Consider the following 288,358-nt stretch of genomic DNA (forward strand, 5'->3'; position numbering starts at 1 on the left):
ATGCGATAAGTCAGAAAACCGAACTGTGTAACACCGTAACGATATCTTTCTTATAACAATGCCACGAACCTACTATTACCACCAGGAAAATAGCCAAAATCGCAGTAACAATAACCAGAGTTAAATACCATACTCCATGAGTCAGAAAACCAAAATAGACAACACAATTCCAGATGGACCTTAAAGCGAGCTCCTTCCTTAAGGTCCCCAAACATGTACTTATGGTGCTAACCACAAAGTATATACCAAACACTGCCTCGCAGAAGATCACCTTCTGACTTACAGACAGTTCCAGATGACCGGTCTACCAGAAAATCAAACCAGAATAAAGAATATACTCACTTACAATGATGGGGTCCTTGTCTGCCTCCGCAGTGATCCGGTGAGTCGAGGAGTCCCTCCGGGAAATCCCGGGGGTACCCTAGGGAGTCCTGTTCCCAGCAGGTCCTGCAGTCCGGCAGAGAGGTTGTCCCATCTGGGTCGCCAAATTGATTCAAAGATCGAAGCCGAAATTCCTTTAAGTGGTATATTCTTTATTGCAGCGCTGGATGCACGGGGGATCTCTCCACCTATCGTGCATACCCAAAGCAGAAAGCAGTCTTGAATTTATACAATCAATCTATCAATATTCTACAAGCACCTATACATATGCATTACCTATCCCCGCCTTCCCTCGCTTCTCATGCTAATTAGCCTTTTGGCACCTTGCGCCTGCGCAGAGCCTTCCAAGAATTGTGGGCAGGGGTCTTTGGGACGTGGGCAGGGGTCTTTGGGAGGAAGACCCCGAGTCTTCCTCACAGTGTACTTTTCACCTTTGGTCAGGAATCTGCTGAATTGGCATGTTTCTTAATTGCAAGAGCTGGTTGTTGCCAATTCTCCCGTTTGTTGTATCTTTATAATGAATTCCAATGTCCAGTTTTGAGAGTTATAGTCCTTACATTCGTTTCTCTGTCCGCCTGCCGCTTCCTTATCATGAGTTCCAGTGTCTTGTTTCGAGATATACAGTCCTTGTCTGGGGATTGTCCTTGCCTCCCCAATACCTCCTTAATCAATCCCCCCTTTTCTTTTCCCATGCAAATTCTTTTGCATCAGATACTTTCATTATTTACAGTAACACAACAAAGCAGGCATCTAAACAACATGCACACAAATATTCCTAACACTACTAATACGATTAGAGCAATGAATACTTGTTTCAACCATTGGAAATTGGGCAACCAGGAGGTTAACTTATTCCATAGTTCACTAAAACTCCATGAAAGATCATCTTTACTGATCTCATGTAGGATCCTGGTCTGCTTCCATATTTCTTCCAGGTCGGTAGAGATCCTTCCACTCTGATCTACATACATACAACAACTTGTGTTTATTACTGTACAGACTCCCCCTTGAGTGGCCAGTAACAAGTCTAGGGCCATCCGATTTTGTAACACTACCTGTGATAAACTAGATATCTCTTCTTGTTGAGCCTTTATAGCATCCAGAATTTTGTTTTCTAACTTCTCTATAATTGCAGAAATATTAACTATTGCCTTTTCCAATTCACTCACTCCTAACCATGGGATAAACCATCGCACAAAACTATGAAAAGGGGTGTGTCTCTCTACCAATGGATTGTTAATTTTTCATCTGATTCTCCGGATATGATTTCTCAAGTAACCTCGAGGCACTACATCATGTACTGTCATATTGGGGACTACCGCTCCAAGAGTGCAAGTTCCCTTCCAATTCTCAGGCAAGACCTTACGGGCTGTATCATTGCATAGCCAATACCACCCTTTTCCTTCTGGAACCGTCCAGCTGGTTGAATTTGCCCAGCCGCTAGTCGTACTAATATCAATTGTTCAATTACAAGATGTCTGATTTCCCACATAAGTAGTATCCGTATTTATACAATGCTGTTTTCCTATACCCTTAGGCGGGTTACACCTTTGTACACATACATAATAGGATTCTAACGGCATGAAGCTACTCACTTCTAGTTCCAAAACTGCTTAATATTTTCGACCCCAAGACGTGTTTTCCCACAAACTAGTCCAAGATAAGTTTGCAGGCAAGGGAATCCCAATTAACGATACACCCTTATTCCCATGCTGTGGCAGATGGGTGCATACCCAACAGTTCGTCTTATTAGTTACTTGAGAAATTGTTTGTATTAAGGTCAGGTGTAAGTTCTCATCCCAAGTTGCCCACCCCAAATCCGAGAACCGCACCCCTGCAATCATTAGGATCTGGAAAACCGTAATTTTGTTGGTCCAATTGGAGTGGTGGTCCATATCCTCGCCGGGGCCTTCTTCACCCTTGAATTGTGGATCCAAGCTGCTTGCTTCTTAATCTTAATGGCGGTGTGTGTTGTCAGTAATACTTGGTATGCTCCCATCCACTTTCCTTCCATTTTTCCTGTACGGGTTGTCCTGAAAAAGTCTTTATATATATATAATCCCCGAGCATAAAGGGGTGGATTGGTTGATCCAACCCTCTAGCCCTGGTCCCTAAAACAAATGTATGTACTTTATTTAATTGTTTCTGAAGTTCAGTTATATAAGCATATAAATATTCTGATCCTAACTGCGTTAGGTCCTCTCCACTAAATAGAAATTGCTATGGCCTTCCATATAAGATTTTGAAGGGACTCAAGTTTCCTTTTATTCTAGGTTTAACTCTAATTCCAAGTAATGCTAAAGGGAGGGATTGAGGCCATGACAAATTAGCTTCTTATCCAATTTTAGCTATTTATTGTTTAATTAAATGGTTCATTTTTTCTACCTGTCCACTTGCCTGTGGTCTATAAGGAGTATGCAGTTGCCAATCTATCTTTAGAATCTTACTTATCTGTTCTACCACTTGTGCACAAAAATGTGAAACTCTATCAGAAGACATTGCTACTAGAATCCCAAAGCATGGTATTATTTCATTTAACAAGACTTTAACCACTTCTCTTGCTTTGTTTGTTAGACAGGGAAAGGCTTCAGGCCTTCCTGAAAACGTGTCAGTCAGAACCAGTAAATAATGATACCCCCCTTTTCTAGGGAGTTCTGAAAAATCAATTTGCCACTGTTGCCCCGAATAATTTCCTTTACCGATTATTCCAAATTTTATTCTATCCTTGGTATTGTGTAAGCAAATGCTACATTGTTGAGTTACTTGTTTTATCATATCGTCCCACTAATGTCTGACTCAGGCTCTTATGCAGTGTGCCAGCTCCCCAATGCGTTTTATTGTGTTCTGTAAGAACTATGGGCCATGTCAAACTAGAGGGTATTACTATGGGGTTATCTTTTAAATATACTCATCCATCTGGTTTCATTTTACCTTTCAAATCTTCAATTAATTTTAAGTCTTCTTTTGTATAATTTGGATATAGTTTGGATTTTACCGTCTGGTATCAAAGACAATGCCTTCACCTCAGTTATTTCAGCTGCCTGCTTAGCCTCTGCCAATCGATTTTCCAATTTCAAAATCGGTGTTCCCCTTTTGGTGTCCCTGACAATGCATGATAGCTACCTTTTCTGGTTGTTTTACAGCCTCTAACAATTTTAAAATTTCTTCAGCATACTTTGTGTTTTCACTGAGCGGTCAGCAATCCATGTTCTTTCCAAATTGCTCCATGAGCATGTACCACGCCGAATGTATATTTAGAATCTGTCCAAATATTTACCCTTTTTCCCGCTGCCAGTTCCAATGCTCTCGTGAGAGCAACTATCTCCGCCTTTTGAGCTGATGTTCCAGGGGGTAAAGGCTTAGACTCGATTACCTGCTGAGTAGTTGTTATAGCATATCCAGCTTTACGTTGTCTTTGCGTAACAAAACTGCTCCCATCCGTGAACCAAGTGTCTTCCGCATCTTCCATGGGCTCCTCCTTAAGGTCTGGTCGGCTGGAATACACAGTCTCTAGAGTTTCTAAACAATCGTGAATCACAGCTTGTGCCGGAGCATCACTAAGAAAAGAGGCTAGATTCACAATATGAATTATCACAATTTCCACGTCGTCCTGTTCTACCAATATTGCTTGATATTTCAAAATCATCAATTCTTGTTTAAGTTGTTTAAAGACTTTTTGTGCTTCTCCAGTCCAGACTAACTTTGACTGGTTAATCTTTATCAATTCACATAGAGGCTTTACCAATAGTCCATAATTATAAATCCAAAGGCGACACCAACCTGTCATTCCTAAAAAGCTTTGTAGCTCCTTTACCATTTGAGGTTCTGGAGTCCGGCAAATGACTTCCTTATGTTCAGTTCCTAGTTCTCGTTGTCCTTCCGAAATTTCAAATCCCAGATAGGTCACACTTTGTTGAGCCAGCTGGACTTTCTGTCAAGAGACTTGATATCCATTTAAACCCAGAAAATTAAGACGACTTATAGTCCATTGAATACAACTCCCTTTAGTCTCGGTAGCTATTAAGAGATCATCTACATACTACGTATTGTAACAAAGCACCTTCAGTGTCCGGAGGTATCCATGTTTCGAGTTCCCTTGCTAATTGGTTTCCAAAAATGGTGGGGCTATTCTTGAATCCTTGAGGTAGTAATGTCCACGTAAGCTGCGTCTTTCTGCCTGAATCGGGATTTTCCCATTCAAAGGCGAATAGGTTTTGGCTTTCTGTGGCTAAGCCTAGGCAGAAGAAGGCATCTTTTAAATCCAGTACGGTAAACCAGACTTGACTATTCTTTAATTTAGTCAGCAAAGTATAAGGGTTTGCCACTACTGGATGTATATCCTCAGTGATTTTATTTATGGCCCTCAAATCCTGAACTAGCCTATAGCTTTTTCATCTGCCTTTTTAATTGGCAATATGGGTGCATTGTATTCTGATTCGCATTCAATCAATAATCCATACTGTAAAAATTGATCAATTATCTCTTTAATTCCTTTCCTATCTTCTATCCTCAAAGGATATTACTTAACCTTAACGGGTTTCTCTCCTGGCTTTAATTTAATAATTATTAAGGTCACATTTTTAGCTCTTCCAGGGACTTCGGTAGCCCAAACTCCTGGACATACTTGATCTGTGATCTCTAAAGGTATTTCACTTTTAGGGTCAGTTTGTATTAGTGCCAAGCTTAACACATTTATTAGTTGTTCTTCTCCTGTTCTTAATTCCATTTTCCCTTTTTCAAAGACAATTTCTGCTCCTACTTGCTCTAATGAATCTCTACCTAAGAGTGCCCATGAGGAGCTAGGCATAGATAAAAATCTGTGTATGCCCCATTGTTTCCCTAACTTGTACTTCAAAGGTTCACAAAAATAAGCCTTTTCGGTTACACCTTGTCCTGGTTTCAGTTAGAACAGAGTTAATTTTCTTCCTAGTAGCTGGGAGAATGCTATGTTTTGGCTTAGGGTGAGAAGAATGCTGGTAACACCCCGATGTTTCAATTGTTGCAGAGCAATGCTTATAGCAAGCCAAGGACATCTCAGCTTCTTGCTCTGTCCTGCCAACAGGCAGGCTGGGGGTGCAGTAAGAGCTGGGAGGGGACAGACCCAGGACAGGTGACCCAAACTAGCCAAAGGGGTATTCCATAGCATCTGACGTCAGGCTAAACAATACATAGGGGTGGCTAGCCAGGGGGAGGGGGCCGGACTGCTCGGGGTTAGGCTGGGCATCGGTCAGCGGGTGGTGAGCAATTGCATTGTGCATCACTTGTTTGTACACATTATTAGTAGTGGTACTATTATCATCATTGTATTATTATTATTTTTATTATTATTATTATTATTATTATTATTATTATTTCTTCTTATTAAACTGTCTTTATCTCAACTCACGGGCTTCACTTTCCATTTCTCTCCCCCGTCCCAGAGAGGGAGGGGGAGGGTGAGCGAACAGCTGCGTGGTGTTTAGCTGCCGGCCGGGTTAAACCACGACACACCTTTTACCCTAACATAATAATTCTGTGAAGGCATTAATGCTTGATTTAGAACTGAATACGTTGCCCCATAGCAATAAGAAATTTCACTTCCATTCCTCCCCTAGCTTCATTATAACCAGTGGAGGATCCGCTAGGGTAGATTCCCCAGGTCCCCGTTATTCCTGTTGAAATCAGGGGTTGATTACCCTAGGAAAAGGCTAGTCAATTTGTCCTCCAAAGCCAGGTCCAAACCGTTTTGTTTTATTTATTTATTTATTTATTTATTTATTTTCATTACATTTCAGAGTTGGTCCAAAAATTCCATAGGGCTTTCTTTTAGACCTTGTTGGAAGCATATTCTCAATTCCCAATTCATCCAGGTTTTAGTATTTACTTAACCGGTCATGATTTTCAGGATGATTCGGGTCTTAGTGGGGGTCGGTCAGGGGAATGCAATTGTCCACAGTTCCCTGAACGGTCCCATCAGCAATCTGAGCTCGCACATGAACTCAGGTTGTTTTAAGAGTTGACCTCTTTTCTGTTTCTGTGACAACTCTCTCGGACCGATCATGGTCCCTTTGCCCTAAAGGGCTAACACCCCTGATTTTAAGATCTCTGCCTCGGGCAGAGGCAGAACTATTAACATTCCTACATCCTCTTTCCCTGCTCATTCAACTTCAAACACCTTTAACACTTTCAACAACCCTTTTAACACTTCCTTTATCTTTCTCCAGCCTGTACTTCTCTAATGCCAACATCAAAGGTTCAGTCAGGGGCCAACTTAATTCCCTACCTTTTCCTACCAAGATGCTGAAACATCAGTATACAACATTTCATCCTGTTCTGCTTCTCAAAAAACAACATTAACTGTAGCAAAATATTATAGTTTAAAGTTCCATTTAGGGGCCACTTTTCTCCACATTCCAGCTTATAAAGCGGACACCACTGATTACGATATTTTATCAATGTTTTCCTGTTCACACTTCCACCGGCAGATCCTCCAATATCCTTCCAGTGACTTAAAACACATCCTAACACACTTTTCTTTAAAATTTCACTGCTTGTTTGCCCCCCCAGTTTCCAGTTTACACTTTCAGAATACACATGTTACTTACAAAAGCGTATCACAAAACGTATCACTCACAAAACTACGGGCACGCAATATCTTTCAGTAGCGATGCCACAAAACTACTATTACCAGCAATATTGCCAAAATCACAGTAACAATAGTCAGAGTCAAATTCCACATGCGATAAGTCAGAAAACCGAACTGTGTAACACCGTAACGATATCTTTCTTATAACAATGCCACGAACCTACTATTACCACCAGGAAAATAGCCAAAATCGCAGTAACAATAACCAGAGTTAAATACCATACTCCATGAGTCAGAAAACCAAAATAGACAACACAATTCCAGATGGACCTTAAAGCGAGCTCCTTCCTTAAGGTCCCCAAACATGTACTTATGGTGCTAACCACAAAGTATATACCAAACACTGCCTCGCAGAAGATCACCTTCTGACTTACAGACAGTTCCAGATGACCGGTCTACCAGAAAATCAAACCAGAATAAAGAATATACTCACTTACAATGATGGGGTCCTTGTCTGCCTCCGCAGTGATCCGGTGAGTCGAGGAGTCCCTCCGGGAAATCCCGGGGGTACCCTAGGGAGTCCTGTTCCCAGCAGGTCCTGCAGTCCGGCAGAGAGGTTGTCCCATCTGGGTCGCCAAATTGATTCAAAGATCGAAGCCGAAATTCCTTTAAGTGGTATATTCTTTATTGCAGCGCTGGATGCACGGGGGATCTCTCCACCTATCGTGCATACCCAAAGCAGAAAGCAGTCTTGAATTTATACAATCAATCTATCAATATTCTACAAGCACCTATACATATGCATTACCTATCCCCGCCTTCCCTCGCTTCTCATGCTAATTAGCCTTTTGGCACCTTGCGCCTGCGCAGAGCCTTCCAAGAATTGTGGGCAGGGGTCTTTGGGACGTGGGCAGGGGTCTTTGGGAGGAAGACCCCGAGTCTTCCTCACAGTGTACTTTTCACCTTTGGTCAGGAATCTGCTGAATTGGCATGTTTCTTAATTGCAAGAGCTGGTTGTTGCCAATTCTCCCGTTTGTTGTATCTTTATAATGAATTCCAATGTCCAGTTTTGAGAGTTATAGTCCTTACATTCGTTTCTCTGTCCGCCTGCCGCTTCCTTATCATGAGTTCCAGTGTCTTGTTTCGAGATATACAGTCCTTGTCTGGGGATTGTCCTTGCCTCCCCAATACCTCCTTAATCAATCCCCCCTTTTCTTTTCCCATGCAAATTCTTTTGCATCAGATACTTTCATTATTTACAGTAACACAACAAAGCAGGCATCTAAACAACATGCACACAAATATTCCTAACACTACTAATACGATTAGAGCAATGAATACTTGTTTCAACCATTGGAAATTGGGCAACCAGGAGGTTAACTTATTCCATAGTTCACTAAAACTCCATGAAAGATCATCTTTACTGATCTCATGTAGGATCCTGGTCTGCTTCCATATTTCTTCCAGGTCGGTAGAGATCCTTCCACTCTGATCTACATACATACAACAACTTGTGTTTATTACTGTACAGACTCCCCCTTGAGTGGCCAGTAACAAGTCTAGGGCCATCCGATTTTGTAACACTACCTGTGATAAACTAGATATCTCTTCTTGTTGAGCCTTTATAGCATCCAGAATTTTGTTTTCTAACTTCTCTATAATTGCAGAAATATTAACTATTGCCTTTTCCAATTCACTCACTCCTAACCATGGGATAAACCATCGCACAAAACTATGAAAAGGGGTGTGTCTCTCTACCAATGGATTGTTAATTTTTCATCTGATTCTCCGGATATGATTTCTCAAGTAACCTCGAGGCACTACATCATGTACTGTCATATTGGGGACTACCGCTCCAAGAGTGCAAGTTCCCTTCCAATTCTCAGGCAAGACCTTACGGGCTGTATCATTGCATAGCCAATACCACCCTTTTCCTTCTGGAACCGTCCAGCTGGTTGAATTTGCCCAGCCGCTAGTCGTACTAATATCAATTGTTCAATTACAAGATGTCTGATTTCCCACATAAGTAGTATCCGTATTTATACAATGCTGTTTTCCTATACCCTTAGGCGGGTTACACCTTTGTACACATACATAATAGGATTCTAACGGCATGAAGCTACTCACTTCTAGTTCCAAAACTGCTTAATATTTTCGACCCCAAGACGTGTTTTCCCACAAACTAGTCCAAGATAAGTTTGCAGGCAAGGGAATCCCAATTAACGATACACCCTTATTCCCATGCTGTGGCAGATGGGTGCATACCCAACAGTTCGTCTTATTAGTTACTTGAGAAATTGTTTGTATTAAGGTCAGGTGTAAGTTCTCATCCCAAGTTGCCCACCCCAAATCCGAGAACCGCACCCCTGCAATCATTAGGATCTGGAAAACCGTAATTTTGTTGGTCCAATTGGAGTGGTGGTCCATATCCTCGCCGGGGCCTTCTTCACCCTTGAATTGTGGATCCAAGCTGCTTGCTTCTTAATCTTAATGGCGGTGTGTGTTGTCAGTAATACTTGGTATGGTCCCATCCACTTTCCTTCCATTTTTCCTGTACGGGTTGTCCTGAAAAAGTCTTTATATATATATAATCCCCGAGCATAAAGGGGTGGATTGGTTGATCCAACCCTCTAGCCCTGGTCCCTAAAACAAATGTATGTACTTTATTTAATTGTTTCTGAAGTTCAGTTATATAAGCATATAAATATTCTGATCCTAACTGCGTTAGGTCCTCTCCACTAAATAGAAATTGCTATGGCCTTCCATATAAGATTTTGAAGGGACTCAAGTTTCCTTTTATTCTAGGTTTAACTCTAATTCCAAGTAATGCTAAAGGGAGGGATTGAGGCCATGACAAATTAGCTTCTTATCCAATTTTAGCTATTTATTGTTTAATTAAATGGTTCATTTTTTCTACCTGTCCACTTGCCTGTGGTCTATAAGGAGTATGCAGTTGCCAATCTATCTTTAGAATCTTACTTATCTGTTCTACCACTTGTGCACAAAAATGTGAAACTCTATCAGAAGACATTGCTACTAGAATCCCAAAGCATGGTATTATTTCATTTAACAAGACTTTAACCACTTCTCTTGCTTTGTTTGTTCGACAGGGAAAGGCTTCAGGCCTTCCTGAAAACGTGTCAGTCAGAACCAGTAAATAATGATACCCCCCTTTTCTAGGGAGTTCTGAAAAATCAATTTGCCACTGTTGCCCCGAATAATTTCCTTTACCGATTATTCCAAATTTTATTCTATCCTTGGTATTGTGTAAGCAAATGCTACATTGTTGAGTTACTTGTTTTATCATATCGTCCCACTAATGTCTGACTCAGGCTCTTATGCAGTGTGCCAGCTCCCCAATGCGTTTTATTGTGTTCTGTAAGAACTATGGGCCATGTCAAACTAGAGGGTATTACTATGGGGTTATCTTTTAAATATACTCATCCATCTGGTTTCATTTTACCTTTCAAATCTTCAATTAATTTTAAGTCTTCTTTTGTATAATTTGGATATAGTTTGGATTTTACCGTCTGGTATCAAAGACAATGCCTTCACCTCAGTTATTTCAGCTGCCTGCTTAGCCTCTGCCAATCGATTTTCCAATTTCAAAATCGGTGTTCCCCTTTTGGTGTCCCTGACAATGCATGATAGCTACCTTTTCTGGTTGTTTTACAGCCTCTAACAATTTTAAAATTTCTTCAGCATACTTTGTGTTTTCACTGAGCGGTCAGCAATCCATGTTCTTTCCAAATTGCTCCATGAGCATGTACCACGCCGAATGTATATTTAGAATCTGTCCAAATATTTACCCTTTTTCCCGCTGCCAGTTCCAATGCTCTCGTGAGAGCAACTATCTCCGCCTTTTGAGCTGATGTTCCAGGGGGTAAAGGCTTAGACTCGATTACCTGCTGAGTAGTTGTTATAGCATATCCAGCTTTACGTTGTCTTTGCGTAACAAAACTGCTCCCATCCGTGAACCAAGTGTCTTCCGCATCTTCCATGGGCTCCTCCTTAAGGTCTGGTCGGCTGGAATACACAGTCTCTAGAGTTTCTAAACAATCGTGAATCACAGCTTGTGCCGGAGCATCACTAAGAAAAGAGGCTAGATTCACAATATGAATTATCACAATTTCCACGTCGTCCTGTTCTACCAATATTGCTTGATATTTCAAAATCATCAATTCTTGTTTAAGTTGTTTAAAGACTTTTTGTGCTTCTCCAGTCCAGACTAACTTTGACTGGTTAATCTTTATCAATTCACATAGAGGCTTTACCAATAGTCCATAATTATAAATCCAAAGGCGACACCAACCTGTCATTCCTAAAAAGCTTTGTAGCTCCTTTACCATTTGAGGTTCTGGAGTCCGGCAAATGACTTCCTTATGTTCAGTTCCTAGTTCTCGTTGTCCTTCCAAAATTTCAAATCCCAGATAGGTCACACTTTGTTGAGCCAGCTGGACTTTCTGTCAAGAGACTTGATATCCATTTAAACCCAGAAAATTAAGACGACTTATAGTCCATTGAATACAACTCCCTTTAGTCTCGGTAGCTATTAAGAGATCATCTACATACTACATATTGTAACAAAGCACCTTCAGTGTCCGGAGGTATCCATGTTTCGAGTTCCCTTGCTAATTGGTTTCCAAAAATAGTGGGGCTATTCTTGAATCCTTGAGGTAGTAATGTCCACGTAAGCTGCGTCTTTCTGCCTGAATCGGGATTTTCCCATTCAAAGGCGAATAGGTTTTGGCTTTCTGTGGCTAAGCCTAGGCAGAAGAAGGCATCTTTTAAATCCAGTACGGCAAACCAGACTTGACTATTCTTTAATTTAGTCAGCAAAGTATAAGGGTTTGCCACTACTGGATGTATATCCTCAGTGATTTTATTTATGGCCCTCAAATCCGGAACTAGCCTATAGCTTTTTCACCTGCCTTTTTAATTGGCAATATGGGTGCATTGTATTCTGATTCGCATTCAATCAATAATCCATACTGTAAAAATTGATCAATTATCTCTTTAATTCCTTTCCTATCTTCTATCCTCAAAGGATATTACTTAACCTTAACGGGTTTCTCTCCTGGCTTTAATTTAATAATTATTAAGGTCACATTTTTAGCTCTTCCAGGGACTTCGGTAGCCCAAACTCCTGGACATACTTGATCTGTGATCTCTAAAGGTATTTCACTTTTAGGGTCAGTTTGTATTAGTGCCAAGCTTAACACATTTATTAGTTGTTCTTCTCCTGTTCTTAATTCCATTTTCCCTTTTTCAAAGACAATTTCTGCTCCTACTTGCTCTAATGAATCTCTACCTAAGAGTGCCCATGAGGAGCTAGGCATAGATAAAAATCTGTGTATGCCCCATTGTTTCCCTAACTTGTACTTCAAAGGTTCACAAAAATAAGCCTTTTCGGTTACACCTTGTCCTGGTTTCAGTTAGAACAGAGTTAATTTTCTTCCTAGTAGCTGGGAGAATGCTATGTTTTGGCTTAGGGTGAGAAGAGTGCTGGTAACACCCCGATGTTTCAATTGTTGCAGAGCAATGCTTATAGCAAGCCAAGGACATCTCAGCTTCTTGCTCTGTCCTGCCAACAGGCAGGCTGGGGGTGCAGTAAGAGCTGGGAGGGGACAGACCCAGGACAGGTGACCCAAACTAGCCAAAGGGGTATTCCATAGCATCTGACGTCAGGCTAAACAATACATAGGGGTGGCTAGCCAGGGGGAGGGGGCCGGACTGCTCGGGGTTAGGCTGGGCATCGGTCAGCGGGTGGTGAGCAATTGCATTGTGCATCACTTGTTTGTACACATTATTAGCAGTGGTACTATTATCATCATTGTATTATTATTATTGTTATTATTATTATTATTATTATTATTATTATTATTTCTTCTTATTAAACTGTCTTTATCTCAACTCACGGGCTTCACTTTCCATTTCTCTCCCCCGTCCCAGAGAGGGAGGGGGAGGGTGAGCGAACAGCTGCGTGGTGTTTAGCTGCCGGCCGGGTTAAACCACGACACACCTTTTACCCTAACATAATAATTCTGTGAAGGCATTAATGCTTGATTTAGAACTGAATACGTTGCCCCATAGCAATAAGAAATTTCACTTCCATTCCTCCCCTAGCTTCATTATAACCAGTGGAGGATCCGCTAGGGTAGATTCCCCAGGTCCCCGTTATTCCTGTTGAAATCAGGGGTTGATTACCCTAGGAAAAGGCTAGTCAATTTGTCCTCCAAAGCCAGGTCCAAACCGTTTTGTTTTATTTATTTATTTATTTATTTATTTATTTTCATTACATTTCAGAGTTGGTCCAAAAATTCCATAGGGCTTTCTTTTAGACCTTGTTGGAAGCATATTCTCAATTCCCAATTCATCCAGGTTTTAGTATTTACTTAACCGGTCATGATTTTCAGGATGATTCGGGTCTTAGTGGGGGTCGGTCAGGGGAATGCAATTGTCCACAGTTCCCTGAACGGTCCCATCAGCAATCTGAGCTCGCACATGAACTCAGGTTGTTTTAAGAGTTGACCTCTTTTCTGTTTCTGTGACAACTCTCTCGGACCGATCATGGTCCCTTTGCCCTAAAGGGCTAACACCCCTGATTTTAAGATCTCTGCCTCGGGCAGAGGCAGAACTATTAACATTCCTACATCCTCTTTCCCTGCTCATTCAACTTCAAACACCTTTAACACTTTCAACAACCCTTTTAACACTTCCTTTATCTTTCTCCAGCCTGTACTTCTCTAATGCCAACATCAAAGGTTCAGTCAGGGGCCAACTTAATTCCCTACCTTTTCCTACCAAGATGCTGAAACATCAGTATACAACATTTCATCCTGTTCTGCTTCTCAAAAAACAACATTAACTGTAGCAAAATATTATAGTTTAAAGTTCCATTTAGGGGCCACTTTTCTCCACATTCCAGCTTATAAAGCGGACACCACTGATTACGATATTTTATCAATGTTTTCCTGTTCACACTTCCACCGGCAGATCCTCCAATATCCTTCCAGTGACTTAAAACACATCCTAACACACTTTTCTTTAAAATTTCACTGCTTGTTTGCCCCCCCAGTTTCCAGTTTACACTTTCAGAATACACATGTTACTTACAAAAGCGTATCACAAAACGTATCACTCACAAAACTACGGGCACGCAATATCTTTCAGTAGCGATGCCACAAAACTACTATTACCAGCAATATTGCCAAAATCACAGTAACAATAGTCAGAGTCAAATTCCACATGCGATAAGTCAGAAAACCGAACTGTGTAACACCGTAACGATATCTTTCTTATAACAATGCCACGAACCTACTATTACCACCAGGAAAATAGCCAAAATCGCAGTAACAATAACCAGAGTTAAATACCATACTCCATGAGTCAGAAAACCAAAATAGACAACACAATTCCAGATGGACCTTAAAGCGAGCTCCTTCCTTAAGGTCCCCAAACATGTACTTATGGTGCTAACCACAAAGTATATACCAAACACTGCCTCGCAGAAGATCACCTTCTGACTTACAGACAGTTCCAGATGACCGGTCTACCAGAAAATCAAACCAGAATAAAGAATATACTCACTTACAATGATGGGGTCCTTGTCTGCCTCCGCAGTGATCCGGTGAGTCGAGGAGTCCCTCCGGGAAATCCCGGGGGTACCCTAGGGAGTCCTGTTCCCAGCAGGTCCTGCAGTCCGGCAGAGAGGTTGTCCCATCTGGGTCGCCAAATTGATTCAAAGATCGAAGCCGAAATTCCTTTAAGTGGTATATTCTTTATTGCAGCGCTGGATGCACGGGGGATCTCTCCACCTATCGTGCATACCCAAAGCAGAAAGCAGTCTTGAATTTATACAATCAATCTATCAATATTCTACAAGCACCTATACATATGCATTACCTATCCCCGCCTTCCCTCGCTTCTCATGCTAATTAGCCTTTTGGCACCTTGCGCCTGCGCAGAGCCTTCCAAGAATTGTGGGCAGGGGTCTTTGGGACGTGGGCAGGGGTCTTTGGGAGGAAGACCCCGAGTCTTCCTCACAGTGTACTTTTCACCTTTGGTCAGGAATCTGCTGAATTGGCATGTTTCTTAATTGCAAGAGCTGGTTGTTGCCAATTCTCCCGTTTGTTGTATCTTTATAATGAATTCCAATGTCCAGTTTTGAGAGTTATAGTCCTTACATTCGTTTCTCTGTCCGCCTGCCGCTTCCTTATCATGAGTTCCAGTGTCTTGTTTCGAGATATACAGTCCTTGTCTAGGGATTGTCCTTGCCTCCCCAATACCTCCTTAATCAATCCCCCCTTTTCTTTTCCCATGCAAATTCTTTTGCATCAGATACTTTCATTATTTACAGTAACACAACAAAGCAGGCATCTAAACAACATGCACACAAATATTCCTAACACTACTAATACGATTAGAGCAATGAATACTTGTTTCAACCATTGGAAATTGGGCAACCAGGAGGTTAACTTATTCCATAGTTCACTAAAACTCCATGAAAGATCATCTTTACTGATCTCATGTAGGATCCTGGTCTGCTTCCATATTTCTTCCAGGTCGGTAGAGATCCTTCCACTCTGATCTACATACATACAACAACTTGTGTTTATTACTGTACAGACTCCCCCTTGAGTGGCCAGTAACAAGTCTAGGGCCATCCGATTTTGTAACACTACCTGTGATAAACTAGATATCTCTTCTTGTTGAGCCTTTATAGCATCCAGAATTTTGTTTTCTAACTTCTCTATAATTGCAGAAATATTAACTATTGCCTTTTCCAATTCACTCACTCCTAACCATGGGATAAACCATCGCACAAAACTATGAAAAGGGGTGTGTCTCTCTACCAATGGATTGTTAATTTTTCATCTGATTCTCCGGATATGATTTCTCAAGTAACCTCGAGGCACTACATCATGTACTGTCATATTGGGGACTACCGCTCCAAGAGTGCAAGTTCCCTTCCAATTCTCAGGCAAGACCTTACGGGCTGTATCATTGCATAGCCAATACCACCCTTTTCCTTCTGGAACCGTCCAGCTGGTTGAATTTGCCCAGCCGCTAGTCGTACTAATATCAATTGTTCAATTACAAGATGTCTGATTTCCCACATAAGTAGTATCCGTATTTATACAATGCTGTTTTCCTATACCCTTAGGCGGGTTACACCTTTGTACACATACATAATAGGATTCTAACGGCATGAAGCTACTCACTTCTAGTTCCAAAACTGCTTAATATTTTCGACCCCAAGACGTGTTTTCCCACAAACTAGTCCAAGATAAGTTTGCAGGCAAGGGAATCCCAATTAACGATACACCCTTATTCCCATGCTGTGGCAGATGGGTGCATACCCAACAGTTCGTCTTATTAGTTACTTGAGAAATTGTTTGTATTAAGGTCAGGTGTAAGTTCTCATCCCAAGTTGCCCACCCCAAATCCGAGAACCGCACCCCTGCAATCATTAGGATCTGGAAAACCGTAATTTTGTTGGTCCAATTGGAGTGGTGGTCCATATCCTCGCCGGGGCCTTCTTCACCCTTGAATTGTGGATCCAAGCTGCTTGCTTCTTAATCTTAATGGCGGTGTGTGTTGTCAGTAATACTTGGTATGCTCCCATCCACTTTCCTTCCATTTTTCCTGTACGGGTTGTCCTGAAAAAGTCTTTATATATATATAATCCCCGAGCATAAAGGGGTGGATTGGTTGATCCAACCCTCTAGCCCTGGTCCCTAAAACAAATGTATGTACTTTATTTAATTGTTTCTGAAGTTCAGTTATATAAGCATATAAATATTCTGATCCTAACTGCGTTAGGTCCTCTCCACTAAATAGAAATTGCTATGGCCTTCCATATAAGATTTTGAAGGGACTCAAATTTCCTTTTATTCTAGGTTTAACTCTAATTCCAAGTAATGCTAAAGGGAGGGATTGAGGCCATGACAAATTAGCTTCTTATCCAATTTTAGCTATTTATTGTTTAATTAAATGGTTCATTTTTTCTACCTGTCCACTTGCCTGTGGTCTATAAGGAGTATGCAGTTGCCAATCTATCTTTAGAATCTTACTTATCTGTTCTACCACTTGTGCACAAAAATGTGAAACTCTATCAGAAGACATTGCTACTAGAATCCCAAAGCATGGTATTATTTCATTTAACAAGACTTTAACCACTTCTCTTGCTTTGTTTGTTCGACAGGGAAAGGCTTCAGGCCTTCCTGAAAACGTGTCAGTCAGAACCAGTAAATAATGATACCCCCCTTTTCTAGGGAGTTCTGAAAAATCAATTTGCCACTGTTGCCCCGAATAATTTCCTTTACCGATTATTCCAAATTTTATTCTATCCTTGGTATTGTGTAAGCAAATGCTACATTGTTGAGTTACTTGTTTTATCATATCGTCCCACTAATGTCTGACTCAGGCTCTTATGCAGTGTGCCAGCTCCCCAATGCGTTTTATTGTGTTCTGTAAGAACTATGGGCCATGTCAAACTAGAGGGTATTACTATGGGGTTATCTTTTAAATATACTCATCCATCTGGTTTCATTTTACCTTTCAAATCTTCAATTAATTTTAAGTCTTCTTTTGTATAATTTGGATATAGTTTGGATTTTACCGTCTGGTATCAAAGACAATGCCTTCACCTCAGTTATTTCAGCTGCCTGCTTAGCCTCTGCCAATCGATTTTCCAATTTCAAAATCGGTGTTCCCCTTTTGGTGTCCCTGACAATGCATGATAGCTACCTTTTCTGCTTGTTTTACAGCCTCTAACAATTTTAAAATTTCTTCAGCATACTTTGTGTTTTCACTGAGCGGTCAGCAATCCATCTTCTTTCCAAATTGCTCCATGAGCATGTACCACGCCGAATGTATATTTAGAATCTGTCCAAATATTTACCCTTTTTCCCGCTGCCAGTTCCAATGCTCTCGTGAGAGCAACTATCTCCGCCTTTTGAGCTGATGTTCCAGGGGGTAAAGGCTTAGACTCGATTACCTGCTGAGTAGTTGTTATAGCATATCCAGCTTTACGTTGTCTTTGCGTAACAAAACTGCTCCCATCCGTGAACCAAGTGTCTTCCGCATCTTCCATGGGCTCCTCCTTAAGGTCTGGTCGGCTGGAATACACAGTCTCTAGAGTTTCTAAACAATCGTGAATCACAGCTTGTGCCGGAGCATCACTAAGAAAAGAGGCTAGATTCACAATATGAATTATCACAATTTCCACGTCGTCCTGTTCTACCAATATTGCTTGATATTTCAAAATCATCAATTCTTGTTTAAGTTGTTTAAAGACTTTTTGTGCTTCTCCAGTCCAGACTAACTTTGACTGGTTAATCTTTATCAATTCACATAGAGGCTTTACCAATAGTCCATAATTATAAATCCAAAGGCGACACCAACCTGTCATTCCTAAAAAGCTTTGTAGCTCCTTTACCATTTGAGGTTCTGGAGTCCGGCAAATGACTTCCTTATGTTCAGTTCCTAGTTCTCGTTGTCCTTCCGAAATTTCAAATCCCAGATAGGTCACACTTTGTTGAGCCAGCTGGACTTTCTGTCAAGAGACTTGATATCCATTTAAACCCAGAAAATTAAGACGACTTATAGTCCATTGAATACAACTCCCTTTAGTCTCGGTAGCTATTAAGAGATCATCTACATACTACGTATTGTAACAAAGCACCTTCAGTGTCCGGAGGTATCCATGTTTCGAGTTCCCTTGCTAATTGGTTTCCAAAAATGGTGGGGCTATTCTTGAATCCTTGAGGTAGTAATGTCCACGTAAGCTGCGTCTTTCTGCCTGAATCGGGATTTTCCCATTCAAAGGCGAATAGGTTTTGGCTTTCTGTGGCTAAGCCTAGGCAGAAGAAGGCATCTTTTAAATCAAGTACGGTAAACCAGACTTGACTATTCTTTAATTTAGTCAGCAAAGTATAAGGGTTTGCCACTACTGGATGTATATCCTCAGTGATTTTATTTATGGCCCTCAAATCCTGAACTAGCCTATAGCTTTTTCATCTGCCTTTTTAATTGGCAATATGGGTGCATTGTATTCTGATTCGCATTCAATCAATAATCCATACTGTAAAAATTGATCAATTATCTCTTTAATTCCTTTCCTATCTTCTATCCTCAAAGGATATTACTTAACCTTAACGGGTTTCTCTCCTGGCTTTAATTTAATAATTATTAAGGTCACATTTTTAGCTCTTCCAGGGACTTCGGTAGCCCAAACTCCTGGACATACTTGATCTGTGATCTCTAAAGGTATTTCACTTTTAGGGTCAGTTTGTATTAGTGCCAAGCTTAACACATTTATTAGTTGTTCTTCTCCTGTTCTTAATTCCATTTTCCCTTTTTCAAAGACAATTTCTGCTCCTACTTGCTCTAATGAATCTCTACCTAAGAGTGCCCATGAGGAGCTAGGCATAGATAAAAATCTGTGTATGCCCCATTGTTTCCCTAACTTGTACTTCAAAGGTTCACAAAAATAAGCCTTTTCGGTTACACCTTGTCCTGGTTTCAGTTAGAACAGGGTTAATTTTCTTCCTAGTAGCTGGGAGAATGCTATGTTTTGGCTTAGGGTGAGAAGAATGCTGGTAACACCCCGATGTTTCAATTGTTGCAGAGCAATGCTTATAGCAAGCCAAGGACATCTCAGCTTCTTGCTCTGTCCTGCCAACAGGCAGGCTGGGGGTGCAGTAAGAGCTGGGAGGGGACAGACCCAGGACAGGTGACCCAAACTAGCCAAAGGGGTATTCCATAGCATCTGACGTCAGGCTAAACAATACATAGGGGTGGCTAGCCAGGGGGAGGGGGCCGGACTGCTCGGGGTTAGGCTGGGCATCGGTCAGCGGGTGGTGAGCAATTGCATTGTGCATCACTTGTTTGTACACATTATTAGTAGTGGTACTATTATCATCATTGTATTATTATTATTGTTATTATTATTATTATTATTATTATTATTATTATTATTATTATTATTATTTTGTCTTATTAAACTGTCTTTATCTCAACTCACGGGCTTCACTTTCCATTTCTCTCCCCCGTCCCAGAGAGGGAGGGGGAGGGTGAGCGAACAGCTGCGTGGTGTTTAGCTGCCGGCCGGGTTAAACCACGACACACCTTTTACCCTAACATAATAATTCTGTGAAGGCATTAATGCTTGATTTAGAACTGAATACGTTGCCCCATAGCAATAAGAAATTTCACTTCCATTCCTCCCCTAGCTTCATTATAACCAGTGGAGGATCCGCTAGGGTAGATTCCCCAGGTCCCCGTTATTCCTGTTGAAATCAGGGGTTGATTACCCTAGGAAAAGGCTAGTCAATTTGTCCTCCAAAGCCAGGTCCAAACCGTTTTGTTTTATTTATTTATTTATTTATTTATTTATTTTCATTACATTTCAGAGTTGGTCCAAAAATTCCATAGGGCTTTCTTTTAGACCTTGTTGGAAGCATATTCTCAATTCCCAATTCATCCAGGTTTTAGTATTTACTTAACCGGTCATGATTTTCAGGATGATTCGGGTCTTAGTGGGGGTCGGTCAGGGGAATGCAATTGTCCACAGTTCCCTGAACGGTCCCATCAGCAATCTGAGCTCGCACATGAACTCAGGTTGTTTTAAGAGTTGACCTCTTTTCTGTTTCTGTGACAACTCTCTCGGACCGATCATGGTCCCTTTGCCCTAAAGGGCTAACACCCCTGATTTTAAGATCTCTGCCTCGGGCAGAGGCAGAACTATTAACATTCCTACATCCTCTTTCCCTGCTCATTCAACTTCAAACACCTTTAACACTTTCAACAACCCTTTTAACACTTCCTTTATCTTTCTCCAGCCTGTACTTCTCTAATGCCAACATCAAAGGTTCAGTCAGGGGCCAACTTAATTCCCTACCTTTTCCTACCAAGATGCTGAAACATCAGTATACAACATTTCATCCTGTTCTGCTTCTCAAAAAACAACATTAACTGTAGCAAAATATTATAGTTTAAAGTTCCATTTAGGGGCCACTTTTCTCCACATTCCAGCTTATAAAGCGGCCACCACTGATTACGATATTTTATCAATGTTTTCCTGTTCACACTTCCACCGGCAGATCCTCCAATATCCTTCCAGTGACTTAAAACACATCCTAACACACTTTTCTTTAAAATTTCACTGCTTGTTTGCCCCCCCAGTTTCCAGTTTACACTTTCAGAATACACATGTTACTTACAAAAGCGTATCACAAAACGTATCACTCACAAAACTACGGGCACGCAATATCTTTCAGTAGCGATGCCACAAAACTACTATTACCAGCAATATTGCCAAAATCACAGTAACAATAGTCAGAGTCAAATTCCACATGCGATAAGTCAGAAAACCGAACTGTGTAACACCGTAACGATATCTTTCTTATAACAATGCCACGAACCTACTATTACCACCAGGAAAATAGCCAAAATCGCAGTAACAATAACCAGAGTTAAATACCATACTCCATGAGTCAGAAAACCAAAATAGACAACACAATTCCAGATGGACCTTAAAGCGAGCTCCTTCCTTAAGGTCCCCAAACATGTACTTATGGTGCTAACCACAAAGTATATACCAAACACTGCCTCGCAGAAGATCACCTTCTGACTTACAGACAGTTCCAGATGACCGGTCTACCAGAAAATCAAACCAGAATAAAGAATATACTCACTTACAATGATGGGGTCCTTGTCTGCCTCCGCAGTGATCCGGTGAGTCGAGGAGTCCCTCCGGGAAATCCCGGGGGTACCCTAGGGAGTCCTGTTCCCAGCAGGTCCTGCAGTCCGGCAGAGAGGTTGTCCCATCTGGGTCGCCAAATTGATTCAAAGATCGAAGCCGAAATTCCTTTAAGTGGTATATTCTTTATTGCAGCGCTGGATGCACGGGGGATCTCTCCACCTATCGTGCATACCCAAAGCAGAAAGCAGTCTTGAATTTATACAATCAATCTATCAATATTCTACAAGCACCTATACATATGCATTACCTATCCCCGCCTTCCCTCGCTTCTCATGCTAATTAGCCTTTTGGCACCTTGCGCCTGCGCAGAGCCTTCCAAGAATTGTGGGCAGGGGTCTTTGGGACGTGGGCAGGGGTCTTTGGGAGGAAGACCCCGAGTCTTCCTCACAGTGTACTTTTCACCTTTGGTCAGGAATCTGCTGAATTGGCATGTTTCTTAATTGCAAGAGCTGGTTGTTGCCAATTCTCCCGTTTGTTGTATCTTTATAATGAATTCCAATGTCCAGTTTTGAGAGTTATAGTCCTTACATTCGTTTCTCTGTCCGCCTGCCGCTTCCTTATCATGAGTTCCAGTGTCTTGTTTCGAGATATACAGTCCTTGTCTGGGGATTGTCCTTGCCTCCCCAATACCTCCTTAATCAATCCCCCCTTTTCTTTTCCCATGCAAATTCTTTTGCATCAGATACTTTCATTATTTACAGTAACACAACAAAGCAGGCATCTAAACAACATGCACACAAATATTCCTAACACTACTAATACGATTAGAGCAATGAATACTTGTTTCAACCATTGGAAATTGGGCAACCAGGAGGTTAACTTATTCCATAGTTCACTAAAACTCCATGAAAGATCATCTTTACTGATCTCATGTAGGATCCTGGTCTGCTTCCATATTTCTTCCAGGTCGGTAGAGATCCTTCCACTCTGATCTACATACATACAACAACTTGTGTTTATTACTGTACAGACTCCCCCTTGAGTGGCCAGTAACAAGTCTAGGGCCATCCGATTTTGTAACACTACCTGTGATAAACTAGATATCTCTTCTTGTTGAGCCTTTATAGCATCCAGAATTTTGTTTTCTAACTTCTCTATAATTGCAGAAATATTAACTATTGCCTTTTCCAATTCACTCACTCCTAACCATGGGATAAACCATCGCACAAAACTATGAAAAGGGGTGTGTCTCTCTACCAATGGATTGTTAATTTTTCATCTGATTCTCCGGATATGATTTCTCAAGTAACCTCGAGGCACTACATCATGTACTGTCATATTGGGGACTACCGCTCCAAGAGTGCAAGTTCCCTTCCAATTCTCAGGCAAGACCTTACGGGCTGTATCATTGCATAGCCAATACCACCCTTTTCCTTCTGGAACCGTCCAGCTGGTTGAATTTGCCCAGCCGCTAGTCGTACTAATATCAATTGTTCAATTACAAGATGTCTGATTTCCCACATAAGTAGTATCCGTATTTATACAATGCTGTTTTCCTATACCCTTAGGCGGGTTACACCTTTGTACACATACATAATAGGATTCTAACGGCATGAAGCTACTCACTTCTAGTTCCAAAACTGCTTAATATTTTCGACCCCAAGACGTGTTTTCCCACAAACTAGTCCAAGATAAGTTTGCAGGCAAGGGAATCCCAATTAACGATACACCCTTATTCCCATGCTGTGGCAGATGGGTGCATACCCAACAGTTCGTCTTATTAGTTACTTGAGAAATTGTTTGTATTAAGGTCAGGTGTAAGTTCTCATCCCAAGTTGCCCACCCCAAATCCGAGAACCGCACCCCTGCAATCATTAGGATCTGGAAAACCGTAATTTTGTTGGTCCAATTGGAGTGGTGGTCCATATCCTCGCCGGGGCCTTCTTCACCCTTGAATTGTGGATCCAAGCTGCTTGCTTCTTAATCTTAATGGCGGTGTGTGTTGTCAGTAATACTTGGTATGCTCCCATCCACTTTCCTTCCATTTTTCCTGTACGGGTTGTCCTGAAAAAGTCTTTATATATATATAATCCCCGAGCATAAAGGGGTGGATTGGTTGATCCAACCCTCTAGCCCTGGTCCCTAAAACAAATTTATGTACTTTATTTAATTGTTTCTGAAGTTCAGTTATATAAGCATATAAATATTCTGATCCTAACTGCATTAGGTCCTCTCCACTAAATAGAAATTGCTATGGCCTTCCATATAAGATTTTGAAGGGACTCAAATTTCCTTTTATTCTAGGTTTAACTCTAATTCCAAGTAATGCTAAAGGGAGGGATTGAGGCCATGACAAATTAGCTTCTTATCCAATTTTAGCTATTTATTGTTTAATTAAATGGTTCATTTTTTCTACCTGTCCACTTGCCTGTGGTCTATAAGGAGTATGCAGTTGCCAATCTATCTTTAGAATCTTACTTATCTGTTCTACCACTTGTGCACAAAAATGTGAAACTCTATCAGAAGACATTGCTACTAGAATCCCAAAGCATGGTATTATTTCATTTAACAAGACTTTAACCACTTCTCTTGCTTTGTTTGTTCGACAGGGAAAGGCTTCAGGCCTTCCTGAAAACGTGTCAGTCAGAACCAGTAAATAATGATACCCCCCTTTTCTAGGGAGTTCTGAAAAATCAATTTGCCACTGTTGCCCCGAATAATTTCCTTTACCGATTATTCCAAATTTTATTCTATCCTTGGTATTGTGTAAGCAAATGCTACATTGTTGAGTTACTTGTTTTATCATATCGTCCCACTAATGTCTGACTCAGGCTCTTATGCAGTGTGCCAGCTCCCCAATGCGTTTTATTGTGTTCTGTAAGAACTATGGGCCATGTCAAACTAGAGGGTATTACTATGGGGTTATCTTTTAAATATACTCATCCATCTGGTTTCATTTTACCTTTCAAATCTTCAATTAATTTTAAGTCTTCTTTTGTATAATTTGGATATAGTTTGGATTTTACCGTCTGGTATCAAAGACAATGCCTTCACCTCAGTTATTTCAGCTGCCTGCTTAGCCTCTGCCAATCGATTTTCCAATTTCAAAATCGGTGTTCCCCTTTTGGTGTCCCTGACAATGCATGATAGCTACCTTTTCTGCTTGTTTTACAGCCTCTAACAATTTTAAAATTTCTTCAGCATACTTTGTGTTTTCACTGAGCGGTCAGCAATCCATGTTCTTTCCAAATTGCTCCATGAGCATGTACCACGCCGAATGTATATTTAGAATCTGTCCAAATATTTACCCTTTTTCCCGCTGCCAGTTCCAATGCTCTCGTGAGAGCAACTATCTCCGCCTTTTGAGCTGATGTTCCAGGGGGTAAAGGCTTAGACTCGATTACCTGCTGAGTAGTTGTTATAGCATATCCAGCTTTACGTTGTCTTTGCGTAACAAAACTGCTCCCATCCGTGAACCAAGTGTCTTCCGCATCTTCCATGGGCTCCTCCTTAAGGTCTGGTCGGCTGGAATACACAGTCTCTAGAGTTTCTAAACAATCGTGAATCACAGCTTGTGCCGGAGCATCACTAAGAAAAGAGGCTAGATTCACAATATGAATTATCACAATTTCCACGTCGTCCTGTTCTACCAATATTGCTTGATATTTCAAAATCATCAATTCTTGTTTAAGTTGTTTAAAGACTTTTTGTGCTTCTCCAGTCCAGACTAACTTTGACTGGTTAATCTTTATCAATTCACATAGAGGCTTTACCAATAGTCCATAATTATAAATCCAAAGGCGACACCAACCTGTCATTCCTAAAAAGCTTTGTAGCTCCTTTACCATTTGAGGTTCTGGAGTCCGGCAAATGACTTCCTTATGTTCAGTTCCTAGTTCTCGTTGTCCTTCCAAAATTTCAAATCCCAGATAGGTCACACTTTGTTGAGCCAGCTGGACTTTCTGTCAAGAGACTTGATATCCATTTAAACCCAGAAAATTAAGACGACTTATAGTCCATTGAATACAACTCCCTTTAGTCTCGGTAGCTATTAAGAGATCATCTACATACTACATATTGTAACAAAGCACCTTCAGTGTCCGGAGGTATCCATGTTTCGAGTTCCCTTGCTAATTGGTTTCCAAAAATAGTGGGGCTATTCTTGAATCCTTGAGGTAGTAATGTCCACGTAAGCTGCGTCTTTCTGCCTGAATCGGGATTTTCCCATTCAAAGGCGAATAGGTTTTGGCTTTCTGTGGCTAAGCCTAGGCAGAAGAAGGCATCTTTTAAATCCAGTACGGCAAACCAGACTTGACTATTCTTTAATTTAGTCAGCAAAGTATAAGGGTTTGCCACTACTGGATGTATATCCTCAGTGATTTTATTTATGGCCCTCAAATCCGGAACTAGCCTATAGCTTTTTCACCTGCCTTTTTAATTGGCAATATGGGTGCATTGTATTCTGATTCGCATTCAATCAATAATCCATACTGTAAAAATTGATCAATTATCTCTTTAATTCCTTTCCTATCTTCTATCCTCAAAGGATATTACTTAACCTTAACGGGTTTCTCTCCTGGCTTTAATTTAATAATTATTAAGGTCACATTTTTAGCTCTTCCAGGGACTTCGGTAGCCCAAACTCCTGGACATACTTGATCTGTGATCTCTAAAGGTATTTCACTTTTAGGGTCAGTTTGTATTAGTGCCAAGCTTAACACATTTATTAGTTGTTCTTCTCCTGTTCTTAATTCCATTTTCCCTTTTTCAAAGACAATTTCTGCTCCTACTTGCTCTAATGAATCTCTACCTAAGAGTGCCCATGAGGAGCTAGGCATAGATAAAAATCTGTGTATGCCCCATTGTTTCCCTAACTTGTACTTCAAAGGTTCACAAAAATAAGCCTTTTCGGTTACACCTTGTCCTGGTTTCAGTTAGAACAGAGTTAATTTTCTTCCTAGTAGCTGGGAGAATGCTATGTTTTGGCTTAGGGTGAGAAGAGTGCTGGTAACACCCCGATGTTTCAATTGTTGCAGAGCAATGCTTATAGCAAGCCAAGGACATCTCAGCTTCTTGCTCTGTCCTGCCAACAGGCAGGCTGGGGGTGCAGTAAGAGCTGGGAGGGGACAGACCCAGGACAGGTGACCCAAACTAGCCAAAGGGGTATTCCATAGCATCTGACGTCAGGCTAAACAATACATAGGGGTGGCTAGCCAGGGGGAGGGGGCCGGACTGCTCGGGGTTAGGCTGGGCATCGGTCAGCGGGTGGTGAGCAATTGCATTGTGCATCACTTGTTTGTACACATTATTAGTAGTGGTACTATTATCATCATTGTATTATTATTATTGTTATTATTATTATTATTATTATTATTATTATTATTATTATTATTATTATTATTTTGTCTTATTAAACTGTCTTTATCTCAACTCACAGGCTTCACTTTCCATTTCTCTCCCCCGTCCCAGAGAGGGAGGGGGAGGGTGAGCGAACAGCTGCGTGGTGTTTAGCTGCCGGCCGGGTTAAACCACGACACACCTTTTACCCTAACATAATAATTCTGTGAAGGCATTAATGCTTGATTTAGAACTGAATACGTTGCCCCATAGCAATAAGAAATTTCACTTCCATTCCTCCCCTAGCTTCATTATAACCAGTGGAGGATCCGCTAGGGTAGATTCCCCAGGTCCCCGTTATTCCTGTTGAAATCAGGGGTTGATTACCCTAGGAAAAGGCTAGTCAATTTGTCCTCCAAAGCCAGGTCCAAACCGTTTTGTTTTATTTATTTATTTATTTATTTATTTATTTATTTTCATTACATTTCAGAGTTGGTCCAAAAATTCCATAGGGCTTTCTTTTAGACCTTGTTGGAAGCATATTCTCAATTCCCAATTCATCCAGGTTTTAGTATTTACTTAACCGCTCATAATTTTCAGGATGATTCGGGTCTTAGTGGGGGTTGGTCAGGGGAATGCAATTGTCCACAGTTCCCTGAACGGTCCCATCAGCAATCTGAGCTCGCACATGAACTCAGGTTGTTTTAAGAGTTGACCTCTTTTCTGTTTCTGTGACAACTCTCTCGGACCGATCATGGTCCCTTTGCCCTAAAGGGCTAACACCCCTGATTTTAAGATCTCTGCCTCGGGCAGAGGCAGAACTATTAACATTCCTACATCCTCTTTCCCTGCTCATTCAACTTCAAACACCTTTAACACTTTCAACAACCCTTTTAACACTTCCTTTATCTTTCTCCAGCCTGTACTTCTCTAATGCCAACATCAAAGGTTCAGTCAGGGGCCAACTTAATTCCCTACCTTTTCCTACCAAGATGCTGAAACATCAGTATACAACATTTCATCCTGTTCTGCTTCTCAAAAAACAACATTAACTGTAGCAAAATATTATAGTTTAAAGTTCCATTTAGGGGCCACTTTTCTCCACATTCCAGCTTATAAAGCGGCCACCACTGATTACGATATTTTATCAATGTTTTCCTGTTCACACTTCCACCGGCAGATCCTCCAATATCCTTCCAGTGACTTAAAACACATCCTAACACACTTTTCTTTAAAATTTCACTGCTTGTTTGCCCCCCCAGTTTCCAGTTTACACTTTCAGAATACACATGTTACTTACAAAAGCGTATCACAAAACGTATCACTCACAAAACTACGGGCACGCAATATCTTTCAGTAGCGATGCCACAAAACTACTATTACCAGCAATATTGCCAAAATCACAGTAACAATAGTCAGAGTCAAATTCCACATGCGATAAGTCAGAAAACCGAACTGTGTAACACCGTAACGATATCTTTCTTATAACAATGCCACGAACCTACTATTACCACCAGGAAAATAGCCAAAATCGCAGTAACAATAACCAGAGTTAAATACCATACTCCATGAGTCAGAAAACCAAAATAGACAACACAATTCCAGATGGACCTTAAAGCGAGCTCCTTCCTTAAGGTCCCCAAACATGTACTTATGGTGCTAACCACAAAGTATATACCAAACACTGCCTCGCAGAAGATCACCTTCTGACTTACAGACAGTTCCAGATGACCGGTCTACCAGAAAACCAAACCAGAATAAAGAATATACTCACTTACAATGATGGGGTCCTTGTCTGCCTCCGCAGTGATCCGGTGAGTCGAGGAGTCCCTCCGGGAAATCCCGGGGGTACCCTAGGGAGTCCTGTTCCCAGCAGGTCCTGCAGTCCGGCAGAGAGGTTGTCCCATCTGGGTCGCCAAATTGATTCAAAGATCGAAGCCGAAATTCCTTTAAGTGGTATATTCTTTATTGCAGCGCTGGATGCACGGGGGATCTCTCCACCTATCGTGCATACCCAAAGCAGAAAGCAGTCTTGAATTTATACAAACAATCTATCAATATTCTACAAGCACCTATACATATGCATTACCTTCCCTCGCTTCTCATGCTAATTAGCCTTTTGGCACCTTGCGCCTGCGCAGAGCCTTCCAAGAATTGTGGGCAGGGGTCTTTGGGACGTGGGCAGGGGTCTTTGGGAGGAAGACCCCGAGTCTTCCTCACAGTGTACTTTTCACCTTTGGTCAGGAATCTGCTGAATTGGCATGTTTCTTAATTGCAAGAGCTGGTTGTTGCCAATTCTCCCGTTTGTTGTATCTTTATAATGAATTCCAATGTCCAGTTTTGAGAGTTATAGTCCTTACATTCGTTTCTCTGTCCGCCTGCCGCTTCCTTATCATGAGTTCCAGTGTCTTGTTTCGAGATATACAGTCCTTGTCTGGGGATTGTCCTTGCCTCCCCAATACCTCCTTAATCAATCCCCCCTTTTCTTTTCCCATGCAAATTCTTTTGCATCAGATACTTTCATTATTTACAGTAACACAACAAAGCAGGCATCTAAACAACATGCACACAAATATTCCTAACACTACTAATACGATTAGAGCAATGAATACTTGTTTCAACCATTGGAAATTGGGCAACCAGGAGGTTAACTTATTCCATAGTTCACTAAAACTCCATGAAAGATCATCTTTACTGATCTCATGTAGGATCCTGGTCTGCTTCCATATTTCTTCCAGGTCGGTAGAGATCCTTCCACTCTGATCTACATACATACAACAACTTGTGTTTATTACTGTACAGACTCCCCCTTGAGTGGCCAGTAACAAGTCTAGGGCCATCCGATTTTGTAACACTACCTGTGATAAACTAGATATCTCTTCTTGTTGAGCCTTTATAGCATCCAGAATTTTGTTTTCTAACTTCTCTATAATTGCAGAAATATTAACTATTGCCTTTTCCAATTCACTCACTCCTAACCATGGGATAAACCATCGCACAAAACTATGAAAAGGGGTGTGTCTCTCTACCAATGGATTGTTAATTTTTCATCTGATTCTCCGGATATGATTTCTCAAGTAACCTCGAGGCACTACATCATGTACTGTCATATTGGGGACTACCGCTCCAAGAGTGCAAGTTCCCTTCCAATTCTCAGGCAAGACCTTACGGGCTGTATCATTGCATAGCCAATACCACCCTTTTCCTTCTGGAACCGTCCAGCTGGTTGAATTTGCCCAGCCGCTAGTCGTACTAATATCAATTGTTCAATTACAAGATGTCTGATTTCCCACATAAGTAGTATCCGTATTTATACAATGCTGTTTTCCTATACCCTTAGGCGGGTTACACCTTTGTACACATACATAATAGGATTCTAACGGCATGAAGCTACTCACTTCTAGTTCCAAAACTGCTTAATATTTTCGACCCCAAGATGTGTTTTCCCACAAACTAGTCCAAGATAAGTTTGCAGGCAAGGGAATCCCAATTAACGATACACCCTTATTCCCATGCTGTGGCAGATGGGTGCATACCCAACAGTTCGTCTTATTAGTTACTTGAGAAATTGTTTGTATTAAGGTCAGGTGTAAGTTCTCATCCCAAGTTGCCCACCCCAAATCCGAGAACCGCACCCCTGCAATCATTAGGATCTGGAAAACCGTAATTTTGTTGGTCCAATTGGAGTGGTGGTCCATATCCTCGCCGGGGCCTTCTTCACCCTTGAATTGTGGATCCAAGCTGCTTGCTTCTTAATCTTAATGGCGGTGTGTGTTGTCAGTAATACTTGGTATGCTCCCATCCACTTTCCTTCCATTTTTCCTGTACGGGTTGTCCTGAAAAAGTCTTTATATATATATAATCCCCGAGCTTAAAGGGGTGGATTGGTTGATACAACCCTCTAGCCCTGGTCCCTAAAACAAATTTATGTACTTTATTTAATTGTTTCTGAAGTTCAGTTATATAAGCATATAAATATTCTGATCCTAACTGCGTTAGGTCCTCTCCACTAAATAGAAATTGCTATGGCCTTCCATATAAGATTTTGAAGGGACTCAAATTTCCTTTTATTCTAGGTTTAACTCTAATTCCAAGTAATGCTAAAGGGAGGGATTGAGGCCATGACAAATTAGCTTCTTATCCAATTTTAGCTATTTATTGTTTAATTAAATGGTTCATTTTTTCTACCTGTCCACTTGCCTGTGGTCTATAAGGAGTATGCAGTTGCCAATCTATCTTTAGAATCTTACTTATCTGTTCTACCACTTGTGCACAAAAATGTGAAACTCTATCAGAAGACATTGCTACTAGAATCCCAAAGCATGGTATTATTTCATTTAACAAGACTTTAACCACTTCTCTTGCTTTGTTTGTTCGACAGGGAAAGGCTTCAGGCCTTCCTGAAAACGTGTCAGTCAGAACCAGTAAATAATGATACCCCCCTTTTCTAGGGAGTTCTGAAAAATCAATTTGCCACTGTTGCCCCGAATAATTTCCTTTACCGATTATTCCAAATTTTATTCTATCCTTGGTATTGTGTAAGCAAATGCTACATTGTTGAGTTACTTGTTTTATCATATCGTCCCACTAATGTCTGACTCAGGCTCTTATGCAGTGTGCCAGCTCCCCAATGCGTTTTATTGTGTTCTGTAAGAACTATGGGCCATGTCAAACTAGAGGGTATTACTATGGGGTTATCTTTTAAATATACTCATCCATCTGGTTTCATTTTACCTTTCAAATCTTCAATTAATTTTAAGTCTTCTTTTGTATAATTTGGATATAGTTTGGATTTTACCGTCTGGTATCAAAGACAATGCCTTCACCTCAGTTATTTCAGCTGCCTGCTTAGCCTCTGCCAATCGATTTTCCAATTTCAAAATCGGTGTTCCCCTTTTGGTGTCCCTGACAATGCATGATAGCTACCTTTTCTGCTTGTTTTACAGCCTCTAACAATTTTAAAATTTCTTCAGCATACTTTGTGTTTTCACTGAGCGGTCAGCAATCCATGTTCTTTCCAAATTGCTCCATGAGCATGTACCACGCCGAATGTATATTTAGAATCTGTCCAAATATTTACCCTTTTTCCCGCTGCCAGTTCCAATGCTCTCGTGAGAGCAACTATCTCCGCCTTTTGAGCTGATGTTCCAGGGGGTAAAGGCTTAGACTCGATTACCTGCTGAGTAGTTGTTATAGCATATCCAGCTTTACGTTGTCTTTGCGTAACAAAACTGCTCCCATCCGTGAACCAAGTGTCTTCCGCATCTTCCATGGGCTCCTCCTTAAGGTCTGGTCGGCTGGAATACACAGTCTCTAGAGTTTCTAAACAATCGTGAATCACAGCTTGTGCCGGAGCATCACTAAGAAAAGAGGCTAGATTCACAATATGAATTATCACAATTTCCACGTCGTCCTGTTCTACCAATATTGCTTGATATTTCAAAATCATCAATTCTTGTTTAAGTTGTTTAAAGACTTTTTGTGCTTCTCCAGTCCAGACTAACTTTGACTGGTTAATCTTTATCAATTCACATAGAGGCTTTACCAATAGTCCATAATTATAAATCCAAAGGCGACACCAACCTGTCATTCCTAAAAAGCTTTGTAGCTCCTTTACCATTTGAGGTTCTGGAGTCCGGCAAATGACTTCCTTATGTTCAGTTCCTAGTTCTCGTTGTCCTTCCGAAATGTCAAATCCCAGATAGGTCACACTTTGTTGAGCCAGCTGGACTTTCTGTCAAGAGACTTGATATCCATTTAAACCCAGAAAATTAAGACGACTTATAGTCCATTGAATACAACTCCCTTTAGTCTCGGTAGCTATTAAGAGATCATCTACATACTACATATTGTAACAAAGCACCTTCAGTGTCCGGAGGTATCCATGTTTCGAGTTCCCTTGCTAATTGGTTTCCAAAAATAGTGGGGCTATTCTTGAATCCTTGAGGTAGTAATGTCCACGTAAGCTGCGTCTTTCTGCCTGAATCGGGATTTTCCCATTCAAAGGCGAATAGGTTTTGGCTTTCTGTGGCTAAGCCTAGGCAGAAGAAGGCATCTTTTAAATCCAGTACGGCAAACCAGACTTGACTATTCTTTAATTTAGTCAGCAAAGTATAAGGGTTTGCCACTACTGGATGTATATCCTCAGTGATTTTATTTATGGCCCTCAAATCCGGAACTAGCCTATAGCTTTTTCACCTGCCTTTTTAATTGGCAATATGGGTGCATTGTATTCTGATTCGCATTCAATCAATAATCCATACTGTAAAAATTGATCAATTATCTCTTTAATTCCTTTCCTATCTTCTATCCTCAAAGGATATTACTTAACCTTAACGGGTTTCTCTCCTGGCTTTAATTTAATAATTATTAAGGTCACATTTTTAGCTCTTCCAGGGACTTCGGTAGCCCAAACTCCTGGACATACTTGATCTGTGATCTCTAAAGGTATTTCACTTTTAGGGTCAGTTTGTATTAGTGCCAAGCTTAACACATTTATTAGTTGTTCTTCTCCTGTTCTTAATTCCATTTTCCCTTTTTCAAAGACAATTTCTGCTCCTACTTGCTCTAATGAATCTCTACCTAAGAGTGCCCATGAGGAGCTAGGCATAGATAAAAATCTGTGTATGCCCCATTGTTTCCCTAACTTGTACTTCAAAGGTTCACAAAAATAAGCCTTTTCGGTTACACCTTGTCCTGGTTTCAGTTAGAACAGAGTTAATTTTCTTCCTAGTAGCTGGGAGAATGCTATGTTTTGGCTTAGGGTGAGAAGAGTGCTGGTAACACCCCGATGTTTCAATTCTTGCAGAGCAATGCTTATAGCAAGCCAAGGACATCTCAGCTTCTTGCTCTGTCCTGCCAACAGGCAGGCTGGGGGTGCAGTAAGAGCTGGGAGGGGACAGACCCAGGACAGGTGACCCAAACTAGCCAAAGGGGTATTCCATAGCATCTGACGTCAGGCTAAACAATACATAGGGGTGGCTAGCCAGGGGGAGGGGGCCGGACTGCTCGGGGTTAGGCTGGGCATCGGTCAGCGGGTGGTGAGCAATTGCATTGTGCATCACTTGTTTGTACACATTATTAGTAGTGGTACTATTATCATCATTGTATTATTATTATTGTTATTATTATTATTATTATTATTATTATTATTATTATTATTATTATTATTATTTTGTCTTATTAAACTGTCTTTATCTCAACTCACAGGCTTCACTTTCCATTTCTCTCCCCCGTCCCAGAGAGGGAGGGGGAGGGTGAGCGAACAGCTGCGTGGTGTTTAGCTGCCGGCCGGGTTAAACCACGACACACCTTTTACCCTAACATAATAATTCTGTGAAGGCATTAATGCTTGATTTAGAACTGAATACGTTGCCCCATAGCAATAAGAAATTTCACTTCCATTCCTCCCCTAGCTTCATTATAACCAGTGGAGGATCCGCTAGGGTAGATTCCCCAGGTCCCCGTTATTCCTGTTGAAATCAGGGGTTGATTACCCTAGGAAAAGGCTAGTCAATTTGTCCTCCAAAGCCAGGTCCAAACCGTTTTGTTTTATTTATTTATTTATTTTCATTACATTTCAGAGCTGGTCCAAAAATTCCATAGGGGTTTCTTTTAGACCTTGTTGGAAGCATATTCTCAATTCCCAATTCATCCAGGTTTTAGTATTTACTTAACCGTTCATAATTTTCAGGATGATTCGGGTCTTAGTGGGGGTCGGTCAGGGGAATGCAATTGTCCACAGTTCCCTGAACGGTCCCATCAGCAATCTGAGCTCGCACATGAACTCAGGTTGTTTTAAGAGTTGACCTCTTTTCTGTTTCTGTGACAACTCTCTCGGACCAATCATGGTCCCTTTGCCCTAAAGGGCTAACACCCCTGATTTTAAGATCTCTGCCTCGGGCAGAGGCAGAACTATTAACATTCCTACATCCTCTTTCCCTGCTCATTCAACTTCAAACACCTTTAACACTTTCAACAACCCTTTTAACACTTCCTTTATCTTTCTCCAGCCTGTACTTCTCTAATGCCAACATCAAAGGTTCAGTCAGGGGCCAACTTAATTCCCTACCTTTTCCCACCAAGATGCTGAAACATCAGTATACAACATTTCATCCTGTTCTGCTTCTCAAAAAAACAACATTAACTGTAGCAAAATATTATAGTTTAAAGTTCCATTTAGGGGCCACTTTTCTCCACATTCCAGCTTATAAAGCGGCCACCACTGATTACGATATTTTATCAATGTTTTCCTGTTCACACTTCCACCGGCAGATCCTCCAATATCCTTCCAGTGACTTAAAACACATCCTAACACACTTTTCTTTAAAATTTCACTGCTTGTTTGCCCCCCCAGTTTCCAGTTTACACTTTCAGAATACACACGTTACTTACAAAAGCGTATCACAAAACGTATCACTCACAAAAATACGGGCACGCAATATCTTTCAGTAGCGATGTCACAAAACTACTATTACCAGCAATATTGCCAAAATCACAGTAACAATAGTCAGAGTCAAATTCCACATGCGATAAGTCAGAAAACCGAACTGTGTAACACCGTAACGATATCTTTCTTATAGCAATGCCACGAACCTACTATTACCACCAGCAAAATAGCCAAAATCGCAGTAACAATAACCAGAGTTAAATACCATACTCCATGAGTCAGAAAACCAAAATAGACAACACAATTCCAGATGGACCTTAAAGCGAGCTCCTTCCTTAAGGTCCCCAAACATGTACTTATGGTGCTAACCACAAATATATACCAAACACTGCCTCGCAGAAGATCACCTTCTGACTTACAGACAGTTCCAGATGACCGGTCTACCAGAAAACCAAACCAGAATAAAGAATATACTCACTTACAATGATGGGGTCCTTGTCTGCCTCCGCAGTGATCCGGTGAGTCGAGGAGTCCCTCCGGGAAATCCCGGGGGTACCCTAGGGAGTCCTGTTCCCAGCAGGTCCTGCAGTCCGGCAGAGAGGTTGTCCCATCTGGGTCGCCAAATTGATTCAAAGATCGAAGCCGAAATTCCTTTAAGTGGTATATTCTTTATTGCAGCGCTGGATGCACGGGGGATCTCTCCACCTATCGTGCATACCCAAAGCAGAAAGCAGTCTTGAATTTATACAAACAATCTATCAATATTCTACAAGCACCTATACATATGCATTACCTATCCCCGCCTTCCCTCGCTTCTCATGCTAATTAGCCTTTTGGCACCTTGCGCCTGCGCAGAGCCTTCCAAGAATTGTGGGCAGGGGTCTTTGGGACGTGGGCAGGGGTCTTTGGGAGGAAGACCCCGAGTCTTCCTCACAGTGTACTTTTCACCTTTGGTCAGGAATCTGCTGAATTGGCATGTTTCTTAATTGCAAGAGCTGGTTGTTGCCAATTCTCCCATTTGTTGTATCTTTATAATGAATTCCAATGTCCAGTTTCGAGAGTTATAGTCCTTACATTCGTTTCTCTGTCCGCCTGCCGCCTCCTTATCATGAGTTCCAGTGTCTTGTTTCGAGATATACAGTCCTTGTCTGGGGATTGTCCTTGCCTCCCCAATACCTCCTTAATCAATCCCCCCTTTTCTTTTCCCATGCAAATTCTTTTGCATCAGATACTTTCATTATTTACAGTAACACAACAAAGCAGGCATCTAAACAACATGCACACAAATATTCCTAACACTACTAATACGATTAGAGCAATGAATACTTGTTTCAACCATTGGAAATTGGGCAACCAGGAGGTTAACTTATTCCATAGTTCACTAAAACTCCATGAAAGATCATCTTTACTGATCTCATGTAGGATCCTGGTCTGCTTCCATATTTCTTCCAGGTCGGTAAAGATCCTTCCACTCTGATCTACATACATACAACAACTTGTGTTTATTACTGTACAGACTCCCCCTTGAGTGGCCAGTAACAAGTCTAGGGCCATCCAATTTTGGAATACTACCTGTGATAAACTAGATATCTCTTCTTGTTGAGCCTTTATAGCATCCAGAATTTTGTTTTCTAACTTCTCTATAATTGCAGAAATATTAACTATTGCCTTTTCCAATTCACTCACTCCTAACCATGGGATAAACCATCGCACAAAACTATGAAAAGGGGTGTGTCTCTCTACCAATGGATTGTTAATTTTTCATCTGATTCTCCGGATATGATTTCTCAAGTAACCTCGAGGCACTACATCATGTACTGTCATATTGGGGACTACCGCTCCAAGAGTGCAAGTTCCCTTCCAATTCTCAGGCAAGACCTTACGGGCTGTATCATTGCATAGCCAATACCACCCTTTTCCTTCTGGAACCGTCCAGCTGGTTGAATTTGCCCAGCCGCTAGTCGTACTAATATCAATTGTTCAATTACAAGATGTCTGATTTCCCACATAAGTAGTATCCGTATTTATACAAAGCTGTTTTCCTATACCCTTAGGCGGGTTACACCTTTGTACACACACATAATAGGATTCTAACGGCAAGAAGCTACTCACTTCTAGTTCCAAAACTGCTTAATATTTTCGACCCCAAGATGTGTTTTCCCACAAATTAGTCCAAGATAAGTTTGCAGGCAAGGGAATCCCAATTAACGATACACCCTTATTCCCATGCTGTGGCAGATGGGTGCATACCCAACAGTTCGTCTTATTAGTTACTTGAGAAATTGTTTGTATTAAGGTCAGGTGTAAGTTCTCATCCCAAGTTGCCCACCCCAAATCCGAGAACCGCACCCCTGCAATCATTAGGATCTGGAAAACCGTAATTTTGTTGGTCCAATTGGAGTGGTGGTCCATATCCTCGCCGGGGCCTTCTTCACCCTTGAATTGTGGATCCAAGCTGCTTGCTTCTTAATCTTAATGGCGGTGTGTGTTGTCAGTAATACTTGGTATGGTCCCATCCACTTTCCTTCCATTTTTCCTGCACGGGTTGTCCTGAAAAAGTCTTTATATATATATAATCCCCGAGCTTAAAGGGGTGGATTGGTTGATCCAACCCTCTAGCCCTGCTCCCTAAAACAAATGTATGTACTTTATTTAATTGTTTCTGAAGTTCAGTTATATAAGCATATAAATATTCTGATCCTAACTGCGTTAGGTCCTCTCCACTAAATAGAAATTGCTATGGCCTTCCATATAAGATTTTGAAGGGACTCAAATTTCCTTTTATTCTAGGTTTAACTCTAATTCCAAGTAATGCTAAAGGGAGGGATTGAGGCCATGACAAATTAGCTTCTTATCCAATTTTAGCTATTTATTGTTTAATTAAATGGTTCATTTTTTCTACCTGTCCACTTGCCTGTGGTCTATAAGGAGTATGCAGTTGCCAATCTATCTTTAGAATCTTACTTATCTGTTCTACCACTTGTGCACAAAAATGTGAAACTCTATCAGAAGACATTGCTACTAGAATCCCAAAGCATGGTATTATTTCATTTAACAAGACTTTAACCACTTCTCTTGCTTTGTTTGTTCGACAGGGAAAGGCTTCAGGCCTTCCTGAAAACGTGTCAGTCAGAACCAGTAAATAATGATACCCCCCTTTTCTAGGGAGTTCTGAAAAATCAATTTGCCACTGTTGCCCCGAATAATTTCCTTTACCGATTATTCCAAATTTTATTCTATTCTTGGTATTGGGGTTATTGTGTAAGCAAATGCTACATTGTTGAGTTACTTGTTTTATCATATCGTCCCACTAATGTCTGACTCGGGCTCTTATGCAGTGTGCCAGCTCCCCAATGCGTTTTATTGTGTTCTGTAAGAACTATGGGCCATGTCAAACTAGAGGGTATTACTATGGGGTTATCTTTTAAATATACTCATCCATCTGGTTTCATTTTACCTTTCAAATCTTCAATTAATTTTAAGTCTTCTTTTGTATAATTTGGATATAGTTTGGATTTTACCGTCTGGTATCAAAGACAATGCCTTCACCTCAGTTATTTCAGCTGCCTGCTTAGCCTCTGCCAATCGATTTTCCAATTTCAAAATCGGTGTTCCCCTTTTGGTGTCCCTGACAATGCATGATAGCTACCTTTTCTGCTTGTTTTACAGCCTCTAACAATTTTAAAATTTCTTCAGCATACTTTGTGTTTTCACTGAGCGGTCAGCAATCCATGTTCTTTCCAAATTGCTCCATGAGCATGTACCACGCCGAATGTATATTTAGAATCTGTCCAAATATTTACCCTTTTTCCCGCTGCCAGTTCCAATGCTCTCGTGAGAGCAACTATCTCCGCCTTTTGAGCTGATGTTCCAGGGGGTAAAGGCTTAGACTCGATTACCTGCTGAGTAGTTGTTATAGCATATCCAGCTTTACGTTGTCTTTGCGTAACAAAACTGCTCCCATCCGTGAACCAAGTGTCTTCCGCATCTTCCATGGGCTCCTCCTTAAGGTCTGGTCGGCTGGAATACACAGTCTCTAGAGTTTCTAAACAATCGTGAATCACAGCTTGTGCCGGAGCATCACTAAGAAAAGAGGCTAGATTCACAATATGAATTATCACAATTTCCACGTCGTCCTGTTCTACCAATATTGCTTGATATTTCAAAATCATCAATTCTTGTTTAAGTTGTTTAAAGACTTTTTGTGCTTCTCCAGTCCAGACTAACTTTGACTGGTTAATCTTTATCAATTCACATAGAGGCTTTACCAATAGTCCATAATTATAAATCCAAAGGCGACACCAACCTGTCATTCCTAAAAAGCTTTGTAGCTCCTTTACCATTTGAGGTTCTGGAGTCCGGCAAATGACTTCCTTATGTTCAGTTCCTAGTTCTCGTTGTCCTTCCGAAATTTCAAATCCCAGATAGGTCACACTTTGTTGAGCCAGCTGGACTTTCTGTCAAGAGACTTGATATCCATTTAAACCCAGAAAATTAAGACGACTTATAGTCCATTGAATACAACTCCCTTTAGTCTCGGTAGCTATTAAGAGATCATCTACATACTACATATTGTAACAAAGCACCTTCAGTGTCCGGAGGTATCCATGTTTCGAGTTCCCTTGCTAATTGGTTTCCAAAAATAGTGGGGCTATTCTTGAATCCTTGAGGTAGTAATGTCCACGTAAGCTGCGTCTTTCTGCCTGAATCGGGATTTTCCCATTCAAAGGCGAATAGGTTTTGGCTTTCTGTGGCTAAGCCTAGGCAGAAGAAGGCATCTTTTAAATCCAGTACGGTAAACCAGACTTGACTATTCTTTAATTTAGTCAGCAAAGTATAAGGGTTTGCCACTACTGGATGTATATCCTCAGTGATTTTATTTATGGCCCTCAAATCCGGAACTAGCCTATAGCTTTTTCACCTGCCTTTTTAATTGGCAATATGGGTGCATTGTATTCTGATTCGCATTCAATCAATAATCCATACTGTAAAAATTGATCAATTATCTCTTTAATTCCTTTCCTATCTTCTATCCTCAAAGGATATTACTTAACCTTAACGGGTTTCTCTCCTGGCTTTAATTTAATAATTATTAAGGTCACATTTTTAGCTCTTCCAGGGACTTCGGTAGCCCAAACTCCTGGACATACTTGATCTGTGATCTCTAAAGGTATTTCACTTTTAGGGTCAGTTTGTATTAGTGCCAAGCTTAACACATTTATTAGTTGTTCTTCTCCTGTTCTTAATTCCATTTTCCCTTTTTCAAAGACAATTTCTGCTCCTACTTGCTCTAATAAATCTCTACCTAAGAGTGCCCATGAGGAGCTAGGCATAGATAAAAATCTGTGTATGCCCCATTGTTTCCCTAACTTGTACTTCAAAGGTTCACAAAAATAAGCCTTTTCGGTTACACCTTGTCCTGGTTTCAGTTAGAACAGAGTTAATTTTCTTCCTAGTAGCTGGGAGAATGCTATGTTTTGGCTTAGGATGAGAAGAGTGCTGATAACACCCCGATGTTTCAATTGTTGCAGAGCAATGCTTATAGCAAGCCAAGGACATCTCAGCTTCTTGCTCTGTCCTGCCAACAGGCAGGCTGGGGGTGCAGTAAGAGCTGGGAGGGGACAGACCCAGGACAGGTGACCCAAACTAGCCAAAGGGGTATTCCATAGCATCTGACGTCAGGCTAAACAATACATAGGGGTGGCTAGCCAGGGGGAGGGGGCCGGACTGCTCGGGGTTAGGCTGGGCATCGGTCAGCGGGTGGTGAGCAATTGCATTGTGCATCACTTGTTTGTACACATTATTAGTAGTGGTACTATTATCATCATTGTATTATTGTTATTGTTATTGTTATTGTTATTGTTATTGTTATTGTTATTATTATTATTATTATTTTTATTATTATTATTATTATTTTGTCTTATTAAACTGTCTTTATCTCAACTCACAGGCTTCACTTTCCATTTCTCTCCCCCGTCCCAGAGAGGGAGGGGGAGGGTGAGCGAACAGCTGCGTGGTGTTTAGCTGCCGGCCGGGTTAAACCACGACACACCTTTTACCCTAACATAATAATTCTGTGAAGGCATTAATGCTTGATTTAGAACTGAATACGTTGCCCCATAGCAATAAGAAATTTCACTTCCATTCCTCCCCTAGCTTCATTATAACCAGTGGAGGATCCGCTAGGGTAGATTCCCCAGGTCCCCGTTATTCCTGTTGAAATCAGGGGTTGATTACCCTAGGAAAAGGCTAGTCAATTTGTCCTCCAAAGCCAGGTCCAAACCGTTTTGTTTTATTTATTTATTTATTTATTTATTTATTTTCATTACATTTCAGAGTTGGTCCAAAAATTCCATAGGGCTTTCTTTTAGACCTTGTTGGAAGCATATTCTCAATTCCCAATTCATCCAGGTTTTAGTATTTACTTAACCGGTCATGATTTTCAGGATGATTCGGGTCTTAGTGGGGGTCGGTCAGGGGAATGCAATTGTCCACAGTTCCCTGAACGGTCCCATCAGCAATCTGAGCTCGCACATGAACTCAGGTTGTTTTAAGAGTTGACCTCTTTTCTGTTTCTGTGACAACTCTCTCGGACCGATCATGGTCCCTTTGCCCTAAAGGGCTAACACCCATGATTTTAAGATCTCTGCCTCGGGCAGAGGCAGAACTATTAACATTCCTACATCCTCTTTCCCTGCTCATTCAACTTCAAACACCTTTAACACTTTCAACAACCCTTTTAACACTTCCTTTATCTTTCTCCAGCCTGTACTTCTCTAATGCCAACATCAAAGGTTCAGTCAGGGGCCAACTTAATTCCCTACCTTTTCCCACCAAGATGCTGAAACATCAGTATACAACATTTCATCCTGTTCTGCTTCTCAAAAAACAACATTAACTGTAGCAAAATATTATAGTTTAAAGTTCCATTTAGGGGCCACTTTTCTCCACATTCCAGCTTATAAAGCGGCCACCACTGATTACGATATTTTATCAATGTTTTCCTGTTCACACTTCCACCGGCAGATCCTCCAATATCCTTCCAGTGACTTAAAACACATCCTAACACACTTTTCTTTAAAATTTCACTGCTTGTTTGCCCCCCCAGTTTCCAGTTTACACTTTCAGAATACACATGTTACTTACAAAAGCGTATCACAAAACGTATCACTCACAAAACTACGGGCACGCAATATCTTTCAGTAGCGATGCCACAAAGCTACTATTACCAGCAATATTGCCAAAATCACAGTAACAATAGTCAGAGTCAAATTCCACATGCGATAAGTCAGAAAACCGAACTGTGTAACACCGTAACAATATCTTTCTTATAGCAATGCCACGAACCTACTATTACCACCAGCAAAATAGCCAAAATCGCAGTAACAATAACCAGAGTTAAATACCATACTCCATGAGTCAGAAAACCAAAATAGACAACACAATTCCAGATGGACCTTAAAGCGAGCTCCTTCCTTAAGGTCCCCAAACATGTACTTATGGTGCTAACCACAAAGTATATACCAAACACTGCCTCGCAGAAGATCACCTTCTGACTTACAGACAGTTCCAGATGACCGGTCTACCAGAAAACCAAACCAGAATAAAGAATATACTCACTTACAATGATGGGGTCCTTGTCTGCCTCCGCAGTGATCCGGTGAGTCGAGGAGTCCCTCCGGGAAATCCCGGGGGTACCCTAGGGAGTCCTGTTCCCAGCGGGTCCTGCAGTCCGGCAGAGAGGTTGTCCCATCTGGGTCGCCAAATTGATTCAAAGATCGAAGCCGAAATTCCTTTAAGTGGTATATTCTTTATTGCAGCGCTGGATGCACGGGGGATCTCTCCACCTATCGTGCATACCCAAAGCAGAAAGCAGTCTTGAATTTATACAATCAATCTATCAATATTCTACAAGCACCTATACATATGCATTACCTATCCCCGCCTTCCCTCGCTTCTCATGCTAATTAGCCTTTTGGCACCTTGCGCCTGCGCAGAGCCTTCCAAGAATTGTGGGCAGGGGTCTTTGGGAGGAAGACCCCGAGTCTTCCTCACAGTGTACTTTTCACCTTTGGTCAGGAATCTGCTGAATTGGCATGTTTCTTAATTGCAAGAGCTGGTTGTTGCCAATTCTCCCGTTTGTTGTATCTTTATAATGAATTCCAATGTCCAGATTCGAGATTTATAGTCCTTACATTCGTTTCTCTGTCTGCCTGCCGCTTCCTTATCATGAGTTCCAGTATCTTGTTTCGAGATATACAGTTCTTGTCTGGGGATTGTCCTTGCCTCCCCAATAGCTCCTTAATCAGCCTGCACACGATTTTCTGAAAATGAAAGCTGCTTTCCAGTAATTCAGAAAGCCAAGTTACGTCTCAGCCTTGAGCATCTCGGGCTTTTGGGCCTGTCTGTAACATTTGGCACCAGCACTAATACTTTTTTTGGCATATGTTTAGCGTTTGGGGCCTGCGTCTGGGATTTGGGCCCTGTCTCGAACCACTGGGGCTTTGTCCTGGGTTTTGGAGCCTGCCTCTAGAGTTCAGGGCCTGTGATTAGGCTTTTGGGGTCTGTGTCTGGGGGCCGGTATCCGGGGGCAAGGGGGGAGCTGCTTGTAGACCCTAGGGGCCAGCATTGAGGGGGTTGGGAGCTGACTCTACACCTTTGGGGCCTGCTTCTGGGGGCGGGGGGGTTGAGACCTGCATCTGGGGGAGGGGTGGGAGCTCTTTGTATTCCTTTGGAGCCTGTGTCGGGGGGGGGGGGGGGTGGGAAGGGGAGGGTTGGTTGGGAGGTGCTTGTACACTGTTGGAGCCTGGGTTGAGGGAGGAGGTTTGGAGCTGCTTCTACACCTTTGGGCCTGGCATCGGGGGTAGGGGGTTGGGTGCTGGTTGTAGGGGCCTGTGTTTGGGGGGGGGGGCTTGGGACCTGCGTCTGGGGGAGGGGTGGGAGCTGCTTGTACACCTTTGGGGCCTGCATGTGTGGGGGGTCAGGGCCTGTGTCTAGCGGGCTGGGAACTGCTTGTACAATGTAGGAATCTGTTTCTGCAGGGTGGCTGGGAGCTGTTTGTACAACTTTGGGGCCAGCATCTGGGGGTGGCTGGGAGCTGCCTGTACACTGTAGGGGCCTGTGTTTGTGGGGGGCTTGGGGGCCTCCCTCGGGGGGGGGGGAGGGGAGGGTTGGGAGCTGCTTGTATAGGGTAGGGGGCCTGCCTGGCAGGGGTTGGGAGCTGCTTGTAGAATTTGGGTCGCTGTGTCTGGGGGGGGGGTTGGGGCCTGTGTCTCAGGGGTGTTGGGAACTGGTTGTACACCTTTGGGTCCTGTCTCTGGGGGGGGAGCTACTTGTACCCTTACCATAAGCCGTACTCTAACACATACTTCTACCAGTACCCTTACCCTTACCGTAACCCTTACCTTTACCCTTACTCTTACCCTTACCCTTACCAAAGCATTACCCTTACCCTTAACGTAAGCCTAAACCTTAACCTTATCCTTACACTTACACTTACCGTAACCCTTACCCTTTCTGCTACACTTACCCTTAGCCTAAATCTAAACCTTACACTTACCCTAACCCTAACACTTACCCTTACCATTACCCATATACTTACTCTTACCCTAACCCTAAATCTTACCCAAACACTTACCCTGACCCTTACATTAACCCTAAACCGTACCCTAAAACTTACACTTACTCTTAACCTTAACCTTACGCTTAACCTTAACCTGCTACTTGCCCTTTCTTATCCGTCACCATACACCTAAAATTAACCCTAACCATTACCCTAACACTTACCCTTACCCTAACCCAAACCCTAATCCTAACTCTAAACCTTACCCTGACTTGTACACTTATCCTTATCCTTACACTTACCCTAACACTTACCCTTACACTTATCCTTATACATATAACTTACCCTTACCCTAAAACTTAACCTTAACCTAACTCTAACCCTAAACCTTACCTTAACCCTTACCCTGACCCTTACATTAACCCTTACCCTTACCCTAAAACTTACACTTACTCTTAACCTTAACCTTACCCTTAACCTTAACCTAATACTTACCCTTCCGTTTCCCTCACCCTAACCCTAAAATTAACCCTAACCATTACCCTAACACCTACCCTTACCCTAACCCTTACTCTAACCCTTACAATGACCCGTACCCTTACACATACACTTACACTTACTCTTACCCTAAACCTTACCCTTACCATAAGCCATATTCTAACAAATTCTACCCGTACCCTTACCCTTACCGTAATCCTTACCCTTTATGTTACCCTAAACCTTACCCTTACCCTAACACTTACCCTTATCGTAAACCTTACCCTTTCTGCTACATTTACCATTAGCCTAAATCTAAACCTTACACTTACCCTTACCTTAACCCAATACTTACCCTTACGTTTCCCTCACCCTAACCCTAAAATTAACCCTAACCATTATTCTAACACTTACCCTTACCCTAACCCTAACCCTTACTCTAACCCTTACCCTGATCCATACCCTTACACTCACCCTTACCCTTACATTACCCTAACTCTTACCCATACCATAACCCATACCCTAACACATATTTGTACCCTTAACCTTACCGTTACCCTTACCCTTACTCTATCCGTTACCCTTACGCTTACCCTTAACATAAACCTTACCATTAATCTTACCCTTACGCTAACCCTTACCCTTACCCTATCCCTTACACTTATCCTTATCCATACCCTTAACCTTACCCCAACCCTTACCCTTAAGCTGAACCTAACCCTAAACCTTACCCCAAACCTTTCCCTGAACCTTACATTAACCCTAACCCTTAACCTAAACCTTACACTTACTCTTAAACTTAACCTTACCCTTAACCTTAAGCTAGTACTTAACCTTACATTTTTCTCACCCTAATCCTAAAATTAACCCTAACCATTACCCTAACACTTAACCGTTACACTTACCCTTATTCTATCCGTTACTCTTACACTTTCCCTTAACATAAACCTTACCCTTTACCTTACCCTTACCATAAGCCATACATCAACACTTACATGTACACTTACGCTTACACTTATCCTAGTAATTACTCGTACAATTACCCTTAACCTAACCATAAACATTAAGGATAAGCTTAAGGGTCACCCTTAAGGTTAACGTTATCCTAACACTTACACTTAAGTTCATGGTAAGGGTTAGAGTAAGGGTAAGTGTTAGGGTAATGGTTAGGCTAATTTTAGGTTTAGGGTGAGGGAAACGTAAGAGTAAGTATTAGGTTACAGCTAAGGTTAAGGTTAAGAGTAAGTTTAAGGTTTAGTGTAAGGATTAGGGTTAATGTAAGGGTCAAGGTAAGGGTTGGGGTAAAGGTTTAGGTAAAGGGTAAAAATATGTATATTGTAAGGGTGAGGGGTTAGGGTAATGGTTAGATTTTAGTTAGATTTAGGTAAGGGTGAGGGTTCGGGTAAGGTTTAGAATTAGGCAAAGGGTAAGTGTAGCAGAAAGGGTAAGGTTTAGGATAAGGGTAAGTGTTAGGATAAGGGTAAGGTTTAGGGTTAGCTTAATAGTAAGGTTAAGGGTAATTGTACGAGTAATTGCTAGGGTAAGTGCAAGCGTAAGTGTACATGTAAGTGTTGTTGTATGGCTTATGGTAAGGGTAAGGTCAAGGGTAAGGTTTATGTTAAGGGTAAGCGTAAGGGTAAGGGATAGAGTAAGGGTGAGGGTAAGGTTAAGGGTAACGGTAAGGTTAAGGGTACAAATATGTGTTAGGGTATGGGTAAGAATTAGGGTGAGTATAAGGGTAAGTGTAAGGGTACAGGTCAGGGTAAGGGTTAGAGTAAGGGTTAGGGTTAGGGTAAGGTTAAATGTTAGGGTAATGGTTAGGGTTAGTTTTAGGGTTAAAGTCAGGAAAACGTATGCGTAAGTATTAGGTGAATGTTAAGGGTAAGGTTAAGGTTAAGAGTAAGTGTAAGTTTTAGGGTAAGGGTTAGGGTTAATGTAAGGGTCAGGGTAAGGGTTGGGGTAAGGTTTAGGGTAAGGGTTAGGTTAAGGATAAATGTTAGGGTAAGGGTAAGGTTAATGGTAACCGTAAGTGTAAAGGTAAGGGTTACGGTAAGGGTAAGAATAAGGGTATGGGTAATGGTAAGGGTGAGGGTTAGGCTAAGGGTAAGTGTAAGGTTTAGATTTCGGCTAAGGGTAAGTGTAGCAGAAAGGGTAAGGTTTAGGATAAGGGTAAGTGTTAGGATAAGGGTAAGGTTTAGGGTTAGCTTAATAGTAAGGTTAAGGGTAATTGTACGAGTAATTGCTAGGGTAAGTGCAAGCGTAAGTGTACATGTAAGTGTTGTTGTATGGCTTATGGTAAGGGTAAGGTCAAGGGAAAGGTTTATGTTAAGGGTAAGCGTAAGGGTAACGGATAGAGTAAGGGTAAGGGTAAGGTTAAGGGTAACGGTAAGGTTAAGGGTACAATTATGTGTTAGGGTATGGGTTATGGTATGGGTAAGAATTAGGGTGAGTATAAGGGTAAGGGTAAGGGTAAGGGTACAGGTCTGGGTAAGGGTTAGAGTAAGGGTTAGGGTTAGGGTAAGGTTAAGTGTTAGGGTAATGGTTAGGGTTAGTTTTAGGGTTAAAATTAGGAAAAAGTATGCGTAAGTATTAGGTGAATGTTAAGGGTAAGGTTAAGGTTAAGAGTAAGGGTAAGGTTTAGGGTAAGGGTTAGGGTTAATGTAAGGGTCAGGGTAAGGGTTGGGGTAAGGTTTAGGGTAAGGGTTAGGGTTAATGTAAGGGTCAGGGTAAGGGTTGGGGTAAGGTTTATGGTAAGGGTTAGGTTCAGAATAAGTGTTAGGGTAAGGGTAAGGTTAATGGTAACCGTAAGTGTAAAGGTAAGGGTTAGGGTAAGGGTAAGAATAAGGGTAAGGGTAACGGTAACGGTAAGGGTAAGGGTTACGGTAAGGGTACGGTTACGGGTAGAAGTATGTGTTAGAGTATGGGTTATGGTAAGGGTAAGGGTTAGGGTAAGGGTAAGTGTTGGGGTAATGGTTAGGGTTAATTTTAGGGTTAGGGTGAGGGAAAAGTAAGGGTAAGTATTAGGTTAAGGTTAAGGGTAAGGTTAAGGTTAAGTTTTAGGGTTAGGGTTAATGTAAGGGTCAGGGTAAGGGTTCAGGTAAGGTTTAGGGTTAGGGTTAGGTTAAGGTTAAGTGTTAGGGTAAGGGTAAGGTAAATGGTAACCGTAAGTGTAAGGGTAAGGGTTAGGGTAAGGGGAAGAGTAAGGGGAAGGGGAAGTCTAAGGGTCCGGGTCCGGGTAAAAGTTAGAGTAAGGGTTAGGGTTAGGGTTTGGTAAGGATAAGTGTTCAGGTAATGGTTACGGTTAATTTTAGGGTTATGGTGAGGGAAAGGTAAGGGTATGTATTAGTTTAAGGGTAAGGTTAAAGGTAAGATTAAGTGTAAGGTTTAGGTTAAGGGTTAGGATTAGAGTTAGGGTTAGGGTAAGGGTTAGGGTTAATGTAAGGGTCAGGGTAAGGGTTGGGGTAAGGTTTAGGTCAAGGGTAGAAGTAAGTATAATGGTAAGGGTAAGGGTGAGGGTTAGGGTAAGGTTTAGAATTAGGCAAAGGGTAAGTGTAGCAAAAAGGGTAAGGTTTAGGATAAGGGTAAGTGTTAGGATAAGGATAAGGTTTAGGTTTAGCTTAATAGTAAGGTTAAGGGTAATTGTACGAGTAATTGCTAGGGTAAGTGCAAGCGTAAGTGTACATGTAACTGTTGTTGTATGGCTTATGATAAGGGTGTGAGGAATGTTTTAACAATTCGTGTCCATAAAGAACAATTCTGTTTGAATCCTGTCTGCCTCTGGGCCCTGCACTGGCAATTTAATTCTTGAACCTCAGCTGCAGTGTGTCCCAGTCTCCCCCTCATTCTAGTCAATTTATCACTCCTTAAATTTATGAACCTGTTTGCTTTTGTTATTCCGGACTTCTATTTCTAACACTGCTATAGATGTGTCTGTGAATGGCTGGGGAAGAATGTTTTAATTACTCGTGAAGCTGTTTGTGTTTGATGTCTGGGAGTTTCAGAACAACTGATAACAACTAGTGACTGTTATGGGATACTATGCGGATCTTTGGTATCTGGTTAGGGGGGCCGAGAGATTAAGAGGAAGGAAAAAGAAGCTGAAGGACGGCTGGGAGACAAGTCTTGAAGAGAATGTTCTATAAACTTGGTATGGTGCCAAGTAAGTACAAACGGGGAGAGGAAGACTACGAGCCTTCAGCATGAAAGACCCCTAGAGACCCCCAGAAGAGACCCCAGAGGAGACTGCGCATGCTCCAGTAGGAGAGACTGCACCCCGGAAGCTAATTTTAATAATCTATTTTTTTTAGAAGTAGTAATGAATATGTATTAGTCTAGGAGCATAAAAATCAGCTGCTTGATGTAACTGGTGTGCGTCCTGGTGGAGCGGAGACTCCCGGTGCACCCAGCGCTGTTTGCTTACCTCTATTCCTTTATATTCTTTCAATAAATCCTATTTTTTTATTTAATCCTAATTTGAATCCTGAGCCATTTATAACAATTTTGGGGCTCGTCCGGGATGGCTATAGTTCCTGAATTCTGATTTAATCTAGGAGAGGCGCCCCACCATTTGGTGGCTCCTGTTTGAGTCAGATCGGGACTAATGCCATCCTGAACCTGAATAAAGGTAAGCAAAGAATTTGTTTTGGGTTTTTTTTGAGCTCCCTTGCTGGCTGTTTTTTGCCTGTAATTCTGCGCGCGAAGATCCGGACGAAGACGACAAGGTCGTTTGGATACCGTTCGGTTGGATTCCGGTGTCCGGAATCGAACCGGATGAAGACGACAGTCGTTTGTGGATACCGTCTGGTTCGATCCCAGACGAAGACAGCAGAGATGCTTGTGGATACCGTCCAGTTGGATTCTGGATGAATTCGACTGATTCGTAAGATACCGTCCGGTTGGGTAAAGGTGCGGTTGCTAGTGTTTGTGTGTGAGAGTGTAACTGAGACTTCTAAAGTCCGTGTGGAGGTCTTTTTGTTTTCTCACCAGTTCTAATCTCCTGTCGGGGGTGCTGGGCTGGTGAAGAGAGGGATACGTGGGTGGGTGATAGGTCCTAAACCCCCTGCAAGACACTCTCACTAGGGGCAACCAAGGACTGTGGGAATTGCCACTAGTAAAATTCCCGGATGGGTCAGATAAAATCGAAGACCAAGGACCAGAAAGGGAGCAAATTACCAGATATATGACCAAAAAGTCCATTACGAATAATGATTAGAAATTGGAACAATAGGGGCCCCAGAAAATTAAAGAGTAAATTAAAAATGATCCTGTATTATATGATAGAATGACCAAAAGAACTCTTAAGACCCCATGTATTTTGATCCACGGAGGACGGGGTCTGTCAGGCTTTGAACATTAATAGTAGAATACCCATGGATCCAGAAAAGAGCAAGCTGAAACATTGGAATTAGAAATTTGAGAGCAATTGATTAAGAATGAATATGTGCTACATTTGTGCCTGTGCTGCACTTATACCACCAGATAACAGGAGCCTCTCGGACCCCGAGAACCAGATCAAAAACAACCTCATGGTTCGGACTTTAATCAAGGGGTCTGAGATAAGGAGGACTGCTCACAAAGGGACAGCTTAGGAATATGTATATGTATGGGAATGTTCATGTATATGTAACTCTTTACTAGAGCAATTTGCCACGTTAGGCGTGCACGACTTTGGTGGGACTACCCGCCCCGTGCTGCATGGAACTGAGTAAACATACCTACTTTACAATCTTACTGATTGTGGAGTCAGCTTTCTGTGAGTCATTTTGGTGAGCCAGGCAGGAGACACTCTGCTCGGCTGCGGGATCGGCTGCAGCGCGGACGCCCCTAGGTGCACCCTGAGCGTTTTTGCTCGGAGGGGACTCCACTCTCAGCTGCTCACCGCAGGAGCAAAGATCTCCTGAAACTGCAGACAAACGGTATGTTTTCAGCTGCTGGAGGGATACTAACTGGAGTGTTAATAATTGTATGTGTTTTTATGTATGTATTTTGTGTTGACATTTTGTATATTGTAATATTTGCATATTGTATGTATTTTGTGTTGAAAGTATTTGTGTAAATGTAAGGGTTTGAAACAAAGTGTTACAAGTCACTTCACGAAGAACACAGTCAGAGACAATACTTGTTTGGTTGGTTATCATTCTAAATTATATTCCTGTGGTATGAATGAGATGTGCTGGAGGCCTCCGTGTGCGATTGTGCTGTGTGAGTGAGACGCAGCGTTGCTGCAAAGCGAGTGCAGAGTTCCGATCCGTTGTTCCGTACTCTCCACAAGGGGAGTGGGCAGAGACGAACGAAGTGCTTGACAGACTGAAAAGAAGTGCTGTTTTATCCAAGTTTTGAGTGGTGGTGCCCAGTGTATCTTGTGTATCTTGTGTATCCTATTTTTGCTCTTAAATGTTTTGACTGTGACAAGAAAAAGGCAGGAGCATGATATGACATGCTTTCTGCAACATATGAGGCCTGCACAGGCCGAGACCTGGACTCGCTGAGACCTGAACAGGCCGAGAGACCGGAGCGGTGCCGAGAGACTGGAGTGGCGCTGGGAGACCCGAGACACTACGGAGGGACTACCACTGGACGGAGAGAGCCCTGAGAGACGCTGCAGAGCCATGGACGGCTCTGAGAGACACAGAATAGACCGGACAGAAGCCGGAAAACGCGGGGAATTGAAGTAATTGCGGGACATCCAAGATCGAGTTGCTACGGGAGACCAGAGGCGTCAGTGGACACCGGTAGCCGACCCTCACCGTGTGGCCAGTCGGCACAGAGCAGAGGGGCGGACATCAGGACCCTGCAGCCTGTCTGACGTAACCATGGAGGCAGCGGCAGCAGCGGCTGTGCTGCTTCACTCTAGCATTCTTTTTATAAAAGGTTTATCTTGCAATGCAAAAAAGACTATTAGTCCCCAGATCGGTGTTATAACTGTTACTAATGATGACTAAGCTCTATTGCAGGGCAGGAGTGCAGAGACGCAGATTACACTGCCAAATGACCACCAGCAGGCTCTTTCACAAACCTAAGGTTGCAGCTGGCACTGCCTGCAGCCATATAGCAGACGTTACACTCTCTTTCCTAACTAGTAATCATGTGTCTCATCCATTTGTGGTGAATGGTCAGTGGCAAAAAGAAAAGGAGGATGCCACTGACACTAACAGCATGGGTAATAGGAGTAGTATAAGTGACACAGGTGACGGTGCGAGGCGAGGCGCTCTGCCTGCTGCTCGCCTTCGCCTGACTGTGCACTGCTGCCGACGGTGCTAGAGTAAAATGTGAAGACTGCTCAGATGGCAGTGATGAGAGTGTTTGTGTGAAGAAGATGTGTGAAGAAGATGTGTGCTGAATCTGACTTTGTGTGCAACAGTGGTCAGTGTGTGCCAAACAGATGGCAGTGTGATGGGGATCTGGATTGTGAAGATGGGTCTGACGAAAGTGCTGAGCTGTGTCATATGAGAACAGTGTCATGGAAATGTGATGGTGAAAAAGACTGTGACAGTGGAGAAGATGAAGAGAATTGTGGCGATGTGATAGAGATCCTTACTGTAAGGATGGAAGAGATGAAATTAACTGCCCTTCCTGGACCTGTAGGCCAGACCAGTTCAGATGTGAACTGTGTCCATGGGAGTAGGCAGTGCAGTGGTGTGAGAGACTGTCTGGATGGCACTGATGAAGCAAACTGTAACAATGTTATTCAGTGCTCTGGACCTGGCAAATTCAAGTGCAGAAGTGGAGAATGCATAGATATCAATAAAGTGTGTAACCAGCAGAGAGACTGCAAGGACTGGGGTGATGAGCCCCTGAAGGAATGCAACATAAATGAATGTGACTGTCCAGCTGTGAAACCGTGGAGATAGTGATGAATGCCAAAACCCTGTAGTCAAATCTGTATCAACCTGAAAGGCTATCAGATGAATCCTGCTACAGGAACCTGGAAAGGGCCATACGGCAAAGCAAATTAAATAACTGTTATTTAACTTGTCAGAAGATAAAAAATAAAGTGTTTCAACAAGCAGCCACGGGAGGGAAGAATCACTGAACCCTCGATGTGAGGGACTGTACCTTGTTTTACTGACTACTGAAACAGCTGTGAGAACTGCAGAAAGGGACCCACGCATCCAGAATAAAAGGACCAGTAACTACTGAAACTTGGAGGGTTGAGTCCGCTCCTGGGAAACTGAAACTCAAGCTAAGGGAGAACTAATATTCTGGCAACGAGGCTCTGCATGAATTAAGGATGCCAAATAAAAAGGACAAGCCTAAAGGGAGAAAAGGGAGAAGGCAAGACTGGGGCAGGACCCTCCACTGTGGTGTGTATGGTCTACCGAGGGAGGCAACCCCTATCGGTATTGACTGCCGAATGAGAGGGCCTCGACCGGACTTCTCCCACACTAAGATCAGGTTGTCCCGAGAAAATAACATAAAAAACCTCTTTTTTAAACCTATATAAAATTGTGATTCGTTTTACAGGAGCTGGATCACCCTGACAGGCCGAACGGTAACACAAGCCTGAATCGACCCTGAAGGCGTTTGCCTATTATGATCCAGCTACATGGGCAGAAGACAGATCCTGGGGCTATAGGACCTCAGTATATATACTTAATAGAATAATTAGGTTATTAGCTGTAATAGAAATAGTTATAAATGATGAGAACTGATCTAAATGAGTTATAAAGATGAGAACTGCTTTGTATCAAAATTGCCTAGCTTTGGATTGTTTGCTAGCACAAGAAGGAGAAGTCTGTGGAAAATTTAACTTTAGTAATTACTGTTTAAAGATTGATGAAAAGGTGTTTCTTCCTAGTAACTGATAGAATGTTATGTTCTGGTTTAGGATGAGAAGAATGTTAATAATATGCTGATGTTTTAATTGTTTTTAATTGTTACAGAGCAGTGCTTACACCAAGCCAAGGACCAAGCCAAATTCAGCTTCTCACTGTCCTGCCAGCAGGCAGGCTGGGAGGAGGGCCGGACTGCTCGGGGTTAGGTTGGGCATCGGACAGCAGGTGGTGAGCAATTGCATTGTGCATCACTTGTTTCGTACACATTATTACTAGTAGTACTATTATCATCATTATTGTTATTATCTTCTTGTTTTTAACTCAACTCACAGGCTTCACTTTCCCATTTCTCTCTCCCATCCCAGAGAAGGAGGGGGGAGGTGAGCGAGCAAACACAAACCTGGAAGGATATGGAATGGGATTTATTTTCATGGCTGCCTGGTGGACCATGGGTCAAAAGAGTGTTATTTTTATTGTTATGTGGTGTAATTACGTTATTATTTGTACCTTGTACGATACCTTGTCTTACATTATTAATACACCGGGTGATAAATAGTACATTTGTAATAACTTCATTAAAAAAAGAAGGGAATATGTCAATTATGATGCTTAAGAATTGGACCCTCCAAGAACAAACTGATCAAATCCAATTATTAATAACAGAAGAGACACGAATTGGGGATGTTAAAAAGAAGATAAGGGATTGTGAGGAATGTTTTAACAATTCGTGTCCATAAAGAACAATTCTGTTTGAATCCTGTCTGCCTCTGGGCCCTGCACTGGCAATTTAATTCTTGAACCACAGCTGCAGCGTGTCCCAGTCTCCCCCTCATTCTAGTCAATTTATCACTCCTTAAATTTATGAACCTGTTTGCTTTTGTTATTCCGGACTTCTATTTCTAACACTGCTATAGATGTGTCTGTGAATGGCTGGGGAAGAATGTTTTAATTACTCGTGAAGCTGTTTGTGTTTGATGTCTGGGAGTTTCAGAACAACTGATAACAACTAGTGACTGTTATGGGATACTATGCGGATCTTTGGTATCTGGTTAGGGGGGCCGAGAGATTAAGAGGAAGGAAAAAGAAGCTGAAGGACGGCTGGGAGACAAGTCTTGAAGAGAATGTTCTATAAACTTGGTATGGTGCCAAGTAAGTACAAACGGGGAGAGGAAGACTACGAGCCTTCAGCATGAAAGACCCCTAGAGACCCCCAGAAGAGACCCCAGAGGAGACTGCGCATGCTCCAGTAGGAGAGACTGCACCCCGGAAGCTAATTTTAATAATCTATTTTTTTTAGAAGTAGTAATGAATATGTATTAGTCTAGGAGCATAAAAATCAGCTGCTTGATGTAACTGGTGTGCGTCCTGGTGGAGCGGAGACTCCCGGTGCACCCAGCGCTGTTTGCTTACCTCTATTCCTTTATATTCTTTCAATAAATCCTATTTTTTTATTTAATCCTAATTTGAATCCTGAGCCATTTATAACAAGGGTTAGGTTAACTTTAAGGTTTATGTTAAGTGTAAGTGTAAGGGTAACGGAGACAGTAAAGGTAAGGGTAAGGGGAATGGTAAAGTTAAGGCTACAAGTACGTGTTAGGGTATGGGTTATGGTAAGGGTAAGTGTTAGGGTAATGGTTAGGGTTAATTTTAGGGTTAGGGTGAGGGAAACATAAGGGTAAGTGTTAGGGTAATAGTTAAGGGTAAGGTTAAGGTTAAGAGTAAGTGTAAGTTTTAGGGTAAGGGTTAGGGTTAATGTAAGGGTCAGGGTAAGGGCTGGGGTAAGGTTTAGGGTTAGGGTTAGGTTAAGGGTAAGGATTAGGGTAAGGGTAAGGGCATGGATAAGGATAAGTGTAAGTGTTAGGGTAAGGGTAATGTTAAAGGTAACAGTAAGTGTAAGGAGAAGGGTTAGGGTAAGGGTAAGAGTAAGGGTATTGGCAACAGTAAGGGTGAGGGTTACAGTAAGGGTAAGTGTAAGGTTTAGATTTAGGCTAAGGGTAAGTGTAGCAGAAAGGGTAAGGTTTACTGTAAGGTTTAAGGTTTCGGCTTAGGTTAAGGGTAAGGGTAAGGGTAAGGGTAATTGTACGAGTAATTGCTAGGGTAAGTGTAAGCGTAAGTGTACATGTAAGTGTTGTTGTAGGGCTTATGGTAAGGGTAAGGTCAAGGGTAAGGTTTATGTTAAGGGTAAGCGTAAGGGTAACGGATAGAGTAAGGGTAAGGGTAAGGTTAAGGGTACAAATATGTGTTAGGGTATGGGTTATGGTATGGGTAAGAATTAGGGTGAGTATAAGGGTAAGGGTAAGTGTAAGGGTACAGGTCAGGGTAAGGGTTAGAGTAAGGGTTAGGGTGAGGGTTAGGGTAAGTGTAAGGGTTAGGGTAAGGGTTAGTTTTAGGGTTAAAGTCAGGAAAATGTATGCGTAAGTATTAGGTTAATGTTAAGGGTAAGGTTAAGGTTAAAAGTAAGTGTACGGTTTAGGGTAGAGGTTAGGGTTAATGTAAGGGTCAGGGTAAGGGTTGGGGTAAGGTTTAGGGTAAGGGTTAGGTTCAGGATAAGTGTTAGGGTAAGGGTAAGGTTAATGGTAACCGTAGGGTTACGGTAAGGGTAAGAATAAGGGTATGGGTAATGGTAAGGGTGAGGGTTACGCTAAGGGTAAGTGTAAGGTTTAGATTTAGGCTAAGGGTAAGTGTAGCAGAAAGGGTAAGGTTTACGGTAAGGGTAAGTGTTAGGATAAGGGTAAGGTTTAGGGTTAGGTTAAGGGTAAGGGATAGGGTAAGGGTTACGGTAACGGTAAGGGTAAGGGTTACGGTAAGGGTACGGGTACGGGTAGAAGTATGTGTTAGAGTATGGGTTATGGTAAGGGTAAGGGTTAGGGTAAGGGTAAGTGTTGGGGTAATGGTTAGGGTTAATTTTAGGGTTAGGGTGAGGGAAAAGTAAGGGTAAGTATTAGGTTAAGGGTAAGGTTAAGGTTAAGTTTTAGGGTTAGGGTTAATGTAAGGGTCAGGGTAAGGGTTCAGGTAAGGTTTAGGGTTAGGGTTAGGTTAAGGTTAAGTGTTAGGGTAAGCGGAAGTTGTATGGATAAGGATTAGTTTAAGGGATAGGGTAAGGGTAAGTGTTCGGGTAAGGGTAAGGTTAATGGTAACCGTAAGTGTAAGGGTAAGGGTTAGGGTAAGGGGAAGAGTAAGGGTAAGGGTAGGGGAAGTCTAAGGTTATGGGTCAGGGTTAAAAGTTAGACTAAGGGTTAGGATTAGGGTTAGGTAAGGATAAGTGTTAGGGTAATGGTTACGGTTAATTTTAGGGTTATGTTGAGGGAACATAGCAACAGTGCGCGCAGTCGCAGAATATACCAGGATGTGCTGAGTAATCCCAGAATTAGCAAGGTATAAAAAGGGACCCTGGCAGGGGTGAGGTGCGTGCCGTTGGCGGAGCTGAGACTCCCCGGCTGCCCAGTGCTGTTTTGCTTGATGTTTGCTTACTCAATAAATTCCTTTCTATGATTAATACAATGCTCTCTGAAAATTAATTAAGGGGGCAACTTATAACACTTTGGACGCTCAAAACCCAAACCCAAAAACTTTGGACGCTCAAAACCCTATCCCGAAAACAGGACGCTCAAAGCCCTAACCCAAAATCATTAGGATGCTCCAAGCCCTAACCCAAAAACATTCGGACGCTCAAAACCCAAACCCAAAACATTAAGATGCTCCAAACCCTATCCGGAAAACATTAGGAAGCTCAAAGACCTATCCCAAATACTTAGGACGTTCAAAACCCTATCCTGGAAACACTGAGATGCTCAGAACCCTATCCTCAAAATTTAGGACGCTCCAAACCCTAACCCAAAAACATTAGGACGCTCAAAGCCCCAACCCAAAACATTAGGACGCTCCAAACGCTATCCTGGAAACATTAAGATGCTCAAAACCCTATCCTGAAAACTGAGGATGCTCATTACCCAGACCCAAAATATTAAGATGCTCAAAACCCTAACCCAACTACTTAGGATGCTTGAAAGCCGATCCCAAAAAATTAGGGCACACAAAAGCCTAACCCCAAAAATTAAGATGCTCAAAATCCAAACCCCCAAAATTAGGATACTCAAAACCCTGGACCTGGAGAACCTAACCTGAAAAAAAAAAAAAAAAAAAAGATCTTAAAACCCTAACCGTAAATAACTGACCAAAAATAAAAAATTAAGACTCTAACCCTAAAAAACATATCAACACTACAACCCAAAAAACTCTAATACCCTAACACGCTAACCCTGAAACCCTTAAAACCCTAACCCCCAAATCCTTAAAACCCTAACCGTTAAAACTCCAACCCTAAAAACCTTAAAATCCTAAACATAAACCCTGAAACCCCTTACCCTGAAACCCAACCCTAGTGCCCAATCCCTGAAACCTTAAAACCCTGAATCAATCTGTAGCAAATAGCATAGGCTGAGTCGAGGATCTCAGTACAGTAGCATTATTATTCGAGATTACAATGGCGGGTGTCCCACAAGCAGGAGGCTGCCTACTAATTCCATACACAGTTTATACACTTTTTTTTTCTGCCGAGGACCGGGACCCTCCCCTGTTTCCCCTTTAACTGTGCTATTCAAGGTTCATAATCTAGCTGGTGCTTCACAGAAAATACACAGCTGCTGGCCTGTTACAAGTCACATTTCTTTTGAGGTTTTTACTCTTTGAGGTGGTAATGTTTCTTACGCCGTGATTTCCACCTAATTGCTGTAAGGATTCTGGTTGTCTGCGTTTTACAAGCTTGTCTGTTATAATAAATAAAAGTCCCAAATAGAATTACAATCAAAGTTTACAATTCACTGAATGAATAGAGGTAAGCAAACAGTGCTGGGTACGCTGGGAGTCTCTGCTCCACCAAGACGCGCACCAGTTATACACCAGTTACCTCCCTTAAGGGATATAGAGAAGCTCTCTCAGATACGTCCGTCCTACTTCTCCTGCATGCGGCCGGAGGTCGGTCTAATTCTGGTGCTGTTGGTGGTGGAAGCTGGGGCAACGGTGGTACTGGTGGCGATACCACAGCCACCGGAGGGGGAGCCGCCGGGGGTGGATTGTTAGGATATGGAGGTGGTAGCTTATCCAACGGCTCACGTTTATCTTCTTTTTCTTTTTCATGTTCTTCTTGTTCTTCAAATTTCTTACCTGCTTTTAGTGTAAATATTGAGGCTGGAAAAGGACCTGAAGTCCTCCTGATCCATAATCCTGCATAATCACTTTCTTCCTGGCTAAAAGCTTCCTTTGAATTAACATGGATATTTAAGGCCTGGCAAATCCAGTCTTCGAAGGATCCAAAAACAGGCCAAAAGACATGTAGTCTTAAAGGCTCCTTTGGCCATTCTGTCACACAATACTGGACCATTTTTAATTTACTTTTTCCTTTTCTGGGGTCCCTATCATTCCAATTTCGAATCGTTATTCCTAATGGACTTTCTGGTGGTATGACTGGTAATTTGCTCCCTTTCTTCTGGTCTCTGGTCTTCGATTTTGTCTGACCCATCTAGGAATTTTACTATGGCAATTCCCACAGCCCTTGGTTACCTTAGTAAGAGTGTCTTGCAGGGGGTCGAGGACCTATCACACACCCACAAATCCTATAGGAATCCCTTCGGTCCTTCGCCGGCCAAGTCCCTTGCGGAAGATTGGAACCGCGGTTAGAAGACCTCCACAATCGCTTCGGAACTAAGTTCCATCTCAGTCACACTCTTACACACACAGGCAACCTGATTAAGAAGGTATTGGGGAGGCATTGGGGAGGCATTGGGGAGGCAAGGACAATCCCCAGACATGAGGAGTTAAATGAGTTATTCTAGAGTTAAACCTAGAATAAAAGGGAATTTGAGTCCCTTCAAAATCTTATATGGAAGGCCATAGCAATTTCTATTTAGTGGAGAGGACCTAACGCAGTTAGGATCAGAATATTTATATGCTTATATAACTGAACTTCAGAAACAATTAAATAAAGTACATACATTTGTTTTAGGGACCAGGGCTAGAGGGTTGGATCAACCAATCCACCCCTTTAAGCTCGGGAATTATATATATATATAAAGACTTTTTCAGGACAACCCGTACAGGAAAAATGGAAGGAAAGTGGATGGGACCATACCAAGTATTACTGACAACACACACCGCCATTAAGATTAAGAAGCAAGCAGCTTGGATCCATAATTCAAGGGTGAAGAAGGCCCCGGCGAGGATATGGACCACCACTCCAATTGGACCAACAAAATTATGGTTTTCCAGATCCTAATGATTGCAGGGGTGCGGTTCTCGGATTCGGGGTGGGCAACTTGGGATGAGAACTTACACCTGACCTTAATACAAACAATTTCTCAAGTAACTAATAAGACGAACTGTTGGGTATGCACCCATCTGCCACAGCATGGGAATAAGGGTGTATCGTTAATTGGGATTCCCTTGCCTGCAAACTTATCTTGGACTAATTTGTGGGAAAACACATCTTGGGGTCGAAAATATTAAGAAGTTTTGGAACTAGAAGTGAATAGCTTTGTGCTGTTGAAATCTTACTATGTATGTGTACAAAGGTGTAACCCGCCTAAGGGTATAGGAAAACAGCATTGTATAAATACGGATACTACTTGTGTGGGAAATCAGACATCTTGTAATTGAACAATTGATATTAGTACGACTAGCGGCTGGGCAAATTCAACCAGCTGGACGGTTCCAGAAGGAAAAGGGTGGTATTGGCTATGCAATGATACAGCCCGTAAGGTCTTGCCTGAGAATTGGAAGGGAACTTGCACTCTTGGAGCGGTAGTCCCCAATATGACAGTACATGATGTAGTGCCTCGAGGTTACTTGAGAAATCATATCCGGAGAATCAGATGAAAAATTAACAATCCATTGGTAGAGAGACACACCCCTTTTCATAGTTTTGTGCGATGGTTTATCCCATGGTTAGAAGTGAGTGAATTGGAAAAGGCAATAGTTAATATTTCTGCAATTATAGAGAAGTTAGAAAACAAAATTCTGGATGCTATAAAGGCTCAACAAGAAGAGATATCTAGTTTATCACAGGTAGTATTCCAAAATCGGATGGCCCTAGACTTGTTACTGGCCACTCAAGGGGGAGTCTGTACAGTAATAAACACAAGTTGTTGTATGTATGTAGATCAGAGTGGAAGGATCTCTACCGACCTGGAAGAAATATGGAAGCAGACCAGGATCCTACATGAGATCAGTAAAGATGATCTTTCATGGAGTTTTAGTGAACTATGGAATAAGTTAACCTCCTGGTTGCCCAATTTCCAATGGCTGAAACAAGTATTCATTGCTCTAATCGTATTAGTAGTGTTAGGAATATTTGTGTGCATGTTGTTTAGATGCCTGCTTTGTTGTGTTACTGTAAATAATGAAAGTATCTGATGCAAAAGAATTTGCATGGGAAAAGAAAAGGGGGGATTGATTAAGGAGGTATTGGGGAGGCAAGGACAATCCCCAGACAAGGACTGTATATCTCGAAACAAGACACTGGAACTCATGATAAGGAAGCGGCAGGCGGACAGAGAAACGAATGTAAGGACTATAACTCTCGAAACTGGACATTGGAATTCATTATAAAGATACAACAAACGGGAGAATTGGCAACAACCAGCTCTTGCAATTAAGAAACATGCCAATTCAGCAGATTCCTGACCAAAGGTGAAAAGTACACTGTGAGGAAGACTCGGGGTCTTCTTCCCAAAGACCCCTGCCCACGTCCCAAAGACCCCTGCCCACAATTCTTGGAAGGCTCTGCGCAGGCGCAAGGTGCCAAAAGGCTAATTAGCATGAGAAGCGAGGGAAGGCGGGGATAGGTAATGCATATGTATAGGTGCTTGTAGAATATTGATAGATTGATTGTATAAATTCAAGACTGCTTTCTGCTTTGGGTATGCACGATAGGTGGAGAGATCCCCAGTGCATCCAGCGCTGCAATAAAGAATATACGACTTAAAGGAATTTCGGCTTCGATCTTTGAATCAAACCGAACCCCACCCAACCGAACGGTATACGCTTTAAATGCTTACGACTCCGTCATCTTCGTTCGGATCTTCACACACACAATTACGGGCAAAATATAGTGCTGCAGCTGGCAAGGGAGCTGAAAAAAAGAATCAGAAACTTTGCTTACCTTTATTCAGGTTCAAGATGCCATTAGTTCCGACCTGACTCAAACAGCAGCCACCAAATGGTGGGGGTGCCTCTCCTAGATCAAACCAGAAATCAGGAACCAAAGCCCTCCCGGACGAGCGCCCACTTGTAATAAATGACTGGGTCCCAAATAGGATTGCAATTGGAATTTACAATTTATTAAATGAATAGAGGTAAGCAAGCAGCGCTGGGTGCGCCAGGAGTCTCTGCTCCACCAAGACGCACACAAGTTACATTAGGCGGCTGGTTTTTATGCTGCTAGGCTAATACATATTCATTACTACTTCTACAAAAGGCAGGGTTATTCTAATTAGTTCCCAGAATCCAAACCCTCCCACTGGTGCAGGCGTTATCAGTCTCCGGTGGTCCCTCTGGGGGCCGCTCGTACTGAAGGCTCGTAGTCTTCCTCCCAGGCTTTTCTCTTGTCCATCTCCTTTGTCCATCTTGGCTGGATGGCAGACACTTGCATAGTGTCCCATCAAGAGTTGTAAAAGTTAGCAGTTATTCTGAAACCCCTTTGTTCTCTTATCCCCTATTGACCCGAATTGCTGGACCATTCCTTTGCAAGATACAAGAACTATATATATTAACCACTCCGGTTTTCTCAGACTTTTCATCATATCATGCGGCCCTAGCATTGTTCCATACTGACACGAATCAGATGAACTCATTTCACACTGTTAAGCTGTCTTATCACTGCAAGCATATCTCAATACCACCTTCCTTCCCTCTACAGGATGTAACTGCGCAAAAACAACATTTTTATTCCCACAACCTTGATCCCCTTACCCTGAAATCCTTATTCCCCTTAAACCTAACAACTCTAACCACAACCCTAACCCTTATTATCAACCCCCTAACGCTAATGACACTGACTTTAATCCAAACCCCAACCTGCCCCTAACCCCAGACAACCAACAACGAAACACACACACACAAAGATGGAAACTACAAAAAAGGCAAAACCTACGATACAGGCCCCAAATCACAAATACGCAACCAAAATGCTACAGAAAAGCCCCAGATGCAGGCCCCAAATGCTACTGCTAGGCCTCAAAAGCTCAAGATGCATCCCAAAGCAAAAATGCAGACCCCAAACGTTACAGAAAAGCCCCCAAACCCAGGCTGCACAAGTCTACAAGCAGGCCCCAAACTGCCAACAGAAGCAGGCACCAACCACACCCAGATGCAGATCCCAACTGCCCACAAGCAGCTCCTACCCCACCACCCCCTCCCAAGAACTGGACTCCACCCAGACACTGGCCCAAGACCCGGGCCCGCCCCCCGCCAACCCCTCTACTCTCCCCCCCGACACAGGTGTACAAGCAGCTCACAACCCGCCCCTTCAGAGACCGGTCCCACTCCCCCCACCTCCCCCAAGACATGGGATGCAGAGGTGTACAACCAACTCCCAACTCCCTCCCCCTCAAAGGGAGGCCCCAAAGACCCCCAAATGGAGGCTTCTACAGTGAACCTCCCAACTCCCCCAGGCACAGGCCCACCCCCCCCACCCCAAACACAGGCCACAAAAGTGTATAAACAGCCCAGACCCCCCTCCAAGACCATGGCCCCTATAGTGTACAAGCAGCTCCCAACCACCCACAGATGCAGGCCCCAACCCTTCTCAAAAGGGAGGCACCTAGAATGCATGAGCAACTCCCAACCAGCCTAAACATAGGTCCAAAAGTGCACAAGCAGCTCCCAACCTCCCTCAAATACAGACCCCAAAAGTGTAAAAGTAGCTCCCCCCCCAGAGACAGGACCCAAAGGTGTACAACCAGTTCCCAACACCCCTGAGACACAGGCCCCAACCCCCCCCCAGACACAGGGACCCAAATTCTACAAGCAGTTCCCAACCCCTGCCAGGCAGGCCCCCTACCCTATACAAGCAGCTCCCAATCCTCCCCCCCCACCCCGCCGAGGGAGGCCCCCAAGGCCCCCACAAACACAGGCCCCTACAGTGTACAGGCAGCTCCCAGCCACCCCCAGATGCTGGCCCCAAAGTTGTACAAACAGCTCCCAGCCACCCTGCAGAAACAGATTCCTACATTGTACAAGCAGTTCCCAGCCCGCTAGACACAGGCCCTGACCCCCCACACATGCAGGCCCCAAAGGTGTACAAGCAGCTCCCACCCCTCCCCCAGACGCAGGTCCCAAGCCCCCCCCCCCCTCAGAAGCAGGCCCCAAAGGTGTAGAGTCAGCTCCCAACCCCCTCCATGCTGGCCCCAAGGGTCTACAAGCAGCTCCCCCCTTGCCCCCAGATACCAGCCCCCAGACACAGACCCCAAAAGCCTAATCACAGGCCCTGAACTCTAGAGGCAGGCTCCAAAACCCAGGACAAAGCCCCAGTGGTTCGAGACAGGGCCCAAATCCCAGACACAGGCCCCAAACGCTAAACATATGCCAAAAAAAGTATTAGTGCTGGTGCCAAATGTTACAGTGTCTGTAAAAAAAAAAAAAGCCCAAAAGCCCGAGATGCTCAAGGCTGAGACGTAACTTGGCTTTCTGAATTACTGGAAAGCAGCCTTCATTCTCAGATAATTGTGTGCAGGCTAGATAGGATGGGGCTTCAGGCACCTCTTCACCTGAGGAAACACACTGCCATCAGGCACCGCTGTGCCAGACAAGCTTGTTCTGCTAGAACACCCTACTCAGATGCACTGTGGCATTCAAGTGAACTGCTTTCATGCAAATATAACGACTGATGTTACAACCCACCTTGCCTGTGGCACCTGATGAACAGAAGAGTAAGCCACCGCAGCGCTTCAAAACCATCCCTGCACGTGCCGCTCCTTGTCGCTCTCTGGCCTTATCTCATATCCTTATCCACTTCTGTGGAGAGCCTGCCACGGCACCTGCAAAGCAAGACGGACACCTTTCATAGTCACCTTGTGCTACTTGGTCGTTCTGCTCCAACCCAGCTCATGACCAGCCCCTCTTCTTACACAGCTCTTCAGAGTGCAGTTTGCTCCTTTGAGCCTGTGCGAGACACCTGTGAAAGAAAAAGAAACGCATAGGCCGATGCAGCATCCAAAGACACAGCACAACTAGGTAAGTTACTCTCATCTGCTCCCTTACCTCTGCCACTTACCAGCCCCCGAGGCAGATGCTTCAATCTACCCTCTTCAAACAGCTACAACACCTCTAAAAGACAAAGAGGGGATGCTTAGAGGAACAGTGAGACCTACAACACAACAACTGCTACATCTGTTCCTCACTCACCTTGCCAGAGGCAGCTCTGCGTGTGACATCCCAGGTTGTACACTGCGTTACCCAACCCTTACCGTAACCCTTACCCTAAACCTTCTCACCCTTACCATTACCCAAATCCTTACCTTTACTTTTTCCTTACCCTTACTCTTTCCTTTAACCATAACCTTACCCTTACCCTATACCTTACTCCAACCCTTCCCCTTACCTTCCCCTTCCCCTTACACTTAACCTAACCTTTACCCTTCTGCTTCCCCTAAAACATATCCTAACACATTCCCTTACCCTTACACTTACCCTAACCCTTTCTATTACCCTTACACTTACTCTTGCCCTAATCCTTGCTTGCACCCTTACACTTATCCTAACCCTTACCCTTACCCATACTCAAACCCTTACTCTAACCCTTACCCTGACCCGTACCCTTACCCTTACCCTTAACCTAAGCCTAAACCTTAAACCTTACTTTAAAGCTTACCCTTTCTGCTACACTTACCCTTAGCCGAAATCTAAACCTTACACTTACCCTTAGTCTAACCCTTACCCTTACCCTTACCCATACCCTTATTCTTACCCTTACCGTAACCCTTACCTTTACACTTACGGTTACCATTAACCTTACCCTTACCCTAACATTTATCCTTAACCTAACCCTTACCCTAAACCTTACCCCAACCCTTACCCTGACCCTTACATTAACCCTAACCCTTACCCTAAAACTTACACTTACTCTTAACCTTAACCTTACCCTTAACATTCACCTAATACTTACGCATACTTTTTCCTGACTTTAACCCTAAAACTAACCCTAACCATTACCCTAACATTTAACCTTACCCTAACCCTAACCCTAACCCTTACTCTAACCCTTACCCTGACCTGTACCCTTACCCTTACCCTTATACTTACCCTAATTCTTACCCATACCCTAACACATATTTGTACCCTTAACCTTACCGTTACCCTTAACCTTACCCTTACCCTTACTCTATCCGTTACCCTTACGCTTACCCTTAACATAAACCTTACCCTTGACCTTACCCTTACCATAAGCCATACAACAACACTTACATGTACACTTACGCTTGCACTTACCCTAGCAATTACTCGTACAATTACCCTTAACCTTACTATTAAGCTAACCCTAAACCTTACCCTTATCCTAACACTTACCCTTATCCTAAACCTTACCCTTTCTGCTACACTTACCCTTTGCCTAATTCTAAACCTTACCCGAACCCTCACCCTTACCTAAATCTAACTAAAATCTAACCATTACCCTAACCCCTCACCCTTACAATATACATATTTTTACCCTTTACCTAAACCTTTACCCCAACCCTTACCTTGACCCTTACATTAACCCTAATCCTTACACTAAACCTTACACTTACTCTTAACCTTAACCTTAGCTGTAACCTAATACTTACTCTTACGTTTCCCTCACCCTAACCCTAAAATTAACCCTAACCATTACCCTAACACTTACCCTTACCCTAACCCTTACTCTAACCCTTACAATTACCTGTACTTTTACACATACCCTTACACTTACCCTTACTCTTAAACTTACACTAACCCTTACCCTTAACTAAATCTAACCCTTACACTAAACATCATCCTTACCCTTACCATTATCCCTTCTCTTACCCTTATCCTAAACATTTCCCAAACCCTTACCCTTACATTAAACCTAACCCTTACCATAACTCTTAACCTTATCCTTAAACTTAACCTAATACTTACCCTTCCGTTTCCCTCACCCTAAACCTAAAATTAGCCTAACCATTACCCTAACACTTACCCTTACTCTAACCCTTACCATGAACTTAAGTGTAAGTGTTAGGATAACGGTAACCTTAAGGGTGACCCTTAAGCTGATCCTTAATGTTTATGGTTAGGTTAAGAGTAATTGTACGAGTAATTACTAGGATAAGTGTAAGCGTAAGTGTACATGTAAGTGTTGATGTATGGCTTATGGTAAGGGTAAGGTAAAGGGTAAGGTTTATGTTAAGGGAAAGCGTAAGGGTAACGGATAGAATAAGGGTAAGTGTAACGGTTAAGTGTTAGGGTAATGGTTAGGGTTAATTTTAGGATTAGGGTGAGAAAAATGTAAGGTTAAGTACTAGCTTAAGGTTAAGGGTAAGGTTAAGGTTAAGAGTAAGTGTAAGGTTTAGGTTAAGGGTTAGGGTTAATGTAAGGTTCAGGGAAAGGTTTGGGGTAAGGTTTAGGGTTAGGTTCAGCTTAAGGGTAAGGGTTGGGGTAAGGTTAAGGGTATGGATAAGGATAAGTGTAAGGGATAGGGTAAGGGTAAGGGTTAGCGTAAGGGTAAGATTAATGGTAAGGTTTATGTTAAGGGTAAGCGTAAGGGTAACGGATAGAGTAAGGGTAAGGGTAACGGTAAGGTTAAGGGTACAAATATGTGTTAGGGTATGGGTTATGGTATGGGTAAGAGTTAGGGTAATGTAAGGGTAAGGGTGAGTGTAAGGGTATGGGTCAGGGTAAGGGTTAGAGTAAGGGTTAGGGTTAGGGTAAGGGTAAGTGTTAGAATAATGGTTAGGGTTAATTTTAGGGTTAGGGTGAGGGAAACGTAAGGGTAAGTATTGGGTTAAGGTAAGGGTAAGTGTAAGGTTTAGATTTAGGCTAATGGTAAATGTAGCAGAAAGGGTAAGGTTTACGATAAGGGTAAGTGTTAGGGTAAGGGTAAGGTTTAGGGTAACATAAAGGGTAAGGATTACGGTAAGGGTAAGGGTACGGGTAGAATTTGTTAGAATATGGCTTATGGTAAGGGTAAGGTTTAGGGTAAGAGTAAGGGTAAGTGTATGTGTAAGGGTACGGGTCATTGTAAGGGTTAGAGTAAGGGTTAGGGTAAGGATAGGTGTTAGGGTAATAGTTAGGGTTAATTTTAGGGTTAGGTTGAGGGAAACGGAAGGGTAAGTATTAGGTTAAGGTTAAGGGTAAGGTTAAGGTTAAGAGTAAGTGTAAGTTTTAGGGTAAGGGTAAGGGTTAATGTAAGGGTCAGGGTAAGGGTTAAGGTAAGGTTTAGGGTTAGAGTTAGGTTAAGGTTAAGTTTTAGGGTAAGGGTAAGTTATATGTATAAGGATAAGTGTAAGGGTAAGTGTTAGGGTAAGTGTAAGGATAAGGATAAGTGTACAAGTCAGGGTAAGGTTTAGAGTTAGGATTAGGGTTTGGGTTAGGGTAAGGGTAAGTGTTAGGGTAATGGTTAGAGTTAATTTTAGGTGTATGGTGACGGATAAGAAAGGGTAAGTGGTAGGTTAAGGTTAAGCGTAAGGTTAAGGTTAAGAGTAAGTGTAAGTTTTAGGGTACGGTTTAGGGTTAATGTAAGGGTCAGGGTAAGTGTTTGAGTAAGATTTAGGGTTAGGGTAAGAGTAAGTATATGGGTAATGGTAAGGGTAAGTGTTAGGGTTAGGGTAAGTGTAAGGTTTAGATTTAGGCTAAGGGTAAGTGTAGCAGAAAGGGTAAGGGTTACGGTAAGTGTAAGTGTAAGGATAAGGTTAAGGTTTAGGCTTACGTTAAGGGTAAGGGTAATGCTTCGGTAAGGGTAAGAGTAAGGGTAAAGGTAAGGGTTATGGTAAGGGTAAGGGTACTGGTAGAAGTATGTGTTAGAGTACGGCTTATGGTAAGGGTACAAGTAGCTCCCCCCCCAGAGACAGGACCCAAAGGTGTACAACCAGTTCCCAACACCCCTGAGACACAGGCCCCAACCCCCCCCCAGACACAGCGACCCAAATTCTACAAGCAGCTCCCAACCCCTGCCAGGCAGGCCCCCTACCCTATACAAGCAGCTCCCAACCCTCCCCCCCCCCCCCCCGAGGGAGGCCCCCAATGCCCCCACAAACACAGGCCCCTACAGTGTACAGGCAGCTCCCAGCCACCCCCAGATGCTGGCCCCAAAGTTGTACAAACAGCTCCCAGCCACCCTGCAGAAACAGATTCCTACATTGTACAAGCAGTTCCCAGCCCGCTAGACACAGGCCCTGACCCCCCACACATGCAGGCCCCAAAGGTGTACAAGCAGCTCCCACCCCTCCCCCAGACGCAGGTCCCAAGCCCCCCCCCCAAACACAGGCCCCTACAACCAGCACCCAACCCCCTACCCCCGATGCCAGGCCCAAAGGTGTAGAAGCAGCTCCAAACCTCCTCCCTCAACCCAGGCTCCAACAGTGTACAAGCACCTCCCAACCAACCCTCCCCTTCCCCCCCGCCCCCCGACACAGGCTCCAAAGGAATACAAAGAGCTCCCACCCCTCCCCCAGATGCAGGTCTCAACCCCCCACCCCCTCAGAAGCAGGCCCCAACGGTGTAGAGTCAGCTCCCAACCCCCTCAATGCTGGCCCCTAGGGTCTACAAGCAGCTCCCCCCTTGCCCCCAGATACCAGCCCCCAGACACAGACCCCAAAAGCCTAATCACAGGCCCTGAACTCTAGAGGCAGGCTCCAAAACCCAGGACAAAGCCCCAGTGGTTCGAGACAGGGCCCAAATCCCAGACACAGGCCCCAAACTCTAAACATATGCCAAAAAAAGTATTAGTGCTGGTGCCAAATGTTACAGACAGGCCCAAAAGCCCGAGATGCTCAAGGCTGAGACGTAACTTGGTTTTCTGAATTACTGGAAAACAGCTTTCATTCTCAGATAATTGTGTGCAGGCTGATTAAGGAGCTATTGGGGAGGCAAGGACAATCCCCAGACAAGGACTGTATATCTCGAAACAAGACACTGGAACTCATGATTGATTCAAAGATCGAAGCCGTAATTCCTTTAAGGGGTATATTCTTTATTGCAGCGCTGGATGCACGGGGGATCTCTCCACCTATCGTGCATACCTAAAGCGGAAAGCAGTCTTGAATTTATACAATCAATCTATCAATATTCTACAAGCACCTATACATATGCATTACCTATCCCCGCCTTCCCTCGCTTCTTATGCTAATTAGCCTTTTGGCACCTTGCGCCTGCGTAGAGCCTTCCAAGAATTGTGGGCAGGGGTCTTTGGGACGTGGGCAGGGGTCTTTGGGAGGAAGACCCCGAGTCTTCCTCACAGTGTACTTTTCACCTTTGGTCAGGAATTTGCTGAATGAATTCCAATGTCCAGTTTTGAGATTTATAGTCCTTACGTTTGTTTCTCTGTCCGTCTGCTGCTTCCTTATCATGAGTTTCAGTGTCTTGTTTCGAGATATACAGTCCATGTCTGGGGATTGTCCTTGCCTCCCCAGTGCCTCCCCAATACCTCCTTAATCAATCCCCCCTTTTCTTTTCCCATGCAAATTCTTTTGCATCAGATACTTTCATTATTTACAGTAACACAACAAAGCAGGCATCTAAACAACATGCACACAAATATTCCTAACACTACTAATGCGATTAGAGCAATGAACACTTGTTTCAACCATTGAAAATTGGGCAACCAGGAGGTTAACTTATTCCATAGTTCACTAAAACTCCACGAAAGATCATCTTTACTGATCTCATGTAGGACCCTTGTCTGCTTCTATATTTCTTCCAGGTCGGTAGAGATCCTTCCACTCTGATCTACATACACACAACAACTTGTGTTTATTACTGTACAGACTCCCCCTTGAGCGGCCAGTAAACTAGATAAACTAGATATCTCTTCTTGTTGAGCCTTTATAGCATCCAGAGTTTTGTTTTCTAACTTCTCTATAATTGCAGAAATATTAACTATTGCCTTTTCCAATTCACTCACTCCTAACCATGGGATAAACCATCAAACAAAACTATGAAAAGCGGTGTGTCTCTCTATCAATGGATTGTTAATTTTTTGTCTGATTCTCCGCATATGATTTCTCAAGTAACCTCGAGGCACTACATCATGTACTGTCATATTGGGGACTACCGCTCCAAGAGTGCAAGTTCCCTTCCAATTCTCAGGCAAGACCTTACGGGCTGTATCATTGCATAGCCAATACCACCCTTTTCCTTCTGGTACTGGCCAGCTGGTTGGATTTGCCCAACTGCTAGTCGTACTAATATCAATTGTTCAATTACAAGATGTCTGATTTCCCACATAAGTAGTATCCGTATTTATACAACGCTGTTTTCCTATACCCTTAGGCGGGTTACACCTTTGTACACATACATAATAGGATTCTAACGGCATGAAGCTACTCACTTCTAGTTCCAAAACTTCTTAATATTTTCAACCCCAAGATGTGTTTTCCCACAAATTAGTCCAAGATAAGTTTGCAGGCAACGGAATCCCGATTAACGATACACCCTTATTCCCATGCTGTGGCAGATGGGTGCATATCCAACAGTTCGAACAGTTCGTCTTATTAGTTACTTGAGAAATTGTTTGTATTAAGGTCAGGTGTAAGTTCTCATCCCAAGTTGCCCACCCCGAATCCGAGAACCGCACCCCTGCAATCATTAGGATCTGGAAAACCGTAATTTTGTTGGTCCAATTGGAGTGGTGGTCCATATCCTTGCCGGGGCCTTCTTCGCCCTTGAATTGTGGATCCAAGCTGCTTGCTTCTTAATCTTAATGGCGGTGTGTGTTGTCAGTAATACTTGGTATGGTCCCATCCACTTTCCTTCCATTTTTCCTGTAGAGGTTGTCCTGAAAAAGTCTTTATATATATATATAATTCCCGAGCTTAAAGGGGTGGATTGGTTGATACAACCCTCTAGCCCTGGTCCCTAAAACAAATTTATGTACTTTATTTAATTGTTTCTGAAGTTCAGTTATATAAGCATATAAATATTCTGATCCTAACTGCATTAGGTCCTCTCCACTAAATAGAAATTGCTATGGCCTTCCATATAAGATTTTGAAGGGACTCAAATTCCCTTTTATTCTAGGTTTAACTCTAATTCCAAGTAATGCTAAAGGGAGGGATTGAGGCCATGACAAATTAGCTTCTTATCCAATTTTAGCTATTTATTGTTTAATTAAATGGTTCATTTTTTCTACCTGTCCACTTGCCTGTGGTCTATAAGGGGTATGCAGTTGCCAATCTATCTTTAGAATCTTACTTATCTGTTGTACCACTTGTGCACAAAAATGTGAACCTCTATCAGAAGACATTGCTACTAGAATCCCAAAGCATGGTATTATTTCATTTAACAAGACTTTAACCACTTCTCTTGCTTTGTTTGTTCGACAGGGAAAGGCTTCAGGCCTTCCTGAAAACGTGTCAGTCAGAACCAGTAAATAATGATACCCCCCTTTTCTAGGGAGTTCTGAAAAATCAATTTGCCACTGTTGCCCCGAATAATTTCCTTTACCGATTATTCCAAATTTTATTCTATCCTTGGTATTGGGGTTATTGTGTAAGCAAATGCTACATTGTTGAGTTACTTGTTTTATCATATCGTCCCACTAATGTCTGACTCAGGCTCTTATGCAGTGTGCCAGCTCCCCAATGCGTTTTATTGTGTTCTGTAAGAACTATGGGCCATGTCAAACTAGAGGGTATTACTATGGGGTTATCTTTTAAATACACTCATCCATCTGGTTTCATTTTACCTTTCAAATCTTCAATTAATTTTAAGTCTTCTTTTGTATAATTTGGATATAGTTTGGATTTTACCGTCTGGTATCAAAGACAATGCCTTCACCTCAGTTATTTCAGCTGCCTGCTTAGCCTCTGCCAATCGATTTTCCAATTTCAAAATCGGTGTTCCCCTTTTGGTGTCCCTGACAATGCATGATAGCTACCTTTTCTGGTTGTTTTACAGCCTCTAACAATTTTAAAATTTCTTCAGCATACTTTGTGTTTTCACTGAGCGGTCAGCAATCCATCTTCTTTCCAAATTGCTCCATGAGCATGTACCACGCCGAATGTATATTTAGAATCTGTCCAAATATTTACCCTTTTTCCCGCTGCCAGTTCCAATGCTCTCGTGAGAGCAACTATCTCCGCCTTTTGAGCTGATGTTCCAGGGGGTAAAGGCTTAGACTCGATTACCTGCTGAGTAGTTGTTATAGCATATCCAGCTTTACGTTGTCTTTGCGTAACAAAACTGCTCCCATCCGTGAACCAAGTGTCTTCCGCATCTTCCATGGGCTCCTCCTTAAGGTCTGGTCGGCTGGAATACACAGTCTCTAGAGTTTCTAAACAATCGTGAATCACAGCTTGTGCCGGAGCATCACTAAGAAAAGAGGCTAGATTCACAATATGAATTATCACAATTTCCACGTCGTCCTGTTCTACCAATATTGCTTGATATTTCAAAATCATCAATTCTTGTTTAAGTTGTTTAAAGACTTTTTGTGCTTCTCCAGTCCAGACTAACTTTGACTGGTTAATCTTTATCAATTCACATAGAGGCTTTACCAATAGTCCATAATTATAAATCCAAAGGCGACACCAACCTGTCATTCCTAAAAAGCTTTGTAGCTCCTTTACCATTTGAGGTTCTGGAGTCCGGCAAATGACTTCCTTATGTTCAGTTCCTAGTTCTCGTTGTCCTTCCGAAATTTCAAATCCCAGATAGGTCACACTTTGTTGAGCCAGCTGGACTTTCTGTCAAGAGACTTGATATCCATTTAAACCCAGAAAATTAAGACGACTTATAGTCCATTGAATACAACTCCCTTTAGTCTCGGTAGCTATTAAGAGATCATGTACATATTGTAACAAAGCACCTTCAGTGTCCGGAGGCATCCATGTTTCGAGTTCCCTTGCTAATTGGTTTCCAAAAATAGTGGGGCTATTCTTGAATCCTTGAGGTAGTAATGTCCACGTAAGCTGCGTCTTTCTGCCTGAATCGGGATTTTCCCATTCAAAGGCGAATAGGTTTTGGCTTTCTGTGGCTAAGCCTAGGCAGAAGAAGGCATCTTTTAAATCCAGTACGGTAAACCAGACTTGACTATTCTTTAATTTAGTCATCAAAGTATACGGGTTTGCCACTACTGGATGTATTTCCTCAGTGATTTTATTTATGGCCCTCAAATCCTGAACTAGCCTATAGCTTTTTCATCTGCCTTTTTAATTGGCAATATGGGTGCATTGTATTCTGATTCGCATTCAATCAATAATCTATACTGTAAAAATTTATTAATTATCTCTTTAATTCCTTTCCTATATTCTATCCTCAAAGGATATTACTTAACCTTAATGGGTTTCTCTCCTGGCTTTAATTTAATAATTATTAAGGTCACATTTTTACCTCTTTCAGGGGTTTCAGTAGCCCAAACTCCTGGACATACTTGATCTGTGATCTCTAAAGGTATTTCACTTTTAGGGTCAGTTTGTATTAGTGCCAAACTTAACACATTTGTTAGTTGTTCTTCTCCTATACTTAATTCCATTTTCCCTTTTTCAAAGACAATTTCTGCTCCTACTTGCTCTAATAAATCTCTACCTAAGAGTGCCCATGAGGAGCTAGGCATAGATAAAAATCTGTGTATGCCCCATTGTTTCCCTAACTTGTACTTCAAAGGTTCACAAAAATAAGCCTTTTCGGTTACACCTTGTCCTGGTTTCAGTTAGAACAGAGTTAATTTTCTTCCTAGTAGCTGGTGGAATGCTGTGTTTTGGCTTAGGATGAGAAGAGTGCTGATAACACCCTGATGTTTTAATTGTTAAAGAGCAGTGCCCATACCAAGCCAAGGACACCTCAGCCCCCCCCCCCGCCCCGTCCTGCCAACAGGCAGGCTGGGGGCGCAGCAAGAGCCGGGAGGGGACAGACCCAGGACAGGCGACCCAAACCAGCCAGAGGGGCATTCCATACCATCCGACGCCAGGCCAAACAATACATAGGGGTGGCTAGCCGGGGGGAGGGGGCCGGACTGCTCGGGGCCAGGCCGGGCATCGGTCAGCGGGCGGCGAGCAACCGCACCGTGCATCACTTGTTTGTACACATTATTAGTAGTGGTACTATTATCATCATTGTATTATTATTATTATTATTATTATTATTATTATTATTATTATTATTATTATTTTGTCTTATTAAACTGTCTTTATCTCAACTCACGGGCTTCACTTTCCATTTCTCTCCCCCGTCCCAGAGAGGGAGGGGGAGGGTGAGCAAACGGCTGTGTGGTGTTTAGCTGCCGGCCGGGTTAAACCACGACACATCTTTTACCCTAACATAATAATTCTGTGAAGGCATTAATGCTTGATTTAGAACTGAATACGTTGCCCCATATCAATAAGAAATTTCACTTCCATTCCTCCCCTAGCTTCATTATAACCAGTGGAGGATCCTCTAGGGTAGATTCCCCAAGTCCCCATTATTCCTGTTGAAATCAGGGGTCGATTACCCTAGGAAAAGGCTAGTCAATTTGTCCTCCGAAGCCAGGTCCAAACCGTTTTGTTTTATTTATTTATTTATTTATTTATTTATTTATTTATTTTCATTACATTTCAGAGTTGGTCCAAAAATTCCATAGGGGTTTCCTTTAGACCTTGTTGGAAGCATATTCTCAATTCCCAATTCATCCAGGTTTTAGTATTTACTTAACCGTTCATAATTTTCAGGATGATTCGGGTCTTAGTGGGGGTTGGTCAGGGGAATGCAATTGTCCACAGTTCCCTGAGCGGTCCCATCGGCAATCTGAGCTCGCACATGAACTCAGGTTGTTTTAAGAGTTAACTGGTTTTCTGTTTCTGTGACAACTCTCTCGGACCCATCATGCTCCCTTTGCCCCAAAGGGCTAACACCCATGATTTTAAGATCTCTGCCTCGGGCAGAGGCAGAACTATTATCATTCCTACATCCTCTTTCCCTGCTCATTCAACTTCAAACACCTTTAACACTTTCAACAACCCTTTTAACACTTCCTTTATCTTTCTCCAGCCTGTACTTCTCTAATGCCATCATCAAAGGCTCAGTCAGGGGCCAACTTAATTCTGTACCTTTTCCCACCAAGATGCTGAAACATCAGTATACAACATTTCATCCTGTTCTGCTTCTCAAAAAAACAACATTAACTGTAGCAAAATATTATAGTTTAAAGTTCCATTTAGGGGCCACTTTTCTCCACATTCCAGCTTATAAAGCGGCCACCACTGATTACGATATTTTATCTATGTTTTCCTGTTCACACTTCCACCGGCAGATCCTCCAATATCCTTCCAGTGACTTAAAACACATCCTAACACACTTTTCTTTAAAATTTCACTGCTTGTTTGCCCCCCCACTTTTCCAGTTTACACTTTCAGAATACACATGTTACTTACAAAAGCATATCACAAAACGTATCACTCACAAAAATACGGGCACGCAATATCTTTCAGTAGAGATGTCACAAAACTACTATTACTAGCAATATTGCCAAAATCACAATAACAATAGTCAGAGTCAAATTCCACATGCGATAAGTCAGAAAACCGAACTGTGTAACACCGTAACGATATCTCTCTTATAACAATGCCACGAACCTACTATTACCACCAGAAAAATAGCCAAAATCACAGTAACAATAACCAAAGTTAAATACCATACTCCATGAGTCAGAAAACCGAAATAGACAACACAATTCCAGATGGACCTTAAAGCGAGCTCTTTCCTTAAGGTCCCCAAATATACTTTTGGTGCTTACCACAAAGTATATACCAAACACTGCCTCGCAGAAGATCACCTTCTGACTTACAGACAGTTCCAGATACAGATGGACCCCAAGGTCCCCAGATATACTTGTGGTACTAACCACAAAGTATATACCAAATACTGTCCTGCAGAAGTCACCTTCCGACTTACTGGACAGTCCCAGATGACCGGTCTACCAGAAAACCAAACCAGAATAAAGAATATACTCACTTACAATGATGGGGTCCTTGTCTGCCTCCGCAGTGATCCGGTGAGTCGAGGAGTCCCTCCGGGAAATCCCGGGGGTACCCTAGGGAGTCCTGTCCCCAGCGGGTCCTGCGGTCCGGCAGAGAGGTCGTCCCATCTGGGTCGCCAGATTGATTCAAAGATCGAAGCCGTAATTCCTTTAAGTGGTATATTCTTTATTGCAGCGCTGGATGCACGGGGGATCTCTCCACCTATCGTGCATACCTAAAGCGGAAAGCAGTCTTGAATTTATACAATCAATCTATCAATATTCTACAAGCACCTATACATATGCATTACCTATCCCCGCCTTCCCTCGCTTCTTATGCTAATTAGCCTTTTGGCACCTTGCGCCTGCGTAGAGCCTTCCAAGAATTGTGGGCAGGGGTCTTTGGGACGTGGGCAGGGGTCTTTGGGAGGAAGACCCCGAGTCTTCCTCACAGTGTACTTTTCACCTTTGGTCAGGAATTTGCTGAATGAATTCCAATGTCCAGTTTTGAGATTTATAGTCCTTACGTTTGTTTCTCTGTCCGTCTGCTGCTTCCTTATCATGAGTTTCAGTGTCTTGTTTCGAGATATACAGTCCATGTCTGGGGATTGTCCTTGCCTCCCCAGTGCCTCCCCAATACCTCCTTAATCATGATAAGGAAGCGGCAGGCGGACAGAGAAACGAATGTAAGGACTATAACTCTCGAAACTGGACATTGGAATTCATTATAAAGATACAACAAACGGGAGAATTGGCAACAACCAGCTCTTGCAATTAAGAAACATGCCAATTCAGCAGATTCCTGACCAAAGGTGAAAAGTACACTGTGAGGAAGACTCGGGGTCTTCCTCCCAAAGACCCCTGCCCACGTCCCAAAGACCCCTGCCCACAATTCTTGGAAGGCTCTGCGCAGGCGCAAGGTGCCAAAAGGCTAATTAGCATGAGAAGCGAGGGAAGGCGGGGATAGGTAATGCATATGTATAGGTGCTTGTAGAATATTGATAGATTGATTGTATAAATTCAAGACTGCTTTCTGCTTTGGGTATGCACGATAGGTGGAGAGATCCCCCGTGCATCCAGCGCTGCAATAAAGAATATACCACTTAAAGGAATTTCGGCTTCGATCTTTGAATCAATCTGGCGACCCAGATGGGACGACCTCTCTGCCGGACCGCAGGACCCGCTGGGGACAGGACTCCCTAGGGTACCCCCGGGATTTCCCGGAGGGACTCCTCGACTCACCGGATCACTGCGGAGGCAGACAAGGACCCCATCATTGTAAGTGAGTATATTCTTTATTCTGGTTTGGTTTTCTGGTAGACCGGTCATCTGGGACTGTCTGTAAGTCAGAAGGTGATCTTCTGCGAGGCAGTGTTTGGTATATACTTTGTGGTTAGCACCATAAGTACATGTTTGGGGACCTTAAGGAAGGAGCTCGCTTTAAGGTCCATCTGGAATTGTGTTGTCTATTTTGGTTTTCTGACTCATGGAGTATGGTATTTAACTCTGGTTATTGTTACTGCGATTTTGGCTATTTTGCTGGTGGTAATAGTAGGTTCGTGGCATTGCTATAAGAAAGATATCGTTACGGTGTTACACAGTTCGGTTTTCTGACTTATCGCATGTGGAATTTGACTCTGACTATTGTTACTGTGATTTTGGCAATATTGCTGGTAATAGTAGTTTTGTGACATCGCTACTGAAAGATATTGCGTGCCCGTATTTTTGTGAGTGATACGTTTTGTGATATGCTTTTGTAAGTAACATGTGTATTCTGAAAGTGTAAACTGGAAAATGGGGGGGGCAAACAAGCAGTGAAATTTTAAAGAAAAGTGTGTTAGGATGTGTTTTAAGTCACTGGAAGGATATTGGAGGATCTGCCGGTGGAAGTGTGAACAGGAAAACATTGATAAAATATCGTAATCAGTGGTGGCCGCTTTATAAGCTGGAATGTGGAGAAAAGTGGCCCCTAAATGGAACTTTAAACTATAATATTTTGCTACAGTTAATGTTGTTTTTTTGAGAAGCAGAACAGGATGAAATGTTGTATACTGATGTTTCAGCATCTTGGTGGGAAAAGGTAGGGAATTAAGTTGGCCCCTGACTGAGCCTTTGATGATGGCATTAGAGAAGTACAGGCTGGAGAAAGATAAAGTGTTAAAAGGGTTGTTGAAAGTGTTAAAGGTGTTTGAAGTTGAATGAGCAGGGAAAGAGGATGTAGGAATGATAATAGTTCTGCCTCTGCCCGAGGCAGAGATCTTAAAATCATGTGTGTTAGCCCTTTAGGGCAAAGGGACCATGATGGGTGCGAGAGAGTTGTCACAGAAACAGAAAAGCAGTTAATTCTTAAAACAACCTGAGTTCATGTGCGAGCTCAGATTGCCGATGGGACCGCTCAGGGAACTGTGGACAATTGCATTCCCCTGACCGACCCCCGCTAAGACCCTAATCATCCCGAAAATTATGAACGGTTAAGTAAATACTAAAACCTGGATGAATTGGGAATTGAGAATATGCTTCCAACAAGGTCTAAAAGAAACCCCTATGGAATTTTTAGACCAACTCTGAAATGTAATGAAAATAAATAAATAAATAAATAAATAAAACAAAACGGTTTGGACCTGGCTTCGGAGGACAAATTGACTAGCCTTTTCCTAGGGTAATCAACCCCTGATTTCAACAGGAATAACGGGGACCTGGGGAATCTACCCTAGCGGATCCTCCACTGGTTATAATGAAGCTAGGGGAGGAATGGAAGTGAAATTTCTTATTGCTATGGGGCAACGTATTCAGTTCTAAATCAAGCATTAATGCCTTCACAGAATTATTATGTTAGGGTAAAAGGTGTGTCGTGGTTTAATCCGGCCGGCAGCTAAACACCACGCAGCTGTTCGCTCACCCTCCCCCTCCCTCTCTGGGACGGGGGAGAGAAATGGAAAGTGAAGCCTGTGAGTTGAGATAAAGACAGTTTAATAAGACAAAATAATAATAATAATAATAATAATAATAATAATAATAATAATACAATGATGATAATAGTACCACTACTAATAATGTGTACAAACAAGTGATGCACAATGCAATTGCTCACCACCCGCTGACCGATGCCCAGCCTAACCCCGAGCAGTCCGGCCCCCTCCTCCTGGCTAGCCACCCCTATGTATTGTTTAGCCTGACGTCAGATGCTATGGAATACCCCTTTGGCTAGTTTGGGTCACCTGTCCTGGGTCTGTCCCCTCCCAGCTTTTACTGCACCCCCAGCCTGCCTGTTGGCAGGACAGAGCAAGAAGCTGAGATGTCCTTGGCTTGCTATAAGCATTGCTCTGCAACAATTAAAACATCGGGGTGTTATCAGCACTCTTCTCATCCTAAGCCAAAACATAGCATTCTCCCAGCTACTAGGAAGAAAATTAACTCTGTTCTAACTGAAACCAGGACAAGGTGTAACCGAAAATGCTTATTTTTGTGAACCTTTGAAGTACAAGTTAGGGAAACAATGGGGCATACACAGATTTTTATCTATGCCTAGCTCCTCATGGGCACTCTTAGGTAGAGATTTATTAGAGCAAGTAGGAGCAGAAATTGTCTTTGAAAAGGGGAAAATGGAATTAAGAACAGGAGAAGAACAACTAATAAATGTGTTAAGCTTGGCACTAATACAAACTGACCCTAAAAGTGAAATACATTTAGAGATCACAGATCAAGTATGTCCAGGAGTTTGGGCTACCGAAGTCCCTGGAAGAGCTAAAAATGTGACCTTAATGATTATTAAATTAAAGCCAGGAGAGAAACCCGTTAAGGTTAAGTAATATCCTTTGAGGATAGAAGATAGGAAAGGAATTAAAGAGATAATTGATCAATTTTTACAGTATGGATTATTGATTGAATGCGAATCAGAATACAATGCACCCATATTGCCAATTAAAAAGGCAGGTGAAAAAGCTATAGGCTAGTTCCGGATTTGAGGGCCATAAATAAAATCACTGAGGATATACATCCAGTAGTGGCAAACCCTTATACTTTGCTGACTAAATTAAAGAATAGTCAAGTCTGGTTTACCGTACTGGATTTAAAAGATGCCTTCTTCTGCCTAGGCTTAGCCACAGAAAGCCAAAACCTATTCGCCTTTGAATGGGAAAATCCCGATTCAGGCAGAAAGACGCAGCTTACGTGGACATTACTACCTCAAGGATTCAAGAATAGCCCCACTATTTTTGGAAACCAATTAGCAAGGGAACTCGAAACATGGATACCTCCGGACACTGAAGGTGCTTTGTTACAATATGTAGTATGTAGATGATCTCTTAATAGCTACCGAGACTAAAGGGAGTTGTATTCAATGGACTATAAGTCGTCTTAATTTTCTGGGTTTAAATGGATATCAAGTCTCTTGACAGAAAGTCCAGCTGGCTCAACAAAGTGTGACCTATCTGGGATTTGAAATTTCGGAAGGACAACGAGAACTAGGAACTGAACATAAGGAAGTCATTTGCCGGACTCCAGAACCTCAAATGGTAAAGGAGCTACAAACGTTTTTAGGAACGACAGGTTGGTGTCGCCTTTGGATTTATAATTATGGACTATTGGTAAAGCCTCTATGTGAATTGATAAAGATTAACCAGTCAAAGTTAGTCTGGACTGGAGAAGCACAAAAAGTCTTTAAACAACTTAAACAAGAATTGATGATTTTGAAATATCAAGCAATATTGGTAGAACAGGACGACGTGGAAATTGTGATAATTCATATTGTGAATCTAGCCTCTTTTCTTAGTGATGCTCCGGCACAAGCTGTGATTCACGATTGTTTAGAAACTCTAGAGACTGTGTATTCCAGCCGACCAGACCTTAAGGAGGAGCCCATGGAAGATGCGGAAGACACTTGGTTCACGGATGGGAGCAGTTTTGTTACGCAAAGACAACGTAAAGCTGGATATGCTATAACAACTACTCAGCAGGTAATCGAGTCTAAGCCTTTACCCCCTGGAACATCAGCTCAAAAGGCGGAGATAGTTGCTCTCACGAGAGCATTGGAACTGGCAGCGGGAAAAAGGGTAAATATTTGGACAGATTCTAAATATACATTCGGCGTGGTACATGCTCATGGAGCAATTCGGAAAGAACATGGATTGCTGACCGCTCAGTGAAAACACAAAGTATGCTGAAGAAATTTTAAAATTGTTAGAGGCTGTAAAACAAGCAGAAAAGGTAGCTATCATGCATTGTCAGGGACACCAAAAGGGGAACACCGATTTTGAAATTGGAAAATCGATTGGCAGAGGCTAAGCAGGCAGCTGAAATAACTGAGGTGAAGGCATTGTCTTTGATACCAGACGGTAAAATCCAAACTATATCCAAATTATACAAAAGAAGACTTAAAATTAATTGAAGATTTGAAAGGTAAAATGAAACCAGATGGATGAGTATATTTAAAAGATAACCCCATAGTAATACCCTCTAGTTTGACATGGCCCATAGTTCTTACAGAACACAATAAAACGCATTGGGGAGCTGGCACACTGCATAAGAGCCTGAGTCAGACATTAGTGGGACGATATGATAAAACAAGTAACTCAACAATGTAGCATTTGCTTACACAATACCAAGGATAGAATAAAATTTGGAATAATCGGTAAAGGAAATTATTCGGGGCAACAGTGGCAAATTGATTTTTCAGAACTCCCTAGAAAAGGGGGGTATCATTATTTACTGGTTCTGACTGACACGTTTTCAGGAAGGCCTGAAGCCTTTCCCTGTCGAACAAACAAAGCAAGAGAAGTGGTTAAAGTCTTGTTAAATGAAATAATACCATGCTTTGGGATTCTAGTAGCAATGTCTTCTGATAGAGTTTCACATTTTTGTGCACAAGTGGTAGACCAGATAAGTAAGATTCTAAAGATAGATTGGCAACTGCATACTCCTTATAGACCACAGGCAAGTGCACAGGTAGAAAAAATGAACCATTTAATTAAACAATAAATAGCTAAAATTGGATAAGAAGCTAATTTGTCATGGCCTCAATCCCTCCCTTTAGCATTACTTGGAATTAGAGTTAAACCTAGAATAAAAGGAAATTTGAGTCCCTTCAAAATCTTATATGGAAGGCCATAGCAATTTCTATTTAGTGGAGAGGACCTAACGCAGTTAGGATCAGAATATTTATATGCTTATATAACTGAACTTCAGAAACAATTAAATAAAGTACATACATTTGTTTTAGGGAGCAGGGCTAGAGGGTTGGATCAACCAATCCACCCCTTTAAGCTCGGGGATTATATATATATAAAGACTTTTTCAGGACAACCCGTGCAGGAAAAATGGAAGGAAAGTGGATGGGACCATACCAAGTATTACTGACAACACACACCGCCATTAAGATTAAGAAGCAAGCAGCTTGGATCCACAATTCAAGGGTGAAGAAGGCCCCGGTGAGGATATGGACCACCACTCCAATTGAACCAACAAAATTACGGTTTTCCAGATCCTAATGATTGCAGGGGTGCGGTTCTCGGATTTGGGGTGGGCAACTTGGGATGAGAACTTACACCTGACCTTAATACAAACAATTTCTCAAGTAACTAATAAGACGAACTGTTGGGTATGCACCCATCTGCCACAGCATGGGAATAAGGGTGTATCGTTAATTGGGATTCCCTTGCCTGCAAACTTATCTTGGACTAATTTGTGGGAAAACACATCTTGGGGTCGAAAATATTAAGCAGTTTTGGAACTAGAAGTGAGTAGCTTCTTGCCGTTAGAATCCTATTATGTGTGTGTACAAAGGTGTAACCCGCCTAAGGGTATAGGAAAACAGCATTGTATAAATACGGATACTACTTATGTGGGAAATCAGACATCTTGTAATTGAACAATTGATATTAGTACGACTAGCGGCTGGGCAAATTCAACCAGCTGGCCAGTACCAGAAGGAAAAGGGTGGTATTGGCTATGCAATGATACAGCCCGTAAGGTCTTGCCTGAGAATTGGAAGGGAACTTGCACTCTTGGAGCGGTAGTCCCCAGTATGACAGTACATGATGTAGTGCCTCGAGGTTACTTGAGAAATCATATCCGGAGAATCAGATGAAAAATTAACAATCCATTGGTAGAGAGACACACCCTTTTCATAGTTTTGTGCGATGGTTTATCCCATGGTTAGGAGTGAGTGAATTGGAAAAGGCAATAGTTAATATTTCTGCAATTATAGAGAAGTTAGAAAACAAAATTCTGGATGCTATAAAGGCTCAACAAGAAGAGATATCTAGTTTATCACAGGTAGTATTCCAAAATCGGATGGCCCTAGACTTGTTACTGGCCACTCAAGGGGGAGTCTGTACAGTAATAAACACAAGTTGTTGTATGTATGTAGATCAGAGTGGAAGGATCTCTACCGACCTGGAAGAAATATGGAAGCAGACAAGGATCCTACATGAGATCAGTAAAGATGATCTTTCATGGAGTTTTAGTGAACTATGGAATAAGTTAACCTCCTGGTTGCCCAATTTCCAATGGTTGAAACAAGTATTCATTGCTCTAATCGTATTAGTAGTGTTAGGAATATTTGTGTGCATGTTGTTTAGATGCCTGCTTTGTTGTGTTACTGTAAATAAAGAAAGTATCTGATGCAAAAGAATTTGCATGGGAAAAGAAAAGGGGGGATTGATTAAGGAGGTACTGGGGAGGCAAGGACAATCCCCAGACAAGGACTGTATATCTCGAAACAAGACACTGGAACTCATGATAAGGAAGCGGCAGGCGGACAGAGAAACGAATGTAAGGACTATAACTCTCGAAACTGGACATTGGAATTCATTATAAAGATACAACAAACGGGAGAATTGGCAACAACCAGCTCTTGCAATTAAGAAACATGCCAATTCAGCAGATTCCTGACCAAAGGTGAAAAGTACACTGTGAGGAAGACTCGGGGTCTTCCTCCCAAAGACCCCTGCCCACGTCCCAAAGACCCCTGCCCACAATTCTTGGAAGGCTCTGCACAGGCGCAAGGTGCCAAAAGGCTAATTAGCATGAGAAGCGAGGGAAGGCGGGGATAGGTAATGCATATGTATAGGTGCTTGTAGAATATTGATAGATTGATTGTATAAATTCAAGACTGCTTTCTGCTTTGGGTATGCACGATAGGTGGAGAGATCCCCCGTGCATCCAGCGCTGCAATAAAGAATATACCACTTAAAGGAATTTCGGCTTCGATCTTTGAATCAAGGCTAGATAGGATGGGGCTTCAGGCACCTCTTCACCTGAGGAAACACACTGCCATCAGGCACCGCTGTGCCAGACAAGCTTGTTCTGCTAGAACACCCTACTCAGATGCACTGTGGCATTCAAGTGAACTGCTTTCATGCAAATATAACGACTGATGTTACAACCCACCTTGCCTGTGGCACCTGATGAACAGAAGAGTAAGCCACCGCAGCGCTTCAAAACCATCCCTGCACGTGCCGCTCCTTGTCGCTCTCTGGCCTTATCTCATATCCTTATCCACTTCTGTGGAGAGCCTGCCACGGCACCTGCAAAGCAAGACGGACACCTTTCATAGTCACCTTGTGCTACTTGGTCGTTCTGCTCCAACCCAGCTCATGACCAGCCCCTCTTCTTACACAGCTCTTCAGAGTGCAGTTTGCTCCTTTGAGCCTGTGCGAGACACCTGTGAAAGAAAAAGAAACGCATAGGCCGATGCAGCATCCAAAGACACAGCACAACTAGGTAAGTTACTCTCATCTGCTCCCTTACCTCTGCCACTTACCAGCCCCCGAGGCAGATGCTTCAATCTACCCTCTTCAAACAGCTACAACACCTCTAAAAGACAAAGAGGGGATGCTTAGAGGAACAGTGAGACCTACAACACATCAACTGCTACATCTGTTCCTCACTCACCTTGCCAGAGGCAGCTCTGCGTGTGACGTCCCAGGTTGTACACTGCGTTACCTAACCCTTACCGTAACCCTTACCCTAACCCTTCTCACCCTTACCATTACCCAAATCCTTACCTTTACTTTTTCCTTACCCTTACTCTTTCCTTTAACCATAACCTTACCCTTACCCTATACCTTACTCCAACCCTTCCCCTTACCTTCCCCTTCCCCTTACACTTAACCTAACCCTTACCCTTCTGCTTCCCCTAAAACATATCCTAACACTTTCCCTTACCCTTAAACTTACCCTAACCCTTTCTATTACCCTTACACTTACTCTTGCCCTAATCCTTGCTTGCATCCTTACACTTATCCTAACCCTTACCCTTACCCTTACTCAAACCCTTACTCTAACCCTTACCCTGACCCGTACCATTTCCCTTACCCTTACCCTTATTCATACCATTACCCTTACCCTTAACCTTACCCTTACCCTAACACTTACCCTAACCCTTAACCTTTCTGCTACACTTACCCTTTTCCTAAACCTAAACCTTACCCTTACCCTTACCCTTAACCTAAGCCTAAACCTCAAACCTTACCGTAAAGCTTACCCTTTCTGCTACACTTACTCTTAGCCGAAATCTAAACCTTACGTTTACCCTTAGCCTAACCCTCACCCTTACCATTAACCATACCCTTATCCTTACCCTAACCCTTACCTTTACACTGACGGTTACCATTAACCTTACACTTACCCTAACACTTATCCTGAACCTAACCCTTACCCCAACCCTTACCCTGACCCTTACATTAACCCTAACCCTTACCCTAAACCTTACACTTACTCTTAACATTAACCTTACCCTTAACCTTAAGCTAATACTTAACCTTACGTTTTTCTCACCCTAACCCTATAATTAACCATAACCATTACGCTAACACTTAACCTTACCCTTAAAATAAGCCATACAACAACACTTAAATGTACACTTACGCTTACAGTTACCCTAGGAATTACTCGTTCAATGACTCCTACCCTTACCCTTACACTTACCCTTACCCTTACCCTTCTCCATACCATTACCCTTACCCTAAACCTTACAATTACCCTTATCCTTACCCTAACCCTCACCCTTACCATTAACCATACCCTTACTCTTCTCCTTACCCTAAACCTTACCCCAACCCTTACCCTAACCCTTACATTAACCCTAACCCTTAACCTAAACCATACACTTACTCTTAACCTTAACCTTACCCTTAAACTAATACATACCCGTACATTTCCCTCACCATAACCCTAATTTTAACAGTACCCATTACCCTAACACTTATCCTTACCTAACCCTAACCCTTACTCTAACCCTTACCCTGACCTGTACCCTTACACTTACCCTTACCCTTACACTTACCCTAACCCTTTCCCTTACCATTACCGATACCCTTACCCTTACCCTTACCCTTATCCTTACCATTACCCTTACCCTTAACCTAACCTTTATCCTAACACCCTTACCCTAATCCTACACCTTTCTGCTACACTTACCCTTAGCCTAAATCTAAACCTTACACTTACCCTTACCCTTTCCCTCACCCTTACCATTACCCATATCCTTACTCTTCCTTTTACCGTTATCATTAACCTTAACCTTACCCTATCCCTTACAATTACCCTTGTCCATACAACTTACCCTTACCCTAACACTTACCCTTAACCTAACTCTACACCTAAACCTTACCTGAAACCTTACCCTGACCCTTACATTAACCCTAACCCTTATCCTAAACCTTACTCTTAACCTTAACCTTACCCGTAACCTTAACCTAATCCTTACCCTTACGTTTCCCTCACCATAAGCCTAAAATTTACCCTAACCATTACCCTAACACCCTTACCCTAACCCTTACTCTAACCCTTACAATGACCCATACCCTTACACATACACTTACACTTACTCTTACCCTAAACCTTACCCTTACCCTAACACTTACCCTTATCGTAAACCTTACCCTTTCTGCTACACTTACCATTAGCCTAAATCTAAATCTTACACTTACCCTTACTTGAACCGAATACTTACCCTTACGTTTCCCTCACCCTAACCCTAAAATTAACCCTAACCATTATTCTAACCCTTACCCTCACCCATACCCTTACACTCACCCTTACCCTTACATTACCCTAACTCTTACCCATACCATAACCCATACCCTAACACATATTTGTACCCTTAACCTTACCGTTACCCTTACCCTTACCCTTACTCTATCCATTACCCTTACGCTTACCCTTAACATAAACATTACCATTAATCTTACCCTTACGCTAACCCTTACCCTTACCCTATCCCTTACACTTATCCTTATCCATACCCTTAACCTTACCCCAACCCTTACCCTTAAGCTGAACCTAACCCTAAACCTTACTCCAAACCTTTCCCTGAACCTTACATTAACACTAACCCTTAACCTAAACCTTACACTTACTCTTAACCTTAACCTTACCCTTAACCTTACCCTTAACCTTAAGCTAGTACTTAACCTTACATTTTTCTCACCCTAATCCTAAAATTAACCCTAACCATTACCCTAACACTTAACCGTTACACTTACCCTTATTCTATCCGTTACCCTTACGCTTTCCCTTAACATAAACCTTACCCTTGACCTTACCCTTACCATAAGCCATACAACAACACTTAAATGTACACTTACGCTTACACTTACCCTAGCAATTACTCGTACAATTACCCTTACCCTTAACCTAAGCCGAAACTTTAAACCTTACAGTAAACCTTACCCTTTCTGCTACACTTACCCTTAGCCTAAATCTAAACCTTACACTTACCCTTACTGTAACCCTCACCCTTATCATTACCAATACCCTTACTCTTACCCTTACCCTAACCCTTACTCTAACCCTTACAATTACCCGTACTTTTACACATACCCTTACACTTACCCTTACTCTTAAACTTACACTAACCCTTACCCTTAACTAAATCTAACCCTTACACTAAACATCATCCTTACCCTTACCATTATCCCTTCTCTTACCCTTATCCTAAACGTTTCCCAAACCCTTACCCTTACATTAAACCTAACCCTTACCATAACTCTTAACCTTATCCTTAAACTTAACCTAATACTTACCCTTATGTTTCCCTCACTCTAAACCTAAAATTAGCTTAACCATTACCCTAACACTTACCCTTACTCTAACGCTTACCCTGAACTGTACCCTTACACTTCCACTTACCCACTTAAGTGTAAGAGTTAGGATAACGTTAACCTTAAGGGTGACCCTTTAGCTTCTCCTTAATGTTTATGGTTAGGTTAAGAACATGGGTAATGGTTTGGTAAGGGTAAGGTTAAGGGTAATTTTACGAGTAATTGCTAGGGTAAGTGTAAGCGTAAGTGTACATGTAAGTGTTGTTGTATGGCTTATGGTAAGGGTAAGGTCAAGGGTAAGCTTTATGTTAAGGGTAAGCGTAAGGGTAAGGGATAGAGTAAGGGTAAGGGTAAGGTTAAGGGTAACGGTAAGGTTAAGGGTACAAATATGTGTTAGGGTATGGGTTATGGTATGGGTAAGAATTAGGGTAAGTGTAAGGGTAAGGGTCAGGGTAATGGTAAGAGTAAGGGTTAGGGTTAGGGTAAGGATAAGTGTTAGGGTAATGGTTACGGTTAATTTTAGGGTTATGGTGAGGGAAACGTAAGGGTATGTATTAGTTTAAGGGTAAGGTTAAAGTTAAGATTAAGTGTAAGGTTTAGGTTAAGGGTTAGGGTTAGAGTAAGGGTTAGGGTTAGGGTTAGGGTAAGGGTTAGGGATAAGGTAAGGGTCAGGGTAAAGGTTGGGGTAAGGTTTAGTTTAAGGGTAAAAGTAAGTATAATGGTAAGGGTAAGAGTGAAGGTTAGGGTAATGGTTAGATTTAGGTAAGGGTGAGGGTTAGGGTAAGGTTTAGAATTAGGCAAAGGGTAAGTGTAGCAGAAAGGGTAAGGTTTAGGATAAGGGTAAGTGTTAGGATAAGGGTAAGGTTTAGGGTTAGCTTAATAGTAAGGTTAAGGGTAATTGTACGAGTAATTGCTAGGGTAAGTGCAAGCGTAAGTGTACATGTAAGTGTTGTTGTATGGCTTATGGTAAGGGTAAGGTCAAGGGTAAGGTTTATGTTAAGGGTAAGCGTAAGGGTAAGGGATATAGTAAGGGTAAGGGTAAGGTTAAGGGTAACGGTAAGGTTAAGGGTACAAATATGTGTTAGGGTATGGGTTATGGTATGGGTAAGAATTAGGGTAAGTATAAGGGTAAGGGTAAGTGTAAGGGTACAGGTCAGGGTAAGGGTTAGAGTAAGGGTTAGGGTTAGGGTAAGGTTAAGTGTTAGGGTAATGGTTAGGGTTAGTTTTAGGGTTAAAGTCAGGAAAACGTATGCGTAAATATTAGGTTAATGTTAAGGGTAAGGTTAAGGTTAAGAGTAAGTGTAAGGTTTAGGCTAAGGGTTAGGGTTAATGTAAGGGTCAGGGTAAGGGTTGGGGTAAGGTTTAGGGTAAGGGTTAGGTTCAGGATAAGTGTTAGGGTAAGGGTAAGGTTAATGGTAACCGTAAGTGTAAAGGTAAGGGTTATGGTAAGGGTAAGAATAAGGGTATGGGTAATGGTAAGGGTGAGGGTTACGCTAAGGGTAAGTGTAAGGTTTAGATTTAGGCTAAGGGTAAGTGTAGCAGAAAGGGTAAGGCTTACGGTAAGGGTAAGTGCTAGGATAAGGGTAAGGTTTAGGGTTAGGTTAAGGGTATGGGATCGGGTAAGGGTAAGGGTAAGGGTAAGGGTAAGGGTTATGGTAAGGGTACGGGTACGGGTAGAAGTATGTGTTAGAGTATGGGTTATGGTAAAGGTAAGGGTTAGGGTAAGGGTAAGTGTTGGGGTAATGGTTAGGGTTAATTTTAGGGTTAGGGTGAGGGAAAAGTAAGGGTAAGTATTAGGTTAAGGTTAAGGGTAAGGTTAAGGTTAAGTGTAAGTTTTAGGGTAAGGGTTAATGTAAGGGTCAGGGTAAGGGTTCAGGTAAGGTTTAGGGTTAGGGTTAGGTTAAGGTTAAGTGTTAGGGTAAGCGTAAGTAGTATGGATAAGGATAAGTGTAAGGGATAGGGTAAGGGTAAGTGTTAGGGTAAGGGTAAGGTTAATGGTAACCGTAAGTGTAAGGGTAAGGGTTAGGGTAAGGGGAAGAGTAAGGGGAAGGGGAAGGGGAAGTCTAAGGGTCCGGGTCAGGGTAAAAGTTAGAGTAAGGGTTAGGGTTAGGGTTCGGTAAGGATAAGTGTTAGGGTAATGGTTACGGTTAATTTTAGGGTTATGGTGAGGGAAACGTAAGGGTATGTATTAGTTTAAGGGTAAGGTTAAAGTTAAGATTAAGTGTAAGGTTTAGGTTAAGGGTTAGGGTTAGAGTAAGGGTTAGGGTTAGGGTTAGGGTAAGGGTTAGGGATAAGGTAAGGGTCAGGGTAAAGGTTGGGGTAAGGTTTAGTTTAAGGGTAAAAGTAAGTATAATGGTAAGGGTAAGAGTGAAGGTTAGGGTAATGGTTAGATTTAGGTAAGGGTGAGGGTTAGGGTAAGGTTTAGAATTAGGCAAAGGGTAAGTGTAGCAGAAAGGGTAAGGTTTAGGATAAGGGTAAGTGTTAGGATAAGGGTAAGGTTTAAGGTTAGCTTAATAGTAAGGTTAAGAGTAATTGTACGAGTAATTGCTAGGGTAAGTGCAAGCGTAAGTGTACATGTAAGTGTTGTTGTATGGCTTATGATAAGGTTTAGGTTAAGGTTAAGGTTTATGTTAAGTGTAAGTGTAAGGGTAACGGAGACAGTAAAGGTAAGGGTAAGGGGAACGGTAAGGTTAAGGCTACAAGTACGTGTTAGGGTATGGGTTATGGTAAGGGTAAGGGTTAGGGTAAGGGTAAGTGTAAGGGTACGGGTCAGGGTAAGGGTTAGAGTAAGGGTTAGAGTTACGGTTAGGGTTAGGGTAAGGGTAAGTGTTGGGGTAATGGTTAGGGTTAATTTTAGGGTTAGGGTGAGGGAAACGTAAGGGTAAGTGTTAGTGTAATGGTTAAGGGTAAGGTTAAGAGTAAGTGTAAGTTTTAGGGTAAGGGTTAGGGTTAATGTAAGGTTCAGGGTAAGGGTTGGGGTAAGGTTTAGGGTTAGGGTTAGGTTAAGGGTAAAGATTAGGGCAAGGGTAAGGGCATGGATAAGGATAAGTGTAATGTTAGGGTAAGGGTAATGTTAAAGGTAACAGTAAGTGTAAGGAGAAGGGTTAGGGTAAGGGTAAGGGTAAGAGTATTGGTAATGATAAGGGTGAGGGTTACAGTAGGGGTAAATGCAAGGTTTAGATTTCGGCTAAGGGTAAGTGTAGCAGAAAGGGTAAGGTTTACTGTAAGGTTTCGGCTTAGGTTAAGGGTAAGGGTAATTGTACGAGTAATTTTAGGGTTAGGGTAAGGTCAAGTGTTAGGGTAATGTTTAGGGTTAATTTTAGGGTTAGGGTGAGGGAAACGTAAGGGTAAGTATTAGGTTACAGCTAAGGTTAAGGTTAAGAGTAAGTGTAAGGTTTAGGGTAAGGGTTAGGGTTAATTTAAGGGTCAGGGTAAGGGTTGGGGTAAGGTTTAGGGTAAGGGTTAGGTTAAGGGTAAGTGTTAGGGTAAGAGTAAGGTTAATGGTAACCGTAAGTGTAAAGGTAAGGGTTACGGTAAGGGTAAGAATAAGGGTATGGGTAATGGTAAGGGTGAGGGTTAGGCTAAGGTTAAGTGTAAGGTTTAGATTTAGGCTAAGGGTAAATGTAGCAGAAAGGGTAAGGTTTACGGTAAGGGTAAGTGTTAGGATAAGGGTAAGGTTTAGGGTTAGGTTAAGGGTAATGGATAGGGTAAGGGATAGGGTAAGGGATAGGGATAGGGTAAGGTAAGGGTAAGGGTTAGGGTAACAGTAAGGGTAAGGGTACGGGTAGAAGTATGTGTTAGAGTAGGGGTTATGGTAAGGGTAAGGGTAAGGGTTAGGGTAAGAGTAAGTGTAAGGGTATGTGTAAGTGTACGGGTCACTGTAAGTGTTAGAGTAAGGGTTATGTTAGGGGTAACTGTTAGGGTAATGGTTAGGGTTAATTTTAGGGTTAGTGTGAGGAAAACGAAAAGGTAAGTATTAGGTTAAGGTTAAGAGCAAGTGTAAGGTTTAGGTTAAGGGTAAGGGTTAATGTAAGCGTCCTGGAAAGGGTTCAGGTAAGGTTTACGGTTAGAGTTAGGTTAGGGTTAAGTGTTAGGAAAAGGGTAAGTTGTATGTATAAGAATAAGTGTGAGAGTAAGGGTAATGGTAATGATAAGGGTGAGGGTTAAGGATAAGGTATAAGGATAAGAGTATTTTAATTTTTTAATTCAATTAATTTTAAATTAAAATTTTTTAATTTAATTAATTAATATTTTAATTGTACGAGTAATTGTTAGGGTAAGTTTAAGCATAAGTGTACATTTAAGTGTTGTTGTATGGCTTATTTTAAGGGTAAGGTTAAGTGTTAGCGTAATGGTTATGGTTAATTATAGGGTTAGGGTGAGAAAAACGTAAGGTTAAGTATTAGCTTAAGGTTAAGGGTAAGGTTAATGTTAAGAGTAAGTGTAAGGTTTAGGGTAAGGGTTAGGGTTAATGTAAGGGTCAGGGTAAGGGTTGGGGTAAGGTTTAGGGTAAGGGTTAGGTTCAGGATAAGTGTTAGCGTAAGTGTAAGGTTAATGGTAACCGTAAGTGTAAAGGTAAGGGTTACGGTAAGGGTAAGGGTATGGGTAATGGTAAGGGTGAGGGTTATGCTAAGAGTAAGTGTAAGGTTTAGATTTAGGCTAAGGGTAAGTGTAGCAGAAAGGGTAAGGTTTACGGTAAGGTTTAAGGTTTAGGGTTAGGTTAAGGGTACGGGTAAGGGTAAGGGTACGGGTCAGGGTAAGGGTTAGAGTAAGGGTAAGGGTTAGGATAAGTGTAAGGGTGCAAGCAAGGATTAGGGCAAGAGTAAGTGTAAGGGTAATAGAAAGGGTTAGGGTAAGTTTAAGGGTAAGGGAAAGTGTTAGGATATGTTTTAGGGGAAGCAGAAGGGTAAGGGTTAGGTTAAGTGTAAGGGGAAGGGGAAGGTAAGGGGAAGGGTTGGAGTAAGGTATAGGGTAAGGGTAAGGTTATGGTTAAAGGAAAGAGTAAGGGTAAGGAAAAAGTAAAGGTAAGGATTTGGGTAATGGTAAGGGTGAGAAGGGTTAGGGTAAGGGTTACGGTAAGGGTTAGGTAACGCAGTGTACAACCTGGGACGTCACACGCAGAGCTGCCTCTGGCAAGGTGAGTGAGGAACAGATGTAGCAGTTGTTGTGTTGTAGGTCTCACTGTTCCTCTAAGCATCCCCTCTGTCTTTTAGAGGTGTTGTAGCTGTTTGAAGAGGGTAGATTGAAGCATCTGCCTCGGGGGGTGGTAAGCGGCAGAGGTAAGGGAGCAGATGAGAGTAACTTACCTAGTTGTGCTGTGTCTTTGGATGCTGCATCGGCCTATGCGTTTCTTTTTCTTTCACAGGTGTCTCGCACAGGCTCAAAGGAGCAAACTGCACTCTGAAGAGCTGTGTAAGAAGAGGGGCTGGTCATGAGCTGGGTTGGAGCAGAACGACCAAGTAGCACAAGGTGACTATGAAAGGTGTCCGTCTTGCTTTGCAGGTGCCGTGGCAGGCTCTCCACAGAAGTGGATAAGGATATGAGATAAGGCCAGAGAGCGACAAGGAGCGGCACGTGCAGGGATGGTTTTGAAGCGCTGCGGTGGCTTACTCTTCTGTTCATCAGGTGCCACAGGCAAGGTGGGTTGTAACATCAGTCGTTATATTTGCATGAAGGCAGTTCACTTGAATGCCACAGTGCATCTGAGTAGGGTGTTCTAGCAGAACAAGCTTGTCTGGCACAGCGGTGCCTGATGGCAGTGTGTTTCCTCAGGTGAAGAGGTGCCTGAAGCCCCATCCTATCTAGCCTGCACACAATTATCTGAGAATGAAAGCTGCTTTCCAGTAATTCAGAAAGCCAAGTTACGTCTCAGCCTTGAGCATCTCGGGCTTTTGGGCCTGTCTGTAACATTTGGCACCAGCACTAATACTTTTTTTGGCATATGTTTAGCGTTTGGGGCCTGTGTCTGGGATTTGGGCCCTGTCTCGAACCACTGGGGCTTTGTCCTGGGTTTTGGAGCCTGCCTCTAGAGTTCAGGGCCTGTGATTAGGCTTTTGGGGTCTGTGTCTGGGGGCTGGTATCTGGGGGCAAGGGGGGAGCTGCTTGTAGACCCTTGGGGCCAGCATGGAGGGGGTTGGGAGCTGACTCTACACCTTTGGGGCCTGCTTCTGAGGGGGTGGGGGGTTGAGACCTGCATCTGGGGGAGGGGTGGGAGCTCTTTGTATACCTTTGGAGCCTGTGTCGGGGGGCGGGGGGGAAGGGGAGGGTTGGTTGGGAGGTGCTTGTACACTGTTGGAGCCTGGGTTGAGGGAGGAGGTTTGGAGCTGCTTCTACACCTTTGGGCCTGGCATCGGGGGTAGGGGGTTGGGTGCTGGTTGTAGGGGCCTGTGTTTGGGGGGGGGGCTTGGGACCTGCGTCTGGGGGAGGGGTGGGAGCTGCTTGTACACCTTTGGGGCCTGCATGTGTGGGGGGTCAGGGCCTGTGTCTAGCGGGCTGGGAACTGCTTGTACAATGTAGGAATCTGTTTCTGCAGGGTGGCTGGGAGCTGTTTGTACAACTTTGGGGCCAGCATCTGGGGGTGGCTGGGAGCTGCCTGTACACTGTAGGGGCCTGTGTTTGTGGGGGGCTTGGGGGCCTCCCTCGGGGGGGGGGGGGGAGGGTTGGGAGCTGCTTGTATAGGGTAGGGGGCCTGCCTGGCAGGGGTTGGGAGCTGCTTGTAGAATTTGGGTCGCTGTGTCTGGGGGGGGGTTGGGGCCTGTGTCTCAGGGGTGTTGGGAACTGGTTGTACACCTTTGGGTCCTGTCTCTGGGGGGGGAGCTACTTGTACACTTTTGGGGTCTGTATTTGAGGGAGGTTGGGAGCTGCTTGTGCACTTTTGGACCTATGTTTAGGCTGGTTGGGAGTTGCTCATGCATTCTAGGTGCCTCCCTTTTGAGAAGGGTTGGGGCCTGCATCTGTGGGTGGTTGGGAGCTGCTTGTACACTATAGGGGCCATGGTCTTGGAGGGGGGTCTGGGCTGTTTATACACTTTTGTGGCCTGTGTTTGGGGGGGGGGGGGTGGGCCTGTGCCTGGGGAAGTTGGGAGCTGTTTGTTCACTCTAGGAGCCTCCATTTGGGGGTCTTTGGGGCCTCCCTTTGAGGGGGAGGGAGTTGGGAGTTGGTTGTACACCTCTGCATCCCGTGTCTTGGGGGGGGTGGGGGGAGTGGGACCGGTCTCTGAAGGGGCGGGTTGTGAGCTGCTTGTACACCTGTGTCGGGGGGAGGGTAGGGAGGTTGGCGGGGGTCGGGTCCGGGTCTTGGGCCAGTGTCTGGGTGGAGTCCAGTTCTTGGGAGGGGGTGGTGGGGTAGGAGCTGCTTGTGGGCAGTTGGGGTCTGCATCTGGGTGTGGTTGGTGCCTGCTTCTGTTGGCAGTTTGGGGCCTGCTTGTAGACTTGTGCAGCCTGGGTTTGGGGGCTTTTCTGTAACGTTTGGGGTCTGCATTTTTGCTTTGGGATGCATCTTGAGCTTTTGAGGCCTAGCAGTAGCATTTGGGGCCTGCATCTGGGGCTTTTCTGTAGCATTTTGGTTGCGTATTTGTGATTTGGGGCCTGTATCGTGGGTTTTGCCTTTTTTGTAGTTTCCATCTTTGTGTGTGTGTGTTTCGTTGTTGGTTGTGTGGGGTTGGGGGCAGTTTGGGGTTTGGATTAAGGTCAGTGTCATTAGCGTTAGGGGGTTGATAATAAGGGTTAGGGTTGTGGTTAGAGTTGTTAGGTTTAAGGGGAATAAGGATTTCAGGGTAAGGGGATCAAGGTTGTGGGAATAAAAATGTTGTTTTTGCGCAGTTACATCCTGTAGAGGGAAGGAAGGTGGTATTGAGATATGCTTGCAGTGATAAGACAGCTTAACAGTGTGAAATGAGTTCATCTGATTCGTGTCAATATGGAACAATGCTAGGGCCGCATGATATGATGAAAAGTCTGAGAAAACCAGAGGGGTTAATATATATAGTTCTTGAATCTTGCAAAGGAATGGTCCAGCAATTCGGGTCAATAGGGGATAAGAGAACAAAGGGGTTTCAGAATAACTGCTAACTATTACAACTGTTGCATGGGACACTATGCAAGTGTCTGCCATCCAGCCAAGATGGACAAAGGAGATGGACAAGAGAAAAGCCTGGGAGGAAGACTACGAGCCTTCAGTACGAGCGGCCCCCAGAGGGACCACCGGAGACTGATAACGCCTGCACCAGTGGGAGGGTTTGGATTCTGGGAACTAATTAGAATAACCCTGCCTTTTGTAGAAGTAGTAATGAATATGTATTAGCCTAGCAGCATAAAAACCAGCCGCCTGATGTAACTTGTGTGCGTCTTGGTGGAGCAGAGACTCCTGGCGCACCCAGCGCTGCTTGCTTACCTCTATTCAATTAATAAATTGTAAATTTCAATTGCAATCCTATTTGGGACCCAGTCATTTATTACAAGCGGGCGCTCGTCCGGGAGGGCTTTGGTTCCTGATTTCTGGTTTGATCTAGGAGAGGCACCCCCACCATTTGGTGGCTGCTGTTTGAGTCAGGTCGGAACTAATGGCATCTTGAACCTGAACAAAGGTAAGCAAAGTTTCTGATTCTTTTTTTCAGCTCCCTTGCCAGCTGCAGCACTATATTTTGCCCGTAACTGTGTGTGTGAAGATCCGAACGAAGATGACGGAGTCGTAAGCATTTAAAGCGTATACCGTTCGGTTGGGTGGGGTTCGGTTGCCTGTGTGTGTAAGAGTGTGACTGAGATGGAACTTAGTTCTGAAGCGATTGTGGAGGTCTTCTAACCGCGGTTCCAATCTCCCTCGAGGGACTTGGCCGGTGAAGGACCGAAGGGATTCCTATAGGATTTGTGGGTGTGTGATAGGTCCTCGACCCCCTGCAAGACACTCTTACTAAGGTAACCAAGGGCTGTGGGAATTGCCAGAGTAAAATTCCTAGATGGGTCAGACAAAATCAAAGACCAGAGACCAGAAGAAAGGGAGCAAATTACCAGTCATACCACCAGAAAGTCCATTAGGAATAACGATTCGAAATTGGAATGATAGGGACCCCAGAAAAGGAAAAAGTAAATTAAAAATGGTCCAGTATTGTGTGACAGAATGGCCAAAGGAGCCTTTAAGACTACATGTCTTTTGGCCTGTTTTTGGATCCTTCGAAGACTGGATTTGCCAGGCCTTAAATATCCATGTTAATTCAAAGGAACCTTTTAGCCAGGAAGAAAGTGATTATGCAGGATTATGGATCAGGAAGACTTCAGGTCCTTTTCCAGCCTCAATATTTACACTAAAAGCAGGTAAGAAATTTGAAGAACAAGAAGAACATGAAAAAGAAGATAAACGTGAGCCGTTGGATAAGCTACCACCTCCATATCCTAACAATCCACCCCCGGCGGCTCCCCCTCCGGTGGCTGTGGTATCGCCACCAGTACCACCGTTGCCCCAGCTTCCACCACCAACAGCACCAGAATTAGACCGACCTCCGGCCGCATGCAGGAGAAGTAGGACGGACGTATCTGAGAGGGCTTCTCTATATCCCTTAAGGGAGGTATCTGGTGTATAACTGGTGCGCGTCTTGGTGGAGCAGAGACTCCCGGCGTACCCAGCACTGTTTGCTTACCTCTATTCATTCAGTGAATTGTAAACTTTGATTGTAATTCTATTTGGGACTTTTATTTATTATAACAGACAAGCTTGTAAAACGCAGACAACCAGAATCCTTACAGCAATTAGGTGGAAATCACGGCGTAAGAAACATTACCACCTCAAAGAGTAAAAACCTCAAAAGAAATGTGACTTGTAACAGGCCAGCAGCTGTGTATTTTCTGTGAAGCACCAGCTAGATTATGAACCTTGAATAGCACAGTTAAAGGGGAAACAGGGGAGGGTCCCGGTCCTCGGCAGAAAAAAAAAGTGTATAAACTGTGTATGGAATTAGTAGGCAGCCTCCTGCTTGTGGGACACCCGCCATTGTAATCTCGAATAATAATGCTACTGTACTGAGATCCTCGACTCAGCCTATGCTATTTGCTACAGATAAGACAATGAACAAACATTTATGGTGTATTACCCTAAGTTTTTGGGTTAGGGTTTTTTGCGTCTTAATGTTTTGGGGTTAGGGTTTGGAGCGCCCTAAGTTTTTGGGCTAGGGCTTTGAGCATTCCTAACGTTTTGGGTTGGGTTTGGGTTTTGAGCATCCTAAGATTTTGGGTTGGGGGTTTTAGGCATAGGTCTTCAGGGGTTTAGTGTGGTAAATAGTTTGGGTTAGGTCTGTAGGGGTTTCGAGGTTTTTTTGGATGTTAGGGCTTGAGGCTTTTTTTGTAAGGGCGGTGAGGGTTCCAGTGAGTGCTGGTAAATGCAGTTCTCGAGCACTCGGCCTGTGATTGGCCATGCTGGCTGTGCGGGGAATGCTGGTAGGTGTAGTTTTCCGGCACTGGGAGGCCATGTTGTGTGCCCAGAGCATGCCGGGAGATGTAGTTCTCGGGACTCCGGACTTCCGGGAGGCCATGTTGCGTACCCAGAGTATGCCGGGAAATGTAGTTTTCGGATTCGGGACTTCCGGGAGGCCATGTTGAATGCCCAGAGCATACCGGGAGATGTAGTTCTCGGGAACTAGGGTTAGGGGCTAGGGCTGGGGCTAGAGTTAGGGTTTCGGGTGAGGGTTGGGGTTGGGGGTTATTGTTAGGGTTAGTGGTTTAGGGTTAGGCTTAGAAGGTTATGGTTAGGGATAGGTTAGGGGTAGGTTTAGAGGGTTAGGGTAAGGGTTAGGGGTTAGGGGTTGGGACTGTGGTTAGGCTTAGGGTAAGGGTTAGGGTGAGGGTATTAGGGTTAGGGTTCGGGTTCAGATTAGGGTAAGGGTTAGGGCAAAGGTAAGTGTTAGGGTAAGGCTAAGGGTAAGGCTTAGGGTGAGGATAAGGTTTAGGGAAAGGGTTAGGTTTAGGGTAAGGGTAGGGTAAGGATTAGGGTAAGGGGAAGGATTAGGGTTAGGTTTAGGGTAAGAATAAGGGTAAGCTAATGGTTAGGATAAGGGTAAGGGTTAGGGTAAAGGTTTTCATTTCTTAAAGCTGAAACGCAGTATGCAATCTGGGACGTCACAGCCAGAGCTGCCTATGGCAAGGTGAGAGAGGAAAAGATGGAGCAGATGTTCTACTCCTAGTTTTTTCTTTATACGTAAATAAAAGTTTGAGCTAATTCCAGTTGGAAGAGTTCCAATTACTTGCTTGGTCATAATGTCTTTTAATATTGAAAGCTGCAGCAAAAGCATGGGGATTTTTGCTTCTAGAAACACCCTAGTTCTCTTGTCTGCACTATGCATGCTTTTGAGCTAAAACTGATTAAAAAATAAAAAGAAAAATCACACACACACACAAAAAAAAAAAAAAAACAAAAAAAAAAAACCACCACAGCTGCTGCTGCTGCTCTCTTCCTACTTCCTTGTGCTTTGCCCCTACCCTTCCCAGGTGATTGGATTTGGGTGCTAGTCGGGGCCAAATGGTATGTGAGTCCCAGGCATCCCCTCAGAGAGCTCATTCTGCTTGGGCTGCTCTTTGGGGTGTTTGTTTTTCCTTCGGTCAGTTGCAGGCTTCTTCAGGTGGATGAGAGTTTATGGACTGATGCGTTTCCAAGTAGCGAGGGGTACGCACATCTTTTTGAGGTAACAGCTAGTAGGATCTGTTAGAATAAACTAATGTAGTATTGATGCCTTTATTGCATGCAGTTCTTTATCAGGTGAGTAACTGTTGCGAGTAACTGAAGTCAATGTTACTTGGTGTGTTTGCTATGCAGTGCCTGTGCGGACTATTGCACGAGACACAGCTTTCTGACATCTGGCCCAGCAACTACTAAATAAGGGGAGGGGAGAAGCTGAAGAACGACCAAAGGACAAAGCCTGGGAGGAAGACTACGAGCCTTCAGTACGAGCGGCCCCCAGAGGGACCACCGGAGACTGATAACGCCTGCACCAGTGGGAGGGTTTGGATTCTGGGAACTAATTAGAATAACCCTGCCTTTTGTAGAAGTAGTAATGAATATGTATTAGCCTAGCAGCATAAAAACCAGCCGCCTGATGTAACTTGTGTGCGTCTTGGTGGAGCAGAGACTCCTGGCGCACCCAGCGCTGCTTGCTTACCTCTATTCCTTTAATAAATCATAAACATTAATTGTAAGCCTATTTGGGACTCGGTCATTTATTACAAGTGGGACTTCCCGATGGGTGGAAGCTGTCGGGATAGCTCGGGATGCTGAGGCGTGGTGCTGCAAGGAGGTTGGTGGTCGGTGGCGCCCTGGGGCAGGCCGAATTGGGAGGGGGCGAGGCGGCGGGTGGTCGGTGGCTTCTGTGGAAAAGGCGCTTGTATGGGGGGGCTGCGCATTCAAAGGAACCTTGACAGGCTGCAGATAGGGGCAGGCAGGAACCTTTTGAAGTTCAGGAGAGGGAAATGCCAAGCCCTACCCCTAGGGAGAAACACCTCTGTTTACCAGCACTGGCTAGCTCGATACTGAATAAGCATTTCTTCATGGAAGGGGTGTTTTGCTATTAGAACAGGCTGCCCGGGGAAGTGGTAAGAGACCCGATCCTTAAAAGTATTGAAGAGACATGTGGACATAGCCCGGGAGTCCGGCCTCCGGCAGGGCGGGAGCTGGCTCTTCCGAGCCCCTGTGCTCCGGCCTTGTGCGACGCGTTTGCAAGCAGCACCGGGTGCCGGGTCCGACATCGGACGGTTCGGGGACGGCGATTCCGGGGCCGTCGGCTAGCGGGGGCCGGCTATGTCGTGTCCCGGGGATCCGACTTCAGGGGGCGTGGGGGCCGGCCGTGCAGTGAAGCGGGGGGCTGGCGTCCGCCGGCTTCCCAGAGAGCGGGCTTTCGGTCCCGTGCGGTTCGGTGGCCGGCCGTCCCGAAACCCTGGGCACCGGTCTTGTGCTAGACTCAGCGGGCTCCGGGGCCGAAGTCGGCTTCTCGGGGCCGGCGGTCGCCGTGTCCAGGTGTCCCGCCTCGGGCGGCGCGGGGCCGGCTGTCCCTAGCAGCTGGGTTCCCACGAGCTTCTGGGCTCCCAAGCGTCGCCCAAGACCGGACCCCAGAGAATCGGGACTAGCACAAGCGTCTCCCGACAACGGAGCCCAGGGGCTTGCGAGGGTCAGATTCCGCGCCCCGGGATAGAGAAACGGGGAGCGCGGGTCGGCCGGCCGCAGCTTCGCACGGGACCGAACCCCCTGTCTCCGGCACGGCCAGACCCCGAGCCGGCAGACAGCAGCCTCCCGCTTCACGGCACAGTCGGCCCCCAACCCGCCCGAGTTCTGATCGCCGGGACACGGGACAGCCGGCCGCGCCGCCCGAGGCCGGACACCTGGAGCCCGGGACCGCCGTCCCTGACAAAGCCAAAGTCGGACCCGGACCCCGCTGCGGCTAGCACACGCGTCGCCCAGGACCGCAGCCTAGGACCTCGGGACGGTCGCATCCCGCGCCTCCGGCGGGAGCTACCCGGGAGGGCAGGACGGCCTGCCGCAGCTCCGCAAGAGACCGAACCTGCTGGATTCAGGGACGGCCGACTCACGGTTCGTCGCCCGACTTCGGACCCACGGGACAGCCGGCACCCGCGCCGCCGGAGGCCGGACACACGGGCCTCGGCATCGCCGTCCCCGAACCGCACGAAGTCACACACGGTCTCCGGTGCGTCCAGCACACGCATCGCAAAGACCGGAGCCCAGATTATAGGATCAGCCAGCCCCGCGCCGCCCGAGGTCGGACCGGGAACCCGGTGCGCTTGGCACATGCGTCGCCCAAGAACGGCGCCCAGGGCCGCGGGATGGTCGTGCGTCACGCAGCCCGAGTTCGGACCCCCGGAACACGGGACAGCCGGCACCCGTGCCTGGCTCTTAGGGACTTGGAAAGAGTCCTGATGCTGTGCCAGCACTATGCAGCAATAGGCACAACACTGGAGTGATTTCAGTGTTGTTCCAGCTACGAGTGCAGAGTACAGCACTGTGCGGGCTGCTGCAGGGAAACGGTGACTCCAGCTCAGACAGACGCAACACAACTTCCACCCCTTATTCCATAACATTTTTGTCACAATCAGGTACAGTTTAGTATATAGATGGTCTCATCACCATAGTTTTCTGTCCATTGAAGCATTTTTATGTCTGTACTTCTCTTTATTCTATAGGTCTTTTCCCAAAATGCTCCTAAAAACTGTTGATGGTTTCACCATCATCTGTCAAAGTGGTCACTCAGAGCAGGCGAAGTTGGTTTTCTTGACACCAGCACCAGCTTAGCTCACATCACTGTTGCACTTGCCTGGTTCCTTGCAAAGTTGACCTTTCATTGGTTCTGCAGTGTCCTCCTACAACACATAACTTGGATGACAGATTAATTTTCTCCCAGTGTTAAATCTCCTTGAGGCACACACTTGATATCCCCATCTTTCTGCATCACCCACCAGGTATACCCTGGACCTTGGGCAAAGACAATCCCACGAGTGGGTTTGCCTTTTCCCATGGCAGGGGCAACCCACACCGCCTTCCCCATCCACTTTCCCACATGCACTACAATGACTTTAGCTTCTCCCACAGTGTGTAGGGGTTTTGTTTCAGCAGGACCAGCACGGCTTTCAGACCCCCTGTTGTTAAGTAACCAAGTGGCCTCTGGTAGGTTTATTTCCTAATGTTTCCATGTCGCAGCACCCAATGCTCGCAGCATAGTTTTTAACAGTCCATTGTACCTCTCAATCTTCCCAGAGGCTTGTGGGATCCCAGCTGCTTGGCTTCGTTGCCTTCTAGCTGTTGGGTATTGGCCCCACTATCCCAGCGTCGAAGCAGCCAAGTGAGGATGTGCTCACCTGGACGGCGACTGAAGGCTTTTCGTATTTCTCGCAGCTCACTCAAGGATAGAGACCGAGTAGTTTCTGATTCATCTATGATTTCAGTCTCTTCTTCGTGATGTTGCCGTGATAACGCTGCTTTAGAGCCGCTTGCCTTTTCCTCTTCTCCCTCATCCATAGGAGGCGCTCCTTCCCTTACTAAACGACCTGATCTCCGTTTCCACTGTTTTGTCTTTACTACGGGGGCGACTGATACCAAAGATGGTCGGTCCTCTGGGGTGGTCACAGTGTGTGCTGTCTCATCATCAAATTCAAGAACCTCCCTATCCCCTTGAGGGTGCTGGGCAATGTTAATTGACATCTGATAGGCGTAAGCCAGACCCCAGCAGAGTGCAGCCAGCTGGTGGAGTTCTCTAGTATTGCCAGGGTCAGGGCATACATTTTTCAAACATTCTACCAACTTTCTTGGATTTTGTACTTGTTCAGGGGTGAAATTTAGAACCATTAGAGGAGAAAACCGTGATAGGTACCTGCCCAAATCCCCCCACACACCTTGCCACCCACAACTTTGTCTGGGGACAAGTCCTTGGATAATATTCTTAATAAACTGCTTTGCCTTGGGGAAGAAGACAAACACTAGACCTAGTATATGAGGATAATATCTCATCAGGGGTATCCAAGATACTGAAAGGCTGCTGTAGTTAGCCCACAGGGAGAAAAGTAGAAGACACCACACCCGATATTATTCACTGATTGACTGCTGGGGGCAAAAAAGAAGGCACTGTAATTCTTAATATTGTCAATAATATAATCTCCAGGAGACCAGGAGGATAACAATGCCGGGCTTGAATACCAAACCAAACTGAAGGCCAGTATGTTACAGCACAACATGTTAAAAAAACAAGCACAGACTTCAACATTTTCTCCGATCGGATGTAAAGGAAAAAAGAAAACAGAGAGTGGGCTACATACAACATATCCACACAGAAAAGTATTACCAGAAAACCGAGCATTATGACAACCAATATGTTAGTTGTAAATACTTCAATCAATACTACTGTTATCTCAACCCTCGAGCCCCACGTTGGGCACCAAAAAGGACTGTGGTGGTTTTACTCAGGTGGGCAGCCGAGCTCCACCACAACCGCTCCCTCACTCCCCCTCTCCTCAAAGAGGGAGGGGGAGAAAGTACAACACAATCCCGGGGCACAGGATTCTGTCCTCCGGTGGCGCGGGTGCCAGTTGTCCTGTGTTCCGGGGGTCCGAACTCGGGCTGCGTGACGCACGACCATCCCGCGGCCCTGGGCGCCGTTCTTGGGCGACGCATGTGCCAAGCGCACCGGGTTCCCGGTCCGACCTCGGGCGGCGCGGGGCTGGCTGATCCTATAATCTGGGCTCCGGTCTTTGCGATGCGTGTGCTGGACGCACCGGAGACCGTGTGTGACTTCGTGCGGTTCGGGGACGGCGATGCCGAGGCCCGTGTGTCCGGCCTCCGGCGGCGCGGGTGCCGGCTGTCCCGTGGGTCCGAAGTCGGGCGACGAACCGTGAGTCGGCCGTCCCTGAATCCAGCAGGTTCGGTCTCTTGCGGAGCTGCGGCAGGCCGTCCTGCCCTCCCGGGTAGCTCCCGCCGGAGGCGCGGGATGCGACCGTCCCGAGGTCCTAGGCTGCGGTCCTGGGCGACGCGTGTGCTAGCCGCAGCGGGGTCCGGGTCCGACTTTGGCTTTGTCAGGGACGGCGGTCCCGGGCTCCAGGTGTCCGGCCTCGGGCGGCGCGGCCGGCTGTCCCGTGTCCCGGCGATCAGAACTCGGGCGGGTTGGGGGCCGACTGTGCCGTGAAGCGGGAGGCTGCTGTCTGCCGGCTCGGGGTCTGGCCGTGCCGGAGACAGGGGGTTCGGTCCCGTGCGAAGCTGCGGCCGGCCGACCCGCGCTCCCCGTTTCTCTATCCCGGGGCGCGGAATCTGACCCTCGCAAGCCCCTGGGCTCCGTTGTCGGGAGACGCTTGTGCTAGTCCCGATTCTCTGGGGTCCGGTCTTGGGCGACGCTTGGGAGCCCAGAAGCTCGTGGGAACCCAGCTGCTAGGGACAGCCGGCCCCGCGCCGCCCGAGGCGGGACACCTGGACACGGCGACCGCCGGCCCCGAGAAGCCGACTTCGGCCCCGGAGCCCGCTGAGTCTAGCACAAGACCGGTGCCCAGGGTTTCGGGACGGCCGGCCACCGAACCGCACGGGACCGAAAGCCCGCTCTCTGGGAAGCCGGCGGACGCCAGCCCCCCGCTTCACTGCACGGCCGGCCCCCACGCCCCCTGAAGTCGGATCCCCGGGACACGACATAGCCGGCCCCCGCTAGCCGACGGCCCCGGAATCGCCGTCCCCGAACCGTCCGATGTCGGACCCGGCACCCGGTGCTGCTTGCAAACGCGTCGCACAAGGCCGGAGCACAGGGGCTCGGAAGAGCCAGCTCCCGCCCTGCCGGAGGCCGGACTCCCGGGCTATGTCCACATGTCTCTTCAATACTTTTAAGGATCGGGTCTCTTACCACTTCCCCGGGCAGCCTGTTCTAATAGCAAAACACCCCTTCCATGAAGAAATGCTTATTCAGTATCGAGCTAGCCAGTGCTGGTAAACAGAGGTGTTTCTCCCTAGGGGTAGGGCTTGGCATTTCCCTCTCCTGAACTTCAAAAGGTTCCTGCCTGCCCCTATCTGCAGCCTGTCAAGGTTCCTTTGAATGCGCAGCCCCCCCATACAAGCGCCTTTTCCACAGAAGCCACCGACCACCCGCCGCCTCGCCCCCTCCCAATTCGGCCTGCCCCAGGGCGCCACCGACCACCAACCTCCTTGCAGCACCACGCCTCAGCATCCCGAGCTATCCCGACAGCTTCCACCCATCGGGAGGTCCCACTTGTAATAAATGACCGAGTCCCAAATAGGCTTACAATTAATGTTTATGATTTATTAAAGGAATAGAGGTAAGCAAGCAGCGCTGGGTGCGCCAGGAGTCTCTGCTCCACCAAGACGCACACAAGTTACATCAGGCGGCTGGTTTTTATGCTGCTAGGCTAATACATATTCATTACTACTTCTACAAAAGGCAGGGTTATTCTAATTAGTTCCCAGAATCCAAACCCTCCCACTGGTGCAGGCGTTATCAGTCTCCGGTGGTCCCTCTGGGGGCCGCTCGTACTGAAGGCTCGTAGTCTTCCTCCCAGGCTTTGTCCTTTGGTCGTTCTTCAGCTTCTCCCCTCCCCTTATTTAGTAGTTGCTGGGCCAGATGTCAGAAAGCTGTGTCTCGTGCAATAGTCCGCACAGGCACTGCATAGCAAACACACCAAGTAACATTGACTTCAGTTACTCGCAACAGTTACTCACCTGATAAAGAACTGCATGCAATAAAGGCATCAATACTACATTAGTTTATTCTAACAGATCCTACTAGCTGTTACCTCAAAAAGATGTGCGTACCCCTCGCTACTTGGAAACGCATCAGTCCATAAACTCTCATCCACCTGAAGAAGCCTGCAACTGACCGAAGGAAAAACAAACACCCCAAAGAGCAGCCCAAGCAGAATGAGCTCTCTGAGGGGATGCCTGGGACTCACATACCATTTGGCCCCGACTAGCACCCAAATCCAATCACCTGGGAAGGGTAGGGGCAAAGCACAAGGAAGTAGGAAGAGAGCAGCAGCAGCAGCTGTGGTGGTTTTTTTTTTTTTTTTTTTCTTTTTTTTTGTGTGTGTGTGTGATTTTTCTTTTTATTTTTTAATCAGTTTTAGCTCAAAAGCATGCATAGTGCAGACAAGAGAACTAGGGTGTTTCTAGAAGCAAAAATCCCCACGCTTTTGCTGCAGCTTTCAATATTAAAAGACATTATGACCAAGCAAGTAATTGGAACTCTTCCAACTGGAATTAGCTCAAACTTTTATTTACGTAAAAAGAAAAAACTAGGAGTAGAACATCTGCTCCATCTTTTCCTCTCTCACCTTGCCATAGGCAGCTCTGGCTGTGACGTCCCAGATTGCATACTGCGTTTCAGCTTTAAGAAATGAAAACCTTTACCCTAACCCTTACCCTTATCCTAACCATTAGCTTACCCTTATTCTTACCCTAAACCTAACCCTAATCCTTCCCCTTACCCTAATCCTTACCCTACCCTTACCCTAAACCTAACCCTTTCCCTAAACCTTATCCTCACCCTAAGCCTTACCCTTAGCCTTACCCTAACACTTACCTTTGCCCTAACCCTTACCCTAATCTGAACCCGAACCCTAACCCTAATACCCTCACCCTAACCCTTACCCTAAGCCTAACCACAGTCCCAACCCCTAACCCCTAACCCTTACCCTAACCCTCTAAACCTACCCCTAACCTATCCCTAACCATAACCTTCTAAGCCTAACCCTAAACCACTAACCCTAACAATAACCCCCAACCCCAACCCTCACCCGAAACCCTAACTCTAGCCCCAGCCCTAGCCCCTAACCCTAGTTCCCGAGAACTACATCTCCCGGTATGCTCTGGGCATTCAACATGGCCTCCCGGAAGTCCCGAATCCGAAAACTACATTTCCCGGCATACTCTGGGTACGCAACATGGCCTCCCGGAAGTCCGGAGTCCCGAGAACTACATCTCCCGGCATGCTCTGGGCACACAACATGGCCTCCCAGTGCCGGAAAACTACACCTACCAGCATTCCCCGCACAGCCAGCATGGCCAATCACAGGCCGAGTGCTCGAGAACTGCATTTACCAGCACTCACTGGAACCCTCACCGCCCTTACAAAAAAAGCCTCAAGCCCTAACATCCAAAAAAACCTCGAAACCCCTACAGACCTAACCCAAACTATTTACCACACTAAACCCCTGAAGACCTATGCCTAAAACCCCCAACCCAAAATCTTAGGATGCTCAAAACCCAAACCCAACCCAAAACGTTAGGAATGCTCAAAGCCCTAGCCCAAAAACTTAGGGCGCTCCAAACCCTAACCCCAAAACATTAAGACGCAAAAAACCCTAACCCAAAAACTTAGGGTAATACACCATAAATGTTTGCTCATTGTCTTTTGTATTATAAAAACAAGGAGTTCTGTTTGAGGAGCGGGAGTTGCGAAAGCTCCCGTCTGAAGTAAGGAGCTGCATAATGCTTGCCTAGACACTATGAAAATTCTTTTGCTTAATTTTCTTAAAACCGTTGGGTTTCGTTGGGTTTTCCATGGTCATCATGGTGGAAAAGTGTAAATTGTGGGTTTTGGAGAACATCAGGTAGGTTTATGAGGACTTTTGGGGCAGATTCAAGGTTTTTAGGGTTTTCTTCTGTTTTTTTTCTAGTGATCCAGTTGTTTTTCGGCGAGTTTTTGACGTGTTTTGGGTTCTCCGTTGGGTTTCATTGGGTTTTCCGTGGTCATCATGGTGGAAAAGTGTAAATTGTGGGTTTTGGAGAACATCAGGTAAGTTTAGGGGGACTTTTGGGGTGGAATCATGGTATTTGGTTTTTTTTTCTGTTTTTTTTTGGGGTGATCCCGTTCTTTTTTGGGGTGTTTTTGATGTGTTTTTGGGTCTCCTTTTGGGTTTTCGTTTGGTTCATGTTGGTCATCATGGTGAAAATTGTAAATTTTTTGGGGGGGAATTTTCTTCCAGTTTTGGGGGTGATCCCGTTCTTTTTTGGGGTGTTTTTGACATGTTTTGGGATCTCTGTTGGGTTTTGTTGGGTTCTTGTTTTTCATCATGTTGGAAAAGTTTAACTTGCGTGTTTTGGAGAACATCAGGTAGGTTTAGTGTCGTTTTGGGGTGGATCCATTTTTTTGGGGTTTTCTTTCGTTTTGGGGGGTTATCCCATTCTTTTTTGGGGTGTTTTTGACTTGTTTTGGGGTCTCCGTTGGGTTTTAGTTGGATTCTCGTTGGTCCTTAAGGGAAATGGGAGTGGATTGTGGGTTTTGAAGAAGATCAGGTGAGTTTAGGGTGGTTTTGCGGGGAAATTCATAGTTTTTGGTGTTTTTTCTTCTGGTTCAGTTATTTTTTGGGGTGTTTTTGATGTGTTTTGGGGTCTCCGTTGGTTTTTGTTGGGTTCTTGTTGTTCATCATGGTGAAAACGGGTAAATTGTGTGTATTGGAGAACATCAGGTAGGTTTAGGGGGACTTTTGGGGTGGATCAACGGCTTTTAGGGTTTTCTTTCGGTTTTGGGGGTGATCCCGCTTTTTTTTTGTGGTGTTTTTGACATGTTTTGGGGTTTCCGTTGCGTTTTGTTGATTTCCTAATGTGTTTTAAGTTTGTTGGGAGTGGACTTTGGGATTTGGAGAACATCAGGTAGGTTTAGTGTGGTTTTGGGGTGGATCTATGTTTTTTTGGGGTTTTCTTTCTTTTTTAGGGGTTATCCTGTTCTTGTTTGGGGTGTTTTTGACTTGTTTTGGGGTGTCCGTTGGGTTTTAGTTGGATTCTCATTGGTCCTTAAGGGAAATGGGAGTGGATTGTGGGTTTTGAAGAAGATCAGGTGAGTTTAGGGTGGTTTTGCGGGGAAATTCATAGTTTTTGGTGTTTTTTCTTCTGATTCAGTTCTTTTTTGGGGTGTTTTTGACGTGTTTTGGGGTTTCCGTTGGGTTTCGTTGAGTTCCTAATGGGTTTTATGGTGTTTGGGAGTGGACATTTGGATTTGGAGAACATCAGGTACGTTTAGAGTGGTTTTGGGATTGGATCCGTGCTTTTTGGGGTTTTCTTTGGTTTTGGGGGTGATCCTGTTCTTGTTTGGGGTGTTTTTGACGTGTTTTGGGTTCTCCGTTGGGTTTCGTTGGGTTTTCCGTGGTCATCATGGTGGAAAAGTGTAAATTGTGGGTTTTGGAGAACATCAGGTAGGTTTATGAGGACTTTTGGGGCAGATTCATGGGTTTTAGGGTTTTCTTCTGTTTTTTCTAGTGATCCAGTTGTTTTTCGGCGTGTTTTTGACGTGTTTTGTGGTCTCAGTTGGGTTTTGTTGGGTTTTCCGTGGTCATCATGGTGGAAAAGTGTAAATTGTGGGTTTTGGAGAACATCAGGTAGATTTAGGGTGTTTTTGGGGTGGATCTATGGTTTTGGGGGATTTTGTTCCAGTTTTGGGGTGATCGAATTCATTTTTGGGGTGTTTCTGACGTGTTTTGGATTCTTCGTTGGGTTTCGTTGGGTTTTCCGTGGTCATCATGGTGGAAAAGTGTAAATTGTGGGTTTTGGAGAACATCAGGTAGGTTTAGGGGGACTTTTGGGGTGGATTCATGATATATGGGGTTTTCTTCTGTTTTTTTTTTTTTTTTTTTTTTGGGGGGGGGGTGATCCAATTCATTTTGGGGGTGTTTTTGACGTGTTTTGGGGTCTCCATTGGGTTTCGTTGCGTTTTCCGTGGTCATCATGGTGGAAAAGGGTAAATTTGTGGGTTTTGGAGAACATCAGGTAGGTTTAGGCTGGTTTTGGGATTGGATCTGTGCTTTTTGGGGATTTTCTTCCAGTTTATGGGTGATCCCGTTCTTTTTTGGGGTGTTTTTGACGTGTTTTGGTGTCTCCTTTTGGGTTTTCGTTTGGTTCATGTTGGTCATCATGGTGAAAATTGTAAATTTTTGGGGGGGGAATTTTCTTCCAGTTTTGGGGGTGATCCCGTTCTTTTTTGGGGTGTTTTTGACATGTTTTGGGGTCTCTGTTGGGTTTTGTTGGGTTCTTGTTTTTCATCATGTTGGAAAAGTTTAACTTGCGTGTTTTGGAGAACATCAGGTAGGTTTAGTGTCGTTTTGGGGTGGATCTATTTTTTGGGGGTTTTCTTTCGTTTTGGGGGGTTATCCCATTCTTTTTTGGGGTGTTTTTGACTTGTTTTGGGGTCTCCGTTGGGTTTTAGTTGGATTCTCGTTGGTCCTTAAGGGAAATGGGAGTGGATTGTGGGTTTTGAAGAAGATCAGGTGAGTTTAGGGTGGTTTTGCGGGGAAATTCATAGTTTTTGGTGTTTTTTCTTCTGATTCAGTTATTTTTTGGGGTGTTTTTGATGTGTTTTGGGGTCTCCGTTGGTTTTTGTTGGGTTCTTGTTGTTCATCATGGTGAAAACGGGTAAATTGTGTGTATTGGAGAACATCAGGTAGGTTTAGGGGGACTTTTGGGGTGGATCAACGGCTTTTAGGGTTTTCTTTCGGTTTTGGGGGTGATCCCGCTTTTTTTTTGTGGTGTTTTTGACATGTTTTGGGGTTTCCGTTGCGTTTTGTTGATTTCCTAATGTGTTTTAAGTTTGTTGGGAGTGGACTTTGGGATTTGGAGAACATCAGGTAGGTTTAGTGTGGTTTTGGGGTGGATCTATGTTTTTTTGGGGTTTTCTTTCTTTTTTAGGGGTTATCCTGTTCTTGTTTGGGGTGTTTTTGACTTGTTTTGGGGTGTCCGTTGGGTTTTAGTTGGATTCTCATTGGTCCTTAAGGGAAATGGGAGTGGATTGTGGGTTTTGAAGAAGATCAGGTGAGTTTAGGGTGGTTTTGCGGGGAAATTCATAGTTTTTGGTGTTTTTTCTTCTGATTCAGTTCTTTTTTGGGGTGTTTTTGACGTGTTTTGGGGTTTCCATTGGGTTTCGTTGAGTTCCTAATGGGTTTTATGGTGTTTGGGAGTGGACATTTGGATTTGGAGAACATCAGGTACGTTTAGAGTGGTTTTGGGATTGGATCCGTGCTTTTTGGGGTTTTCTTTGGTTTTGGGGGTGATCCTGTTCTTGTTTGGGGTGTTTTTGACGTGTTTTGGGTTCTCCGTTGGGTTTCGTTGGGTTTTCCGTGGTCATCATGGTGGAAAAGTGTAAATTGTGGGTTTTGGAGAACATCAGGTAGGTTTATGAGGACTTTTGGGGCAGATTCATGGTTTTTAGGGTTTTCTTCTGTTTTTTCTAGTGATCCAGTTGTTTTTCGGCGTGTTTTTGACGTGTTTTGTGGTCTCAGTTGGGTTTTGTTGGGTTTTCCGTGGTCATCATGGTGGAAAAGTGTAAATTGTGGGTTTTGGAGAACATCAGGTAGATTTAGGGTGTTTTTGGGGTGGATCTATGGTTTTGGGGGATTTTGTTCCAGTTTTGGGGTGATCGAATTCATTTTTGGGGTGTTTCTGACGTGTTTTGGATTCTTCGTTGGGTTTCGTTGGGTTTTCCGTGGTCATCATGGTGGAAAAGTGTAAATTGTGGGTTTTGGAGAACATCAGGTAGGTTTAGGGGGACTTTTGGGGTGGATTCATGATATATGGGGTTTTCTTCTGTTTTTTTTTTTTTTTTTTTTTGGGGGGGGGTGATCCAATTCATTTTGGGGGTGTTTTTGACGTGTTTTGGGGTCTCCATTGGGTTTCGTTGCGTTTTCCGTGGTCATCATGGTGGAAAAGGGTAAATTTGTGGGTTTTGGAGAACATCAGGTAGGTTTAGGCTGGTTTTGGGATTGGATCTGTGCTTTTTGGGGATTTTCTTCCAGTTTATGGGTGATCCCTTTCTTTTTTGGGGTGTTTTTGACGTGTTTTGGTGTCTCCTTTTGGGTTTTCGTTTGGTTCATGTTGGTCATCATGGTGAAAATTGTAAATTTTTGGGGGGGGAATTTTCTTCCAGTTTTGGGGGTGATCCCGTTCTTTTTTGGGGTGTTTTTGACATGTTTTGGGGTCTCTGTTGGGTTTTGTTGGGTTCTTGTTTTTCATCATGTTGGAAAAGTTTAACTTGCGTGTTTTGGAGAACATCAGGTAGGTTTAGTGTCGTTTTGGGGTGGATCTATTTTTTGGGGGTTTTCTTTCGTTTTGGGGGGTTATCCCATTCTTTTTTGGGGTGTTTTTGACTTGTTTTGGGGTCTCCGTTGGGTTTTAGTTGGATTCTCGTTGGTCCTTAAGGGAAATGGGAGTGGATTGTGGGTTTTGAAGAAGATCAGGTGAGTTTAGGGTGGTTTTGCGGGGAAATTCATAGTTTTTGGTGTTTTTTCTTCTGGTTCAGTTATTTTTTGGGGTGTTTTTGATGTGTTTTGGGGTCTCCGTTGGTTTTTGTTGGGTTCTTGTTGTTCATCATGGTGAAAACGGGTAAATTGTGTGTATTGGAGAACATCAGGTAGGTTTAGGGGGACTTTTGGGGTGGATCAACGGCTTTTAGGGTTTTCTTTCGGTTTTGGGGGTGATCCCGCTTTTTTTTTGTGGTGTTTTTGACATGTTTTGGGGTTTCCGTTGCGTTTTGTTGATTTCCTAATGTGTTTTAAGTTTGTTGGGAGTGGACTTTGGGATTTGGAGAACATCAGGTAGGTTTAGTGTGGTTTTGGGGTGGATCTATGTTTTTTTGGGGTTTTCTTTCTTTTTTAGGGGTTATCCTGTTCTTGTTTGGGGTGTTTTTGACTTGTTTTGGGGTGTCCGTTGGGTTTTAGTTGGATTCTCATTGGTCCTTAAGGGAAATGGGAGTGGATTGTGGGTTTTGAAGAAGATCAGGTGAGTTTAGGGTGGTTTTGCGGGGAAATTCATAGTTTTTGGTGTTTTTTCTTCTGATTCAGTTCTTTTTTGGGGTGTTTTTGACGTGTTTTGGGGTTTCCGTTGGGTTTCGTTGAGTTCCTAATGGGTTTTATGGTGTTTGGGAGTGGACATTTGGATTTGGAGAACATCAGGTACGTTTAGAGTGGTTTTGGGATTGGATCCGTGCTTTTTGGGGTTTTCTTTGGTTTTGGGGGTGATCCTGTTCTTGTTTGGGGTGTTTTTGACGTGTTTTGGGTTCTCCGTTGGGTTTCGTTGGGTTTTCCGTGGTCATCATGGTGGAAAAGTGTAAATTGTGGGTTTTGGAGAACATCAGGTAGGTTTATGAGGACTTTTGGGGCAGATTCATGGTTTTTAGGGTTTTCTTCTGTTTTTTTCTAGTGATCCAGTTGGTTTTCGGCGTGTTTTTGACGTGTTTTGTGGTCTCAGTTGGGTTTTGTTGGGTTTTCCGTGGTCATCATGGTGGAAAAGTGTAAATTGTGGGTTTTGGAGAACATCAGGTAGATTTAGGGTGTTTTTGGGGTGGATCTATGGTTTTGGGGGATTTTGTTCCAGTTTTGGGGTGATCGAATTCATTTTTGGGGTGTTTCTGACGTGTTTTGGATTCTTCGTTGGGTTTCGTTGGGTTTTCCGTGGTCATCATGGTGGAAAAGGGTAAATTGTGGGTTTTGGAGAACATCAGGTAGGTTTAGGGGGACTTTTGGGGTGGATTCATGATATATGGGGTTTTCTTCTGTTTTTTTTTTTTTTTTTTTTTGGGGGGGGGTGATCCAATTCATTTTGGGGGTGTTTTTGACGTGTTTTGGGGTCTCCATTGGGTTTCGTTGCGTTTTCCGTGGTCATCATGGTGGAAAAGGGTAAATTTGTGGGTTTTGGAGAACATCAGGTAGGTTTAGGCTGGTTTTGGGATTGGATCTGTGCTTTTTGGGGATTTTCTTCCAGTTTATGGGTGATCCCGTTCTTTTTTGGGGTGTTTTTGACGTGTTTTGGTGTCTCCTTTTGGGTTTTCGTTTGGTTCATGTTGGTCATCATGGTGAAAATTGTAAATTTTTGGAGGGGGAATTTTCTTCCAGTTTTGGGGGTGATCCCGTTCTTTTTTGGGGTGTTTTTGACATGTTTTGGGGTCTCTGTTGGGTTTTGTTGGGTTCTTGTTTTTCATCATGTTGGAAAAGTTTAACTTGCGTGTTTTGGAGAACATCAGGTAGGTTTAGTGTCGTTTTGGGGTGGATCTATTTTTTGGGGGTTTTCTTTCGTTTTGGGGGGTTATCCCATTCTTTTTTGGGGTGTTTTTGACTTGTTTTGGGGTCTCCGTTGGGTTTTAGTTGGATTCTCGTTGGTCCTTAAGGGAAATGGGAGTGGATTGTGGGTTTTGAAGAAGATCAGGTGAGTTTAGGGTGGTTTTGCGGGGAAATTCATAGTTTTTGGTGTTTTTTCTTCTGGTTCAGTTATTTTTTGGGGTGTTTTTGATGTGTTTTGGGGTCTCCGTTGGTTTTTGTTGGGTTCTTGTTGTTCATCATGGTGAAAACGGGTAAATTGTGTGTATTGGAGAACATCAGGTAGGTTTAGGGGGACTTTTGGGGTGGATCAACGGCTTTTAGGGTTTTCTTTCGGTTTTGGGGGTGATCCCGCTTTTTTTTTGTGGTGTTTTTGACATGTTTTGGGGTTTCCGTTGCGTTTTGTTGATTTCCTAATGTGTTTTAAGTTTGTTGGGAGTGGACTTTGGGATTTGGAGAACATCAGGTAGGTTTAGTGTCGTTTTGGGGTGGATCTATTTTTTGGGGGTTTTCTTTCGTTTTGGGGGGTTATCCCATTCTTTTTTGGGGTGTTTTTGACTTGTTTTGGGGTCTCCGTTGGGTTTTAGTTGGATTCTCGTTGGTCCTTAAGGGAAATGGGAGTGGATTGTGGGTTTTGAAGAAGATCAGGTGAGTTTAGGGTGGTTTTGCGGGGAAATTCATAGTTTTTGGTGTTTTTTCTTCTGATTCAGTTCTTTTTTGGGGTGTTTTTGACGTGTTTTGGGGTTTCTGTTGGGTTTCGTTGAGTTCCTAATGGGTTTTATGGTGTTTGGGAGTGGACATTTGGATTTGGAGAACATCAGGTACGTTTAGAGTGGTTTTGGGATTGGATCCGTGCTTTTTGGGGTTTTCTTTGGTTTTGGGGGTGATCCTGTTCTTGTTTGGGGTGTTTTTGACGTGTTTTGGGTTCTCCGTTGGGTTTCGTTGGGTTTTCCGTGGTCATCATGGTGGAAAAGTGTAAATTGTGGGTTTTGGAGAACATCAGGTAGGTTTAGGGGGACTTTTGGGGTGGATTCATGATATATGGGGTTTTCTTCTTTTTTTTTTTTTTTTTTTTTTTTTTTGGGGGGGGGTGATCCAATTCATTTTGGGGGTGTTTTTGACGTGTTTTGGGGTCTCCATTGGGTTTCGTTGCGTTTTCCGTGGTCATCATGGTGGAAAAGGGTAAATTGTTGGTTTTGGAGAACATCAGGTAGGTTTAGGTTGGTTTTGGGATTGGATCTATGGTTTTGGGGGATTTTCTTTTGTTTTTGGGGGTGATCCCGTTCTTTTTTGGGGTGTTTTTGACGTGTTTTGGGGTCTCCGTTGGTATTCCTTGGGTTTTCCGTGGTCATGGTGGTGGAAAATTGTAAATTGTGGGTTTTAGAGAACTTCAGGTAGGTTTAGGGGAATTTGGGGGTGGATTCATGGTATTTGGTCTTTTCTTCTGTTTTTTTTTGGGTGATCCTGTTCTTTTTGGGGTGTTTATGACGTGTTTTGGGGTCTCCGTTGGGTTTTAGTTGGGTTCTTGTTGGTCATCATGGTGAAAAAGTGTAAATTGTGGCTTTTGGAGAACATCAGGTAGGTTTAGGGGGACTTTTGGGGCAGAGTCATGTTTTTTGGTGTTTTCTTCTGTTTCTTGGGGTGGTCCCGTTCTTTTTTGGGAAATTTTTGAGGTGTTTGGGGGTCTCCGTTGGGTTTTGTTGTGTACTCGTTGGTCATCGTGGTGGAAAATGGTAAATTGTGGGTTTTGGAGAACATCAGGTAGGTTTAGGGTGGTTTTGGGATTGGATCCGTGCTTTTTGGGGATTTTCTTCCAGTTTATGGGTGATCCCTTTATTTTTGGGGTGTTTTTGACGTGTTTTGGTGTCTCGTTTTGGGTTTTCGTTTGGTTCATGTTGGTCATCCTGGTGAAAAAGTGTAAATTGTGGCTTTTGGAGAACATCAGGTAGGTTTAGGGGGACTTTTGGTGTGGATCTATGGCTTTTGGGGTTTTCTTTCGTTTTTAGGGTTTATCCCGTTCTTGTTTTGGGTGTTTTTGACTTCTTTTGGGGTCTCCGTTGGGTTTCGTTGGGTTTTCCATGGTCATGGTGGTGGAAAATTGTAAATTGTGGGTTTTGGAGATCATCAGGTAGGTTTAGGGTGGTTTTGGGGTGGATCTATGATTTTGAAGGATTTTCTTCCAATTTTGGGGGTGATCCCTTTCTTTTTTTTTTTTTTTTTTTTTTTTTGATGTGTTTTGTGGTCTCCGTTGGGTTTCGTTGGGTTTTCCATGGTCATCAATGTGGAAAAGTGTAAATTGTGGGTTTTGGAGAACTTCAGGTTGGTTTAGGGGGATTTTTGGTGTGGATCTATGGCTTTTGGGGTTTTCTTTCGTTGTTGGGGTTGAACCAGTTCTTTTTTGGGGTGTTTTTGACGTTTTTGGGGTCTCCGTTGGGTTTTGTTGGGTTCTCGTTGGTCGTTAAGCTAAATGGGAGTGGATTGTGGGTTTTGAAGAAGATCAGGTGAGTTTAGGGTGATTTGGGAGGGAAATGCATAGTTTTGGTTTTTTTTTTCTTCTGATCCAGTTCTTTTTTGGGGTGTTTTTGACGTGTTTTGGGGTTTCCGTTGCGTTTTGTTGAGTTCCTAATGGGTTTTATGGTGGGTGGGAGTGGATTTTGGGATTTGGAGAAGATCAGGTAGGTTTAAGGGTTTTCTTGGGGTTAAATCACGTATTTTCTTCTTATCCGGTTTGCTTTTGGGGTGTTTTTGAGGTGTTTTGGGGTTTCTGTTGCGTTTTGTTGAGTTCCTAATGGGTTTTATGGTGGTTGGGAGTGGACTTTGGGATTTGGAGAAGATCAGGTAGGTTTAGGGTGGTTTTGGGATTGGATCCATGCTTTTTGGGGATTTTCTTCCAGTTTTGGGGGTTATCCCGTTCTTTTTTGGGGTGTTTTTGACATGTTTTGATGTCTCTGTTGGGTTTTGTTGGGTTTTCTGTTGGCATCTTGGTGGAAAAGGGTAAATTGTGGGTTTTGGAGAACTTCAGGTAGGTTTAGGGGGACTTTTGGGGTGGATTCATGGTATTTGGGGTTTTCTTCTGTTTTTTTGGGGTGATCCTGTTCTTTTTTGGGGTGTTTTTGACGTGTTTTGGGGTTGTCCGTTGGGTTTTGTTGGGTTCTCGTTGGTCATCATTGTGAAAAAGGGTAAATTGTGGGTTTTGGAGAACATCAGGTAGGCTTAGGGGGACTTTTGGGGTGGATCTATGGCATTTGGGTTTTTCTTCTGTTTTTTGGGGAGATCCTGTTCTTTTTTGTTGTTTTTTTTTTTTTTTTTTTTTTGACATGTTTTTTGTCTCCATTGGGTTTCGTTGGGTTTTCCATGGTCATCATGGTGGAAAAGGGTAAATTTGTGGGTTTTGGAGAACATCAGGTAGGTTTAGTCTGGTTTTGGGATTGGATCTGTGCTTTTTGGGGATTTTCTTCCAGTTTATGGGTGATCCCTTTCTTTTTTGGGGTGTTTTTGACGTGTTTTGGTGTCTCCTTTTGGGTTTTCGTTTGGTTCATGTTGGTCATCATGGTGAAAATTGTAAATTTTTGGGGGGGGAATTTTCTTCCAGTTTTGGGGGTGATCCCGTTCTTTTTTGGGGTGTTTTTGACATGTTTTGATGTCTCTGTTGGGTTTTGTTGGGTTTTCTGTTGGCATCTTGGTGGAAAAGGGTAAATTGTGGGTTTTGGAGAACTTCAGGTAGGTTTAGGGGGACTTTTGGGGTGGATTCATGGTATTTGGGGTTTTCTTCTGTTTTTTTGGGGTGATCCTGTTCTTTTTTGGGGTGTTTTTGACGTGTTTTGGGGTTGTCCGTTGGGTTTTGTTGGGTTCTCGTTGGTCATCATTGTGAAAAAGGGTAAATTGTTGGTTTTGGAGAACATCAGGTAGGCTTAGGGGGACTTTTGGGGTGGATCTATGGCATTTGGGTTTTTCTTCTGTTTTTTGGGGAGATCCTGTTCTTTTTTGTTGTTTTTTTTTTTTTTTTTTTTGACATGTTTTTTGTCTCCATTGGGTTTCGTTGGGTTTTCCATGGTCATCATGGTGGAAAAGGGTAAATTTGTGGGTTTTGGAGAACATCAGGTAGGTTTAGTCTGGTTTTGGGATTGGATCTGTGCTTTTTGGGGATTTTCTTCCAGTTTATGGGTGATCCCTTTCTTTTTTGGGGTGTTTTTGACGTGTTTTGGTGTCTCCTTTTGGGTTTTCGTTTGGTTCATGTTGGTCATCATGGTGAAAATTGTAAATTTTTGGGGGGGGAATTTTCTTCCAGTTTTGGGGGTGATCCCGTTCTTTTTTGGGGTGTTTTTGACATGTTTTGGGGTCTCTGTTGGGTTTTGTTGGGTTCTTGTTTTTCATCATGTTGGAAAAGTTTAACTTGCGTGTTTTGGAGAACATCAGGTAGGTTTAGTGTCGTTTTGGGGTGGATCTATGTTTTTTGGGGATTTTCTTCCAGTTTAGGGCGTGATTCCGTTCTTGTTTGGGGTGTTTTTGACTTGTTTTGGGATCTCCGTTGGGTTTTAGTTGGATTCTCGTTGGTCCTTAAGGGAAATGGGAGTGGATTGTGGGTTTTGAAGAAGATCAGGTGAGTTTAGGGTGGTTTTGCGGGGAAATTCATAGTTTTTGGTGTTTTTTCTTCTGATTCAGTTATTTTTTGGGGTGTTTTTGACATGTTTTGGGGTCTCCGTTAGTTTTTGTTGGGTTCTTGTTGTTCATCATGGTAAAAACGGGTAAATTGTGGGTATTGGAGAACATCAGGTAGGTTTAGGGGGACTTTTGGGGTGGATCAACGGCTTTTAGGGTTTTCTTTCGGTTTTGGGGGTGATCCCGCTTTTTTTTTTGTGGTGTTTTTGACATGTTTTGGGGTTTCCGTTGCGTTTTGTTGATTTCCTAATGTGTTTTAAGTTTGTTGGGAGTGGACTTTGGGATTTGGAGAACATCAGGTAGGTTTAGTGTGGTTTTGGGTTGGATCTATGTTTTTTTGGGGTTTTCTTTCTTTTTTAGAGGTTATCCTGTTCTTGTTTGGGGTGTTTTTGACTTGTTTTGGGGTGTCCGTTGGGTTTTAGTTGGATTCTCATTGGTCCTTAAGGGAAATGGGAGTGGATTGTGGGTTTTGAAGAAGATCAGGTGAGTTTAGGGTGGTTTTGCGGGGAAATTCATAGTTTTTGGTGTTTTTTTCTTCTGATTCAGTTCTTTTTTGGGGTGTTTTTGACGTGTTTTGGGGTTTCCGTTGGGTTTCGTTGAGTTCCTAATGGGTTTTATGGTGTTTGGGAGTGGACATTTGGATTTGGAGAACATCAGGTACGTTTAGAGTGGTTTTGGGATTGGATCCGTGCTTTTTGGGGTTTTCTTTGGTTTTGGGGGTGATCCTGTTCTTGTTTGGGGTGTTTTTGACGTGTTTTGGGTTCTCCGTTGGGTTTCGTTGGGTTTTCCGTGGTCATCATGGTGGAAAAGTGTAAATTGTGGGTTTTGGAGAACATCAGGTAGGTTTATGAGGACTTTTGGGGCAGATTCATGGTTTTTAGGGTTTTCTTCTGTTTTTTCTAGTGATCCAGTTGTTTTTCGGCGTGTTTTTAACGTGTTTTGTGGTCTCAGTTGGGTTTTGTTGGGTTTTCCGTGGTCATCATGGTGGAAAAGTGTAAATTGTGGGTTTTGGAGAACATCAGGTAGATTTAGGGTGTTTTTGGGGTGGATCTATGGTTTTGGGGGATTTTGTTCCAGTTTTGGGGTGATCGAATTCATTTTTGGGGTGTTTCTGACGTGTTTTGGATTCTTCGTTGGGTTTCGTTGGGTTTTCCGTGGTCATCATGGTGGAAAAGTGTAAATTGTGGGTTTTGGAGAACTTCAGGTAGGTTTAGGGGGACTTTTGGGGTGGATTCATGATATATGGGGTTTTCTTCTGTTTTTTTTTTTTTTTATGGGGGGGGGTGATCCAATTCATTTTGGGGGTGTTTTTGACGTGTTTTGGGGTCTCCATTGGGTTTCGTTGCGTTTTCCGTGGTCATCATGGTGGAAAAGGGTAAATTTGTGGGTTTTGGAGAACATCAGGTAGGTTTAGGCTGGTTTTGGGATTGGATCTGTGCTTTTTGGGGATTTTCTTCCAGTTTATGGGTGATCCCTTTCTTTTTTGGGGTGTTTTTGACGTGTTTTGGTGTCTCCTTTTGGGTTTTCGTTTGGTTCATGTTGGTCATCATGGTGAAAATTGTAAATTTTTGGGGGGGGAATTTTCTTCCAGTTTTGGGGGTGATCCCGTTCTTTTTTGGGGTGTTTTTGACATGTTTTGATGTCTCTGTTGGGTTTTGTTGGGTTCTTGTTTTTCATCATGTTGGAAAAGTTTAACTTGCGTGTTTTGGAGAACATCAGGTAGGTTTAGTGTCGTTTTGGGGTGGATCCATTTTTTTGGGGTTTTCTTTCGTTTTGGGGGGTTATCCCATTCTTTTTTGGGGTGTTTTTGACTTGTTTTGGGGTCTCCGTTGGGTTTTAGTTGGATTCTCGTTGGTCCTTAAGGGAAATGGGAGTGGATTGTGGGTTTTGAAGAAGATCAGGTGAGTTTAGGGTGGTTTTGCGGGGAAATTCATAGTTTTTGGTGTTTTTTCTTCTGGTTCAGTTATTTTTTGGGGTGTTTTTGATGTGTTTTGGGGTCTCCGTTGGTTTTTGTTGGGTTCTTGTTGTTCATCATGGTGAAAACGGGTAAATTGTGTGTATTGGAGAACATCAGGTAGGTTTAGGGGGACTTTTGGGGTGGATCAACGGCTTTTAGGGTTTTCTTTCGGTTTTGGGGGTGATCCCGCTTTTTTTTTGTGGTGTTTTTGACATGTTTTGGGGTTTCCGTTGCGTTTTGTTGAGTTCCTAATGGGTTTTAAGTTTGTTGGGAGTGGACTTTGGGATTTGGAGAACATCAGGTAGGTTTAGTGTGGTTTTGGGGTGGATCTATGTTTTTTTGGGGTTTTCTTTCTTTTTTAGGGGTTATCCTGTTCTTGTTTGGGGTGTTTTTGACTTGTTTTGGGGTGTCCGTTGGGTTTTAGTTGGATTCTCATTGGTCCTTAAGGGAAATGGGAGTGGATTGTGGGTTTTGAAGAAGATCAGGTGAGTTTAGGGTGGTTTTGCGGGGAAATTCATAGTTTTTGGTGTTTTTTTCTTCTGATTCAGTTCTTTTTTGGGGTGTTTTTGACGTGTTTTGGGGTTTCCGTTGGGTTTCGTTGAGTTCCTAATGGGTTTTATGGTGTTTGGGAGTGGACATTTGGATTTGGAGAACATCAGGTACGTTTAGAGTGGTTTTGGGATTGGATCCGTGCTTTTTGGGGTTTTCTTTGGTTTTGGGGGTGATCCTGTTCTTGTTTGGGGTGTTTTTGACGTGTTTTGGGTTCTCCGTTGGGTTTCGTTGGGTTTTCCGTGGTCATCATGGTGGAAAAGTGTAAATTGTGGGTTTTGGAGAACATCAGGTAGGTTTATGAGGACTTTTGGGGCAGATTCATGGTTTTTAGGGTTTTCTTCTGTTTTTTTTTCTAGTGATCCAGTTGGTTTTCGGCGTGTTTTTGACATGTTTTGTGGTCTCAGTTGGGTTTCGTTGGGTTTTCCGTGGTCATCATGGTGGAAAAGTGTAAATTGTGGGTTTTGGAGAACATCAGGTAGTTTTAGGGGGACTTTTGGGGTGGATTCATGATATATGGGGTTTTCTTCTTTTTTTTTTTTTTTTTTTTTTTTTTTTTTTTTTTGGGGGGGGTGATCCAATTCATTTTGGGGGTGTTTTTGACGTGTTTTGGGGTCTCCATTAGGTTTCGTTGCGTTTTCCGTGGTCATCATGGTGGAAAAGGGTAAATTGTTGGTTTTGGAGAACATCAGGTAGGTTTAGGTTGGTTTTGGGATTGGATCTATGGTTTTGGGGGATTTTCTTTTGTTTTTGGGGGTGATCCCGTTCTTTTTTGGGGTGTTTTTGACGTGTTTTGGGGTCTCCGTTGGTATTCCTTGGGTTTTCCGTGGTCATGGTGGTGGAAAATTGTAAATTGTGGGTTTTAGAGAACTTCAGGTAGGTTTAGGGGAATTTGGGGGTGGATTCATGGTATTTGGTCTTTTCTTCTGTTTTTTTGGGGTGATCCTGTTCTTTTTTGGGGTGTTTATGACGTGTTTTGGGGTCTCCGTTGGGTTTTAGTTGGGTTCTTGTTGGTCATCATGGTGAAAAAGTGTAAATTGTGGCTTTTGGAGAACATCAGGTAGGTTTAGGGGGACTTTTGGGGCAGAGTCATGTTTTTTGGTGTTTTCTTCTGTTTCTTGGGGTGGTCCCGTTCTTTTTTGGGAAATTTTTGAGGTGTTTGGGGGTCTCCGTTGGGTTTTGTTGTGTACTCGTTGGTCATCGTGGTGGAAAATGGTAAATTGTGGGTTTTGGAGAACATCAGGTAGGTTTAGGGTGGTTTTGGGATTGGATCCATGCTTTTTGGGGATTTTCTTCCAGTTTTGGGGGTTATCCCGTTCTTTTTTGGGGTGTTTTTGACATGTTTTGATGTCTCTGTTGGGTTTTGTTGGGTTTTCTGTTGGCATCTTGGTGGAAAAGGGTAAATTGTGGGTTTTGGAGAACTTCAGGTAGGTTTAGGGGGACTTTTGGGGTGGATTCATGGTATTTGGGGTTTTCTTCTGTTTTTTTGGGGTGATCCTGTTCTTTTTTGGGGTGTTTTTGACGTGTTTTGGGGTTGTCCGTTGGGTTTTGTTGGGTTCTCGTTGGTCATCATTGTGAAAAAGGGTAAATTGTGGGTTTTGGAGAACATCAGGTAGGCTTAGGGGGACTTTTGGGGTGGATCTATGGCATTTGGGTTTTTCTTCTGTTTTTTGGGGAGATCCTGTTCTTTTTTGTTGTTTTTTTTTTTTTTTTTTTTTTGACATGTTTTTTGTCTCCATTGGGTTTCGTTGGGTTTTCCATGGTCATCATGGTGGAAAAGGGTAAATTTGTGGGTTTTGGAGAACATCAGGTAGGTTTAGTCTGGTTTTGGGATTGGATCTGTGCTTTTTGGGGATTTTCTTCCAGTTTATGGGTGATCCCTTTCTTTTTTGGGGTGTTTTTGACGTGTTTTGGTGTCTCCTTTTGGGTTTTCGTTTGGTTCATGTTGGTCATCATGGTGAAAATTGTAAATTTTTGGGGGGGGAATTTTCTTCCAGTTTTGGGGGTGATCCCGTTCTTTTTTGGGGTGTTTTTGACATGTTTTGGGGTCTCTGTTGGGTTTTGTTGGGTTCTTGTTTTTCATCATGTTGGAAAAGTTTAACTTGCGTGTTTTGGAGAACATCAGGTAGGTTTAGTGTCGTTTTGGGGTGGATCTATGTTTTTTGGGGATTTTCTTCCAGTTTAGGGCGTGATTCCGTTCTTGTTTGGGGTGTTTTTGACTTGTTTTGGGATCTCCGTTGGGTTTTAGTTGGATTCTCGTTGGTCCTTAAGGGAAATGGGAGTGGATTGTGGGTTTTGAAGAAGATCAGGTGAGTTTAGGGTGGTTTTGCGGGGAAATTCATAGTTTTTGGTGTTTTTTCTTCTGATTCAGTTATTTTTTGGGGTGTTTTTGACATGTTTTGGGGTCTCCGTTGGTTTTTCTTGGGTTCTTGTTGTTCATCATGGTAAAAACGGGTAAATTGTGGGTATTGGAGAACATCAGGTAGGTTTAGGGGGACTTTTGGGGTGGATCAACGGCTTTTAGGGTTTTCTTTCGGTTTTGGGGGTGATCCCGCTTTTTTTTTGTGGTGTTTTTGACATGTTTTGGGGTTTCCGTTGCGTTTTGTTGATTTCCTAATGTGTTTTAAGTTTGTTGGGAGTGGACTTTGGGATTTGGAGAACATCAGGTAGGTTTAGTGTGGTTTTGGGTTGGATCTATGTTTTTTTGGGGTTTTCTTTCTTTTTTAGAGGTTATCCTGTTCTTGTTTGGGGTGTTTTTGACTTGTTTTGGGGTGTCCGTTGGGTTTTAGTTGGATTCTCATTGGTCCTTAAGGGAAATGGGAGTGGACTGTGGGTTTTGAAGAAGATCAGGTGAGTTTAGGGTGGTTTTGCGGGGAAATTCATAGTTTTTGGTGTTTTTTTCTTCTGATTCAGTTCTTTTTTGGGGTGTTTTTGACGTGTTTTGGGGTTTCCGTTGGGTTTCGTTGAGTTCCTAATGGGTTTTATGGTGTTTGGGAGTGGACATTTGGATTTGGAGAACATCAGGTACGTTTAGAGTGGTTTTGGGATTGGATCCGTGCTTTTTGGGGTTTTCTTTGGTTTTGGGGGTGATCCTGTTCTTGTTTGGGGTGTTTTTGACGTGTTTTGGGTTCTCCGTTGGGTTTCGTTGGGTTTTCCGTGGTCATCATGGTGGAAAAGTGTAAATTGTGGGTTTTGGAGAACATCAGGTAGGTTTATGAGGACTTTTGGGGCAGATTCATGGTTTTTAGGGTTTTCTTCTGTTTTTTCTAGTGATCCAGTTGTTTTTCGGCGTGTTTTTAACGTGTTTTGTGGTCTCAGTTGGGTTTTGTTGGGTTTTCCGTGGTCATCATGGTGGAAAAGTGTAAATTGTGGGTTTTGGAGAACATCAGGTAGATTTAGGGTGTTTTTGGGGTGGATCTATGGTTTTGGGGGATTTTGTTCCAGTTTTGGGGTGATCGAATTCATTTTTGGGGTGTTTCTGACGTGTTTTGGATTCTTCGTTGGGTTTCGTTGGGTTTTCCGTGGTCATCATGGTGGAAAAGTGTAAATTGTGGGTTTTGGAGAACTTCAGGTAGGTTTAGGGGGACTTTTGGGGTGGATTCATGATATATGGGGTTTTCTTCTGTTTTTTTTTTTTTATGGGGGGGGGTGATCCAATTCATTTTGGGGGTGTTTTTGACGTGTTTTGGGGTCTCCATTGGGTTTCGTTGCGTTTTCCGTGGTCATCATGGTGGAAAAGGGTAAATTTGTGGGTTTTGGAGAACATCAGGTAGGTTTAGGCTGGTTTTGGGATTGGATCTGTGCTTTTTGGGGATTTTCTTCCAGTTTATGGGTGATCCCTTTCTTTTTTGGGGTGTTTTTGACGTGTTTTGGTGTCTCCTTTTGGGTTTTCGTTTGGTTCATGTTGGTCATCATGGTGAAAATTGTAAATTTTTGGGGGGGGAATTTTCTTCCAGTTTTGGGGGTGATCCCGTTCTTTTTTGGGGTGTTTTTGACATGTTTTGATGTCTCTGTTGGGTTTTGTTGGGTTCTTGTTTTTCATCATGTTGGAAAAGTTTAACTTGCGTGTTTTGGAGAACATCAGGTAGGTTTAGTGTCGTTTTGGGGTGGATCCATTTTTTTGGGGTTTTCTTTCGTTTTGGGGGGTTATCCCATTCTTTTTTGGGGTGTTTTTGACTTGTTTTGGGGTGTCCGTTGGGTTTTAGTTGGATTCTCGTTGGTCCTTAAGGGAAATGGGAGTGGATTGTGGGTTTTGAAGAAGATCAGGTGAGTTTAGGGTGGTTTTGCGGGGAAATTCATAGTTTTTGGTGTTTTTTCTTCTGATTCAGTTCTTTTTTGGGGTGTTTTTGATGTGTTTTGGGGTCTCCGTTGGTTTTTCTTGGGTTCTTGTTGTTCATCATGGTGAAAACGGGTAAATTGTGTGTATTGGAGAACATCAGGTAGGTTTAGGGGGACTTTTGGGGTGGATCAACGGCTTTTAGGGTTTTCTTTCGGTTTTGGGGGTGATCCCGCTTTTTTTTTGTGGTGTTTTTGACATGTTTTGGGGTTTCCGTTGCGTTTTGTTGATTTCCTAATGTGTTTTAAGTTTGTTGGGAGTGGACTTTGGGATTTGGAGAACATCAGGTAGGTTTAGTGTGGTTTTGGGGTGGATCTATGTTTTTTTGGGGTTTTCTTTCTTTTTTAGGGGTTATCCTGTTCTTGTTTGGGGTGTTTTTGACTTGTTTTGGGGTGTCCGTTGGGTTTTAGTTGGATTCTCATTGGTCCTTAAGGGAAATGGGAGTGGATTGTGGGTTTTGAAGAAGATCAGGTGATTTTAGGGTGGTTTTGCGGGGAAATTCATAGTTTTTGGTGTTTTTTTCTTCTGATTCAGTTCTTTTTTGGGGTGTTTTTGACGTGTTTTGGGGTTTCCGTTGGGTTTCGTTGAGTTCCTAATGGGTTTTATGGTGTTTGGGAGTGGACATTTGGATTTGGAGAACATCAGGTACGTTTAGAGTGGTTTTGGGATTGGATCCGTGCTTTTTGGGGTTTTCTTTGGTTTTGGGGGTGATCCTGTTCTTGTTTGGGGTGTTTTTGACGTGTTTTGGGTTCTCCGTTGGGTTTCGTTGGGTTTTCCGTGGTCATCATGGTGGAAAAGTGTAAATTGTGGGTTTTGGAGAACATCAGGTAGGTTTATGAGGACTTTTGGGGCAGATTCATGGTTTTTAGGGTTTTCTTCTGTTTTTTCTAGTGATCCAGTTGTTTTTCGGCGTGTTTTTAACGTGTTTTGTGGTCTCAGTTGGGTTTTGTTGGGTTTTCCGTGGTCATCATGGTGGAAAAGTGTAAATTGTGGGTTTTGGAGAACATCAGGTAGATTTAGGCTGTTTTTTGGGTGGATCTATGGTTTTGGGGGATTTTGTTCCAGTTTTGGGGTGATCGAATTCATTTTTGGGGTGTTTCTGACGTGTTTTGGATTCTTCGTTGGGTTTCGTTGGGTTTTCCGTGGTCATCATGGTGGAAAAGTGTAAATTGTGGGTTTTGGAGAACTTCAGGTAGGTTTAGGGGGACTTTTGGGGTGGATTCATGATATATGGGGTTTTCTTCTGTTTTTTTTTTTTTTTATGGGGGGGGGTGATCCAATTCATTTTGGGGGTGTTTTTGACGTGTTTTGGGGTCTCCATTGGGTTTCGTTGCGTTTTCCGTGGTCATCATGGTGGAAAAGGGTAAATTTGTGGGTTTTGGAGAACATCAGGTAGGTTTAGGCTGGTTTTGGGATTGGATCTGTGCTTTTTGGGGATTTTCTTCCAGTTTATGGGTGATCCCTTTCTTTTTTGGGGTGTTTTTGACGTGTTTTGGTGTCTCCTTTTGGGTTTTCGTTTGGTTCATGTTGGTCATCATGGTGAAAATTGTAAATTTTTGGGGGGGGAATTTTCTTCCAGTTTTGGGGGTGATCCCGTTCTTTTTTGGGGTGTTTTTGACATGTTTTGATGTCTCTGTTGGGTTTTGTTGGGTTCTTGTTTTTCATCATGTTGGAAAAGTTTAACTTGCGTGTTTTGGAGAACATCAGGTAGGTTTAGTGTCGTTTTGGGGTGGATCCATTTTTTTGGGGTTTTCTTTCGTTTTGGGGGGTTATCCCATTCTTTTTTGGGGTGTTTTTGACTTGTTTTGGGGTCTCCGTTGGGTTTTAGTTGGATTCTCGTTGGTCCTTAAGGGAAATGGGAGTGGATTGTGGGTTTTGAAGAAGATCAGGTGAGTTTAGGGTGGTTTTGCGGGGAAATTCATAGTTTTTGGTGTTTTTTCTTCTGGTTCAGTTATTTTTTGGGGTGTTTTTGATGTGTTTTGGGGTCTCCGTTGGTTTTTCTTGGGTTCTTGTTGTTCATCATGGTGAAAACGGGTAAATTGTGTGTATTGGAGAACATCAGGTAGGTTTAGGGGGACTTTTGGGGTGGATCAACGGCTTTTAGGGTTTTCTTTCGGTTTTGGGGGTGATCCCGCTTTTTTTTTGTGGTGTTTTTGACATGTTTTGGGGTTTCCGTTGCGTTTTGTTGATTTCCTAATGTGTTTTAAGTTTGTTGGGAGTGGACTTTGGGATTTGGAGAACATCAGGTAGGTTTAGTGTGGTTTTGGGGTGGATCTATGTTTTTTTGGGGTTTTCTTTCTTTTTTAGGGGTTATCCTGTTCTTGTTTGGGGTGTTTTTGACTTGTTTTGGGGTGTCCGTTGGGTTTTAGTTGGATTCTCATTGGTCCTTAAGGGAAATGGGAGTGGATTGTGGGTTTTGAAGAAGATCAGGTGAGTTTAGGGTGGTTTTGCGGGGAAATTCATAGTTTTTGGTGTTTTTTTCTTCTGATTCAGTTCTTTTTTGGGGTGTTTTTGACGTGTTTTGGGGTTTCCGTTGGGTTTCGTTGAGTTCCTAATGGGTTTTATGGTGGTTGGGAGTGGACATTTGGATTTGGAGAACATCAGGTACGTTTAGAGTGGTTTTGGGATTGGATCCGTGCTTTTTGGGGTTTTCTTTGGTTTTGGGGGTCATCCTGTTCTTGTTTGGGGTGTTTTTGACGTGTTTTGGGTTCTCCGTTGGGTTTCGTTGGGTTTTCCGTGGTCATCATGGTGGAAAAGTGTAAATTGTGGGTTTTGGAGAACATCAGGTAGGTTTATGAGGACTTTTGGGGCAGATTCATGGTTTTTAGGGTTTTCTTCTGTTTTTTTTTCTAGTGATCCAGTTGGTTTTCGGCGTGTTTTTGACATGTTTTGTGGTCTCAGTTGGGTTTCGTTGGGTTTTCCGTGGTCATCATGGTGGAAAAGTGTAAATTGTGGGTTTTGGAGAACATCAGGTAGGTTTAGGGGGACTTTTGGGGTGGATTCATGATATATGGGGTTTTCTTCTTTTTTTTTTTTTTTTTTTTTTTTTTTTTTTTTTTTTTGGGGGGGGGTGATCCAATTCATTTTGGGGGTGTTTTTGACGTGTTTTGGGGTCTCCATTGGGTTTCGTTGCGTTTTCCGTGGTCATCATGGTGGAAAAGGGTAAATTGTTGGTTTTGGAGAACATCAGGTAGGTTTAGGTTGGTTTTGGGATTGGATCTATGGTTTTGGGGGATTTTCTTTTGTTTTTGGGGGTGATCCCGTTCTTTTTTGGGGTGTTTTTGACGTGTTTTGGGGTCTCCGTTGGTATTCCTTGGGTTTTCCGTGGTCATGGTGGTGGAAAATTGTAAATTGTGGGTTTTAGAGAACTTCAGGTAGGTTTAGGGGAATTTGGGGGTGGATTCATGGTATTTGGTCTTTTCTTCTGTTTTTTTGGGGTGATCCTGTTCTTTTTTGGGGTGTTTATGACGTGTTTTGGGGTCTCCGTTGGGTTTTAGTTGGGTTCTTGTTGGTCATCATGGTGAAAAAGTGTAAATTGTGGCTTTTGGAGAACATCAGGTAGGTTTAGGGGGACTTTTGGGGCAGAGTCATGTTTTTTGGTGTTTTCTTCTGTTTCTTGGGGTGGTCCCGTTCTTTTTTGGGAAATTTTTGAGGTGTTTGGGGGTCTCCGTTGGGTTTTGTTGTGTACTCGTTGGTCATCGTGGTGGAAAATGGTAAATTGTGGGTTTTGGAGAACATCAGGTAGGTTTAGGGTGGTTTTGGGATTGGATCCGTGCTTTTTGGGGATTTTCTTCCAGTTTTGGGGGTTATCCCGTTCTTTTTTGGGGTGTTTTTGACATGTTTTGATGTCTCTGTTGGGTTTTGTTGGGTTTTCTGTTGGCATCTTGGTGGAAAAGGGTAAATTGTGGGTTTTGGAGAACTTCAGGTAGGTTTAGGGGGACTTTTGGGGTGGATTCATGGTATTTGGGGTTTTCTTCTGTTTTTTTGGGGTGATCCTGTTCTTTTTTGGGGTGTTTTTGACGTGTTTTGGGGTTGTCCGTTGGGTTTTGTTGGGTTCTCGTTGGTCATCATTGTGAAAAAGGGTAAATTGTGGGTTTTGGAGAACATCAGGTAGGCTTAGGGGGACTTTTGGGGTGGATCTATGGCATTTGGGTTTTTCTTCTGTTTTTTGGGGAGATCCTGTTCTTTTTTGTTGTTTTTTTTTTTTTTTTTTTGACATGTTTTTTGTCTCCATTGGGTTTCGTTGGGTTTTCCATGGTCATCATGGTGGAAAAGGGTAAATTTGTGGGTTTTGGAGAACATCAGGTAGGTTTAGGCTGGTTTTGGGATTGGATCTGTGCTTTTTGGGGATTTTCTTCCAGTTTATGGGTGATCCCTTTCTTTTTTGGGGTGTTTTTGACGTGTTTTGGTGTCTCCTTTTGGGTTTTCGTTTGGTTCATGTTGGTCATCATGGTGAAAATTGTAAATTTTTGGGGGGGGAATTTTCTTCCAGTTATGGGGGTGATCCCGTTCTTTTTTGGGGTGTTTTTGACATGTTTTGATGTCTCTGTTGGGTTTTGTTGGGTTTTCTGTTGGCATCTTGGTGGAAAAGGGTAAATTGTGGGTTTTGGAGAACTTCAGGTAGGTTTAGGGGGACTTTTGGGGTGGATTCATGGTATTTGGGGTTTTCTTCTGTTTTTTTGGGGTGATCCTGTTCTTTTTTGGGGTGTTTTTGACGTGTTTTGGGGTTGTCCGTTGGGTTTTGTTGGGTTCTCGTTGGTCATCATTGTGAAAAAGGGTAAATTGTGGGTTTTGGAGAACATCAGGTAGGCTTAGGGGGACTTTTGGGGTGGATCTATGGCATTTGGGTTTTTCTTCTGTTTTTTTGGGGAGATCCTGTTCTTTTTTGTTGTTTTTTTTTTTTTTTTTTTTTGACATGTTTTTTGTCTCCATTGGGTTTCGTTGGGTTTTCCATGGTCATCATGGTGGAAAAGGGTAAATTTGTGGGTTTTGGAGAACATCAGGTAGGTTTAGTCTGGTTTTGGGATTGGATCTGTGCTTTTTGGGGATTTTCTTCCAGTTTATGGGTGATCCCTTTCTTTTTTGGGGTGTTTTTGACGTGTTTTGGTGTCTCCTTTTGGGTTTTCGTTTGGTTCATGTTGGTCATCATGGTGAAAATTGTAAATTTTTGGGGGGGGAATTTTCTTCCAGTTTTGGGGGTGATCCCGTTCTTGTTTGGGGTGTTTTTGACTTGTTTTGGGGTCTCTGTTGGGTTTTGTTGGGTTCTTGTTTTTCATCATGTTGGAAAAGTTTAACTTGCGTGTTTTGGAGAACATCAGGTAGGTTTAGTGTCGTTTTGGGGTGGATCTATGTTTTTTGGGGATTTTCTTCCAGTTTAGGGCGTGATTCCGTTCTTGTTTGGGGTGTTTTTGACTTGTTTTGGGATCTCCGTTGGGTTTTAGTTGGATTCTCGTTGGTCCTTAAGGGAAATGGGAGTGGATTGTGGGTTTTGAAGAAGATCAGGTGAGTTTAGGGTGGTTTTGCGGGGAAATTCATAGTTTTTGGTGTTTTTTCTTCTGATTCAGTTATTTTTTGGGGTGTTTTTGACATGTTTTGGGGTCTCCGTTGGTTTTTGTTGGGTTCTTGTTGTTCATCATGGTAAAAACGGGTAAATTGTGGGTATTGGAGAACATCAGGTAGGTTTAGGGGGACTTTTGGGGTGGATCAACGGCTTTTAGGGTTTTCTTTCGGTTTTGGGGGTGATCCCGCTTTTTTTTTGTGGTGTTTTTGACATGTTTTGGGGTTTCCGTTGCGTTTTGTTGATTTCCTAATGTGTTTTAAGTTTGTTGGGAGTGGACTTTGGGATTTGGAGAACATCAGGTAGGTTTAGTGTGGTTTTGGGTTGGATCTATGTTTTTTTGGGGTTTTCTTTCTTTTTTAGAGGTTATCCTGTTCTTGTTTGGGGTGTTTTTGACTTGTTTTGGGGTGTCCGTTGGGTTTTAGTTGGATTCTCATTGGTCCTTAAGGGAAATGGGAGTGGATTGTGGGTTTTGAAGAAGATCAGGTGAGTTTAGGGTGGTTTTGCGGGGAAATTCATAGTTTTTGGTGTTTTTTTCTTCTGATTCAGTTCTTTTTTGGGGTGTTTTTGACGTGTTTTGGGGTTTCCGTTGGGTTTCGTTGAGTTCCTAATGGGTTTTATGGTGTTTGGGAGTGGACATTTGGATTTGGAGAACATCAGGTACGTTTAGAGTGGTTTTGGGATTGGATCCGTGCTTTTTGGGGTTTTCTTTGGTTTTGGGGGTCATCCTGTTCTTGTTTGGGGTGTTTTTGACGTGTTTTGGGTTCTCCGTTGGGTTTCGTTGGGTTTTCCGTGGTCATCATGGTGGAAAAGTGTAAATTGTGGGTTTTGGAGAACATCAGGTAGGTTTATGAGGACTTTTGGGGCAGATTCATGGTTTTTAGGGTTTTCTTCTGTTTTTTTTTCTAGTGATCCAGTTGGTTTTCGGCGTGTTTTTGACATGTTTTGTGGTCTCAGTTGGGTTTCGTTGGGTTTTCCGTGGTCATCATGGTGGAAAAGTGTAAATTGTGGGTTTTGGAGAACATCAGGTAGGTTTAGGGGGACTTTTGGGGTGGATTCATGATATATGGGGTTTTCTTCTTTTTTTTTTTTTTTTTTTTTTTTTTTTTTTTTTTTGGGGGGGGGTGATCCAATTCATTTTGGGGGTGTTTTTGACGTGTTTTGGGGTCTCCATTGGGTTTCGTTGCGTTTTCCGTGGTCATCATGGTGGAAAAGGGTAAATTGTTGGTTTTGGAGAACATCAGGTAGGTTTAGGTTGGTTTTGGGATTGGATCTATGGTTTTGGGGGATTTTCTTTTGTTTTTGGGGGTGATCCCGTTCTTTTTTGGGGTGTTTTTGACGTGTTTTGGGGTCTCCGTTGGTATTCCTTGGGTTTTCCGTGGTCATGGTGGTGGAAAATTGTAAATTGTGGGTTTTAGAGAACTTCAGGTAGGTTTAGGGGAATTTGGGGGTGGATTCATGGTATTTGGTCTTTTCTTCTGTTTTTTTGGGGTGATCCTGTTCTTTTTTGGGGTGTTTATGACGTGTTTTGGGGTCTCCGTTGGGTTTTAGTTGGGTTCTTGTTGGTCATCATGGTGAAAAAGTGTAAATTGTGGCTTTTGGAGAACATCAGGTAGGTTTAGGGGGACTTTTGGGGCAGAGTCATGTTTTTTGGTGTTTTCTTCTGTTTCTTGGGGTGGTCCCGTTCTTTTTTGGGAAATTTTTGAGGTGTTTGGGGGTCTCCGTTGGGTTTTGTTGTGTACTCGTTGGTCATCGTGGTGGAAAATGGTAAATTGTGGGTTTTGGAGAACATCAGGTAGGTTTAGGGTGGTTTTGGGATTGGATCCGTGCTTTTTGGGGATTTTCTTCCAGTTTTGGGGGTTATCCCGTTCTTTTTTGGGGTGTTTTTGACATGTTTTGATGTCTCTGTTGGGTTTTGTTGGGTTTTCTGTTGGCATCTTGGTGGAAAAGGGTAAATTGTGGGTTTTGGAGAACTTCAGGTAGGTTTAGGGGGACTTTTGGGGTGGATTCATGGTATTTGGGGTTTTCTTCTGTTTTTTTGGGGTGATCCTGTTCTTTTTTGGGGTGTTTTTGACGTGTTTTGGGGTTGTCCGTTGGGTTTTGTTGGGTTCTCGTTGGTCATCATTGTGAAAAAGGGTAAATTGTGGGTTTTGGAGAACATCAGGTAGGCTTAGGGGGACTTTTGGGGTGGATCTATGGCATTTGGGTTTTTCTTCTGTTTTTTGGGGAGATCCTGTTCTTTTTTGTTGTTTTTTTTTTTTTTTTTTTTTGACATGTTTTTTGTCTCCATTGGGTTTCGTTGGGTTTTCCATGGTCATCATGGTGGAAAAGTGTAAATTGTGGGTTTTGGAGAACATCAGGTAGATTTAGGGTGTTTTTGGGTGGATCTATGGTTTTGGGGGATTTTGTTCCAGTTTTGGGGTGATCGAATTCATTTTTGGGGTGTTTCTGACGTGTTTTGGATTCTTCGTTGGGTTTCGTTGGGTTTTCCGTGGTCATCATGGTGGAAAAGTGTAAATTGTGGGTTTTGGAGAACTTCAGGTAGGTTTAGGGGGACTTTTGGGGTGGATTCATGATATATGGGGTTTTCTTCTGTTTTTTTTTTTTTTATGGGGGGGGGTGATCCAATTCATTTTGGGGGTGTTTTTGACGTGTTTTGGGGTCTCCATTGGGTTTCGTTGCGTTTTCCGTGGTCATCATGGTGGAAAAGGGTAAATTTGTGGGTTTTGGAGAACATCAGGTAGGTTTAGGCTGGTTTTGGGATTGGATCTGTGCTTTTTGGGGATTTTCTTCCAGTTTATGGGTGATCCCTTTCTTTTTTGGGGTGTTTTTGACGTGTTTTGGTGTCTCCTTTTGGGTTTTCGTTTGGTTCATGTTGGTCATCATGGTGAAAATTGTAAATTTTTGGGGGGGGAATTTTCTTCCAGTTTTGGGGGTGATCCCGTTCTTTTTTGGGGTGTTTTTGACATGTTTTGATGTCTCTGTTGGGTTTTGTTGGGTTCTTGTTTTTCATCATGTTGGAAAAGTTTAACTTGCGTGTTTTGGAGAACATCAGGTAGGTTTAGTGTCGTTTTGGGGTGGATCCATTTTTTTGGGGTTTTCTTTCGTTTTGGGGGGTTATCCCATTCTTTTTTGGGGTGTTTTTGACTTGTTTTGGGGTCTCCGTTGGGTTTTAGTTGGATTCTCGTTGGTCCTTAAGGGAAATGGGAGTGGATTGTGGGTTTTGAAGAAGATCAGGTGAGTTTAGGGTGGTTTTGCGGGGAAATTCATAGTTTTTGGTGTTTTTTCTTCTGGTTCAGTTATTTTTTGGGGTGTTTTTGATGTGTTTTGGGGTCTCCGTTGGTTTTTCTTGGGTTCTTGTTGTTCATCATGGTGAAAACGGGTAAATTGTGTGTATTGGAGAACATCAGGTAGGTTTAGGGGGACTTTTGGGGTGGATCAAGGGCTTTTAGGGTTTTCTTTCGGTTTTGGGGGTGATCCCGCTTTTTTTTTGTGGTGTTTTTGACATGTTTTGGGGTTTCCGTTGCGTTTTGTTGATTTCCTAATGTGTTTTAAGTTTGTTGGGAGTGGACTTTGGGATTTGGAGAACATCAGGTAGGTTTAGTGTGGTTTTGGGGTGGATCTATGTTTTTTTGGGGTTTTCTTTCTTTTTTAGGGGTTATCCTGTTCTTGTTTGGGGTGTTTTTGACTTGTTTTGGGGTGTCCGTTGGGTTTTAGTTGGATTCTCATTGGTCCTTAAGGGAAATGGGAGTGGATTGTGGGTTTTGAAGAAGATCAGGTGATTTTAGGGTGCTTTTGCGGGGAAATTCATAGTTTTTGGTGTTTTTTTCTTCTGATTCAGTTCTTTTTTGGGGTGTTTTTGACGTGTTTTGGGGTTTCCGTTGGGTTTCGTTGAGTTCCTAATGGGTTTTATGGTGTTTGGGAGTGGACATTTGGATTTGGAGAACATCAGGTACGTTTAGAGTGGTTTTGGGATTGGATCCGTGCTTTTTGGGGTTTTCTTTGGTTTTGGGGGTGATCCTGTTCTTGTTTGGGGTGTTTTTGACGTGTTTTGGGTTCTCCGTTGGGTTTCGTTGGGTTTTCCGTGGTCATCATGGTGGAAAAGTGTAAATTGTGGGTTTTGGAGAACATCAGGTAGGTTTATGAGGACTTTTGGGGCAGATTCATGGTTTTTAGGGTTTTCTTCTGTTTTTTCTAGTGATCCAGTTGTTTTTCGGCGTGTTTTTAACGTGTTTTGTGGTCTCAGTTGGGTTTTGTTGGGTTTTCCGTGGTCATCATGGTGGAAAAGTGTAAATTGTGGGTTTTGGAGAACATCAGGTAGATTTAGGGTGTTTTTGGGGTGGATCTATGGTTTTGGGGGATTTTGTTCCAGTTTTGGGGTGATCGAATTCATTTTTGGGGTGTTTCTGACGTGTTTTGGATTCTTCGTTGGGTTTCGTTGGGTTTTCCGTGGTCATCATGGTGGAAAAGTGTAAATTGTGGGTTTTGGAGAACTTCAGGTAGGTTTAGGGGGACTTTTGGGGTGGATTCATGATATATGGGGTTTTCTTCTGTTTTTTTTTTTTTTATGGGGGGGGGTGATCCAATTCATTTTGGGGGTGTTTTTGACGTGTTTTGGGGTCTCCATTGGGTTTCGTTGCGTTTTCCGTGGTCATCATGGTGGAAAAGGGTAAATTTGTGGGTTTTGGAGAACATCAGGTAGGTTTAGGCTGGTTTTGGGATTGGATCTGTGCTTTTTGGGGATTTTCTTCCAGTTTATGGGTGATCCCTTTCTTTTTTGGGGTGTTTTTGACGTGTTTTGGTGTCTCCTTTTGGGTTTTCGTTTGGTTCATGTTGGTCATCATGGTGAAAATTGTAAATTTTTGGGGGGGGAATTTTCTTCCAGTTTTGGGGGTGATCCCGTTCTTTTTTGGGGTGTTTTTGACATGTTTTGATGTCTCTGTTGGGTTTTGTTGGGTTCTTGTTTTTCATCATGTTGGAAAAGTTTAACTTGCGTGTTTTGGAGAACATCAGGTAGGTTTAGTGTCGTTTTGGGGTGGATCCATTTTTTTGGGGTTTTCTTTCGTTTTGGGGGGTTATCCCATTCTTTTTTGGGGTGTTTTTGACTTGTTTTGGGGTCTCCGTTGGGTTTTAGTTGGATTCTCGTTGGTCCTTAAGGGAAATGGGAGTGGATTGTGGGTTTTGAAGAAGATCAGGTGAGTTTAGGGTGGTTTTGCGGGGAAATTCATAGTTTTTGGTGTTTTTTCTTCTGGTTCAGTTATTTTTTGGGGTGTTTTTGATGTGTTTTGGGGTCTCCGTTGGTTTTTCTTGGGTTCTTGTTGTTCATCATGGTGAAAACGGGTAAATTGTGTGTATTGGAGAACATCAGGTAGGTTTAGGGGGACTTTTGGGGTGGATCAACGGCTTTTAGGGTTTTCTTTCGGTTTTGGGGGTGATCCCGCTTTTTTTTTGTGGTGTTTTTGACATGTTTTGGGGTTTCCGTTGCGTTTTGTTGATTTCCTAATGTGTTTTAAGTTTGTTGGGAGTGGACTTTGGGATTTGGAGAACATCAGGTAGGTTTAGTGTGGTTTTGGGGTGGATCTATGTTTTTTTGGGGTTTTCTTTCTTTTTTAGGGGTTATCCTGTTCTTGTTTGGGGTGTTTTTGACTTGTTTTGGGGTGTCCGTTGGGTTTTAGTTGGATTCTCATTGGTCCTTAAGGGAAATGGGAGTGGATTGTGGGTTTTGAAGAAGATCAGGTGAGTTTAGGGTGGTTTTGCGGGGAAATTCATAGTTTTTGGTGTTTTTTTCTTCTGATTCAGTTCTTTTTTGGGGTGTTTTTGACGTGTTTTGGGGTTTCCGTTGGGTTTCGTTGAGTTCCTAATGGGTTTTATGGTGTTTGGGAGTGGACATTTGGATTTGGAGAACATCAGGTACGTTTAGAGTGGTTTTGGGATTGGATCCGTGCTTTTTGGGGTTTTCTTTGGTTTTGGGGGTGATCCTGTTCTTGTTTGGGGTGTTTTTGACGTGTTTTGGGTTCTCCGTTGGGTTTCGTTGGGTTTTCCGTGGTCATCATGGTGGAAAAGTGTAAATTGTGGGTTTTGGAGAACATCAGGTAGGTTTATGAGGACTTTTGGGGCAGATTCATGGTTTTTAGGGTTTTCTTCTGTTTTTTTTTCTAGTGATCCAGTTGGTTTTCGGCGTGTTTTTGACATGTTTTGTGGTCTCAGTTGGGTTTCGTTGGGTTTTCCGTGGTCATCATGGTGGAAAAGTGTAAATTGTGGGTTTTGGAGAACATCAGGTAGGTTTAGGGGGACTTTTGGGGTGGATTCATGATATATGGGGTTTTCTTCTTTTTTTTTTTTTTTTTTTTTTTTTTTTTTTTTTTTGGGGGGGGGTGATCCAATTCATTTTGGGGGTGTTTTTGACGTGTTTTGGCGTCTCCATTGGGTTTCGTTGCGTTTTCCGTGGTCATCATGGTGGAAAAGGGTAAATTGTTGGTTTTGGAGAACATCAGGTAGGTTTAGGTTGGTTTTGGGATTGGATCTATGGTTTTGGGGGATTTTCTTTTGTTTTTGGGGGTGATCCCGTTCTTTTTTGGGGTGTTTTTGACGTGTTTTGGGGTCTCCGTTGGTATTCCTTGGGTTTTCCGTGGTCATGGTGGTGGAAAATTGTAAATTGTGGGTTTTAGAGAACTTCAGGTAGGTTTAGGGGAATTTGGGGGTGGATTCATGGTATTTGGTCTTTTCTTCTGTTTTTTTGGGGTGATCCTGTTCTTTTTTGGGGTGTTTATGACGTGTTTTGGGGTCTCCGTTGGGTTTTAGTTGGGTTCTTGTTGGTCATCATGGTGAAAAAGTGTAAATTGTGGCTTTTGGAGAACATCAGGTAGGTTTAGGGGGACTTTTGGGGCAGAGTCATGTTTTTTGGTGTTTTCTTCTGTTTCTTGGGGTGGTCCCGTTCTTTTTTGGGAAATTTTTGAGGTGTTTGGGGGTCTCCGTTGGGTTTTGTTGTGTACTCGTTGGTCATCGTGGTGGAAAATGGTAAATTGTGGGTTTTGGAGAACATCAGGTAGGTTTAGGGTGGTTTTGGGATTGGATCCGTGCTTTTTGGGGATTTTCTTCCAGTTTTGGGGGTTATCCCGTTCTTTTTTGGGGTGTTTTTGACATGTTTTGATGTCTCTGTTGGGTTTTGTTGGGTTTTCTGTTGGCATCTTGGTGGAAAAGGGTAAATTGTGGGTTTTGGAGAACTTCAGGTAGGTTTAGGGGGACTTTTGGGGTGGATTCATGGTATTTGGGGTTTTCTTCTGTTTTTTTGGGGTGATCCTGTTCTTTTTTGGGGTGTTTTTGACGTGTTTTGGGGTTGTCCGTTGGGTTTTGTTGGGTTCTCGTTGGTCATCATTGTGAAAAAGGGTAAATTGTGGGTTTTGGAGAACATCAGGTAGGCTTAGGGGGACTTTTGGGGTGGATCTATGGCATTTGGGTTTTTCTTCTGTTTTTTGGGGAGATCCTGTTCTTTTTTGTTGTTTTTTTTTTTTTTTTTTTGACATGTTTTTTGTCTCCATTGGGTTTCGTTGGGTTTTCCATGGTCATCATGGTGGAAAAGGGTAAATTTGTGGGTTTTGGAGAACATCAGGTAGGTTTAGGCTGGTTTTGGGATTGGATCTGTGCTTTTTGGGGATTTTCTTCCAGTTTATGGGTGATCCCTTTCTTTTTTGGGGTGTTTTTGACGTGTTTTGGTGTCTCCTTTTGGGTTTTCGTTTGGTTCATGTTGGTCATCATGGTGAAAATTGTAAATTTTTGGGGGGGGAATTTTCTTCCAGTTATGGGGGTGATCCCGTTCTTTTTTGGGGTGTTTTTGACATGTTTTGATGTCTCTGTTGGGTTTTGTTGGGTTTTCTGTTGGCATCTTGGTGGAAAAGGGTAAATTGTGGGTTTTGGAGAACTTCAGGTAGGTTTAGGGGGACTTTTGGGGTGGATTCATGGTATTTGGGGTTTTCTTCTGTTTTTTTGGGGTGATCCTGTTCTTTTTTGGGGTGTTTTTGACGTTTTTTGGGGTTGTCCGTTGGGTTTTGTTGGGTTCTCGTTGGTCATCATTGTGAAAAAGGGTAAATTGTGGGTTTTGGAGAACATCAGGTAGGCTTAGGGGGACTTTTGGGGTGGATCTATGGCATTTGGGTTTTTCTTCTGTTTTTTTGGGGAGATCCTGTTCTTTTTTGTTGTTTTTTTTTTTTTTTTTTTTTGACATGTTTTTTGTCTCCATTGGGTTTCGTTGGGTTTTCCATGGTCATCATGGTGGAAAAGGGTAAATTTGTGGGTTTTGGAGAACATCAGGTAGGTTTAGTCTGGTTTTGGGATTGGATCTGTGCTTTTTGGGGATTTTCTTCCAGTTTATGGGTGATCCCTTTCTTTTTTGGGGTGTTTTTGACGTGTTTTGGTGTCTCCTTTTGGGTTTTCGTTTGGTTCATGTTGGTCATCATGGTGAAAATTGTAAATTTTTGGGGGGGGAATTTTCTTCCAGTTTTGGGGGTGATCCCGTTCTTGTTTGGGGTGTTTTTGACTTGTTTTGGGGTCTCTGTTGGGTTTTGTTGGGTTCTTGTTTTTCATCATGTTGGAAAAGTTTAACTTGCGTGTTTTGGAGAACATCAGGTAGGTTTAGTGTCGTTTTGGGGTGGATCTATGTTTTTTGGGGATTTTCTTCCAGTTTAGGGCGTGATTCCGTTCTTGTTTGGGGTGTTTTTGACTTGTTTTGGGATCTCCGTTGGGTTTTAGTTGGATTCTCGTTGGTCCTTAAGGGAAATGGGAGTGGATTGTGGGTTTTGAAGAAGATCAGGTGAGTTTAGGGTGGTTTTGCGGGGAAATTCATAGTTTTTGGTGTTTTTTCTTCTGATTCAGTTATTTTTTGGGGTGTTTTTGACATGTTTTGGGGTCTCCGTTGGTTTTTGTTGGGTTCTTGTTGTTCATCATGGTAAAAACGGGTAAATTGTGGGTATTGGAGAACATCAGGTAGGTTTAGGGGGACTTTTGGGGTGGATCAACGGCTTTTAGGGTTTTCTTTCGGTTTTGGGGGTGATCCCGCTTTTTTTTTGTGGTGTTTTTGACATGTTTTGGGGTTTCCGTTGCGTTTTGTTGATTTCCTAATGTGTTTTAAGTTTGTTGGGAGTGGACTTTGGGATTTGGAGAACATCAGGTAGGTTTAGTGTGGTTTTGGGTTGGATCTATGTTTTTTTGGGGTTTTCTTTCTTTTTTAGAGGTTATCCTGTTCTTGTTTGGGGTGTTTTTGACTTGTTTTGGGGTGTCCGTTGGGTTTTAGTTGGATTCTCATTGGTCCTTAAGGGAAATGGGAGTGGATTGTGGGTTTTGAAGAAGATCAGGTGAGTTTAGGGTGGTTTTGCGGGGAAATTCATAGTTTTTGGTGTTTTTTTCTTCTGATTCAGTTCTTTTTTGGGGTGTTTTTGACGTGTTTTGGGGTTTCCGTTGGGTTTCGTTGAGTTCCTAATGGGTTTTATGGTGGTTGGGAGTGGACATTTGGATTTGGAGAACATCAGGTACGTTTAGAGTGGTTTTGGGATTGGATCCGTGCTTTTTGGGGTTTTCTTTGGTTTTGGGGGTGATCCTGTTCTTGTTTGGGGTGTTTTTGACGTGTTTTGGGTTCTCCGTTGGGTTTCGTTGGGTTTTCCGTGGTCATCATGGTGGAAAAGTGTAAATTGTGGGTTTTGGAGAACATCAGGTAGGTTTATGAGGACTTTTGGGGCAGATTCATGGTTTTTAGGGTTTTCTTCTGTTTTTTCTAGTGATCCAGTTGTTTTTCGGCGTGTTTTTAACGTGTTTTGTGGTCTCAGTTGGGTTTTGTTGGGTTTTCCGTGGTCATCATGGTGGAAAAGTGTAAATTGTGGGTTTTGGAGAACATCAGGTAGATTTAGGGTGTTTTTGGGGTGGATCTATGGTTTTGGGGGATTTTGTTCCAGTTTTGGGGTGATCGAATTCATTTTTGGGGTGTTTCTGACGTGTTTTGGATTCTTCGTTGGGTTTCGTTGGGTTTTCCGTGGTCATCATGGTGGAAAAGTGTAAATTGTGGGTTTTGGAGAACTTCAGGTAGGTTTAGGGGGACTTTTGGGGTGGATTCATGATATATGGGGTTTTCTTCTGTTTTTTTTTTTTTATGGGGGGGGGTGATCCAATTCATTTTGGGGGTGTTTTTGACGTGTTTTGGGGTCTCCATTGGGTTTCGTTGCGTTTTCCGTGGTCATCATGGTGGAAAAGGGTAAATTGTTGGTTTTGGAGAACATCAGGTAGGTTTAGGTTGGTTTTGGGATTGGATCTATGGTTTTGGGGGATTTTCTTTTGTTTTTGGGGGTGATCCCGTTCTTTTTTGGGGTGTTTTTGACGTGTTTTGGGGTCTCCGTTGGTATTCCTTGGGTTTTCCGTGGTCATGGTGGTGGAAAATTGTAAATTGTGGGTTTTAGAGAACTTCAGGTAGGTTTAGGGGAATTTGGGGGTGGATTCATGGTATTTGGTCTTTTCTTCTGTTTTTTTTGGGTGATCCTGTTCTTTTTTGGGGTGTTTATGACGTGTTTTGGGGTCTCCGTTGGGTTTTAGTTGGGTTCTTGTTGGTCATCATGGTGAAAAAGTGTAAATTGTGGCTTTTGGAGAACATCAGGTAGGTTTAGGGGGACTTTTGGGGCAGAGTCATGTTTTTTGGTGTTTTCTTCTGTTTCTTGGGGTGGTCCCGTTCTTTTTTGGGAAATTTTTGAGGTGTTTGGGGGTCTCCGTTGGGTTTTGTTGTGTACTCGTTGGTCATCGTGGTGGAAAATGGTAAATTGTGGGTTTTGGAGAACATCAGGTAGGTTTAGGGTGGTTTTGGGATTGGATCCGTGCTTTTTGGGGATTTTCTTCCAGTTTATGGGTGATCCCTTTATTTTTGGGGTGTTTTTGACGTGTTTTGGTGTCTCGTTTTGGGTTTTCGTTTGGTTCATGTTGGTCATCCTGGTGAAAAAGTGTAAATTGTGGGTTTTGGAGAACATCAGGTAGGTTTAGGGGGACTTTTGGTGTGGATCTATGGCTTTTGGGGTTTTCTTTCGTTTTTAGGGTTTATCCCGTTCTTGTTTTGGGTGTTTTTGACTTCTTTTGGGGTCTCCGTTGGGTTTCGTTGGGTTTTCCATGGTCATGGTGGTGGAAAATTGTAAATTGTGGGTTTTGGAGATCATCAGGTAGGTTTAGGGTGGTTTTGGGGTGGATCTATGATTTTGAAGGATTTTCTTCCAATTTTGGGGGTGATCCCTTTCTTTTTTTTTTTTTTTTTTTTTTTTTTTGACGTGTTTTGTGGTCTCCGTTGGGTTTCGTTGGGTTTTCCATGGTCATCAATGTGGAAAAGTGTAAATTGTGGGTTTTGGAGAACTTCAGGTTGGTTTAGGGGGATTTTTGGTGTGGATCTATGGCTTTTGGGGTTTTCTTTCGTTGTTGGGGTTGAACCAGTTCTTTTTTGGGGTGTTTTTGACGTTTTTGGGGTCTCCGTTGGGTTTTGTTGGGTTCTCGTTGGTCGTTAAGCTAAATGGGAGTGGATTGTGGGTTTTGAAGAAGATCAGGTGAGTTTAGGGTGATTTGGGAGGGAAATGCATAGTTTTGGTTTTTTTTTTCTTCTGATCCAGTTCTTTTTTGGGGTGTTTTTGACGTGTTTTGGGGTTTCCGTTGCGTTTTGTTGAGTTCCTAATGGGTTTTATGGTGGGTGGGAGTGGATTTTGGGATTTGGAGAAGATCAGGTAGGTTTAAGGGTTTTCTTGGGGTTAAATCACGTATTTTCTTCTTATCCGGTTTGCTTTTGGGGTGTTTTTGAGGTGTTTTGGGGTTTCTGTTGCGTTTTGTTGAGTTCCTAATGGGTTTTATGGTGGTTGGGAGTGGACTTTGGGATTTGGAGAAGATCAGGTAGGTTTAGGGTGGTTTTGGGATTGGATCCATGCTTTTTGGGGATTTTCTTCCAGTTTTGGGGGTTATCCCGTTCTTTTTTGGGGTGTTTTTGACATGTTTTGATGTCTCTGTTGGGTTTTGTTGGGTTTTCTGTTGGCATCTTGGTGGAAAAGGGTAAATTGTGGGTTTTGGAGAACTTCAGGTAGGTTTAGGGGGACTTTTGGGGTGGATTCATGGTATTTGGGGTTTTCTTCTGTTTTTTTGGGGTGATCCTGTTCTTTTTTGGGGTGTTTTTGACGTGTTTTGGGGTTGTCCGTTGGGTTTTGTTGGGTTCTCGTTGGTCATCATTGTGAAAAAGGGTAAATTGTGGGTTTTGGAGAACATCAGGTAGGCTTAGGGGGACTTTTGGGGTGGATCTATGGCATTTGGGTTTTTCTTCTGTTTTTTTGGGGAGATCCTGTTCTTTTTTTTTTTTTTTTTTTTTTTTTTTTTTTTTTTTTGACATGTTTTTTGTCTCCATTGGGTTTCGTTGGGTTTTCCATGGTCATCATGGTGGAAAAGGGTAAATTTGTGGGTTTTGGAGAACATCAGGTAGGTTTAGTCTGGTTTTGGGATTGGATCTGTGCTTTTTGGGGATTTTCTTCCAGTTTATGGGTGATCCCTTTCTTTTTTGGGGTGTTTTTGACGTGTTTTGGTGTCTCCTTTTGGGTTTTCGTTTGGTTCATGTTTTTCATCATGTTGGAAAAGTTTAACTTGCGTGTTTTGGAGAACATCAGGTAGGTTTAGTGTCGTTTTGGGGTGGATCTATGTTTTTTGGGGATTTTCTTCCAGTTTAGGGCGTGATTCCGTTCTTGTTTGGGGTGTTTTTGACTTGTTTTGGGGTCTCCGTTGGGTTTTAGTTGGTTTCTCGTTGGTCCTTAAGGGAAATGGGAGTGGATTGTGGGTTTTGAAGAAGATCAGGTGAGTTTAGGGTGGTTTTGCGGGGAAATTCATAGTTTTTGGTGTTTTTTCTTCTGATTCAGTTCTTTTTTGGGGTGTTTTTGACGTGTTTTGGGGTCTCCGTTGGTTTTTGTTGGGTTCTTGTTGTTCATCATGGTGAAAACGGGTAAATTGTGGGTATTGGAGAACATCAGGTAGGTTTAGGGGGACTTTTGGGGTGGATCAACGGCTTTTAGGGTTTTCTTTCGGTTTTGGGGGTGATCCCGCTTTTTTTTTTTGTGGTGTTTTTGACATGTTTTGGGGTTTCCGTTGCGTTTTGTTGATTTCCTAATGTGTTTTAAGTTTGTTGGGAGTGGACTTTGGGATTTGGAGAACATCAGGTAGGTTTAGTGTGGTTTTGGGTTGGATCTATGTTTTTTTGGGGTTTTCTTTCTTTTTGAGGGGTTATCCTGATCTTGTTTGGGGTGTTTTTGACTTGTTTTGGGGTGTCCGTTGGGTTTTAGTTGGATTCTCATTGGTCCTTAAGGGAAATGGGAGTGGATTGTGGGTTTTGAAGAAGATCAGGTGAGTTTAGGGTGGTTTTGCGGGGAAATTCATATTTTTTGGTGTTTTTTCTTCTGATTCAGTTCTTTTTTGGGGTGTTTTTGACGTGTTTTGGGGTTTCCGTTGGGTTTCGTTGAGTTCCTAATGGGTTTTATGGTGTTTGGGAGTGGACATTTGGATTTGGAGAACATCAGGTACGTTTAGAGTGGTTTTGGGATTGGATCCGTGCTTTTTGGGGTTTTCTTTGGTTTTGGGGGTGATCCTGTTCTTGTTTGGGGTGTTTTGGACGTGTTTTGGGTTCTCCGTTGGGTTTCGTTGGGTTTTCCGTGGTCATCATGGTGGAAAAGTGTAAATTGTGGGTTTTGGAGAACATCAGGTAGGTTTAGGGGGACTTTTGGGGTGGATTCATGATATATGGGGTTTTCTTCTTTTTTTTTTTTTTTTTTTTTTTTTTTTTTTTTGGGGGGGGGTGATCCAATTCATTTTGGGGGTGTTTTTGACGTGTTTTGGGGTCTCCATTGGGTTTCGTTGCGTTTTCCGTGGTCATCATGGTGGAAAAGGGTAAATTGTTGGTTTTGGAGAACATCAGGTAGGTTTAGGTTGGTTTTGGGATTGGATCTATGGTTTTGGGGGATTTTCTTTTGTTTTTGGGGGTGATCCCGTTCTTTTTTGGGGTGTTTTTGACGTGTTTTGGGGTCTCCGTTGGTATTCCTTGGGTTTTCCGTGGTCATGGTGGTGGAAAATTGTAAATTGTGGGTTTTAGAGAACTTCAGGTAGGTTTAGGGGAATTTGGGGGTGGATTCATGGTATTTGGTCTTTTCTTCTGTTTTTTTGGGTGATCCTGTTCTTTTTTGGGGTGTTTATGACGTGTTTTGGGGTCTCCGTTGGGTTTTAGTTGGGTTCTTGTTGGTCATCATGGTGAAAAAGTGTAAATTGTGGCTTTTGGAGAACATCAGGTAGGTTTAGGGGGACTTTTGGGGCAGAGTCATGTTTTTTGGTGTTTTCTTCTGTTTCTTGGGGTGGTCCCGTTCTTTTTTGGGAAATTTTTGAGGTGTTTGGGGGTCTCCGTTGGGTTTTGTTGTGTACTCGTTGGTCATCGTGGTGGAAAATGGTAAATTGTGGGTTTTGGAGAACATCAGGTAGGTTTAGGGTGGTTTTGGGATTGGATCCGTGCTTTTTGGGGATTTTCTTCCAGTTTATGGGTGATCCCTTTATTTTTGGGGTGTTTTTGACGTGTTTTGGTGTCTCGTTTTGGGTTTTCGTTTGGTTCATGTTGGTCATCCTGGTGAAAAAGTGTAAATTGTGGGTTTTGGAGAACATCAGGTAGGTTTAGGGGGACTTTTGGTGTGGATCTATGGCTTTTGGGGTTTTCTTTCGTTTTTAGGGTTTATCCCGTTCTTGTTTTGGGTGTTTTTGACTTCTTTTGGGGTCTCCGTTGGGTTTCGTTGGGTTTTCCATGGTCATGGTGGTGGAAAATTGTAAATTGTGGTTTTTGGAGATCATCAGGTAGGTTTAGGGTGGTTTTGGGGTGGATCTATGATTTTGAAGGATTTTCTTCCAATTTTGGGGGTGATCCCTTTCTTTTTTTTTTTTTTTTTTTTTTTTTTGACGTGTTTTGTGGTCTCCGTTGGGTTTCGTTGGGTTTTCCATGGTCATCAATGTGGAAAAGTGTAAATTGTGGGTTTTGGAGAACTTCAGGTTGGTTTAGGGGGATTTTTGGTGTGGATCTATGGCTTTTGGGGTTTTCTTTCGTTGTTGGGGTTGAACCAGTTCTTTTTTGGGGTGTTTTTGACGTTTTTGGGGTCTCCGTTGGGTTTTGTTGGGTTCTCGTTGGTCGTTAAGCTAAATGGGAGTGGATTGTGGGTTTTGAAGAAGATCAGGTGAGTTTAGGGTGATTTGGGAGGGAAATGCATAGTTTTGGTTTTTTTTTTCTTCTGATCCAGTTCTTTTTTGGGGTGTTTTTGACGTGTTTTGGGGTTTCCGTTGCGTTTTGTTGAGTTCCTAATGGGTTTTATGGTGGGTGGGAGTGGATTTTGGGATTTGGAGAAGATCAGGTAGGTTTAAGGGTTTTCTTGGGGTTAAATCACGTATTTTCTTCTTATCCGGTTTGCTTTTGGGGTGTTTTTGAGGTGTTTTGGGGTTTCTGTTGCGTTTTGTTGAGTTCCTAATGGGTTTTATGGTGGTTGGGAGTGGACTTTGGGATTTGGAGAAGATCAGGTAGGTTTAGGGTGGTTTTGGGATTGGATCCATGCTTTTTGGGGATTTTCTTCCAGTTTTGGGGGTTATCCCGTTCTTTTTTGGGGTGTTTTTGACATGTTTTGATGTCTCTGTTGGGTTTTGTTGGGTTTTCTGTTGGCATCTTGGTGGAAAAGGGTAAATTGTGGGTTTTGGAGAACTTCAGGTAGGTTTAGGGGGACTTTTGGGGTGGATTCATGGTATTTGGGGTTTTCTTCTGTTTTTTTGGGGTGATCCTGTTCTTTTTTGGGGTGTTTTTGACGTGTTTTGGGGTTGTCCGTTGGGTTTTGTTGGGTTCTCGTTGGTCATCATTGTGAAAAAGGGTAAATTGTGGGTTTTGGAGAACATCAGGTAGGCTTAGGGGGACTTTTGGGGTGGATCTATGGCATTTGGGTTTTTCTTCTGTTTTTTTGGGGAGATCCTGTTCTTTTTTTTTTTTTTTTTTTTTTTTTTTTTTTTTTTTTGACATGTTTTTTGTCTCCATTGGGTTTCGTTGGGTTTTCCATGGTCATCATGGTGGAAAAGGGTAAATTTGTGGGTTTTGGAGAACATCAGGTAGGTTTAGTCTGGTTTTGGGATTGGATCTGTGCTTTTTGGGGATTTTCTTCCAGTTTATGGGTGATCCCTTTCTTTTTTGGGGTGTTTTTGACGTGTTTTGGTGTCTCCTTTTGGGTTTTCGTTTGGTTCATGTTTTTCATCATGTTGGAAAAGTTTAACTTGCGTGTTTTGGAGAACATCAGGTAGGTTTAGTGTCGTTTTGGGGTGGATCTATGTTTTTTGGGGATTTTCTTCCAGTTTAGGGCGTGATTCCGTTCTTGTTTGGGGTGTTTTTGACTTGTTTTGGGGTCTCCGTTGGGTTTTAGTTGGTTTCTCGTTGGTCCTTAAGGGAAATGGGAGTGGATTGTGGGTTTTGAAGAAGATCAGGTGAGTTTAGGGTGGTTTTGCGGGGAAATTCATAGTTTTTGGTGTTTTTTCTTCTGATTCAGTTCTTTTTTGGGGTGTTTTTGACGTGTTTTGGGGTCTCCGTTGGTTTTTGTTGGGTTCTTGTTGTTCATCATGGTGAAAACGGGTAAATTGTGGGTATTGGAGAACATCAGGTAGGTTTAGGGGGACTTTTGGGGTGGATCAACGGCTTTTAGGGTTTTCTTTCGGTTTTGGGGGTGATCCCGCTTTTTTTTTTTGTGGTGTTTTTGACATGTTTTGGGGTTTCCGTTGCGTTTTGTTGATTTCCTAATGTGTTTTAAGTTTGTTGGGAGTGGACTTTGGGATTTGGAGAACATCAGGTAGGTTTAGTGTGGTTTTGGGTTGGATCTATGTTTTTTTGGGGTTTTCTTTCTTTTTGAGGGGTTATCCTGATCTTGTTTGGGGTGTTTTTGACTTGTTTTGGGGTGTCCGTTGGGTTTTAGTTGGATTCTCATTGGTCCTTAAGGGAAATGGGAGTGGATTGTGGGTTTTGAAGAAGATCAGGTGAGTTTAGGGTGGTTTTGCGGGGAAATTCATAGTTTTTGGTGTTTTTTCTTCTGATTCAGTTCTTTTTTGGGGTGTTTTTGACGTGTTTTGGGGTTTCCGTTGGGTTTCGTTGAGTTCCTAATGGGTTTTATGGTGTTTGGGAGTGGACATTTGGATTTGGAGAACATCAGGTACGTTTAGAGTGGTTTGGGGATTGGATCCGTGCTTTTTGGGGTTTTCTTTGGTTTTGGGGGTGATCCTGTTCTTGTTTGGGGTGTTTTGGACGTGTTTTGGGTTCTCCGTTGGGTTTCGTTGGCTTTTCCGTGGTCATCATGGTGGAAAAGTGTAAATTGTGGGTTTTGGAGAACATCAGGTAGGTTTATGAGGACCTTTGGGGCAGATTCATGGTTTTTAGGGTTTTCTTCTGTTTTTTTCTAGTGATCCAGTTGTTTTTCGGCGTGTTTTTGACATGTTTTGTGGTCTCAGTTGGGTTTCGTTGGGTTTTCCGTGGTCATCATGGTGGAAAAGTGTAAATTGTGGGTTTTGGAGAACATCAGGTAGGTTTAGGGGGACTTTTGGGGTGGATTCATGATATATGGGGTTTTCTTCTTTTTTTTTTTTTTTTTTTTTTTTTTTTTTTGGGGGGGGGTGATCCAATTCATTTTGGGGGTGTTTTTGACGTGTTTTGGGGTCTCCATTGGGTTTCGTTGCGTTTTCCGTGGTCATCATGGTGGAAAAGGGTAAATTGTTGGTTTTGGAGAACATCAGGTAGGTTTAGGTTGGTTTTGGGATTGGATCTATGGTTTTGGGGGATTTTCTTTTGTTTTTGGGGGTGATCCCGTTCTTTTTTGGGGTGTTTTTGACGTGTTTTGGGGTCTCCGTTGGTATTCCTTGGGTTTTCCGTGGTCATGGTGGTGGAAAATTGTAAATTGTGGGTTTTAGAGAACTTCAGGTAGGTTTAGGGGAATTTGGGGGTGGATTCATGGTATTTGGTCTTTTCTTCTGTTTTTTTTTGGGTGATCCTGTTCTTTTTTGGGGTGTTTATGACGTGTTTTGGGGTCTCCGTTGGGTTTTAGTTGGGTTCTTGTTGGTCATCATGGTGAAAAAGTGTAAATTGTGGCTTTTGGAGAACATCAGGTAGGTTTAGGGGGACTTTTGGGGCAGAGTCATGTTTTTTGGTGTTTTCTTCTGTTTCTTGGGGTGGTCCCGTTCTTTTTTGGGAAATTTTTGAGATGTTTGGGGGTCTCCGTTGGGTTTTGTTGTGTACTCGTTGGTCATCGTGGTGGAAAATGGTAAATTGTGGGTTTTGGAGAACATCAGGTAGGTTTAGGGTGGTTTTGGGATTGGATCCGTGCTTTTTGGGGATTTTCTTCCAGTTTATGGGTGATCCCTTTATTTTTGGGGTGTTTTTGACGTGTTTTGGTGTCTCGTTTTGGGTTTTCGTTTGGTTCATGTTGGTCATCCTGGTGAAAAAGTGTAAATTGTGGGTTTTGGAGAACATCAGGTAGGTTTAGGGGGACTTTTGGTGTGGATCTATGGCTTTTGGGGTTTTCTTTCGTTTTTAGGGTTTATCCCGTTCTTGTTTTGGGTGTTTTTGACTTCTTTTGGGGTCTCCGTTGGGTTTCGTTGGGTTTTCCATGGTCATGGTGGTGGAAAATTGTAAATTGTGGGTTTTGGAGATCATCAGGTAGGTTTAGGGTGGTTTTGGGGTGGATCTATGATTTTGAAGGATTTTCTTCCAATTTTGGGGGTGATCCCTTTCTTTTTTTTTTTTTTTTTTTTTTTTTTTTTTTTTTTTTTTTTTTGACGTGTTTTGTGGTCTCCGTTGGGTTTCGTTGGGTTTTCCATGGTCATCAATGTGGAAAAGTGTAAATTGTGGGTTTTGGAGAACTTCAGGTTGGTTTAGGGGGATTTTTGGTGTGGATCTATGGCTTTTGGGGTTTTCTTTCGTTGTTGGGGTTGAACCAGTTCTTTTTTGGGGTGTTTTTGACGTTTTTGGGGTCTCCGTTGGGTTTTGTTGGGTTCTCGTTGGTCGTTAAGCTAAATGGGAGTGGATTGTGGGTTTTGAAGAAGATCAGGTGAGTTTAGGGTGATTTGGGAGGGAAATGCATAGTTTTGGTTTTTTTTTTCTTCTGATCCAGTTCTTTTTTGGGGTGTTTTTGACGTGTTTTGGGGTTTCCGTTGCGTTTTGTTGAGTTCCTAATGGGTTTTATGGTGGGTGGGAGTGGATTTTGGGATTTGGAGAAGATCAGGTAGGTTTAAGGGTTTTCTTGGGGTTAAATCACGTATTTTCTTCTTATCCGGTTTGCTTTTGGGGTGTTTTTGAGGTGTTTTGGGGTTTCTGTTGCGTTTTGTTGAGTTCCTAATGGGTTTTATGGTGGTTGGGAGTGGACTTTGGGATTTGGAGAAGATCAGGTAGGTTTAGGGTGGTTTTGGGATTGGATCCATGCTTTTTGGGGATTTTCTTCCAGTTTTGGGGGTTATCCCGTTCTTTTTTGGGGTGTTTTTGACATGTTTTGATGTCTCTGTTGGGTTTTGTTGGGTTTTCTGTTGGCATCTTGGTGGAAAAGGGTAAATTGTGGGTTTTGGAGAACTTCAGGTAGGTTTAGGGGGACTTTTGGGGTGGATTCATGGTATTTGGGGTTTTCTTCTGTTTTTTTGGGGTGATCCTGTTCTTTTTTGGGGTGTTTTTGACGTGTTTTGGGGTTGTCCGTTGGGTTTTGTTGGGTTCTCGTTGGTCATCATTGTGAAAAAGGGTAAATTGTGGGTTTTGGAGAACATCAGGTAGGCTTAGGGGGACTTTTGGGGTGGATCTATGGCATTTGGGTTTTTCTTCTGTTTTTTTGGGGAGATCCTGTTCTTTTTTGTTTGTTTGTTTGTTTTTTTTTTTTGACATGTTTTTTGTCTCCATTGGGTTTCGTTGGGTTTTCCATGGTCATCATGGTGGAAAAGGGTAAATTTGTGGGTTTTGGAGAACATCAGGTAGGTTTAGTCTGGTTTTGGGATTGGATCTGTGCTTTTTGGGGATTTTCTTCCAGTTTATGGGTGATCCCTTTCTTTTTTGGGGTGTTTTTGACGTGTTTTGGTGTCTCCTTTTGGGTTTTCGTTTGGTTCATGTTTTTCATCATGTTGGAAAAGTTTAACTTGCGTGTTTTGGAGAACATCAGGTAGGTTTAGTGTCGTTTTGGGGTGGATCTATGTTTTTTGGGGATTTTCTTCCAGTTTAGGGCGTGATTCCGTTCTTGTTTGGGGTGTTTTTGACTTGTTTTGGGGTCTCCGTTGGGTTTTAGTTGGATTCTCGTTGGTCCTTAAGGGAAATGGGAGTGGATTGTGGGTTTTGAAGAAGATCAGGTGAGTTTAGGGTGGTTTTGCGGGGAAATTCATAGTTTTTGGTGTTTTTTCTTCTGATTCAGTTCTTTTTTGGGGTGTTTTTGACGTGTTTTGGGGTCTCCGTTGGTTTTTGTTGGGTTCTTGTTGTTCATCATGGTGAAAACGGGTAAATTGTGGGTATTGGAGAACATCAGGTAGGTTTAGGGGGACTTTTGGGGTGGATCAACGGCTTTTAGGGTTTTCTTTCGGTTTTGGGGGTGATCCCGCTTTTTTTTTTGTGGTGTTTTTGACATGTTTTGGGGTTTCCGTTGCGTTTTGTTGATTTCCTAATGTGTTTTAAGTTTGTTGGGAGTGGACTTTGGGATTTGGAGAACATCAGGTAGGTTTAGTGTGGTTTTGGGTTGGATCTATGTTTTTTTGGGGTTTTCTTTCTTTTTTAGGGGTTATCCTGATCTTGTTTGGGGTGTTTTTGACTTGTTTTGGGGTGTCCGTTGGGTTTTAGTTGGATTCTCATTGGTCCTTAAGGGAAATGGGAGTGGATTGTGGGTTTTGAAGAAGATCAGGTGAGTTTAGGGTGGTTTTGCGGGGAAATTCATAGTTTTTGGTGTTTTTTCTTCTGGTTCAGTTATTTTTTGGGGTGTTTTTGACGTGTTTTGGGGTTTCCGTTGGGTTTCGTTGAGTTCCTAATGGGTTTTATGGTGTTTGGGAGTGGACATTTGGATTTGGAGAACATCAGGTACGTTTAGAGTGGTTTGGGGATTGGATCCGTGCTTTTTGGGGTTTTCTTTGGTTTTGGGGGTGATCCTGTTCTTGTTTGGGGTGTTTTGGACGTGTTTTGGGTTCTCCGTTGGGTTTCGTTGGCTTTTCCGTGGTCATCATGGTGGAAAAGTGTAAATTGTGGGTTTTGGAGAACATCAGGTAGGTTTAGGGGGACTTTTGGGGTGGATTCATGATATATGGGGTTTTCTTCTTTTTTTTTTTTTTTTTTTTTTTTTTTTTGGGGGGGGGGTGATCCAATTCATTTTGGGGGTGTTTTTGACGTGTTTTGGGGTCTCCATTGGGTTTCGTTGCGTTTTCCGTGGTCATCATGGTGGAAAAGGGTAAATTGTTGGTTTTGGAGAACATCAGGTAGGTTTAGGTTGGTTTTGGGATTGGATCTATGGTTTTGGGGGATTTTCTTTTGTTTTTGGGGGTGATCCCGTTCTTTTTTGGGGTGTTTTTGACGTGTTTTGGGGTCTCCGTTGGTATTCCTTGGGTTTTCCGTGGTCATGGTGGTGGAAAATTGTAAATTGTGGGTTTTAGAGAACTTCAGGTAGGTTTAGGGGAATTTGGGGGTGGATTCATGGTATTTGGTCTTTTCTTCTGTTTTTTTTTGGGTGATCCTGTTCTTTTTTGGGGTGTTTATGACGTGTTTTGGGGTCTCCGTTGGGTTTTAGTTGGGTTCTTGTTGGTCATCATGGTGAAAAAGTGTAAATTGTGGCTTTTGGAGAACATCAGGTAGGTTTAGGGGGACTTTTGGGGCAGAGTCATGTTTTTTGGTGTTTTCTTCTGTTTCTTGGGGTGGTCCCGTTCTTTTTTGGGAAATTTTTGAGGTGTTTGGGGGTCTCCGTTGGGTTTTGTTGTGTACTCGTTGGTCATCGTGGTGGAAAATGGTAAATTGTGGGTTTTGGAGAACATCAGGTAGGTTTAGGGTGGTTTTGGGATTGGATCCGTGCTTTTTGGGGATTTTCTTCCAGTTTATGGGTGATCCCTTTATTTTTGGGGTGTTTTTGACGTGTTTTGGTGTCTCGTTTTGGGTTTTCGTTTGGTTCATGTTGGTCATCCTGGTGAAAAAGTGTAAATTGTGGGTTTTGGAGAACATCAGGTAGGTTTAGGGGGACTTTTGGTGTGGATCTATGGCTTTTGGGGTTTTCTTTCATTTTTAGGGTTTATCCCGTTCTTGTTTTGGGTGTTTTTGACTTCTTTTGGGGTCTCCGTTGGGTTTCGTTGGGTTTTCCATGGTCATGGTGGTGGAAAATTGTAAATTGTGGGTTTTGGAGATCATCAGGTAGGTTTAGGGTGGTTTTGGGGTGGATCTATGATTTTGAAGGATTTTCTTCCAATTTTGGGGGTGATCCCTTTCTTTTTTTTTTTTTTTTTTTTTTTTTGACGTGTTTTGTGGTCTCCGTTGGGTTCGTTGGGTTTTCCATGGTCATCAATGTGGAAAAGTGTAAATTGTGGGTTTTGGAGAACTTCAGGTTGGTTTAGGGGGATTTTTGGTGTGGATCTATGGCTTTTGGGGTTTTCTTTCGTTGTTGGGGTTGAACCAGTTCTTTTTTGGGGTGTTTTTGACGTTTTTGGGGTCTCCGTTGGGTTTTGTTGGGTTCTCGTTGGTCGTTAAGCTAAATGGGAGTGGATTGTGGGTTTTGAAGAAGATCAGGTGAGTTTAGGGTGATTTGGGAGGGAAATGCATAGTTTTGGTTTTTTTTTTCTTCTGATCCAGTTCTTTTTTGGGGTGTTTTTGACGTGTTTTGGGGTTTCCGTTGCGTTTTGTTGAGTTCCTAATGGGTTTTATGGTGGGTGGGAGTGGATTTTGGGATTTGGAGAAGATCAGGTAGGTTTAAGGGTTTTCTTGGGGTTAAATCACGTATTTTCTTCTTATCCGGTTTGCTTTTGGGGTGTTTTTGAGGTGTTTTGGGGTTTCTGTTGCGTTTTGTTGAGTTCCTAATGGGTTTTATGGTGGTTGGGAGTGGACTTTGGGATTTGGAGAAGATCAGGTAGGTTTAGGGTGGTTTTGGGATTGGATCCATGCTTTTTGGGGATTTTCTTCCAGTTTTGGGGGTTATCCCGTTCTTTTTTGGGGTGTTTTTGACATGTTTTGATGTCTCTGTTGGGTTTTGTTGGGTTTTCTGTTGGCATCTTGGTGGAAAAGGGTAAATTGTGGGTTTTGGAGAACTTCAGGTAGGTTTAGGGGGACTTTTGGGGTGGATTCATGGTATTTGGGGTTTTCTTCTGTTTTTTTGGGGTGATCCTGTTCTTTTTTGGGGTGTTTTTGACGTGTTTTGGGGTTGTCCGTTGGGTTTTGTTGGGTTCTCGTTGGTCATCATTGTGAAAAAGGGTAAATTGTGGGTTTTGGAGAACATCAGGTAGGCTTAGGGGGACTTTTGGGGTGGATCTATGGCATTTGGGTTTTTCTTCTGTTTTTTTGGGGAGATCCTGTTCTTTTTTGTTTGTTTTTTTTTTTTTTTTTTTTTTTTTTTGACATGTTTTTTGTCTCCATTGGGTTTCGTTGGGTTTTCCATGGTCATCATGGTGGAAAAGGGTAAATTTGTGGGTTTTGGAGAACATCAGGTAGGTTTAGTCTGGTTTTGGGATTGGATCTGTGCTTTTTGGGGATTTTCTTCCAGTTTATGGGTGATCCCTTTCTTTTTTGGGGTGTTTTTGACGTGTTTTGGTGTCTCCTTTTGGGTTTTCGTTTGGTTCATGTTTTTCATCATGTTGGAAAAGTTTAACTTGCGTGTTTTGGAGAACATCAGGTAGGTTTAGTGTCGTTTTGGGGTGGATCTATGTTTTTTGGGGATTTTCTTCCAGTTTAGGGCGTGATTCCGTTCTTGTTTGGGGTGTTTTTGACTTGTTTTGGGGTCTCCGTTGGGTTTTAGTTGGTTTCTCGTTGGTCCTTAAGGGAAATGGGAGTGGATTGTGGGTTTTGAAGAAGATCAGGTGAGTTTAGGGTGGTTTTGCGGGGAAATTCATAGTTTTTGGTGTTTTTTCTTCTGATTCAGTTCTTTTTTGGGGTGTTTTTGACGTGTTTTGGGGTCTCCGTTGGTTTTTGTTGGGTTCTTGTTGTTCATCATGGTAAAAACGGGTAAATTGTGGGTATTGGAGAACATCAGGTAGGTTTAGGGGGACTTTTGGGGTGGATCAACGGCTTTTAGGGTTTTCTTTCGGTTTTGGGGGTGATCCCGCTTTTTTTTTTGTGGTGTTTTTGACATGTTTTGGGGTTTCCGTTGCGTTTTGTTGATTTCCTAATGTGTTTTAAGTTTGTTGGGAGTGGACTTTGGGATTTGGAGAACATCAGGTAGGTTTAGTGTGGTTTTGGGGTGGATCTATGTTTTTTTGGGGTTTTCTTTCTTTTTGAGGGGTTATCCTGATCTTGTTTGGGGTGTTTTTGACTTGTTTTGGGGTGTCCGTTGGGTTTTAGTTGGATTCTCATTGGTCCTTAAGGGAAATGGGAGTGGATTGTGGGTTTTGAAGAAGATCAGGTGAGTTTAGGGTGGTTTTGCGGGGAAATTCATAGTTTTTGGTGTTTTTTCTTCTGATTCAGTTCTTTTTTGGGGTGTTTTTGACGTGTTTTGGGGTTTCCGTTGGGTTTCGTTGAGTTCCTAATGGGTTTTATGGTGTTTGGGAGTGGACATTTGGATTTGGAGAACATCAGGTACGTTTAGAGTGGTTTGGGGATTGGATCCGTGCTTTTTGGGGTTTTCTTTGGTTTTGGGGGTGATCCTGTTCTTGTTTGGGGTGTTTTGGACGTGTTTTGGGTTCTCCGTTGGGTTTCGTTGGCTTTTCCGTGGTCATCATGGTGGAAAAGTGTAAATTGTGGGTTTTGGAGAACATCAGGTAGGTTTATGAGGACCTTTGGGGCAGATTCATGGTTTTTAGGGTTTTCTTCTGTTTTTTTCTAGTGATCCAGTTGTTTTTCGGCGTGTTTTTGACATGTTTTGTGGTCTCAGTTGGGTTTCGTTGGGTTTTCCGTGGTCATCATGGTGGAAAAGTGTAAATTGTGGGTTTTGGAGAACATCAGGTAGGTTTAGGGGGACTTTTGGGGTGGATTCATGATATATGGGGTTTTCTTCTGTTTTTTTTTTTTTTTTTTTTTTTTTTTTGGGGGGGGGTGATCCAATTCATTTTGGGGGTGTTTTTGACGTGTTTTGGGGTCTCCATTGGGTTTCGTTGCGTTTTCCGTGGTCATCATGGTGGAAAAGGGTAAATTGTTGGTTTTGGAGAACATCAGGTAGGTTTAGGTTGGTTTTGGGATTGGATCTATGGTTTTGGGGGATTTTCTTTTGTTTTTGGGGGTGATCCCGTTCTTTTTTGGGGTGTTTTTGACGTGTTTTGGGGTCTCCGTTGGTATTCCTTGGGTTTTCCGTGGTCATGGTGGTGGAAAATTGTAAATTGTGGGTTTTAGAGAACTTCAGGTAGGTTTAGGGGAATTTGGGGGTGGATTCATGGTATTTGGTCTTTTCTTCTGTTTTTTTTTGGGTGATCCTGTTCTTTTTTGGGGTGTTTATGACGTGTTTTGGGGTCTCCGTTGGGTTTTAGTTGGGTTCTTGTTGGTCATCATGGTGAAAAAGTGTAAATTGTGGCTTTTGGAGAACATCAGGTAGGTTTAGGGGGACTTTTGGGGCAGAGTCATGTTTTTTGGTGTTTTCTTCTGTTTCTTGGGGTGGTCCCGTTCTTTTTTGGGAAATTTTTGAGGTGTTTGGGGGTCTCCGTTGGGTTTTGTTGTGTACTCGTTGGTCATCGTGGTGGAAAATGGTAAATTGTGGGTTTTGGAGAACATCAGGTAGGTTTAGGGTGGTTTTGGGATTGGATCCGTGCTTTTTGGGGATTTTCTTCCAGTTTATGGGTGATCCCTTTATTTTTGGGGTGTTTTTGACGTGTTTTGGTGTCTCGTTTTGGGTTTTCGTTTGGTTCATGTTGGTCATCCTGGTGAAAAAGTGTAAATTGTGGGTTTTGGAGAACATCAGGTAGGTTTAGGGGGACTTTTGGTGTGGATCTATGGCTTTTGGGGTTTTCTTTCATTTTTAGGGTTTATCCCGTTCTTGTTTTGGGTGTTTTTGACTTCTTTTGGGGTCTCCGTTGGGTTTCGTTGGGTTTTCCATGGTCATGGTGGTGGAAAATTGTAAATTGTGGGTTTTGGAGATCATCAGGTAGGTTTAGGGTGGTTTTGGGGTGGATCTATGATTTTGAAGGATTTTCTTCCAATTTTGGGGGTGATCCCTTTCTTTTTTTTTTTTTTTTTTTTTTTTTTGACGTGTTTTGTGGTCTCCGTTGGGTTCGTTGGGTTTTCCATGGTCATCAATGTGGAAAAGTGTAAATTGTGGGTTTTGGAGAACTTCAGGTTGGTTTAGGGGGATTTTTGGTGTGGATCTATGGCTTTTGGGGTTTTCTTTCGTTGTTGGGGTTGAACCAGTTCTTTTTTGGGGTGTTTTTGACGTTTTTGGGGTCTCCGTTGGGTTTTGTTGGGTTCTCGTTGGTCGTTAAGCTAAATGGGAGTGGATTGTGGGTTTTGAAGAAGATCAGGTGAGTTTAGGGTGATTTGGGAGGGAAATGCATAGTTTTGGTTTTTTTTTTCTTCTGATCCAGTTCTTTTTTGGGGTGTTTTTGACGTGTTTTGGGGTTTCCGTTGCGTTTTGTTGAGTTCCTAATGGGTTTTATGGTGGGTGGGAGTGGATTTTGGGATTTGGAGAAGATCAGGTAGGTTTAAGGGTTTTCTTGGGGTTAAATCACGTATTTTCTTCTTATCCGGTTTGCTTTTGGGGTGTTTTTGAGGTGTTTTGGGGTTTCTGTTGCGTTTTGTTGAGTTCCTAATGGGTTTTATGGTGGTTGGGAGTGGACTTTGGGATTTGGAGAAGATCAGGTAGGTTTAGGGTGGTTTTGGGATTGGATCCATGCTTTTTGGGGATTTTCTTCCAGTTTTGGGGGTTATCCCGTTCTTTTTTGGGGTGTTTTTGACATGTTTTGATGTCTCTGTTGGGTTTTGTTGGGTTTTCTGTTGGCATCTTGGTGGAAAAGGGTAAATTGTGGGTTTTGGAGAACTTCAGGTAGGTTTAGGGGGACTTTTGGGGTGGATTCATGGTATTTGGGGTTTTCTTCTGTTTTTTTGGGGTGATCCTGTTCTTTTTTGGGGTGTTTTTGACGTGTTTTGGGGTTGTCCGTTGGGTTTTGTTGGGTTCTCGTTGGTCATCATTGTGAAAAAGGGTAAATTGTGGGTTTTGGAGAACATCAGGTAGGCTTAGGGGGACTTTTGGGGTGGATCTATGGCATTTGGGTTTTTCTTCTGTTTTTTTGGGGAGATCCTGTTCTTTTTTGTTTGTTTTTTTTTTTTTTTTTTTTTTTTTTTTTGACATGTTTTTTGTCTCCATTGGGTTTCGTTGGGTTTTCCATGGTCATCATGGTGGAAAAGGGTAAATTTGTGGGTTTTGGAGAACATCAGGTAGGTTTAGGCTGGTTTTGGGATTGGATCTGTGCTTTTTGGGGATTTTCTTCCAGTTTATGGGTGATCCCTTTCTTTTTTGGGGTGTTTTTGACGTGTTTTGGTGTCTCCTTTTGGGTTTTCGTTTGGTTCATGTTTTTCATCATGTTGGAAAAGTTTAACTTGCGTGTTTTGGAGAACATCAGGTAGGTTTAGTGTCGTTTTGGGGTGGATCTATGTTTTTTGGGGATTTTCTTCCAGTTTAGGGCGTGATTCCGTTCTTGTTTGGGGTGTTTTTGACTTGTTTTGTGGTCTCCGTTGGGTTTTAGTTGGTTTCTCGTTGGTCCTTAAGGGAAATGGGAGTGGATTGTGGGTTTTGAAGAAGATCAGGTGAGTTTAGGGTGGTTTTGCGGGGAAATTCATAGTTTTTGGTGTTTTTTCTTCTGATTCAGTTCTTTTTTGGGGTGTTTTTGACGTGTTTTGGGGTCTCCGTTGGTTTTTGTTGGGTTCTTGTTGTTCATCATGGTAAAAACGGGTAAATTGTGGGTATTGGAGAACATCAGGTAGGTTTAGGGGGACTTTTGGGGTGGATCAACGGCTTTTAGGGTTTTCTTTCGGTTTTGGGGGTGATCCCGCTTTTTTTTTTGTGGTGTTTTTGACATGTTTTGGGGTTTCCGTTGCGTTTTGTTGATTTCCTAATGTGTTTTAAGTTTGTTGGGAGTGGACTTTGGGATTTGGAGAACATCAGGTAGGTTTAGTGTGGTTTTGGGGTGGATCTATGTTTTTTTGGGGTTTTCTTTCTTTTTGAGGGGTTATCCTGATCTTGTTTGGGGTGTTTTTGACTTGTTTTGGGGTGTCCGTTGGGTTTTAGTTGGATTCTCATTGGTCCTTAAGGGAAATGGGAGTGGATTGTGGGTTTTGAAGAAGATCAGGTGAGTTTAGGGTGGTTTTGCGGGGAAATTCATAGTTTTTGGTGTTTTTTCTTCTGATTCAGTTCTTTTTTGGGGTGTTTTTGACGTGTTTTGGGGTCTCCGTTGGTTTTTGTTGGGTTCTTGTTGTTCATCATGGTAAAAACGGGTAAATTGTGGGTATTGGAGAACATCAGGTAGGTTTAGGGGGACTTTTGGGGTGGATCAACGGCTTTTAGGGTTTTCTTTCGGTTTTGGGGGTGATCCCGCTTTTTTTTTTGTGGTGTTTTTGACATGTTTTGGGGTTTCCGTTGCGTTTTGTTGATTTCCTAATGTGTTTTAAGTTTGTTGGGAGTGGACTTTGGGATTTGGAGAACATCAGGTAGGTTTAGTGTGGTTTTGGGGTGGATCTATGTTTTTTTGGGGTTTTCTTTCTTTTTGAGGGGTTATCCTGATCTTGTTTGGGGTGTTTTTGACTTGTTTTGGGGTGTCCGTTGGGTTTTAGTTGGATTCTCATTGGTCCTTAAGGGAAATGGGAGTGGATTGTGGGTTTTGAAGAAGATCAGGTGAGTTTAGGGTGGTTTTGCGGGGAAATTCATAGTTTTTGGTGTTTTTTCTTCTGATTCAGTTCTTTTTTGGGGTGTTTTTGACGTGTTTTGGGGTTTCCGTTGGGTTTCGTTGAGTTCCTAATGGGTTTTATGGTGTTTGGGAGTGGACATTTGGATTTGGAGAACATCAGGTACGTTTAGAGTGGTTTGGGGATTGGATCCGTGCTTTTTGGGGTTTTCTTTGGTTTTGGGGGTGATCCTGTTCTTGTTTGGGGTGTTTTGGACGTGTTTTGGGTTCTCCGTTGGGTTTCGTTGGCTTTTCCGTGGTCATCATGGTGGAAAAGTGTAAATTGTGGGTTTTGGAGAACATCAGGTAGGTTTATGAGGACCTTTGGGGCAGATTCATGGTTTTTAGGGTTTTCTTCTGTTTTTTTCTAGTGATCCAGTTGTTTTTCGGCGTGTTTTTGACATGTTTTGTGGTCTCAGTTGGGTTTCGTTGGGTTTTCCGTGGTCATCATGGTGGAAAAGTGTAAATTGTGGGTTTTGGAGAACATCAGGTAGGTTTAGGGGGACTTTTGGGGTGGATTCATGATATATGGGGTTTTCTTCTTTTTTTTTTTTTTTTTTTTTTTTTTTTTGGGGGGGGGTGATCCAATTCATTTTGGGGGTGTTTTTGACGTGTTTTGGGGTCTCCATTGGGTTTCGTTGCGTTTTCCGTGGTCATCATGGTGGAAAAGGGTAAATTGTTGGTTTTGGAGAACATCAGGTAGGTTTAGGTTGGTTTTGGGATTGGATCTATGGTTTTGGGGGATTTTCTTTTGTTTTTGGGGGTGATCCCGTTCTTTTTTGGGGTGTTTTTGACGTGTTTTGGGGTCTCCGTTGGTATTCCTTGGGTTTTCCGTGGTCATGGTGGTGGAAAATTGTAAATTGTGGGTTTTAGAGAACTTCAGGTAGGTTTAGGGGAATTTGGGGGTGGATTCATGGTATTTGGTCTTTTCTTCTGTTTTTTTTTGGGTGATCCTGTTCTTTTTTGGGGTGTTTATGACGTGTTTTGGGGTCTCCGTTGGGTTTTAGTTGGGTTCTTGTTGGTCATCATGGTGAAAAAGTGTAAATTGTGGCTTTTGGAGAACATCAGGTAGGTTTAGGGGGACTTTTGGGGCAGAGTCATGTTTTTTGGTGTTTTCTTCTGTTTCTTGGGGTGGTCCCGTTCTTTTTTGGGAAATTTTTGAGGTGTTTGGGGGTCTCCGTTGGGTTTTGTTGTGTACTCGTTGGTCATCGTGGTGGAAAATGGTAAATTGTGGGTTTTGGAGAACATCAGGTAGGTTTAGGGTGGTTTTGGGATTGGATCCGTGCTTTTTGGGGATTTTCTTCCAGTTTATGGGTGATCCCTTTATTTTTGGGGTGTTTTTGACGTGTTTTGGTGTCTCGTTTTGGGTTTTCGTTTGGTTCATGTTGGTCATCCTGGTGAAAAAGTGTAAATTGTGGGTTTTGGAGAACATCAGGTAGGTTTAGGGGGACTTTTGGTGTGGATCTATGGCTTTTGGGGTTTTCTTTCGTTTTTAGGGTTTATCCCGTTCTTGTTTTGGGTGTTTTTGACTTCTTTTGGGGTCTCCGTTGGGTTTCGTTGGGTTTTCCATGGTCATGGTGGTGGAAAATTGTAAATTGTGGGTTTTGGAGATCATCAGGTAGGTTTAGGGTGGTTTTGGGGTGGATCTATGATTTTGAAGGATTTTCTTCCAATTTTGGGGGTGATCCCTTTCTTTTTTTTTTTTTTTTTTTTTTTTTTGACGTGTTTTGTGGTCTCCGTTGGGTTTCGTTGGGTTTTCCATGGTCATCAATGTGGAAAAGTGTAAATTGTGGGTTTTGGAGAACTTCAGGTTGGTTTAGGGGGATTTTTGGTGTGGATCTATGGCTTTTGGGGTTTTCTTTCGTTGTTGGGGTTGAACCAGTTCTTTTTTGGGGTGTTTTTGACGTTTTTGGGGTCTCCGTTGGGTTTTGTTGGGTTCTCGTTGGTCGTTAAGCTAAATGGGAGTGGATTGTGGGTTTTGAAGAAGATCAGGTGAGTTTAGGGTGATTTGGGAGGGAAATGCATAGTTTTGGTTTTTTTTTTCTTCTGATCCAGTTCTTTTTTGGGGTGTTTTTGACGTGTTTTGGGGTTTCCGTTGCGTTTTGTTGAGTTCCTAATGGGTTTTATGGTGGGTGGGAGTGGATTTTGGGATTTGGAGAAGATCAGGTAGGTTTAAGGGTTTTCTTGGGGTTAAATCACGTATTTTCTTCTTATCCGGTTTGCTTTTGGGGTGTTTTTGAGGTGTTTTGGGGTTTCTGTTGCGTTTTGTTGAGTTCCTAATGGGTTTTATGGTGGTTGGGAGTGGACTTTGGGATTTGGAGAAGATCAGGTAGGTTTAGGGTGGTTTTGGGATTGGATCCATGCTTTTTGGGGATTTTCTTCCAGTTTAGGGCGTGATTCCGTTCTTGTTTGGGGTGTTTTTGACTTGTTTTGTGGTCTCCGTTGGGTTTTAGTTGGTTTCTCGTTGGTCCTTAAGGGAAATGGGAGTGGATTGTGGGTTTTGAAGAAGATCAGGTGAGTTTAGGGTGGTTTTGCGGGGAAATTCATAGTTTTTGGTGTTTTTTCTTCTGATTCAGTTCTTTTTTGGGGTGTTTTTGACGTGTTTTGGGGTCTCCGTTGGTTTTTGTTGGGTTCTTGTTGTTCATCATGGTGAAAACGGGTAAATTGTGGGTATTGGAGAACATCAGGTAGGTTTAGGGGGACTTTTGGGGTGGATCAACGGCTTTTAGGGTTTTCTTTCGGTTTTGGGGGTGATCCCGCTTTTTTTTTTGTGGTGTTTTTGACATGTTTTGGGGTTTCCGTTGCGTTTTGTTGATTTCCTAATGTGTTTTAAGTTTGTTGGGAGTGGACTTTGGGATTTGGAGAACATCAGGTAGGTTTAGTGTGGTTTTGGGTTGGATCTATGTTTTTTTGGGGTTTTCTTTCTTTTTTAGGGGTTATCCTGATCTTGTTTGGGGTGTTTTTGACTTGTTTTGGGGTGTCCGTTGGGTTTTAGTTGGATTCTCATTGGTCCTTAAGGGAAATGGGAGTGGATTGTGGGTTTTGAAGAAGATCAGGTGAGTTTAGGGTGGTTTTGCGGGGAAATTCATAGTTTTTGGTGTTTTTTCTTCTGATTCAGTTCTTTTTTGGGGTGTTTTTGACGTGTTTTGGGGTTTCCGTTGGGTTTCGTTGAGTTCCTAATGGGTTTTATGGTGTTTGGGAGTGGACATTTGGATTTGGAGAACATCAGGTACGTTTAGAGTGGTTTTGGGATTGGATCCGTGCTTTTTGGGGTTTTCTTTGGTTTTGGGGGTGATCCTGTTCTTGTTTGGGGTGTTTTGGACGTGTTTTGGGTTCTCCGTTGGGTTTCGTTGGCTTTTCCGTGGTCATCATGGTGGAAAAGTGTAAATTGTGGGTTTTGGAGAACATCAGGTAGGTTTATGAGGACTTTTGGGGTGGATTCATGATATATGGGGTTTTCTTCTTTTTTTTTTTTTTTTTTTTTTTTTTTTGGGGGGGGGGTGATCCAATTCATTTTGGGGGTGTTTTTGACGTGTTTTGGGGTCTCCATTGGGTTTCGTTGCGTTTTCCGTGGTCATCATGGTGGAAAAGGGTAAATTGTTGGTTTTGGAGAACATCAGGTAGGTTTAGGTTGGTTTTGGGATTGGATCTATGGTTTTGGGGGATTTTCTTTTGTTTTTGGGGGTGATCCCGTTCTTTTTTGGGGTGTTTTTGACGTGTTTTGGGGTCTCCGTTGGTGTTCCTTGGGTTTTCCGTGGTCATGGTGGTGGAAAATTGTAAATTGTGGGTTTTAGAGAACTTCAGGTAGGTTTAGGGGAATTTGGGGGTGGATTCATGGTATTTGGTCTTTTCTTCTGTTTTTTTTTGGGTGATCCTGTTCTTTTTTGGGGTGTTTATGACGTGTTTTGGGGTCTCCGTTGGGTTTTAGTTGGGTTCTTGTTGGTCATCATGGTGAAAAAGTGTAAATTGTGGCTTTTGGAGAACATCAGGTAGGTTTAGGGGGACTTTTGGGGCAGAGTCATGTTTTTTGGTGTTTTCTTCTGTTTCTTGGGGTGGTCCCGTTCTTTTTTGGGAAATTTTTGAGGTGTTTGGGGGTCTCCGTTGGGTTTTGTTGTGTACTCGTTGGTCATCGTGGTGGAAAATGGTAAATTGTGGGTTTTGGAGAACATCAGGTAGGTTTAGGGTGGTTTTGGGATTGGATCCGTGCTTTTTGGGGATTTTCTTCCAGTTTATGGGTGATCCCTTTATTTTTGGGGTGTTTTTGACGTGTTTTGGTGTCTCGTTTTGGGTTTTCGTTTGGTTCATGTTGGTCATCCTGGTGAAAAAGTGTAAATTGTGGGTTTTGGAGAACATCAGGTAGGTTTAGGGTGGTTTTGGGATTGGATCCGTGCTTTTTGGGGATTTTCTTCCAGTTTATGGGTGATCCCTTTATTTTTGGGGTGTTTTTGACGTGTTTTGGTGTCTCGTTTTGGGTTTTCGTTTGGTTCATGTTGGTCATCCTGGTGAAAAAGTGTAAATTGTGGGTTTTGGAGAACATCAGGTAGGTTTAGGGGGACTTTTGGTGTGGATCTATGGCTTTTGGGGTTTTCTTTCGTTTTTAGGGTTTATCCCGTTCTTGTTTTGGGTGTTTTTGACTTCTTTTGGGGTCTCCGTTGGGTTTCGTTGGGTTTTCCATGGTCATGGTGGTGGAAAATTGTAAATTGTGGGTTTTGGAGATCATCAGGTAGGTTTAGGGTGGTTTTGGGGTGGATCTATGATTTTGAAGGATTTTCTTCCAATTTTGGGGGTGATCCCTTTCTTTTTTTTTTTTTTTTTTTTTTTTTTTTTTTTTTTTTTGACGTGTTTTGTGGTCTCCGTTGGGTTTCGTTGGGTTTTCCATGGTCATCAATGTGGAAAAGTGTAAATTGTGGGTTTTGGAGAACTTCAGGTTGGTTTAGGGGGATTTTTGGTGTGGATCTATGGCTTTTGGGGTTTTCTTTTGTTGTTGGGGTTGAACCAGTTCTTTTTTGGGGTGTTTTTGACGTTTTTGGGGTCTCCGTTGGGTTTTGTTGGGTTCTCGTTGGTCGTTAAGCTAAATGGGAGTGGATTGTGGGTTTTGAAGAAGATCAGGTGAGTTTAGGGTGATTTGGGAGGGAAATGCATAGTTTTGGTTTTTTTTTTCTTCTGATCCAGTTCTTTTTTGGGGTGTTTTTGACGTGTTTTAGGGTTTCCGTTGCGTTTTGTTGAGTTCCTAATGGGTTTTATGGTGGGTGGGAGTGGATTTTGGGATTTGGAGAAGATCAGGTAGGTTTAAGGGTTTTCTTGGGGTTAAATCACGTATTTTCTTCTTATCCGGTTTGCTTTTGGGGTGTTTTTGAGGTGTTTTGGGGTTTCTGTTGCGTTTTGTTGAGTTCCTAATGGGTTTTATGGTGGTTGGGAGTGGACTTTGGGATTTGGAGAAGATCAGGTAGGTTTAGGGTGGTTTTGGGATTGGATCCATGCTTTTTGGGGATTTTCTTCCAGTTTTGGGGGTTATCCCGTTCTTTTTTGGGGTGTTTTTGACATGTTTTGATGTCTCTGTTGGGTTTTGTTGGGTTTTCTGTTGGCATCTTGGTGGAAAAGGGTAAATTGTGGGTTTTGGAGAACTTCAGGTAGGTTTAGGGGGACTTTTGGGGTGGATTCATGGTATTTGGGGTTTTCTTCTGTTTTTTGGGGGTGATCCTGTTCTTTTTTGGGGTGTTTTTGACGTGTTTTGGGGTTGTCCGTTGGGTTTTGTTGGGTTCTCGTTGGTCATCATTGTGAAAAAGGGTAAATTGTGGGTTTTGGAGAACATCAGGTAGGCTTAGGGGGACTTTTGGGGTGGATCTATGGCATTTGGGTTTTTCTTCTGTTTTTTTTGGGAGATCCTGTTCTTTTTTGTTTGTTTTTTTTTTTTTTTTTTTTTTTTTGACATGTTTTTTGTCTCCATTGGGTTTCGTTGGGTTTTCCATGGTCATCATGGTGGAAAAGGGTAAATTTGTGGGTTTTGGAGAACATCAGGTAGGTTTAGTCTGGTTTTGGGATTGGATCTGTGCTTTTTGGGGATTTTCTTCCAGTTTATGGGTGATCCCTTTCTTTTTTGGGGTGTTTTTGACGTGTTTTGGTGTCTCCTTTTGGGTTTTCGTTTGGTTCATGTTTTTCATCATGTTGGAAAAGTTTAACTTGCGTGTTTTGGAGAACATCAGGTAGGTTTAGTGTCGTTTTGGGGTGGATCTATGTTTTTTGGGGATTTTCTTCCAGTTTAGGGCGTGATTCCGTTCTTGTTTGGGGTGTTTTTGACTTGTTTTGGGGTCTCCGTTGGGTTTTAGTTGGATTCTCGTTGGTCCTTAAGGGAAATGGGAGTGGATTGTGGGTTTTGAAGAAGATCAGGTGAGTTTAGGGTGGTTTTGCGGGGAAATTCATAGTTTTTGGTGTTTTTTCTTCTGATTCAGTTCTTTTTTGGGGTGTTTTTGACGTGTTTTGGGGTCTCCGTTGGTTTTTGTTGGGTTCTTGTTGTTCATCATGGTGAAAACGGGTAAATTGTGGGTATTGGAGAACATCAGGTAGGTTTAGGGGGACTTTTGGGGTGGATCAACGGCTTTTAGGGTTTTCTTTCGGTTTTGGGGGTGATCCCGCTTTTTTTTTTTGTGGTGTTTTTGACATGTTTTGGGGTTTCCGTTGCGTTTTGTTGATTTCCTAATGTGTTTTAAGTTTGTTGGGAGTGGACTTTGGGATTTGGAGAACATCAGGTAGGTTTAGTGTGGTTTTGGGTTGGATCTATGTTTTTTTGGGGTTTTCTTTCTTTTTGAGGGGTTATCCTGATCTTGTTTGGGGTGTTTTTGACTTGTTTTGGGGTGTCCGTTGGGTTTTAGTTGGATTCTCATTGGTCCTTAAGGGAAATGGGAGTGGATTGTGGGTTTTGAAGAAGATCAGATGAGTTTAGGGTGGTTTTGCGGGGAAATTCATAGTTTTTGGTGTTTTTTCTTCTGATTCAGTTATTTTTTGGGGTGTTTTTGACGTGTTTTGGGGTTTCCGTTGGGTTTCGTTGAGTTCCTAATGGGTTTTATGGTGTTTGGGAGTGGACATTTGGATTTGGAGAACATCAGGTACGTTTAGAGTGGTTTGGGGATTGGATCCGTGCTTTTTGGGGTTTTCTTTGGTTTTGGGGGTGATCCTGTTCTTGTTTGGGGTGTTTTGGACGTGTTTTGGGTTCTCCGTTGGGTTTCGTTGGCTTTTCCGTGGTCATCATGGTGGAAAAGTGTAAATTGTGGGTTTTGGAGAACATCAGGTAGGTTTATGAGGACTTTTGGGGTGGATTCATGATATATGGGCTTTTCTTCTTTTTTTTTTTTTTTTTTTTTTTTTTTTTGGGGGGGGGGTGATCCAATTCATTTTGGGGGTGTTTTTGACGTGTTTTGGGGTCTCCATTGGGTTTCGTTGCGTTTTCCGTGGTCATCATGGTGGAAAAGGGTAAATTGTTGGTTTTGGAGAACATCAGGTAGGTTTAGGTTGGTTTTGGGATTGGATCTATGGTTTTGGGGGATTTTCTTTTGTTTTTGGGGGTGATCCCGTTCTTTTTTGGGGTGTTTTTGACGTGTTTTGGGGTCTCCGTTGGTGTTCCTTGGGTTTTCCGTGGTCATGGTGGTGGAAAATTGTAAATTGTGGGTTTTAGAGAACTTCAGGTAGGTTTAGGGGAATTTGGGGGTGGATTCATGGTATTTGGTCTTTTCTTCTGTTTTTTTTTGGGTGATCCTGTTCTTTTTTGGGGTGTTTATGACGTGTTTTGGGGTCTCCGTTGGGTTTTAGTTGGGTTCTTGTTGGTCATCATGGTGAAAAAGTGTAAATTGTGGCTTTTGGAGAACATCAGGTAGGTTTAGGGGGACTTTTGGGGCAGAGTCATGTTTTTTGGTGTTTTCTTCTGTTTCTTGGGGTGGTCCCGTTCTTTTTTGGGAAATTTTTGAGGTGTTTGGGGGTCTCCGTTGGGTTTTGTTGTGTACTCGTTGGTCATCGTGGTGGAAAATGGTAAATTGTGGGTTTTGGAGAACATCAGGTAGGTTTAGGGTGGTTTTGGGATTGGATCCGTGCTTTTTGGGGATTTTCTTCCAGTTTATGGGTGATCCCTTTATTTTTGGGGTGTTTTTGACGTGTTTTGGTGTCTCGTTTTGGGTTTTCGTTTGGTTCATGTTGGTCATCCTGGTGAAAAAGTGTAAATTGTGGGTTTTGGAGAACATCAGGTAGGTTTAGGGGGACTTTTGGTGTGGATCTATGGCTTTTGGGGTTTTCTTTCATTTTTAGGGTTTATCCCGTTCTTGTTTTGGGTGTTTTTGACTTCTTTTGGGGTCTCCGTTGGGTTTCGTTGGGTTTTCCATGGTCATGGTGGTGGAAAATTGTAAATTGTGGGTTTTGGAGATCATCAGGTAGGTTTAGGGTGGTTTTGGGGTGGATCTATGATTTTGAAGGATTTTCTTCCAATTTTGGGGGTGATCCCTTTCTTTTTTTTTTTTTTTTTTTTTTTTTTTTTTTTTTTTTTTTTTGACGTGTTTTGTGGTCTCCGTTGGGTTTCGTTGGGTTTTCCATGGTCATCAATGTGGAAAAGTGTAAATTGTGGGTTTTGGAGAACTTCAGGTTGGTTTAGGGGGATTTTTGGTGTGGATCTATGGCTTTTGGGGTTTTCTTTCGTTGTTGGGGTTGAACCAGTTCTTTTTTGGGGTGTTTTTGACGTTTTTGGGGTCTCCGTTGGGTTTTGTTGGGTTCTCGTTGGTCGTTAAGCTAAATGGGAGTGGATTGTGGGTTTTGAAGAAGATCAGGTGAGTTTAGGGTGATTTGGGAGGGAAATGCATAGTTTTGTTTTTTTTTTTTCTTCTGATCCAGTTCTTTTTTGGGGTGTTTTTGACGTGTTTTGGGGTTTCCGTTGCGTTTTGTTGAGTTCCTAATGGGTTTTATGGTGGGTGGGAGTGGATTTTGGGATTTGGAGAAGATCAGGTAGGTTTAAGGGTTTTCTTGGGGTTAAATCACGTATTTTCTTCTTATCCGGTTTGCTTTTGGGGTGTTTTTGAGGTGTTTTGGGGTTTCTGTTGCGTTTTGTTGAGTTCCTAATGGGTTTTATGGTGGTTGGGAGTGGACTTTGGGATTTGGAGAAGATCAGGTAGGTTTAGGGTGGTTTTGGGATTGGATCCATGCTTTTTGGGGATTTTCTTCCAGTTTTGGGGGTTATCCCGTTCTTTTTTGGGGTGTTTTTGACATGTTTTGATGTCTCTGTTGGGTTTTGTTGGGTTTTCTGTTGGCATCTTGGTGGAAAAGGGTAAATTGTGGGTTTTGGAGAACTTCAGGTAGGTTTAGGGGGACTTTTGGGGTGGATTCATGGTATTTGGGGTTTTCTTCTGTTTTTTTGGGGTGATCCTGTTCTTTTTTGGGGTGTTTTTGACGTGTTTTGGGGTTGTCCGTTGGGTTTTGTTGGGTTCTCGTTGGTCATCATTGTGAAAAAGGGTAAATTGTGGGTTTTGGAGAACATCAGGTAGGCTTAGGGGGACTTTTGGGGTGGATCTATGGCATTTGGGTTTTTCTTCTGTTTTTTTGGGGAGATCCTGTTCTTTTTTGTTTGTTTTTTTTTTTTTTTTTTTTTTTTTTGACATGTTTTTTGTCTCCATTGGGTTTCGTTGGGTTTTCCATGGTCATCATGGTGGAAAAGGGTAAATTTGTGGGTTTTGGAGAACATCAGGTAGGTTTAGTCTGGTTTTGGGATTGGATCTGTGCTTTTTGGGGATTTTCTTCCAGTTTATGGGTGATCCCTTTCTTTTTTGGGGTGTTTTTGACGTGTTTTGGTGTCTCCTTTTGGGTTTTCGTTTGGTTCATGTTTTTCATCATGTTGGAAAAGTTTAACTTGCGTGTTTTGGAGAACATCAGGTAGGTTTAGTGTCGTTTTGGGGTGGATCTATGTTTTTTGGGGATTTTCTTCCAGTTTAGGGCGTGATTCCGTTCTTGTTTGGGGTGTTTTTGACTTGTTTTGGGATCTCCGTTGGGTTTTAGTTGGATTCTCGTTGGTCCTTAAGGGAAATGGGAGTGGATTGTGGGTTTTGAAGAAGATCAGGTGAGTTTAGGGTGGTTTTGCGGGGAAATTCATAGTTTTTGGTGTTTTTTCTTCTGATTCAGTTCTTTTTTGGGGTGTTTTTGACGTGTTTTGGGGTCTCCGTTGGTTTTTGTTGGGTTCTTGTTGTTCATCATGGTGAAAACGGGTAAATTGTGGGTATTGGAGAACATCAGGTAGGTTTAGGGGGACTTTTGGGGTGGATCAACGGCTTTTAGGGTTTTCTTTCGGTTTTGGGGGTGATCCCGCTTTTTTTTTTTGTGGTGTTTTTGACATGTTTTGGGGTTTCCGTTGCGTTTTGTTGATTTCCTAATGTGTTTTAAGTTTGTTGGGAGTGGACTTTGGGATTTGGAGAACATCAGGTAGGTTTAGTGTGGTTTTGGGTTGGATCTATGTTTTTTTGGGGTTTTCTTTCTTTTTTAGGGGTTATCCTGATCTTGTTTGGGGTGTTTTTGACTTGTTTTGGGGTGTCCGTTGGGTTTTAGTTGGATTCTCATTGGTCCTTAAGGGAAATGGGAGTGGATTGTGGGTTTTGAAGAAGATCAGGTGAGTTTAGGGTGGTTTTGCAGGGAAATTCATAGTTTTTGGTGTTTTTTCTTCTGATTCAGTTCTTTTTTGGGGTGTTTTTGACGTGTTTTGGGGTTTCCGTTGGGTTTCATTGAGTTCCTAATGGGTTTTATGGTGTTTGGGAGTGGACATTTGGATTTGGAGAACATCAGGTACGTTTAGAGTGGTTTGGGGATTGGATCCGTGCTTTTTGGGGTTTTCTTTGGTTTTGGGGGTGATCCTGTTCTTGTTTGTGGTGTTTTGGACGTGTTTTGGGTTCTCCGTTGGGTTTCGTTGGCTTTTCCGTGGTCATCATGGTGGAAAAGTGTAAATTGTGGGTTTTGGAGAACATCAGGTAGGTTTATGAGGACCTTTGGGGCAGATTCATGGTTTTTAGGGTTTTCTTCTGTTTTTTTCTAGTGATCCAGTTGGTTTTCGGCGTGTTTTTGACGTGTTTTGTGGTCTCAGTTGGGTTTCGTTGCGTTTTCCGTGGTCATCATGGTGGAAAAGGGTAAATTGTTGGTTTTGGAGAACATCAGGTAGGTTTAGGTTGGTTTTGGGATTGGATCTATGGTTTTGGGGGATTTTCTTTTGTTTTTGGGGGTGATCCCGTTCTTTTTTGGGGTGTTTTTGACGTGTTTTGGGGTCTCCGTTGGTATTCCTTGGGTTTTCCGTGGTCATGGTGGTGGAAAATTGTAAATTGTGGGTTTTAGAGAACTTCAGGTAGGTTTAGGGGAATTTGGGGGTGGATTCATGGTATTTGGTCTTTTCTTCTGTTTTTTTTTGGGTGATCCTGTTCTTTTTTGGGGTGTTTATGACGTGTTTTGGGGTCTCCGTTGGGTTTTAGTTGGGTTCTTGTTGGTCATCATGGTGAAAAAGTGTAAATTGTGGCTTTTGGAGAACATCAGGTAGGTTTAGGGGGACTTTTGGGGCAGAGTCATGTTTTTTGGTGTTTTCTTCTGTTTCTTGGGGTGGTCCCGTTCTTTTTTGGGAAATTTTTGAGGTGTTTGGGGGTCTCCGTTGGGTTTTGTTGTGTACTCGTTGGTCATCGTGGTGGAAAATGGTAAATTGTGGGTTTTGGAGAACATCAGGTAGGTTTAGGGTGGTTTTGGGATTGGATCCGTGCTTTTTGGGGATTTTCTTCCAGTTTATGGGTGATCCCTTTATTTTTGGGGTGTTTTTGACGTGTTTTGGTGTCTCGTTTTGGGTTTTCGTTTGGTTCATGTTGGTCATCCTGGTGAAAAAGTGTAAATTGTGGGTTTTGGAGAACATCAGGTAGGTTTAGGGGGACTTTTGGTGTGGATCTATGGCTTTTGGGGTTTTCTTTCGTTTTTAGGGTTTATCCCGTTCTTGTTTTGGGTGTTTTTGACTTCTTTTGGGGTCTCCGTTGGGTTTCGTTGGGTTTTCCATGGTCATGGTGGTGGAAAATTGTAAATTGTGGGTTTTGGAGATCATCAGGTAGGTTTAGGGTGGTTTTGGGGTGGATCTATGATTTTGAAGGATTTTCTTCCAATTTTGGGGGTGATCCCTTTCTTTTTTTTTTTTTTTTTTTTTTTTTTTTTGATGTGTTTTGTGGTCTCCGTTGGGTTTCGTTGGGTTTTCCATGGTCATCAATGTGGAAAAGTGTAAATTGTGGGTTTTGGAGAACTTCAGGTTGGTTTAGGGGGATTTTTGGTGTGGATCTATGGCTTTTGGGGTTTTCTTTCGTTGTTGGGGTTGAACCAGTTCTTTTTTGGGGTGTTTTTGACGTTTTTGGGGTCTCCGTTGGGTTTTGTTGGGTTCTCGTTGGTCGTTAAGCTAAATGGGAGTGGATTGTGGGTTTTGAAGAAGATCAGGTGAGTTTAGGGTGATTTGGGAGGGAAATGCATAGTTTTGTTTTTTTTTTTCTTCTGATCCAGTTCTTTTTTGGGGTGTTTTTGACGTGTTTTGGGGTTTCCGTTGCGTTTTGTTGAGTTCCTAATGGGTTTTATGGTGGGTGGGAGTGGATTTTGGGATTTGGAGAAGATCAGGTAGGTTTAAGGGTTTTCTTGGGGTTAAATCACGTATTTTCTTCTTATCCGGTTTGCTTTTGGGGTGTTTTTGAGGTGTTTTGGGGTTTCTGTTGCGTTTTGTTGAGTTCCTAATGGGTTTTATGGTGGTTGGGAGTGGACTTTGGGATTTGGAGAAGATCAGGTAGGTTTAGGGTGGTTTTGGGATTGGATCCATGCTTTTTGGGGATTTTCTTCCAGTTTTGGGGGTTATCCCGTTCTTTTTTGGGGTGTTTTTGACATGTTTTGATGTCTCTGTTGGGTTTTGTTGGGTTTTCTGTTGGCATCTTGGTGGAAAAGGGTAAATTGTGGGTTTTGGAGAACTTCAGGTAGGTTTAGGGGGACTTTTGGGGTGGATTCATGGTATTTGGGGTTTTCTTCTGTTTTTTGGGGTGATCCTGTTCTTTTTTGGGGTGTTTTTGACGTGTTTTGGGGTTGTCCGTTGGATTTTGTTGGGTTCTCGTTGGTCATCATTGTGAAAAAGGGTAAATTGTGGGTTTTGGAGAACATCAGGTAGGCTTAGGGGGACTTTTGGGGTGGATCTATGGCATTTGGGTTTTTCTTCTGTTTTTTGGGGAGATCCTGTTCTTTTTTTTTTTTTTTTTTTTTTTTTTTTTTTGACATGTTTTTTGTCTCCATTGGGTTTCGTTGGGTTTTCCATGGTCATCATGGTGGAAAAGGGTAAATTGTGGGTTTTGGAGAACATCAGGTAGGTTTAGGCTGGTTTTGGGATTGGATCTGTGCTTTTTGGGGATTTTCTTCCAGTTTATGGGTGATCCCTTTCTTTTTTGGGGTGTTTTTGACGTGTTTTGGTGTCTCCTTTTGGGTTTTCGTTTGGTTCATGTTGGTCATCATGGTGAAAATTGTAAATTTTTGGGGGGGGAATTTTCTTCCAGTTTTGGGGGTGATCCCGTTCTTTTTTGGGGTGTTTTTGACATGTTTTGGGGTCTCTGTTGGGTTTTGTTGGGTTCTTGTTTTTCATCATGTTGGAAAAGTTTAACTTGCGTGTTTTGGAGAACATCAGGTAGGTTTAGTGTCGTTTTGGGGTGGATCTATTTTTTTGGGGTTTTCTTTCGTTTTGGGGGGTTATCCCATTCTTGTTTGGGGTGTTTTTGACGTGTTTTGAGGTCTCCGTTTTGTTTTTTTTTGGGTTTCCATTGGGTTTTCTGGTGGTTGGGAGTGGATTGTACATTTAGGAGAACATCAGGTAGGTGTAAGGGTTTTTTGTGTTGTTAAATCACATTTTTTCTTCTGATTCGGTTCGCTTTTGGGGTGTTTTTGACGTGTTTTGTGGTTTCCGTTGCGTTTTATTGAGTTTTGACAAATTGACAAATCCTTGAAGTCCCTTTTGATTGCTCACAGGCTATGCGTTGCCACTCCTTCTCCTCCCAGATATAGGACGAGCAATCGGTAATAGTCTGACGGTTGAACCAAGCTGGGAAGCCTCCTTGTGATGTCCTAACCCAGGCCCTAGGAAGGCAGCAGATTTCCCTTAGAGGAGGGTCCCTTCTACATATTGGACCCTCTGTTCCACTGATTGATAAATCACCCACAACTAAAACTCACCTTTTCTTCCTGCTGCCTGTGGTCACTATACGGGGGGGTTGGCTTTTCCAACCCTGCCAATATCTCTGGTGGAGAGGGATTATAGCCTTTTCCATCCATCGATTGCCTTTCGGCCTCCAGGGCCTTATACCTGTTGCGCAGGTCTACCTGATAGTGTGATATGGTTGAGATTTTGATAAAATTGCAAACACAAACATTAAAGTGATTACTGGTATCTACCACAGCATTATCTACGACTATAGAATCACAATGACTTCTCATGCAAACACAACCTTTCCCAATATATACAAGTACAGTATCAAGGGTTTCATTAGGATGTATCTCAACGTGGCAAATATTTTGCTCAGTGTCAAGACAAATGTCTTGGGATTCCAGCGTGTTACTTTCACAGATGGAACTTTTTTGTTCACGCACAATGCATGCATTTACATCAATTGTTTGCCACTTTCCTCCCTTTTGATGGGCCCATACTTTATGCCCTTTAGTATAAAGTATAGTTCCATTATGATTGAGTCCTAATGCAATGATTGGCTATACATTGTATACGGTGGCATTACTTATAGTAAGTATAAAGGACACAATTTGATCATTTTCTGCATAAAGGGTAAAGTTGACTAATTGCCACCATGCTTGAAAATCTTTTTCAAATTCTGAAGCATTATCCCAAATAAATTTTCGAATTTCAGTGGGCAAAGTTCCTCCTTCTCCCTGTCTCTAATAATAGCTGCTGCTAAAGATTGTATACATTACTGCGTTTGGATACAGCTCCAAGCAAGGGAGGTATTGCCTTGGCTTTTTCCAAGGGCATGTACAATTAATTTATGATATAGAAGCCATTGCTTTGCTAAAGACAATAAGGATGATTTTTATAGGATGATCAAGTTACTGTAGTCAGAAACTAAACCTAACCCTAAACTAACCCTAACACTAACCCAACCCTAAACCTAACCCTAACCCTAACGGCTGCCCGCGGATCTAAACCTAACGCTCAAACCCTAATCCTAACCCTAACCCTAACCCGAACCGAACACTAAAGCTAAACCTAACCCTAACCCTAACCCTAATCCAAACAGAACCCTAAACCTTACCCTAACCCTAACCCTAACCCTAACCCTAACCCTAAACCTAACCCTAACATAACCCTAAGCCTAAACCTAAACCTAAGCCTAAGCCTAAGCCTAAGCCTAACCCTAACCCTAACACTAACCCTAACGGAACCCTAACCCTAACCCTAACAAAACCCTAAACCTAACCCTAACCCTAACCCTAACCTTAACCCTAACCCTAACCCTAACCCTAACCCTAACCCTAAACCTAACCCTAACCCTAACCCTAACCCTAACCCTAATCTAACCCTAACCCTACTCCTAACAAAACCCTAACCCTAACACTAATCCTAACCCTAACAACCCTAACCCTCTAACCCTAACCCTAACCCTAACCCTAACCCCTAACCCTAACCCTAACCCTAACCCCTAACCCTAGCCCTAACCCTAACCCTAACCCTAACCCTAAAAGAATTCGAACCCGAACCCTAACCCTAACGGTATCCCTAACCCTAACCCTAACCCTAACTCTAACCCTAAGACCCTAACCCTAACCCTAACCCTAACCCTAACAGAATTCTAACCCTAACCCTAACCCTAACTGTATCCCTAATCCTAACCCTAACCCTAACCCTAACCCTAAGACCCTAACCCTAACCCTAACAACCCTAACCCTAACCCTAACCCTAACACTACCCCTAACCCTAACCCTAACCCTAAACCTAACCCTAAGACCCTAACCCTAACCCTAACCCTAACCCTAACCCTAACAACCCTAACCCTCTAACCCTAACCCTAACCCTAACCCTAACCCTAACCCTAACCCTAACAGAATTCGAACCCTAACCCTAACGGTATCCCTAACCCTAACCCTAACCCTAACTCTAAACCTAAGACCCTAACCCTAACCCTAACCCTAACCCTAACCCTAACCCTAACAGAATTCTAACCCTAACCCTAACCGTATCCCTAATCCTAACCCTAACCCTAACCCTAACCCTAACCCTAACCCTAACCCTAACCCTAACCCTAACCCTAACCCTAAGACCCTAACCCTAACCCTAACCCTAACCCTAACCCCTAACCCTAACACTAACCCTAACCCTAACCCTAACCCTAACCCTAACCCTAACCTTAACCCTAACCCTCTAACCCTAACCCTAACGCTTACCCTAATCCTTACACTACCCTTATCCTTACCATTACTCTATCCTTTACCCTAACTCTTAACCCTAACCCTAACCCTTACCCTAACCCTTACCATAAACCTAACGCTTTGCCTAAACCTAAACCTTATCCTCACCCTCAGCCTTACCCTAACCCTTACCCTTAGCCTTACCCTAACACTTACCCTTGCCCTAACCCTTACCCGTACCCTAATCTGAACCCAAACCCTAACCCTAATACTCTCACCCTAACCCTTACTCTAACCCTAACCACAACCCCAACCCCTAACCCCTAACCCTCACCCTAACCCTCTAAACCTACCCCTAACCTATCCCTAACCCTAACCCTCTAAGCCTAACCCTAACCCTCTAAGCCTAACAATAACCCCCAACCCCAACCCTCACCCGAAACCCTAACTCTAGCCCCAGCCCTAGCCCCTAACCCTAGTTCCCGAGAACTACATCTCCCGGTATGCTCTGGGCATTCAACATGGCCTCCCGGAAGTCCCGAATCCGAAAACTACATCTCCCGGCATGCTCTGGGCACACAACATGGCCTCCCAGTGCCGGAAAACTACACCTACCAGCATTCCCCGCACAGCCAGCATGGCCAATCACAGGCCGAGTGCTCGAGAACTGCATTTACCAGCACTCACTGGAACCCTCACCGCCCTTACAAAAAAAGCCTCAAGCCCTAACATCCAAAAAACCTCGAAACCCCTACAGACCTAACCCAAACTATTTACCACACTAAACCCCTGAAGACCTATGCCTAAAACCCCCAACCCAAAATCTTAGGATGCTCAAAACCCAAACCCAACCCAAAACGTTAGGAATGCTCAAAGCCCTAGCCCAAAAACTTAGGGCGCTCCAAACCCTAACCCCAAAACATTAAGACGCAAAAAACCCTAACCCAAAAACTTAGGGTAATACACCATAAATGTTTGCTCATTGTCTTTTGTATTATAAAAACAAGGAGTTGTGTTTGAGGAGCGGGAGTTGCGAAAGCTCCCTGCTGAAGTAAGGAGCTGCATAATGCTTGCCTAGACATTATGAAAATTCTTTTGCTTAACGTAACAAAAAATAGACCCCCCAACCCATTCTCCTTCTGCATCTCAGTTGCCTCTTTTGTTCAAAGACACTGTTGCAAAGCTCACGTAACCATCTCCTGATAAGTTGCTAAAGTAGTGTATCGACATACATGCCTTCCTGTCTAACGCTGGGCCAACATGACCAAATAATAAAAGAAGTTGAACCACAACGCCGAGGAAGACTACGGCCTTCATCTTCACAACCACCAGAGGGACAGAGACGACCCCCTAGCAACAGTGCGCGCAGTCGCAGAATATACCAGGATGTGCTGCGTAATCCCGGAATTAGCAAAATATAAATAAAAAGGGACTCTGGCGGGGGTGAGGTGCGTGCCGTTGGCGGAGCTGAGACTCCCCGGCCGCCCAGTGCTGTTTTGCTTGATGTTTGCTCACTCAATAAATTCCTTTCTATGATTAATACAATGCTCTATGAAAATTAATTAAGGGGGCAACTTATAACACTTTGGACGCTCAAAACCCTATCCCGAAAACATTAGGACGCTCCAAACTCTATCCAGAAAACTTAGGACTCTCCAAACCCTATTCCAAAAACTTAGGACGCTCAAAACCCTATCCTGGAAACATTGAGATGCTCAAAACCCTTTCCCGAAAACTTAGGATGCTCCAAACCCTATCCTGGAAACATTAAGATGCTCAAAACCCTAACCCAACTACTTAGGATGCTTGAAAGCCAATCCCAAAAAATTAGGGCACACAAAAGCCTAACCCCAAAAATTAAGATGCTCAAAATCCAAACCCCCAAAATTAGGATACTCAAAACCCTGGACCTGGAGAACCTAACCTGAAAAAAACAAAACAAAACAAAACAAAAAAAAGATCTTAAAACCCTAACCGTAAATAACTGACCAAAAATAAAACCTTAAGACTCTAACCCTAAAAAACATATCAACACTACAACCCAAAAAACTCTAATACCCTAACACGCTAACCCTGAAACCCTTAAAACCCTAACCCCCAAATCCTTAAAACCCTAACCGTTAAAACTCCAACCCTAAAAACCTTAAAATCCTAAACATAAACCCTGAAACCCCTTACCCTGAAACCCAACCCTAGTGCCCAATCCCTGAAACCTTAAAACCCTGAATCAATCTGTAGCAAATAGCATAGGCTGAGTCGAGGATCTCAGTACAGTAGCATTATTATTCGAGATTACAATGGCGGGTGTCCCACAAGCAGGAGGGTGCCTACTAATTCCATACACAGTTTATACACTTTTTTTTTCTGCCGAGGACCGGGACCCTCCCGACCCTCCCCTGTTTCCCCTTTAACTGTGCTATTCAAGGTTCATAATCTAGCTGGTGCTTCACAGAAAATACACAGCTGCTGGCCTGTTACAAGTCACATTTCTTTTGAGGTTTTTACTCTTTGAGGTGGTAATGTTTCTTACGCCGTGATTTCCACCTAATTGCTGTAAGGATTCTGGTTGTCTGCGTTTTACAAGCTTGTCTGTTATAATAAATAAAACTCCCAAATAGGATTACAATCAAAGTTTACAATTCACTGAATGAATAGAGGTAAGCAAACAGTGCTGGGTACGCCGGGAGTCTCTGCTCCACCAAGACGCGCACCAGTTATACACCAGTTACCTCCCTTAAGGGATATAGAGAAGCCCTCTCAGATACGTCCGTCCTACTTCTCCTGCATGCGGCTGGAGGTCGGTCTAATTCTGGTGCTGTTGGTGGTGGAAGCTGGGGCAACGGTGGTACTGGTGGCGATACCACAGCCACCGGAGGGGGAGCCGCCGGGGGTGGATTGTTAGGATATGGAGGTGGTAGCTTATCCAACGGCTCACGTTTATCTTCTTTTTCATGTTCTTCTTGTTCTTCAAATTTCTTACCTGCTTTTAGTGTAAATATTGAGGCTGGAAAAGGACGTGAAGTCCTCCTGATCCATAATCCTGCATAATCACTTTCTTCCTGGCTAAAAGGTTCCTTTGAATTAACATGGATATTTAAGGCCTGGCAAATCCAGTCTTCGAAGGTTCCAAAAACAGGCCAAAAGACATGTAGTCTTAAAGGCTCCTTTGGCCATTCTGTCACATAATACTGGACCATTTTTAATTTACTTTTTCCTTTTCTGGGGTCCCTATCATTCCAATTTCTAATCGTTATTCCTAATGGACTTTCTGGTGGTATGACTGGTAATTTGCTCCCTTTCTTCTGGTCTCTGGTCTTCGATTTTGTCTGACCCATCTAGGAATTTTACTATGGCAATTCCCATAGCCCTTGGTTACCTTAGTAAGAGTGTCTTGCAGGGGGTCGAGGACCTATCACACACCCACAAATCCTATAGGAATCCCTTCGGTCCTTCACCGGCCAAGTCCCTCGCGGGAGATTGGAACCGCGGTTAGAAGACCTCCACAATCGCTTCAGAACTAAGTTCCATCTCAGTCACACTCTTACACACACAGGCAACCGAACCCCACCCAACCGAACGGTATACGCTTTAAATGCTTACGACTCCGTCATCTTCGTTCGGATCTTCACACACACAATTATGGGCAAAATATAGTGCTGCAGCTGGCAAGGGAGCTGAAAAAAAGAATCAGAAACTTTGCTTACCTTTATTCAGGTTTAAGATGCCATTAGTTCCGACCTGACTCAAACAGCAGCCACCAAATGGTGGGGGTGCCTCTCCTAGATCAAACCAGAAATCAGGAACCAAAGCCCTCCCGGACGAGCGCCCACTTGTAATAAATGACTGGGTCCCAAATAGGATTGCAATTGAAATTTACAATTTATTAATTGAATAGAGGTAAGCAAGCAGCGCTGGGTGCGCCAGGAGTCTCTGCTCCACCAAGACGCACACAAGTTACATTAGGCGGCTGGTTTTTATGCTGCTAGGCTAATACATATTCATTACTACTTCTACAAAAGGCAGGGTTATTCTAATTAGTTCCCAGAATCCAAACCCTTCCACTGGTGCAGGCGTTATCAGTCTCCGGTGGTCCCTCTGGGGGCCGCTCGTACTGAAGGCTCGTAGTCTTCCTCCCAGGCTTTTCTCTTGTCCATCTCCTTTGTCCATCTTGGCTGGATGGCAGACACTTGCATAGTGTCCCATGCAACAGTTGTAATAGTTAGCAGTTATTCTGAAACCCCTTTGTTCTCTTATCCTCTATTGACCGGAATTGCTGGACCATTCCTTTGCAAGATTCAAGAACTATATATATTAACCCCTCTGGTTTTCTTAGACTTTTCATCATATCATGCGGCCCTAGCATTGTTCCATATTGACACGAATCAGATGAACTCATTTCACACTGTTAAGCTGTCTTATCACTGCAAGCATATCTCAATACCACCTTCCTTCCCTCTACAGGATGTAACTGCGCAAAAACAACATTTTTATTCCCACAACCTTGATCCCCTTACCCTGAAATCCTTATTCCCCTTACACCTAACAACTCTAACCACAACCCTAACCCTTATTATCAACCCCCTAACGCTAATGACACTGACCTTAATCCAAACCCCAAACTGCCCCTAACCCCACACAACCAACAACGAAACACACACACACAAAGATGGAAACTACAAAAAAGGCAAAACCCACGATACAGGCCCCAAATCACAAATACGCAACCAAAATGCTACAGAAAAGCCCCAGATGCAGGCCCCAAATGCTACTGCTAGGCCTCAAAAGCTCAAGATGCATCCCAAAGCAAAAATGCAGACCCCAAACGTTACAGAAAAGCCCCCAAACCCAGGCTGCACAAGTCTACAAGCAGGCCCCAAACTGCCAACAGAAGCAGGCACCAACCACACCCAGATGCAGACCCCAACTGCCCACAAGCAGCTCCTACCCCACCACCCCCTCCCAAGAACTGGACTCCACCCAGACACTGGCCCAAGACCCGGGCCCGCCCCCCGCCATCCCCCCTACCCTCCCCCCCGACACAGGTGTACAAGCAGCTCACAACCCGCCCCTTCAGAGACCGGTCCCACTCCCCCCCCCCCTCCCCAAGACAGGGGATGCGGAGGTGTACAACCAACTCCCAACTCCCTCCCCCTCAAAGGGAGGCCCCAAAGACCCCCAAATGGAGGCTCCTAGAGTGAACAAGCACCTCCCAACTCCCCCAGGCACAGGCCCACCCCCCCCCCCAAACACAGGCAACAGAGGTGTATAAACAGCCCAGACCCCCCTCCAAGACCATGGCCCCTATAGTGTACAAGCAGCTCCCAACCACCCACAGATGCAGGCCCCAACCCTTTTCAAAAGGGAGGCACCTAGAATGCATGAGCAACTCCCAACCCCCCTCAAATAAAGACCCCAAAAGTGTACAAGTAGCTCCCCCCCTGAGACAGGACCCAAAGGTGTACAACCAGTTCCCAACACCCCTGAGACACAGGCCCCAACCCCCTCCCCAGACACAGGGACCCAAATTCTACAAGCAGCTCCCAACCCCTGCCAGGCAGGCCCCCTACCCTATACAAGCAGCTCCCAACCCTCCCCCCCCCCCCCGAGGGAGGCCCCCAAGCCCCCCACAAACACAGGCCCCTACAGTGTACAGGCAGCTCCCAGCCACCCCCAGATGCTGGCCCCAAAGTTGTACAAACAGCTCCCAGCCACCCTGCAGAAACAGATTCCTACATTGTACAAGCAGTTCCCAGCCCGCTAGACACAGGCCCTGACCCCCCACACATGCAGGCCCCAAAGGTGTACAAGCAGCTCCCACCCCTCCCCCAGACGCAGGTCCCAAGCCCCCCCCCCCAAACACAGGCCCCTACAACCAGCACCCAACCCCCTACCCCCGATGCCAGGCCCAAAGGTGTAGAAGCAGCTCCAAACCTCCTCCCTCAACCCAGGCTCCAACAGTGTACAAGCACCTCCCAACCAACCCTCCCCTTCCCCCCCCCCCCCCCCCCGCCCCCCGACACAGGCTCCAAAGGAATACAAAGAGCTCCCACCCCTCCCCCAGATGCAGGTCTCAACCCCCCCCCCCCCAGAAGCAGGCCCCAAAGGTGTAGAGTCAGCTCCCAACCCCCTCAATGCTGGCCCCTAGGGTCTACAAGCAGCTCCCCCCTTGCCCCCAGATACCGGCCCCCAGACACAGACCCCAAAAGCCTAATCACAGGCCCTGAACTCTAGAGGCAGGCTCCAAAACCCAGGACAAAGCCCCAGTGGTTCGAGACAGGGCCCAAATCCCAGACACAGGCCCCAAACGCTAAACATATGCCAAAAAAAGTATTAGTGCTGGTGCCAAATGTTACAGTGTCTGTAAAAAAAAAAAAGCCCAAAAGCCCGAGATGCTCAAGGCTGAGACGTAACTTGGCTTTTTGAATCTGAGAATGAAAGCAGCTTTCATTCTCAGATAATTGTGTGCAGGCTAGATAGTGTTATAAGTTGCCCCCTTAATTAATTTTCAGAGAGCATTGCATTAATAATAGAAAGGAATTTATTGAGTAAGCAACAGCAAGCAAAACAGCGCTGGGCGGCCGGGGAGTCTCGGCTCCACCAACGGCGCGCACCTCACCCCCGCCAGGGTCCCTTTTTATATCTTGGTAATTCTGGGATTACGCAGCACATCCTGGTATATTCTGCGACTGCGCGCACTGTTGCTAGGGGGTCGTCTGTCCCTCTGGTGGTCGTGAAGATGAAGGCCGTAGTCTTCCTCCGCGTTGTGGTTCAACTTCTTTTTTTTTTATTTGGTCATGTTGGCCCAGCGTGAGACAGGAATGCAGGATGTTGATACACTAGTTTAGCAACTTACCAGGAGATGGTTACATGAACTTTGCAGCAGTGTCTTTGAACAAAAGAGGCAACTGAGATGCAGAAGGAGAGAAGGGGAGGGGGTTCTCTTTTTTGTTACATTAAGCAAAAGAATTCTCATAGTGTCTAGCCAAGTATTATACATCTTACTTCAGCAGGGAGCTTTTGCAACTCCTGCTCCTCAAACGGAACTCCTTGTTTTATAATACAAAAGACAATGAACAAACATTTATTGTGTATTACAGATAGGATGGGGCTTCAGGCACCTCTTCACCTGAGGAAACACACTGCCATCAGGCACCGCTGTGCCAGACAAGCTTGTTCTGCTAGAACACCCTACTCAGATGCACTGTGGCATTCAAGTGAACTGCTTTCATGCAAATATAACGACTGATGTTACAACCCACCTTGCCTGTGGCACCCGATGAACAGAAGAGTAAGCCACCGCAGCGCTTCAAAACCATCCCTGCACGTGCCGCTCCTTGTCGCTCTCTGGCCTTATCTCATATCCTTATCCACTTCTGTGGAGAGCCTGCCACGGCACCTGCAAAGCAAGACGGACACCTTTCATAGTCACCTTGTGCTACTTGGTCGTTCTGCTCCAACCCAGCTCATGACCAGCCCCTCTTCTTACACAGCTCTTCAGAGTGCAGTTTGCTCCTTTGAGCCTGTGCGAGACACCTGTGAAAGAAAAAGAAACGCATAGGCCGATGCAGCATCCAAAGACACAGCACAACTAGGTAAGTTACTCTCATCTGCTCCCTTACCTCTGCCGCTTACCAGCCCCCGAGGCAGATGCTTCAATCTACCCTCTTCAAACAGCTACAACACCTCTAAAAGACAAAGAGGGGATGCTTAGAGGAACAGTGAGACCTACAACACAACAACTGCTACATCTGTTCCTCACTCACCTTGCCAGAGGCAGCACTGCGTGTGACGTCCCAGGTTGTACACTGCGTTACCTAACCCTTACCGTAACCCTTACCCTAACCCTTCTCACCCTTACCATTACCCAAATCCTTACCTTTACTTTTTCCTTACCCTTACTCTTTCCTTTAACCTGATTCAAAGATCGAAGCCGAAATTCCTTTAAGTGGTATATTCTTTATTGCAGCGCTGGATGCACGGGGGATCTCTCCACCTATCGTGCATACCCAAAGCAGAAAGCAGTCTTGAATTTATACAATCAATCTATCAATATTCTACAAGCACCTATACATATGCATTACCTATCCCCGCCTTCCCTCGCTTCTCATGCTAATTAGCCTTATGGCACCTTGCGCCTGCGTAGAGCCTTCCAAGAATTGTGGGCAGGGGTCTTTGGGACGTGGGCAGGGGTCTTTGGGAGGAAGACCCCGAGTCTTCCTCACAGTGTACTTTTCACCTTTGGTCAGGAATCTGCTGAATTGGCATGTTTCTTAATTGCAAGAGCTGGTTGTTGCCAATTCTTCCGTTTGTTGTATCTTTATAATGAATTCCAATGTCCAGTTTTGAGATTTATAGTCCTTACGTTTGTTTCTCTGTCCGTCTGCCACTTCCTTATCATGAGTTTCAGTGTCTTGTTTCGAGATATACAGTCCATGTCTGGGGATTGTCCTTGCCTCCCCAATACCTCCCCAATGCCTCCCCAATACCTCCTTAATCAAACCATAACCTTACCCTTACCCTATACCTTACTCCAACCCTTCCCCTTACCTTCCCCTTCCCCTTCCCCTTAACCTAACCCTAAACCTTAAAGCTTACCGTAAACCTTACCCTTTCTGCTACACTTACCCTTAGCCTAAATCTAAACCTTACACTTACCCTTAGCCTAACCCTCACCCTTACCATTACCCATACCCTTATTCTTACTCTTATCCTAACCCTTTCCTTTACACTTACGGTTACCATTAACCTTACCCTTACCCTAACACTTATCCTTAACCTTACCCTTACCCTAAATCTTACACTTACTCTTAACATTAACCTTACCCTTAACCTTTAGCTAATACTTAATCTTACGTTTTTCTCACCCTAACCCTATAATTAACCATAACCATTACCCTAACACTTAACCTTACCCTTACAATAAGCCACACAACAACACTTAAATGTACACTTACGCTTAAACTTGCCCTAGCAATTACTCGTACAATTAAAATATTAATTAATTAAATTAAAAAATTTTAATTTAAAATAAATTGAATTAAAAAATTTAAATACCCTTATCCTTATACCTTATCCTTAACCCTCACCCTTATCATTACCAATACCCTTACTCTTACACTTATTCTTATACATACAACTTACCCTTTTCCTAACACTTAACCCTAACCTAACTCTAACCCTAAAACTTACCTGAACCCTTTCCAGGACGCTTACATTAACCCTTACCCTTAACCTAAACCTTACACTTGCTCTTAACCTTAACCTAATACTTACCTTTACGTTTTCCTCACACTAACCCTAAAATTAACCCTAACCATTACCCTAACAGTTACCCCTAACCTAACCCTTACTCTAACACTTACAGTGACCCGTACACTTAAACATACCCTTACACTTACTCTTACCCTAACCCTTACCCTTATCATAACCCATACTCTAACACATATTTCCACCCGTACCCTTACGCTTTCCGTTACCCTAACTCTTACTCTTTCCCTTACCCTTACCCTTACCCTTACCCTTACCCTTACCCTTACCCTTACCCTTACCCTTACCCTTACCCTTACCCTTACCCTTACCCTTACCCTTACCCTTACCCTTACCCTTACCCTTACCCTTACCCTTACTCTTACCCTATCCCTTACCCAATCCCTTACCCTATCCCTTACCCTTAACCTAACCCTAAACCTTACCCTTATCCTAACACTTACCCTTACCGTAAACCTTACCCTTTCTGCTACACTTACCCTTAGCCTAAATCTAAACCTTACACTTACCCTTAGCCTAACCCTCACCCTTACCATTACCCATACCCTTATTCTTACTCTTACCCTAACCCTTACCTTTACACTTACGGTTACCATTAACCTAACCCTTACCCTAACACTTATCCTTAACCTAACCCTTACCCTAAACCTTACCCCAACCCTTACCCTGACCCTTACATTAACCCTAACCCTTACCCTAAACCTTACACTTACTCTTAACCTTAACCTTAGCTGTAACCTAATACTTACCCTTACGTTTCCCTCACCCTAACCCTAAAATTAACCCTAACCATTTCCCTAACACTTAACCTTGCCCTAACCCTAAAATTACTCGTACAATTACCCTTACGCTTACCCTTACCCTTAACCTAAGCCTAAACCATACAGTAAACCTTACCCTTTCTGCTACACTTACCCTTAGCCTAAATCTAAACCTTACTCTTACCCTTAGCCTAATCTTTACCCTTAACCTAACCCTAACCCTAAACCTTATCCCAGCCCTTACCCTGACCCTTACATTAACCCTAACCCTTACCCTATAACTTACACTTACTCTTAACCGTAACCTTACCCTTAACCATTACCCTAACACTTACCCTTACGTTTCCCTCAACCTAACCCTAAAATTAACCCTAACCATTACCCTAACACTTACCCTTACCCTAACCCTAACCGTAACTCTAACCCTTACTGTAACCCTTACCCTGACCCGTACCCTTACACTTACCCTTACCCTAAGCCTTTCCCTTACCATGACCCATACCCTAACACGTACTTGTAGCCTTAACCTTACCGTTCCCCTTACCCTTACCTTTACTGTCTCTGTTAGCCTTACACTTACACTTAACATAAACCTTAACCTTAACCTAACCCTTATCATAAGCCATACAACAACTCTTACATGTACACTTACGCTTGCACTTACCCTAGCAATTACTCGTACAATTACCCTTAACCTTACTATTAAGCTAACCCTAAACCTTACCCTTATCCTAACACTTACCCTTATCCTAAACCTTACCCTTTCTGCTGCACTTACCGTTTGCCTAATTCTAAATCTTACCCTAACCCTCACCCTTACCTAAATCTAACCATTACCCTAAGCCTCACCCTTACCCTTACCATTATACTTACTTTTACCCTTAACCTAAACCTTACCCCAACCGTTACCCTGACCCTTACATTAACCCTAACCCTTACGCTAACCCTAACCCTAACCCTAACCCTAACCCTAACCCTAACCCTAACCCTAACCCTAACCCTACCCCTGACCCTGACCCTGACCCTGACCCTAACCCTAACCCTAACCCTTACTCTAAACCTAACCCTTAACCTAAACCTTACACTTAATCTTATCTTTAACCTTACCCTTAAACTAATACATACCCTTACGTTTCCCTCATCATAACCCTAAAATTAACCGTAACCATTACCCTAACACTTATACTTACCTAACCCTAAACCTTACTCTAACTTTTACCCTGAGCCAGAACCTTAGACTTGCCCTTCCCCTTCCCCTTACTAATACCGTTACCATAACCCTTACCCATACACTTACAGTTACCATTAACCTTACCCTTACCCTAACACTTACCCTTACCCTATCCCTTACACTTATCTTATCCATACAAATTACGCTTTCCCTAACACTTAACCCTAACCTAACTCTAACCCTAAACCTTACCTGAACCCTTACTCTGACCCTTACATTAACCGTTACCCTAAAACTTACACTTAACCTTAACCTTACCCTTAACCTTAACCTAATACTTACCCTTACTTTTCCCTCACCCTAACCCTAAAATTAACCCTAACCATTACCCCAACATTTACCCTTACCCTAACCCTTACCCTTACCATAACCCATACTCTAACACATACTTCTACCCGTACCCGTACCCTTACGGTAACTCTTACCCTTACCGTAACCCTTACCCTTACGGTTACCGTTACCGTGGCCCTCACCCTTACCCTTACCCTTACCCTTACCCTTACCCTTACCCTTACCCTTACCCTTACCCTTACCCTTACCCTTACCCTTACCCTTACCCTTACCCTTATCCTTACCCTTACCCTTACTGTTACCCTTACCCTTACCCTTACCCTAACCCTAAACCTTACCCTTATCCTAACACTTACCCTTACCGTAAACCTTACCCTTTCTGCTACACTTACCCTTAGCGTAAATCTAAACCTTACACTTACCCTTAGCCTTACCCTCACCCTTACCCTTACCCATACCCTTATTCTTACCCTTTCCCTAACCCTTACCTTTACACTTACGGTTACCATTAACCTTACCCTTACCCTAACACTTATCCTGAACCTAACCCTTACCCTAAACCTTACCCCAACCCTTACCCTGACCCTTACATTAACCCTAACCCTTACCCTAAACCTTACACTTACTCTTAACCTTAACCTTACCCTTAACATTAACCTAATACTTACGCATACGTTTTCCTGACTTTAACCCTTAAACTAACCCTAACCATTACCCTAACACTTAACCTTACCCTAACCCTAACCCTAACCCTTACTCTAACCCTTACCCTGACCTGTACCCTTACACTTACCCTTACCCTTATACTCACCCTAATTCTTACCCATACCATAACCCATACCCTAACACATATTTGTACCCTTAACCTTACCGTTACCCTTAACCTTACCCTTACCCTTACTCTATCCGTTACCCTTACGCTTACCCTTAATATAAACCTTACCCTTGACCTTACCCTTACCATAAGCCATACAACAACACTTACATGTACACTTACATGTACTCTTACGCTTACACTTACCCTAGCAATTCCTCGTACAATTACCCTTACCCTTACCCTTAACCTAAGCCGAACCCTTAAACCTTACAGTAAACCTTACCCTTTCTGCTACACTTACCCTTAGCCTAACCCTCACCCTTACCCTTACCCATACTCTTATTCTTACCCTTACCCTAACCCTTACCTTTACACTTACGGTTACCATTAACCTAACCCTTACCCTAACGCTTATCCTTAACCTAACCCTTACCCTAAACCTTACCCCAACCCTTACCCTGACCCTTACATTAACCCTAACCCTTACCCTAAATCTTACACTTACTCTTAACCTTAACCTTAGCTGTAATCTAATACTTACCCTTACGTTTCCCTCACCCTAACCCTAAAATTAACCCTAACCATTACCCTAACACTTACCCTTACCCTAACCCTTACTGTAACCCTTACAATGAACCATACGCTTACACATACCCTTACCCTTACTCTTACTCTACCCTTACCCTTACCATAGCCCATACTCTAACACATACTTCTACCCTTAACCTTACTGTTACCCTTACCCTTACTCTATTTGTTACTCTTACGCTTATCCTTAACATAAAACTTACTCTTAACCTTACCCTTACCATAAGCCATAGAACAACACTTACATGTTCACTTACGTTTCCACTTACCCTGGCAACTACTCGTACAATTAACCTTACCCTTACCCTTACCAAACCATTACCCTTACCCTTAACCTAATCCTCAACCTTACACTTATCCTAGCACTTACCCTTACCGTAATCCTTACCCTTTCTGCTACACTTACTCTTTGCCTAATTCTAAACCTTACCCTACACTCACCCTTACCCTTATCATAATGCTTACATTAACCCTTAACCTAAACCTTACCCCAACCCTTACCCTGACCCTTACATTAACGCTAACCCTTACCCTAAACCTTACACTTACTCTTAACCTTAACTTTACTCTTAACATTAACCTAATACTTACGCATATGTTTTCCTGACTTTAACCCTTAAATTTACCCTAACCATTACCCTAACACTTAACCTTAACCTAACCCTAAAATTACTCGTACAATTACCCTTACCCTTACCCTTAACCTAAGCCTAAACCTTACAGTAAACCTTACCCTTTCTGCTACACTTACCCTTAGCCTAAATCTAAACCTTACACTTACCCCTACTGTAACCCTCACCCTTATCATTACCAATACCCTTACTCTTACCCTTACCCTAAACCTTCTCCTTACACTTACTGTTACCTTTAACATTACCCTTACCCTAACACTTACACTTATCCTTATCCATGCCCTTACCCTAACCCTAATCTTTACCCTTAACCTAACCCTAACCCTAAACCTTATCCCAGCCTTTACCCTGACCCTTACATTAACCCTAACCCTTACCCTAAAGCTTACACTTACTCTTAACCTTAACCTTACCCTTAACCATTACCCTAACACTTACCCTTACGTTTCCCTCACCCTAAGTCCTAAAATTAACCCTAACCATTACCCTAACACTTACCCTTACCCTAACCCTAACCGTAACTCTAACCCTTACTCTAACCCTTACCCTGACCCGTACCCTTACACTTACCCTTACCCTAAGCCTTTCCCTTAGCATAACCCATACCCTAACACGTACTTGTAGCCTTAACCTTACCGTTCCCCTTACCCTTACCTTTACTGTCTCTGTTAGCCTTAAACTTACACTTAACATAAACCTTAACCTTAACCTAACCCTTATCATAAGGCATACAACAACTCTTACATGTACACTTACGCTTGCACTTACCCTAGCAATTACTCGTACATTTACCCTTAACCTTACTATTAAGCTAACCCTAAACCTTACCCTTATCCTAACACTTACCCTTATCCTAAACCTTACCCTTTCTGCTACACTTACCCTTTGCCTAATTCTAAATCTTACCCTAACCCTCACCCTTGCTTAAATCTAACCATTACCCTAAGCCTCACCCTTACCCTTACCATTATACTTACTTTTACCCTTAACCTAAACCTTACCCTAACCCTTACCCTGACCCTTACATTAACCCTAATCCTTACCCTAAACCTAACCCTAACCCTTACTCTAACCCTAACCCTTAACCTAAACCTTACACTTAATCTAAACTTTAACCTTACACTTAATCTTAACTTTAACCTTACCCTTAAACTAATACATACCCTTACATTTCCCTCATCATAACCCTAAAATTAACCGTAACCATTACCCTAACACTTATCCTTACCTAACCCTAACCCTAACCCTTACTCTAACTTTAAACCCTGACCCGTAACCTTAGACTTCCCCTTACCCTTCCCCTTACGCTTACCCTTACCCTAACCCTTACCCTTACACTTACGGTTACCATTAACCTTACCCTTACCCTAACACTTACTCTTACCCTATCCCTTACACTTATACTTATCCATACAACTTCCGCTTACCCTAACACTTAACCTTAACCTAACCCTAACCCTAAACCTTACCTGAACCCTTACCCTGACCCTTACATTAACCCTTACCCTAAAACTTACACTTAACCTTAACCTTACCCTTAACCTTAACCTAATACTTACCCTTACTTTTCCCTCACCCTAACCCTAAAATTAACCCTAACCATTACCCCTACACTTACCCTTACCCTAACCCTTACCCTTACCATAACCCATACTCTAACACATACTTCTACCCATACCCGTACCCTTACGGTAACCCTTACCCTTACCGTAACCCTTACCCTTACCCTACCCTTACCCTTACCCTTACCCTTACCCTTACCCTTTCCCTTTCCCTTACTCTTACCCTTACCCTTACCCTATCCCTTACCCTTACCCTAACCCTAAACCTTACCCTTATCCTAACACTTACCCTTACTGGAAACCTTACCCTTTCTGCTACCATTACCCATACCCTTATTCTTACCCTTACCATAACCCTTACCTTTACACTTACGGTTACCATTAACCTTACCCTTACCCTAACACTTATCCTTAACCTAACCCTTACGCTAAACCGTACCCCAACCCTTATCCTGACCCTTACATTAACCCTAACCCTTACCCTAAACCTTACACTTACTCTTAACCTTACCCTTAACATTAACCTAATACTTACGCATACGTTTTCCTGACTTTAACCCTTAAACTAATCCTAACCATTACCCTAACACTTAACCTTACCCTAACCCTAACCCTAACCCTTACTCTAACCCTTACCCTGACCCGTACCCTTACACTTACCCTTACCCTTACCCTTACCCTTTTACTTACCCTAATTCTTACCCATACCATAACCCATACCCTAACACATATTTGTACCCTTAACCTTACCCTTACCCTTAACCTTACCCTTACACTTACTCTATCCGTTACCCTTAAGCTTACTCTTTACATAAACCTTACTTTTGACCTTACCCTTACCATAAGCCATACAACAACACTTACATGTACACTTACGCTTACACTTACCCTAGCAATTCCTCGTACAATTACCCTTACCCTTACCCTTACCCTTAACCTAAGCCGAAACCTTAAACCTTACAGTAAACCTTACCCTTTCTGCTACATTTACCCTTAGCCTAAATCTAAACCTTACTTTAAATCTTACTAAACATTACTTTAAATCTTACCCTTACTGTAACTCTCACCCTTATCATTACCAATACCCTTTCTCTTACCCTTACCCTAACCCTTCTCCTTACACTTAATGTTACCTTTAACATTACCCTTACCCTAACACTTACACTTATCCTTATCCATGCCCTTACCCTTACCCTAATCCTTACCCTTAACCTAACCCTAACCCTAAACCTTATCCCAGCCCTTACACTGACCCTTACATTAACCCTTACCCTAAAACTTACACTTAACCTTAACTTTAGCCTTAACCTTAACCTAATACTTACCCTTACGTTTCCCGCACCCTAACCCTAAAATTAACTCTAACCATTACCCCAACACTTACCCTTACCCTAACCCTTACCCTTACCATAACCCATACTCTAACACATACTTCTACCCATACCCGTACCCTTACGGTAACCCTTACCCTTACCGTAACCCTTACCCTTACCCTACCCTTACCCTTACCCTTACCCTTACCCTTACCCTTACCCTTACCCTTACCCTTACCCTTACCCTTACCCTTACCCTTACCCTTACCCTTACCCTTACCCTTACCCTTACCCTTACCCTTACCCTTACCCTTACTCTTACCCTTACCCTATACCTTACCCTTAAACTAACCTTAAAGCTTACCCTTATCCTAACACTTACCCTTACCGTAAACCTTACCCTTTCTGCTACATTTACCCTTAGCCTAAATCTAAACCTTACACTTACCCTTAGCCTAACCCTCACCCTTACCATTACCCATACCCTTATTCTTACCCTTTCCCGAACCCTTACCTTTACACTTACGGTTACCATTAACCTTACCCTTACCCTAACACTTATCCTTAACCTAACCCTTACCCTAAACCTTACCCCAACCCTTACCCTGACCCTTACATTAACCCAAACCCTTACCCTAAACCTTACACTTACTCTTAACCTTAACCTTACCCTTAACATTAACCTAATACTTACGCATACGTTTTCCTGACTTTAACCCTAAAACTAACCCTAACCATTACCCTAACACTTAACCTTACCCTAACCCTAACCCTTACTCTAACCCTTACCCTGACCTGTACCCTTACACTTACCCTTACCCTTATACTCACCCTAATTCTTACCCATACCATAACCCATACCCTAACACATATTTGTACCCTTAACCTTACCGTTACCCTTAACCTTACCCTTACCCTTACTCTATCCCTTACCCTTACGCTTACCCTTAACATAAACCTTACCCTTGACCTTACCCTTACCATAAGCCATACAACAACACTTACATGTACACTTACGCTTACACTTACCCTAGCAATTACTCGTACAATTACCCTTACTCTTACCCTTACCCTTAACCTAAGCCGAAACCTTAAACCTTACAGTAAACCTTACCCTTTCTGCTACACTTACCCTTAGCCTAAATCTAAACCTTACACTTACCCTTACCTTAACCCTATACTTACCCTTACGTTTCCCTCACCCTAACCCTAAAATTAACCCTAACCATTATTCTAACACTTACCCTTACCCTAACCCTAACCCTTACTCTTACCCTTACCCTGACCCATACCCTTACACTCACCCTTACCCTTACATTACCCTAACTCTTACCCATACCATAACCCATACCCTAACACATATTTGTACCCTTACCCTTACTCTATCCGTTACCCTTACGCTTACCCTTAACATAAACCTTACCATTAATCTTACTCTTACGCTAACCCTTATCCTTACCCTTATCCTTATCCATACCCTTAACCTTACACCAACCCTTCCCCTTAAGCTGAACCTAACCCTAAACCTTACCCCAAACCTTTCCCTGAACTTTACCCCTTCCCTGAAGCCTTACCCTTAACCTAAACCTTACACTTAATCTTAACCTTAACCTTACACTTAACCTTAAGCTAGTACTTAACCTTACATTTTTTTCATCCTAATCCTAAAATTAACCCTAACCATTACCCTAACACTTAACCGTTACACTTACCCTTATTCTATCCGTTACTCTTACGCTTTCCCTTAACATAAACCTTACCCTTACCATAAGCCATACATCAACACTTACATGTACACTTACGCTTACACTTATCCTAGCAATTACTCGTACAATTACCCTTAACCTAACCATAAACATTAAGGATAAGCTTAAGGGTCACCCTTAAGGTTACCGTTATCCTAACACTTACACTTAAGTTGAGGATAAGGGTTAGAGTAAGGGTAAGTGTTAGGGTAATGGTTAGGCTAATTTTAGGTTTAGGGTGAGGGAAACATAAGGGTAAGTATTAGGTTAAGTTTAAGGATAAGGTTAAGAGTTATGGTAAGGGTTAGGTTTAATGTAAGGGTAAGGGTTTGGGAAACGTTTAGGATAAGGGTAAGAGAAGGGATAATGGTAAGGGTAAGGATGATGTTTAGTGTAAGGGTTAGATTTAGTTAAGGGTAAGGGTTAGTGTAAGTTTAAGAGTAAGGGTAAGTGTAAGGGTATGTGTAAAAGTACGGGTCATTGTAAGGGTTAGAGTAAGGGTTAGGGTAAGGGTAAGTGTTAGGGTAATGGTTAGGGTTAATTTTAGGGTTAGGGTGAGGGAAACGTAAGAGTAAGTATTAGGTTACAGCTAAGGTTAAGGTTAAGAGTAAGTGTAAGGTTTAGTGTAAGGATTAGGGTTAATGTAAGGGTCAAGGTAAGGGTTGGGGTAAAGGTTTAGGTAAAGGGTAAAAATATGTATATTGTAAGGGTGAGGGGTTAGGGTAATGGTTAGATTTTAGTTAGATTTAGGTAAGGGTGAGGGTTCGGGTAAGGTTTAGAATTAGGCAAAGGGTAATTGTAGCAGAAAGGGTAAGGTTTAAGATAAGGGTAAGTGTTAGGATAAGGGTAAGGTTTAGGGTTAGCTTAATAGTAAGGTTAAGGGTAATTGTACGAGTAATTGCTAGGGTAAGTGCAAGCGTAAGTGTACATGTAAGTGTTGTTGTATGGCTTATGGTAAGGGTAAGGTCAAGGGTAAGGTTTATGTTAAGGGTAAGCGTAAGGGTAACGGATAGTGTAAGGGTGAGGGTAAGGTTAAAGGTAACGGTAAGGTTAAGGGTACAAATATGTGTTAGGGTATGGGTAAGAATTAGGGTGAGTATAAGGGTAAGGGTAAGTGTAAGGGTACAGGTCAGGGTAAGTGTAAGAGAAAGGGTTAGGGTTAGGGTTAGGGTAAGGTTAGGTGTTAGGGTAATGGTTAGGGTTAGTTTTAGGGTTAAAGTCAGGAAAACGTATGCATAAGTATTAGGTTAATGTTAAGGGTAAGGTTAAGGTTAAGAGTAAGTGTAAGGTTTAGGCTAAGGGTTAGGGTTAATGTAAGGGTCAGGGTAAGGTTTAGGGTAAGGGTTAGGGTAAGGGTTAGGTTAAGGATAAGTGTTAGGGTAAGGGTAAGGTTAATGGTAACCGTAAGTGTAAAGGTAAGGGTTCGGGAAAGGGTAAGAATAAGGGTATGGGTAAGGGTAAGGCTGAGGGTTAGGCTAAGGGTAAGTGTAAGGTTTAGATTTAGGCTAAGGGTAAGTGTAGCAGAAAGGGTAAGGTTTACGGTAAGGGTAAGTGTTAGGATAAGGGTAAGGTTTAGGGTTAGGGTAAGGGTAAGGGTAAGGGTAACAGTAAGGGTAAGGATAAGGGTAAGGGTAAGGGTAAGGGTAAGGGTAAGGGTAAGGGTAAGGGTAAGGGTAAGGGTAAGGGTAAGGGTAAGGGTAAGGGTAAGGGTAAGGGTAAGGGTAAGGGCCACGGTAACGGTAACGGTAACGGTAAGGGTTATGATAAGTGTAAGGGTTACCGTAAGGGTACGGGTACGGGTAGAAGTATGTGTTAGAGTATGGGTTATGGTAAGGGTAAGGGTTAGGGTAAGGGTAAGTGTTGGGGTAATGGTTAGGGTTAATTTTAGGGTTAGGGTGAGGGAAAAGTAAGGGTAAGTATTAGGTTAAGGTTAAGGGTAAGGTTAAGGTTAAGTGTAAGTTTTAGGGTAAGGGTTAATGTAAGGGTCAGGGTAAGGGTTCAGGTAAGTTTTAGGGTTAGGGTTAGGTTAAGGTTAAGTGTTAGGGTAAGCGTAAGTTGTATGGATAAGGATAAGTGTAAGGGATAGGGTAAGGGTAAGTGTTAGGGTAAGGGTAAGGTTAATGGTAACCATAAGTGTAAGGGTAAGGGTTAGGGTAACGGTATTAGTAAGGGGAAGGGGTAGGGGAAGTCTAAGGTTCTGGCTCAGGGTAAAAGTTAGAGTAAGGGTTAGGGTTAGGTAAGGATAAGTGTTAGGGTAATGGTTACGGTTAATTTTAGGGTTATGATGAGGGAAACGTAAGGGTATGTATTAGTTTAAGGGTAAGGTTAAAGATAAGATTAAGTGTAAGGTTTAGGATAAGGCTTAGGGTTAGAGTAAGGGTTTGGGTTAGGGTTAGGGATAGGGGTAGGGTTAGGGTTAATGTAAGGGTCAGGGTAAGGGTTGGGGTAAGGGTTAGGGTTAGGGTTTGGGTAAGGGTTACGATACACCCTTATTCCCATGCTGTGGCAGATGGGTGCATACCCAACAGTTCGTCTTATTCGTTACTTGAGAAATTGTTTGTATTAAGGTCAGGTGTAAGTTCTCATCCCAAGTTGCCCACCCCAAATCCGAGAACCGCACCCCTGCAATCATTAGGATCTGGAAAACCGTAATTTTGTTGGTCCAATTGGAGTGGTGGTCCATATCCTCGCCGGGGCCTTCTTCACCCTTGAATTGTGGATCCAAGCTGCTTGCTTCTTAATCTTAATGGCGGTGTGTGTTGTCAGTAATACTTGGTGTGGTCCCATCCACTTTCCTTCCATTTTTCCTGCACGGGTTGTCCTGAAAAAGTCTTTATATATATATAATCCCCGAGCTTAAAGGGGTGGATTGGTTGATCCAACCCTCTAGCCCTGGTCCCTAAAACAAATGTATGTACTTTATTTAATTGTTTCTGAAGTTCAGTTATATAAGCATATAAATATTCTGATCCTAACTGCGTTAGGTCCTCTCCACTAAATAGAAATTGCTATGGCCTTCCATATAAGATTTTGAAGGGACTCAAATTTCCTTTTATTCTAGGTTTAACTCTAATTCCAAGTAATGCTAAAGGGAGGGATTGAGGCCATGACAAATTAGCTTCTTATCCAATTTTAGCTATTTATTGTTTAATTAAATGGTTCATTTTTTCTACCTGTCCACTTGCCTGTGGTCTATAAGGAGCATGCAGTTGCCAATCTATCTTTAGAATCTTACTTATCTGGTCTACCACTTGTGCACAAAAATGTGAAACTCTATCAGAAGACATCGCTACTAGAATCCCAAAGCATGGTATTATTTCATTTAACAAGACTTTAACCACTTCTCTTGCTTTGTTTGTTCGACAGGGAAAGGCTTCAGGCCTTCCTGAAAACGTGTCAGTCAGAACCAGTAAATAATGATACCCCCCTTTTCTAGGGAGTTCTGAAAAATCAATTTGCCACTGTTGCCCCGAATAATTTCCTTTACCGATTATTCCAAATTTTATTCTATCCTTGGTATTGTGTAAGCAAATGCTACATTGTTGAGTTACTTGTTTTATCATATCGTCCCACTAATGTCTGACTCAGGCTCTTATGCAGTGTGCCAGCTCCCCAATGCGTTTTATTGTGTTCTGTAAGAACTATGGGCCATGTCAAACTAGAGGGTATTACTATGTGGTTATCTTTTAAATATACTCATCCATCTGGTTTCATTTTACCTTTCAAATCTTCAATTAATTTTAAGTCTTCTTTTGTATAATTTGGATATAGTTTGGATTTTACCGTCTGGTATCAAAGACAATGCCTTCACCTCAGTTATTTCAGCTGCCTGCTTAGCCTCTGCCAATCGATTTTCCAATTTCAAAATCGGTGTTCCCCTTTTGGTGTCCCTGACAATGCATGATAGCTACCTTTTCTGGTTGTTTTACAGCCTCTAACAATTTTAAAATTTCTTCAGCATACTTTGTGTTTTCACTGAGCGGTCAGCAATCCATCTTCTTTCCAAATTGCTCCATGAGCATGTACCACGCCGAATGTATATTTAGAATCTGTCCAAATATTTACCCTTTTTCCCGCTGCCAGTTCCAATGCTCTCGTGAGAGCAACTATCTCTGCCTTTTGAGCTGATGTTCCAGGGGGTAAAGGCTTAGACTCGATTACCTGCTGAGTAGTTGTTATAGCATATCCAGCTTTACGTTGTCTTTGTGTAACAAAACTGCTCCCATCCGTGAACCAAGTTTCTTCCGCGTCTTCCATGGGCTCCTCCTTAAGGTCTGGTCGGCTGGAATACACAGTCTCTAGAGTTTCTAAACAATCGTGAATCACAGCTTGTGCCGGAGCATCACTAAGAAAAGAGGCTAGATTCACAATATGAATTATCACAATTTCCACGTCGTCCTGTTCTACCAATATTGCTTGATATTTCAAAATCATCAATTCTTGTTTAAGTTGTTTAAAGACTTTTTGTGCTTCTCCAGTCCAGACTAACTTTGACTGGTTAATCTTTATCAATTCACATAGAGGCTTTACCAATAGTCCATAATTATAAATCCAAAGGTGACACCAACCTGTCATTCCTAAAAAGCTTTGTAGCTCCTTTACCATTTGAGGTTCTGGAGTCCGGTAAATGACTTCCTTATGTTCAGTTCCTAGTTCTCGTTGTCCTTCCGAAATGTCAAATCCCAGATAGGTCACACTTTGTTGAGCCAGCTGGACTTTCTGTCAAGAGACTTGATATCCATTTAAACCCAGAAAATTAAGACGACTTATAGTCCATTGAATACAACTCCCTTTAGTCTCGGTAGCTATTAAGAGATCATCTACATATTGTAACAAAGCACCTTCAGTGTCCGGAGGTATCCATGTTTCGAGTTCCCTTGCTAATTGGTTTCCAAAAATAGTGGGGCTATTCTTGAATCCTTGAGGTAGTAATGTCCACGTAAGCTGCGTCTTTCTGCCTGAATCGGGATTTTCCCATTCAAAGGCGAATAGGTTTTGGCTTTCTGTGGCTAAGCCTAGGCAGAAGAAGGCATCTTTTAAATCCAGTACGGTAAACCAGACTTGACTATTCTTTAATTTAGTCAGCAAAGTATAAGGGTTTGCCACTACTGGATGTATATCCTGTGATTTTATTTATGGCCCTCAAATCCTGAACTAGCCTATAGCTTTTTCATCTGCCTTTTTAATTGGCAATATGGGTGCATTGTATTCTGATTCGCATTCAATCAATAATCCATACTGTAAAAACTGATCAATTATCTCTTTAATTCCTTTCCTATCTTCTATCCTCAAAGGATATTACTTAACCTTAACGGGTTTCTCTCCTGGCTTTAATTTAATAATTATTAAGGTCACATTTTTAGCTCTTCCAGGGACTTCGGTAGCCTAAACTCCTGGACATACTTGATCTGTGATCTCTAAAGGTATTTCACTTTTAGGGTCAGTTTGTATTAGTGCCAAGCTTAACACATTTATTAGTTGTTCTTCTCCTGTTCTTAATTCCATTTTCCCTTTTTCAAAGACAATTTCTGCTCCTACTTGCTCTAATAAATCTCTACCTAGGAGTGCCCATGAGGAGCTAGGCATAGATAAAAATCTGTGTATGCCCCATTGTTTCCCTAACTTGTACTTCAAAGGTTCACAAAAATAAGCCTTTTCGGTTACACCTTGTCCTGGTTTCAGTTAGAACAGAGTTAATTTTCTTCCTAGTAGCTGGGAGAATGCTATGTTTTGGCTTAGGATGAGAAGAGTGCTGATAACACCCCGATGTTTCAATTGTTGCAGAGCAATGCTTATACCAAGCCAAGGACATCTCAGCTTCTTGCTCTGTCCTGCCAACAGGCAGGCTGGGGGTGCAGTAAGAGCTGGGAGGGGACAGACCCAGGACAGGTGACCCAAACTAGCCAAAGGGGTATTCCATAGCATCTGACGTCAGGCTAAACAATACATAGGGGTGACTAGCCAGGGGGAGGGGGCCGGACTGCTCGGGGTTAGGCTGGGCATCAGTCAGCGGGTGGTGAGCAATTGCATTGTGCATCACTTGTTTGTACACATTATTAGTAGTGGTACTATTATCATCATTGTATTATTATTATTGTTATTATTATTGTTATAATAATAATAATAATAATAATTATTATTATTATTATTATTATTATTATTATTATTATTTTGTCTTATTAAACTGTCTTTATCTCAACTCACAGGCTTCACTTTCCATTTCTCTCCCCCGTCCCAGAGAGGGAGGGGGAGGGGGAGCGAACAGCTGCGTGGTGTTTAGCTGCCGGCCGGGTTAAACCACGACACACCTTTTACCCTAACATAATAATTCTGTGAAGGCATTAATGCTTGATTTAGAACTGAATACGTTGCCCCATAGCAATAAGAAATTTCACTTCCATTCCTCCCCTAGCTTCATTATAACCAGTGGAGGATCCGCTAGGGTAGATTCCCCAGGTCCCCGTTATTCCTGTTGAAATCAGGGGTTGATTATCCTAGGAAAAGGCTAGTCAATTTGTCCTCCAAAGCCAGGTCCAAACCGTTTTGTTTTATTTATTTATTTATTTATTTATTTTCATTACATTTCAGAGTTGGTCCAAAAATTCCATAGGGCTTTCTTTTAGACCTTGTTGGAAGCATATTCTCAATTCCCAATTCATCCAGGTTTTAGTATTTACTTAACCGGTCATGATTTTCAGGATGATTCGGGTCTTAGTGGGGGTCGGTCACGGGAATGCAATTGTCCACAGTTCCCTGAACGGTCCCATCAGCAATCTGAGCTCGCACATGAACTCAGGTTGTTTTAAGAGTGTACCTCTTTTCTGTTTCTGTGACAACTCTCTCGGACCGATCATGGTCCCTTTGCCCTAAAGGGCTAACACCCATGATTTTAAGATCTCTGCCTCGGGCAGAGGCAGAACTATTAACATTCCTACATCCTCTTTCCCTGCTCATTCAACTTCAAACACCTTTAACACTTTCAACAACCCTTTTAACACTTCCTTTATCTTTCTCCAGCCTGTACTTCTCTAATGCCAACATCAAAGGTTCAGTCAGGGGCCAACTTAATTCCCTACCTTTTCCCACCAAGATGCTGAAACATCAGTATACAACATTTCATCCTGTTCTGCTTCTCAAAAAACATTAACTGTAGCAAAATATTATAGTTTAAAGTTCCATTTAGGGGCCACTTTTCTCCACATTCCAGCTTATAAAGCGGCCACCACTGATTACGATATTTTATCAATGTTTTCCTGTTCACACTTCCACCGGCAGATCCTCCAATATCCTTCCAGTGACTTAAAACACATCCTAACACACTTTTCTTTAAAATTTCACTGCTTGTTTGCCCCCCCAGTTTCCAGTTTACACTTTCAGAATACACGTTACTTACAAAAGCGTATCACAAAACGTATCACTCACAAAAATACAGGCACGCAATATCTTTCAGTAGCGATGCCACAAAACTACTATTACCAGCAATATTGCCAAAATCACAGTAACAATAGTCAGAGTCAAATTCCACATGCGATAAGTCAGAAAACCGAACTGTGTAACACCGTAACGATATCTTTCTTATAACAATGCCACGAACCTACTATTACCACCAGGAAAATAGCCAAAATCGCAGTAACAATAACCAGAGTTAAATACCATACTCCATGAGTCAGAAAACCGAAATAGACAACACAATTCCAGATGGACCTTAAAGCGAGCTCCTTCCTTAAGGTCCCCAAACATGTACTTATGGTGCTAACCACAAAGTATATACCAAAACTGCCTCGCAGAAGATCACCTTCTGACTTACAGACAGTTCCAGATGACCGGTCTACCAGAAAACCAAACCAGAATAAAGAATATACTCACTTACAATGATGGGGTCCTTGTCTGCCTCCGCAGTGATCCGGTGAGTCGAGGAGTCCCTCCGGGAAATCCCGGGGGTACCCTAGGGAGTCCTGTTCCCAGCGGGTCCTGCAGTCCGGCAGAGAGGTTGTCCCATCTGGGTCACCAAATTGATTCAAAGATCGAAGCCGAAATTCCTTTAAGTGGTATATTCTTTATTGCAGCGCTGGATGCACGGGGGATCTCTCCACCTATCGTGCATACCCAAAGCAGAAAGCAGTCTTGAATTTATACAAACAATCTATCAATATTCTACAAGCACCTATACATATGCATTACCTATCCCCGCCTTCCCTCGCTTCTCATGCTAATTAGCCTTTTGGCACCTTGCGCCTGCGCAGAGCCTTCCAAGAATTGTGGGCAGGCGTCTTTGGGACGTGGGCAGGGGTCTTTGGGAGGAAGACCCCGAGTCTTCCTCACAGTGTACTTTTCACCTTTGGTCAGGAATCTGCTGAATTGGCAGGTTTCTTAATTGCAAGAGCTGGTTGTTGCCAATTCTCCCGTTTGTTGTATCTTTATAATGAATTCCAATGTCCAGTTTCGAGAGTTATAGTCCTTACATTCGTTTCTCTGTCCGCCTGCCGCTTCCTTATCATGAGTTCCAGTATCTTGTTTCGAGATATACAGTCCTTGTCTGGGGATTGTCCTTGCCTCCCCAATAGCTCCTTAATCAGCCTTCACAAAATTATCTGAGAATGAAAGCTGCTTTCCAGTAATTCAGAAAGCCAAGTTACGTCTCAGCCTTGAGCATCTCGGGCTTTTGGGCCTGTCTGTAACATTTGGCACCAGCACTAATACTTTTTTTGGCATATGTTTAGCGTTTTGGGCCTGTGTCTGGGATTTGGGCCCTGTCTCGAACCACTGGGGCTTTGTCCTGGGTTTTGGAGCCTGCCTCTAGAGTTCAGGGCCTGTGATTAGGCTTTTGGGGTCTGTGTCTGGGGGCCGGTATCTGGGGGCAAGGGGGGAGCTGCTTGTAGACCCTAGGGGCCAGCATTGAGGGGGTTGGGAGCTGACTCTACACCTTTGGGGCCTGCTTCTGGGGGGGGGGGGGGTTGAGACCTGCATCTGGGGGAGGGGTGGGAGCTCTTTGTATTCCTTTGGAGCCTGTGTCGGGGGGCGGGGGGAAGGGGAGGGTTGTTTGGGAGGTGCTTGTACACTGTTGGAGCCTGGGTTGAGGGAGGAGGTTTGGAGCTGCTTCTACACCTTTGGGCCTGGCATCGGGGGTAGGGGGTTGGGTGCTGGTTGTAGGGGCCTGTGTTTGGGGGGGGGGCTTGGGACCTGCGTCTGGGGGAGGGGTGGGAGCTGCTTGTACACCTTTGGGGCCTGCATGTGTGGGGGGTCAGGGCCTGTGTCTAGCGGGCTGGGAACTGCTTGTACAATGTAGGAATCTGTTTCTGCAGGGTGGCTGGGAGCTGTTTGTACAACTTCGGGGCCAGCATCTGGGGGTGGCTGGGAGCTGCCTGTACACTGTAGGGGCCTGTGTTTGTGGGGGGCTTGGGGGCCTCCCTCGGGGGGGGGGGAGGGGAGGGTTGGGAGCTGCTTGTATAGGGTAGGGGGCCTGCCTGGCAGGGGTTGGGAGCTGCTTGTAGAATTTGGGGCCCTGTGTCTGGGGGGGGGGGTTGGGGCCTGTGTCTCAGGGGTGTTGGGAACTGGTTGTACACCTTTGGGTCCTGTCTCTGGGGGGGGAGCTACTTGTACCCTTACCATAAGCCGTACTCTAACACATACTTCTACCAGTACCCTTACCCTTACCGTAACCCTTACCTTTACCCTTACTCTTACCCTTACCAAAGCATTACCCTTACCCTTAACGTAAGCCTAAACCTTAACCTTATCCTTACACTTACACTTACCGTAACCCTTACCCTTTCTGCTACACTTACCCTTAGCCTAAATCTAAACCTTACACTTACCCTAACCCTAACACTTACCATTACCATTACCCATATACTTACTCTTACCCTAACCCTAAATCTTACCCAAACACTTACCCTGACCCTTACATTAACCCTAAACCGTACCCGAAAACTTACACTTACTCTTAACCTTAACCTTACGCTTAACCTTAACCTACCACTTACCCTTTCTTATCCGTCACCATACACCTAAAATTAACCCTAACCATTACCCTAACACTTACCCTTACCCTAACCCAAACCCTAATCCTAACTCTAAACCTTACCCTGACTTGTACACTTATCCTTATCCTTACACTTACCCTAACACTTACCCTTACACTTATCCTTATACATATAACTTACCCTTACCCTAAAACTTAACCTTAACCTAACTCTAACCCTAAACCTTACCTTAACCCTTACCCTGACCCTTACATTAACCCTTACCCTTACCCTAAAACTTACACTTACTCTTAACCTTAACCTTACCCTTAACCTTAACCTAATACTTACCCTTCCGTTTCCCTCACCCTAACCCTAAAATTAACCCTAACCATTACCCTAACACCTACCCTTACCCTAACCCTTACTCTAACCCTTACAATGACCCGTACCCTTACACATACACTTACCCTTACTCTTACCCTAAACCTTACCCTTACCATAAGCCATATTCTAACAAATTCTACCCGTACCCTTACCCTTACCGTAATCCTTACCCTTTATGTTACCCTAAACCTTACCCTTACCCTAACACTTACCCTTATCGTAAACCTTACCCTTTCTGCTACATTTACCATTAGCCTAAATCTAAACCTTACACTTACCCTTACCTTAACCCAATACTTACCCTTACGTTTCCCTCACCCTAACCCTAAAATTAACCCTAACGATTATTCTAACACTTACCCTTACCCTAACCCTAACCCTTACTCTAACCCTTACCCTGATCCATACCCTTACACTCACCCTTACCCTTACATTACCCTAACTCTTACCCATACCATAACCCATACCCTAACACATATTTTTACCCTTAACCTTACCGTTACCCTTACCCTTACTCTATCCGTTACCCTTACGCTTACCCTTAACATAAACCTTACCATTAATCTTACCCTTACGCTAACCCTTACCCTTACCCTATCCCTTACACTTATCCTTATCCATACCCTTAACCCTACCCCAACCCTTACCCTTAAGCTGAACCTAACCCTAAACCTTACCCCAAACCTTTCCCTGAACCTTACATTAACCCTAACCCTTAACCTAAACCTTACACTTACTCTTAACCTTAACCTTACACTTAACCTTAAGCTAGTACTTAACCTTACATTTTTCTCACCCTAATCCTAAAATTAACCCTAACCATTACCCTAACACTTAACCGTTACACTTACCCTTATTCTATCCGTTACTCTTACGCTTTCCCTTAACATAAACCTTACCCTTTACCTTACCCTTACCATAAGCCATACATCAACACTTACATGTACACTTACGCTTACACTTATCCTAGTAATTACTCGTACAATTACCCTTAACCTAATCATAAACATTAAGGATAAGCTTAAGGGTCACCCTTAAGGTTAACGTTATCCTAACACTTACACTTAAGTTCATGGTAAGGGTTAGAGTAAGGGTAAGTGTTAGGGTAATGGTTAGGCTAATTTTAGGTTTAGGGTGAGGGAAACGTAAGAGTAAGTATTAGGTTACAGCTAAGGTTAAGGTTAAGAGTAAGTTTAAGGTTTAGGGTAAGGATTAGGGTTAATGTAAGGGTCAAGGTAAGGGTTGGGGTAAAGGTTTAGGTAAAGGGTAAAAATATGTATATTGTAAGGGTGAGGGGTTAGGGTAATGGTTAGATTTTAGTTAGATTTAGGTAAGGGTGAGGGTTCGGGTAAGGTTTAGAATTAGGCAAAGGGTAATTGTAGCAGAAAGGTTAAGGTTTAGGATAAGGGTAAGGTTTAGGGTTAGCTTAATAGTAAGGTTAAGGGTAATTGTACGAGTAATTGCTAGGGTAAGTGCAAGCGTAAGTGTACATGTAAGTGTTGTTGTATGGCTTATGGTAAGGGTAAGGTCAAGGGTAAGGTTTATGTTAAGGGTAAGCGTAAGGGTAACGGATAGAGTAAGGGTAAGGGTAAGGTTAAGGGTACAAATATGTGTTAGGGTATGGGTAAGAATTAGGGTAAGTATAAGGGTAAGGGTAAGTGTAAGGGTACAGGTCAGGGTAAGGGTTAGAGTAAGGGTTAGGGTTAGGGTAAGGTTAGGTGTTAGGGTAATGGTTAGGGTTAGTTTTAGGGTTAAAGTCAGGAAAACGTATGCGTAAGTATTAGGTGAATGTTAAGGGTAAGGTTAAGGTTAAGAGTAAGTGTAAGTTTTAGGGTAAGGGTTAGGGTTAATGTAAGGGTCAGGGTAAGGGTTGGGGTAAGGTTTAGGGTAAGGGTTACGTTAAGGATAAATGTTAGGGTAAGGGTAAGGTTAATGGTAACCGTAAGTGTAAAGGTAAGGGTTACGGTAAGGGTAAGAATAAGGGTATGGGTAATGGTAAGGGTGAGGGTTAGGCTAAGGGTAAGTGTAAGGTTTAGATTTCGGCTAAGGGTAAGTGTAGCAGAAAGGGTAAGGTTTAGGATAAGGGTAAGTGTTAGGATAAGGGTAAGGTTTAGGGTTAGGTTAAGGGTAATGGTAAGGGTAACGGTAAGGGTAAGGGTAACGGTAAGGGTAAGGGTAACGGTAAGGGTAAGGGTAACGGTAACGGTAAGGGTAAGGGTTACGGTAAGGGTACGGTTACGGGTAGAAGTATGTGTTAGAGTATGGGTTATGGTAAGGGTAAGGGTTAGAGTAAGGGTTAGGGTAAGGGTAATGGTTAGGGTTAATTTTAGGGTTAGGGTGAGGGAAAAGTAAGGGTAAGTATTAGGTTAAGGTTAAGGGTAAGGTTAAGGTTAAGTTTTAGGGTTAGGGTTAATGTAAGGGTCAGGGTAAGGGTTCAGGTAAGGTTTAGGGTTAGGGTTAGGTTAAGGTTAAGTGTTAGGGTAAGGGTAAGGTAAATGGTAACCGTAAGTGTAAGGGTAAGGGTTAGGGTAAGGGGAAGAGTAAGGGGAAGGGGAAGGGGAAGTCTAAGGGTCCGGGTCCGGGTAAAAGTTAGAGTAAGGGTTAGGGTTAGGTAAGGATAAGTGTTCAGGTAATGGTTACGGTTAATTTTAGGGTTATGGTGAGGGAAAGGTAAGGGTATGTATTAGTTTAAGGGTAAGGTTAAAGGTAAGATTAAGTGTAAGGTTTAGGTTAAGGGTTAGGATTAGAGTAAGGGTTAGGGTAAGGGTTAGGGTTAATGTAAGGGTCAGGGTAAGGGTTGGGGTAAGGTTTAGGTCAAGGGTAAAAGTAAGTATAATGGTAAGGGTAAGGGTGAGGGTTAGGGTAAGGTTTAGAATTAGGCAAAGGGTAAGTGCAGCAAAAAGGGTAAGGTTTAGGATAAGGGTAAGTGTTAGGATAAGGGTAAGGTTTAGGGTTAGCTTAATAGTAAGGTTAAGGGTAATTGTACGAGTAATTGCTAGGGTAAGTGCAAGCGTAAGTGTACATGTAACTGTTGTTGTATGGCTTATGATAAGGGTGTGAGGAATGTTTTAACAATTCGTGTCCATAAAGAACAATTCTGTTTGAATCCTGTCTGCCTCTGGGCCCTGCACTGGCAATTTAATTCTTGAACCTCAGCTGCAGTGTGTCCCAGTCTCCCCCTCATTCTAGTCAATTTATCACTCCTTAAATTTATGAACCTGTTTGCTTTTGTTATTCCGGACTTCTATTTCTAACACTGCTATAGATGTGTCTGTGAATGGCTGGGGAAGAATGTTTTAATTACTCGTGAAGCTGTTTGTGTTTGATGTCTGGGAGTTTCAGAACAACTGATAACAACTAGTGACTGTTATGGGATACTATGCGGATCTTTGGTATCTGGTTAGGGGGGCCGAGAGATTAAGAGGAAGGAAAAAGAAGCTGAAGGACGGCTGGGAGACAAGTCTTGAAGAGAATGTTCTATAAACTTGGTATGGTGCCAAGTAAGTACAAAGGGGGAGAGGAAGACTACGAGCTGATTAAGGAGGTACTGGGGAGGTATTGGGGAGGCAAGGGCAATCCCCAGACATGGACTGTATATCTCGAAACAAGACACTGGAACTCATGATAAGGAAGCGGCAGGCGGACAGAGAAACGAATGTAAGGACTATAACTCTCGAAACTGGACATTGGAATTCATTATAAAGATACAACAAACGGGAGAATTGGCAACAACCAGCTCTTGCAATTAAGAAACATGCCAATTCAGCAGATTCCTGACCAAAGGTGAAAAGTACACTGTGAGGAAGACTCGGGGTCTTCCTCCCAAAGACCCCTGCCCACGTCCCAAAGACCCCTGCCCACAATTCTTGGGAGGCTCTACGCAGGCGTAAGGTGCCAAAAGGCTAATTAGCATGAGAAGCGAGGGAAGGCGGGGATAGGTAATGAATATGTATAGGCACTTGTAGAATATTGATAGATTGATTGTATGAATTCAAGACTGCTTTCCGCTTTGGGTATGCACGATAGGTGGAGAGATCCCCCGTGCATCCAGCGCTGCAATAAAGAATATACCACTTAAAGGAATTTCGGCTTCGATCTTTGAATCAATTTGGCGACCCAGATGGGACAACCTCTCTGCCGGACTGCAGGACGCGCTGGGGACAGGACTCCCTAGGGTACCCCCGGGATTTCCCAGAGGGACTCCTCGACTCACCGGATCACTGCGGAGGCAGACAAGGACCCCATCATTGTAAGTGAGTATATTCTTTATTCTGGTTTGGTTTTCTGGTAGACCGGTCATCTGGGACTGTCCAGTAAGTCGGAAGGTGACTTCTGCAGGACAGTATTTGGTATATGCTTTGTGGTTAGTACCACAAGTATATCTGGGGAAGTTGGGGTCCATCTGTATCTGGAACTGTCTGTAAGTCAGAAGGTGATCTTCTGCGAGGCAGTGTTTGGTATATACTTTGTGGTAAGCACCATAAGTATATTTGGGGACCTTAAGGAAAGAGCTCGCTTTAAGGTCCATCTGGAATTGTGTTGTCTATTTCGGTTTTCTGACTCATGGAGTATGGTATTTAACTCTGGTTATTGTTACTGCGATTTTGGCTATTTTTCTGGTGGTAATAGTAGGTTCGTGGCATTGTTATAAGAGAGATATCGTTACGGTGTTACACAGTTCGGTTTTCTGACTTATCACATGTGGAATTTGACTCTGACTATTGTTATTGTGATTTTGGCAATATTGCTGGTAATAGTAGTTTTGTGACATCGCTACTGAAAGATAATGCGTGCCCGTATTTTTGTGAGTGATACGTTTTGTGATACGCTTTTGTAAGTAACATGTGTATTCTGAAAGTGTAAACTGGAAACTGGGGGGGCAAACAAGCAGTGAAATTTTAAAGAAAAGTGTGTTAGGATGTGTTTTAAGTCACTGGAAGGATATTGGAGGATCTGCCGTTGGAAGTGTGAACAGGAAAACATTGATAAAATATCGTAATCAGTGGTGGCCGCTTTATAAGCTGGAATGTGGAGAAAAGTGGCCCCTAAATGGAACTTTAAACTATAATATTTTGCTACAGTTAATGTTGTTTTTTTTGAGAAGCAGAACAGGATGAAATGTTGTATACTGATGTTTCAGCATCTTGGTGGGAAAAGGTAGGGAATTAAGTTGGCCCCTGACTGAGCCTTTGATGTTGGCATTAGAGAAGTACAGGCTGGAGAAAGATAAAGGAAGTGTTAAAAGGGTTGTTGAAAGTGTTAAAGGTGTTTGAAGTTGAATGAGCAGGGAAAGAGGATGTAGGAATGTTAATAGTTCTGGCTCTGCCCGAGGCAGAGATCTTAAAATCATGGGTGTTAGCCCTGTAGGGCAAAGGGACCATGATGGGTCCGAGAGAGTTGTCACAGAAACAGAAAAACAGTTAACTCTTAAAACAACCTGAGTTCATGTGCGAGCTCAGATTGCCGATGGGACCGCTCAGGGAACTGTGGACAATTGCATTCCCCTGACCGACCCCCGCTAAGACCCAAATCATCCTGAAAATTATGAACGGTTAAGTAAATACTAAAATCTGGATGAATTGGGAATTGAGAATATGCTTCCAACAAGGTCTAAAAGAAAGCCCTATGGAATTTTTAGACCAACTCTGAAATGTAATGAAAATAAATAAATAAATAAATAAATAAAACAAAACGGTTTGGACCTGGCTTCGGAGGACAAATTGACTAGCCTTTTCCTAGGATAATCGACCCCTGATTTCAACAGGAATAACGGGGACCTGGGGAATCTACCCTAGTACCTCCGCTGGTTATAATGAAGCTAGGGGAGGAATGGAAGTGAAATTTCTTATTGATATGGGGCAACGTATTCAGTTCTAAATCAAGCATTAATGCCTTCACAGAATTATTATGTTAGGGTAAAAGATGTGTTGTGGTTTAACCCGGCCGACAGCTAAACACCACGCAGCTGTTCGCTCCCCCTCCCCCTCCCTCTCTGGGACGGGGGAGAGAAATGGAAAGTGAAGCCTGTGAGTTGAGATAAAGACAGTTTAATAAGACAAAATAATAATAATAATAATAATAATACAATGATGATAATAGTACCACTACTAATAATGTGTACAAACAAGTGATGCACAATGCAATTGCTCACCACCTGCTGACTGATGCCCAGCCTAACCCCGAGCAGTCCGGCCCCCTCCCCCTGGCTAGCCACCCCTATGTATTGTTTAGCCTGACATCAGATGGTATGGAATACCCCTTTGGCTAGTTCGGGTCACCTGTCCTGGGTCTGTCCCGGGTCTGTCCCCTCCCAGCTCTTGCTGCACCCCCAGCCTGCCTGTTGGCAGGACAGAGCAAAAGGCTGAGGTGTCCTTGGCTTGGTATAAGCACTGCTCTGCAACAAATAAACATCAGGGTGTTATCAGCACTCTTCTCATCCTAAGCCAAAACATAGCATTCTCCCAGCTACTAGGAAGAAAATTAACTCTGTTCTAACTGAAACCAGGACAAGGTGTAACCGAAAAGGCTTATTTTTGTGAACCTTTGAAGTACAAATTAGGGAAACAATGGGGCATACACAGATTTTTATCTATGCCTAGCTCCTCATGGGCACTCTTAGGTAGAGATTTATTAGAGCAAGTAGGAGCAGAAATTGTCTTTGAAAAAGGGAAAATGGAATTAAGAACAGGAGAAGAACAACTAATAAATGTGTTAAGCTTGGCACTAATACAAACTGACCCTAAAAGTGAAATACCTTTAGAGATCACAGATCAAGTATGTCCAGGAGTTTGGGCTACCGAAGTCCCTGGAAGAGCTAAAAATGTGACCTTAATAATTATTAAATTAAAGCCAGGAGAGAAACCCATTAAGGTTAAGTAATATCCTTTGAGGATAGAAGATAGGAAAGGAATTAAAGAGATAATTAATAAATTTTTACAGTATGGATTATTGATTGAATGCGAATCAGAATACAATACACCCATATTGCCAATTAAAAAGGCAGATGAAAAAGTTATAGGCTAGTTCCGGATTTGAGGGCCATAAATAAAATCACTGAGGATATACATCCAGTAGTGGCAAACCCTTATACTTTGCTGACTAAATTAAAGAATAGTCAAGTCTGGTTTACCGTACTGGATTTAAAAGATGCCTTCTTCTGCCTAGGCTTAGCCACAGAAAGCCAAAACCTATTCGCCTTTGAATGGGAAAATCCCGATTCAGGCAGAAAGACGCAGCTTACGTGGACATTACTACCTCAAGGATTCAAGAATAGCCCCACTATTTTTGGAAACCAATTAGCAAGGCAACTCGAAACATGGATACCTCCGGACACTGAAGGTGCTTTGTTACAATATGTAGATGATCTCTTAATAGCTACCGAGACTAAAGGGAGTTGTATTCAATGGACTATAAGTCGTCTTAATTTTCTGGGTTTAAATGGATATCAAGTCTCTTGACAGAAAGTCCAGCTGGCTCAACAAAGTGTGACCTATCTGGGATTTGACATTTCGGAAGGACAACGAGAACTAGGAACTGAACATAAGGAAGTCATTTGCCGGACTCCAGAACCTCAAATGGTAAAGGAGCTACAAACCTTTTTAGGAATGACAGGTTGGTGTCGCCTTTGGATTTATAATTATGGACTATTGGTAAAGCCTCTATGTGAATTGATAAAGATTAACCAGTCAAAGTTAGTCTGGACTGGAGAAGCACAAAAAGTCTTTAAACAACTTAAACAAGAATTGATGATTTTGAAATATCAAGCAATATTGGTAGAACAGGACAACGTGGAAATTGTGATAACTAATATTGTGAATCTAGCCTCTTTTCTTAGTGATGCTCCGGCACAACCTGTGATTCACGATTGTTTAGAAACTCTAGAGACTGTGTATTCCAGCCGACCAGACCTTAAGGAGGAGCCCATGGAAGATGCGGAAGAAACTTGGTTCACGGATGGGAGCAGTTTTGTTATGCAAAGACAACATAAAGCTGGATATGCTATAACAACTACTCAGCAGGTAATCGAGTCTAAGCCTTTACCCCCTGGAACATCAGCTCAAAAGGCGGAGATAGTTGCTCTCACGAGAGCATTGGAACTGGCAGCGGGAAAAAGGGTAAATATTTGGACAGATTCTAAATATACATTCGGCGTGGTACATGCTCATGGAGCAATTTGGAAAGAAGATGGATTGCTGACCGCTCAGTGAAAACACAAAGTATGCTGAAGAAATTTTAAAATTGTTAGAGGCTGTAAAACAACCAGAAAAGGTAGCTATCATGCATTGTCAGGGACACCAAAAGGGGAACACCGATTTTGAAATTGGAAAATCGATTGGCAGAGGCTAAGCAGGCAGCTGAAATAACTGAGGTGAAGGCATTGTCTTTGATACCAGACGGTAAAATCCAAACTATATCCAAATTATACAAAAGAAGACTTAAAATTAATTGAAGATTTGAAAGGTAAAATGAAACCAGATGGATGAGTATATTTAAAAGATAACCACATAGTAATACCCTCTAGTTTGACATGGCCCATAGTTCTTACAGAACACAATAAAACGCATTGGGGAGCTGGCACACTGCATAAGAGCCTGAGTCAGACATTAGTGGGACGATATGATAAAACAAGTAACTCAACAATGTAGCATTTGCTTACACAATAACCCCAATACCAAGAATAGAATAAAATTTGGAATAATCGGTAAAGGAAATTATTTGGGGCAACAGTGGCAAATTGATTTTTCAGAACTCCCTAGAAAAGGGGGGTATCATTATTTACTGGTTCTGACTGACACGTTTTCAGGAAGGCCTGAAGCCTTTCCCTGTCTAACAAACAAAGCAAGAGAAGTGGTTAAAGTCTTGTTAAATGAAATAATACCATGCTTTGGGATTCTAGTAGCAATGTCTTCTGATAGAGGTTCACATTTTTGTGCGCAAGTGGTACAACAGATAAGTAAGATTCTAAAGATAGATTGGCAACTGCATGCTCCTTATAGACCACAGGCAAGTGCACAGGTAGAAAAAATGAACCATTTAATTAAACAATAAATAGCTAAAATTGGATAAGAAGCTAATTTGTCATGGCCTCAATCCCTCCCTTTAGCATTACTTGGAATTAGAGTTAAACCTAGAATAAAAGGAAATTTGAGTCCCTTCAAAATCTTATATGGAAGGCCATAGCAATTTCTATTTAGTGGAGAGGACCTAACGCAGTTAGGATCAGAATATTTATATGCTTATATAACTGAACTTCAGAAACAATTAAATAAAGTACATACATTTGTTTTAGGGACCAGGGCTAGAGGGTTGGATCAACCAATCCACCCCTTTAAGCTCGGGGATTATATATATATAAAGACTTTTTCAGGACAACTCCTACAGGAAAAATGGAAGGAAAGTGGATGGGACCATACCAAGTATTACTGACAACACACACCGCCATTAAGATTAAGAAGCAAGCAGCTTGGATCCGCAATTCAAGGGTGAAGAAGGTCCCGGCGAGGATATAGACCACCACTCCAATTGGACCAACAAAATTACGGTTTTCCAGATCCTAATGATTGCAGGGGTGCGGTTCTCGGATTTGGGGTGGGCAACTTGGGATGAGAACTTACACCTGACCTTAATACAAACAATTTCTCAAGTAACTAATAAGACGAACTGTTGGGTATGCACCCATCTGCCACAGCATGGGAATAAGGATGTATCGTTAATCGGGATTCCCTTGCCTGCAAACTTATCTTGGACTAATTTGTGGGAAAACACATCTTGGGGTCGAAAATATTAAGAAGTTTTGGAACTAGAAGTGAGTAGCTTCATGCCGTTAGAATCCTATTATGTATGTGTACAAAGGTGTAACCCGCCTAAGGGTATAGGAAAACAGCATTGTATAAATACGGATACTACTTATGTGGGAAATCAGACATCTTGTAATTGAACAATTGATATTAGTACGACTAGTGGCTGGGCAAATTCAACCAGCTGGACGGTTCCAGAAGGAAAAGGGTGGTATTGGCTATGCAACGATACAGCCCGTAAGGTCTTGCCTGAGAATTGGAAGGGAACTTGCACTCTTGGAGCGGTAGTCCCCAATATGACAGTACATGATGTAGTGCCTCGAGGTTACTTGAGAACTCATATGCGGAGAATCAGACGAAAAATTAACAATCCATTGGTAGAGAGACACACTGCTTTTCATAGTTTCGTTCGATGGTTTATCCCATGGTTAGGAGTGAGTGAATTGGAAAAGGCAATAGTTAATATTTCTGCAATTATAGAGAAGTTAGAAAACAAAATTCTGTATGCTATAAAGGCTCAACAAGAAGAGATATCTAGTTTATCACAGGTAGTATTACAAAATCGGATGACCCTAGACTTGTTACTGGCCACTCAAGGGGGAGTCTGTACAGTAATAAACACAAGTTGTTGTATGTATGTAGATCAGAGTGGAAGGATCTCTACCGACCTGGAAGAAATATGGAAGCAGACAAGGATCCTACATGAGATCAGTAAAGATGATCTTTCATGGAGTTTTAGTGAACTATGGAATAAGTTAACCTCCTGGTTGCCCAATTTCCAATGGTTGAAACAAGTATTCATTGCTCTAATCGTATTAGTAGTGTTAGGAATATTTGTGTGCATGTTGTTTAGATGCCTGCTTTGTTGTGTTACTGTAAATAAAGAAAGTATCTGATGCAAAAGAATTTGCATGGGAAAAGAAAAGGGGGGATTGATTAAGGAGGTACTGGGGAGGTATTGGGGAGGCAAGGGCAATCCCCAGACATGGACTGTATATCTCGAAACAAGACACTGGAACTCATGATAAGGAAGCGGCAGACGGACAGAGAAACGAATGTAAGGACTATAAATCTTGAAACTGGACATTGGAATTCATTATAAAGATACAACAAACGGAAGAATTAGCAACAACCAGCTCTTGCAATTAAGAAACCTGCCAATTCAGCAGATTCCTGACCAAAGGTGAAAAGTACACTGTGAGGAAGACTCGGGGTCTTCCTCCCAAAGACCCCTGCCCACGTCCCAAAGACCCCTGCCCACAATTCTTGGGAGGCTCTACGCAGGCGCAAGGTGCCAAAAGGCTAATTAGCATGAGAAGTGAGGGAAGGCGGGGATAGGTAATGAATATGTATAGGCACTTGTAGAATATTGATAGATTGATTGTATGAATTCAAGACTGCTTTCCGCTTTGGGTATGCACGATAGGTGGAGAGATCCCCCGTGCATCCAGCGCTGCAATAAAGAATATACCACTTAAAGGAATTTCGGCTTCGATCTTTGAATCAGAGCCTTCAGCATGAAAGACCCCTAGAGACCCCCAGAAGAGACCCCAGAGGAGACTGCGCATGCTCCAGTAGGAGAGACTGCACCCCGGAAGCTAATTTTAATAATCTATTTTTTTTAGAAGTAGTAATGAATATGTATTAGTCTAGGAGCATAAAAATCAGCTGCTTGATGTAACTGGTGTGCGTCCTGGTGGAGCGGAGACTCCCGGTGCACCCAGCGCTGTTTGCTTACCTCTATTCCTTTATATTCTTTCAATAAATCCTATTTTTTTATTTAATCCTAATTTGAATCCTGAGCCATTTATAACAATTTTGGGGCTCGTCCGGGATGGCTATAGTTCCTGAATTCTGATTTAATCTAGGAGAGGCGCCCCACCATTTGGTGGCTCCTGTTTGAGTCAGATCGGGACTAATGCCATCCTGAACCTGAATAAAGGTAAGCAAAGAATTTGTTTTGGGTTTTTTTTGAGCTCCCTTGCTGGCTGTTTTTTGCCTGTAATTCTGCGCGCGAAGATCCGGACGAAGACGACAAGGTCGTTTGGATACCGTTCGGTTGGATTCCGGTGTCCGGAATCGAACCGGATGAAGACGACAGTCGTTTGTGGATACCGTCTGGTTCGATCCCAGACGAAGACAGCAGAGATGCTTGTGGATACCGTCCAGTTGGATTCTGGATGAATACGACTGATTCGTAAGATACCGTCCGGTTGGGTAAAGGTGCGGTTGCTAGTGTTTGTGTGTGAGAGTGTAACTGAGACTTCTAAAGTCCGTGTGGAGGTCTTTTTGTTTTCTCACCAGTTCTAATCTCCTGTCGGGGGTGCTGGGCTGGTGAAGAGAGGGATACGTGGGTGGGTGATAGGTCCTAAACCCCCTGCAAGACACTCTCACTAGGGGCAACCAAGGACTGTGGGAATTGCCACTAGTAAAATTCCCGGATGGGTCAGATAAAATCGAAGACCAAGGACCAGAAAGGGAGCAAATTACCAGATATATGACCAAAAAGTCCATTACGAATAATGATTAGAAATTGGAACAATAGGGGCCCCAGAAAATTAAAGAGTAAATTAAAAATGATCCTGTATTATATGATAGAATGACCAAAAGAACTCTTAAGACCCCATGTATTTTGATCCACGGAGGACGGGGTCTGTCAGGCTTTGAACATTAATAGTAGAATACCCATGGATCCAGAAAAGAGCAAGCTGAAACATTGGAATTAGAAATTTGAGAGCAATTGATTAAGAATGAATATGTGCTACATTTGTGCCTGTGCTGCACTTATACCACCAGATAACAGGAGCCTCTCGGACCCCGAGAACCAGATCAAAAACAACCTCATGGTTCGGACTTTAATCAAGGGGTCTGAGATAAGGAGGACTGCTCACAAAGGGACAGCTTAGGAATATGTATATGTATGGGAATGTTCATGTATATGTAACTCTTTACTAGAGCAATTTGCCACGTTAGGCGTGCACGACTTTGGTGGGACTACCCGCCCCGTGCTGCATGGAACTGAGTAAACATACCTACTTTACAATCTTATTGATTGTGGAGTCAGCTTTCTGTGAGTCATTTTGGTGAGCCAAGCAGGAGACACTCTGCTCGGCTGCGGGATCGGCTGCAGTGCGGACGCCCCTAGGTGCACCCTGAGCGTTTTTGCTCGGAGGGGACTCCACTCTCAGCTGCTCACCGCAGGAGCAAAGATCTCCTGAAACTGCAGACAAACGGTATGTTTTCAGCTGCTGGAGGGATACTAACTGGAGTGTTAATAATTGTATGTGTTTTTATGTATGTATTTTGTGTTGACATTTTGTATATTGTAATATTTGCATATTGTATGTATTTTGTGTTGAAAGTATTTGTGTAAATGTAAGGGTTTGAAACAAAGTGTTACAAGTCACTTCACGAAGAACACAGTCAGAGACAATACTTGTTTGGTTGGTTATCATTCTAAATTATATTCCTGTGGTATGAATGAGATGTGCTGGAGGCCTCCGTGTGCGACTGTGCTGTGTGAGTGAGACGCAGCGTTGCTGCAAAGCGAGTGCAGAGTTCCGATCCGTTGTTCCGTACTCTCCACAAGGGGAGTGGGCAGAGACGAACGAAGTGCTTGACAGACTGAAAAGAAGTGCTGTTTTATCCAAGTTTTGAGTGGTGGTGCCCAGTGTATCTTGTGTATCTTGTGTATCCTATTTTTGCTCTTAAATGTTTTGACTGTGACAAGAAAAAGGCAGGAGCATGATATGACATGCTTTCTGCAACATATGAGGCCTGCACAGGCCGAGACCTGGACTCGCTGAGACCTGAACAGGCCGAGAGACCGGAGCGGTGCCGAGAGACTGGAGTGGCGCTGGGAGACCCGAGACACTACGGAGGGACTACCACTGGACGGAGAGAGCCCTGAGAGACGCTGCAGAGCCACGGACGGCTCTGAGAGACACAGAATAGACCGGACAGAAGCCGGAAAACGCGGGGAATTGAAGTAATTGCGGGACATCTAAGATCGAGTTGCTACGGGAGACCAGAGGCGTCAGTGGACACCGGTAGCCGACCCTCACCGTGTGGCCAGTCGGCACAGAGCAGAGGGGCGGACATCAGGACCCTGCAGCCTGTCTGACGTAACCATGGAGGCAGCGGCAGCAGCGGCTGTGCTGCTTCACTCTAGCATTCTTTTTATAAAAGGTTTATCTTGCAATGCAAAAAAGACTATTAGTCCCCAGATCGGTGTTATAACTGTTACTAATGACGACTAAGCTCTATTGCAGGGCAGGAGTGCAGAGACGCAGATTACACTGCCAAATGACCACCAGCAGGCTCTTTCACAAACCTAAGGTTGCAGCTGGCACTGCCTGCAGCCATATAGCAGACGTTACACTCTCTTTCCTAACTAGTAATCATGTGTCTCATCCATTTGTGGTGAATGGTCAGTGGCAAAAAGAAAAGGAGGATGCCACTGACACTAACAGCATGGGTAATAGGAGTAGTATAAGTGACACAGGTGACGGTGCGAGGCGAGGCGCTCTGCCTGCTGCTCGCCTTCGCCTGACTGTGCACTGCTGCCGACGGTGCTAGAGTAAAATGTGAAGACTGCTCAGATGGCAGTGATGAGAGTGTTTGTGTGAAGAAGATGTGTGAAGAAGATGTGTGCTGAATCTGACTTTGTGTGCAACAGTGGTCAGTGTGTGCCAAACAGATGGCAGTGTGATGGGGATCTGGATTGTGAAGATGGGTCTGACGAAAGTGCTGAGCTGTGTCATATGAGAACAGTGTCATGGAAATGTGATGGTGAAAAAGACTGTGACAGTGGAGAAGATGAAGAGAATTGTGGCGATGTGATAGAGATCCTTACTGTAAGGATGGAAGAGATGAAATTAACTGCCCTTCCTGGACCTGTAGGCCAGACCAGTTCAGATGTGAACTGTGTCCATGGGAGTAGGCAGTGCAGTGGTGTGAGAGACTGTCTGGATGGCACTGATGAAGCAAACTGTAACAATGTTATTCAGTGCTCTGGACCTGGCAAATTCAAGTGCAGAAGTGGAGAATGCATAGATATCAATAAAGTGTGTAACCAGCAGAGAGACTGCAAGGACTGGGGTGATGAGCCCCTGAAGGAATGCAACATAAATGAATGTGACTGTCCAGCTGTGAAACTGTGGAGATAGTGATGAATGCCAAAACCCTGTAGTCAAATCTGTATCAACCTGAAAGGCTATCAGATGAATCCTGCTACAGGAACCTGGAAAGGGCCATACGGCAAAGCAAATTAAATAACTGTTATTTAACTTGTCAGAAGATAAAAAATAAAGTGTTTCAACAAGCAGCCACGGGAGGGAAGAATCACTGAACCCTCGATGTGAGGGACTGTACCTTGTTTTACTGACTACTGAAACAGCTGTGAGAACTGCAGAAAGGGACCCACGCATCCAGAATAAAAGGACCAGTAACTACTGAAACTTGGAGGGTTGAGTCCGCTCCTGGGAAACTGAAACTCAAGCTAAGGGAGAACTAATATTCTGGCAACGAGGCTCTGCATGAATTAAGGATGCCAAATAAAAAGGACAAGCCTAAAGGGAGAAAAGGGAGAAGGCAAGACTGGGGCAGGACCCTCCACTGTGGTGTGTATGGTCTACCGAGGGAGGCAACCCCTATCGGTATTGACTGCCGAATGAGAGGGCCTCGACCGGACTTCTCCCACACTAAGATCAGGTTGTCCCGAGAAAATAACATAAAAAACCTCTTTTTTAAACCTATATAAAATTGTGATTCGTTTTACAGGAGCTGGATCACCCTGACAGGCCGAACGGTAACACAAGCCTGAATCGACCCTGAAGGCGTTTGCCTATTATGATCCAGCTACATGGGCAGAAGACAGATCCTGGGGCTATAGGACCTCAGTATATATACTTAATAGAATAATTAGGTTATTAGCTGTAATAGAAATAGTTATAAATGATGAGAACTGATCTAAATGAGTTATAAAGATGAGAACTGCTTTGTATCAAAATTGCCTAGCTTTGGATTGTTTGCTAGCACAAGAAGGAGAAGTCTGTGGAAAATTTAACTTTAGTAATTACTGTTTAAAGATTGATGAAAAGGTGTTTCTTCCTAGTAACTGATAGAATGTTATGTTCTGGTTTAGGATGAGAAGAATGTTAATAATATGCTGATGTTTTAATTGTTTTTAATTGTTACAGAGCAGTGCTTACACCAAGCCAAGGACCAAGCCAAATTCAGCTTCTCACTGTCCTGCCAGCAGGCAGGCTGGGAGGAGGGCCGGACTGCTCGGGGTTAGGTTGGGCATCGGACAGCAGGTGGTGAGCAATTGCATTGTGCATCACTTGTTTCGTACACATTATTACTAGTAGTACTATTATCATCATTATTGTTATTATCTTCTTGTTTTTAACTCAACTCACAGGCTTCACTTTCCCATTTCTCTCTCCCATCCCAGAGAAGGAGGGGGGAGGTGAGCGAGCAAACACAAACCTGGAAGGATATGGAATGGGATTTATTTTCATGGCTGCCTGGTGGACCATGGGTCAAAAGAGTGTTATTTTTATTGTTATGTGGTGTAATTACGTTATTATTTGTACCTTGTACGATACCTTGTCTTACATTATTAATACACCGGGTGATAAATAGTACATTTGTAATAACTTCATTAAAAAAAGAAGGGAATATGTCAATTATGATGCTTAAGAATTGGACCCTCCAAGAACAAACTGATCAAATCCAATTATTAATAACAGAAGAGACACGAATTGGGGATGTTAAAAAGAAGATAAGGGATTGTGAGGAATGTTTTAACAATTCGTGTCCATAAAGAACAATTCTGTTTGAATCCTGTCTGCCTCTGGGCCCTGCACTGGCAATTTAATTCTTGAACCACAGCTGCAGCGTGTCCCAGTCTCCCCCTCATTCTAGTCAATTTATCACTCCTTAAATTTATGAACCTGTTTGCTTTTGTTATTCCGGACTTCTATTTCTAACACTGCTATAGATGTGTCTGTGAATGGCTGGGGAAGAATGTTTTAATTACTCGTGAAGCTGTTTGTGTTTGATGTCTGGGAGTTTCAGAACAACTGATAACAACTAGTGACTGTTATGGGATACTATGCGGATCTTTGGTATCTGGTTAGGGGGGCCGAGAGATTAAGAGGAAGGAAAAAGAAGCTGAAGGACGGCTGGGAGACAAGTCTTGAAGAGAATGTTCTATAAACTTGGTATGGTGCCAAGTAAGTACAAACGGGGAGAGGAAGACTACGAGCCTTCAGCATGAAAGACCCCTAGAGACCCCCAGAAGAGACCCCAGAGGAGACTGCGCATGCTCCAGTAGGAGAGACTGCACCCCGGAAGCTAATTTTAATAATCTATTTTTTTTAGAAGTAGTAATGAATATGTATTAGTCTAGGAGCATAAAAATCAGCTGCTTGATGTAACTGGTGTGCGTCCTGGTGGAGCGGAGACTCCCGGTGCACCCAGCGCTGTTTGCTTACCTCTATTCCTTTATATTCTTTCAATAAATCCTATTTTTTTATTTAATCCTAATTTGAATCCTGAGCCATTTATAACAAGGGTTAGGTTAACTTTAAGGTTTATGTTAAGTGTAAGTGTAAGGGTAACGGAGACAGTAAAGGTAAGGGTAAGGGGAATGGTAAAGTTAAGGCTACAAGTACGTGTTAGGGTATGGGTTATGGTAAGGGTAAGTGTTAGGGTAATGGTTAGGGTTAATTTTAGGGTTAGGGTGAGGGAAACATAAGGGTAAGTGTTAGGGTAATAGTTAAGGGTAAGGTTAAGGTTAAGAGTAAGTGTAAGTTTTAGGGTAAGGGTTAGGGTTAATGTAAGGGTCAGGGTAAGGGCTGGGGTAAGGTTTAGGGTTAGGGTTAGGTTAAGGGTAAGGATTAGGGTAAGGGTAAGGGCATGGATAAGGATAAGTGTAAGTGTTAGGGTAAGGGTAATGTTAAAGGTAACAGTAAGTGTAAGGAGAAGGGTTAGGGTAAGGGTAAGAGTAAGGGTATTGGCAACAGTAAGGGTGAGGGTTACAGTAAGGGTAAGTGTAAGGTTTAGATTTAGGCTAAGGGTAAGTGTAGCAGAAAGGGTAAGGTTTACTGTAAGGTTTAAGGTTTCGGCTTAGGTTAAGGGTAAGGGTAAGGGTAAGGGTAATTGTACGAGTAATTGCTAGGGTAAGTGTAAGCGTAAGTGTACATGTAAGTGTTGTTGTAGGGCTTATGGTAAGGGTAAGGTCAAGGGTAAGGTTTATGTTAAGGGTAAGCGTAAGGGTAACGGATAGAGTAAGGGTAAGGGTAAGGTTAAGGGTACAAATATGTGTTAGGGTATGGGTTATGGTATGGGTAAGAATTAGGGTGAGTATAAGGGTAAGGGTAAGTGTAAGGGTACAGGTCAGGGTAAGGGTTAGAGTAAGGGTTAGGGTGAGGGTTAGGGTAAGTGTAAGGGTTAGGGTAAGGGTTAGTTTTAGGGTTAAAGTCAGGAAAATGTATGCGTAAGTATTAGGTTAATGTTAAGGGTAAGGTTAAGGTTAAAAGTAAGTGTACGGTTTAGGGTAGAGGTTAGGGTTAATGTAAGGGTCAGGGTAAGGGTTGGGGTAAGGTTTAGGGTAAGGGTTAGGTTCAGGATAAGTGTTAGGGTAAGGGTAAGGTTAATGGTAACCGTAGGGTTACGGTAAGGGTAAGAATAAGGGTATGGGTAATGGTAAGGGTGAGGGTTACGCTAAGGGTAAGTGTAAGGTTTAGATTTAGGCTAAGGGTAAGTGTAGCAGAAAGGGTAAGGTTTACGGTAAGGGTAAGTGTTAGGATAAGGGTAAGGTTTAGGGTTAGGTTAAGGGTAAGGGATAGGGTAAGGGTTACGGTAACGGTAAGGGTAAGGGTTACGGTAAGGGTACGGGTACGGGTAGAAGTATGTGTTAGAGTATGGGTTATGGTAAGGGTAAGGGTTAGGGTAAGGGTAAGTGTTGGGGTAATGGTTAGGGTTAATTTTAGGGTTAGGGTGAGGGAAAAGTAAGGGTAAGTATTAGGTTAAGGGTAAGGTTAAGGTTAAGTTTTAGGGTTAGGGTTAATGTAAGGGTCAGGGTAAGGGTTCAGGTAAGGTTTAGGGTTAGGGTTAGGTTAAGGTTAAGTGTTAGGGTAAGCGGAAGTTGTATGGATAAGGATTAGTTTAAGGGATAGGGTAAGGGTAAGTGTTCGGGTAAGGGTAAGGTTAATGGTAACCGTAAGTGTAAGGGTAAGGGTTAGGGTAAGGGGAAGAGTAAGGGTAAGGGTAGGGGAAGTCTAAGGTTATGGGTCAGGGTTAAAAGTTAGACTAAGGGTTAGGATTAGGGTTAGGTAAGGATAAGTGTTAGGGTAATGGTTACGGTTAATTTTAGGGTTATGTTGAGGGAACATAGCAACAGTGCGCGCAGTCGCAGAATATACCAGGATGTGCTGAGTAATCCCAGAATTAGCAAGGTATAAAAAGGGACCCTGGCAGGGGTGAGGTGCGTGCCGTTGGCGGAGCTGAGACTCCCCGGCTGCCCAGTGCTGTTTTGCTTGATGTTTGCTTACTCAATAAATTCCTTTCTATGATTAATACAATGCTCTCTGAAAATTAATTAAGGGGGCAACTTATAACACTTTGGACGCTCAAAACCCAAACCCAAAAACTTTGGACGCTCAAAACCCTATCCCGAAAACAGGACGCTCAAAGCTCTAACCCAAAATCATTAGGATGCTCCAAGCCCTAACCCAAAAACATTCGGACGCTCAAAACCCAAACCCAAAACATTAAGATGCTCCAAACCCTATCCGGAAAACATTAGGAAGCTCAAAGACCTATCCCAAATACTTAGGACGTTCAAAACCCTATCCTGGAAACACTGAGATGCTCAGAACCCTATCCTCAAAATTTAGGACGCTCCAAACCCTAACCCAAAAACATTAGGACGCTCAAAGCCCCAACCCAAAACATTAGGACGCTCCAAACGCTATCCTGGAAACATTAAGATGCTCAAAACCCTATCCTGAAAACTGAGGATGCTCATTACCCAGACCCAAAATATTAAGATGCTCAAAACCCTAACCCAACTACTTAGGATGCTTGAAAGCCTATCCCAAAAAATTAGGGCACACAAAAGCCTAACCCCAAAAATTAAGATGCTCAAAATCCAAACCCCCAAAATTAGGATACTCAAAACCCTGGACCTGGAGAACCTAACCTGAAAAAAAAAAAAAAAAAAGATCTTAAAACCCTAACCGTAAATAACTGACCAAAAATAAAAAATTAAGACTCTAACCCTAAAAAACATATCAACACTACAACCCAAAAAACTCTAATACCCTAACACGCTAACCCTGAAACCCTTAAAACCCTAACCCCCAAATCCTTAAAACCCTAACCGTTAAAACTCCAACCCTAAAAACCTTAAAATCCTAAACATAAACCCTGAAACCCCTTACCCTGAAACCCAACCCTAGTGCCCAATCCCTGAAACCTTAAAACCCTGAATCAATCTGTAGCAAATAGCATAGGCTGAGTCGAGGATCTCAGTACAGTAGCATTATTATTCGAGATTACAATGGCGGGTGTCCCACAAGCAGGAGGCTGCCTACTAATTCCATACACAGTTTATACACTTTTTTTTTCTGCCGAGGACCGGGACCCTCCCCTGTTTCCCCTTTAACTGTGCTATTCAAGGTTCATAATCTAGCTGGTGCTTCACAGAAAATACACAGCTGCTGGCCTGTTACAAGTCACATTTCTTTTGAGGTTTTTACTCTTTGAGGTGGTAATGTTTCTTACGCTGTGATTTCCACCTAATTGCTGTAAGGATTCTGGTTGTCTGCGTTTTACAAGCTTGTCTGTTATAATAAATAAAAGTCCCAAATAGAATTACAATCAAAGTTTACAATTCACTGAATGAATAGAGGTAAGCAAACAGTGCTGGGTACGCTGGGAGTCTCTGCTCCACCAAGACGCGCACCAGTTATACACCAGTTACCTCCCTTAAGGGATATAGAGAAGCTCTCTCAGATACGTCCGTCCTACTTCTCCTGCATGCGGCCGGAGGTCGGTCTAATTCTGGTGCTGTTGGTGGTGGAAGCTGGGGCAACGGTGGTACTGGTGGCGATACCACAGCCACCGGAGGGGGAGCCGCCGGGGGTGGATTGTTAGGATATGGAGGTGGTAGCTTATCCAACGGCTCACGTTTATCTTCTTTTTCTTTTTCATGTTCTTCTTGTTCTTCAAATTTCTTACCTGCTTTTAGTGTAAATATTGAGGCTGGAAAAGGACGTGAAGTCCTCCTGATCCATAATCCTGCATAATCACTTTCTTCCTGGCTAAAAGCTTCCTTTGAATTAACATGGATATTTAAGGCCTGGCAAATCCAGTCTTCGAAGGATCCAAAAACAGGCCAAAAGACATGTAGTCTTAAAGGCTCCTTTGGCCATTCTGTCACGCAATACTGGACCATTTTTAATTTACTTTTTCCTTTTCTGGGGTCCCTATCATTCCAATTTCGAATCGTTATTCCTAATGGACTTTCTGGTGGTATGACTGGTAATTTGCTCCCTTTCTTCCGGTCTCTGGTCTTCGATTTTGTCTGACCCATCTAGGAATTTTACTCTGGCAATTCCCACAGCCCTTGGTTACCTTAGTAAGAGTGTCTTGCAGGGGGTCGAGGACCTATCACACACCCACAAATCCTATAGGAATCCCTTCGGTCCTTCACCGGCCAAGTCCCTCACGGGAGATTGGAACCGCGGTTAGAAGACCTCCACAATCGCTTCGGAACTAAGTTCCATCTCAGTCACACTCTTACACACACAGGCAACCGAACCCCACCCAACCGAACGGTATACGCTTTAAATGCTTACGACTCCGTCATCTTCGTTCGGATCTTCACACACACAATTATGGGCAAAATATAGTGCTGCAGCTGGCAAGGGAGCTGAAAAAAAGAATCAGAAACTTTGCTTACCTTTATTCAGGTTCAAGATGCCATTAGTTCCGACCTGACTCAAACAGCAGCCACCAAATGGTGGGGGTGCCTCTCCTAGATCAAACCAGAAATCAGGAACCAAAGCCCTCCCGGACGAGAGCCCACTTGTAATAAATGACTGGGTCCCAAATAGGATTGCAATTGAAATTTACAATTTATTAATTGAATAGAGGTAAGCAAGCAGCGCTGGGTGCGCCAGGAGTCTCTGCTCCACCAAGACGCACACAAGTTACATCAGGCGGCTGGTTTTTATGCTGCTAGGCTAATACATATTCATTACTACTTCTACAAAAGGCAGGGTTATTCTAATTAGTTCCCAGAATCCAAACCCTCCCACTGGTGCAGGTGTTATCAGTCTCCGGTGGTCCCTCTGGGGGCCGCTCGTACTGAAGGCTCGTAGTCTTCCTCCCAGGCTTTTCTCTTGTCCATCTCCTTTGTCCATCTTGGCTGGATGGCAGACACTTGCATAGTGTCCCATGCAACAGTTGTAATAGTTAGCAGTTATTCTGAAACCCCTTTGTTCTCTTATCCCCTATTGACCCGAATTGCTGGACCATTCCTTTGCAAGATTCAAGAACTATATATATTAACCCCTCTGGTTTTCTCAGACTTTTCATCATATCATGCGGCCCTAGCATTGTTCCATATTGACACGAATCAGATGAACTCATTTCACACTGTTAAGCTGTCTTATCACTGCAAGCATATCTCAATACCACCTTCCTTCCCTCTACAGGATGTAACTGCGCAAAAACAACATTTTTATTCCCACAACCTTGATCCCCTTACCCTGAAATCCTTATTCCCCTTAAACCTAACAACTCTAACCACAACCCTAACCCTTATTATCAACCCCCTAACGCTAATGACACTGACCTTAATCCAAACCCCAAACTGCCCCTAACCCCACACAACCAACAACGAAACACACACACACAAAGATGGAAACTACAAAAAAGGCAAAACCCACGATACAGGCCCCAAATCACAAATACGCAACCAAAATGCTACAGAAAAGCCCCAGATGCAGGCCCCAAATGCTACTGCTAGGCCTCAAAAGCTCAAGATGCATCCCAAAGCAAAAATGCAGGCCCCAAACGTTACAGAAAAGCCCCCAAACCCAGGCTGCACAAGTCTACAAGCAGGCCCCAAACTGCCAACAGAAGCAGGCACCAACCACACCCAGATGCAGACCCCAACTGCCCACAAGCAGCTCCTATCCCACCACCCCCTCCCAAGAACTGGACTCCACCCAGACACTGGCCCAAGACCCGGACCCGACCCCTGCCAACCCCCCTACCCTCCCCCCGACACAGGTGTACAAGCAGCTCACAACCCGCCCCTTCAGAGACCGGTCCCACTCCCCCCACCCCCCCCAAGACAGGGGATGCGGAGGTGTACAACCAACTCCCAACTCCCTCCCCCTCAAAGGGAGGCCCCAAAGACCCCCAAATGGAGGCTCCTAGAGTGAACAAACAGCTCCCAACTTCCCCAGGCACAGGCCCCCCCCCCCCCCCCCCCCCCCAAACACAGGCCACAAAGGTGTATAAACAGCCCAGACCCCCCTCCAAGACCATGGCCCCTATAGTGTACAAGCAGCTCCCAACCACCCACAGATGCAGGCCCCAACCCTTCTCAAAAGGGAGGCACCTAGAATGCATGAGCAACTCCCAACCAGCCTAAACATAGGTCCAAAAGTGCACAAGCAGCTCCCAACCCCCCTCAAATACAGACCCCAAAAGTGTACAAGTAGCTCCCCCCCTGAGACAGGACCCAAAGGTGTACAACCAGTTCCCAACACCCCTGAGACACAGGCCCCAACCGCCCCCCCAGACGCAGCGACCCAAATTCTACAAGCAGCTCCCAACCCCTGCCAGGCAGGCCCCCTACCCTATACAAGCAGCTCCCAACCCTCCCCCCCCCCCCCCGAGGGAGGCCCCCAAGCCCCCCACAAACACAGGCCCCTACAGTGTACAGGCAGCTCCCAGCCACCCCCAGATGCTGGCCCCAAAGTTGTACAAACAGCTCCCAGCCACCCTGCAGAAACAGATTCCTACATTGTACAAGCAGTTCCCAGCCCGCTAGACACAGGCCCTGACCCCCCACACATGCAGGCCCCAAAGGTGTACAAGCAGCTCCCACCCCTCCCCCAGACGCAGGTCCCAAGCCCCCCCCCCAAACACAGGCCCCTACAACCAGCACCCAACCCCCTACCCCCGATGCCAGGCCCAAAGGTGTAGAAGCAGCTCCAAACCTCCTCCCTCAACCCAGGCTCCAACAGTGTACAAGCACCTCCCAACCAACCCTCCCCTTCCCCCCCCCCCCCCCCCCCGCCCCCCGACACAGGCTCCAAAGGAATACAAAGAGCTCCCACCCCTCCCCCAGATGCAGGTCTCAACCCCCCCCCCCCCCAGAAGCAGGCCCCAAAGGTGTAGAGTCAGCTCCCAACCCCCTCAATGCTGGCCCCTAGGGTCTACAAGCAGCTCCCCCCTTGCCCCCAGATACCGGCCCCCAGACACAGACCCCAAAAGCCTAATCACAGGCCCTGAACTCTAGAGGCAGGCTCCAAAACCCAGGACAAAGCCCCAGTGGTTCGAGACAGGGCCCAAATCCCAGACACAGGCCCCAAACGCTAAACATATGCCAAAAAAAGTATTAGTGCTGGTGCCAAATGTTACAGACAGGCCCAAAAGCCCGAGATGCTCAAGGCTGAGACGTAACTTGGCTTTCTGAATTACTGGAAAGCAGCTTTCATTCTCAGATAATTGTGTGCAGGCTAGATAGGATGGGGCTTCAGGCACCTCTTCACCTGAGGAAACACACTGCCATCAGGCACCGCTGTGCCAGACAAGCTTGTTCTGCTAGAACACCCTACTCAGATGCACTGTGGCATTCAAGTGAACTGCCTTCATGCAAATATAACGACTGATGTTACAACCCACCTTGCCTGTGGCACCTGATGAACAGAAGAGTAAGCCACCGCAGCGCTTCAAAACCATCCCTGCACGTGCCGCTCCTTGTCGCTCTCTGGCCTTATCTCATATCCTTATCCACTTCTGTGGAGAGCCTGCCACGGCACCTGCAAAGCAAGACGGACACCTTTCATAGTCACCTTGTGCTACTTGGTCGTTCTGCTCCAACCCAGCTCATGACCAGCCCCTCTTCTTACACAGCTCTTCAGAGTGCAGTTTGCTCCTTTGAGCCTGTGCGAGACACCTGTGAAAGAAAAAGAAACGCATAGGCCGATGCAGCATCCAAAGACACAGCACAACTAGGTAAGTTACTCTCATCTGCTCCCTTACCTCTGCCGCTTACCAGCCCCCGAGGCAGATGCTTCAATCTACCCTCTTCAAACAGCTACAACACCTCTAAAAGACAAAGAGGGGATGCCTAGAGGAACAGTGAGACCTACAACACAACAACTGCTACATCTGTTCCTCACTCACCTTGCCAGAGGCAGCTCTGCGTGTGACATCCCAGGTTGTACACTGCGTTACCTAACCCTTACCGTAACCCTTACCCTAAACCTTCTCACCCTTACCATTACCCAAATCCTTACCTTTACTTTTTCCTTACCCTTACTCTTTCCTTTAACCATAACCTTACCCTTACCCTATACCTTACTCCAACCCTTCCCCTTACCTTCCCTTTCCCCTTACACTTAACCTAACCCTTACCCTTCTGCTTCCCCTAAAACATATCCTAACACATTCCCTTACCCTTACACTTACCCTAACCCTTCCTATTACCCTTACACTTACTCTTGCCCTAATCCTTGCTTGCACCCTTACACTTATCCTAACCCTTACCCTTACCCATACTCAAACCCTTACTCTAACCCTTACCCTGACCCGTACCCTTACCCTTACCCTTAACCTAAGCCGAAACCTTAAACCTTACTTTAAAGCTTACCCTTTCTGCTACACTTACCCTTAGCCGAAATCTAAACCTTACACTTACCCTTAGCCTAACCCTCACCCTTACCATTACCCATACCCTTATTCTTACCCTTACCGTAACCCTTACCTTTACACTTACGGTTACCATTAACCTTACCCTTACCCTAACATTTATCCTTAACGTAACCCTTACCCTAAACCTTACCCCAACCCTTACCCTGACCCTTACATTAACCCTAACCCTTACCCTAAAACTTACACTTACTCTTAACCTTAACCTTACCCTTAACATTCACCTAATACTTACGCATACGTTTTCCTGACTTTAACCCTAAAACTAACCCTAACCATTACCCTAACATTTAACCTTACCCTAAGCCTAACCCTTACTCTAACCCTTACCCTGACCTGTACCCTTACCCTTACCCTTACCCTTATACTTACCCTAATTCTTACCCATACCCTAACACATATTTGTACCCTTAACCTTACCGTTACCCTTAACCTTACCCTTACCCTTACTCTATCCGTTACCCTTACGCTTACCCTTAACATAAACCTTACCCTTGACCTTACCCTTACCATAAGCCATACAACAACACTTACATGTACACTTACGCTTGCACTTACCCTAGCAATTACTCGTACAATTACCCTTAACCTTACTATTAAGCTAACCCTAAACCTTACCCTTATCCTAACACTTACCCTTATCTTAAACCTTACCCTTTCTGCTACAATTACCCTTTGCCTAATTCTAAACCTTACCCGAACCCTCACCCTTACCTAAATCTAACTAAAATCTAACCATTACCCTAACCCCTCACCCTTACAATATACATATTTTTACCCTTTACCTAAACCTTTACCCCAACCCTTACCTTGACCCTTACATTAACCCTAATCCTTACACTAAACCTTACACTTACTCTTAACCTTAACCTTAGCTGTAACCTAATACTTACTCTTACGTTTCCCTCACCCTAACCCTAAAATTAACCCTAACCATTACCCTAACACTTACCCTTACCCTAACCCTTACTCTAACCCTTACAATTACCCGTACTTTTACACATACCCTTACACTTACCCTTACTCTTAAACTTACACTAACCCTTACCCTTAACTAAATCTAACCCTTACACTAAACATCATCCTTACCCTTACCATTATCCCTTCTCTTACCCTTATCCTAAACATTTCCCAAACCCTTACCCTTACATTAAACCTAACCCTTACCATAACTCTTAACCTTATCCTTAAACTTAACCTAATACTTACCCTTCCGTTTCCCTCACCCTAAACCTAAAATTAGCCTAACCATTACCCTAACACTGACCCTTACTCTAACCCTTACCCTGAACTTTAGTGTAAGTGTTAGGATAACGTTAACCTTAAGGGTGACCCTTAAGCTTATCCTTAATGTTTATGGTTAGGTTAAGAGTAATTGTACGAGTAATTACTAGGATAAGTGTAAGCGTAAGTGTACATGTAAGTGTTGATGTATGGCTTATGGTAAGGGTAAGGTAAAGGGTAAGGTTTATGTTAAGGGAAAGTGTAAGAGTAACGGATAGAATAAGGGTAAGTGTAACGGTTAAGTGTTAGGGTAATGGTTAGGGTTAACTTTAGGATTAGGGTGAGAAAAATGTAAGGTTAAGTACTAGCTTAAGGTTAAGGGTAAGGTTAAGGTTAAGAGTAAGTGTAAGGTTTAGGTTAAGGGTTAGTGTTAATGTAAGGTTCAGGGAAAGGTTTGGGGTAAGGTTTAGGGTTAGGTTCAGCTTAAGGGTAAGGGTTGGGGTAAGGTTAAGGGTATGGATAAGGATAAGTGTAAGGGATAGGGTAAGGGTAAGGGTTAGCGTAAGGGTAAGATTAATGGTAAGGTTTATGTTAAGGGTAAGCGTAAGGGTAACGGATAGAGTAAGCGTAAGGGTAACGGTAAGGTTAAGGGTAAAAATATGTGTTAGGGTATGGGTTATGGTATGGGTAAGAGTTAGGGTAATGTAAGGGTAAGGGTGAGTGTAAGGGTATGGGTCAGGGTAAGGGTTAGGGTTAGGGTAAGGGTAAGTGTTAGAATAATCGTTAGGGTTAATTTTAGGGTTAGGGTGAGGGAAACGTAAGGGTAAGTATTGGGTTAAGGTAAGGGTAAGTGTAAGGTTTAGATTTAGGCTAATGGTAAATGTAGCAGAAAGGGTAAGGTTTACGATAAGGGTAAGTGTTAGGGTAAGGGTAAGGTTTAGGGTAACATAAAGGGTAAGGATTACGGTAAGGGTAAGGGTACGGGTAGAATTTGTTAGAATATGGCTTATGGTAAGGGTAAGGTTTAGGGTAAGAGTAAGGGTAAGTGTATGTGTAAGGGTACGGGTCATTGTAAGGGTTAGAGTAAGGGTTAGTGTTAGGGTAATAGTTAGGGTTAATTTTAGGGTTAGGTTGAGGGAAACGGAAGGGTAAGTATTAGGTTAAGGTTAAGGGTAAGGTTAAGGTTAAGAGTAAGTGTAAGTTTTAGGGTAAGGGTAAGGGTTAATGTAAGGGTCAGGGTAAGGGTTAAGGTAAGGTTTAGGGTTAGAGTTAGGTTAAGGTTAAGTTTTAGGGTAAGGGTAAGTTATATGTATAAGGATAAGTGTAAGGGTAAGTGTTAGGGTAAGTGTAAGGATAAGGATAAGTGTACAAGTCAGGGTAAGGTTTAGAGTTAGGATTAGGGTTTGGGTTAGGGTAAGGGTAAGTGTTAGGGTAATGGTTAGGGTTAATTTTAGGTGTATGGTGACGGATAAGAAAGGGTAAGTGGTAGGTTAAGGTTAAGCGTAAGGTTAAGGTTAAGAGTAAGTGTAAGTTTTAGGGTACGGTTTAGGGTTAATGTAAGGGTCAGGGTAAGTGTTTGGGTAAGATTTAGGGTTAGGGTAAGACTAAGTATATGGGTAATGGTAAGGGTAAGTGTTAGGGTTAGGGTAAGTGTAAGGTTTAGATTTAGGCTAAGGGTAAGTGTAGCAGAAAGGATAAGGGTTACGGTAAGTGTAAGTGTAAGGATAAGGTTAAGGTTTAGGCTTACGTTAAGGGTAAGGGTAATGCTTTGGTAAGGGTAAGAGTAAGGGTAAAGGTAAGGGTTACGGTAAGGGTAAGGGTACTGGTAGAAGTATGTGTTAGAGTATGGCTTATGGTAAGGGTACAAGTAGCTCCCCCCCCAGAGACAGGACCCAAAGGTGTACAACCAGTTCCCAACACCCCTGAGACACAGGCCCCAACCCCCCCCCTCAGACACAGGGCCCCAAATTCTACAAGCAGCTCCCAACCCCTGCCAGGCAGGCCCCCTACCCTATACAAGCAGCTCCCAACCCTCCCCCCCCCCCCCCCCGAGGGAGGCCCCCAACCCCCCCACAAACACAGGCCCCTACAGTGTACAGGCAGCTCCCAGCCACCCCCAGATGCTGGCCCCGAAGTTGTACAAACAGCTCCCAGCCACCCTGCAGAAACAGATTCCTACATTGTACAAGCAGTTCCCAGCCCGCTAGACACAGGCCCTGACCCCCCACACATGCAGGCCCCAAAGGTGTACAAGCAGCTCCCACCCCTCCCCCAGACGCAGGTCCCAAGCCCCCCCCCCAAACACAGGCCCCTATAACCAGCACCCAACCCCCTACCCCCGATGCCAGGCCCAAAGGTGTAGAAGCAGCTCCAAACCTCCTCCCTCAACCCAGGCTCCAACAGTGTACAAGCACCTCCCAACCAACCCTCCCCTTCCCACCCCCCCCCCCCCCGCCCCCCGACACAGGCTCCAAAGGAATACAAAGAGCTCCCACCCCTCCCCCAGATGCAGGTCTCAACCCCCCCCCCCCAGAAGCAGGCCCCAAAGGTGTAGAGTCAGCTCCCAACCCCCTCAATGCTGGCCCCTAGGGTCTACAAGCAGCTCCCCCCTTGCCCCCAGATACCGGCCCCCAGACACAGACCCCAAAAGCCTAATCACAGGCCCTGAACTCTAGAGGCAGGCTCCAAAACCCAGGACAAAGCCCCAGTGGTTCGAGACAGGGCCCAAATCCCAGACACAGGCCCCAAACGCTAAACATATGCCAAAAAAATTATTAGTGCTGGTGCCAAATGTTACAGACAGGCCCAAAAGCCCGAGATGCTCAAGGCTGAGACGTAACTTGGCTTTCTGAATTACTGGAAAGCAGCTTTCATTCTCAAATAATTGTGTGAAGGCTGATTAAGGAGGTATTGGGGAGGCAAGGACAATCCCCAGACAAGGACTGTATATCTCGAAACAAGACACTGGAACTCATGATAAGGAAGCGGCAGGCGGACAGAGAAACGAATGTAAGGACTATAACTCTCGAAACTGGACATTGGAATTCATTATAAAGATACAACAAACGGGAGAATTAGCAACAACCAGCTCTTGCAATTAAGAAACATGCCAATTCAGCAGATTCCTGACCAAAGGTGAAAAGTACACTGTGAGGAAGACTCGGGGTCTTCCTCCCAAAGACCCCTGCCCACGTCCCAAAGACCCCTGCCCACAATTCTTGGAAGGCTCTGCGCAGGCGCAAGGTGCCAAAAGGCTAATTAGCATGAGAAGTGAGGGAAGGCGGGGATAGGTAATGCATATGTATAGGTGCTTGTAGAATATTGATAGATTGATTGTATAAATTCAAGACTGCTTTCTGCTTTGGGTATGCACGATAGGTGGAGAGATCCCCCGTGCATCCAGCGCTGCAATAAAGAATATACCACTTAAAGGAATTTCGGCTTCGATCTTTGAATCAATTTGGCGACCCAGATGGGACAACCTCTCTGCCGGACCGCAGGACCCGCTGGGAACAGGACTCCCTAGGGTACCCCCGGGATTTCCCGGAGGGACTCCTCGACTCACCGGATCACTGCCGAGGCAGACAAGGACCCCATCATTGTAAGTGAGTATATTCTCTATTCTGGTTTGGTTTTCTGGTAGACCGGTCATCTGGAACTGTCTGTAAGTCAGAAGGTGATCTTCTGCGAGGCAGTGTTTGGTATATACTTTGTGGTTAGCACCATAAGTACATGTTTGGGGACCTTAAGGAAGGAGCTCGCTTTAAGGTCCATCTGGAATTGTGTTGTCTATTTCGGTTTTCTGACTCATGGAGTATGGTATTTAACTCTGGTTATTGTTACTGCGATTTTGGCTATTTTCCTGGTGGTAATAGTAGGTTCGTGGCATTGTTATAAGAAAGATATCGTTACGGTGTTACACAGTTCGGTTTTCTGACTAATCGCATGTGGAATTTGACTCTGACTATTGTTACTGTGATTTTGGCAATATTGCTGGTAATAGTAGTTTTGTGGCATCGCTACTGAAAGATATTGCGTGCCCGTATTTTTGTGAGTGATATGTTTTGTGATACGCTTTTGTAAGTAACATGTGTATTCTGAAAGTGTAAACTGGAAACTGGGGGGGCAAACAAGCAGTGAAATTTTAAAGAAAAGTGTGTTAGGATGTGTTTTAAGTCACTGGAAAGATATTGGAGGATCTGCCGGTGGAAGTGTGAACAGGAAAACATTGATAAAATATCGTAATCAGTGGTGGCCGCTTTATAAGCTGGAATGTGGAGAAAAGTGGCCCCTAAATGGAACTTTAAACTATAATATTTTGCTACAGTTAATGTTGTTTTTTGAGAAGCAGAACAGGATGAAATGTTGTATACTGATGTTTCAGCATCTTGGTGGGAAAAGGTAGGGAATTAAGTTGGCCCCTGACTGAACCTTTGATGTTGGCATTAGAGAAGTACAGGCTGGAGAAAGATAAAGGAAGTGTTAAAAGGGTTGTTGAAAGTGTTAAAGGTGTTTGAAGTTGAATGAGCAGGGAAAGAGGATGTAGGAATGTTAATAGTTCTGCCTCTGCCCGAGGCAGAGATCTTAAAATCATGGGTGTTAGCCCTTTAGGGCAAAGGGACCATGATCGGTCCGAGAGAGTTGTCACAGAAACAGAAAAGAGGTACACTCTTAAAACAACCTGAGTTCATGTGCGAGCTCAGATTGCTGATGGGACCGTTCAGGGAACTGTGGACAATTGCATTCCCCTGACCGACCCCCACTAAGACCCGAATCATCCTGAAAATTATGAACGGTTAAGTAAATACTAAAACCTGGATGAATTGGGAATTGAGAATATGCTTCCAACAAGGTCTAAAAGAAAGCCCTATGGAATTTTTGGACCAACTCTGAAATGTAATGAAAATAAATAAATAAATAAATAAAACAAAACGGTTTGGACCTGGCTTTGGAGGACAAATTGACTAGCCTTTTCCTAGGGTAATCAACCCCTGATTTCAACAGGAATAACGGGGACCTGGGGAATCTACCCTAGTGGATCCTCCACTGGTTATAATGAAGCTAGGGGAGGAATGGAAGTGAAATTTCTTATTGCTATGGGGCAACGTATTCAGTTCTAAATCAAGCATTAATGCCTTCACAGAATTATTATGTTAGGGTAAAAGGTGTGTCGTGGTTTAATCCGGCCGGCAGCTAAACACCACGCAGCTGTTCGCTCCCCCTCCCCCTCCCTCTCTGGGACGGGGGAGAGAAATGGAAAGTGAAGCCTGTGAGTTGAGATAAAGACAGTTTAATAAGACAAAATAATAATAATAATAATAATAATAATAATAATAATAATAATAATAATACAATGATGATAATAGTACCACTACTAATAATGTGTACAAACAAGTGATGCACAATGCAATTGCTCACCACCCGCTGACCGATGCCCAGCCTAACCCCGAGCAGTCCGGCCCCCTCCCCCTGGCTAGCCACCCCTATGTATTGTTTAGCCTGACGTCAGATGCTATGGAATACCCCTTTGGCTAGTTTGGGTCACCTGTCCTGGGTCTGTCCCCTCCCAGCTCTTACTGCACCCCCAGCCTGCCTGTTGGCAGGACAGAGCAAGAAGCTGAGATGTCCTTGGCTTGGTATAAGCATTGCTCTGCAACAATTGAAACATCGGGGTGTTATCAGCACTCTTCTCATCCTAAGCCAAAACATAGCATTCTCCCAGCTACTAGGAAGAAAATTAACTCTGTTCTAACTGAAACCAGGACAAGGTGTAACCGAAAAGGCTTATTTTTGTGAACCTTTGAAGTACAAGTTAGGGAAACAATGGGGCATACACAGATTTTTATCTATGCCTAGCTCCTCATGGGCACTCTTAGGTAGAGATTTATTAGAGCAAGTAGGAGCAGAAATTGTCTTTGAAAAAGGGAAAATGGAATTAAGAACAGGAGAAGAACAACTAATAAATGTGTTAAGCTTGGCACTAATACAAACTGACCCTAAAAGTGAAATACCTTTAGAGATCACAGATCAAGTATGTCCAGGAGTTTGGGCTACCGAAGTCCCTGGAAGAGCTAAAAATGTGACCTTAATAATTATTAAATTAAAGCCAGGAGAGAAACCCGTTAAGGTTAAGTAATATCCTTTGAGGATAGAAGATAGGAAAGGAATTAAAGAGATAATTGATCAATTTTTACAGTATGGATTATTGATTGAATACGAATCAGAATACAATGCACCCATATTGCCAATTAAAAAGGCAGATGAAAAAGCTATAGGCTAGTTCAGGATTTGAGGGCCATAAATAAAATCACTGAGCATATACATCCAGTAGTGGCAAACCCTTATACTTTGCTGACTAAATTAAAGAATAGTCAAGTCTGGTTTACCGTACTGGATTTAAAAGATGCCTTCTTCTGCCTAGGCTTAGCCACAGAAAGCCAAAACCTATTCACCTTTGAATGGGAAAATCCCGATTCAGGCAGAAAGACGCAGCTTACGTGGACATTACTACCTCAAGGATTCAAGAATAGCCCCACTATTTTTGGAAACCAATTAGCAAGGGAACTTGAAACATGGATACCTCCGGACACTGAAGGTGCTTTGTTACAATATGTAGATGATCTCTTAATAGCTACCGAGACTAAAGGGAGTTGTATTCAATGGACTATAAGTCGTCTTAATTTTCTGGGTTTAAATGGATATCAAGTCTCTTGACAGAAAGTCCAGCTGGCTCAACAAAGTGTGACCTATCTGGGATTTGAAATTTCGGAAGGACAACGAGAACTAGGAACTGAACATAAGGAAGTCATTTGCCGGACTCCAGAACCTCAAATGGTAAAGGAGCTACAAACCTTTTTAGGAATGACAGGTTGGTGTCGCCTTTGGATTTATAATTATGGACTATTGGTAAAGCCTCTATGTGAATTGATAAAGATTAACCAGTCAAAGTTAGTCTGGACTGGAGAAGCACAAAAAGTCTTTAAACAACTTAAACAAGAATTGATGATTTTGAAATATCAAGCAATATTGGTAGAACAGGACGACGTGGAAATTGTGATAATTCATATTGTGAATCTAGCCTCTTTTCTTAGTGATGCTCCGGCACAAGCTGTGATTCACGATTGTTTAGAAACTCTAGAGACTGTGTATTCCAGCCGACCAGACCTTAAGGAGGAGCCCATGGAAGACGCGGAAGAAACTTGGTTCACGGATGGGAGCAGTTTTGTTACACAAAGACAACGTAAAGCTGGATATGCTATAACAACTACTCAGCAGGTAATCGAGTCTAAGCCTTTACCCCCTGGAACATCAGCTCAAAAGGCGGAGATAGTTGCTCTCACGAGAGCATTGGAACTGGCAGCGGGAAAAAGGGTAAATATTTGGACAGATTCTAAATATACATTTGGCGTGGTACATGCTCATGGAGCAATTTGGAAAGAAGATGGATTGCTGACCGCTCAGTGAAAACACAAAGTATGCTGAAGAAATTTTAAAATTGTTAGAGGCTGTAAAACAACCAGAAAAGGTAGCTATCATGCATTGTCAGGGACACCAAAAGGGGAACACCGATTTTGAAATTGGAAAATCGATTGGCAGAGGCTAAGCAGGCAGCTGAAATAACTGAGGTGAAGGCATTGTCTTTGATACCAGACGGTAAAATCCAAACTATATCCAAATTATACAAAAGAAGACTTAAAATTAATTGAAGATTTGAAAGGTAAAATGAAACCAGATGGATGAGTATATTTAAAAGATAACCACATAGTAATACCCTCTAGTTTGACATGGCCCATAGTTCTTACAGAACACAATAAAACGCACTGGGGAGCTGGCACACTGCATAAGAGCCCGAGTCAGACATTAGTGGGACGATATGATAAAACAAGTAACTCAACAATGTAGCATTTGCTTACACAATAACCCCAATACCAAGAATAGAATAAAATTTGGAATAATCGGTAAAGGAGATTATTTGGGGCAACAGTGGCAAATTGATTTTTCAGAACTCCCTAGAAAAGGGGGGTATCATTATTTACTGGTTCTGACTGACACGTTTTCAGGAAGGCCTGAAGCCTTTCCCTGTCTAACAAACAAAGCAAGAGAAGTGGTTAAAGTCTTGTTAAATGAAATAATACCATGCTTTGGGATTCTAGTAGCAATGTCTTCTGATAGAGTTTCACATTTTTGTGCACAAGTGGTAGACCAGATAAGTAAGATTCTAAAGATAGATTGGCAACTGCATACTCCTTATAGACCACAGGCAAGTGCACAGGTAGAAAAAATGAACCATTTAATTAAACAATAAATAGCTAAAATTGGATAAGAAGCTAATTTGTCATGGCCTCAATCCCTCCCTTTAGCATTACTTGGAATTAGAGTTAAACCTAGAATAAAAGGAAATTTGAGTCCCTTCAAAATCTTATATGGAAGGCCATAGCAATTTCTATTTAGTGGAGAGGACCTAACGCAGTTAGGATCAGAATATTTATATGCTTATATAACTGAACTTCAGAAACAATTAAATAAAGTACATACATTTGTTTTAGGGAGCAGGGCTAGAGGGTTGGATCAACCAATCCACCCCTTTAAGCTCGGGGATTATATATATATAAAGACTTTTTCAGGACAACCCGTGCAGGAAAAATGGAAGGAAAGTGGATGGGACCATACCAAGTATTACTGACAACACACACCGCCATTAAGATTAAGAAGCAAGCAGCTTGGATCCACAATTCAAGGGTGAAGAAGGCCCCGGCGAGGATATGGACCACCACTCCAATTGAACCAACAAAATTACGGTTTTCCAGATCCTAATGATTGCAGGGGTGCGGTTCTCGGATTTGGGGTGGGCAACTTGGGATGAGAACTTACACCTGACCTTAATACAAACAATTTCTCAAGTAACTAATAAGACGAACTGTTGGGTATGCACCCATCTGCCACAGCATGGGAATAAGGGTGTATCGTTAATTGGGATTCCCTTGCCTGCAAACTTATCTTGGACTAATTTGTGGGAAAACACATCTTGGGGTCGAAAATATTAAGCAGTTTTGGAACTAGAAGTGAGTAGCTTCTTGCCGTTAGAATCCTGTTATGTGTGTGTACAAAGGTGTAACCTGCCTAAGGGTATAGGAAAACAGCATTGTATAAATACGGATACTACTTATGTGGGAAATCAGACATCTTGTAATTGAACAATTGATATTAGTACGACTAGCGGCTGGGCAAATTCAACCAGCTGGACGGTTCCAGAAGGAAAAGGGTGGTATTGGCTATGCAATGATACAGCCCGTAAGGTCTTGCCTGAGAATTGGAAGGGAACTTGCACTCTTGGAGCGGTAGTCCCCAGTATGACAGTACATGATGTAGTGCCTCGAGGTTACTTGAGAAATCATATCCGGAGAATCAGATGAAAAATTAACAATCCATTGATAGAGAGACACACCCCTTTTCATAGTTTCGTTCGATGGTTTATCCTATGGTTAGGAGTGAGTGAATTGGAAAAGGCAATAGTTAGTATTTCTGCAATTATAGAGAAGTTAGAAAACAAAATTCTGGATGCTATAAAGGCTCAACAAGAAGAGATATCTAGTTTATCACAGGTAGTATTCCAAAATCGGATGGCCCTAGACTTGTTACTGGCCACTCAAGGGGGAGTCTGTACAGTAATAAACACAAGTTGTTGTATGTATGTAGATCAGAGTGGAAGGATCTCTACCGACCTGGAAGAAATATGGAAGCAGACAAGGATCCTACATGAGATCAGTAAAGATGATCTTTCATGGAGTTTTAGTGAACTATGGAATAAGTTAACCTCCTGGTTGCCCAATTTCCAATGGTTGAAACAAGTATTCATTGCTCTAATCGTATTAGTAGTGTTAGGAATATTTGTGTGCATGTTGTTTAGATGCCTGCTTTGTTGTGTTACTGTAAATAAAGAAAGTATCTGATGCAAAAGAATTTGCATGGGAAAAGAAAAGGGGGGATTGATTAAGGAGGTATTGGGGAGGCAAGGACAATCCCCAGACAAGGACTGTATATCTCGAAACAAGACACTGGAACTCATGATAAGGAAGCGGCAGGCGGACAGAGAAACGAATGTAAGGACTATAACTCTCGAAACTGGACATTGGAATTCATTATAAAGATACAACAAACGGGAGAATTGGCAACAACCAGCTCTTGCAATTAAGAAACATGCCAATTCAGCAGATTCCTGACCAAAGGTGAAAAGTACACTGTGAGGAAGACTCGGGGTCTTCCTCCCAAAGACCCCTGCCCACGTCCCAAAGACCCCTGCCCACAATTCTTGGAAGGCTCTGCGCAGGCGCAAGGTGCCAAAAGGCTAATTAGCATGAGAAGCGAGGGAAGGCGGGGATAGGTAATGCATATGTATAGGTGCTTGTAGAATATTGATAGATTGATTGTATAAATTCAAGACTGCTTTCTGCTTTGGGTATGCACGATAGGTGGAGAGATCCCCCGTGCATCCAGCGCTGCAATAAAGAATATACCACTTAAAGGAATTTCGGCTTCGATCTTTGAATCAATTTGGCGACCCAGATGGGACAACCTCTCTGCCGGACCGCAGGACCCGCTGGGAACAGGACTCCCTAGGGTACCCCCGGGATTTCCCGGAGGGACTCCTCGACTCACCGGATCACTGCGGAGGCAGACAAGGACCCCATCATTGTAAGTGAGTGTATTCTTTATTCTGGTTTGGTTTTCTGGTAGACCGGTCATCTGGAACTGTCTGTAAGTCAGAAGGTGATCTTCTGCGAGGCAGTGTTTGGTATATACTTTGTGGTTAGCACCATAAGTACATGTTTGGGGACCTTAAGGAAGGAGCTCGCTTTAAGGTCCATCTGGAATTGTGTTGTCTATTTCGGTTTTCTGACTCATGGAGTATGGTATTTAACTCTGGTTATTGTTACTGCGATTTTGGCTATTTTCCTGGTGGTAATAGTAGGTTCGTGGCATTGTTATAAGAAAGATATCGTTACGGTGTTACACAGTTCGGTTTTCTGACTTATCGCATGTGGAATTTGACTCTGACTATTGTTACTGTGATTTTGGCAATATTGCTGGTAATAGTAGTTTTGTGGCATCGCTACTGAAAGATATTGCGTGCCCGTATTTTTGTGAGTGATACGTTTTGTGATACGCTTTTGTAAGTAACATGTGTATTCTGAAAGTGTAAACTGGAAACTGGGGGGGCAAACAAGCAGTGAAATTTTAAAGAAAAGTGTGTTAGGATGTGTTTTAAGTCACTGGAAAGATATTGGAGGATCTGCCGGTGGAAGTGTGAACAGGAAAACATTGATAAAATATCGTAATCAGTGGTGGCCGCTTTATAAGCTGGAATGTGGAGAAAAGTGGCCCCTAAATGGAACTTTAAACTATAATATTTTGCTACAGTTAATGTTGTTTTTTGAGAAGCAGAACAGGATGAAATGTTGTATACTGATGTTTCAGCATCTTGGTGGGAAAAGGTAGGGAATTAAGTTGGCCCCTGACTGAACCTTTGATGTTGGCATTAGAGAAGTACAGGCTGGAGAAAGATAAAGGAAGTGTTAAAAGGGTTGTTGAAAGTGTTAAAGGTGTTTGAAGTTGAATGAGCAGGGAAAGAGGATGTAGGAATGTTAATAGTTCTGCCTCTGCCCGAGGCAGAGATCTTAAAATCATGGGTGTTAGCCCTTTAGGGCAAAGGGACCATGATCGGTCCGAGAGAGTTGTCACAGAAACAGAAAAGAGGTACACTCTTAAAACAACCTGAGTTCATGTGCGAGCTCAGATTGCTGATGGGACCGTTCAGGGAACTGTGGACAATTGCATTCCCCTGACCGACCCCCACTAAGACCCGAATCATCCTGAAAATTATGAACGGTTAAGTAAATACTAAAACCTGGATGAATTGGGAATTGAGAATATGCTTCCAACAAGGTCTAAAAGAAAGCCCTATGGAATTTTTGGACCAACTCTGAAATGTAATGAAAATAAATAAATAAATAAATAAATAAAACAAAACGGTTTGGACCTGGCTTTGGAGGACAAATTGACTAGCCTTTTCCTAGGGTAATCAACCCCTGATTTCAACAGGAATAACGGGGACCTGGGGAATCTACCCTAGTGGATCCTCCACTGGTTATAATGAAGCTAGGGGAGGAATGGAAGTGAAATTTCTTATTGCTATGGGGCAACGTATTCAGTTCTAAATCAAGCATTAATGCCTTCACAGAATTATTATGTTAGGGTAAAAGGTGTGTCGTGGTTTAATCCGGCCGGCAGCTAAACACCACGCAGCTGTTCGCTCACCCTCCCCCTCCCTCTCTGGGACGGGGGAGAGAAATGGAAAGTGAAGCCTGTGAGTTGAGATAAAGACAGTTTAATAAGACAAAATAATAATAATAATAATAATAATAATAATAATAATAATAATAATAATACAATGATGATAATAGTACCACTACTAATAATGTGTACAAACAAGTGATGCACAATGCAATTGCTCACCACCCGCTGACCGATGCCCAGCCTAACCCCGAGCAGTCCGGCCCCCTCCCCCTGGCTAGCCACCCCTATGTATTGTTTAGCCTGACGTCAGATGCTATGGAATACCCCTTTGGCTAGTTTGGGTCACCTGTCCTGGGTCTGTCCCCTCCCAGCTCTTACTGCACCCCCAGCCTGCCTGTTGGCAGGACAGAGCAAGAAGCTGAGATGTCCTTGGCTTGGTATAAGCATTGCTCTGCAACAATTGAAACATCGGGGTGTTATCAGCACTCTTCTCATCCTAAGCCAAAACATAGCATTCTCCCAGCTACTAGGAAGAAAATTAACTCTGTTCTAACTGAAACCAGGACAAGGTGTAACCGAAAAGGCTTATTTTTGTGAACCTTTGAAGTACAAGTTAGGGAAACAATGGGGCATACACAGATTTTTATCTATGCCTAGCTCCTCATGGGCACTCTTAGGTAGAGATTTATTAGAGCAAGTAGGAGCAGAAATTGTCTTTGAAAAAGGGAAAATGGAATTAAGAACAGGAGAAGAACAACTAATAAATGTGTTAAGCTTGGCACTAATACAAACTGACCCTAAAAGTGAAATACCTTTAGAGATCACAGATCAAGTATGTCCAGGAGTTTGGGCTACCGAAGTCCCTGGAAGAGCTAAAAATGTGACCTTAATAATTATTAAATTAAAGCCAGGAGAGAAACCCGTTAAGGTTAAGTAATATCCTTTGAGGATAGAAGATAGGAAAGGAATTAAAGAGATAATTGATCAATTTTTACAGTATGGATTATTGATTGAATACGAATCAGAATACAATGCACCCATATTGCCAATTAAAAAGGCAGATGAAAAAGCTATAGGCTAGTTCAGGATTTGAGGGCCATAAATAAAATCACTGAGCATATACATCCAGTAGTGGCAAACCCTTATACTTTGCTGACTAAATTAAAGAATAGTCAAGTCTGGTTTACCGTACTGGATTTAAAAGATGCCTTCTTCTGCCTAGGCTTAGCCACAGAAAGCCAAAACCTATTCACCTTTGAATGGGAAAATCCCGATTCAGGCAGAAAGACGCAGCTTACGTGGACATTACTACCTCAAGGATTCAAGAATAGCCCCACTATTTTTGGAAACCAATTAGCAAGGGAACTTGAAACATGGATACCTCCGGACACTGAAGGTGCTTTGTTACAATATGTAGATGATCTCTTAATAGCTACCGAGACTAAAGGGAGTTGTATTCAATGGACTATAAGTCGTCTTAATTTTCTGGGTTTAAATGGATATCAAGTCTCTTGACAGAAAGTCCAGCTGGCTCAACAAAGTGTGACCTATCTGGGATTTGAAATTTCGGAAGGACAACGAGAACTAGGAACTGAACATAAGGAAGTCATTTGCCGGACTCCAGAACCTCAAATGGTAAAGGAGCTACAAACCTTTTTAGGAATGACAGGTTGGTGTCGCCTTTGGATTTATAATTATGGACTATTGGTAAAGCCTCTATGTGAATTGATAAAGATTAACCAGTCAAAGTTAGTCTGGACTGGAGAAGCACAAAAAGTCTTTAAACAACTTAAACAAGAATTGATGATTTTGAAATATCAAGCAATATTGGTAGAACAGGACGACGTGGAAATTGTGATAATTCATATTGTGAATCTAGCCTCTTTTCTTAGTGATGCTCCGGCACAAGCTGTGATTCACGATTGTTTAGAAACTCTAGAGACTGTGTATTCCAGCCGACCAGACCTTAAGGAGGAGCCCATGGAAGACGCGGAAGAAACTTGGTTCACGGATGGGAGCAGTTTTGTTACACAAAGACAACGTAAAGCTGGATATGCTATAACAACTACTCAGCAGGTAATCGAGTCTAAGCCTTTACCCCCTGGAACATCAGCTCAAAAGGCGGAGATAGTTGCTCTCACGAGAGCATTGGAACTGGCAGCGGGAAAAAGGGTAAATATTTGGACAGATTCTAAATATACATTTGGCGTGGTACATGCTCATGGAGCAATTTGGAAAGAAGATGGATTGCTGACCGCTCAGTGAAAACACAAAGTATGCTGAAGAAATTTTAAAATTGTTAGAGGCTGTAAAACAACCAGAAAAGGTAGCTATCATGCATTGTCAGGGACACCAAAAGGGGAACACCGATTTTGAAATTGGAAAATCGATTGGCAGAGGCTAAGCAGGCAGCTGAAATAACTGAGGTGAAGGCATTGTCTTTGATACCAGACGGTAAAATCCAAACTATATCCAAATTATACAAAAGAAGACTTAAAATTAATTGAAGATTTGAAAGGTAAAATGAAACCAGATGGATGAGTATATTTAAAAGATAACCACATAGTAATACCCTCTAGTTTGACATGGCCCATAGTTCTTACAGAACACAATAAAACGCACTGGGGAGCTGGCACACTGCATAAGAGCCCGAGTCAGACATTAGTGGGACGATATGATAAAACAAGTAACTCAACAATGTAGCATTTGCTTACACAATAACCCCAATACCAAGAATAGAATAAAATTTGGAATAATCGGTAAAGGAGATTATTTGGGGCAACAGTGGCAAATTGATTTTTCAGAACTCCCTAGAAAAGGGGGGTATCATTATTTACTGGTTCTGACTGACACGTTTTCAGGAAGGCCTGAAGCCTTTCCCTGTCTAACAAACAAAGCAAGAGAAGTGGTTAAAGTCTTGTTAAATGAAATAATACCATGCTTTGGGATTCTAGTAGCAATGTCTTCTGATAGAGTTTCACATTTTTGTGCACAAGTGGTAGACCAGATAAGTAAGATTCTAAAGATAGATTGGCAACTGCATACTCCTTATAGACCACAGGCAAGTGCACAGGTAGAAAAAATGAACCATTTAATTAAACAATAAATAGCTAAAATTGGATAAGAAGCTAATTTGTCATGGCCTCAATCCCTCCCTTTAGCATTACTTGGAATTAGAGTTAAACCTAGAATAAAAGGAAATTTGAGTCCCTTCAAAATCTTATATGGAAGGCCATAGCAATTTCTATTTAGTGGAGAGGACCTAACGCAGTTAGGATCAGAATATTTATATGCTTATATAACTGAACTTCAGAAACAATTAAATAAAGTACATACATTTGTTTTAGGGAGCAGGGCTAGAGGGTTGGATCAACCAATCCACCCCTTTAAGCTCGGGGATTATATATATATAAAGACTTTTTCAGGACAACCCGTGCAGGAAAAATGGAAGGAAAGTGGATGGGACCATACCAAGTATTACTGACAACACACACCGCCATTAAGATTAAGAAGCAAGCAGCTTGGATCCACAATTCAAGGGTGAAGAAGGCCCCGGCGAGGATATGGACCACCACTCCAATTGAACCAACAAAATTACGGTTTTCCAGATCCTAATGATTGCAGGGGTGCGGTTCTCGGATTTGGGGTGGGCAACTTGGGATGAGAACTTACACCTGACCTTAATACAAACAATTTCTCAAGTAACTAATAAGACGAACTGTTGGGTATGCACCCATCTGCCACAGCATGGGAATAAGGGTGTATCGTTAATTGGGATTCCCTTGCCTGCAAACTTATCTTGGACTAATTTGTGGGAAAACACATCTTGGGGTCGAAAATATTAAGCAGTTTTGGAACTAGAAGTGAGTAGCTTCTTGCCGTTAGAATCCTGTTATGTGTGTGTACAAAGGTGTAACCTGCCTAAGGGTATAGGAAAACAGCATTGTATAAATACGGATACTACTTATGTGGGAAATCAGACATCTTGTAATTGAACAATTGATATTAGTACGACTAGCGGCTGGGCAAATTCAACCAGCTGGACGGTTCCAGAAGGAAAAGGGTGGTATTGGCTATGCAATGATACAGCCCGTAAGGTCTTGCCTGAGAATTGGAAGGGAACTTGCACTCTTGGAGCGGTAGTCCCCAGTATGACAGTACATGATGTAGTGCCTCGAGGTTACTTGAGAAATCATATCCGGAGAATCAGATGAAAAATTAACAATCCATTGATAGAGAGACACACCCCTTTTCATAGTTTTGTGCGATGGTTTATCCCATGGTTAGGAGTGAGTGAATTGGAAAAGGCAATAGTTAGTATTTCTGCAATTATAGAGAAGTTAGAAAACAAAATTCTGGATGCTATAAAGGCTCAACAAGAAGAGATATCTAGTTTATCACAGGTAGTATTCCAAAATCGGATGGCCCTAGACTTGTTACTGGCCACTCAAGGGGGAGTCTGTACAGTAATAAACACAAGTTGTTGTATGTATGTAGATCAGAGTGGAAGGATCTCTACCGACCTGGAAGAAATATGGAATCAGACAAGGATCCTACATGAGATCAGTAAAGATGATCTTTCATGGAGTTTTAGTGAACTATGGAATAAGTTAACCTCCTGGTTGCCCAATTTCCAATGGTTGAAACAAGTATTCATTGCTCTAATCGTATTAGTAGTGTTAGGAATATTTGTGTGCATGTTGTTTAGATGCCTGCTTTGTTGTGTTACTGTAAATAAAGAAAGTATCTGATGCAAAAGAATTTGCATGGGAAAAGAAAAGGGGGGATTGATTAAGGAGGTACTGGGGAGGCAAGGACAATCCCCAGACAAGGACTGTATATCTCGAAACAAGACACTGGAACTCATGATAAGGAAGCGGCAGGCGGACAGAGAAACGAATGTAAGGACTATAACTCTCGAAACTGGACATTGGAATTCATTATAAAGATACAACAAACGGGAGAATTGGCAACAACCAGCTCTTGCAATTAAGAAACATGCCAATTCAGCAGATTCCTGACCGAAGGTGAAAAGTACACTGTGAGGAAGACTCGGGGTCTTCCTCCCAAAGACCCCTGCCCACGTCCCAAAGACCCCTGCCCACAATTCTTGGAAGGCTCTGCGCAGGCGCAAGGTGCCAAAAGGCTAATTAGCATGAGAAGCGAGGGAAGGCGGGGATAGGTAATGCATATGTATAGGTGCTTGTAGAATATTGATAGATTGATTGTATAAATTCAAGACTGCTTTCTGCTTTGGGTATGCACGATAGGTGGAGAGATCCCCCGTGCATCCAGCGCTGCAATAAAGAATATACCACTTAAAGGAATTTCGGCTTCGATCTTTGAATCAATTTGGCGACCCAGATGGGACAACCTCTCTGCCGGACCGCAGGACCCGCTGGGAACAGGACTCCCTAGGGTACCCCCGGGATTTCCCGGAGGGACTCCTCGACTCACCGGATCACTGCGGAGGCAGACAAGGACCCCATCATTGTAAGTGAGTGTATTCTTTATTCTGGTTTGGTTTTCTGGTAGACCGGTCATCTGGAACTGTCTGTAAGTCAGAAGGTGATCTTCTGCGAGGCAGTGTTTGGTATATACTTTGTGGTTAGCACCATAAGTACATGTTTGGGGACCTTAAGGAAGGAGCTCGCTTTAAGGTCCATCTGGAATTGTGTTGTCTATTTCGGTTTTCTGACTCATGGAGTATGGTATTTAACTCTGGTTATTGTTACTGCGATTTTGGCTATTTTCCTGGTGGTAATAGTAGGTTCGTGGCATTGTTATAAGAAAGATATCGTTACGGTGTTACACAGTTCGGTTTTCTGACTAATCGCATGTGGAATTTGACTCTGACTATTGTTACTGTGATTTTGGCAATATTGCTGGTAATAGTAGTTTTGTGGCATCGCTACTGAAAGATATTGCGTGCCCGTATTTTTGTGAGTGATACGTTTTGTGATACGCTTTTGTAAGTAACATGTGTATTCTGAAAGTGTAAACTGGAAACTGGGGGGGCAAACAAGCAGTGAAATTTTAAAGAAAAGTGTGTTAGGATGTGTTTTAAGTCACTGGAAAGATATTGGAGGATCTGCCGGTGGAAGTGTGAACAGGAAAACATTGATAAAATATCGTAATCAGTGGTGGCCGCTTTATAAGCTGGAATGTGGAGAAAAGTGGCCCCTAAATGGAACTTTAAACTATAATATTTTGCTACAGTTAATGTTGTTTTTTGAGAAGCAGAACAGGATGAAATGTTGTATACTGATGTTTCAGCATCTTGGTGGGAAAAGGTAGGGAATTAAGTTGGCCCCTGACTGAACCTTTGATGTTGGCATTAGAGAAGTACAGGCTGGAGAAAGATAAAGGAAGTGTTAAAAGGGTTGTTGAAAGTGTTAAAGGTGTTTGAAGTTGAATGAGCAGGGAAAGAGGATGTAGGAATGTTAATAGTTCTGCCTCTGCCCGAGGCAGAGATCTTAAAATCATGGGTGTTAGCCCTTTAGGGCAAAGGGACCATGATCGGTCCGAGAGAGTTGTCACAGAAACAGAAAAGAGGTACACTCTTAAAACAACCTGAGTTCATGTGCGAGCTCAGATTGCTGATGGGACCGTTCAGGGAACTGTGGACAATTGCATTCCCCTGACCGACCCCCACTAAGACCCGAATCATCCTGAAAATTATGAACGGTTAAGTAAATACTAAAACCTGGATGAATTGGGAATTGAGAATATGCTTCCAACAAGGTCTAAAAGAAAGCCCTATGGAATTTTTGGACCAACTCTGAAATGTAATGAAAATAAATAAATAAATAAATAAATAAAACAAAACGGTTTGGACCTGGCTTTGGAGGACAAATTGACTAGCCTTTTCCTAGGGTAATCAACCCCTGATTTCAACAGGAATAACGGGGACCTGGGGAATCTACCCTAGCGGATCCTCCACTGGTTATAATGAAGCTAGGGGAGGAATGGAAGTGAAATTTCTTATTGCTATGGGGCAACGTATTCAGTTCTAAATCAAGCATTAATGCCTTCACAGAATTATTATGTTAGGGTAAAAGGTGTGTCGTGGTTTAATCCGGCCGGCAGCTAAACACCACGCAGCTGTTCGCTCCCCCTCCCCCTCCCTCTCTGGGACGGGGGAGAGAAATGGAAAGTGAAGCCTGTGAGTTGAGATAAAGACAGTTTAATAAGACAAAATAATAATAATAATAATAATAATAATAATAATAATAATAATAATAATACAATGATGATAATAGTACCACTACTAATAATGTGTACAAACAAGTGATGCACAATGCAATTGCTCACCACCCGCTGACCGATGCCCAGCCTAACCCCGAGCAGTCCGGCCCCCTCCCCCTGGCTAGCCACCCCTATGTATTGTTTAGCCTGACGTCAGATGCTATGGAATACCCCTTTGGCTAGTTTGGGTCACCTGTCCTGGGTCTGTCCCCTCCCAGCTCTTACTGCACCCCCAGCCTGCCTGTTGGCAGGACAGAGCAAGAAGCTGAGATGTCCTTGGCTTGGTATAAGCATTGCTCTGCAACAATTGAAACATCGGGGTGTTATCAGCACTCTTCTCATCCTAAGCCAAAACATAGCATTCTCCCAGCTACTAGGAAGAAAATTAACTCTGTTCTAACTGAAACCAGGACAAGGTGTAACCGAAAAGGCTTATTTTTGTGAACCTTTGAAGTACAAGTTAGGGAAACAATGGGGCATACACAGATTTTTATCTATGCCTAGCTCCTCATGGGCACTCTTAGGTAGAGATTTATTAGAGCAAGTAGGAGCAGAAATTGTCTTTGAAAAAGGGAAAATGGAATTAAGAACAGGAGAAGAACAACTAATAAATGTGTTAAGCTTGGCACTAATACAAACTGACCCTAAAAGTGAAATACCTTTAGAGATCACAGATCAAGTATGTCCAGGAGTTTGGGCTACCGAAGTCCCTGGAAGAGCTAAAAATGTGACCTTAATAATTATTAAATTAAAGCCAGGAGAGAAACCCGTTAAGGTTAAGTAATATCCTTTGAGGATAGAAGATAGGAAAGGAATTAAAGAGATAATTGATCAATTTTTACAGTATGGATTATTGATTGAATACGAATCAGAATACAATGCACCCATATTGCCAATTAAAAAGGCAGATGAAAAAGCTATAGGCTAGTTCAGGATTTGAGGGCCATAAATAAAATCACTGAGCATATACATCCAGTAGTGGCAAACCCTTATACTTTGCTGACTAAATTAAAGAATAGTCAAGTCTGGTTTACCGTACTGGATTTAAAAGATGCCTTCTTCTGCCTAGGCTTAGCCACAGAAAGCCAAAACCTATTCACCTTTGAATGGGAAAATCCCGATTCAGGCAGAAAGACGCAGCTTACGTGGACATTACTACCTCAAGGATTCAAGAATAGCCCCACTATTTTTGGAAACCAATTAGCAAGGGAACTTGAAACATGGATACCTCCGGACACTGAAGGTGCTTTGTTACAATATGTAGATGATCTCTTAATAGCTACCGAGACTAAAGGGAGTTGTATTCAATGGACTATAAGTCGTCTTAATTTTCTGGGTTTAAATGGATATCAAGTCTCTTGACAGAAAGTCCAGCTGGCTCAACAAAGTGTGACCTATCTGGGATTTGAAATTTCGGAAGGACAACGAGAACTAGGAACTGAACATAAGGAAGTCATTTGCCGGACTCCAGAACCTCAAATGGTAAAGGAGCTACAAACCTTTTTAGGAATGACAGGTTGGTGTCGCCTTTGGATTTATAATTATGGACTATTGGTAAAGCCTCTATGTGAATTGATAAAGATTAACCAGTCAAAGTTAGTCTGGACTGGAGAAGCACAAAAAGTCTTTAAACAACTTAAACAAGAATTGATGATTTTGAAATATCAAGCAATATTGGTAGAACAGGACGACGTGGAAATTGTGATAATTCATATTGTGAATCTAGCCTCTTTTCTTAGTGATGCTCCGGCACAAGCTGTGATTCACGATTGTTTAGAAACTCTAGAGACTGTGTATTCCAGCCGACCAGACCTTAAGGAGGAGCCCATGGAAGATGCGGAAGACACTTGGTTCACGGATGGGAGCAGTTTTGTTACGCAAAGACAACGTAAAGCTGGATATGCTATAACAACTACTCAGCAGGTAATCGAGTCTAAGCCTTTACCCCCTGGAACATCAGCTCAAAAGGCGGAGATAGTTGCTCTCACGAGAGCATTGGAACTGGCAGCGGGAAAAAGGGTAAATATTTGGACAGATTCTAAATATACATTTGGCGTGGTACATGCTCATGGAGCAATTTGGAAAGAAGATGGATTGCTGACCGCTCAGTGAAAACACAAAGTATGCTGAAGAAATTTTAAAATTGTTAGAGGCTGTAAAACAACCAGAAAAGGTAGCTATCATGCATTGTCAGGGACACCAAAAGGGGAACACCGATTTTGAAATTGGAAAATCGATTGGCAGAGGCTAAGCAGGCAGCTGAAATAACTGAGGTGAAGGCATTGTCTTTGATACCAGACGGTAAAATCCAAACTATATCCAAATTATACAAAAGAAGACTTAAAATTAATTGAAGATTTGAAAGGTAAAATGAAACCAGATGGATGAGTATATTTAAAAGATAACCACATAGTAATACCCTCTAGTTTGACATGGCCCATAGTTCTTACAGAACACAATAAAACGCACTGGGGAGCTGGCACACTGCATAAGAGCCCGAGTCAGACATTAGTGGGACGATATGATAAAACAAGTAACTCAACAATGTAGCATTTGCTTACACAATAACCCCAATACCAAGAATAGAATAAAATTTGGAATAATCGGTAAAGGAGATTATTTGGGGCAACAGTGGCAAATTGATTTTTCAGAACTCCCTAGAAAAGGGGGGTATCATTATTTACTGGTTCTGACTGACACGTTTTCAGGAAGGCCTGAAGCCTTTCCCTGTCTAACAAACAAAGCAAGAGAAGTGGTTAAAGTCTTGTTAAATGAAATAATACCATGCTTTGGGATTCTAGTAGCAATGTCTTCTGATAGAGTTTCACATTTTTGTGCACAAGTGGTAGACCAGATAAGTAAGATTCTAAAGATAGATTGGCAACTGCATACTCCTTATAGACCACAGGCAAGTGCACAGGTAGAAAAAATGAACCATTTAATTAAACAATAAATAGCTAAAATTGGATAAGAAGCTAATTTGTCATGGCCTCAATCCCTCCCTTTAGCATTACTTGGAATTAGAGTTAAACCTAGAATAAAAGGAAATTTGAGTCCCTTCAAAATCTTATATGGAAGGCCATAGCAATTTCTATTTAGTGGAGAGGACCTAACGCAGTTAGGATCAGAATATTTATATGCTTATATAACTGAACTTCAGAAACAATTAAATAAAGTACATACATTTGTTTTAGGGAGCAGGGCTAGAGGGTTGGATCAACCAATCCACCCCTTTAAGCTCGGGGATTATATATATATAAAGACTTTTTCAGGACAACCCGTGCAGGAAAAATGGAAGGAAAGTGGATGGGACCATACCAAGTATTACTGACAACACACACCGCCATTAAGATTAAGAAGCAAGCAGCTTGGATCCACAATTCAAGGGTGAAGAAGGCCCCGGCGAGGATATGGACCACCACTCCAATTGAACCAACAAAATTACGGTTTTCCAGATCCTAATGATTGCAGGGGTGCGGTTCTCGGATTTGGGGTGGGCAACTTGGGATGAGAACTTACACCTGACCTTAATACAAACAATTTCTCAAGTAACTAATAAGACGAACTGTTGGGTATGCACCCATCTGCCACAGCATGGGAATAAGGGTGTATCGTTAATTGGGATTCCCTTGCCTGCAAACTTATCTTGGACTAATTTGTGGGAAAACACATCTTGGGGTCGAAAATATTAAGCAGTTTTGGAACTAGAAGTGAGTAGCTTCTTGCCGTTAGAATCCTGTTATGTGTGTGTACAAAGGTGTAACCTGCCTAAGGGTATAGGAAAACAGCATTGTATAAATACGGATACTACTTATGTGGGAAATCAGACATCTTGTAATTGAACAATTGATATTAGTACGACTAGCGGCTGGGCAAATTCAACCAGCTGGACGGTTCCAGAAGGAAAAGGGTGGTATTGGCTATGCAATGATACAGCCCGTAAGGTCTTGCCTGAGAATTGGAAGGGAACTTGCACTCTTGGAGCGGTAGTCCCCAGTATGACAGTACATGATGTAGTGCCTCGAGGTTACTTGAGAAATCATATCCGGAGAATCAGATGAAAAATTAACAATCCATTGATAGAGAGACACACCCCTTTTCATAGTTTTGTGCGATGGTTTATCCCATGGTTAGGAGTGAGTGAATTGGAAAAGGCAATAGTTAGTATTTCTGCAATTATAGAGAAGTTAGAAAACAAAATTCTGGATGCTATAAAGGCTCAACAAGAAGAGATATCTAGTTTATCACAGGTAGTATTCCAAAATCGGATGGCCCTAGACTTGTTACTGGCCACTCAAGGGGGAGTCTGTACAGTAATAAACACAAGTTGTTGTATGTATGTAGATCAGAGTGGAAGGATCTCTACCGACCTGGAAGAAATATGGAATCAGACAAGGATCCTACATGAGATCAGTAAAGATGATCTTTCATGGAGTTTTAGTGAACTATGGAATAAGTTAACCTCCTGGTTGCCCAATTTCCAATGGTTGAAACAAGTATTCATTGCTCTAATCGTATTAGTAGTGTTAGGAATATTTGTGTGCATGTTGTTTAGATGCCTGCTTTGTTGTGTTACTGTAAATAAAGAAAGTATCTGATGCAAAAGAATTTGCATGGGAAAAGAAAAGGGGGGATTGATTAAGGAGGTACTGGGGAGGCAAGGACAATCCCCAGACAAGGACTGTATATCTCGAAACAAGACACTGGAACTCATGATAAGGAAGCGGCAGGCGGACAGAGAAACGAATGTAAGGACTATAACTCTCGAAACTGGACATTGGAATTCATTATAAAGATACAACAAACGGGAGAATTGGCAACAACCAGCTCTTGCAATTAAGAAACATGCCAATTCAGCAGATTCCTGACCAAAGGTGAAAAGTACACTGTGAGGAAGACTCGGGGTCTTCCTCCCAAAGACCCCTGCCCACGTCCCAAAGACCCCTGCCCACAATTCTTGGAAGGCTCTGCGCAGGCGCAAGGTGCCAAAAGGCTAATTAGCATGAGAAGCGAGGGAAGGCGGGGATAGGTAATGCATATGTATAGGTGCTTGTAGAATATTGATAGATTGATTGTATAAATTCAAGACTGCTTTCTGCTTTGGGTATGCACGATAGGTGGAGAGATCCCCCGTGCATCCAGCGCTGCAATAAAGAATATACCACTTAAAGGAATTTCGGCTTCGATCTTTGAATCAATTTGGCGACCCAGATGGGACAACCTCTCTGCCGGACCGCAGGACCCGCTGGGAACAGGACTCCCTAGGGTACCCCCGGGATTTCCCGGAGGGACTCCTCGACTCACCGGATCACTGCCGAGGCAGACAAGGACCCCATCATTGTAAGTGAGTATATTCTCTATTCTGGTTTGGTTTTCTGGTAGACCGGTCATCTGGAACTGTCTGTAAGTCAGAAGGTGATCTTCTGCGAGGCAGTGTTTGGTATATACTTTGTGGTTAGCACCATAAGTACATGTTTGGGGACCTTAAGGAAGGAGCTCGCTTTAAGGTCCATCTGGAATTGTGTTGTCTATTTCGGTTTTCTGACTCATGGAGTATGGTATTTAACTCTGGTTATTGTTACTGCGATTTTGGCTATTTTCCTGGTGGTAATAGTAGGTTCGTGGCATTGTTATAAGAAAGATATCGTTACGGTGTTACACAGTTCGGTTTTCTGACTAATCGCATGTGGAATTTGACTCTGACTATTGTTACTGTGATTTTGGCAATATTGCTGGTAATAGTAGTTTTGTGGCATCTCTACTGAAAGATATTGCGTGCCCGTATTTTTGTGAGTGATACGTTTTGTGATACACTTTTGTAAGTAACATGTGTATTCTGAAAGTGTAAACTGGAAACTGGGGGGGCAAACAAGCAGTGAAATTTTAAAGAAAAGTGTGTTAGGATGTGTTTTAAGTCACTGGAAAGATATTGGAGGATCTGCCGGTGGAAGTGTGAACAGGAAAACATTGATAAAATATCGTAATCAGTGGTGGCCGCTTTATAAGCTGGAATGTGGAGAAAAGTGGCCCCTAAATGGAACTTTAAACTATAATATTTTGCTACAGTTAATGTTGTTTTTTGAGAAGCAGAACAGGATGAAATGTTGTATACTGATGTTTCAGCATCTTGGTGGGAAAAGGTAGGGAATTAAGTTGGCCCCTGACTGAACCTTTGATGTTGGCATTAGAGAAGTACAGGCTGGAGAAAGATAAAGGAAGTGTTAAAAGGGTTGTTGAAAGTGTTAAAGGTGTTTGAAGTTGAATGAGCAGGGAAAGAGGATGTAGGAATGTTAATAGTTCTGCCTCTGCCCGAGGCAGAGATCTTAAAATCATGGGTGTTAGCCCTTTAGGGCAAAGGGACCATGATCGGTCCGAGAGAGTTGTCACAGAAACAGAAAAGAGGTACACTCTTAAAACAACCTGAGTTCATGTGCGAGCTCAGATTGCTGATGGGACCGTTCAGGGAACTGTGGACAATTGCATTCCCCTGACCGACCCCCACTAAGACCCGAATCATCCTGAAAATTATGAACGGTTAAGTAAATACTAAAACCTGGATGAATTGGGAATTGAGAATATGCTTCCAACAAGGTCTAAAAGAAAGCCCTATGGAATTTTTGGACCAACTCTGAAATGTAATGAAAATAAATAAATAAATAAATAAAACAAAACGGTTTGGACCTGGCTTTGGAGGACAAATTGACTAGCCTTTTCCTAGGGTAATCAACCCCTGATTTCAACAGGAATAACGGGGACCTGGGGAATCTACCCTAGCGGATCCTCCACTGGTTATAATGAAGCTAGGGGAGGAATGGAAGTGAAATTTCTTATTGCTATGGGGCAACGTATTCAGTTCTAAATCAAGCATTAATGCCTTCACAGAATTATTATGTTAGGGTAAAAGGTGTGTCGTGGTTTAATCCGGCCGGCAGCTAAACACCACGCAGCTGTTCGCTCCCCCTCCCCCTCCCTCTCTGGGACGGGGGAGAGAAATGGAAAGTGAAGCCTGTGAGTTGAGATAAAGACAGTTTAATAAGACAAAATAATAATAATAATAATAATAATAATAATAATAATAATAATAATAATAATAATACAATGATGATAATAGTACCACTACTAATAATGTGTACAAACAAGTGATGCACAATGCAATTGCTCACCACCCGCTGACCGATGCCCAGCCTAACCCCGAGCAGTCCGGCCCCCTCCCCCTGGCTAGCCACCCCTATGTATTGTTTAGCCTGACGTCAGATGCTATGGAATACCCCTTTGGCTAGTTTGGGTCACCTGTCCTGGGTCTGTCCCCTCCCAGCTCTTACTGCACCCCCAGCCTGCCTGTTGGCAGGACAGAGCAAGAAGCTGAGATGTCCTTGGCTTGGTATAAGCATTGCTCTGCAACAATTGAAACATCGGGGTGTTATCAGCACTCTTCTCATCCTAAGCCAAAACATAGCATTCTCCCAGCTACTAGGAAGAAAATTAACTCTGTTCTAACTGAAACCAGGACAAGGTGTAACCGAAAAGGCTTATTTTTGTGAACCTTTGAAGTACAAGTTAGGGAAACAATGGGGCATACACAGATTTTTATCTATGCCTAGCTCCTCATGGGCACTCTTAGGTAGAGATTTATTAGAGCAAGTAGGAGCAGAAATTGTCTTTGAAAAAGGGAAAATGGAATTAAGAACAGGAGAAGAACAACTAATAAATGTGTTAAGCTTGGCACTAATACAAACTGACCCTAAAAGTGAAATACCTTTAGAGATCACAGATCAAGTATGTCCAGGAGTTTGGGCTACCGAAGTCCCTGGAAGAGCTAAAAATGTGACCTTAATAATTATTAAATTAAAGCCAGGAGAGAAACCCGTTAAGGTTAAGTAATATCCTTTGAGGATAGAAGATAGGAAAGGAATTAAAGAGATAATTGATCAATTTTTACAGTATGGATTATTGATTGAATACGAATCAGAATACAATGCACCCATATTGCCAATTAAAAAGGCAGATGAAAAAGCTATAGGCTAGTTCAGGATTTGAGGGCCATAAATAAAATCACTGAGCATATACATCCAGTAGTGGCAAACCCTTATACTTTGCTGACTAAATTAAAGAATAGTCAAGTCTGGCTTACCGTACTGGATTTAAAAGATGCCTTCTTCTGCCTAGGCTTAGCCACAGAAAGCCAAAACCTATTCGCCTTTGAATGGGAAAATCCCGATTCAGGCAGAAAGACGCAGCTTACGTGGACATTACTACCTCAAGGATTCAAGAATAGCCCCACTATTTTTGGAAACCAATTAGCAAGGGAACTTGAAACATGGATACCTCCGGACACTGAAGGTGCTTTGTTACAATATGTAGATGATCTCTTAATAGCTACCGAGACTAAAGGGAGTTGTATTCAATGGACTATAAGTCGTCTTAATTTTCTGGGTTTAAATGGATATCAAGTCTCTTGACAGAAAGTCCAGCTGGCTCAACAAAGTGTGACCTATCTGGGATTTGAAATTTCGGAAGGACAACGAGAACTAGGAACTGAACATAAGGAAGTCATTTGCCGGACTCCAGAACCTCAAATGGTAAAGGAGCTACAAACCTTTTTAGGAATGACAGGTTGGTGTCGCCTTTGGATTTATAATTATGGACTATTGGTAAAGCCTCTATGTGAATTGATAAAGATTAACCAGTCAAAGTTAGTCTGGACTGGAGAAGCACAAAAAGTCTTTAAACAACTTAAACAAGAATTGATGATTTTGAAATATCAAGCAATATTGGTAGAACAGGACGACGTGGAAATTGTGATAATTCATATTGTGAATCTAGCCTCTTTTCTTAGTGATGCTCCGGCACAAGCTGTGATTCACGATTGTTTAGAAACTCTAGAGACTGTGTATTCCAGCCGACCAGACCTTAAGGAGGAGCCCATGGAAGATGCGGAAGACACTTGGTTCACGGATGGGAGCAGTTTTGTTACGCAAAGACAACGTAAAGCTGGATATGCTATAACAACTACTCAGCAGGTAATCGAGTCTAAGCCTTTACCCCCTGGAACATCAGCTCAAAAGGCGGAGATAGTTGCTCTCACGAGAGCATTGGAACTGGCAGCGGGAAAAAGGGTAAATATTTGGACAGATTCTAAATATACATTTGGCGTGGTACATGCTCATGGAGCAATTTGGAAAGAAGATGGATTGCTGACCGCTCAGTGAAAACACAAAGTATGCTGAAGAAATTTTAAAATTGTTAGAGGCTGTAAAACAACCAGAAAAGGTAGCTATCATGCATTGTCAGGGACACCAAAAGGGGAACACCGATTTTGAAATTGGAAAATCGATTGGCAGAGGCTAAGCAGGCAGCTGAAATAACTGAGGTGAAGGCATTGTCTTTGATACCAGACGGTAAAATCCAAACTATATCCAAATTATACAAAAGAAGACTTAAAATTAATTGAAGATTTGAAAGGTAAAATGAAACCAGATGGATGAGTATATTTAAAAGATAACCACATAGTAATACCCTCTAGTTTGACATGGCCCATAGTTCTTACAGAACACAATAAAACGCACTGGGGAGCTGGCACACTGCATAAGAGCCCGAGTCAGACATTAGTGGGACGATATGATAAAACAAGTAACTCAACAATGTAGCATTTGCTTACACAATAACCCCAATACCAAGAATAGAATAAAATTTGGAATAATCGGTAAAGGAGATTATTTGGGGCAACAGTGGCAAATTGATTTTTCAGAACTCCCTAGAAAAGGGGGGTATCATTATTTACTGGTTCTGACTGACACGTTTTCAGGAAGGCCTGAAGCCTTTCCCTGTCTAACAAACAAAGCAAGAGAAGTGGTTAAAGTCTTGTTAAATGAAATAATACCATGCTTTGGGATTCTAGTAGCAATGTCTTCTGATAGAGTTTCACATTTTTGTGCACAAGTGGTAGACCAGATAAGTAAGATTCTAAAGATAGATTGGCAACTGCATACTCCTTATAGACCACAGGCAAGTGCACAGGTAGAAAAAATGAACCATTTAATTAAACAATAAATAGCTAAAATTGGATAAGAAGCTAATTTGTCATGGCCTCAATCCCTCCCTTTAGCATTACTTGGAATTAGAGTTAAACCTAGAATAAAAGGAAATTTGAGTCCCTTCAAAATCTTATATGGAAGGCCATAGCAATTTCTATTTAGTGGAGAGGACCTAACGCAGTTAGGATCAGAATATTTATATGCTTATATAACTGAACTTCAGAAACAATTAAATAAAGTACATACATTTGTTTTAGGGAGCAGGGCTAGAGGGTTGGATCAACCAATCCACCCCTTTAAGCTCGGGGATTATATATATATAAAGACTTTTTCAGGACAACCCGTGCAGGAAAAATGGAAGGAAAGTGGATGGGACCATACCAAGTATTACTGACAACACACACCGCCATTAAGATTAAGAAGCAAGCAGCTTGGATCCACAATTCAAGGGTGAAGAAGGCCCCGGCGAGGATATGGACCACCACTCCAATTGAACCAACAAAATTACGGTTTTCCAGATCCTAATGATTGCAGGGGTGCGGTTCTCGGATTTGGGGTGGGCAACTTGGGATGAGAACTTACACCTGACCTTAATACAAACAATTTCTCAAGTAACTAATAAGACGAACTGTTGGGTATGCACCCATCTGCCACAGCATGGGAATAAGGGTGTATCGTTAATTGGGATTCCCTTGCCTGCAAACTTATCTTGGACTAATTTGTGGGAAAACACATCTTGGGGTCGAAAATATTAAGCAGTTTTGGAACTAGAAGTGAGTAGCTTCTTGCCGTTAGAATCCTGTTATGTGTGTGTACAAAGGTGTAACCTGCCTAAGGGTATAGGAAAACAGCATTGTATAAATACGGATACTACTTATGTGGGAAATCAGACATCTTGTAATTGAACAATTGATATTAGTACGACTAGCGGCTGGGCAAATTCAACCAGCTGGACGGTTCCAGAAGGAAAAGGGTGGTATTGGCTATGCAATGATACAGCCCGTAAGGTCTTGCCTGAGAATTGGAAGGGAACTTGCACTCTTGGAGCGGTAGTCCCCAGTATGACAGTACATGATGTAGTGCCTCGAGGTTACTTGAGAAATCATATCCGGAGAATCAGATGAAAAATTAACAATCCATTGATAGAGAGACACACCCCTTTTCATAGTTTTGTGCGATGGTTTATCCCATGGTTAGGAGTGAGTGAATTGGAAAAGGCAATAGTTAGTATTTCTGCAATTATAGAGAAGTTAGAAAACAAAATTCTGGATGCTATAAAGGCTCAACAAGAAGAGATATCTAGTTTATCACAGGTAGTATTCCAAAATCGGATGGCCCTAGACTTGTTACTGGCCACTCAAGGGGGAGTCTGTACAGTAATAAACACAAGTTGTTGTATGTATGTAGATCAGAGTGGAAGGATCTCTACCGACCTGGAAGAAATATGGAAGCAGACAAGGATCCTACATGAGATCAGTAAAGATGATCTTTCATGGAGTTTTAGTGAACTATGGAATAAGTTAACCTCCTGGTTGCCCAATTTCCAATGGTTGAAACAAGTATTCATTGCTCTAATCGTATTAGTAGTGTTAGGAATATTTGTGTGCATGTTGTTTAGATGCCTGCTTTGTTGTGTTACTGTAAATAAAGAAAGTATCTGATGCAAAAGAATTTGCATGGGAAAAGAAAAGGGGGGATTGATTAAGGAGGTATTGGGGAGGCAAGGACAATCCCCAGACAAGGACTGTATATCTCGAAACAAGACACTGGAACTCATGATAAGGAAGCGGCAGGCGGACAGAGAAACGAATGTAAGGACTATAACTCTCGAAACTGGACATTGGAATTCATTATAAAGATACAACAAACGGGAGAATTGGCAACAACCAGCTCTTGCAATTAAGAAACATGCCAATTCAGCAGATTCCTGACCAAAGGTGAAAAGTACACTGTGAGGAAGACTCGGGGTCTTCCTCCCAAAGACCCCTGCCCACGTCCCAAAGACCCCTGCCCACAATTCTTGGAAGGCTCTGCGCAGGCGCAAGGTGCCAAAAGGCTAATTAGCATGAGAAGCGAGGGAAGGCGGGGATAGGTAATGCATATGTATAGGTGCTTGTAGAATATTGATAGATTGATTGTATAAATTCAAGACTGCTTTCTGCTTTGGGTATGCACGATAGGTGGAGAGATCCCCCGTGCATCCAGCGCTGCAATAAAGAATATACCACTTAAAGGAATTTCGGCTTCGATCTTTGAATCAATTTGGCGACCCAGATGGGACAACCTCTCTGCCGGACCGCAGGACCCGCTGGGAACAGGACTCCCTAGGGTACCCCCGGGATTTCCCGGAGGGACTCCTCGACTCACCGGATCACTGCGGAGGCAGACAAGGACCCCATCATTGTAAGTGAGTGTATTCTTTATTCTGGTTTGGTTTTCTGGTAGACCGGTCATCTGGAACTGTCTGTAAGTCAGAAGGTGATCTTCTGCGAGGCAGTGTTTGGTATATACTTTGTGGTTAGCACCATAAGTACATGTTTGGGGACCTTAAGGAAGGAGCTCGCTTTAAGGTCCATCTGGAATTGTGTTGTCTATTTCGGTTTTCTGACTCATGGAGTATGGTATTTAACTCTGGTTATTGTTACTGCGATTTTGGCTATTTTCCTGGTGGTAATAGTAGGTTCGTGGCATTGTTATAAGAAAGATATCGTTACGGTGTTACACAGTTCGGTTTTCTGACTAATCGCATGTGGAATTTGACTCTGACTATTGTTACTGTGATTTTGGCAATATTGCTGGTAATAGTAGTTTTGTGGCATCGCTACTGAAAGATATTGCGTGCCCGTATTTTTGTGAGTGATACGTTTTGTGATACGCTTTTGTAAGTAACATGTGTATTCTGAAAGTGTAAACTGGAAACTGGGGGGGCAAACAAGCAGTGAAATTTTAAAGAAAAGTGTGTTAGGATGTGTTTTAAGTCACTGGAAAGATATTGGAGGATCTGCCGGTGGAAGTGTGAACAGGAAAACATTGATAAAATATCGTAATCAGTGGTGGCCGCTTTATAAGCTGGAATGTGGAGAAAAGTGGCCCCTAAATGGAACTTTAAACTATAATATTTTGCTACAGTTAATGTTGTTTTTTGAGAAGCAGAACAGGATGAAATGTTGTATACTGATGTTTCAGCATCTTGGTGGGAAAAGGTAGGGAATTAAGTTGGCCCCTGACTGAACCTTTGATGTTGGCATTAGAGAAGTACAGGCTGGAGAAAGATAAAGGAAGTGTTAAAAGGGTTGTTGAAAGTGTTAAAGGTGTTTGAAGTTGAATGAGCAGGGAAAGAGGATGTAGGAATGTTAATAGTTCTGCCTCTGCCCGAGGCAGAGATCTTAAAATCATGGGTGTTAGCCCTTTAGGGCAAAGGGACCATGATCGGTCCGAGAGAGTTGTCACAGAAACAGAAAAGAGGTACACTCTTAAAACAACCTGAGTTCATGTGCGAGCTCAGATTGCTGATGGGACCGTTCAGGGAACTGTGGACAATTGCATTCCCCTGACCGACCCCCACTAAGACCCGAATCATCCTGAAAATTATGAACGGTTAAGTAAATACTAAAACCTGGATGAATTGGGAATTGAGAATATGCTTCCAACAAGGTCTAAAAGAAAGCCCTATGGAATTTTTGGACCAACTCTGAAATGTAATGAAAATAAATAAATAAATAAATAAATAAAACAAAACGGTTTGGACCTGGCTTTGGAGGACAAATTGACTAGCCTTTTCCTAGGGTAATCAACCCCTGATTTCAACAGGAATAACGGGGACCTGGGGAATCTACCCTAGCGGATCCTCCACTGGTTATAATGAAGCTAGGGGAGGAATGGAAGTGAAATTTCTTATTGCTATGGGGCAACGTATTCAGTTCTAAATCAAGCATTAATGCCTTCACAGAATTATTATGTTAGGGTAAAAGGTGTGTCGTGGTTTAATCCGGCCGGCAGCTAAACACCACGCAGCTGTTCGCTCCCCCTCCCCCTCCCTCTCTGGGACGGGGGAGAGAAATGGAAAGTGAAGCCTGTGAGTTGAGATAAAGACAGTTTAATAAGACAAAATAATAATAATAATAATAATAATAATAATAATAATAATAATAATAATAATAATACAATGATGATAATAGTACCACTACTAATAATGTGTACAAACAAGTGATGCACAATGCAATTGCTCACCACCCGCTGACCGATGCCCAGCCTAACCCCGAGCAGTCCGGCCCCCTCCCCCTGGCTAGCCACCCCTATGTATTGTTTAGCCTGACGTCAGATGCTATGGAATACCCCTTTGGCTAGTTTGGGTCACCTGTCCTGGGTCTGTCCCCTCCCAGCTCTTACTGCACCCCCAGCCTGCCTGTTGGCAGGACAGAGCAAGAAGCTGAGATGTCCTTGGCTTGGTATAAGCATTGCTCTGCAACAATTGAAACATCGGGGTGTTATCAGCACTCTTCTCATCCTAAGCCAAAACATAGCATTCTCCCAGCTACTAGGAAGAAAATTAACTCTGTTCTAACTGAAACCAGGACAAGGTGTAACCGAAAAGGCTTATTTTTGTGAACCTTTGAAGTACAAGTTAGGGAAACAATGGGGCATACACAGATTTTTATCTATGCCTAGCTCCTCATGGGCACTCTTAGGTAGAGATTTATTAGAGCAAGTAGGAGCAGAAATTGTCTTTGAAAAAGGGAAAATGGAATTAAGAACAGGAGAAGAACAACTAATAAATGTGTTAAGCTTGGCACTAATACAAACTGACCCTAAAAGTGAAATACCTTTAGAGATCACAGATCAAGTATGTCCAGGAGTTTGGGCTACCGAAGTCCCTGGAAGAGCTAAAAATGTGACCTTAATAATTATTAAATTAAAGCCAGGAGAGAAACCCGTTAAGGTTAAGTAATATCCTTTGAGGATAGAAGATAGGAAAGGAATTAAAGAGATAATTGATCAATTTTTACAGTATGGATTATTGATTGAATACGAATCAGAATACAATGCACCCATATTGCCAATTAAAAAGGCAGATGAAAAAGCTATAGGCTAGTTCAGGATTTGAGGGCCATAAATAAAATCACTGAGCATATACATCCAGTAGTGGCAAACCCTTATACTTTGCTGACTAAATTAAAGAATAGTCAAGTCTGGCTTACCGTACTGGATTTAAAAGATGCCTTCTTCTGCCTAGGCTTAGCCACAGAAAGCCAAAACCTATTCGCCTTTGAATGGGAAAATCCCGATTCAGGCAGAAAGACGCAGCTTACGTGGACATTACTACCTCAAGGATTCAAGAATAGCCCCACTATTTTTGGAAACCAATTAGCAAGGGAACTTGAAACATGGATACCTCCGGACACTGAAGGTGCTTTGTTACAATATGTAGATGATCTCTTAATAGCTACCGAGACTAAAGGGAGTTGTATTCAATGGACTATAAGTCGTCTTAATTTTCTGGGTTTAAATGGATATCAAGTCTCTTGACAGAAAGTCCAGCTGGCTCAACAAAGTGTGACCTATCTGGGATTTGAAATTTCGGAAGGACAACGAGAACTAGGAACTGAACATAAGGAAGTCATTTGCCGGACTCCAGAACCTCAAATGGTAAAGGAGCTACAAACCTTTTTAGGAATGACAGGTTGGTGTCGCCTTTGGATTTATAATTATGGACTATTGGTAAAGCCTCTATGTGAATTGATAAAGATTAACCAGTCAAAGTTAGTCTGGACTGGAGAAGCACAAAAAGTCTTTAAACAACTTAAACAAGAATTGATGATTTTGAAATATCAAGCAATATTGGTAGAACAGGACGACGTGGAAATTGTGATAATTCATATTGTGAATCTAGCCTCTTTTCTTAGTGATGCTCCGGCACAAGCTGTGATTCACGATTGTTTAGAAACTCTAGAGACTGTGTATTCCAGCCGACCAGACCTTAAGGAGGAGCCCATGGAAGATGCGGAAGACACTTGGTTCACGGATGGGAGCAGTTTTGTTACGCAAAGACAACGTAAAGCTGGATATGCTATAACAACTACTCAGCAGGTAATCGAGTCTAAGCCTTTACCCCCTGGAACATCAGCTCAAAAGGCGGAGATAGTTGCTCTCACGAGAGCATTGGAACTGGCAGCGGGAAAAAGGGTAAATATTTGGACAGATTCTAAATATACATTTGGCGTGGTACATGCTCATGGAGCAATTTGGAAAGAAGATGGATTGCTGACCGCTCAGTGAAAACACAAAGTATGCTGAAGAAATTTTAAAATTGTTAGAGGCTGTAAAACAACCAGAAAAGGTAGCTATCATGCATTGTCAGGGACACCAAAAGGGGAACACCGATTTTGAAATTGGAAAATCGATTGGCAGAGGCTAAGCAGGCAGCTGAAATAACTGAGGTGAAGGCATTGTCTTTGATACCAGACGGTAAAATCCAAACTATATCCAAATTATACAAAAGAAGACTTAAAATTAATTGAAGATTTGAAAGGTAAAATGAAACCAGATGGATGAGTATATTTAAAAGATAACCACATAGTAATACCCTCTAGTTTGACATGGCCCATAGTTCTTACAGAACACAATAAAACGCACTGGGGAGCTGGCACACTGCATAAGAGCCCGAGTCAGACATTAGTGGGACGATATGATAAAACAAGTAACTCAACAATGTAGCATTTGCTTACACAATAACCCCAATACCAAGAATAGAATAAAATTTGGAATAATCGGTAAAGGAGATTATTTGGGGCAACAGTGGCAAATTGATTTTTCAGAACTCCCTAGAAAAGGGGGGTATCATTATTTACTGGTTCTGACTGACACGTTTTCAGGAAGGCCTGAAGCCTTTCCCTGTCTAACAAACAAAGCAAGAGAAGTGGTTAAAGTCTTGTTAAATGAAATAATACCATGCTTTGGGATTCTAGTAGCAATGTCTTCTGATAGAGTTTCACATTTTTGTGCACAAGTGGTAGACCAGATAAGTAAGATTCTAAAGATAGATTGGCAACTGCATACTCCTTATAGACCACAGGCAAGTGCACAGGTAGAAAAAATGAACCATTTAATTAAACAATAAATAGCTAAAATTGGATAAGAAGCTAATTTGTCATGGCCTCAATCCCTCCCTTTAGCATTACTTGGAATTAGAGTTAAACCTAGAATAAAAGGAAATTTGAGTCCCTTCAAAATCTTATATGGAAGGCCATAGCAATTTCTATTTAGTGGAGAGGACCTAACGCAGTTAGGATCAGAATATTTATATGCTTATATAACTGAACTTCAGAAACAATTAAATAAAGTACATACATTTGTTTTAGGGAGCAGGGCTAGAGGGTTGGATCAACCAATCCACCCCTTTAAGCTCGGGGATTATATATATATAAAGACTTTTTCAGGACAACCCGTGCAGGAAAAATGGAAGGAAAGTGGATGGGACCATACCAAGTATTACTGACAACACACACCGCCATTAAGATTAAGAAGCAAGCAGCTTGGATCCACAATTCAAGGGTGAAGAAGGCCCCGGCGAGGATATGGACCACCACTCCAATTGAACCAACAAAATTACGGTTTTCCAGATCCTAATGATTGCAGGGGTGCGGTTCTCGGATTTGGGGTGGGCAACTTGGGATGAGAACTTACACCTGACCTTAATACAAACAATTTCTCAAGTAACTAATAAGACGAACTGTTGGGTATGCACCCATCTGCCACAGCATGGGAATAAGGGTGTATCGTTAATTGGGATTCCCTTGCCTGCAAACTTATCTTGGACTAATTTGTGGGAAAACACATCTTGGGGTCGAAAATATTAAGCAGTTTTGGAACTAGAAGTGAGTAGCTTCTTGCCGTTAGAATCCTGTTATGTGTGTGTACAAAGGTGTAACCTGCCTAAGGGTATAGGAAAACAGCATTGTATAAATACGGATACTACTTATGTGGGAAATCAGACATCTTGTAATTGAACAATTGATATTAGTACGACTAGCGGCTGGGCAAATTCAACCAGCTGGACGGTTCCAGAAGGAAAAGGGTGGTATTGGCTATGCAATGATACAGCCCGTAAGGTCTTGCCTGAGAATTGGAAGGGAACTTGCACTCTTGGAGCGGTAGTCCCCAGTATGACAGTACATGATGTAGTGCCTCGAGGTTACTTGAGAAATCATATCCGGAGAATCAGATGAAAAATTAACAATCCATTGATAGAGAGACACACCCCTTTTCATAGTTTTGTGCGATGGTTTATCCCATGGTTAGGAGTGAGTGAATTGGAAAAGGCAATAGTTAGTATTTCTGCAATTATAGAGAAGTTAGAAAACAAAATTCTGGATGCTATAAAGGCTCAACAAGAAGAGATATCTAGTTTATCACAGGTAGTATTCCAAAATCGGATGGCCCTAGACTTGTTACTGGCCACTCAAGGGGGAGTCTGTACAGTAATAAACACAAGTTGTTGTATGTATGTAGATCAGAGTGGAAGGATCTCTACCGACCTGGAAGAAATATGGAAGCAGACAAGGATCCTACATGAGATCAGTAAAGATGATCTTTCATGGAGTTTTAGTGAACTATGGAATAAGTTAACCTCCTGGTTGCCCAATTTCCAATGGTTGAAACAAGTATTCATTGCTCTAATCGTATTAGTAGTGTTAGGAATATTTGTGTGCATGTTGTTTAGATGCCTGCTTTGTTGTGTTACTGTAAATAAAGAAAGTATCTGATGCAAAAGAATTTGCATGGGAAAAGAAAAGGGGGGATTGATTAAGGAGGTACTGGGGAGGCAAGGACAATCCCCAGACAAGGACTGTATATCTCGAAACAAGACACTGGAACTCATGATAAGGAAGCGGCAGGCGGACAGAGAAATGAATGTAAGGACTATAACTCTCGAAACTGGACATTGGAATTCATTATAAAGATACAACAAACGGGAGAATTGGCAACAACCAGCTCTTGCAATTAAGAAACATGCCAATTCAGCAGATTCCTGACCAAAGGTGAAAAGTACACTGTGAGGAAGACTCGGGGTCTTCCTCCCAAAGACCCCTGCCCACGTCCCAAAGACCCCTGCCCACAATTCTTGGAAGGCTCTGCACAGGCGCAAGGTGCCAAAAGGCTAATTAGCATGAGAAGCGAGGGAAGGCGGGGATAGGTAATGCATATGTATAGGTGCTTGTAGAATATTGATAGATTGATTGTATAAATTCAAGACTGCTTTCTGCTTTGGGTATGCACGATAGGTGGAGAGATCCCCCGTGCATCCAGCGCTGCAATAAAGAATATACCACTTAAAGGAATTTCGGCTTCGATCTTTGAATCAAGGCTAGATAGGATGGGGCTTCAGGCACCTCTTCACCTGAGGAAACACACTGCCATCAGGCACCGCTGTGCCAGACAAGCTTGTTCTGCTAGAACACCCTACTCAGATGCACTGTGGCATTCAAGTGAACTGCTTTCATGCAAATATAACGACTGATGTTACAACCCACCTTGCCTGTGGCACCTGATGAACAGAAGAGTAAGCCACCGCAGCGCTTCAAAACCATCCCTGCACGTGCCGCTCCTTGTCGCTCTCTGGCCTTATCTCATATCCTTATCCACTTCTGTGGAGAGCCTGCCACGGCACCTGCAAAGCAAGACGGACACCTTTCATAGTCACCTTGTGCTACTTGGTCGTTCTGCTCCAACCCAGCTCATGACCAGCCCCTCTTCTTACACAGCTCTTCAGAGTGCAGTTTGCTCCTTTGAGCCTGTGCGAGACACCTGTGAAAGAAAAAGAAACGCATAGGCCGATGCAGCATCCAAAGACACAGCACAACTAGGTAAGTTACTCTCATCTGCTCCCTTACCTCTGCCACTTACCAGCCCCCGAGGCAGATGCTTCAATCTACCCTCTTCAAACAGCTACAACACCTCTAAAAGACAAAGAGGGGATGCTTAGAGGAACAGTGAGACCTACAACACATCAACTGCTACATCTGTTCCTCACTCACCTTGCCAGAGGCAGCTCTGCGTGTGACGTCCCAGGTTGTACACTGCGTTACCTAACCCTTACCGTAACCCTTACCCTAACCCTTCTCACCCTTACCATTACCCAAATCCTTACCTTTACTTTTTCCTTACCCTTACTCTTTCCGTTAACCATAACCTTACCCTTACCCTATACCTTACTCCAACCCTTCCCCTTACCTTCCCCTTCCCCTTACACTTAACCTAACCCTTACCCTTCTGCTTCCCCTAAAACATATCCTAACACTTTCCCTTACCCTTAAACTTACCCTAACCCTTTCTATTACCCTTACACTTACTCTTGCCCTAATCCTTGCTTGCATCCTTACACTTATCCTAACCCTTACCCTTACCCTTACTCAAACCCTTACTCTAACCCTTACCCTGACCCGTACCATTTCCCTTACCCTTACCCTTATTCATACCATTACCCTTACCCTTAACCTTACCCTTACCCTAACACTTACCCTAACCCTTAACCTTTCTGCTACACTTACCCTTTTCCTAAACCTAAACCTTACCCTTACCCTTACCCTTAACCTAAGCCTAAACCTCAAACCTTACCGTAAAGCTTACCCTTTCTGCTACACTTACTCTTAGCCGAAATCTAAACCTTACGTTTACCCTTAGCCTAACCCTCACCCTTACCATTAACCATACCCTTATCCTTACCCTAACCCTTACCTTTACACTGACGGTTACCATTAACCTTACACTTACCCTAACACTTATCCTGAACCTAACCCTTACCCTAAACCTTACGCCAACCCTTACATTAACCCTAACCCTTACCCTAAACCTTACACTTACTCTTAACATTAACCTTACCCTTAACCTTTAGCTAATACTTAACCTTACCTTTTTCTCACCCTAACCCTATAATTAACCAGAACCATTACGCTAACACTTAACCTTACCCTTACAATAAGCCATACAACAACACTTAAATGTACACTTACGCTTACAGTTACCCTAGGAATTACTCGTTCAATGACTCCTACCCTTACCCTTACACTTACCCTTACCCTTACCCTTCTCCATACCATTACCCTTACCCTAAACCTTACACTTACCCTTATCCTTACCCTAACCCTCACCCTTACCATTAACCATACCCTTACTCTTCTCCTTACCCTAAACCTTACCCCAACCCTTACCCTAACCCTTACATTAACCCTAACCCTTAACCTAAACCATACACTTACTCTTAACCTTAACCTTACCCTTAAACTAATACATACCCGTACATTTCCCTCACCATAACCCTAATTTTAACAGTACCCATTACCCTAACACTTATCCTTACCTAACCCTAACCCTTACTCTAACCCTTACCCTTACACTTACCCTAACCCTTTCCCTTACCATTACCGATACCCTTACCCTTACCCTTACCCTTATCCTTACCATTACCCTTACCCTTAACCTAACCTTTTTCCTAACACCCTTACCCTAATCCTACACCTTTCTGCTACACTTACCCTTAGCCTAAATCTAAACCTTACACTTACCCTTACCCTTTCCCTCACCCTTACCATTACCCATATCCTTACTCTTCCTTTTACCGTTATCATTAACCTTAACCTTACCCTATCCCTTACAATTATCCTTGTCCATACAACTTACCCTTACCCTAACACTTACCCTTAACCTAACTCTACACCTAAACCTTACCTGAAACCTTACCCTGACCCTTACGTTAACCCTAACCCTTATCCTAAACCTTACTCTTAACCTTAACCTTACCCGTAACCTTAACCTAATCCTTACCCTTACGTTTCCCTCACCATAAGCCTAAAATTTACCCTAACCATTACCCTAACACCCTTACCCTAACCCTTACTCTAACCCTTACAATGACCCATACCCTTACACATACACTTACACTTACTCTTACCCTAAACCTTACCCTTACCCTAACACTTACCCTTATCGTAAACCTTACCCTTTCTGCTACACTTACCATTAGCCTAAATCTAAATCTTACACTTACCCTTACTTGAACCGAATACTTACCCTTACGTTTCCCTCACCCTAACCCTAAAATTAACCCTAACCATTATTCTAACCCTTACCCTCACCCATACCCTTACACTCACCCTTACCCTTACATTACCCTAACTCTTACCCATACCATAACCCATACCCTAACACATATTTGTACCCTTAACCTTACCGTTACCCTTACCCTTACCCTTACTCTATCCATTACCCTTACGCTTACCCTTAACATAAACATTACCATTAATCTTACCCTTACGCTAACCCTTACCCTTACCCTATCCCTTACACTTATCCTTATCCATACCCTTAACCTTACCCCAACCCTTACCCTTAAGCTGAACCTAACCCTAAACCTTACTCCAAACCTTTCCCTGAACCTTACATTAACACTAACCCTTAACCTAAACCTTACACTTACTCTTAACCTTAACCTTACCCTTAACCTTACCCTTAACCTTAAGCTAGTACTTAACCTTACATTTTTCTCACCCTAATCCTAAAATTAACCCTAACCATTACCCTAACACTTAACCGTTACACTTACCCTTATTCTATCCGTTACCCTTACGCTTTCCCTTAACATAAACCTTACCCTTGACCTTACCCTTACCATAAGCCATACAACAACACTTAAATGTACACTTACGCTTACACTTACCCTAGCAATTACTCGTACAATTACCCTTACCCTTAACCTAAGCCGAAACTTTAAACCTTACAGTAAACCTTACCCTTTCTGCTACACTTACCCTTAGCCTAAATCTAAACCTTACACTTACCCTTACTGTAACCCTCACCCTTATCATTACCAATACCCTTACTCTTACCCTTACCCTAACCCTTACTCTAACCCTTACAATTACCCGTACTTTTACACATACCCTTACACTTACCCTTACTCTTAAACTTACACTAACCCTTACCCTTAACTAAATCTAACCCTTACACTAAACATCATCCTTACCCTTACCATTATCCCTTCTCTTACCCTTATCCTAAACGTTTCCCAAACCCTTACCCTTACATTAAACCTAACCCTTACCATAACTCTTAACCTTATCCTTAAACTTAACCTAATACTTACCCTTATGTTTCCCTCACTCTAAACCTAAAATTAGCTTAACCATTACCCTAACACTTACCCTTACTCTAACGCTTACCCTGAACTGTACCCTTACACTTCCACTTACCCACTTAAGTGTAAGAGTTAGGATAACGTTAACCTTAAGGGTGACCCTTTAGCTTCTCCTTAATGTTTATGGTTAGGTTAAGAACACGGGTAATGGTTTGGTAAGGGTAAGGTTAAGGGTAATTTTACGAGTAATTGCTAGGGTAAGTGTAAGCGTAAGTGTACATGTAAGTGTTGTTGTATGGCTTATGGTAAGGGTAAGGTCAAGGGTAAGCTTTATGTTAAGGGTAAGCGTAAGGGTAAGGGATAGAGTAAGGGTAAGGGTAAGGTTAAGGGTAACGGTAAGGTTAAGGGTACAAATATGTGTTAGGGTATGGGTTATGGTATGGGTAAGAATTAGGGTAAGTGTAAGGGTAAGGGTCAGGGTAATGGTAAGAGTAAGGGTTAGGGTTAGGGTAAGGATAAGTGTTAGGGTAATGGTTACGGTTAATTTTAGGGTTATGGTGAGGGAAACGTAAGGGTATGTATTAGTTTAAGGGTAAGGTTAAAGTTAAGATTAAGTGTAAGGTTTAGGTTAAGGGTTAGGGTTAGAGTAAGGGTTAGGGTTAGGGTTAGGGTAAGGGTTAGGGATAAGGTAAGGGTCAGGGTAAAGGTTGGGGTAAGGTTTAGTTTAAGGGTAAAAGTAAGTATAATGGTAAGGGTAAGAGTGAAGGTTAGGGTAATGGTTAGATTTAGGTAAGGGTGAGGGTTAGGGTAAGGTTTAGAATTAGGCAAAGGGTAAGTGTAGCAGAAAGGGTAAGGTTTAGGATAAGGGTAAGTGTTAGGATAAGGGTAAGGTTTAGGGTTAGCTTAATAGTAAGGTTAAGGGTAATTGTATGAGTAATTGCTAGGGTAAGTGCAAGCGTAAGTGTACATGTAAGTGTTGTTGTATGGCTTATGGTAAGGGTAAGGTCAAGGGTAAGGTTTATGTTAAGGGTAAGCGTAAGGGTAACGGATAGAGTAAGGGTAAGGGTAAGGTTAAGGGTAACGGTAAGGTTAAGGGTACAAATATGTGTTAGGTTATGGGTTATGGTATGGGTAAGAATTAGGGTAAGTATAAGGGTAAGGGTAAGTGTAAGGGTACAGGTCAGGGTAAGGGTTAGAGTAAGGGTTAGGGTTAGGGTAAGGTTAAGTGTTAGGGTAATGGTTAGGGTTAGTTTTAGGGTTAAAGTCAGGAAAACGTATGCGTAAGTATTAGGTTAATGTTAAGGGTAAGGTTAAGGTTAAGAGTAAGTGTAAGGTTTAGGCTAAGGGTTAGGGTTAATGTAAGGGTCAGGGTAAGGGTTGGGGTAAGGTTTAGGGTAAGGGTTAGGTTCAGGATAAGTGTTAGGGTAAGGGTAAGGTTAATGGTAACCGTAAGTGTAAAGGTAAGGGTTACGGTAAGGGTAAGAATAAGGGTATGGGTAATGGTAAGGGTGAGGGTTACGCTAAGGGTAAGTGTAAGGTTTAGATTTAGGCTAAGGGTAAGTGTAGCAGAAAGGGTAAGGCTTACGGTAAGGGTAAGTGCTAGGATAAGGGTAAGGTTTAGGGTTAGGTTAAGGGTATGGGATCGGGTAAGGGTAAGGGTAAGGGTAAGGGTAAGGGTTATGGTAAGGGTACGGGTACGGGTAGAAGTATGTGTTAGAGTATGGGTTATGGTAAAGGTAAGGGTTAGGGTAAGGGTAAGTGTTGGGGTAATGGTTAGGGTTAATTTTAGGGTTAGGGTGAGGGAAAAGTAAGGGTAAGTATTAGGTTAAGGTTAAGGGTAAGGTTAAGGTTAAGTGTAAGTTTTAGGGTAAGGGTTAATGTAAGGGTCAGGGTAAGGGTTCAGGTAAGGTTTAGGGTTAGGGTTAGGTTAAGGTTAAGTGTTAGGGTAAGCGGAAGTTGTATGGATAAGGATAAGTGTAAGGGATAGGGTAAGGGTAAGTGTTAGGGTAAGGGTAAGGTTAATGGTAACCGTAAGTGTAAGGGTAAGGGTTAGGGTAAGGGGAAGAGTAAGGGGAAGGGGAAGGGGAAGTCTAAGGGTCCGGGTCAGGGTAAAAGTTAGAGTAAGGGTTAGGGTTAGGGTTCGGTAAGGATAAGTGTTAGGGTAATGGTTACGGTTAATTTTAGGGTTATGGTGAGGGAAACGTAAGGGTATGTATTAGTTTAAGGGTAAGGTTAAAGTTAAGATTAAGTGTAAGGTTTAGGTTAAGGGTTAGGGTTAGAGTAAGGGTTAGGGTTAGGGTTAGGGTAAGGGTTAGGGATAAGGTAAGGGTCAGGGTAAAGGTTGGGGTAAGGTTTAGTTTAAGGGTAAAAGTAAGTATAATGGTAAGGGTAAGAGTGAAGGTTAGGGTAATGGTTAGATTTAGGTAAGGGTGAGGGTTAGGGTAAGGTTTAGAATTAGGCAAAGGGTAAGTGTAGCAGAAAGGGTAAGGTTTAGGATAAGGGTAAGTGTTAGGATAAGGGTAAGGTTTAGGGTTAGCTTAATAGTAAGGTTAAGGGTAATTGTATGAGTAATTGCTAGGGTAAGTGCAAGCGTAAGTGTACATGTAAGTGTTGTTGTATGGCTTATGGTAAGGGTAAGGTCAAGGGTAAGGTTTATGTTAAGGGTAAGCGTAAGGGTAACGGATAGAGTAAGGGTAAGGGTAAGGTTAAGGGTAACGGTAAGGTTAAGGGTACAAATATGTGTTAGGTTATGGGTTATGGTATGGGTAAGAATTAGGGTAAGTATAAGGGTAAGGGTAAGTGTAAGGGTACAGGTCAGGGTAAGGGTTAGAGTAAGGGTTAGGGTTAGGGTAAGGTTAAGTGTTAGGGTAATGGTTAGGGTTAGTTTTAGGGTTAAAGTCAGGAAAACGTATGCGTAAGTATTAGGTTAATGTTAAGGGTAAGGTTAAGGTTAAGAGTAAGTGTAAGGTTTAGGCTAAGGGTTAGGGTTAATGTAAGGGTCAGGGTAAGGGTTGGGGTAAGGTTTAGGGTAAGGGTTAGGTTCAGGATAAGTGTTAGGGTAAGGGTAAGGTTAATGGTAACCGTAAGTGTAAAGGTAAGGGTTACGGTAAGGGTAAGAATAAGGGTATGGGTAATGGTAAGGGTGAGGGTTACGCTAAGGGTAAGTGTAAGGTTTAGATTTAGGCTAAGGGTAAGTGTAGCAGAAAGGGTAAGGCTTACGGTAAGGGTAAGTGCTAGGATAAGGGTAAGGTTTAGGGTTAGGTTAAGGGTATGGGATCGGGTAAGGGTAAGGGTAAGGGTAAGGGTAAGGGTTATGGTAAGGGTACGGGTACGGGTAGAAGTATGTGTTAGAGTATGGGTTATGGTAAAGGTAAGGGTTAGGGTAAGGGTAAGTGTTGGGGTAATGGTTAGGGTTAATTTTAGGGTTAGGGTGAGGGAAAAGTAAGGGTAAGTATTAGGTTAAGGTTAAGGGTAAGGTTAAGGTTAAGTGTAAGTTTTAGGGTAAGGGTTAATGTAAGGGTCAGGGTAAGGGTTCAGGTAAGGTTTAGGGTTAGGGTTAGGTTAAGGTTAAGTGTTAGGGTAAGCGGAAGTTGTATGGATAAGGATAAGTGTAAGGGATAGGGTAAGGGTAAGTGTTAGGGTAAGGGTAAGGTTAATGGTAACCGTAAGTGTAAGGGTAAGGGTTAGGGTAAGGGGAAGAGTAAGGGGAAGGGGAAGGGGAAGTCTAAGGGTCCGGGTCAGGGTAAAAGTTAGAGTAAGGGTTAGGGTTAGGGTTCGGTAAGGATAAGTGTTAGGGTAATGGTTACGGTTAATTTTAGGGTTATGGTGAGGGAAACGTAAGGGTATGTATTAGTTTAAGGGTAAGGTTAAAGTTAAGATTAAGTGTAAGGTTTAGGTTAAGGGTTAGGGTTAGAGTAAGGGTTAGGGTTAGGGTTAGGGTAAGGGTTAGGGATAAGGTAAGGGTCAGGGTAAAGGTTGGGGTAAGGTTTAGTTTAAGGGTAAAAGTAAGTATAATGGTAAGGGTAAGAGTGAAGGTTAGGGTAATGGTTAGATTTAGGTAAGGGTGAGGGTTAGGGTAAGGTTTAGAATTAGGCAAAGGGTAAGTGTAGCAGAAAGGGTAAGGTTTAGGATAAGGGTAAGTGTTAGGATAAGGGTAAGGTTTAAGGTTAGCTTAATAGTAAGGTTAAGAGTAATTGTACGAGTAATTGCTAGGGTAAGTGCAAGCGTAAGTGTACATGTAAGTGTTGTTGTATGGCTTATGATAAGGTTTAGGTTAAGGTTAAGGTTTATGTTAAGTGTAAGTGTAAGGGTAACGGAGACAGTAAAGGTAAGGGTAAGGGGAACGGTAAGGTTAAGGCTACAAGTACGTGTTAGGGTATGGGTTATGGTAAGGGAAAGGCTTAGGGTAAGGGTAAGTGTAAGGGTACGGGTCAGGGTAAGGGTTAGAGTAAGGGTTAGAGTTACGGTTAGGGTTAGGGTAAGGGTAAGTGTTGGGGTAATGGTTAGGGTTAATTTTAGGGTTAGGGTGAGGGAAACGTAAGGGTAAGTGTTAGTGTAATGGTTAAGGGTAAGGTTAAGAGTAAGTGTAAGTTTTAGGGTAAGGGTTAGGGTTAATGTAAGGTTCAGGGTAAGGGTTGGGGTAAGGTTTAGGGTTAGGGTTAGGTTAAGGGTAAAGATTAGGGCAAGGGTAAGGGCATGGATAAGGATAAGTGTAATGTTAGGGTAAGGGTAATGTTAAAGGTAACAGTAAGTGTAAGGAGAAGGGTTAGGGTAAGGGTAAGGGTAAGAGTATTGGTAATGATAAGGGTGAGGGTTACAGTAGGGGTAAATGCAAGGTTTAGATTTCGGCTAAGGGTAAGTGTAGCAGAAAGGGTAAGGTTTACTGTAAGGTTTCGGCTTAGGTTAAGGGTAAGGGTAATTGTACGAGTAATTTTAGGGTTAGGGTAAGGTCAAGTGTTAGGGTAATGTTTAGGGTTAATTTTAGGGTTAGGGTGAGGGAAACGTAAGGGTAAGTATTAGGTTACAGCTAAGGTTAAGGTTAAGAGTAAGTGTAAGGTTTAGGGTAAGGGTTAGGGTTAATTTAAGGGTCAGGGTAAGGGTTGGGGTAAGGTTTAGGGTAAGGGTTAGGTTAAGGGTAAGTGTTAGGGTAAGAGTAAGGTTAATGGTAACCGTAAGTGTAAAGGTAAGGGTTACGGTAAGGGTAAGAATAAGGGTATGGGTAATGGTAAGGGTGAGGGTTAGGCTAAGGTTAAGTGTAAGGTTTAGATTTAGGCTAAGGGTAAGTGTAGCAGAAAGGGTAAGGTTTACGGTAAGGGTAAGTGTTAGGATAAGGGTAAGGTTTAGGGTTAGGTTAAAGGTAATGGATAGGGTAAGGGATAGGGTAAGGGATAGGGATAGGGTAAGGTAAGGGTAAGGGTTAGGGTAACAGTAAGGGTAAGGGTACGGGTAGAAGTATGTGTTAGAGTAGGGGTTATGATAAGGGTAAGGGTAAGGGTTAGGGTAAGAGTAAGTGTAAGGGTATGTGTAAGTGTACGGGTCACTGTAAGTGTTAGAGTAAGGGTTATGTTAGGGGTAACTGTTAGGGTAATGGTTAGGGTTAATTTTAGGGTTAGTGTGAGGAAAACGAAAAGGTAAGTATTAGGTTAAGGTTAAGAGCAAGTGTAAGGTTTAGGTTAAGGGTAAGGGTTAATGTAAGCGTCCTGGAAAGGGTTCAGGTAAGGTTTACGGTTAGAGTTAGGTTAGGGTTAAGTGTTAGGAAAAGGGTAAGTTGTATGTATAAGAATAAGTGTGAGAGTAAGGGTAATGGTAATGATAAGGGTGAGGGTTAAGGATAAGGTATAAGGATAAGAGTATTTTAATTTTTTAATTCAATTAATTTTAAATTAAAATTTTTTAATTTAATTAATTAATATTTTAATTGTACGAGTAATTGTTAGGGTAAGTTTAAGCATAAGTGTACATTTAAGTGTTGTTGTATGGCTTATTTTAAGGGTAAGGTTAAGTGTTAGCGTAATGGTTATGGTTAATTATAGGGTTAGGGTGAGAAAAACGTAAGGTTAAGTATTAGCTTAAGGTTAAGGGTAAGGTTAATGTTAAGAGTAAGTGTAAGGTTTAGGGTAAGGGTTAGGGTTAATGTAAGGGTCAGGGTAAGGGTTGGGGTAAGGTTTAGGGTAAGGGTTAGGTTCAGGATAAGTGTTAGCGTAAGTGTAAGGTTAATGGTAACCGTAAGTGTAAAGGTAAGGGTTACGGTAAGGGTAAGGGTATGGGTAATGGTAAGGGTGAGGGTTATGCTAAGAGTAAGTGTAAGGTTTAGATTTAGGCTAAGGGTAAGTGTAGCAGAAAGGGTAAGGTTTACGGTAAGGTTTAAGGTTTAGGGTTAGGTTAAGGGTACGGGTAAGGGTAAGGGTACGGGTCAGGGTAAGGGTTAGAGTAAGGGTAAGGGTTAGGATAAGTGTAAGGGTGCAAGCAAGGATTAGGGCAAGAGTAAGTGTAAGGGTAATAGAAAGGGTTAGGGTAAGTTTAAGGGTAAGGGAAAGTGTTAGGATATGTTTTAGGGGAAGCAGAAGGGTAAGGGTTAGGTTAAGTGTAAGGGGAAGGGGAAGGTAAGGGGAAGGGTTGGAGTAAGGTATAGGGTAAGGGTAAGGTTATGGTTAAAGGAAAGAGTAAGGGTAAGGAAAAAGTAAAGGTAAGGATTTGGGTAATGGTAAGGGTGAGAAGGGTTAGGGTAAGGGTTACGGTAAGGGTTAGGTAACGCAGTGTACAACCTGGGACGTCACACGCAGAGCTGCCTCTGGCAAGGTGAGTGAGGAACAGATGTAGCAGTTGTTGTGTTGTAGGTCTCACTGTTCCTCTAAGCATCCCCTCTGTCTTTTAGAGGTGTTGTAGCTGTTTGAAGAGGGTAGATTGAAGCATCTGCCTCGGGGGGTGGTAAGCGGCAGAGGTAAGGGAGCAGATGAGAGTAACTTACCTAGTTGTGCTGTGTCTTTGGATGCTGCATCGGCCTATGCGTTTCTTTTTCTTTCACAGGTGTCTCGCACAGGCTCAAAGGAGCAAACTGCACTCTGAAGAGCTGTGTAAGAAGAGGGGCTGGTCATGAGCTGGGTTGGAGCAGAACGACCAAGTAGCACAAGGTGACTATGAAAGGTGTCCGTCTTGCTTTGCAGGTGCCGTGGCAGGCTCTCCACAGAAGTGGATAAGGATATGAGATAAGGCCAGAGAGCGACAAGGAGCGGCACGTGCAGGGATGGTTTTGAAGCGCTGCGGTGGCTTACTCTTCTGTTCATCAGGTGCCACAGGCAAGGTGGGTTGTAACATCAGTCGTTATATTTGCATGAAGGCAGTTCACTTGAATGCCACAGTGCATCTGAGTAGGGTGTTCTAGCAGAACAAGCTTGTCTGGCACAGCGGTGCCTGATGGCAGTGTGTTTCCTCAGGTGAAGAGGTGCCTGAAGCCCCATCCTATCTAGCCTGCACACAATTATCTGAGAATGAAAGCTGCTTTCCAGTAATTCAGAAAGCCAAGTTACGTCTCAGCCTTGAGCATCTCGGGCTTTTGGGCCTGTCTGTAACATTTGGCACCAGCACTAATACTTTTTTTGGCATATGTTTAGCGTTTGGGGCCTGTGTCTGGGATTTGGGCCCTGTCTCGAACCACTGGGGCTTTGTCCTGGGTTTTGGAGCCTGCCTCTAGAGTTCAGGGCCTGTGATTAGGCTTTTGGGGTCTGTGTCTGGGGGCCGGTATCCGGGGGCAAGGGGGGAGCTGCTTGTAGACCCTAGGGGCCAGCATTGAGGGGGTTGGGAGCTGACTCTACACCTTTGGGGCCTGCTTCTGGGGGGGGGGGGGTTGAGACCTGCATCTGGGGGAGGGGTGGGAGCTCTTTGTATTCCTTTGGAGCCTGTGTCGGGGGGCGGGGGGGGGGGGGGGGGGAAGGGGAGGGTTGGTTGGGAGGTGCTTGTACACTGTTGGAGCCTGGGTTGAGGGAGGAGGTTTGGAGCTGCTTCTACACCTTTGGGCCTGGCATCGGGGGTAGGGGGTTGGGTGCTGGTTGTAGGGGCCTGTGTTTGGGGGGGGGGCTTGGGACCTGCGTCTGGGGGAGGGGTGGGAGCTGCTTGTACACCTTTGGGGCCTGCATGTGTGGGGGGTCAGGGCCTGTGTCTAGCGGGCTGGGAACTGCTTGTACAATGTAGGAATCTGTTTCTGCAGGGTGGCTGGGAGCTGTTTGTACAACTTCGGGGCCAGCATCTGGGGGTGGCTGGGAGCTGCCTGTACACTGTAGGGGCCTGTGTTTGTGGGGGGCTTGGGGGCCTCCCTCGGGGGGGGGGGGGGAGGGTTGGGAGCTGCTTGTATAGGGTAGGGGGCCTGCCTGGCAGGGGTTGGGAGCTGCTTGTAGAATTTGGGTCGCTGCATCTGGGGGGGCGGTTGGGGCCTGTGTCTCAGGGGTGTTGGGAACTGGTTGTACACCTTTGGGTCCTGTCTCAGGGGGGGAGCTACTTGTACACTTTTGGGGTCTGTATTTGAGGGGGGTTGGGAGCTGTTTGTGCACTTTTGGACCTATGTTTAGGCTGGTTGGGAGTTGCTCATGCATTCTAGGTGCCTCCCTTTTGAGAAGGGTTGGGGCCTGCATCTGTGGGTGGTTGGGAGCTGCTTGTACACTATAGGGGCCATGGTCTTGGAGGGGGGTCTGGGCTGTTTATACACCTTTGTGGCCTGTGTTTGGGGGGGGGGGGTGGGCCTGTGCCTGGGGAAGTTGGGAGCTGTTTGTTCACTCTAGGAGCCTCCATCTGGGGGTCTTTGGGGCCTCCCTTTGAGGGGGAGGGAGTTGGGAGTTGGTTGTACACCTCCGCATCCCATGTCTTGGGGGGGGTGGGGGGAGTGGGACCGGTCTCTGAAGGGGCGGGTTGTGAGCTGCTTGTACACCTGTGTCGGGGGGAGGGTAGGGGCGGTGGCGGGGGTCGGGTCCGGGTCTTGGGCCAGTGTCTGGGTGGAGTCCAGTTCTTGGGAGGGGGTGGTGGGGTAGGAGCTGCTTGTGGGCAGTTGGGGTCTGCATCTGGGTGTGGTTGGTGCCTGCTTCTGTTGGCAGTTTGGGGCCTGCTTGTAGACTTGTGCAGCCTGGGTTTGGGGGCTTTTCTGTAACGTTTGGGGCCTGCATTTTTGCTTTGGGATGCATCTTGAGCTTTTGAGGCCTAGCAGTAGCATTTGGGGCCTGCATCTGGGGCTTTTCTGTAGCATTTTGGTTGCGTATTTGTGATTTGGGGCCTGTATCGTGGGTTTTGCCTTTTTTGTAGTTTCCATCTTTGTGTGTGTGTGTTTCGTTGTTGGTTGTGTGGGGTTAGGGGCAGTTTGGGGTTTGGATTAAGGTCAGTGTCATTAGCGTTAGGGGGTTGATAATAAGGGTTAGGGTTGTGGTTAGAGTTGTTAGGTTTAAGGGGAATAAGGATTTCAGGGTAAGGGGATCAAGGTTGTGGGAATAAAAATGTTGTTTTTGCGCAGTTACATCCTGTAGAGGGAAGGAAGGTGGTATTGAGATATGCTTGCAGTGATAAGACAGCTTAACAGTGTGAAATGAGTTCATCTGATTCGTGTCAATATGGAACAATGCTAGGGCCGCATGATATGATGAAAAGTCTGAGAAAACCAGAGTGGTTAATATATATAGTTCTTGAATCTTGCAAAGGAATGGTCCAGCAATTCGGGTCAATAGGGGATAAGAGAACAAAGGGGTTTCAGAATAACTGCTAACTATTACAACTGTTGCATGGGACACTATGCAAGTGTCTGCCATCCAGCCAAGATGGACAAAGGAGATGGACAAGAGAAAAGCCTGGGAGGAAGACTACGAGCCTTCAGTACGAGCGGCCCCCAGAGGGACCACCGGAGACTGATAGCGCCTGCACCAGTGGGAGGGTTTGGATTCTGGGAACTAATTAGAATAATCCTGCCTTTTGTAGAAGTAGTAATGAATATGTATTAGCCTAGCAGCATAAAAACCAGCCGCCTGATGTAACTTGTGTGCGTCTTGGTGGAGCAGAGACTCCTGGCGCACCCAGCGCTGCTTGCTTACCTCGATTCATTTAATAAATTGTAAATTTCAATTGCAATCCTATTTGGGACCCAGTCATTTATTACAAGTGGGCGCTCGTCCGGGAGGGCTTTGGTTCCTGATTTCTGGTTTGATCTAGGAGAGGCACCCCCACCATTTGGTGGCTGCTGTTTGAGTCAGGTCGGAACTAATGGCATCTTGAACCTGAATAAAGGTAAGCAAAGTTTCTGATTCTTTTTTTCAGCTCCCTTGCCAGCTGCAGCACTATATTTTGCCCGTAACTGTGTGTGTGAAGATCCGAACGAAGATGACGGAGTCGTAAGCATTTAAAGCGTATACCGTTCGGTTGGGTGGGGTTCGGTTGCCTGTGTGTGTAAGAGTGTGACTGAGATGGAACTTAGTTCCGAAGCGATTGTGGAGGTCTTCTAACCGCGGTTCCAATCTCCCGCGAGGGACTTGGCCGGTGAAGGACCGAAGGGATTCCTATAGGATTTGTGGGTGTGTGATAGGTCCTCGACCCCCTGCAAGACACTCTTACTAAGGTAACCAAGGGCTATGGGAATTGCCAGAGTAAAATTCCTAGATGGGTCAGACAAAATCAAAGACCAGAGACCAGAAGAAAGGGAGCAAATTACCAGTCATACCACCAGAAAGTCCATTAGGAATAACGATTAGAAATTGGAATGATAGGGACCCCAGAAAAGGAAAAAGTAAATTAAAAATGGTCCAGTATTATGTGACAGAATGGCCAAAGGAGCCTTTAAGACTACATGTCTTTTGGCCTGTTTTTGGAACCTTCGAAGACTGGATTTGCCAGGCCTTAAATATCCATGTTAATTCAAAGGAAGCTTTTAGCCAGGAAGAAAGTGATTATGCAGGATTATGGATCAGGAGGACTTCACGTCCTTTTCCAGCCTCAATATTTACACTAAAAGCAGGTAAGAAATTTGAAGAACAAGAAGAACATGAAAAAGAAAAAGAAGATAAACGTGAGCCGTTGGATAAGCTACCACCTCCATATCCTAACAATCCACCCCCGGCGGCTCCCCCTCCGGTGGCTGTGGTATCGCCACCAGTACCACCGTTGCCCCAGCTTCCACCACCAACAGCACCAGAATTAGACCGACCTCCGGCCGCATGCAGGAGAAGTAGGACGGATGTATCTGAGAGGGCTTCTCTGTATCCCTTAAGGGAGGTAACTGGTGTATAACTGGTGCGCGTCTTGGTGGAGCAGAGACTCCCGGCGTACCCAGCACTGTTTGCTTACCTCTATTCATTCAGTGAATTGTAAACTTTGATTGTAATCCTATTTGGGACTTTTATTTATTATAACAGACAACCTTGTAAAACGCAGACAACCAGAATCCTTACAGCAATTAGGTGGAAATCACGGCGTAAGAAACATTACCACCTCAAAGAGTAAAAACCTCAAAAGAAATGTGACTTGTAACAGGCCAGCAGCTGTGTATTTTCTGTGAAGCACCAGCTAGATTATGAACCTTGAATAGCACAGTTAAAGGGGAAACAGGGGAGGGTCGGGAGGGTCCCGGTCCTCGGCAGAAAAAAAAAGTGTATAAACTGTGTATGGAATTAGTAGGCAGCCTCCTGCTTGTGGGACA

At 43.1% G+C, this 288,358-nt stretch overlaps 7 long non-coding RNA genes across 7 annotated transcripts; 3 read left to right on the top strand and 4 right to left on the bottom strand.

Annotated features, from left to right (window-relative positions):
- The first annotated feature begins 49,506 nt into the window (after positions 1-49,506).
- LOC311428419 lies at positions 49,507-51,528 on the top strand. The gene is made up of 2 exons (XR_014687719.1): positions 49,507-49,580; positions 50,080-51,528. It is a non-coding gene; the product is annotated as an uncharacterized lncRNA (long non-coding RNA).
- Positions 51,529-97,996: 46,468 nt separating this feature from the next.
- LOC311428416 lies at positions 97,997-220,995 on the top strand. Its single transcript, XR_014687716.1, has 2 exons — positions 97,997-98,067; positions 218,778-220,995. It is a non-coding gene; the product is annotated as an uncharacterized lncRNA (long non-coding RNA).
- On the top strand, positions 100,970-101,560 carry LOC311428420. Its single transcript, XR_014687720.1, has 2 exons — positions 100,970-101,044; positions 101,176-101,560. It is a non-coding gene; the product is annotated as an uncharacterized lncRNA (long non-coding RNA).
- Positions 107,124-107,714, bottom strand: LOC311428423. The gene is made up of 2 exons (XR_014687723.1): positions 107,640-107,714; positions 107,124-107,508 (listed from the first exon to the last, which is right to left on the bottom strand). It is a non-coding gene; the product is annotated as an uncharacterized lncRNA (long non-coding RNA).
- Positions 182,309-185,981, bottom strand: LOC311428417. Its single transcript, XR_014687717.1, has 3 exons — positions 185,935-185,981; positions 185,708-185,844; positions 182,309-182,634 (listed from the first exon to the last, which is right to left on the bottom strand). It is a non-coding gene; the product is annotated as an uncharacterized lncRNA (long non-coding RNA).
- Positions 220,996-228,934: 7,939 nt separating the features above from the next.
- Positions 228,935-231,082, bottom strand: LOC311428418. Its single transcript, XR_014687718.1, has 2 exons — positions 231,014-231,082; positions 228,935-229,260 (listed from the first exon to the last, which is right to left on the bottom strand). It is a non-coding gene; the product is annotated as an uncharacterized lncRNA (long non-coding RNA).
- A 243-nt stretch (positions 231,083-231,325) lies between these two features.
- LOC311428412 lies at positions 231,326-232,874 on the bottom strand. The gene is made up of 4 exons (XR_014687712.1): positions 232,246-232,874; positions 232,102-232,167; positions 231,969-232,015; positions 231,326-231,878 (listed from the first exon to the last, which is right to left on the bottom strand). It is a non-coding gene; the product is annotated as an uncharacterized lncRNA (long non-coding RNA).
- Positions 232,875-288,358: the final 55,484 nt, after the last annotated feature.

Source organism: Aythya ferina (assembly GCF_964211825.1).
Source record: "Aythya ferina genome assembly, contig: HAP1_SCAFFOLD_77, whole genome shotgun sequence".
In the NCBI taxonomy this organism is placed as follows: domain Eukaryota; kingdom Metazoa; phylum Chordata; class Aves; order Anseriformes; family Anatidae; genus Aythya; species Aythya ferina.